The 251440-nt window shown below is 40.6% G+C and overlaps 2 protein-coding genes across 5 annotated transcripts; both read left to right on the top strand.

Annotated features, from left to right (window-relative positions):
• Positions 1-26802: 26802 nt before the first annotated feature.
• Positions 26803-31944, top strand: LOC130151989 (nuclear receptor subfamily 0 group B member 2-like). Its single transcript, XM_056344817.1, has 2 exons — positions 26803-27414; positions 31537-31944. The coding sequence occupies exons 1-2, from the start codon at positions 26841-26843 to the stop codon at positions 31788-31790; spliced, it is 828 nt and encodes a 275-aa protein (XP_056200792.1). The 5' UTR covers positions 26803-26840; the 3' UTR covers positions 31791-31944.
• Positions 31945-53607: 21663 nt separating this feature from the next.
• On the top strand, positions 53608-182789 carry BCKDHB (branched chain keto acid dehydrogenase E1 subunit beta). 4 transcript variants are annotated; one of them, XM_056343299.1, is made up of 11 exons: positions 53610-53807; positions 56496-56573; positions 59150-59218; positions 77923-78056; positions 78681-78836; positions 82861-82969; positions 91497-91594; positions 94893-95003; positions 126862-126948; positions 176602-176754; positions 182449-182789. In XM_056343299.1, the coding sequence occupies exons 1-10, from the start codon at positions 53648-53650 to the stop codon at positions 176740-176742; spliced, it is 1143 nt and encodes a 380-aa protein (XP_056199274.1). In that variant the 5' UTR covers positions 53610-53647; the 3' UTR covers positions 176743-176754; positions 182449-182789. The 4 variants fall into 4 exon arrangements, with proteins under 4 accessions (XP_056199275.1, XP_056199278.1, XP_056199274.1 ...); XM_056343301.1 differs by lacking the exon at positions 53610-53807 and adding an exon at positions 54342-54397; XM_056343300.1 differs by lacking the exon at positions 126862-126948 and having other exon boundaries at positions 53608-53807.
• Positions 182790-251440: the final 68651 nt, after the last annotated feature.

Raw genomic sequence — 251440 nt, 5'->3', positions numbered from 1 at the left:
GTAAACTTGAGTTCTAGTCCACCTCTGAAGCCTAGCTTACCTCTGAGCTCAGCAAGGGTCACAGGCTAATCCTTGCAGGTGCCGGTTACAGCAAGTACGAGCTGAAAACGGGAAGCTGCTTCCTTCCTGCTGTCTACACTTCCATACTGCTTTGCTGCGCCCTCAGCTTGTGTGAGTTCTCAGCAGCAGGGACAAAACAAATACTACTTTTTGTCGTATTTGTACCTTATACTTAGCTGAAAGAAGATGTGTCTTGGCTATGAAAGTGTCTAAACTGGTAATACAAAAGTGTTCCCTTCCTGCTTGCTGCCTGTATCACCTCCCAATTCAGTTATCTGTGCCCACCTACCAAAAGCATGAAGCCTGTCTTGTGAGCTTGCAGAGTATGCCCTTGTTTGCTCACTGCTCCATGTAATAGAAAGAGAAATCTTGTAGGATAAAGGCTATAAAGGATGGAACGGGCAATGTGTGATTACTTGTAGAATATAGAGGTGTACCTCTGTATGGAAACACGAGTCCTTGCACAGCCTGCCCATACATTTTCATGGGAGTTGCTGAAATGAAACATGAGATAAAAATCTGACTCCTCACCTCAATTCCTCCCCTTGGCAGGTGGAATATCCACAGCTAAACAATGATGCAATTCCAAGATGCCAACTCTAATCAGATGAATTGCTAAAACAGAGGCAGCTTTTGCAATGAAAAAGATGACTCGTTTATGAGGAATAGTGGTGCCACGGAACCCTTATTAAACACAAAAAAATGGTCAATGATTAAACAGCAGGACATGTAGGTCTTGACTCTTGCAGTGTTGTAAAAATCTCTGGCTTGTCTCTGTACCGACTTAACGTGCATGTTACTTGGTAAGTGCATGTAAACTTTGAATACCTGCTTGTTGCGTGCTTTGTCTTTGTCTCAAGTTTTTTCCCCTGTTTTACATAGTTGTTGAAGCCCAATTAAAAGTACAATTAAGTAACTATATTTAAGGAAATACAAATTAGATTCTTGTCACTGATACCTGCTTCCTTTGTGGTCTTGGATGGAACCCTAGAATTGTTTAGGTTGGAAAGGACCTTTAAGATCAATTCCAACCATTAACGCTGTCAAGTCAAGGATAAAATATTTCTGTCTTTGCATTCTTTGTTTTGTGTGCTTAGTTTGGCAGAAAGCTGTTTTGTACCATGAGTGCACGATGCTTGTTGCATTTGGTGACTCTGTAGGGGATAGAATTCTTGATCCTGCTATTGCAGAGTGGCATATTTTGAAATACTCTTAATGGGGGTAAAATTTGTTGTGCACACAGCGTTTGGATGTTCATACAACGGGGGTCTAACTTATGGGCGCACAGTTCTGTGCAGCAGAAGGCAGTGGTGTCCCCTCCACAATGGCTGAGTGCTGAGCGCCACAGCAGCTGCTGTGCAGTAGAGGGACTCCTGAGCCATCCACCGAAATCTGAGCCATGACCGAAATCTGCCTGGCCGGCAGAGGAAGGCCGGCCGGCAGAGGAAGGCCGGCCGGCAGAGGAAGGCCGGCCGGCAGAGGAAGGCCGGCCGGCAGAGGAAGGCCGGCCGGCAGAGGAAGGCCGGCCGGCAGAGGAAGGCCGGCCGGCAGAGGAAGGCCGGCCGGCAGAGGAAGGCCGGCCGGCAGAGGAAGGCCGGCCGGCAGAGGAAGGCCGGCCGGCAGAGGAAGGCCGGCCGGCAGAGGAAGGCCGGCCGGCAGAGGAAGGCCGGCCGGCAGAGGAAGGCCGGCCGGCAGAGGAAGGCCGGCCGGCAGAGGAAGGCCGGCCGGCAGAGGAAGGCCGGCCGGCAGAGGAAGGCCGGCCGGCAGAGGAAGGCCGGCCGGCAGAGGAAGGCCGGCCGGCAGAGGAAGGCCGGCCGGCAGAGGAAGGCCGGCCGGCAGAGGAAGGCCGGCCGCTTTTGTGTTTCACTTAGCTGATGAACGTGTTAGGTATTGCGCTGCAATGCAAAACAAAACTTCGTGCCTGCCCCTGCTACCTGTGATTTGGACCTATCTGGTGGCCTAGTGCCTTCAAGGAACTTGGATGCTGCGGCAGGGTTTCCAGATTCATGGTGGATTTGGGTAAAAGGCAGCCAGGTGCTCCTGTCTGACAAGCTGCTGACGCCTGTTGGCATGGGCAGCGGTAGCACTGTAGTGTCTCGGTGACTTTTACAGGTGAAAGTACCCACGGTCAAGGTACCTCAGTAACGCGACAAGGAGGAGTTTTGAGTCTTGAGCAGGACTTGGGTACCCACCTGACTCAAAGGTGTGTCCACCTGAATCTCTTTTCAGTCTGATCTTCATACTCGGCAGAGGTCCGGCACTACAAAGGTAAAGACATTTCCTAACCGTGGTGGTGCATGCTGGGAAATGCAAACATGGCGAAATAATTGGTTTTGGAGAAAGCAGATGAAGATTCAGAGAAATGCTGGCTTTTGGCACATTGCTCAGCTTGAGTTAGAGAATGCTGTTGCTGCTCTTGCTTCTCATCTTCTCTGGGAAGAGAAGACGGCAGAAAAGCAAAGTAAGTTGCCTGCACTGGTGTTCAGAGCAGAGGAACTAAATTTTTCATGTCAGAACCCTTCTTTGCAAGAGTCCAAGGAACTATTTGAAATTGATGTGCCAGTAAGAGCTTTTTAGGGCAGCTGATAAAATGAGCACCATCAGCTCTCCAGGCCCAGGCAGTATTGACTGGTATCTAAAGGAGTTTGCAGTAGTCGTGCTAGACATCATACTCTGTGATTTTTAAATTAGCCTTAGGAGTACAGAAATGGATGGTAGTAAAAGTGGTACTGGTCTTCAAGAATATTGGTGCTTGTATATTAGACTACCAAGTATGACATCTGTAATAAATAAATCAAAGGGAGAAAATACATTAAAAAGTGGAATGAAGAGGATACATGATCTAGAGAGGTTTTTGCAGAGAAATAATGCTTACAAATTACTTGGTTCTTTCCATGATGATACTCGTATATGGCATATTTGGATTTTTCAAAAGTTACTAATGGAAGGTCCTTCAGCAGCTCTGAAAAGAAGCTATTATGCCAAGACAGAGGAGAATGTCAAGTGTAAACAGGTGAAAGAAAGCTATGGAGCAAGTAGTCAGTCATTCCCACCTAAGGAAGATTGCCAGTAAAGTGGGTCAAGGAGCCAAGAAATCTTACGGTTAAATGGCAGATTGATTGTTGACACAGGAGTCTTCGGAAAAATAAAACTTAGAGCTTCCTGTGGGAAAACAGGTAGAAGAACCTCATGTTATTGATGGAATGGCAGAAGAAAGCCTACATTGACAGAATACAAAGGAATTCACATGGGAGGAAAGTATCCTAATATGCATATAACAGGGTCTTCAGAGCAGTATTTGGGGAAGGTTCTTCTGCATTATGCATAGTTTTCTGAAAATGTTTGCCTAACCCTTGTACTGTGAAGGGAGCCAATTACAATATTAATTATTCAGAAAGGAAGAAAATAAAACATTGATGTGCTGCAATATAAATGTGTTTGGTGTGAATGCTGTCTGCAGTCCTTGAGAAGTATCTAGTAAAACTAGAGAATATGGAGAGATCCAGTGAAGGTGTCCAAAGAGATGGAACAACTTCCATACAAGACTGCAAGCCATATGACTCCTTGTAGGAAACTGTATCACTCTTGCAGGGTGCTGGAGGGGAGAAATCAGTATTGCACAGGGATAGGAGCTGATGAAATTATTAGAATTTTCAAGTGGATGAAAGGAAGGTGCTGCAGTTTAGTATGCAAAATGTAACTACGTTTGAAATGAGGCTGGTGGGGGATATTGTGGAAGCTAAAGGTATACACATGTTCCAGAAGAGATGAGACGCGCTCAAGGAGGTTAATATTCTTGGCACTGTATATGTGGTATGGATGTAATCTCTGGCTTGGAAATTCCATTTAAACATCTGATCCCAAGCATCTGGGATTTTTTGCCAAAAATGGAATCACTTATCTTGCTGAAAGGGTTCATGTTGAAAAAGGATATTGGACCATTCCGCCTCTTCCTCTGACCCATCCTGCAACAGTTAGATTCCTTAATTGGAGCCCTGTACCTGGGTTTCTTTGGGTACTAGATCACTGATATCACTGTCCACACCTGTCAACGTGCCAGTTTTCACAAGTGGCATTGAAATATATTTGGTTAGGTACATCAACCAAACATGTCAAGCTGTCATGTTCTCACAAGCATTTTGTGTACCATCAATGGCTTGACCACATCTGTACGATGTTATCTGTCATCCCACCTTCTCCACCTTCTGCCGGAGCCGCTGCCTCAAGCAGTCACTCAAGTTTTGTAGCTAACTTCCCTGCCGCGATCACAGGCTGTCCCTCAGCAGGGCGCCTGGGAGCTGGGGTCATGGCTAAGACTTTTTTTGCAAGTTGGGTGCAAGGCTACAGGGGAACAAGTAGCAGCGTGGTCAACTACGGCACTTACGGTAGGAGCAGAGTCCAGGTCTGCTTGTTAGAGCTGTGGTCCTCAGGTTTGGTCCTTACAGGTTTGTGTTTAGGCCCCTTCGTGCTGTACCTTTCTCCTCTCGGCCTATAGCCACATACTGCCATAGCTGACATGAATTCACGCTTTGCACATAGCCTGCTGGTAATGCCGGCAGCAATTCCTGCCGGCAGCTCAGGTTAGTGTAGGTGGCAACGCTCCAAGAACCACTCTGGCGGACTGGTGGGGCTTTCCTATGTGGGCAGGTCTATAACCAGTCCTGCAAAACTTGTTTAACTAGCCCTCCTTTTGCACGGTTCTCCATGTGCTCAGCCTTCCCACAGCACCTTGCCTCACACTTTACTATATGCAAGTCCTTATTCCCTGTTTTAGGGCAATAGCTGGAAGCTCTCCAGTGGTGGTTTCATGGGGAAATGCCAGTTCAAGGAGTTCAGTTTAACTTTCAAAATTTTCTGGGTTTCACTTTTGAAAGGCGCCCGGTATCGTTTGGGTAGACTTCTGCCATCGTTCGTAGCGTTAATGCCTCCACGTCCTGGAATTAAGGTCCTTTCAAGATCTGGAGTAAGCCTGCTGGAACATGAGGAACCCCACAGCTTTACTGTTCGCTTTGTGGTCTGTCATTGTATCAGAGCATTACATCTTGCCCCTTCGGCCACTGGCCAAGCATGTTTTTGAGTTCAGGGAGGTTCTGCTTCATGGAAGATTAGTGAAAAGTAAACTTCCCTGCATATCACGCATCCTGCTTTTGACTATGTCTCGAAACCTCTATGTTCCCAGAAGGGATGTGCGTAGAGCCTGGTTGTGTAATGAGTTAATCCATAGACATTGCTAATGCATGACTTGTACATCCAAACCTAGTACTTCCAATGCGTTTTCCATAACAGCTTATTCATCTTACCTGCTTACAGTAAACAAGAGTCATTACAAGTGGAGACTTGCTCATTCTTATTAACTGAAATATATATCTTTATCTCTTAATTTTGCAATTATAATAATAGCTTGAAGTCTCTATTGAGATAAGGTATCACAGAGGTTAATTGATTTTCATCTTGAGCATCTCTTAGAACATCGTAGCCTAATAATGAAGAATTTCCTTTCCCTAAGACAGGGCAAGCATAAAAGAAAGATGAAGATTATTAATACAGGAAAAGATAAAGCGTCAATTTCCCTGCGTAGCGAAATCATACTATAGTTCCTGGTGCGAATCAATCCAATTTAAAAAAAAGAAAACAAAACCAACAACACAACCAACAACGAAACTCCCAAAATCAACAAAATGAAACAGAACAGCCCAAGCAGAAACAGAGGTGCTGCGTCTGCACCGTTCTGCCTTGTGAGCTGTCAAGAGCCTGTCTGGGAAGTGAGTGTCTGGTGCCCTCCTGCTTTCTCCCAGCCTCCCTTCTGCTCGGCTAAGTGAGTCAGGCTTTTCTGTAGTCTTTTCCTGAGCCACCTAGTAACCTGTCTTTGCCCTTTTGCACATCCTGGCTGGCCACGTTCAGAGAAGATGAGTTGAAAATGAAAACTGTCTTGGAAGTCTCACTGGATGCCTTTTAGAGGGAAATAATGCTGCTTTGTCTCTTCAGGGAATACTGTTCTGAGTACAATCCCTAGGCTGCATCCTTTCTGTTGGCTTAAGCAGTTGTGGTCGGTAACTAATCAAAATTACCAATACAGCGCTCTGGATTTTCTTTTCTTTTTTTTTCTTTTTTTTTTTTTTTTCCCCTCCTCTCCCCCCTCTTTAACCTCTAGCTGCTAAGCTCACAGCACACAAGTGCAACACTTTGGCTTTGGTTCTAGGTGCTTGATCTGCTTTTTGTATGATTGAGTTTACTGCAACTGAATTTTGTCCCCGTCTGTGAAAATAACCACCTAGACATAAATTACTGATCCTGGATTTAGGATGGTAAAGGCAGAGGTAATGATAAATTTCATTGGAATGCTGGTTTTGTCGTTAATGACAATATTAGCCGTGATCCTCAAACTCTGAAGGAGATCTAAGAACCTCATTTCAGCCGACTGAAAGAAAATTTCTTTCTGACAGCAGGATGACATCCAAAGCCACGTGGTGAGCAAGGCCAATGTTAGTACTCTATGTTGTCACCTGTCTTAATGGTTCACTTTTCCCCCATTTCAACCAGTAAGAAGTTGTTGTGCCAAAAGCTGTATGTGAAGATATGTTCAATACATCCTGATCTCCTGACTGTCAGGAAGAAAGAAATTCTTTAGTAGGGTGCGATTTATCATCAGTAACCCTAAGCTCCATTTTGTGTCACATTCCACATTATTGTTACGTATGTTTCTTTTTAAATCTAGACATACTTTTGAGATCAGACTACTTAGTCTTGCATAGATCAACACCTTTTTGCCTTGAACACCTTGATCTTGGCGATCTTCAAATATGGTATATTCACTTTAAAATGACTCTGTCTCACTGGTAATTTTATATGCTAATCCTTTTGGAATTACCGAAGAGCAGCTTGTTGAGGTCAGAATTAAGGTCCAGGTAGCATAATACTTTGTCTCTGACTGACCGAGGAAAGAACGGCCTGGGGCAAGTGGGCAGTGACGTTTCTGAGATGGCCATCAGTGCCTGAGCGCAAATGAAGTTGCTCTTCCACTTCCCGGATGGTGGAGCTGTGCAACACCATGCTCAGTTTCAGTGGCCATCCTGCCTTTGCTCCATGGAGACGTTATGGCCCTCACTGAAAACTGAGGCAGAGAATTTGTTTCTTTTGGGGTTATATGTAAATTTAGTTATCTGTACATTGTCCTTATTTTTTCCTGTGGCCTTTTATGTATGAGAGAACACCCTATTTGTTTTAATATCCTTTGCAAGGTCAATCTTTGTTTACCTTTTAGATGAGAAAAAAATTTTGTAGGAAGTTTTTCCCCTTTTTTAGATTCTTAGATCTGCTTTTGTTTATTTGTCTTGCCACTTTATTTTAATCTGTGATCACTTGCATTTTAAAATAAAATCTTGCAACCCTTCTATCCTTAAAACAAAACTGACTGGCTTTTGCTCTTACAGATTTAGGGGCTGTTTGGTAAAGAGAAATGTCCCTCTCCAGGTTGTGTCTTGAACATTTTTATCCTATTTTTTTGAGGATGCTAGCCTCCCATAGGGTGTAGCATATAGCGATACTCAGTCTCTGGTTTAGCCCCTACGTTCTCTGGACAGCAGTCCTTTCCTGTAGGCAGTGCTGCTGCCCAGGGTGGCAGACGTGGATGTTGCTTGCTGGTCAGAAAGGAATCCGAAGCCTGAGGAGCCTGGTCTGAGGCAAGACCATAAATTAGCGTCCTCCTGCTGCTGCCAGTATGGTGTGGCCACGGATCTGGCCTGGGAAGATCATTTCAGCTGTGGCCAGGACTAGTGAACACCAAGGAACTGACTGAAAGAGACTTCCTCAGCGGAAGGGTGTCCTGCTGCATCTTCCGCGCCCCAAGCTCAACCGCTTGCCCCAATCATAACTTTGTCTTTTAATTGCTTAATGTTGTGCTTCTGCTTAATTACTGCTTCCTGGTTGTCCTTGTATTAATGACTGCCAGCTTTTAATGTGTGTTGTGACTGTGCCATAATCATATCTGTACCACTGGCAGCCAGAGTGCAGCTTTGCTTCCTTGGTGGTTATTCCACTGTCCCAAAGGGTCACAGTTGGAACAAAGCAGTGCCAATATGTGGGGTGGTTTTCTCTTCATACTGTTGTCACGTACTTTGTTAGGGTATGTTATCATCAGTGGTGATGTTCTACAGCAATATATCATTGTCCTGTTAGTGTCAAGTCGATACCGGCATTAGTGTAAGAGCTGGTATGCCAGTGTCACCAGTCCCTTCTCTTCTTTGCATGGGCCTGTATTTTTGGCATAAAACTGGCAGGTCTTGACAATGTCTTCAATCCATCAATTGATTTCAAATTAATACAAATAGTTTTTTAGCTTTCTTAGATCTCTATTATCTACATACATAAAATAATTTTATTATTCAGAGTCTAGATTGCCTTAAACAGGTTTCTACCTGTACTGACAGTTTTCTCATATGCCATTAAGAGGTTGTTCATAATCTGTTGTATTCATAGCTCTATGGGGTTTTTTTCTTTCTTTTTTCTTCTTTTTTGTATGGTTTTGTTTTGGGTTACAGCTCTGGTAACTGTTTCTGAGCTGTACAGTACTTCACTGGCACAGTACTGGCTCTGGATTGTATTTTAGCTGACTTCTGATGGATCCACAGGGAGAAACTTCTGCACTCACTGAATTTCTCCCGTGTTGGCATTTGATTTGAAAATTACATGTGTTGACTTCAAACACACGGAGACTTTTGGCGATGTCTAAAAGGCATATTTGAGGCCATTGATCATATTTCGTTGTCCAGAGTCAGACACACTGGTCTGCCAATGAACAGGTCTAAAATTCGTCACTCTGTGACCAGAGCTGCTGTTTCTGCTCAAACACGCTGGTTACTGGTGTCTGTTGGTGCCTGGTCCACATAAAACCAGCCTCTTGGGCTGAACGATGTGCTGCAGGTGTTTTAAGATTGCAATGCCCATGCACTCCGATGCCTCACAGTTACTGTAATTAGGTTCTTTATTTACCTCCTTCAAGAGCTAAATCTTTACTAAGATTTGTATCGGTGTTTTGGATACTTTTGCATGGGAATGCTCTAAAGCAGCTGATTCAGAGAGCTAAATTAGGTACCTGTTTCTGAACTAAGTTTTCTGGTTTAGGGAAGTTTGCGTTCCTTCCTGCCCTGCTAGACAGCTGTTTCTGATTGACTCCTGTTGACCATGATTTCTTTATATACCTAGGAATGCTCATTCTAATAAAAATGTTTGCTGTAGTTAGAGTCTTATATTGCCAGTTCTTTCCTCAGCTGCTCAGAAGATTGTCACGCTTGACCAGCCTAATTGCCTTCTGTGGTGAGATAACTGGATCTGGGGACGAGGGGAGAGCAAGGGATGATGTTGACCTTGACTTTAGCAAGGCTTTTGGCTTTTGACACTGCCCCCCCCCCAATACTTTTGTATCTAAGGCAGGATATTAGGGACTGGGTGGATGGATGGACAACTAGAAGATGGGTGAGCTGCTGGCTGGATGACTGGGCTCAGAGGGCAGTGGCTAACAGGTTGTACTTCACGGTCACCTGCAGCTCCGTACTCGTCCTGCAGTGAGTCTTATTCAACATCTTCCTCAAGGGCCTAGAGGAGGCGATTGCGATGCACCCTCAACAGATTTGCAGATGGTAAACGCTTGAGGGCAGGGCTGCTTTTCCTGGGCAGCCTGGAGAAAGGGATCAACGGGAACCCCGTAACATTTAGCGAGGACAAATGCCAAGCCCTGCCTTGGCGAGGAAGAGCCCTGGGCACCAGGACAGGCTGGGGCTGCCTGGCTGGGAAGCAGCTCTGCAGAAAAGGCCGTGTGAAAAGAGCTGAACACATGTGTGAAAGTGCACCAGCACCTGCGTCGCTTTTCTAACAGAGCTCTGCCCGTGGTGTGTTCAGCTGAGGTAAATGAGCGAAGCATAACTGTGAAGTTTTACGTCACCCACCATGGCTGGAGTCTTCTCTAGCAGTAGCATAACTTGCCCTGGGACCTCTGACAGCTCGGCCAGGCTCACTGTATAGTCTTAAAAATGAGGGATTTTTTAAAATTATGTGAACTGGGCATCAGGTTCTTTTTATTTCCACTCCAGCCTCTTGAGATCTTGCTCATCTTCTTTAAGGGTGTCTGTTGTGGCCTGTGCTGCCCCTCTGTCCTTCTGATATGACAAAGGCCACAGCACATTTGTAACAAACATGGGAAGGAGGAAGCTGTGAACGGGGCCTGTGTCTTTTCTAATGTGCTGTTAACCTGTATGTCCAGTTCACTGCTGATTATCTTTAGGGTAATATCTTTATTGCTGCTTTCTGTCCATCTTCTGCCGTGACAGTGATGTTACTACAAAGAGTGGCCATTCTGGCATGGGTTTCCAGTTAAACGTTGCGGTATCTCTTGATGACTAGCAGCGTACTTGGCTCAGGACTTGTGCTGGTTTCACAGATCTGCTTCATGCAGTGCCCAGATTGCACCTTCACCCTTGGCATGTGACAGAGACCTCCCAGAGCAGCGTCTTTGCCCCTGCCTCCATGTCTGTGTCCGCTCTGGTAGGTAGAGGAGACCCAGGCCCCCTCCCTGTTCCTGAGGGCTGGGGCACTGCGTGGCTCACATCTGTCCACCTGAACTCCCTTCTGTCCCGCACTAGGGCCATCTCACCCAAACGGCCCCTCCTGGCAGCAAGGGACAGAACAGAGTGTCCTGCAGCTGCTGGCACAGCAAGGTGACCGAACGGCACGTCCACAGGGGCTGGTGTCAGGCAATTTGGCATCGACTGCTGATTTCCAGAGGAAGGCAATACTGCATCTGGGAAGGGAATCAGGATCAATGGTGTTTAGTCTGTGGTGGGGCCATAAAGCCCCTCGATTTTCTTCCTACCCCTTGGAAACATCAGGACGGTAATGCTACAACCAGGGCTTTTGGTGTTTTTTTTTGTTTGGCCTTCCCCCTCCACCCCTTGCCCCAAATGAAATAATTTCTTCAAAATGCATTCATCTTAAGTAAGCAAGAAACTTTTGGTCTGGCACCCTTTTAATGTTGAAGCGCATTGTTTTCCTCTGGCATTGCAAAGGGCTCGCTGTGTGCACAGGCTGGGGTTGCAAAGCGGAGAGCCGGGAGCGGGCTCAGGAGGATGCGGGCTGTAGCGGGTTTCTGAGCGTTTTGCATCCACTTGAGGGCACCATGGCATTGCTCATAGCAGAGCTTTTCCTAACTGCGTGGTGGACCGTTCCCTGCATTTTAAAGGAATCTTTTAGAAAAAAGCAATGGCTTAATTTATTTAAAAGCACCACTATCTCGTAAGAACGCTTGCTTCTGATCTGTTTTATCTTCCCCTGGATTATGGGCATCTTGTCCTAGTACACAAGACCCTCTATTGCAGTAAAGTAATTACACCAACCCTTTCAGTAACTTCAGACAGGGAGGTGAGCTTTGTGGGTGAACAGGCTCAAATGCAGAGAACATATGGAGTAATTTGGTTCTGAGCTCTGGTAAGATATGACCTTTGCTTGGAGAGCCAAGGTGGTGACAACTCATTTGAGAAGGGCCTGAAAGCTGAAGGCAGCCTCTGTGCCTGGCGTTGCAGGTGGGCCAGGCATGCAGCCCCCCGCACCATCACTCCGGCAGGCAAAGCCTCCTCCGCTGAGATGCTGAACTGCGTCTTCCTTCCTTCCTTCCTTCCTACCTCCCGTGCCCGCTTCCCGTCCTTCCTCTTACTTCACACACTGCTTTAATCTCAGCCTCCAATGTTTCCAGCCACAACCAGGCTAATGCAGTGATGGTTTTTATTACCCTCTGCAACATCCCCTGAAGGCAGGGGCAAGTCCAGATTTGAGTGCAGCTGCATTCACTCAGCAAAGTAAGTCCCTTCAACAAGGTCACCTTCGTGTGGCCGAGTGGGTCGACCTGCACAGCTCCTGTGAGCAGCAAAGGCTGAGCAAGCCCCAGGACCCAGCTAGCCCTCAGTCACCCTGTGTCTGCTCAAAGATGCAGCATCTTGGCTTTGTTGCTTGAAGGATGGCAGTGCTGATAGTGGCTGATGGATGGCTACTTGCTGGTTTTAGAGGGGTTCTAAATTTTGGCAGCGAGGGTTGACTGAGGCTCTGACTAAACTGGAAAGGGCAAAAGGGTGGTCTGCTCCTGCTAGGGACAGTTGCTAACCACACAGGAGTGCTTCAAAGCACTGTGGAGAGCTGCCCAAGGGAACTTCCTGAGGGGTACTTTGAATTTAAGCTTATTACCTTGGAGTAATAAAAAAAAGGTGTGTGCTTTTCTGGCAAGCACTGCGGGCCTTGGAGTTGTGCGCCAAAAGTATTTCTGTTTGTATTTCAGAGGCTGGGCCACTTCAGGCTTGTCAGCGCAAGAACAGGCTCCCAAATGCTTAAAGCTTCAGTAGGAGATCTGTCCTACAAAGTGAGCAAGAGCATGAGAAGATTTAATCTGGGGCTCAGCCTGGGACTCTGGAGGGTCCTGGCTGGCAGGGCACCGGGCAAAGAATCAGGAAAAACGGGTTTGAGTCTCAAATCTACCACTGGGTTGTGTGAAAAACCGCATGGCCTCTCTGAGCCTCAGCTTCTCTAGCCACACGCCGTACTTAATTATGCTCAAAATCAATAGTCTAAAATGTAAGGGTGATATGGCTGTCTAGATTTGCTTCTGTTATTTATGACCTTATTGAGGACCTTATCTTTCTCAGTGACTCATCTCTTCCAGAACCACTCCGCAACAGATGAAATTTCACCCGGATAAAAGGCTTTAGGCAGGCTAGCATTGGTCTAAGGGGTGAGAAATATGAAAGCTTCTTGTCACTGGGTCACCTGCTTCCTCGCCAAACATTTATCTCTGAGGTTTTAGCTTTGTTGAATGAGGTTGGTAGTCAGGCTGTGAGATTTGGGATCGCCAGTCATTCTGGTGAGCTTGTGCCAGCTGGGGGCGAGGCGCAGCCCACGCTCTCCACAGAGGCTGCAAATCGGGCGACGGCTGATTATCATGAACTGTTTGGAGAAGGAATATCGAAAGAAATAATTCCCTGGCTTTCCCTGGCGAGATCCCAGATGTCTCCCACTCACAGAGCCGTCGCGGTGGGAGAGCTGTGCGAGGGTGTCCCGCTGCCACAGCCAGCCTGCGGTACCTGGCCTGTCTCTTGCTTCACAAGTCAACATGCGGCTTAACAGCCCAGGGATCAACTCCACGAGTCATTGTGTCCATTATCCCCATCCTCTGTCCAGCCAGGTAATCAGCTGATTTTCTGTAAAGGAGTCAAAACTATGAACTGTGAACGCTAACTCCAGGAAAGTTTCTGAGTCACCCTTGTAAAGCAGTTTGGTGTAGGTGTCAGAAGAAAATGGTTCTTGTTCACCAGCATCTAAGAGAAGCCTGTTTAAGAGGTATCTACACAGTTCAAAAAGGCGTTGAGAAATCGGCTTGGCTCTATGCTTTTCTGGGGTTTACCCCCTTCAGAGGCCTGTAGGCTCTCCTTTGGTTGTCTGTGAACTCTGCACTCTCCCTTCAAGGTGCTGGGTAGCTCAGCTCTGTTTCTCAGTCTTTAGCTCCTTTCCCGTCCTGCCCAGTTGCTCCATCCATGCCATGAGCAGTGGTTACCTGCAAATCCCTCTTGCTCCTTGCTTTCACATATATGCATTAGCTTGGCAGCCCCTAGTACCTTTATGCCTCATCTTCTCCAGTGCACATTTTTCATGTAAGGTCTTCCTTTATCTCAGGTTGTTCTCCTGGCCACCACCTCTGATGCGGTTAGATACAGATTCCACCTGTGTTGCCACAGAGCGGTCATTGCAAACCTGTTTTGCATTTCTAGCTCTATCTTGTAAGGCAGCACTTCCCAAAATAACCTTTGCCTCCCTGTTTTCATTTCACATGGAAATCCTATTCAATATCAACATGCAGTGGAACATGGGGATGAAGGTGTGAAGGACTTTGTCAATAAATTTGGGTGGGGATATAGCTTTTTTTTTTTGCTTTTTTTTTTTTTTTTCTTCTTTGCCCTATGCCTTTTGTGAATATAACTGGGAAATAATATTAAGAGTTAACATCACTGGAAACAGGTGCAGCCAGAAGGAAGTCATAGGTGATGTTAGCTGGGGAAAGCTGCTCCTGTGCTTTCTCTTGGACTGCTCTAAAACACAGCAAAGTGTATGCAGAACCATGATTAAAGAGGCCTGCTTGTGCTTAAATACTTATATGTGTAAATGATGGCTTTATTTTTTAAAAAACAACAACTTTGGTGTCTTCGTAAAGTTGACATTAAAGCACTGGTTTCACGGTGTGAAGTAAAAGACAACATCAAAGCAATCCTGCTTGAGGCTTGGTGTCAAATGGTACACACTGCATTGTGGCTTTATAATGTAAACACGGTCATGTCAGACCAGAGATTAATATTTTCCATTAATTTTACTTGTTGCATAAACAAGATGGGATTATGTGTATTTTGGTTTTGAAACAGTATATTTAGCAAGCACATGCTGCTGCTGGATCCCAATTAAAGGTTAACTACAGTCAGCTGTCATATTGGTCTCTTATCAGTTGTTTTCTATCTGTGAAGTCAACTTGTATATAATTCTCTGTCCTTGGATTTTGCAATTACATCTGGGTAGTTTGGTTTACCTTTAAGGTGGTTGGAGTGAAAATAAAAGACTCATGAAGATCATTGTCAGATCAAAAGTCCATGGGTTCATGCGTAGAAGTATCGGGTGTGTGGTCATCCTGTTCATAGCTGATCCATCTGCACGCTCAGGGGCTCCGAAGTGTACCTGGATTTGCCAAATGATGGAGTGAGAAAAAAGAAATCTTGGAAATAGAGTAACAGAGCAAAGCTTTGTAATACTTTACAAGCGGGGAAGCATTTTTCCATTACTGCTGCTCTTGCTATTTGTATTACCATGAATAGCAGCTGTTACATGTGATCCACATTCATGAGGATATATCCCAGCAAGTATCTTAGAGATAATGATATATGGTAATCAGGTTTAATCTGCCTTCCGTTTTTACTTTCACATTTAGAAATGTTCTGGGTTTTTTGAGAGAAATGAGCTAGGATGCACCTGCAAGTTGATAGAACACACTTACTTCTTATATGAATTTGTTTTGTGATGACTCCAAAGAAGGTCAAGGTCCAGATGTTTTACCTGCTCTACAAACATCCAGTGACAAACGAGCGCACAAATCAGAAGGCAGCAACGAGAGGGCCAGCAGAAAGCATTTGACTATAAAGGAAGTTAATGCACATTTTGATGTATCTTTACGTGCCATTGTTTCTTTTAGCATTTTCGAATTATAATACCAGCTATGTGCAGCTAAAGGCACATCCAAACCCATCGGTGCTAGAAAAGCTTTATTTGCAGGGGAAAACTCTTTTGCTGTTAGAAAAGAAAGCTAAAGGGGAAAAAATCTTCCTGTGTTCCTGGTTTTTATCTTCTTTGAGATTAAAACTGTCATAGTAAGCTCCCAGCTCAGACAGGGAAGTGTTAATATCTTAATAAGCAATAACAATGGAAAGCATTAACCAGTAATAATATTTTTTTCCAAAAATTTTCTTTTATTTGCTTGCTTAGTTTGCTTCCTCAGTTGTTCTCTTCTTCTAAACACCTCCATCTGTGAGATTTCAGTGTCAGGATTTAACATGTAACAGAATGCACAAAGGCCTTGCTCTTAATCTTGCTCTTACCCTTCTCAGCACCAAAGTGGTTGCATGGCCATGGGGTACCTGAGACGTTTTCATGGGTTTACCGTAAACGGCGGAGGTGTAATCAAACATGACCTGGAGCACTTCAGTGCTACTGCAGTGGTGCAGTCATTCACTTTGATGACATCAATACTTGTGCACCTGCTCTATTGTCAAAATGTTCTCAGTAATATTTTTCAGAAGAAAGTTTGATCTACCGGAGACCTCTTCCTCTCCTGTTATGATTATTTGGTGGGGTGGGATTTTTTATGTTCTACTCATTTTTTCCATTCTCTTGCTGCCTGAAATGACATTTTGGGTCTAGACGTGTGTTTTCTGATGCTATATCACCAATCTGCTCATCCTCCACGCACACTGAAACACAAATGCAAACAGAAGGTGAGGAAAGCTAGCTAATGAACCAGCTAAACCTCTGCCTGCTATTTTTTTCAAACCGTACAGCTTACACATGAATTCAGGGTGAAAAAAAAGTTCTTGCAAAAATAAATATTTTTAGCTAATCTGCATGGCATTTTTAATATACTGTATATTACTTGTTTTAACTTTAGAAGTGTTCAAAGCGACATCTTATTTTGACATTTAAAATACAAACAGAATTAATTTTTCCCTTATTTGTTTTGACTTCGTTTTTGCTTCAGATATTGAGGGTTTAAAGGTGACGCTGAGAGTCACAAGAAACCAAGCGTCTCATGTTAATAGTTGCTGAAGGGAAAATGTGTGTGAAATTAAAATTTTCACAGTATTTTTTTCTACTGGGTGTTCCATTTTTACGTTTGATCTGAAAAACAAACCTATTCTTTGCCATAGGTTATAGTTTAGTAGTAATGTTAGCATGCACAGCAGCAAACAGAGCAACCGTGAACGCTGTCCTTCCACACGCTGCTTTTGTTACTGAACAGGTCACAGACCCTGGCTCCCATGCTCAACACAACTGCGCGGCAAACAAAATCACTAGTGGATGCCCTGGGGTGGGAAGTGCTGGAGGGAGCCCTGCCCCAAAAGGTCCCGGGAAGAGTCTCACCCGAGCTGGTGAGACTCATTCTGCTGAACCAGATACAAGATTTTTGCCCATCCATCAGACCAGCTCTCCTGTCCTTTCCCATCAGTGAACCAGCTCAAGGTAATCTTCTTCTCTCTGCAGATGACTTCTCTCCTGCTTTCTAAAGCAGGTAAGACACTCTGCGGGGCCTGGTGGGTGCAGAAGTGCGCGGGGCCCGGCAGGAGCACAGAGCTCTGTGGGGGTGGCCTCCTACCACAGGATGGGACCTGCTGGGTCAGCTTAGTACATCTTGTCCCAGCAGCCTCTCTAGACACTGAGCTGGGGAACTGGGTTGAGGTACCCTCCAAAATTCTATCACCTCCACGTGTGTGGTTGCCATCAACTCCAGTCTCAAATGAGATCAGTTAATGAGCTGTGTCATTTATTACCACTTAGGAGGTTGCAAAAAACATGATTAGCAGGGTACATGGTGTGGGTGCAGAATAGGAGGTTTAAGATGAACCATATCCTGGGATTTGGGCATTTCCCAGCTCTGCTCTACAATGAACTGAGAGCTTGTTAAGGGTCTTGGCCAGTTACGGGAATAGCTGTGACCTGTCTGAGGGGGGACAAACCCTCCAACCCTGTCCAAAGGAGTTTCACATCTCCCCAACAGCTGGTATCAAGTACTGGCTTAGTGGAAGGAAGTGCTAGAGCCTTTCCTCTTTGACCTAATGAACAAGAAGTCTACAGGGTGGGAGGAGGGAGGAAAAGGGGGAGAGGTTTGGACCAGAATGACCCCCACTGTTGGATCTGAGTTATAAAGGGAAGCAGGTCATGAAGGTATAAACCCTTCAGTCCACCTGAGTTCGGATGTACCCTCCTGCAGGACTGCTGCGAAGCTCTGGCCGTCTCTGTGTCACAGGAATCGGGAAGGGGGAAAGGATTGTTGAGCACTAACCTGTGCTTCTCACGGCTCTTTCTCTGTGTTCACACAAGCCTTGCAGCTCTACTGACTGATCTGGATTCTCCAGCACTCTCAGCTGCTTTCAGATGAATCTTGCCTTTCTGAACATGATTTCGAGTACATGGCTGGGCTCTGAGGTGCCTGTTCCCTTCAGGGTGGTAGTTCTAGGCATCAGACACGCTCTCAAGGTCAATGCTCTTCATACACGTGTTCCCCAGGGCAGCTAAAGGAGAAAAGGGCATGTCCCTGCTTAGTTTCGAAGGCCAGTTTGAGAGGTGGCAATGCAGGCATGTCTGCTTTCGGTAGTCACTGAAAGCTAGGAGCAGTCACCGGCACATAGCATGATAAAATGACTCCCAGATTCCGTGGGTCTCAAAGAAGAATGTTACACTAGGACTAGAGAAAACGCTTGATTTCTTGCCTACTCTTTTATAGTATGTTTGAAATCAGTACATTGCATACATTTCAATTTCCACTGCTCTAATGAACTGATGAGTTCCTGAAACAGTTTAATGGAGTTTCCACTGAGCTTAAAATAATAGTATTTTTCTTAAAGTGGTTAAGTGCAGACTTTTATGAGACAAATGGAGCCAGATTTCTCTTTCAAAAATATGATTTTTGCAAATGTGCTTCCTTCTAAAAATCTCAGAGCTATTTTTCAGAGTGATAGGAATAATGTAAACGCCAGAGTAAGCAGCAGTTGATCTCACAATGCTGAAATCGCAATACTGAATGAGCAAAGCAGACATTTACTGCATATAGAAATAGGTCCAGAAGAAGGTCTGAATGTCTTTCGAACTACCAGTACACACCATGGGAATGCTTCTGTCTTGTGCCCGTCTTTGCCTCCTTAGGAAACTCACATCTACATATGAATATTTGCAAATAAGATTTACCCTGCTATAATCTGCTCTTCCTAAAATGTGCTCAGGTTTATCTTTTCCTCCTTTCCCTCCCTTCAGTTTTTACCCTGTACTATTTAAAAGTTTCAGGATCTTCTACTCTCTCAGCATCCTGGTTCATCCTGCACAGAGACACCGTGACTATCTTACTGTGAAATTCATTTTCTTAGCCTTAGTTTCCTCATCCTGTTTGCTCAAAACCATACTGCTCTTTGGCAAGGTTTTCACAGCCTTTCTTCTTTTCTCCTGCCGGACTCCACGGTTATCAGAAAGCTGTCTCTCTTCCCAAAGTATCTTGATAACAGAGCCTCACACATGGAGATAGAAGGTTTTCCTTTACAATTTCCAACATCTATGTGACTCAACATCTTTTCTGCCTCCCCAGTTTTGTCAGACCAAGCTATTCCCAAAGGAATGATTGCCTAAAGGTTGGCAGACTCTTGCTCTTGTTGGTCTTCAGTGGTGACAGCTGGGTAAACGTTTAACAGATTGAGTATCAGTTGATTGTAATACCAGAGTATCTTTAAAATCCGAAGTAATTCAAGCTCAGGCAACCTAAGATGTGCTTAGACTTGGACGTACAGGTTTTGCAAACATGTTTAAGCTCTAAAAGTGGACTGGGTTTTGTTACTCCTCTCAGTTCTAGGAATCCTCTGATGTCCAAGTCCCCAGGTGGAATGGGTTTGTGAATGGCTCTGTCCCTGCCCCTGTAGGAAAATAATAAGGAAACAGATCTGCAGCAAGATCCTGCCACAGCTGTATCTGAACACTTCCCAGCCTTAGTTCAAATCAGATGGAAAACCAGCTCTGAGAGAACAGAGCAGCTATCTCCTTAGCAGGGCTGTGGTAGAAGAAAGTCACAGCATTCAAGTTAGGGATCTGGTCAAAGACAGACACAGGAAACGGGACTCTTCTGCGTGAACTATGGTGAGGAAATATCTGGTGAAGAATCTCTCTGGGGTTGGGTGACCACCTGGAGATTTGTACATATAGGCTCCACGAGTCATAATCAGTAACTGATTATGAAGAATCGAACTCAAATTATGTAATTTTTTCTATCAGTTTTTAAGTAGTCTGAGCTCTACGAAAATCCGAATTTTGAGATAGAATGGCTTTCTTCCTTTATTTCCCCCAATCTGAATAGGTAGATATTTAATTTAAGAGTTATGGATAGAGAAGTTATCCTGCGGCAAACAGTGAGGGAAGTTTGAGCACATTAATTTTGTCACAGGGAAAACTCAATCCGTTAGTCCTATACCTCTGGTTGACATTAATTGCCCCTCATATATTTCAAAATAAAATGGCAGTGTTTGGGATTTAGTTTTTTGGAGCACAGGTTACTTGTTAAGACCTTGCTCATTTTATCAGAAATAAAATTTGTGAAGACAAGTCTGAAGATTCGTTCCACGTATCTAATCTGCCATCTAACCTTCACTCACTAATCTGTGGTATTTATAGAGCGCTAATCACTAGATTAGGCATTTATCTTCAGTGAAACAAGACAGACTTAAGTTTGACATGACAGTGGGCTCCATACAACATTAAAATGTTTATCACCCCAACCACTCTTCTCAGCAGGGGAGGGGGCTGAAAAGAGGAGTTACCATTTCAGTGCCACTCTAGAGACAGCATTGCTAGCCAGGAGCATTTTCTAACTCTGCTTTTTCAAAACTGTCCCATTTTCTACCTTGCTTTCTAGCATGTTCCACTTGCAGAGCAATAATAAATGGTATATCTATCTGTATTTAAAATGACAGATGGTGCCTGTCCCAGTGCTGATAAGGGTGACTGTGCAAACACTGTCTCCTTGGTGGGGGAGCCGTAAAAAGTGGTACCATCTGGTACAGGGACATTTCTGGTTTATAATCTGTATATCACACACACATACATGTGTGCACACACACACACACACATCCACCCCCCCACACCCCCTGGGCTGTGCCCTTATACAAATTCACTAATATACCCTCATAAAAATTCATCAATTTCTCTAGTATGAAGAAAGCAAACAATTGATGTTGGGCACCTTAAAACCTACTGATGTCTCTAGAGTCATGCCCCTTTTTGTACACGACTTAAAGCAAACCCTTACCTTTAACCACAGGAGAAACAGTCCAGAAACAGCCTGTCTGCTATGGTGTGCGCAGCTCTGCTGCAACTGCAAAGTGATGGCTGCTTGGGTTTTTGGATGAAGAAGGTTTTCACCCCATGTTTCCAAAAGGCAGGATAAAGGTATTCAAAAATCATGGAGAAAGTTTACTTGCCCAGCCGGGGTTTTTTTTGTTTGTTTGTTTTAAACAACCACGAAAGCCATTTTGGGTTTATTTATGCACTTGCATACACAAAAATCCATTGCTGCTTTAGATTCACAAGAAGCTGAAGAGTTAAGAACTATGTTCCTGTGACACCCCATCTTCTGCCCAAGAAGCATCACTGAGCTGATTGTTTACTTTCTGTGTTAATATTTTAGTCTCAGATTTCATTATAGCTCCAGAGAGCAAGTGTTTTCATTTGCATTTGCAACAGCTGAAGTACAGTTGGGCAGCATAAAGTCTCTAAAAAGAGTCCTTGATTTAAAATGAAGACAAAAACTCTCCCATCTTCAGCCAGTGACCAGAACCTGCCAAAAAGTAATTTTAAATGCTACTCCAGTGTGTTTGGAAACAAAGAGCAGCAGACCATGAGTTAAATGTAGATGCCCAGGGTAGGTTTTTAGGAAGGGGGCTTCTCAGAGCTCCTACTTCATGTCAAGATGTGGGGCAGAGGTTCAGAGGCTTTTGTCTTTTCTCTGACTTCATCACCGGAGGCAAGTTTAAAATAGTCCTAATTTCAACGATAGGCAACATTTCACTGCAGGGACTCCTGGGGCAGCTGCTTCTCTCTTAATCTGCTACCACTATTCAAATGGCTATTGTCAAAAAGATGCTGATTTTACCAGACCTAATCAAGCAAAGTATTTTAAGCACATGCTTAATTTCAATCACTTGAGAAATTCACCCACTGACCTTCAAGGTAAGCTAAATGTCTTCAAATTAACTCGATTTATAATTTATGTACCCTTGCTTCAGATATAAAGGCCAAATCCTAGTCTGCCACAGCATTACCTGTTGGAGCACAAGGTAAATACGCTGTTTCAGAGCTTGTTTCAAAGCTGAGCGGGCTTTAACTTGGGGGTGATGCTCCCCACTATCTGCCTAGCCAAAGAGGCAGTCTGAACGGTAGCTCTTGGTCCCTCTCGTTGAGAAATAAATACCTTTACTGCTCAAGAAAGGTGGTGTGCAGCATGGGACAAGGAGGAGACAGGAACCCTTTCAGAAAGATATTTGTTTTATTACTGGGTCCTTTTGCATCATTAAGGCCGTTAGTGAAGTCAGGTGTCTTCAAAAGTACCAGTCACACAGTATTCACCCAGCTCCTCCCAGAAAATTAAATGCATAAAACTCCTAGAAAAAATCCTGTTCTAAAGTCATATAAATGTTTATAGGCCAATTAAATGTTTGTACGGGAGACCAGAGAGATAAGAGATCACTGAATCAAGGAACAGGTGCACGTATCAGACTGGTGCCACAAGATAACCTCAAAAAAGCTGCTGTCAGCTTCCTAGGAAGGTGTTTCCTTCTCGCAGCACATGTGAAATAATAGGGGAAGATTCTCCTCCAGAAGTGCACCTGCCTCCAGTCTCACCTTTTAGGAAAGTAGGAGAGCTTCATCACTGCTTAGTAATAACTTAGTTGCTATATACATTGTGCACCAATATGTATAGTCCAACATATATGTACTTGTATATACAGGCACTCTACTGCGAGGACATCATATCTTCTGCCCCATAAAATTATGATAGTCTTTTAAACAACTCACAACACTGAGCCAACTATTCTGAAGAGCAGTGCTTTCAAAGTTTCAGAATATGAATGTTTGTGCTGATGATACAAAATTATTCAGAGGAAGACTAGGGCTGTCCAAAGAATTGCAGGAGGACTTTATGAAAATCATCAACTAGGCTTCAAATGATAATTCAGTGTATATATGTATATACATATGGCAAAAAATGCACATAAGAACCAACGGTCCGGACTCTACTCCTGACTAGGATGAAAGCCTCTGAACTGATGACTGTCACTCAGGAGTAAAACTTGGGGCCTGTGACAGTTTCATGGCAACAACAGCTCAGTGTTCCAGAGTGACTTCTCGGAATGACAAAGCAGAGAACTTCATTTGGTCCCTGTATAAATCGATGCGCTCCTAGGTCCTGGGTACCATATCCTGTCCCACTACTCCTTAAAGAGGAAAAGATATCTTAGAAAAGATATAGGGCTAAGAAGTGTTCAAAGAAGTAACAACATGATCAAAGGCATGGTACCACTCTAAAGAAAAAAAACAATCTTGGAAGCTACGTCTCTTTAGTTTGGTCAAAGGATGACTGTGGGAGTCTTGCTGAGATTTACAAAGTAAAGAAAGGTACAGGGAGGGTGAATGAGGATTGACTGATTCCTCTTTTTTCTCCAGTACAAAATCAATAAGGCACCAAATCCAGCAAATGTCATGTTTGATCAAGTATTGTCTCGCATACAGCATCCACAGAGCTCCTTGACATAGGCTGATGTGGATGTTCATGTGGCTTCAGAAGCAGAGTGCATGAGATCATAGCGTAGGAACTGAGAGTTATTTAAAGCATAAAACCACTCTGGTTCAGGAATGCGCTAAGCTGCAAATGATTGAAAGCAAGAGAAGTGGTACATATCTTAAACTCTTCCTGAAGGACACACATTTGGCTATTGCCAGGGTAAGGATGAGACAACCACTTAAGTTCCTGTATCATCTGAGAAGTCTCTTCAGCCTTCCAAGTATTCTATGAGGCAAATCAAGGCTATGGGTTAAGATCCAAAAATATTACATGTCTTATACTTTTGGACCTAATAGGATATTTAAGAATCTGTGTAAGTCACTGGATATTTTATAGTAATGAACGTCCCTCGGCTCCTGATGACTTCATTACGCTGACCTTGCTGTTGCACACTGGTCAGAGAGGGTAAAAGCCTTCTACACCTAGCAGGCAGCTTTTGCAAACCTGAGAAATCCATGAATTTTAGGAAAAAGGTTGCATCATGTACAAATCACCTAAACTCAAAAGATGAAGAGCTATATTAAGTATATATTACCTGTATAGGCATGCAAAACAACATTACCCATGGGAGAGACAGCGACAGCAGCCTTGCTTGGAGCAGCACAGTTCCCAGCAATGCTGTGAATACCCACAAGCTGTCTGTAGCAATTTTCTGTGTGGACTTAGGATATATTTTTTGTCGTCCAAACAGTGGCACTTGTGCCCAAGGAGCAATCCAGATGGTCGCAGAGAGAATGTGGTGGCAGCAAGTATTTGTAGGGGGGTGTGCTTTGTTGACTGAAAAGGCAGATAAATGTAAAACAGGAAAAATAACACTGATGTGACTGTGTCTTACTGTTCTCAAACCATCGTGCTAGGAACAGCAAAAACAGATGAAAAGTCCGTGGGGGTTTCTCATATCACAACATTGTTTTTTGTATATGTATATATATATATATATATATATGTGCACAATGTATATAGCAACTAAGTTATTACTAAGCAGTGATGAAGATCTTGTACTTTACTACAAGTTTTTCTATATCTTAACATTTGAAAGTAAGAAGCATTGCTAGTGTAGCAAGAAGTCTGTAGACACAATATTCAGGTGCATGTGGCTGCAACCATTCTATAGGTAATATTTAGAAAGTAAAAGTAACTGTTATGAGCATAGAGCTAATTTTAGCTGCTGGCCCTCTACATTTGGGAAAATCAGGTGACACAGAGAACTCATTTCAGACAATTTTGAATCAGGAATGCCAGGATCTGTTTCACTGGCAATTCAATATTGACTCGCAGTTCTGAGTAATCACTCTCTCAGGAAAAGCTGATGATCTGTCCTTAGCAGTTGTACTGAGGCAGTAACCTTTACTCTGTATTTTTGGTAATCAGTCATAAAGCTATTGTAATATACCAGGATTTCCTGTTAGAAAAATATGCTTTGCTTCTGCCTCTTAGAACTATACACAATCAAAGGAAATAAATTATGATAAATAGAAACGGTACCCAATACCATATGTTATTGACATCAGGACTGACTCTTTGCATATGACTGATGCAGATCTCAGGGGAAAAAAAAATGGAAAGGAACCGATTTAATCTGGAATAGAACTTTAATAAGCAAAATTAATAGGAACTGTGAACCAATGACAGAAACCATCAGGGTGAAATGATGGTGAACTGTGAAATGGTACCGATTTCAGCTGAAGTCAAATATTTTTTTCCATGGTGTAGAGGAGTTGGGTTTATCAGAGCTCACTCTCCTACCTAGTTTACTGGAACACCAGCATGCTCACCAGCAATTAGAAGGCAGAACTTCTTTTCGCAAGCAAACTGTTTAAGAATGGTTTTAGCAAGCTCAGTCTCTCTTTCTAATACAGCCATTAGCCAATCCATGTAACTCATGCAGAACCTCAGATGGCATTAGCTTTTCAACTGGCGTTCATTCCACTGAACCTCAACCCAGCTAGAATTTTACAGTGAGGATAAGAAGAATGGGACTTTCTGGAGATTTCTCTGTTGCTGTGCCGTTTAACCTAAAAAGCTCTTTGATATCGCAGCAATGGACAATAGTAGAGAGCTGCTGAATGGACGGAGAGGTGGGCAGAGGTGGACAAGCAGATCCCATCAGGTGTTCGGTGCCCTGAGCCCCCTTGACCTTCGCTGCAGTTAGTGGTAGTTGCCCCTCAGCAGCACTACACTTCTACATTGCTCGACTTTGGAGCAGTCATCTCTCCCTCGACTTTTTATCTTCTCAGAAGGGGAAAATTTTGCAACATAAATATAATGGAGAGGTTAATAAATGGAAATTTTAAAATGGCCCAGCATGACAAAACCAAACAGTTGTAGCAAAGATAAAATTTGTGGCTATGCATCTGATGGGATGGCCTTTACACACCTGAGGCTTGGAGGTCTAACAGAAGTAGCTCTTGGAGCTGTTGATTTTAATGCTCATTTGTTGTTAAGACATGCTAGAAGCCCAGATGGTAGGAATGCATAAACATTGTACTTGGTGAAAAAACTTAGTACCTCTTCTCCTATTTAAGAAAAGAGCAAGCAAGAGAATGTAAAGTAACAAAAACTTGATGTATCGATTTCTTATTAAACTGAGTTCCTTGCTTTCCTGCTATTTAATGTTCCCTCATGTTGATTGAAGAGTCCTGACAATTCTGTCATTCAGCTCTGGCTCCGCTACAAAAGCTCACACATAAAACAGTATGAATTGCTATTTTGCTCTCTTTCTGCATCAGTTTTATTTCCACAGCTTGTATGGAGAATATTTAATTACACAGCAAGTCTGGGAGAAGCCTGCACATTCTGTGTTTGAAATTATTGGATGTGACACACAGGACATAACACTGTCATGAGCTATAGCAGCTGACTTTCTCTGAAGTTTTTCTCAGATCTCCTGGGAATGGGACATATTCCTATACATAGGATTTGCATCCTTGGGATTTTCGCCGGTGAGCTCCTTGACATAGGTGTCACATCCCATTAGTTAAAGTGTAAAGCACAAACACTGTTAAGTGCTCTGTCAAGAGTAATGGTAGATATTCACAGCAACTTCAGGTGGCTCCTTTTAACAAGAAATAAAAGCTTCTATTCAAGGCACTGCTACCACAGCATCATTTATAAGTATAAATGCATTTCTGTGCACTGCAGAGCATTAGTTAGGGGCAAGGTCAGTGTATCAATAAAAATATACACAACTTGTTCCTTCTTCACTTACAGTGTCATAGTTTTCACTGGGCTTTCCCTCAGGGGCAGGTTGTACGTGTTATATAGCTGGCTTTTGCAAAAATGCCACTGCTGGTGGCAGTAGCACAGAACGGCTGGCACGGTGGCAGAAGGCCAGGCACGGCCTGCCTGCACCGGGGCACAGGGGTGCCGGCGGGTGCGAGCCCTCCTGCTCCCGCGGGGCTACGGCAGCCCTATGCGACACCGGCAGCCTGCAGCCCCGCCTCGTTCAAAACAGACTGGTGCAAATAAAGTTCAAGGTAACTTTACAGATCAGGGTCATATTACTTTCCAACTGCCCATGTGTATAAAAAGCACGCGATGCCTCGCTGCGTGGCAGAAATGCTCTTCCCCTGCTGTTGATGCATAGCTCCACGCGCGCTTCCCTGCCACAGGGAACTCTGGCTCTATGGCTGCTGAGATCTCAGCTGCGAAATTTGGGAAATGTCAGTGTGAGACACATCGTGCTAACAGCATCCTGTACCAGATCCTTAACAGAGAGCATGGAAGCGAGACCAAGTGGCACCAGCAGTATCATGGTCCCCACCACTCCACACGAAGCAAGGGCTGCTCTTGTATGGACAGGAGAAGAGTTGTCCTGAAAACGCCAGAAGCCACGTGCAGAAGGGCTTCTGAAGTGCTCTTGAAGACTTTAACTTTTATTAGAAACTTGCCTTCTTTTTATCACGTGCCTTGGGAGGATCAGCTTGTCCTCATACAGCAGAACTGGGCCCCTCTTTTTGTCCTGGGCATGGCACAGGAAGGGGTGGATTTTGACCTGAAAGAGATTTCAGCCCCTAGTTTATTGAAAAAAATCCTCCTCAATCAGTCTTTGACAGCTAACAACGATCTGGGCAGCTCATCACTGCAAGCGTCTTCAGCAGAAGTTCAGAAGATGAAGAATTTATTGTGGAAGTTCTGGGATCTGGACATAAGTGCAAAAGAATATGCCTATCTTAAAGGAATTATTCTTTTTAATTCTGGTAAGTCCTCCTGGAAATGACACAGATTATTATGTGCCTAGAAGGACATTTGGGATTTTCATTTACATATAGACAACTGCTTAGTTTTACTCTTTTCTATGAATATAGCTAAATGTTCTCAAAACCCCATATTCCACAATTTAATGATTTTCTGCCTGAAGTAGCTTCTTTAGGTTCCTTGGATATGTGCAGTAGGTTACCCGCTGTAAGCCAAACCAGCTTCTATTTGATAAATTTTAATTAATAAAGGTTTAACCGTGTCACTTCAAACTGATTTCCAGATCAAAGGCAATGCAGCAGCCTCACCCGTAGTACAGCAAAGGAGAGATGGTACATGGGTACATGATGTGAGTAGCTGAAGTATTTGAACAAAGAATTCCTCTGTAGGAAGAACACTGGAGAAGATAAAATAACCTATATCACCTGATTTTCATCAATGAGGCAAAAGGATACTGCCCGGAGGTTAGACAGCATTAATTTATTTATTTCATTTTATTTTCTTTATTTAGTATCTCTACAGTCAAAGCCTGGGACAGCAGCTGTGGAGCACACTCAGACTAGTGATTGCATCCTCTCACTTCTGGTGCCAAGCTCAGCCTCATTAGGAAGGAAGGTTGCCTAGGTCAGCACTACGGAATGAGTCATTAGAAGCCAACCTCTAAGTCCGCTAAAGTAAATGGAAAAGACTTTTTGACTCCAGTCTGCTCTGGCTCCGATCTCTGACTCCTTCCAGAGCAATCACTGCTGTTGGCTGCACTGTCAGCAGTGTGCTATACTTGGGACTACACCAAAAGGATACTTGGATACTTCACTCGTTCCATGATATTTCTTGTGGTGAATAAGGTTTATAGGCTGCTCAAAGGCTGTAGGGAGTTTATATTTGTTTCCAATAGGATTCAGATTCTGATTCTTGAGATGTAATGTCATCCAGATGCTTTGTATTGTCTTGTGCGTCTATGCTGCAGCATCACAACAGTAGTTTGTTTCAGTGCAAGTTAGTTTCTCAGTTTTTTTCACAATAAAATCAGGCTGAAAGAAGCCACCAGCTATATCCAGGGTGATGATGAGAGGAGAATCCCTCATCTGCAGCAGCTTACACAGTTTAACTAGCAGGCATTTTTATCATCTCTGTGGATAAAATGTGATTTTCACATAAAGAGAAAGCAGCAGAAGTAGCATTATACTCTGGATTCGTGCCTTCCAATGCCTGCTGTTTCCCCGGGGTGCCGTGTAGAGGCCCAGCAGCCCTTCACGCTGTCTGCAGACACTGTCTGGAGTTACAGGAGGACTCCTTAGTTCCTAGGTGGGACGACCCTGCTCTCTGGAGGTGCCTTTCTCCACGGGCTGCAGAAGGCAGCAGAAGGCAGCTGGGAGGACTTCAGTTAAACCTAGATGAAACAGTCACAAACCAACTCTGGGCTGAAACAGGTACTCAGGGCTTATACACAGCCCAAACCACACTTCCACTACCTGTTTTGCTGCAGACAGATCTGTACAGCTGTCATTTCACAATTACTATTCTTAATAGTCTTTGAACACTTGCCACCAAACTCAGAAAATGTTTTCTACATACATGCAGTGCATTTTCAGCTGTCTTCTTAGTTTCGGCTTGACGTTTGGCCAAATCTTATTTTGCAGGCCTCAGTTCTAAGAGGATTTTAGGCAGCCACCAGCAGGAACAATGCTTAGTCCTCTCCTGGATCATGGAGTACCTTGTGTGGGCTCCCACCCTGAATATTCTGTTCCTGTTAGGACCACCAAAACTGCCTGAGACAATGGGGAAAACCCAGGCATGGAGCAGCCCAGAGCTGGGTTATGAGTTGGAGTTCAACAGGGTGGCCAGAAATGCACCTGTAGCAGCACAGCTAGGCCAGCGGCCAGCACTTTAGCAAGAAACATGACAAACAAGTACGACAGAGCTTTGCTTCTGCCCTAAGTGGTCTCTTGTAGCATAGGGATTGTACTTACTCTGATAAAACCATCCCTTTGGGGACAGAGTGGCAGGCAGCATGGAATGTAGGTCCTCCCACTAAAGCACGATCTGCACAGTACTTCTGTGCGGGAGGCTCTAGCTGGGTGACTGGTTGACCATATGTGGGTTAGCAAGAGCCTGCGAAGAAGTGCACCCAACTCCTATGAAGAAATAGGCAGCCTTGCATCAACTGAATCCAGACTCTCCAGAAGATAATTGCCATCCCGGCTCTTCACAGGGGTGCAGGTGCTTTGGCTAGGTGGCTTTGGAGAGGTCAAAGTGTGTATGGGTGAAGGGTCCAGCTGCAAGGCCTTCTCTAGGGCACAGTGAGTCAAAGGAAGGAGCAGGTGGGACTATCCCACCACGCATGAACAGCACAGAGCGAGGTGAAACTGCTCTTGCTACTTCTGACAATTGTCTGAGAAGCAACGGGAACTGCGCAGTGAGGAGACGGGAACTGTGAAAAACAGCACTCTTATTCTGTCAGTGCCATACGTATATATATTTATGAAGACATATATATTAAACTCCATAAAGGTTGTGACAGGACTTCTGTTGAAAAAGACACTTTTAAAGGTTTTACAACTCAGATGGAAACATGTGGTTGACTGAATATTATTACAAAAGACCTCAGACCAAGAAGTTTCTCATTATTTTTAGATTAAGACCAGTGTTTTATTACATACAAAAGAAGACCAAATGCAGATATCAAGCAAATTTGAAGGGATATAAGCAATTGCAATTTCATCCTGAATATATAGAATCCTTTCTGTATAATGACAATTTCCTTTCCATGAAAAATCCAGCACTTGACACCATCTTCACAGGTTGCAGCTGGTGGTAATCCTCAGGGAGAAGGAGACTTTTCCAAACCCTTCATTTCTGGCTAGCCTGGTTGCAGGCTTTGCTGAGGCTTCTTCTCTACTAGCAGTGATGTCTAGGGAAAAGAGAACTGCTGACAAGTGACAAAGGGCAGCCAACCACAGACTGAAAAAAAAAAAACCCAACCAGGTTGATTTTGCCCTAGTACAGGGCACTAGGCAAGAAGGCAGAACCTCCTACACTTTTAAACAAATGATCCTGTACAAAACACTCCCCCCCCCCCCGGGTCTGAGCTATTCAGATCCATCCCAGGGATGTATGGAGTCAGTCACTGTAAAAGATGTTAAACAGGCCTGGAGTGTGTGCTGGTAGATAGACAGGTTAAAATAAGACATGGGAGGCAGGAGAGGCAGAAGTCAAAACCTGGAGATTCATCCTACCAACGTCCAGGTTGCAGAAATTCTAGAAAAGAAAACATGGTGTTATCTTCAGGTGGTGAGGACAGGAGGCAACAGGTTGCTGACAGCTACATGACAAGGCAATCCCACCAGAGGCAAAGGATGAACATGGGGTGTCCTTTGAACTGAGCCCTGGCATCCACAAAGACCTCAGTGAGCCAGCAGGTTTGAAGTCACGTGCTATGGGAGACATGACTGAGGCTCAGGACCGTAACTCCATAAGGCAGAGACCTTTGCCTCTTCAGAAATGGCTGAGAAAAGGGAGCACAAAACCAGAAAATCCAATTATCTATCCTCCTCCTGTGGGTCGTGATACACCTCACAGAGCACCTCAACACTCTTTTTAGACTGTAAAAGAAGATATCTAGACATCATGGTGAAGCACAGTGCCCCAGCTTAGTTTAGCAATCAGAGGCAACAACAGGAGGGAGATGGGGCTGGGTAGACTGGAAACGTGTCTTCAGAGTGCCAGCCTGCTCGCTGCTCCAAACCACCGCCTCCATCTTCCTGATGTTACCTACCTATTTTAGATTAGAGCTGGAATATTTCCACCTACTCAGACTACAGTCTTAGCATCATTTGGTGGGTAGACAACACTATAAAGCTTCTTCTCCATCTGTACTGAGTCCAAGTTACCTCCTGTTACTGGTTCAAAGCTGGACTTAATATAATGGGTTAGATTCCAATGTGTTTACACTGCTGCTCAATGTTCCTTCAAATTATTGAACTATGCATATCTTCTTTCCAAAAGGTATATTTAGAAAGATTTTATTTTCTACAGAAAGTAGAAAGCCAGACACCCATCATTACAGAGGGCATAGAACAAAATTGTTTACTCAAGATTTATTATTTTACTTTTTGTTTTGACAGGATGCCACGTCCTAAAGTGTCTCCCCTATGTACAAACGCTGCAACAGGAAGCTCAGCAAGCCTTGATGGAGTATATCTCAACAATGTTCCATAGAAATCTAGGCAGGTTTGCTTGGATTCTTCAGCTAATTGCCTCTCTTCAAGACATTGATGCAGACGCTATTGAAGAGCTCTTCTTCAGGCCCATCCTAGGAGAGGTGACCCTAAATGTATTCCTTCTAGAAAGCCTATATATCAGGCCTGACTGGGTTTGAAAACTGATTACACCTGTGCTCTCAAATACATGTGTTTGAAGAGATGAGAGGATTTTATGAGCTAAACACATTTCAAACAAATCATTGATGCAACTTTGTAAGCCACATACATTTTTGAATGACAAAGTAATTTTGTAACATTTGAGAATTAAAAGCAGAGAAATCTAGGCATTTCATTATTCTGCGTGCTTTCAAAAACCTTTAGTCTAATGTATTCAGAGTGTCTAGGAGCACCAGCATACTTTCCAGTTGTGCTAAGTTCAACTGTATTCTTTTTAGAGAGCATTTCTATAGCTGTTTAAAACTGTACTATATACTTTTGGCTTTCCAGAAGTTTTTGCTTTCAGGAAAAGGGGCAGTGGTAAATTCTATTCAGTGCATCATTAATTGAAGATGAATAGATACATAAAAGGCTGATTAATGGTAAAATCACTATAAATCCTTCCTTTATCTGGGATGGCATCCCTTGATCCCAGTCCCTTTTCTGTTCCACTGAGAACCGTAGCCCTTGGCTGTAATTGCTTGATGGAGCTCCCCCTCATCAACTGATTTCTTACAGCAGGGGTCATCAAACTTTTTAAACAGGGGGCCGGCGTGTGAATGAAATGGCAGAAGTCATCTGCGGCTGCTTGGTTTCCCCCCCCAACCCCCGGCGGGGGGGTCTGTAAATACCGGGGGCCGGACTGAGGACCCTGGGGGGCCGTATCCAGCCTGCAGGCCATAGTTTGAGGACCCCTATCTTATAGGTTCCTTTTCTAAGTCTTGCAGGAAACTATGGGCATTAAGTACCTCTCCCATTATTCACAAAGTCCTTCTCTGACTAAGAAACTAAACAATGTGATTCAAAAATTTGTTGACTAGACAAAGGCCATTGTTCAGGATTCTTTCCAGGATGGGAATAACAAAGGCTGAAAGCTACTGTGTTATGCCATAAGCAGTAGAAAAGATGTAGCCCAGTTTCCTACATATTTAAGACCTTTCCCCTTTAGCTCTCCCTGCACCCTTTTATAATTACCCTCACTTCCCTCCAAACAGATGTTCCTTGGACAGCAGAAATGCTGAAATATGGTTTCCTATAGATGCGTACAATCTGTTCCTCCATCTCTCACTGCAAGAGTTCCATGTCTCCACCTCCAAGTGTGCTATGGCATGCCCCACATCTCGCTGTCTCCTGTTTGTCTGGCTGGAGAAGAGGCAGCATGTGTTGGGGCTGGCGCCAAGCTATGTGTGTGCTGACTGGTCATCTGTCAGGATAAAAAAAAAAAAGTTGAGCCTATACTTTAGCTGCAGTAAGGGAAGCTATTTGTATCTCTTTCCTGTCCCATTCCTCTCCCAGTAGTTTCCATGGAACTTAAAGGAATTAATTTCTGAGATTTTCAGTAGAGGGTCCAATCTAGTTTTGTTTGGCAAGGGGGCTCAAATTCACCAAATGGGGACTGACAGGCAGATAGACAGACAGGAGGACAAAGAGCATGATAGTTTGACCCATGCTTCCTTAAACAGTCAAGCTAAAATCTTAAGAAAAAGAACTCACATACAGAATCATACAATCATTTCAGTTGGAAAAGACCTTTAAGATCATAAAGTCCAACCATAGATTTAAGGACAACGAGTATATCATGAACAATAAGGATTCTGTGAGAAGAAAAAAGATGCAATAAAGCAAGCTGGATACACACACACATCAACACATATTTACATACAGAGATGGATGTTCAAAAGACTTTAAATGAAAGTCAATCAAGGAAAAATGTTTAAATAATAAGAACAGTTTACTACCTACCAGTTTTTGACTAAATACCACATATTTTTTCCCCACTTGGGTAACTGAGAAATAAATTGTAAAAATAAGGGGAAAAAAGCAAACGCCAAACAAGACAAACCAACTAAGCCCCCAGGTACCAGTGATCATGGAATAACAAACTTTACAGTAAACACTATTCACCTTCCTATGTTACAAGCTAACCAAACCTGTCAGAAATTAAACTTTTTGGACTGATGTTTTCCATGGAAAGCCTTCAGGCTACCAGTTTTCAGTAGGTTTTTGTTAAAATGGTTCAATAGTACTGCCACAGATGAAGCAGTGTGTGGTAACAGCATATTCCATGGTTAGTTCTTTGTTAGTGAATGAAAACATCAGTTCCAGAGATTTGCTTTTTGTCTGTTCTTCTAAAGACCTACCCAAGCAGTATTCATCCAAAAATCGTGTTCGTACAGTTGGTATCGACAACATTATATGGTAGCAGACATATGAGTTCCTCAAGCACCCCCCAAGTCCTAACAGCTTTGACCTTCTGGCTACTACAAATGCTCCACTTGCAGAGGTGGCAGTGCAGCACAGGCCAGGGCTGCAGGAGAGGACCAGATGGCCTTACACATGCAGCAGCTTCTGCAATGAGAATGGGAAGGTCCCAGCTCTGAGCTCAGTGCTCCCACTGCTGTTGTGAAGAGAGCAGAGAGGGGAAGAAACATCCTTAGCTCAGTGGGAACGGTGAGGAATTTTGGATAGAGGTAAAAAAGTACAGCAAGCATGTAAAATGAGAAACAGTCGTGGATAGTTAGAGACAGGAACAAAAAGGGAGATCAAAAAAGCAGAATGGGGGTCACAAGCAGCTTAATAATAGCGCTAATTTCTGTGTACTGTCCAGAAAGCCAAAGGCCAGATCAGTGACCCAACAACAACCTGAACCCAGGACAGGTTCACGATTCAGTAACCTGAATTTCAGGCTACTGAGGGCACATCAGACAGTCTCTGCTCACAGCTTTACTTCTCATCGAAATCTCCTTCAAGGTCTTTGACTTTATCTTCAAGGCATAGAATGGCTTCAGTTCAGCTTTCTTTGAATTGGAGGGCACAATGCCAACAATCCCATGGTTTGGCTCACCTGGAAGACTGCTACATTTGCTGACTAATCTTTTAGCCTGATGGATCTCTATGCAACTAGCTGCCTGAAAAAAATGCCTAGCGCTCCATAGTGAAGATCATGGTCAACATCTTGGGTTTTCAAGACAATGTTACCTTCTACCATGAAGGCAAATACTATGCTTCAAAGGAAACTCCCACAAGATCTGATACTCATGTGTCACACCTCACCTTATTGTGCTCTGAATGCAAGATTCACTCCTTCAACAGGTCTTTAACAAAACACATCTTTTTTAGTACATATGCAATTAAAAATTCAACAACCTTGAGCTAAAGCTCTGTGTAACCTGTCTCACATTCCCTGTCTCACAGACCTGATCACAGGGAAAGCATGAATGTTAATAATCATTTGTTTGATATCCTGATGAAAGGGGCTGAGATACTATTGTCTTGCTGAAGACACAGTGAGGATCTGTATCTAATATAATTATGCTGCACATGAAGGTGGAGGCTGTGAAGGTACAAGAGGCAGGCAGGAACAGGAGAGGTGAGGGATCATGAGCAGGGGTTAGGAGTGGAAGCAGAAGCTCTCTCTGGAAGGAGGAAAGGCACAGCACAAGACAGCCTTTAAGCACCAAGGGAAATAATGTGTTGGAAAGGAGAAGCAGAGACAGAAATGAACACAAGGTAAGAGGAAGATGAGGAAAAATTCCCACCCCCACCAAAAAACAGAACAAAACAAAACAAAACAAACAAACAAAAACAAAACAAAACAAAACAAAACAAAACAAAACAAAAAAAAAAACCAAAAAAGAAGAAAGAAAGAAAGAGAGAAAGACTTAAAAAGAGAAAAAAAACAAGGAGGAGAGGAAGGTTTGTCAGTTTGTCACTACTTCCCTTAGCTTCTGGAATTGAAACCAGAAGCAGAATCACTTCTCTGCCTGTAAAATCCACCAGCAAAGTGTGTGTATCCATCCCCCTCTAGTGCCCAGGGGATGCCAGTATTGCCACCACCTGGAACGCGAGCTCAGCCGATGGAGACCTGCCAGATAAAGTACCTAGCACGGCTGATGGCCCAGGCAGAGCTTTCAGTCAGAGGCACCTCTGCCTCTGTTTTCCCAGTTGCTGATTGTTTTCAAAATACTATATGACAATTTTTTTAAGTTTTTAACAGAAACTTGTATTTGCAAAATCAAAAAAAGAAAATGTGAAACCTTACTCTAGCCTCCTTCTGAATATTATCGTAAGCTCTTTTAATGACCCGATTACAAACTCTTGTGGCTTCCCCTCAGGACTCCCTACCTTACTTGGAGCAAAGAATGGCATGTGCTGTGGAAATTCGTTATGACTGTGCAATGGGGGAGGCTGCTGTCTGCTGTGGCTTAGCTGCTTTCATTACAGCATCGACATTGCAGAACCCGGATTAAAATAGGTCTACAGTGACAGAAGCAATGCACTTATAGTTATGTTGGATGAATAACACCTTACAGACTTTGGGGCAACCATGTAAAGTCAAGTGGCATTATTCCAGGCACTCCAGAGTGCTATGTGTCCCAGAATAAAGCTGCTACTAACAGTGTTAACTGGAACAACAGTTCTTTGCTTTTCATAGTGACAAACGCAGGCACTGGGGAAGCATGGTTTGTGAAGTCAGTAGGCTCTCACAGCTGCAATCCAGGCCACAACAAACTGCATCTCATACTTTCACAATGATGTGTAGTGCTGTAAGCACTGAAAAATCAGTCTGTCCGCACCCAAAGTGCAAGGAAGATTTCCATGGCTTTAATCTTGCCACTTTCATTTCTCCTTTGTAAAAAGAAGTCATAACAGTATTGCCTCTTTTTGTGACACATCTTTGAAGATACTAATCAGTGTTTGTAAAAAGCTAACAAATGCTATACCTCAGCATCTTAGAAAGTTGCACTGAAAATGAATAATCCTGTGTTCTGTGGTATATTCAATACCACGCTAAAATAATGCAGAGGCCTACACACTACAGGGAAAGGATAAAAATAGAAGATACCGAAGAGTAAGATTTAGTAAGCACTAAGACAGTGATCCTGTGGCAAAAATAACATGCCATTTGCTATGGTGAGATCCACCTTGTAAGCAAGTCACTTGCACCCTCTCTAGGGCACAGAGAGATGAGCACGCTCCAAGGGAGGTATGCCTCCCTTCTCTTTGACAACTGTCTTAGGTTGGGATGAATCACACTATGAAGTACTTGATCTCTGCCTACTCATATACTCATATAGCTAAGGAGCCTACCTGAGCATCTGAGAGTCACTGCTTAACTTTCAGATGGTAAAACTGAGAGTAATCCCACCTCTACAGAAGTGAACTTTCAGATGGCAAAACTGAGATTAATCCCACCTCTACAGAAGTGGTCTGGATCTAGCTTGCACATGCAATATTAACTTTAACATCTTCTAATGTTAGCATGTCTGGCTTTGCAGTCCTGATCTTCTTTTGACCAGTAGGCTTTAGACTTATGCTTCCAGCTAAATGTGTATTTCTAATAAACCACAGATATCTGACATATGCTTGGAAACAAAGATAATTCAGTGATTATTTTATCTGCCCAGAAAATACACCATTCTCTGAGAAAACATTCATCTATTTTGCCTAAGTAATACCAGATGTCAAAGTCACATGGGACATCACACTCATATCTGTGTCCTTATCTACATGAATATTTCTGTGTTTTTTTCCTATGGAATGCCTTTATTACCTTTTTTTTGTAGAAACAAAGGTATTTCATTCAAACCCTAAAACTTCACTTTTGCTAGAAAGCACTTGCAAGTCACAATCTCAGTCTTAGATGTAATTGTACTTGCAGCTGAGCCAAATACTGTAGCGTTCAGATATGTGAAAAATGGGGTGCTGCACTTCATGTTAATTTAGTTACACATGGAAATATTTGCCACTTATTTCCATCACAGGTCCACTGATAAAGGCAGTTTAACTCAGGGAAAAAAAACCTGGAGACCAGTTTCTGTGATAAAGGTATAGGCTAAAGAAGCTCCAATTCTTTTAATGACAAAAAAGGATTTCACTGAAGCCAGTACAGAAATCCTCAATCTTTTCCAGGGGGCCAGAAGAGGGGAGGGTGAGTCAGTAGTTCAGTTTTGCTTGGGCTTGTTATCAACTGTTGTCCTAGGTGAGGCTGTGATTTTGAAAGTACAAGTTGTCATTCTTCCTGTGTGCTCTCTCTGTCTCTCTCTTTGCCTAGGGGGGTAGCAGAAATGTTGCAAGATGAAGCACTCCACATCTCACCTAAGATAAGAACTTCTTCATCAAAGGAAGACATGGTCACAGCTATCTGCTAGCAGGTATCTCAGAAGCCAAGAATACAAAGCTTCAGGTAGCGTGGGAATGGTCACATTTCAGTCACAGCGGAAACTGTGAGCCATGCACACTCACATAAGCATAGGTGTTTACTAGGATGGCAAAATGTAAATATAATGTGGTTGAGACAGCAGTCAGGATGACAGGAGAGGAATGTGCAGAATGAAGATTTTGTTTATGCAGATGACCATGCAGTAAAGGGCCTAACAATCTTTCCCCACCAGCATCCTAATAGCAATTAAAAAAAAATCTGTCATAGGCCTATAATATATAATATACAAACATTTGCTTCCAAATATACAAAAACCAGTCAGTGCACTGGAACATTACTTGATGCAGTAGATGGCTGTGGTCACTGCAGCATGAGCAGGAGGTTGTACATTTGCTGAGGAGGAATGCAACTTTCAGAAGCATGATGCGAAGTATGATGACAGACAAGGAAGGGATGCTCTAGGAGGAACAGTGGCATCATCTTCACTGTGCAGTGTTGTCTAGGAACTCAGCACAACTGGGAGGGCAATCAAAGAGTAAGTTGTCATTACTAGTGACATGTCATACACAATGTTGGTGAATCAGACTTGTAGTCTGCCAGAAGTGACCAGAGAGATGGTGCACACGGCTTCTGTGTGCACTGCTGGGGCACCCTGGATTAGTAGATGTCACTGCTGTGTTTCTTCTGGGATCTCGCATCCCCTCAGCCCTGCTACATCAGCTTGTAGAGTCCCTGCACCCCTAATTAAGTAGTTTTTGCACTACTCTGAAGCACCAAATGTGAGCCCTGCACAGCCCTCTGAGGGTGTATGGATAGGTGTGGACTCCCTCGCCCACACTCCAAGTTAGGCAAAAGCAAGCCAGTTCAGATCTGAAAGTCATGTATTTGCACAGATTTGACAATGTAGGCACTGCCCTGGGCCACTCCAGCTCTACAGATACCAGAGGTGGGTGGCATCCAGTTGGCTTGGAAAGTGAGGCAAATATTTGTCTGTCTGCACCTGTCCTGGTCAATATACATGAGTCAACAGCATCATTATTAGGAAAATAAGATTAGGGCAGGGACTAGGAAGGTCCTCCTACAACATCCAATCTAGTCTCTCTCATTGTGGATATCAATCTTGTGTATGATTACATTCCCAGACTTGATCAGCTCCACCTGAAGATAATCTAGGATGTGTTTGCATGCTATGTTCCTAATGGGACAGCACCTACAGCCTCCTGATCTGATGGTCAGGAACTTTCTAATTCCAGTTCTAGATTCTTAATGCCATTGTATTAATGACAATGTATGCACATTCTTTCTTGTACCAATATTGTCATTCAGTCCAACTAGCTTTTCTCACTCTAAGGTGTTCACCCAAGGGTTTTATAGACAAGTTGTGTCCCCTATGCATCTGCCTCTGTCAGCCCCTCCTGCCATCCCTACTCTATGATAGTTTTCACCTTCTGGTCCATATCTCATTCTCTTTTTTTTGACTGATGACCTGACATTATGTTCACTTGATCTGCTTGAGTCAGGATGAATCTCTCTGTACAGAGGTGAATCTCAGATTTGCTCCCATCTGTTACTTCCGTCACCTGGAGGTCATTTTGTTTCCTGTTCAATGTCATTGTGTCACATACTGCATCATTGCTCTGTCTTAGGCTCCATCTCTTAGCTATCTCAATGATACTTTCCTCTCCTCTGTTGCAACTGGCTTCCCTAATTTTCTCTTTTGCCATTCCATCATCTGCCTGCTTTTTCACATGCCTTTCCATTACTGCAAATTAATTTCTCAACTTATTCTTTCTCTATCAGTTAGGGGGTTTTTTTTGTTTGTTTTGCAACTGCATCCTTCTTCCTCTCTTACCCTTCAGGTTCTTTTCCTAGATCCCAGCCTTAAAGAAAGGATGAAAATCCACAGACCTCCTCCTACAAATTGCTACACAAACCACCCTTGCTGTTGTTTGTTTTGGGCAGGTAGAACATTGCTTGCAAGAGTAGTTTTTCCTTTGGTCTTGTCTGTAATAGTCTTTCACAAGAAGCTGAATGTTTGCAGTCGTAGGCAGTAGCTTTGACAGTACATATGAAACCATCAGTAGGTCTTGTACCATCTCTTGGCACATTTGAAGGAAAACAACCCTAGGCATTCATCCACTGCAATGTAAATCATCCCAGTATCTTGCAGACCTGAACAAAACCACTCCTGTTTTCTACCTCATCCTACTTCTTGTTATCACCTTCTCAGCATGCTAAGAAAAGCGTACTAAGAAAGCACACTTCTTTCTTTCCACTAATCTAATTTCTGGGTGTCTAGCACAGAAGAAAGAGCAAGATGGTACAGAGCAGAGTCTTCACAGAGTCATCATATGCCTAGGAAATACACTTTGTCCTGCTGTTCTCCTGGATTTTTTGGTTTCTCCAGCTCACCAGCTTCTACTGTCCTGCCTGAGATCCCCCTTTCAAAGGAAACTCTTTCATGCATTAATGTGTTAGCTCAGACCAAGGGTTTTCCTCCTATCTTACAGTGAAATGCTGTCCCTTCTTTGCTTTCTAAATATGTTTTAGTTTACTGGGGACTCCTCAAAAAGAGTACTGGAAGTACAAATTTAAAGTTCATTACCTAGACAGTTCAAGAAAAACCAAACCAAACTGTTTGATGACCTTCGTAAAAAGAGCTGAGGCAGAATATCAATAAAAGTTAATAGCAATTTAAAAAATCGCAAAAAGGTTTTTGTGCTGAAGAAGATAATTTTCATTTTTTTGTCTTTATTACATCCACCTCAGAAAGCAGATGGAACATACAAAATCCTGCAAAGGGGGCTGAACTTTGTCTTCTTGGACACAGCTCGTGAGAAATCAAAAAAATGTTTGTGACTACTCTTGCAAACAACTTTAACTCCTAAGGAGGGTCCAGTGAGACTGAATCTTGTTTAGGTCCTTGCATTCTCAAAATATGACAATATCTCAGAACATGTTTATCCCCTTCTGGGGCAGACTTCCACGTCTGATTGTAAAACAATGAAAGGACCAAAGGCACAAATGGAAATCTGCAGGATCTTTGCATTTCTGATACAACCATGAAGAATCATAGAATCATAGAATGGTTTGGGTTGGAAGGGACCTTAAAGATTATCTAGTTCCAAGCCCCTGCCATGGGCAGGGACACCTTCTGCCAGACCAGGTTGCTCCAAGCCCCATCCAGCCTGGCCCTGCGCACTCCCAGGGATGGGGCAGCCACAACTGCTCTGGGCAGCCTGTGCCAGTGTCTCACCACCCTCATAGTGAAGAATTCCTTCTGTATATTGAATCTAAATGTACCCTTTTTCAGTGTAAAGCCACTCCCCCTTGGTCCTATCACTACATGCCCTTATAAAAAGCCCCTCTCCAGCTTTCAAGAACATCATGTGAAAAACAGCTTGATAACAGATAAAGCCTTCTCTAGATTCAGTGATATGGTAGCCCACATGTGAATCAGACTGAAAAGACCTTTCCTTTCTGGAGATCTAAATATTTCATACTACTTATCCATGGTTTTAACAACATAAGGCACAATAAGTAATCAGCTTGATCTTTTATGATTGTTCCTCCCTTTTCTACAAGGATAAGTACATCACCTCTGCCCCAGATCCAGTCAACAGCGTTAACCAATGTACTGTCAGACACCAGGCTAGTGAGAGCGTAGCAGCATCATTAGTATTTACAAGCAGAGAACACTTCATGTGAAATCCAAGCCAGGGGTCACAGCTGCTGTGTACTCCAGGGGCAAATTATAATGTGCACACAGCTTGCACTGCATATTGCCTTGCATGACACCTACCTGTTCCCAGCAGCCCGTCCTTCAGAGAGCCTGGACAGCGCCACAGACTGAACACAAGCACCTCAGAGAAACACACTTCCTTAGTGACTCCTGTTTTACATCAAGTCTTTCAAAGACAATGTTTTTTGACTACTTAGCAGCTCACAATGCACCAGAAAAAATGTAATTTGTTTGGTTTCACACATGGTCCAAGTTCAGTTTCCTTACACTGCAGCTCCTCTCCCATGATCTCCAGGGCTATGCTACATCTTTCCTGGGATATCCATAATCTGCAAAGTTACACAGTAGAAATAGGGTAGGGTGACCTACTGATTGACTGGGAGACCAAACCCTCTGGAGTACAAAGACTGCTGTCAGATGCTAAGGCTGACAGCATGCTGAATTAGCTTCAATCCTGTTTGACAGCTTTCTGAAATCTGTATCTATGAGTTATTTGTGAGGGAAACAAATGACTGCTGAAGATGATCCACCTTTTATACCAACAGCTATGGTGGCCACGGGACTGTGATGTACACAGGCAGCAAGCATTTCTGTTTGGAAGGAATCTGACTTTCTGCAATCCAAGTTAATAGAATCTGTTGCTTAAGTTCTCTTGTAGTACCATCATTATTATTTGGTTTGGGATTTTTAACTATTGAAGATTCCCATTCAGATACACCATTTCCCACAGGATTGCCTATGACTGGACTGGGTGGATACAACACAGTGACTGAAACTCAGGGACTAAAATGAAAAATACTGAATCCAACCCAAGCAGACATGCAGACCTCACAAATATTGAGATTGCACTTTCTGTGGTTTCTGTCAGTGTTCTCAAGCAATGCTGGGGCTGAAGTGGAACAAAGAACTCCTTGCTTCCAGATGCAATTGCCTGGGACAAAAGAGACACACTGTAGGAGTTCTGTGAGTTGCCACCACGTATTTTTCTGTCATTTCTGTCATGCATTTCAGCCTCCCTACTGTTACTCACTCAGTCATGTTAAAACTGCATTAAGCTGAAGTTCTCTGCGTATCAGAGTAGTCAATAATAAATCAACAAAATGTCCCTCCTGTGCTTTTCCTCCTTTCAAGTGTTAGCTTAAAAAACGGGTATGGCAAACTGCAGCTGTCTCATTCTTTCTTTGGCATGAGTTTATTACATAAACATATGGAAAAATCTACACTGGGAATTTCCAGTTAGGCACTTGTGACAGTATCTGTGGCACTGTTCCTACCAACAGTACTAGAAGAGTTTGAGGGAATAAGCCTCTTCAGGACTACTTCTGTCAGGGACTTAATTCTATGTCTCTGGGGAATGCTGGGCATAGGCATCCTTAACTCCTACAGAGTCACTAGTAGCAGAACTAACTTCACATACATCAATAATCAAGTGAGTTATCAAGCAGACAAGTCTTGCTTTGTAATTCCTGCCTCCTACCCTCTCACCTGTGACATCCACTGCAACTCTAAAATCAGTAGTGACCTAGATTTAGAGAAAGAAATGATGCTGGCAGTATGAATTCCCTATCTTTTCACATGCACCCACTTGTCAGCGTGGGTATCTAAAGGCCATCACTTCAATCTTCTTGTACCTATGCTATATAAAGTGTCCTTATTTATAGCTGGACCCAGACAAAAGCCTAGCTCTTACAATCAGTTTAGAATTGAGGCTCCCAAAAGAGTAATAAAGTTTCTTGCCTCCCACCAATCCCTGCTGGAATTAGCCTGGCCTAGGGGCTACTCCCAGCGGTCAGATTTAGCCCAACTAGAAGCAGAAGTAGAGGTTAGAATTAGAGATACAACTGTGGTGAGATTTCATGTTTATAGAACTCCCAGTAGGATGAATATGCCTTGTTTTCTTTCTCCTTTGGCAAAAGGATTGCACAGAAATGAAATCTGGGTCTTGATGAAAGCAGTGAGCCCTGATGGTAAGTCATTTAATAATTCACTAGACAAAGCACTTGACAGGTCACAGGAGGAAATAATTCTGATTCAGAAAGGGTGGAGAGAACAATCTGACAGATCTGTATTTTAACATATGTATGACACTTCATCAAGTAAATCTCTATTGTTCCCTGCCACCTAATGGTGTATGCGAAAAATTACAAATCAGTAAGACAACTGTATTGTTGATATATTTATTTAAATATAAAGAAAGATTAAGGTTGTGAATCAAAATGTGAATTAATATTACTGACTTTCAGTAAGATCCTAATTAAGCGAGTGCCTAACTTAGTCTAAGTTCTTGGTGTTAGATAATCCTTGGCTGCAGTGACCATGAGATGGTGGAGTTCAGGATACTGTGTGGGGGAAGCAGAGGAACAAGTAGAATTGCAACCCTAGACTTCAAGAGAGCTAACTTTGGCCTCTTCAAGGACATACTTGGAGAAATCCCATGGGTTAGGGCCCTAGAAGGTAGGAGGGGTCCAAGAGAGCTGGCTAGTATTCAAGCATCACTTCTTCAAAATAGGTGCAGCCCAATGGGTAAGAAATCAAGTGAAGGGGGCAGGAGGTCTGCATGGATGAGCAAGGAGCTTCTGGAAGAACTAAAAAAAATAATAATTTATGGGATATGGAAAAAGGGACAGGCTGCTTGGAAGGAATACAGGAACGTTGTCAGAACATGCATGGAGGTGATGAGGAAGGCTCAGGTCTGTCTGGAATTAAAGCTGGTGAGGGAGGTCAAGGGCAGCCAAAAGGGCTTCTTCAAGTACATCAGTAGGAAAAGAACGACTAGGGAAAATGTGGGCCCACTGCTGAATGAGGTAGGTGCCTCGTAACAAAGGACACAGAAAAGGTGGAGTTACTGAACGCCGCCTTTGCTTCAGTCTTTACTGCCAAGGCTGGCCCTCAGGAATCCCAGACCCTGGAGGCAAGAGGAAGTCTGGAGAAAGGAAGACTTCCTCCTGGTTGAGGAGGATCATGTTCAGGATCACTTAAGTGAAATTGACACCCACAAATCTATGCACCCCGATGAGATGCAACCCCGAGTGCTGAAGGAGCTGGCAGATGTTATTGCTAAGCCAATCTCCATCATCTTTGAGAGGTCACGGAGGACCGGAGAGGTGCCTGAGGACTGGAAGAAAGAAAATGTCACTCCAGTCCCCAAACAGGCCAGGAAGCAGGACTCAGGGAACTACAGGCCAGTCAGCCTCACCTCTGTCCCTGGAAAGGTGATGGAACAGCTCATCCTGGAGGTCATCTCAAAGCATACGGGGAAAAAGAAGGCTATCAGGAATAGTCAACATGGATTCACCCAGGGGAAATCATGCCTGACCAACCGAACAGCCTTCTAGGATGGAGTGACTGCCTGGGTAGATGAGGGGAGAGCAGTGGATGTTGTCTACCTTGACCTCAGCAAGGCTTTTGGCCCTGTCTCCCATAACATCATCACAGGTAAGCTCAGGAAGTGTGGGTTACACCAGTGCACAGTGAGGTGGACTGAGAACTGGCTGATTGGCAGAGCTCAGAGGGTTGTGATCAGCAGCACAGAATCCAGTTGGAGGCCTGTAGCTAGTGGTGTTCCCCAGGGGTCAGAGCTGGGTCCAGTCCTGTTCAACTTATTCATGAGCTGGAGGGAGGGAGAGAGCGCACCCTCAGCAGGTTTGCTGATGGTACAAAGCTGGGAGGAGTGGCTGACACACCAGGAGGCTGCGCTGCCATTCAGTGACACCTGGGCAGGCTGGAGAGCTGGGAGGAGAGGAACCTAATGAAGCTCAACAAAGGCAAGTGTAAGGTCCTGCACCTGGGGAGGGACAACCCCATGCACCAGCACAGGCCAGGGGTGACCTGCTGGAAGGCAGCTCTGCGGAGAAGGGCCTGGGGGTTCTGGGGGACAGCAAGCTGCCCACGAGCCAGCTGTGTGTCCTGGTGGCCAAGAAGGGCAATGGGATCATCCCGGGGGACATTGGGAGCAGCATGGCCAGCAGCTCGAGAGAGATGATCCTCCATCTCTGCTTGCCCTGGTGAGGCCACACCTGGGGTGCTGTGTCCAGTTCTGGGCTCCCCAGTTCAAGGGAGACAGGGAACTGCTGGAGAGGGCCCAGCGGGGGGCTATGAAGATGGTGAGGGGACTGGAGCATCTCCCTTGTGAGGAAAGGCCGAGAGAGCCGGGGCTGTGTAGCCTGGAGAGGAGAAGACTGGGAGGGGATCTGGTCAATGTCTACAGATACCTTAAGGGCGAGTGTCCAGAGGACGGGGCCAGGCTCCTTGCAGTGGTGCCCAGAGACAGGACAAGGGGCAACGGGCACAAACTGCAAGACAAGAAGTTCCATCTGAATATGAGGAAGAACTTTTTCACTGTAAGGTTGAAAAAGCACTGGAACGGGCTGCCGAGAGAGGCCAGGGAGTCTCCTTCTCTGCAGACATTCCAGACCTGCTGGGATGCATTTCTGTGCCACCTGCTCTGGGTGAAGCTGCTTTAACAGGGGGTTGGACTAGATGATCTCCAGAGGTCGTTCCAACTCTGACTACTCCGTGATTCTGTGATCAAATGCCTGTGCTGCCTATTGGTGCTCTGAAAACTCGCTACAAGATATTCTGTTTGTCTAAATTAAAATTAGGCAGAAGTTTGTCATATGTCTACTTTAAACAATTCTTTATATAACAATTAGAAAGAAACAACATACAGCATGGCCACAAACAAGTCGTTGTTTTGAATCAGGCAGAAAAATGTTGAACCAATCTTAAATTTCCCAAGAGCCATACAAATTGTACAAGTGTTAAGCTTTCCTGCTTTGAGTGGTAATCAACAGAATCTGCAGGTACTCTGCGGTGATGAAAATCTTTAGTCAAAAGAGCATATAGAAGAGTACACTCTTTTACATTAGAATTAAAAATGCTCCTACGCATTTTTTGCTGGGATGGAGAAAACAGACTGGATAAAGATAAAATGTAATAAAGATAAAATGTAGTAAGAAATACTACAACCGACTACCTTATTTGAAGATGGCTGCAGGTGGGTGACTGAATTGGTGCAGACACCCATGCCACACTGACTGCAGCATTAGAATCTGAATATGTTTCAATACAAAAAAAATACTGAGAACATCTTCTAACTGCAAATATGGTCAAACTAGAAGGGAGACATACGTAGAAGGAAAAAAAACCCATGCCATTTGGATTAAATTTAGGAGAACGACAGCTGAGTGTGGGGGTTTGCTTTTATGAAATTAGTAGCATAGGTGTGCCTAGAGTATGATCTAGTTTTGGGTAGCTTTGGTTAGTCACACCCTGAATACAGTTATTTTCAATCTCCTCATGTTTGAGAGCAATGAAATGCGGGCCTGGATACTGCACTGACTCATGCAGTATTGCCTCTCTGGCTATTGATATTGGTTCAAGAAATGGACAACTGATGCATACAAATTGATGTTTCCATACTTGTAAGTCTAAAATTTACGAATGTACAACAGGAAATGTGATTTTTACTTGCTTACTTGCTGCTAGAGTATAAATTCTGTACGTTTAATTTACAGAAATTACTATTAATGTTATGGGGTGAGATTTGCTATTTTCTGTAACTGATCATAGCTCCCACTCTGATCAGCAGTACAAGGTCAGTCTGTGGCAAGCTGAATGGAATCTTAAACACTTATTTAAACCTGTGTGACGTGTTGCCTTGTACATGGTTACCTCTAGAGCAGTACCTGCCAGCGGCAGGCAGAATGTTGTGGAAATCTGTAGGGAACTCATGTGATCCAAAGGTGACTTCTTTAGATCACAAGACCATTACTTAAATCCAAGTACACTGAATAAATCTGTATCTTTGAACAAAAGATAATTCATGGACAGTGGGTTTTCCTTTCTATCTCCTTTTGTAACACACTTCTGTCTGTACACACGATGAGATAAGGTTTACAGCTTATTATTGTTTAAATCGGAGCTAATGCTATCAGTCTGAATAAAATAAGCAGATTGTCCTCTAATAAAAATAATAGTAGCAATAATGTGTAACTATGCTTGTGACTTACCTACAGAGGACAAAATGCTTCATAAAGGTAGCTCATGTAAACAGACATGTGACCCACACTGTGCTTTAGGGGAATGACTAACTATGGGGAAACAGTGAGGCTCTGGCTCAGTGTGTTTCTGGCATGAGTTGAGCCATTCTACCTTTTTTTTCTCCTTTTTTAACTTCCACTAAACACAACTGTACTATAGGCAGGCATGAAAACTGACCAATATACTGTAATATATAACTGAAATATCAGAGAGCCATCCAGCCTGTTTTATACATGATCTGCTGGATGGATATTTACCTCAAGAATCCTGAATACAGGACTGCTGTATATTTGCTTTTTGAACACTGTTTATAATGTCAGTTGCATATATATATATGAAGAATCCATCTCTCCACTCGTTTCTGAATCGATTGGTTGAGATTTTTTGGCATACTTTCCTGATTGGTTAAATAGTAATTCCCACTTACTAGTGAAAAAACAACAACAGGTATTTTAAAACTGGAAGGTATTTATATGATTACTTCAGTATGACCTCACCCAGTAGTTTTTGTATTAAGATCATAACTTTTTTTTGAGCTATAGTACATCTTCTACAAAGAAATCTATTTATATTTGAAGAATGGAAGTGATGTTCTCAGGTAAATTGCTCCTATTTTTAATTATCCTCAAGATAAGAATGTGGTCCTTATTCCTTGTATAAACTGGATTTCATTATGACATTTTTTGCATTTGAATTATGAGCTGTCAACTATTAGAAATAATTTCCCTATACAGGTATTTCTAGATCGAGTCACAGTAGAAAATAAGAGTTAAAATATACTCTGTGGTTTCAAAGCAATTAAAACTGATTGAATTAGACAGAGGAAAGTGGGATTCTCTTCCCGTAATTATGAAACACTGAAACATCTTATAAAAAAAAAAGTGAATAATGTATCTGCGGATAGACACTGCTGTTTCTAGCATTGTTACACTTAATGTTAGGAATTACTTGTATCATTTAAAAATAGGATTGTCTTTAACTCGAGTGTGATCATTCTGGTGAAGTGTTTTAAAATCTAAAAAGCAATTGGAAATGAAAGCCACAATTACTATTCTGGACTGAGTGGGAAGCACTGCCTTAACATAGAGGTGGGTGATATGGCAGAATTAACTGGATGATTTCTGGCCCTAGGTGCAAATGAGTACAAAACTACTCCATTAAAACTTCTTTTCATTCTTTTCCTGTTCTCTGCCAGAGAGACTACAACTTGGCTGGCTCCAGATGCAGCGCCCCTGGTCTGCTTTTTATCAAAGTCTAAAATAATAATTTCTCTGCTAAACTGCAGAATGGTCCCTGGCATTTACGCTACCTAAGATGAAACCATTAACTTCTAAGTCCCTTTGTTCAAAACCATTGCTACTCTGCTCTTGTTCCTAGGGGTAAGACTTGTTCTTTGTCTTACTTGTTCCTAGGGGTAAGACTACCTTTTCTGTTCACACGTCTAATCTTCACAGGACTGTTTATAATGACAGTCAGGCCAAAAACTACATCTTCTCCTTCCACAGTGCATTTTAGAAAACAATTTCTCAGTTATATGTACCCAAGAAAGAGATGACTGTCCCTAACCAGCAAAATAACCCATTACTGTGAGTGTGGAAGCAGGGACAGGGGAGAAACCAGTTCCAAAGTACCAATAAATTACAGAAAAAGAAGGATGAAGCCAATCATAATTAGGGTAAGAGGAAGAGAGAAGACAGCAAGGGAACAGCTGTAGTGTCAAGACATAGTATTAGTGTGACAAGAGTGCTTACTAGCAGCTCCTATAAGAGGGGGTGAATCAGCTCGTCAAGTGTTGGGGTGGCAAACATGCTACAAAATTTCTTCAATGAACCACAGAGCAGTGAGGAAAACTTACAGCAACACTACAGGATGACAGAATTGACAAGAAAACAACAGTGAAACTATTCTTCAAGGAATGCAACAGAAATCATCTGGATGCCTCATCAGCTACAGAGATGTAATTTAAATAATGCAGCACCTACTGGGAGATGTGGAAAATTCAGTAGTCTAAGGTTCAGCTGCAAGCTATATACAAATTTGGAGAGATTTTGGAGTAGAATAATAGGCATGGAGCCATATGCTCACGTCAGAGCCCAATACTCACAATTTGCTCACAATTAGATCCATGTCATTCTGAGATAACAACATGGTAACAACAGTTACATCTGATTAATGCTGGCATAAACATGGGCATAATCTGGTCCATGTCAGTAGGGTCTGCAGTCATCATCAGATCCTCATGAATTCCTGAATTCCTCTGCATGATTATTCAGAAATAATAGAAATGGCTGCCAGAGTTTTCTAATGGTTGTCAACAACACTAAGGACGTGCATAATAACTAATACACACAGATGGAGAACGCAGCTGATTTCAGCTCTTAGAAGCCTGGCGTATAGATTTAACACAAGTGGCCCTAAGTGACTGAACAACTTTCAAAGGAGAAAGCTGTCTTCAAAATTTAATTGAAGTTGCTGGAATACCATAACATATACCAGGAACAATGTGGATATAATTATTACCCCATCGGAGCTGGAAAGACATGAATGATAGGACTCATCTTCGCTAACATATTGGTCAGCCAAATTACATTTGGATAAACCTCTTTGATTGCCCATTTCCCTTTTTAGTACCAGTACAAATTCCCAAGACCATGTAGTCAAAACACCTTTGTATTCAAATGGAAATAATAATGTAGGTGGCAAGCCGCTTCTCCAGACAACTTTTTCTCTCTCACCTAGGTCTAAATAGCAGGTCTTACTGAAGGTATTTCTTCTTTCCACCCTTCCATCATAAATGCCATAACTTCCTCTCCAAGACGGCTGCACAACCGTCTTTTCCTTTTGAAGTTCCAGGTATCACCAGAGGAGACAGCAGTCACTGAAATAAGACAGCAAGGAGTCTCCTTTCACTGCTTGTGCTGAAAACTGAAGTATCTCCTGAAATACCTGACCAAGGTTATTGCCACATTTTATAAATAATACAGCATGTATACTAACTGTACATAAACTGAATATATCTCATAGTTTATAGTTTGAGTTTAGCAATTCACAGGTCCAACAACTGACATTAATAACAGATGACAGACTTACAAGTAAAGTAATACCTTTCTAAACTATCTGTCTTCATTTGTAAGTTCTGCAGATCTGGCCACGACGAGATAGATAGATATATATATAGATATATAGATATATATATTTGTAGTGCAATATAGCTAAATTCTTCCTACTCAAATACATTGCTTACTGAAAGAAACACAATTATTTGAATAATAAACTTGAACATCTGTAATCTCTTATACTATTAGACATACAAAGAAGTGGTTATATATCATTTGATGGTTATAATGTTTAATGTTTGCTATGTACTTTATGCTTTGCTTTCCAGTGGAGTTGGAAACAATATTAACATTTGACATTTATGCTCCTCTTTCATTGAAGAGATTGTTTTTCTATTGTTTATTACAAATCTTGCCCCCTTTAGAAGCTCATCAGTATTTTGTTTCCGATGGATATACTGGGATATGTTAGAAGAACTTGTTTGATCCCATGATCTTGAGTGCTTTGTCAGCAGTCTCTAAGGATAAAGGGCAAGTGACTGGTCTGCTCACTTAGCAGTAGGATTAAGCCTTTTATCTTGCATAAATCCCAACAATTAAGAAATTCAAAATCAATATGAAAAAAAAATATTTTTTCACGCAACACTTAATGAAACATTCTTCACTGAAATAGTCCTGTGGTCATGAACAGAGATGTTCAGTAATGGCTTGGAACTCAGAAAAAAAGAATGTCTAAATGTAATAGTGATAAATATTTCATATTAGACATGAGATCTCCTATTCCAGTGTTTAAAACAAGGCCTTATTCAGATGGGGTTACACATGAGCCCTCTCATTTGAAAGAGATCATGCCAAATATACATCACTCCGGTTTCTAATCTTTTTCTTTGAGGCAAGGTTTTGGAGTTAAGAATTCCTGGAGCAGAGTACAAATGCTATCCAGTATGGTCAGTCTTACGGACAATTATCAACACAGACGAGGAAGAGCAACTCAAAGAGGCTTGTCATATGTGTTGGAGGTTGCATGAAAGGGGTTGATGGAAAAGCATGTGCATGGACAAGATGTGAAACTGTTAAAAGGGAAAGGATTGATGTGGGGGTAACTGAAAGGTGACAATGATAGACATTTGGAGGAAGAACGGCTGCAAAAGCAGAGCAAGGAGATTCACCTGGGTGATGGCAGCATCTGAAGAAGGAATGTGAGGTGGTCACTTTGGTAAAGAGAACATTAGAAAGAACTTTTCATAAAATCTGAGATGGAAAATACGTACATATGAAAGACCATCATTTCAATCGCAAAAAACCAATATAATGTAATGAAAGTATGAGCAAGAGTGTTTGGAAACAGAAAGGCCTTAGACAATGTCACAAAATGGAGTGATGCACTCCACTTGTAAGAAAGAAGTAGCAATGTGTTTATTGACAGAAAGCTTCAGTTTAACAAAGTTTAGTGGTAAATGTGACAGTGGTTTAACAAGATTGGATGGCAAGGGACATGTGATTTTTTACTGCATAGAGGACACGGTTAGACAAAACTATCGGGGAGACCCTCCCACTGAGTCCCGAGGTTCAGAGAGGACCCCCTTGCTTTCTGAACTCCTTCTCAGAGGGAAGTTTAGGTGTGGCTTGATCCAGACTTAGTCCCAGACTTGGTCAACGGTTCATATCTAAAGGATTATATGTGTACAATCAATCCTTTATGACACTTAGCGCTTGCCAAGAATCTGTTGCAGCGAGGAATCTCTCAGCCTCGAGGAGCAGCCTCCCCTCTCACGGGAGATGCCGGCGTGCAGGCTGCTGCCGTGCAGACTGCTCGGGGGGCCCCGGGCTCCCACCACAGCCATACCCGCACCCCAGCCCTTGTCTCGGTTGGCGCATGCCCCGCCAGCCCTCAACTGCTCACCAAGATGCACGGCCCCCAGCTGCTGCGGCGGGCGCTACCTGCCTCCCCAAATTCCAACTTAACCCAGATGCGGCCATCACAACCACCACCGGTGGCTATTGCTTCAGAAGGGTGGGACGGGGAGGCGCACTCCACCACAATTATTAAAAATAAGACTGAGGGAGGTTGGACGTGCTGTTGAGAGGTGGTTTGAGAGACACAGGGAACAGGTAACACGTGCAGGCCTATTAATTCTTTTTATTCCTCTGGGCCATCTGCTGGGGCAGAATTTGAGGATTTCAGACATTTGTTCAATATTCTTCAATGTCAGGACGGCAAAATGAAAATCTCAGCGGAAGAGAAGAAAACGTTGAAGGGGAAACCTGAAGACTTTTGCTTCAGCCACGGCTGTGACAGCACCGAGTGGGAGGGGAGCCTCGGCGCCCCGCGCCGCGCCCAGCGCTGTCAGCGGCAGCGCCAAGGGGGCAGCGCAGCCGCCGGCCCAGCCCAGCCCAGCCCAGCCCAGCCCAGCCCGGCCCGGCCCGGCCCGGCCCGGCCCGGCCCCGCACCCGGCGCTGCCGCTACGCGGCCGCCCCCAAGGAACCGCCGCGGCCGCCCCCGCCCCGGCCCCGGCCCCGGCCATGCCCGCGCACGCGCACCTCCCGCTCCCGCCCTCCGCGCGTGCTTCACGCCCCCGCGTGCCGAGCACGCAGCCCCGCCCCCGCCAGCCCCGCGCCCTGACCGCGTGTCTCTCGCGCGTCTCTCGCGCACGCACAGCACGCCCTTTCGCTCCCCTCCCACCCCTCCACCCACCGCAGGGCGGCTTCTGATTGGCCAGTCCGCCGCCCGCCGCTGGCCACTCAGAAAGGCCGCCCAGGTCCCCGCCTCTTTAGAACGCGCGGCCGCCGCGGCGGCCCCTGACAGCGGCGGCGATGGCGGCGGCGGGGCTGGCGCTGCGCGGGGCGCTCGCCTCCGGGGCGGCGGCGCGCAGCCGTGGCGGCCTCTGGAGCCGCCTGCCCTCGCTGCCGGCCGCGCCTTGCCGGCCCGCGGCGCACTTCGCTTTCCAGCCGGACCCGGCACCCAGCGCGTACGGTGAGAGCGGGGCCGGGCTCGGGGTCCACCCCGCGGACCGGGCTCACCCTCGCTCTGCTGCCGGGTCCGCCCCACCGTCCCCGCCGCCGCCCTCTTGGGGGAGGGCCCGCCCGGCGGGGGGGGGAGGGGGGGCGGGAGAAGGGTGGGCACCTCCCGCCTCCACTCCCTCGGGCCGCGCCGCCCCGCCGAGGTGCCGGCGGTGGTCGCGGGAGGGGCGCTCGCCCGTCGGGGCAGCCGGCGCCAGCCGCAGCGCTGGGGACCAGACCCGGGGCGCCGGCGGCTTCCGCCTGGGTGCGCCTCCCCGCCGTGTCCGCGGCGCTTCCACCCGCGGGTTTTCCGCGAAAAGAAACTCGGGCTGTGGGTGCGGCGGCCCCCGCGGCCCGCTGGGCGCCGGTGGTGCCTCAGGCGTCGTTCGTGCCTCACCGGTACCGCTCGGCGGCGGGGTGGGGGGGGGGGAGAGTGGTTTTTGGGCAGTCAGCACAGTAAGTTGGGCTGGGCCTGCCCGTGCCTGCGCCGTCCTGCAGGCCCTTCGCCTGCCCCTCTCCTGTGCCAGTGCTAAAGCATCTAGCAGTGACTTGCATCCATCCTAGGTTTATTGTTGGGTTTTTTTTTTTGTGTGTGTGTGTTTTTTTTTTTTTTTACTGCGTGCTTAAGTCATGAATGGGGTAATAAACCTGTGATTAACAAAGACTGCTGTCTAGTGAAAGGTTTGAGGTGACGGTCATGGTCACACAGTTGAGAGTAAACACAAATCAGTTGGAAATGAACAGCTCAAGGTAAAAACAGCTGTTTTGACTTCACTTCTGAGATGCATCCATGCAAATGACTAGTGCTGAGTTTCCTCCTGGAAGAAGCCTGCCTGCTGCAGAATAGCTGTTTCTCTCAGGTGAACTGCACTGTCTACCAGAAGGTTGTTACTTAGCTGAATACCTTTGTATTCCAACTTGGTCATTAAGTCTGGGAAAACTCTCAGCCATTTGTTAGGCACTGGGAGGTACAGGCATCCAACGTGTCACAGGGTGAAGCATGTCCCGACTTGAGATCACAGTGAAGAAGCTCTAGAGGAGCGGCCCAGTTTTTGTTGCCCTTTATTACTAGAAAACTACTTCTGCTTTGATTTAAAGTACACTTTGAGATTCTGTGAAAAATGGTGAAAGTAAAATAAAAAGTCATGCCAGTACCAATCTTGATACTAAGGTAATGCTTCTCCAACTCCACAGTTGAAATTTGAAGGGTAGAATTAGTCTCTCCTTTTCTGTGAGGGCTGATGCAGAGGCCTTTATTATAAGCAAGAGCAGCAGGTCAGAACAGTCTGTGTGAGGAATTTCAGACAGTTGCTTAAATAAGAGACATGTATTTATATCAAGTACTGGAACACCTGTATCTTGTGGAAAAGACAACCTAAATACTAATGCAGATGACTTGAGAGAGAGAGAAATAACAGCTGTTCCAGTTTTCATTCACTTGAATTCCTAAGTGTTGATTATTTGTAGCTTTCATATAATTTGAACAGTTCCCATATTTTTTTTTTTTATGGTTTCCCCCTCTCAGAGCCGTGTAAAGTGTAACAAGTGAAGCCATCAAGCACAGGAATGTGGCTACGCAGCTCTGGTGTGGCATGACGTTGGTCTTTAACAAAAAATGCTAACATTACTTAATAATTTAGGAAGAAGGGAAGCTGAATGGTTGTTGAGAGATGCTGTAGCTACTGGAAACAGTGTAGCGCTCCTTTGTGATTTCTAACACCTGTTCTCATGTTTGTCTGGGATCTTGGTTTTTTTGTGCCCTGTGTGCTGGTGGGTAGTATTCTCCTGGGCTGTGTGTGGCTCCTAGTCATGACTTAGGCAGAGATTTTGCTGGTTAAAGAGCTACCCAATGTCAGCCAGGCAATTTTTTATTCACTCGGTTTCTGATAAGGCATTATTCTCTTTGCTTGGAGAATCTTGAGTTGGTCACAGTAGTGGGAATCGGGCTATTGTTTTATACCATTTTTGCTTTCAGGCTTGTTTGTTTTTCCTTGCAATGCTGGAATGAAGAAGGGCACTTGCGTAGCCTTTCTTGGTTTTGAAGACTTTCTTTCAGTCCATGCTGCAGAAGACTTTAATACAGCAGTCTGTTTTCTTTACCCATTTAAAGTATAGCTGTTCAGCATCAAGTTTTCTTCCTCTGGAGTCTGACGCTTTCTAACAGCAGTCCAGAGAGCAGGCTGGTGGACTTGAGAACTTCTGATCATAATAGGTGCCTGTAAACTGGAAAGTCTGGAGATAAAAATAAAATAATTAAAGAATGATGAGGTAAAGTTAATGACATCTGCTGAATCTTATCAGAAGGATTCCCAGTCCTCAAAACAATAATGCTTTACTATGGTTTCTTCCTTGGAAAAACTGTTGGTAGTCATTGTTCCTAGGTGTTTGGCTAGACTGCACTTGCTGTAGTGAAGAGCATACCTTTGGAAAAAAGGTTGAGTGCATGGTAGTAGAATTAAAGTCCTTGGGATTGCAAAGTATACCATGCTCAGTCCCATCTATCCTGTAATTTAAGTTTACTCCACAAATGAGTCTTGGGTACTGCTAACAGGGATCTTGTTTATGACTGTTAACTAAGGTTTTAGTCATGTTTTGCAACAGTTTTCTGATGTACTTTGTGTTTTGAACCAAATTAAATGGCTAAATAATCACTTTCACACAGGGCAAACTCAGAAGATGAATCTCTTCCAATCCATAACAAGTGCCTTGGACAATACTTTAGCCAAAGATCCGACTGCAGGTATGTTATGCTTGTTAGTGTCCTCTGCTTTATATAAATTGCATTTTGTTTTGTCTATTTGTGTACAATATTAAATGCATTTCTCCTGGCCTTGGAAGTTTTCTAGTAATTTTTTCTAAACTTTTATCTCAAACAAAGCTTAAAAATGTGTTGTAAAGAGATTATTAATGGATTATGTGATTTAAGATGCAGTTGAGTGTTCTGTATTAGCTGGGTATATTTTGTTTGAAAATTGAGGGCTGAAAGATACATTGCTTAATATGCTTAATATGGTGTTACTGATGTGAACTGTACTTAAGGGCAGCCTGTGTCCAACCAGTAAGTAAATGAGCTCTAAAAATGTAAATTTTAGTTTTTAATTCCTTCAACTCTCTGTGCTCAAAATACGGTATTTTTAAGAGACTATATGTTCCTCGCTCTGTCCATTTTTCCTTCTCTCCTTCCCTGCCTTCCAAAATTCCTTTTCAGCTTTACTGGTTTCTACTTGTCATTGTGCATAGGCAGTGTAAGATTTTCTAGGCTTTTGGAGTCTGGATAACCTGTAAATTTGAAGATGCTAGTTCATCATAGCTTGATTTAAAAGGGTTATCCTAAACTCTTTTGCACAGAATTATTTACTGTCAATTCTTAGAGGTGACAGGAGGTCTGTTGCTTCTGTTGTCATAATAAAGGTGTGGTGATGGCCAGATATTTGAGAGAGGTGTTTAATGTAACGAACACAGCTGCAAAAGCTGCATGATCTTGTGTAATTTTGGTTTTTCTTTTTAGTGTGTTAGTAACTCTTCAGCATTGCTTCAACCACTGCTCAACCTGAAGTCTGACTAATCATCTAATCTGTTAGGACAAGTCTGTCTGGTACTATTGCCTGTATACATTTTCTCTCAATCTACAATCTACAACTTGTTACAATCGCTGTTATTAAATTAAACTTAGACAACTAAGGGTAAATTAGTGCCAAGAACAGATTCTAGTACCTGTTCTATAGAATCAGCCATGTAAAAGTAAGTAGAACGTTAGTCCATCAGGAACTTAAACTCCTATACAATCTTCAGCCTTTTAGTCACTCTGAGATTCCAGTCTTGCTTGTCAACTTTGCTGGGCTGGGTCTTTGCAAAGTTCTTTGCAAGACCACGTTGGAGTTCCGCAGTCCAGACATGCAGTTTGTCAGCATCCCCCTAGTTAGTGAATTAATTAGTACTTCTTGCAATGGGAAGCATGTCCTTCGTATGTTTTTAGTTGTATGGGAATTGAGCAACTATTGTTTTAAGTAGTGGAAATCCTCATGCTTGTGTTGATGAGAATTAGAATCTCTCTAGGAAAACATTTTCAGTGGCTGAAAAGAATGAATAAAATGATGCTGGTTTGCTGATACTGGCATTAAATGTTTTCTTTTTTTTTTGTGTTTGTTTTTTTAATGCCAGCTGGCTTAAAACTGAGTGGCCATATGGTAATGGAAAGGCCTTACAAAGATTTTAAGTACAAAACCCCAACAAATTAATATTAAAAATGAATTAAATGATCTGGGGACAGTCACATACTCCATGACTGCATTGGTTTTACATCTTTATACAAGTTATTTTTCTTTAATTGGTGTCATTAATATGATTGTCAAAAGTGTGTTAATACCTTTTAGTATTTTCAATCAGAAATATATTTTATTTGAATAAAATTAATAGTTGAAAGGCAAGGAGCCTAACTTACTATTTTGTGTCCTTTAAAATATGGAGAGTATTGAAGAATATGGGAATTATCAGAACTCACCCCAGTCCATGCAAGCTGCTGTCGGTGATACTGCTGCTTCTCTTACGTGCTTAAACAAATTGAAATGGGCAATGCTTATTTCTGTGAATTAAATAACAAAAATGTTTTAAGAAAAATCAGACATCATCATTCCGTAAATTAAACAAAAAACCCCCCAACCCCAGATTAGTTGGTATGAAGCTAAATTTTAAAGGCAATTACTTTTAGTGATAAAACTTTATTGGCTACATCACCCACACTGTAAGCAGTGTTGAATATTGAGAGTTGTCCTGGTTATTAGATACCCATCTTTTCTGTAGAGGAGTTCCTCTGAAGCCAGTCTTCTGGCTAGTATGTTTGGAGAATGTCTGAAATTTCATGTTATTTTGAAGAAAATGTAATTTTGAATTTTTTCAAAACACCAGATTTACTGGAATCTGTGGATGAAAAATGCAAATGGTTATCAGTTAAAGCAGAACACAGAACTTCAGTGACTTCTGTAGTGATTGAATGTAATTTTTTCTTGGAATGATAGAAATATAAATTTATTCATTTATATATGGATATTGCAGAAAAAAGTAGATGGTTTAATGAAAACATAGCTGAATCAATTTTTTTGAGATCTGTTTTGAGACATAGTTGTGTTGCTGTAATGATTCCCCATTAACCTTGCGCTAGGCTGTGCATGAGAAACACTTAGGTCTAGATAAATCTTGAAGTAAAATGAAATACAAAGTGCTACTTACGTTAGTGTCTCAAAAACCTTTGAAAGATGTTTATTAAAAATAAGATGCATTGGAGTAATATTAGCCTCCTGTACTGTTCTTATTTTTCAGTAATATTTGGTGAAGATGTGGCCTTTGGTGGAGTCTTCAGGTGTACAGTTGGCTTGCGAGACAAATATGGTAAGTTAACTTCTAAAACTGACATTGTTTTCACATTAGCATCTCTGTTCTTTTGTGCCCCTTTATGGTGTGGGGGAGAAGCCTGGTAAATGGACTTCTGTTTTCCTTTCTGTCCTTGGAAATATATAAATGGTAACAGATTCAAGTTTTTTCTAAGCTTTCAAAGCTTAGAAACTTGCTGACATAATTTCAGGAGTCTTCTACTTCTTCAAGGAACTTTGCCAATATAACTTCATTTTTTAAATTGCATTTGGAGCAGTTATTCATCACTGTGGCCACACTTAATTACTGTAAACAAATTAAAGCCTCTTAGCAACAATACATGGTGGTGATGTTTTTTTTATGCTATCTGTCAGGAACCATGAAGGAATTGCATTAAAATGGATTTAAACTTTGTTAAATGTAGTATTGTCTAGCATGGCCTGGAAAGCCAATATAGAAACTATGTGTTACAGCTACGACTGTGCTTCATCTAGAATGTGATTGGTTTACTTGTTTGGAAGACTCATGTGAAGGCGTTCAGAGAAATGGTATAACCTTTGTCTTGGAATCTTACAAGTAGCCTTTATCACTAGATAGGAAAATCAGGTTTGCAAAAGTATATGAAAAATAAGATGGTGCTTAATTATCTCATACCTCAGAGAGTTGAGGTGAGCTCATTGGAAGAGAAAAAATACTTGCAGGAATGTTTTAATTTTTATTGAGAACTTATTTTTAAAGTAAGTATTAAATAGGGAATTTCTCTGAAACTTGCAGGAGCTTTTAAAAATTTGTTTTCATCTGTGATTTAAATTAATCCGTATATAGTGTTCATTTTGGAAAAAAATGTAGTTCTGCTATTTCTGGTGGACAGTCTCCTACACCTGAGTATTAGCGGCTTCCAAGAAAGGTGGGGGAAGGAAAAGAGCTTTCAGACAGTATGTTGTTACACAAGCATGTCAGTGTCACGTTCACAGTTCTTGATGGATAGAATTTAACCACCTAGTTGGTGATACCTGGTTGGCAAATCTAGAGGACTTTTCAAAGCCCTTCACTGTTCTTCCAATTAAGTTTCTTCTTTGGTTATCCATTTGATGTGGTTTCATTAAGTACCCATTTTGCTGTGAGAAGTACTGTTACTGGAACACTAAAAAAAAAATCTAATGGTTCATGTATGGCATGCAAGGTAGTACATAGCAGTTTACAGGTCTTGGAAACTGGTTGTGGATACAGTAACCTGGTAGCTTTTAACTTGGCAGTTGTGGTCTCACTGTTAAACAGAATAAGAGGTTATAAAATGTTACATTGCAGCAGCTTGCTTTCTTCGAGGCACTAAGATGACTAGGACCACTTGAAGCCAGTGATTAAATCTATTTCATTTTTTTTTCCCTGAAGGAGACAAGTTACTGCCAACTTGGAGATGTCCAAGACTCAGTTTTTTGGAGTAAACCAAAAAAGGGAGAGGAGGATGATTATATTTTTTAGAAGTTTGAGAAACATAACTACACTTTGTTGTCTTGTTTCTCTGTTTCAATTATTACGTGGATGTTTTCTCACTCTGTTCAGATAGTTTGGACAGGGCTTTTATTAGCAATGATCTTTAGTGCAGCGTGTTGAAGTTGAGTTAGACTTCTGTTACTCTGGTGTGATATGTTAACTTTGTTTACTAGACCATGTGGAAACGAAGCCTCTGAGACAGCAGTCGGTTGCTGAAAACATGGACAATAGAAGACTTCATGTGGGAAATAAGCAACAGGAGCAGATGGCTCCATAAGCAACTTTGTTCTTAGTGAACATCTCCAACTTAAAAGACAAAAGGAACAAACTTTTTATTGTTAGGGTGTTGCTTTGAGGGTCACTTGTTGGTTTTCTTTGATGTGAGAAACTGATAAAATAGTGGAATGAAGGAAAGACATTATTTAGTTCTTTTAGTAGCGTTTTATTGATGGTGTATTCAGAAGTGCCAGTGCTGTTCAAAGACTGTGTGTTAGTCCCTGCCCCAGAGTGCAGGGGATACTGTTGAGGGAGTGCAAAGAGCTATGCACACAGCGTTAGCGTGATAAACAACGGTCACAGCACATCAGCGGTCTACCAAGAATCAGATTTATGGGTATAATAAAGACCATGAGTTATTTGAGGAAGTTATGATGTGACTTCAGAACATTTGAAAAGAACTCCTTTAAAGCATGAGAGGCAACATGAGACATTGTGGAAGTACTTACATGAAGACTGAAGGGTTGATGAAGGCTCCTATTGCCATTTGGTCAGAAAGGGCACTGACCTCTTTAGGGTGCCTAAGAGGGATAGACTTGATAAGGAAAAACTACATAGTGCTCTTGTTTTGTTTGATTGTAAAATAAAGTGGGTGGGTATGTAAAGTGCTGGTGAGATCAAATTAATAAGGTAGGAAACTATCTCTTCACATTCATTCCGAGCACTGCGAAGATTGTACTTGTTAGAGGAAAAGTGTGTTAGCTAGGAGAGGAGAGATTTGAAAAGCTTTTTGCTGTTTCCTACCTAAAAAAAGTTTGTCTTCCAGATTCATTATAGAGCTTCCCAAGATACATTTGTTTTACAGGTTTTGAGATTTAGGTCTAGGTGAGAAGTGAACTGAAGATGTTGATAGTGATTGAGAGGAGGAAGGAAGTGGAGGAGACATGACAGGAGAAACAGAGTTCTTTATGCTGATGAAGTGCCTGTAAGTAAATGAAGGCAATATCTGAAATACAAGTTTGGACAGAAAGAGAAGTCTAAAGATAAGATTAATTTAGGAGTCATTCATATAATGATAATTCAACTTTGTAAGGCAGGTAAGATGACACGGGTAACTTGGCTTCTTTCCTCACTAACAGTGAAATCCTGTAGAAAACAGGCAGTGGCTGAAGTGGGAATGGCAAAGATGAACTAGAGGATGTACTAAAAGTATAGTTAAAATGCTGAGGGAGAAGCAGGAAAGAGTGAAAGTGCAAAAATTGAAGGAATCAAAAATTTCAAGAGGGTGTGGCTCTCTGTCAGTGCTGTCTTAGAGATTAAGTTCTGGATGCAGTGCTTGTTTTATGCAAAGGCTACAGTCCATGTAAAATAAGGAGGAACTTCAGACAGAACTGATAAACAAGCAACCTCATGGATCTTACCTGTATGGGGAAGATTACATATATTTTCTGACTCTCCCCACTCCCCTCCTGCGCTTGCCATCAACAGAATAGTAAGATACACAAGAGATATAATTCGAGGTTCTTTCTATATGTGGATGTAAAATATGAAGGAATTTTTTTTTTTTTCTCCTTTCCTGGAAGAGGGAGGCTTGGCTTTTTTTGTTTGGGTGGTTTTTTTCCTGTAGCTAATCAAAATCACTAGGTGGCAGTCTATGCCTGCAAGTTGTTATTCTGATACAAATGGATAGCTCCTTTTTTAGCACTTTCTTCGAGGTCAAGGTCTAAATATCACCTAATGTTACAGTAGGGAGAATTTGGTATATCAGTACTCGGTAGTTGTACTATACAGATGTTGGTTACTATCCAGACTGTTACTGAAGCCTCTCTGGAGAGATAGAGATTTGCTTTTAGAATAAATCTGTCATCAAATCTAAAACCTTTTTTTGCCAGGAAAGCAATTTAAGCCCGAGTTTAGAGTAACGTTGTAATATAAACACAGCTAGAGGCCTAAGTGAAAGAAGGCAAGCTTGTTGACTTTGTAAGGAAATAAATCCTAATTTTTGATTGGATGAATTTTTGACATGCTACAAAGAATTATGTTAGAAGATGTTTAATTGAGGAATCATATGTAAACAGGTCAGTATATGCAAGTTTTTTTCCCATGATAGCTATGACTTGGGATAGTATGTTTGTTCCTGTAAATCTTAAATCAACATCTGGAATAGGCAATTCCAGTTTTCTGGCATAGCTTTGCTGCTCATGATCTTTCTGTTGGTGTTAATGTTTTGCATGAACTTCATGCTTAGAAATCTGCTGCTGTATAATCCTCCATCCTGAAGATGAGTACACTCTCTGAAATTTTTGTGTGGAGAGTTCCTTTCAGGTGAGGGAAGCAAGTCTTGTACAGTTTTATCCTTTGTCCCTTCCTTCTGGTCTTGCACACTGGAAGGCATATTCTTGTTTTATTCCTTGTCTCCTTCCCCATCAGCCCCTGCCAGGTTCTAGATTGTTACTGTTTTGCAGAGGTTACATACTCTAACCTGTAGAGTATCATTTCTGAAGTAATGGATGTCTGCTGTTCCGTAGTCCTGCTCTCTGGAGATGTTTCGTGTCTCTAGAGCAAAGGTGTAAACTGCATGACTGGTAGTCTGCTTCCTTGCCTACTGTATTTTTGTAACATAGGTGATGTCTGCAAACATTTTTTTATTTTTTGTTCTATTTTTTAAAGGGATGTACATTATTATTTTGATCTTTTGAAGAAAATGCTATCGGAGTGGAATAGCTATACATTTGTCTTCAAGTCTGCAGATGGATTTGAAACAGTCATCTTGGAGGTTGAATAAGTGTCCTGTTGCTCTGCCTGAAGTATGAAATAAAGTTGCAGCATGTAAAGATCAGTATCATCCACAATACAAATACAGCGGAGATCAGAGGTAGGAATTAGATGATAGGAAGTAAAGAAATGGGAGGAAAAAACAGGGTAAGGTAGAAATGGAGAAAGCAGACAGAATTAAAGGCTGAGAAGAATAGCAGAAATAGTGATTGACAAGGAAGGCTACTCAGAAGAATGCCAGAGCAGGTTTTTGTTTTGAGTAACTCCAAAAAAAGACCTATCTAACCTACTGTGGTCAAAAAATGAAGATTTTGAGATTGTATAAACAGGGGAAGTCAATAAACGTATTATATACTCTCTGCCATCCTGCAAACACTTCCAGCTTGAGGGCTTCCTTATCTAGAGGTGCCTCTGTGTAGTCACCAGTCTCAGTAGAGATTTGTCTTTAATACCGTTCTGGTCTACACTTGAAGGGAGGCTCTAATGTGCACGTACTGTCATGTCAAAAGTCTATCCTTAGCGAGGGTAAGGATCAAGAGCATTCTGACTATTTCAAAGCTTGATATTCTGAACATGTGGAATAGGATCCGTTCTTGCACAGAACTGGGAATCCAAAAGATGTAAGATTGGTTTGGCAGGTCTTTCCCCATAGCAGTGCTTTGGGGACACTGAGGGTTTTTTTGTGTTCACTTTAATAGATGAGATTTGGGTAGGTGGTAGAAACCAAACCAGAAGAATTGGAAGAAATGAATACATTACAAAAATTGGCATCTGAGATTGAGTTATTGCCCATGTTTGTTGTCATCTCAAAGTAATAATCTTTAGTAATTCGTGTCTTTGTGCTAACAAATATTTATGTACAGGCTTTCTAATACTACAGCTGTTCGTAGGTCTTGTTAGTTACATGCAGATGTCTCACACAGATGCACGCATTTGAATGTGTTTGGCTAATACATTTCAGTGGAGTTACATTTAGCTCAAAAGCTAGGAAGTTATGCTTGCTGAAAAAATTGCACTATAGAGAAGAAAGTTGACCTAGTAAGGAAATGTGAAGGACCAGAATTTAGTTTTTCTTGTTAAGATTTCATGCAAGTTTGGATAGCCAGGGAACTAGCAGTTTCCCCTTAGAACAGAAGTAGTGTTTGATCCTTATGTCTTGCTTTAACTAAGCAGATTGCAGTTCACTTTAGGGACACTTTCCCTGGTATATGTGATGTCTAATTAGAGCTCATTAGTGCATTTCATGTTCCTCTTAATGTATCTGGAAAAACTGGAGTAAAAAATAGTGTAGTCCCCTGAAGGTAGCCTTGAATTATCCACCTAGATTAAGGAAGTTGGAATACAGTGAGTCAGCAGATGAAAATGTGGAAACCCCCATTTTCCTGATGATCAACTCACAGAGGGTCACAGCAGCTTTAGGAACCAGCAGGTTAAGTGCAATCACATTTGATCAGTGCTTGAATGAAAGAATGATGTGAAGAGAAAATGTGTTTCTAGAGTTGTGTGAGGCAAGGAAGGAGCATTAGAGTAGTACCTCTAAGATGGGACTTTCTGTGAATGGTGAATTTGCATAGGAGGAGGAGATAATTAGGGGAATGAGAGCTTGCTTGTAGGGAGTGCTCTCACACATTAGATTGAAAATGAAAGTACTGGTGATCTTTTGCCTCTAGAGAATAAGATGATTCCAGTGTGATGACCTGAAAACAGGTAGCTAGTGAAATTCTGAAACAAATAATGTAAAACACCTTCACATATAAATGAATTCAGTGTTAAGCAAGTTAACGGTGAATTATAGAAATGATAAGCACTATTACTAAAGATACTGCATCTCCAGAAGTTGCATGAGGCAAAGGGTGCTGGAGGATTTTAAAAGTTCAAGGAATCACTGCTGTGATTGTTATTGGAAGAAGTCTTTAAAGAAGTTTGAAAAGTCTCAGTAGTATCATCAGTCTTCTGGAAAGCCAGCTATGAGTTGGGTATGGATGCAGTGAATCCATAAACAGATTTTGAATATGGAATCAGAACAAAATGTGATCCTTAGTAGGGGAAGGTTTAGTTCAAGTATTATGTTTCTAGAATTCATCTTGGCCTTACCAGTGCCAAGGGGGACAGTCCCTTCCCTGGTCCTGCTGGCCACACTGTTGCTGATACAAGCCAGGATGCTGTTGCCCTCCTGGCCACCTGGGCACACCGATGGCTCATGTTCAGCCGGCTGTTGACCAGCACCCCCAGGTCCTTTCCCACCAGGCAGCTTTCCAGCCGCTCTTCCCCAAGCCTGTAGCACTGTGTGGGGTTGTGGTGACCCAGGTGCAGGACCCGGCCCTGAGCCTTGCTGAACCTCATGCAACTGGCCTTGGCCCATTGATCCAGCCTGTCCAGACCCCCCTGCAGAGCCTTCCTACTCTCGAGCAGATCAGTGCTCCCCCCCAACTTGGTGTCATCTCCAAACTTACTGAGGGTGCACTTGATCCCCTATCATACAGCAACCTATGTTTCTTTTTTGTGGTGTGTCTTTCTATTTGCCGTCAAGGGAGTGAAGATGACTGCTTAAGTTACATTCCTACTACTTGGATGCCCAGTTAGAGTACCTTTTAAGTTTTTGACCTATTGGAAATTTTTCTCAGATGTAAAGAGTAGCGTAAGTGAGTTTGTTACTTTTCAGTAGGGAATTATTGAATAATGCTGTTTTAATTTGCTTGCAGCCATTTGGAAATATGGGTAGAATGTGAATACTTTGAATGGGAATTTTTATTTCAAAGATCCTATCAGTTCCTGGAGGATGCCACTGTGGTGTCTCCCGGAGTAGAAGTTCTGAACTTAATCCCAAAAGAGCTGACTGAGGTCTCAAAGTTGACCTCTGTGGAGATGTAGCAGTAATGGTTTTGTCAGCAGTTCTTTTGGAATGTTTTAGAATGAATTTGTCTTTTGCTTGTGATTTGTCACTGTTCGGGATTCTCAGTGTGATAGCAGAGTGGATAAGAGGAAGATAGGTTTGTTCCTTTCTGGGTTTATGTCCCATCACTGTTTGAAGGGTCTTTCACTTGTGGGTTTTATTTTTGTTTGTTCTAGTTTCTTTTATTGGTCTCTGTTATTGCTGTTCTCTTTTTTTGTTTGTCAGTGCTTACAGATATGTTCTGCCCACAGCAACTTACGGTACTCTCATACAAAGTCAGAACAAAAATCATAAAGCTTCAGTGTAACATTGCTAATACATCCTGGGGCGATGTTTGCTGCCTTTATTAGCAATGTGGTATTGACTGTCAGTTTGTGGCACATTTTAGTCCCCAAGTCCTGTCTATTGTACTGCTGTGCAGCCAGTACTTGCTGCTTTTCCAGGTGGACACTTGATAAAAGGAGGCTCAGTAACATGTGTCACCCCTATGTGTAGGGTAAAACAAAATCAATCTGGGATAGTTTCCTTTCAGGTAATTGTGAACTACATACATGGCTATGGACATTCATACATGCAGGCAGTAGTAAATGAGGAGTAAACAGCTGCAACTTTTCCTCCTCACTCATTTTTCATAGCTAAAATAATTACCTTACATGGAATAAAAGGGTGCAACAAGTACATATAACTTAAAATTTAATTATTTTCTTGCCCTCTTCTTTTCAAGTGTACAGACTTGTTTTATAAATAAACTTTCCTATGCTTTATTATTTTGATGCAGCTAGAAGTGTAGATAAAGTCGGTAGGTTTTTTTCTTCAAAACCAAAAATGTGAAATAGATGGGGAACAGATTGTAGGCAGTGATTATTGTCTGTTCAATTGGTCCAGGTTATTTTCTTGCAAATTGGAAAATCACAGAAAAAAAGGAAAATCGGGAGAAGAAATAATACTTGTGTTAAGTCACGTGAGGGTGTGGGGAGTTGAATCAAAGATTTCCGCTGTGGAAAATTTCAAACACATCAAAAAGCAAGTGACTGAACTGCATATGAAACCACAGTTATAGCAAGAAAATAACATCCTTATGTCGGGATGACCTAGCAACATTAGCAATCAGCTGGATGCTTTAAAAATGATTTTATTTATTCCTTCCATATTTGTTTTCCTCTACTTTCTGCCTGCCTTACAGAATTAGATCCCTGAAGTACAGGGTATGTTTTGGGATAGATCAGCTGGCAAAGGCTGTTCTTAGCCTTCAGTGATGGAGATTCTCTGGCTTCCCTACACACACAGTCACAGTCCCGGTGCAGGATTATTTTTATGGTTGAAGCTTTTTCTTACTGATTAGTTTTCTCTGGACTCTGGTTGCTGCAACTGAAGAACATATTCCATCCAAAACTGGATACTTTGGGCCTTACTGAGTAAAACCTGGTTGCTTACACCTTCCTGTTGACACATCTCATGATAATACTAGCTTGTCTTGCAGCAATAATGTTTATTTACAATGTCTGATCCGTTATAATCCCTGGGTGCTGTTCTGTAGAGCTTTTGTCGAAGGTGTAAACACCTGTGTGAGTTTTCAGGGGACTCTTCTTTCTCAGTAAATGTCGTTTGCTGATAGGCCAGTAAAATAATTCAGGAGTTTTTGTTTATTTGGCCAGGAGATGGCTGTACCTAGCCATGCCCAAGGGACCCCAGCCTTTCTAAAATTGTGCTAGTCATTCTTTGAAGAAAAGTGTTTACTTGAACACAGTATTTTATGAGCTTGAGCTCTAGAAAACTGAATGCAATTTCTGTGTGTAAGTGAAATACCTATGGAGGAAAACATGGGTGAGAAGATAAGGTTGTTTCCAGGTTGTAATGGTATTTGGTGAAGTTTCTTGGCTAAAGATTGGTATGCTTACAAAAATTGCTTAAATGTCCTGATGGCTTTTAGTAGCATGAAATAACGGGAGAACCTTTTGAAGCTGAACTAATAGAGGTAGATATTGTGGTTTTGAAAAAAAATAATAATCCAATAATGTGCCTCCAAAATCCATAAAATACTTTATAATGCTTATATTGTAAGTCTTTTTTTTGTCAGTGATTTCAGGACATTGTTTATTGTGGAAACTTCACAGCATGTTACTGGCAAGGGAGCAGAGGTCTGTCAGTGGAGGTTCTGGGTCTGCTCTCATGTTGCCAAGTGTTACAGTGCGAAGGCGCAGTTTGGATGTGCTGGTTGAGGCCTGTAATGCAGTACATTAAGGCAGTGTTTTGTGCCTCCCAGAAGCTATTAGTGGTTGGGCATTACTTCAACAGGTGGGAGACAATCTGGTTTTTTTTCTGTGAGGTTTTTTTATCAGTAATCATGGGGTCTTTTGCATGGTTTTAGAACATAGCAGTATGCTGTTATAGGGAGAAGAAAAACTCAGCCTCAAGTAGCGTAAGAAGTAAGTGTTAGGGGGTTATTGTATAAGCAGATGGAAAATGTTAGCTTCATGCTTCAGAACAAACTGCAAGCTTGTTGAAGCACTGTGCTTCCTCTTTTGTGTAGGTGCTGGTCCTTCCTACCATATTGTATATGGTAGAACGACATAGTTCAGAATTTTTGACATGACAGACTTAAACTGAGAGTGGAATGTTGTATTTGGAGTTAAAAATGACTAGTTGTGTATAGATTGAGTAAGACCCAAGTAGTCTGGAGTTTGGTTATCCTGGTTTCTTTGTGAGCAGAGAATTCTACAGCTTGCTTGTCTGGTTCTTCCAGAGAAGTTTGGCAAGATCTGGATTTTGTTCTGATTTATAGAAATGGCTTTGAACAGTAACATCTGGAGAATGTATTCCAGACTCATTACACAATAGTACATTTTGTTCATTTTCATCTTAAATAGCCAATTCTTTTCTTAAGATTTACAGTTAGAAGACAAGAAAAATTAAGAACTTGATGCAGTGTGCTATGCCCTTTTACCATATTGGGGGATATTGGTATAAATAAGTCTGTCAGAGCTAAATAGATTTTATTTCAGTTTTGGTGTGCCTGGTGTGAAAACAATATTTTATTTATTTGGGACTTACTGATATTTATTAGGTTTCTTTTTATTGTATGTTGTAAACCTGTTTGAAGGAGAGGTAAGGGATATGCTTTTTAATATAGAACTTGATACTCAGTACAGAGCTTAAGAAAACTGTTCTAACATGTTTTAAAGATATTTCAAGATACATTGCTGGGCACAAAATTATGTGTTGCTGAACTTCATAAAAAAGGAATTTTCCACTTCAGAAAATACTTGCAGTGAAACATGTAAAAGTAATATTTTAGTAATATAATGTCAAGGAGGATGAAACTTTAGACACAAGGTGGTATCAATGAGCATAACTAGTACTTGCAGTCTGTATTAATACTAAGTCTGTAAGCAGTTTGTGTACCTTGTTCTAGATATCAGTCTTCGTGCCTTTACTATTCCTTCGATGAAATTTAGTGATTCTCAATTTCTTTGGTTAATCCTGTGATCAGTATGCCCCCTGTTTCCATTTGTATTCACCAAGTGGGACTAATTTAGTACGTACGCTGTTGTTTCTTTTTTTTAACCTCAGAGTTTGGTGATAAGAGTGTGGTAATTATCACTACTTCAGTTTAAGAAGATTCTACAGACCTTATTACAGGGAGTAAAAGATTCAGAGTTTTCTTGGAAGTAACTTGCTAAAGCGTCAGAAAGGTCAAGATTATGATCCAAGTCCAGTCAATTGTATAAACAGCTTTGCAGCAGAAGCATTTTGAGGAGCAGGTTAATCTTAATTTAACTTCATTCAGAGCCATCTTCCAGGCTGACATAAGATGCTAGTAATTTATTATAAAACATCTCCTTTCTCTTTAATTTGTAGAAACATTAAATCCTCAAAACTTGGCAAGGAGTTTTCACACTTGTGTGGAAGCACCATATGTAGATCAGTTAATTGCTTTTTCTTATGCACATGCTCTGCATTGTAAAGGGACAGGCATGGTTACAAGTGAGATTCGTAAGATGTTTTTCATTGCTGTAGATTACTGGTCATTCAGCGCTTTGTTCCTGAGTATTTCTATAGCAGCATTAAATCCTTGCTGTTGTGTTGAGAATGGTTGCTTCACAATTTAGGGTAGACTCGGCATTCTTCCAAATTTACTATAAAGCATTTCTATGCTACTGATACTGAGGAGTGAGGGAGCGGGTGCCTTGTATTTGACAAATTTTTGGTTATTCCTCAGTTTGTCATCCACATGGTATACCCAGCCTACTACAGCAGAACTCTCATTAACATGTAATACTTAGCTTTGGTAACCCTGATGTATTTTCCTGTTGGATCTCTTGTCATGTCATGTGATGTTGCAGATAGTGTGAAAATGCATAGAACTAACCTAAACCTCTTAATTAAGGCTGATATCGTATCCCTTGGTTATACCCACATATAAGTGTTTGGTAGATGTCAATTTTAGGGCATATTTTTTGCAAGTAAGCATTCTGTCATCTGGTATGGCTTCGCATGTCTAACTTTATAATCAGTTACGCTTTACTGCAAGTGTGCTTCTCACAAGGCAGTTTTTTTGTGGTTGAGCAAGGAATGTTATTAATCATAGCTGGAGGAACACTTGAATGCCTTGGTGCAGTTAGGCATCGTGCTTTTTTCTTTAGGCTGATACAACTGAGTATATGAGCCAGATGATCAGAAGGAATTTGGTGTGGAGTGGGCTACCTGCATAGTCATCAGTAAAAAGAAATTCTGGTGAGGAAATCTGCCACTTTGATGTGAGCTGCTTATGGAATATTTTTTTTGGAGCAGTGTGGAGCTGAATCACTACTATTTTATCAATGTCATGAAATGCTTCCATCAACAGGACAGGTACAGACATAAAGAGTTTGGGCAGTCAGCACGTAACCCTGCTTGGGGCTGTTAACAAATCACAGATTAATAAGGGTTGGAAGGGAAAGACCTTGAAGGTCATCTGGTCCAAACCAGTACTCAGCATAGAGCCAGTTTAGGTTGTTTGTGGCCTTGTCCAGGTAAGTTTTGAGTATGTCCAAGGAAGGAGCTTGTACAACCTCTCTGGGCAGCTTGTTCCAGCATTTGACTGTTGTCACAGTGAGTTTTTTCCCCTCACATAATCAGTTTCCACTTTTGGTGTAATTTTTTCGCCTGTCACTGTGTACCTGAAAAGAATCTGATCTTCCTCCTGCTTATACTATTGCTTGGTGGATTTTTCATCATGGAAAGATTAAATGACATGCAATCTTACCAGCATTCAAAGTTATGCCAAGGCTTTGCATTAACCTTGCTTGATACGTTCTGTTTCCACTTCCTCCCTGAGAAAGGGAGATAATTAGATAATATATTTTAATACTTCTGGTTTCTTCTTTAGCTTTTGGTGGGATGGTAGTGTGTCACAAATGACAGGAAATCTGAAGTGGGGAAGAGGGCCAAAAGGCAAGTTTTCTCTACTTGCTTTATGAAGAGGGAGCTGTTGTTTATAAACAAGTTTACTTGGGTGCTCCCTCATTTACGGGTTTATATGTAACACTGAGAATTGAGTAAATGCTTAATGTTATGTTTATGCTGTGAACAACTTTAAGAATTTACTTTTACCAGAAAGCAAGTTTCCTTTCCTTCCAAACCTTCAATTCAGTAACTGTGCAGATTATAAGAATTTGCACATAATTGAGGAGGTTGCTCCCTGTCCATGGTAACATTTTCTTTGTACTTCAGGAGTTCTGCTGACTCTGATATTGTTTAAGGTCTTTTGAGATTAAGGATTAAATGAAAACGCAGTAAACACGCTGTTGTTGTAAGAGTATCTTGTGGAAGAGGAGGTGAAAGTGCGGTTTGGAACTGTAGAGTTCTTGGAAGAAAACTGCATGGTTTTGAGTAAGAATGATGGGTTGAGAAGACTGAGCTAGAACTGCTAGTTCAGATGTTCATGTCTTTTCAAATGTGTGAATGCTTTGGAATTAGTGACTGGGGGAAACTTAAAAGGAAAACTTACCCTTCAGCTGTTCTTAATTTGCAATTTACTTGAAGTATTCTGCAGAAATGTGTGTTATTTCAATGGAATAAATGATAAACTGGTGTGGAATTTCTGTTCTTATCAGCTACCTGTGAGAACAGGTGTCCTTTTCTTTGGGCAATACTGTGGTGATTAGTGCTTCAGAAGGATACATTTTTGTTTTGTGCAAGTGATTTCCCCCCTCGCCCCCTCCAAATGAAGCTTAGTTAAGACTCCTGTAAACAAGTGAAACGGGAAGAAACTCACCTGTCATTTGAAATTTGTATGTTCAGTTGGAAAGTTAATGTGTTTTTACTGGTATTAACTATAGAGGAACAGTGCCCATTACACACCCTTTTTTTAACGCTGGAAAACTGTGGCTGGGATGTTAATAAACGAAGTGGTAGAACAAATTGATTAAAATTAATGAGAAATTACTAAAATTGTTTTTTGTTCAACTGGGAGCTCTAAAAGAGCTGAGTGTGAATTTACCAAACTACTTGCTGTGGTGCCTGCCCTCTCACATAGTATCAGAGAAAAGGAAGGTAGCCAGTGTCACCAGTTGTAAAACAAAGCTTAAAAGGGATTGTGGGACTAAAAGTATGAATGCTGGATCCATTGTGTTAATTTATGCTAAGCAGTAGAATTGGTAGACTTTTGTAGATGTAAATCTGTGAAAAATCCTCTATATTCTAGGATTAGAACAGGTCATTAAAGACAAGAGTGATTGGAAATCTGTCATTTCTATTTGAATTTTCTGCATGAAGTCTCCAGTGAGTGGCAAAGCAGCTAATCTGCTGGGACTGCCGTTTCTTTCTGGTTCTCTGTCTCCACATGCATCCATGGTTGCAGTTGAGGATAGAACATACTTAGCTTGTTTGATTCGTATTTGCCTTCTAATGGATGTTTAAAATGGAAGTTAATGTGATCATGGGGACAAATAAAATGCGTCCCAGGTATGTTGTTAATACTACTCAGTACTGACGTATTTTAAGATGCTTTTTTTAACGCAAGTGATGTAAAAGTGTCTTAAAAACAGAACAAAACACTCTCCTTTGACTAAATCACCAGCAGTACTACTTAAACCACTCATAGTCCAATGCGGGCTCTTGCAGAGTTATGTGAAATTACTCAGAGTTGGAGCCTTGGGTGGTGTGTTAACATTACAGGAGATGTGATATTGTTTGAGTATCTCATTTTTGAAGTTAAATTAAGACAAAAACATGATTAATTGCAGATACTGAAATCTGAAATACTTCTTTCCTGACTGCTTGGAACAAATAAAGATGAAGCAGGCCAAAGCATTAATGCACAATAATCAACTACACATGTCTGTAAACATGTTCTGTTAGGTTGCTATGAAACTTTTTATTCTTGGCAGATGAGAAGATAGATGACTTTAAGACTGCCTTAAAGTTGTTGCCTTTTAGAGGGTCAGTGGTAATTTGGATGATTGTAGGGTGCTCAACTCTGTTCTGAAAATCAAAGATCAGTCTTTTTTTATTTAAGTAAAAATAGATCAGGGGATGAAGTAATTGTTTTAAAATGGCTTCTAATAAAATACTGTTTTTTCCATAATGTTTTTAATGTTTTCAGATTTACCTGATCAGGCAACACTTCTAGAGTATTTATTCACTTGCTTAACGTACATCTAGTCTTCCTGAGTTACTGGGATAAAGAGATGAGAAGCATCAACCTTTTTTCACATAGTCCGGTTTGGCATATTGCTTCCCACGCTACTTGGAGAGGGGCACTAACCTGTTCAGATGACTGAAACTAGGGGTGTTTATAAAGCTGGGCAGGTTAATTGAAATGGACACCAGCATAATGTCTGTCTTCAGAGGCTGATGCATCTGGTTTCAGATAATGTAGAAGTACTACTTTCACCTGGAGTGACAAGTCAGCTCATGGAGCTTGTGTTAGCTTGTTTTGAGCTGCATGGCCGATACAGGTAATGGAAGACTGCGTTTTAGGAAACATTTCTTCATTGGTATGGAAATAAAATAAGGAAAGACAAAGTATCTCTGGGTTATTTGTCTGATTCAGTGTGATTTCAGCTGAAATTTGACTCAGCTGGTTTGCAAAGGATGATACGAATGGTTGTTTTTCAAAATTGACTGCCTTTTTCACATTTTGAAAAAAATACGAAATAGATAAAAATATGTAGGCTTAATGCCCTTATATGTTGAATGTTTAAATATTTTGTGTTAGTAATGATTTTCATATATCAATAAAAATAGAAGGTTAAAGCGATGCCGTGAAATTTCTGATGTTCAGGGAAGTTAATAATTTGTTTTATGCTAATGATATGTATATCTTTTTTGTTTTCTTTATAAAAGCAAGTCCTTCAAGACCCTACCTCTTGAAACTCTTTATCTTGTTTTCTCATCTAATGAACAGTAAAGTGCTTTTAATGGATCAGAATTACTGTTTTAACTGTACAATCACAACTATTCCAGAGTAATTCTCATTGAATGAGAAATTACTTGGCTCTTTCTTTACTGTTTTAAGTCATAATGATTCAGGATTATGCCTTTAGATCTGAAAGTCCAAATTAGGTGTTTCAAGCTGATCATGTTATAGCTCTCGTGTTATATTTCACATTTGCTTTTATTGAGTCTCACTTTATTTCATCATACTCCACTGATAGCAGCAGCATGCTGCTAATTTAATATCTCAATAGTATTTCTGCAGTTTTATTAGGATGTATTATGTAGTTTGAATCAGAGTGGCATACTAATGTGGGGGATCTAACATGTTTTAAATTCACTCACCTACCTCAAATTAATATTAAAGAATTATTTTTGAAGTTTTAATCCATTATTAGTTAAAAGCTTATTTTACAGGATTGTTCAAATATATTTCAATTTGTGTGATGATATAAAATTATTTAGGGGACCAATGTGTTATAATATTCCAGTGTAATCTGAAAAATATGTTCATAAAGAATAAGATTAGGTAGGTTTAATATGATTTGACTTCTGGGCACTTCTCAAAGTCTGGATTTTTTTTCCTCTGATCAGACTATTTATTGTCTATTTATGTAGGCTATGTGGTAGAGTTTTAAAGCAGACTTACCTGCATTTCAGTAAATTGGTATGTGTTAAAAATTGAATAGAAATTCAAATGAAGGAAAAAAGCTAATTGAATATTTGATTTCATTATAAAAGTGCCATATTCTAAAATTTACTGTGAAAACTTACTGTTACTTTTTTTCCTTTGGTCTCTTCTGTAGTATTTTTTTTTTTCAGTGTTTTCTTTGCTGGTTGTATCCTGTATCAAAATCACGTAAGCGAGTGAAGTGAAATATATTTCACTGCCAACTTTTAAGAAGTAGGGAAGTAATACGTCTTGGTAATGTTAATGCATTTTTAGTTTATTAAAATGAGAGTTCTTTTAAATTAAAATTTTAAATGCATCAGTGAAAGGCGAAGGGTAACAAGATGCCCAATTCATAGAGCCCTAGATGAAATTAAAAAAAAAGGGAAGGAGGTGTTTGCCAAGTGTTTTGTGTGTTACAGATGGATGATACAGGTACAGGGGCAGCTCTTGTGGTTGCATCTGAAGCAGGGCTTCCCCACCTTCACAGATGGTGGTAAGGCCTGGGGCAGCTGCCTATTTGCGACTTACATTCCTTTTTCCTTGACCATGATACCTGTCAGTGGATGGAGTGCACCAGAGGGTGCTGTATAGCTTGGAAACTGAGATTACAGCCATCCTGCAGGAATGAGAACATTTTACGCAGCATATGCTTTCTCTAGGTTCAAATAATCTTGCATTCTCCTTGTTACAGAAGTTCTTTCATCTGTCCGTGGCGTTATTCTCCTTCTCCATCCTATGGATTAGTTTACTGATCTATTTACTCTGTAGAAATGGGATTAAATAGGCCTGAAAGCCAAAGCTTCTTACTCTGCATGGGAGGAACGTGGTACTGATGTGACTAAAATATTCTCTAGTCAGCTTTTAAGAGACGAGATGATTCTTGTGTGAAGCTTTTTGAACTGATTTTTGTTAATTCTTGGCAGTAAAGCTAAGACACAATTGATGTCTGTTAGAAGTGAGTATAACTTGAATTATGAGGACAATGGAAACAAGTTACATCTTCAATAAATATCTTCCTCAGTTCAGGGTTCTCCAGAGCGTTCTGTCTTTCTGCTGCTTGGAATGAAAATTTTTCAGGGCTGGGGCTGTTCTTATGTAATGACAGTGCCAGACACATCGGTAGCACTAGGGAAGAAAGGACAGAAATACGCAGGCTCGTAGTGTTACTGTAGCATGCTGGCAAAATAAATGCCCAGCAAGAATAAATGGCAGCGCCACGAAGCTACTGCCATTTTCACATCCTCACTTAAGACATACTCAGTCTGAATACCTTTTGAGCATAGTACCATCAGAGATTATTATTTTTCTTCCAGGAGATATGAAACAAAGTACAGATGACCCACATCTGGAAATTAGTGAGATCAGCTTGCTAACACACCTTGGAAATGAGAGCTAGCAGTTTTTTCTACTTGTAAAATGTTCTCTAATCTGCCAGGTGCTTTGCTGTGATTCAGAGTTGATCAAGATAATGTTGGGTGTGTTTGACATCCAGACAACAACCCCCCACTTTCTTTCAAAAGCTGTGCAATAATTTTGTTGATCTGAAATAAAATTTTAATTACTGAGCTAGCTGTGGTAACTTTTTTTATCTCCAGAGGCAATAATAGGACTAAGTCACAAGAATGCAAAAAGTTTCTTGGAAGTTTATTTCTAAACAAGAAGCGGAGACAAACTAAATCTGTAGCAAGTGCAGCCTTACCTTACAAAAGATGACACTGATAAGACTGGGCACTGCTTATGGAGAATGTGGGCAAAAGGCAGTATACTTTCATACAGATGCTCTTGTAGATCCATCTGCCTTTGAGTATGGACAGTTAGTTTTGACTGCCTGAAAAAAATGGAAGTAACAATACTTTCTGTATTGTAAGTTTTTTTGAATGCTTGTAAGTATTCTTTACTTTCCCATATAAGCATGAGGGGGGATATGAATGCTTATCTGTAATATACATAAGAACATACTGTTGTCCTTGAAGTGTTAAGAACACTGTAAGCTATAGAAACTGTTCTTACCTTTCATTTTGTTTCTCCTTGTCATCTCTGACCTAGTACAAATTAAAATGAAAGTATCTTTACCTGTAATGGATGCTTATTGTTTCTACACCTAAAAAAAGCCCATCTAAAGAGCCTAATGCTTAATTGCAAGTGACTTGTTTATAACTTGAATATTTCTCGGGCTGTGTTTTCCACTTAGAGACGGTGTGTTAAAGGAATTGTGTGGTGTGTGGTGTTTTGTGTGTTGTTTTTTTTTTATAGGTAAAGACAGAGTTTTCAACACCCCCTTGTGTGAACAAGGAATTGTTGGCTTTGGTATTGGAGTTGCTGTTGCTGGTGCTACAGCCATTGCAGAAATCCAGTTTGCAGATTATATTTTTCCAGCATTTGATCAGGTTTGTACTAATAGTTTTGAGAGAAGTAAAAAGGATTCTTATGACTGTTTAAATTACTCTTCTGTTAGCATTAATACTTGGTTTGAATTTGTAATTTTTTCTAATACATCCACAGCTGTATTGCTAATATTTGTGCATGCTTTAAGTAAACAGGAAGGTGCCAGGGCTAGTTTGAAGGCTCATTAAATAATGGAAATTAAAGATGTGTTTGAAGCAAATGTCTCTGTTTTTGTTTTTGGTTTTGTGGCTGCGTTGGCTTCAGCAGCCTTAAATTCCTCAGCTGTGTCTTCCCATTTACTTCTCTATGCTTCTGCAGCTTGCCGAGTGTCCACAGGGCAAACTACAGTTTTGAACTGGGCTGGTTGACAGTATGGGAAAGGGGAAACTGGGTTATATGGCTACTCTGGAGCCCTAGGCTTCTAACTTCAACATGCTAAATTATTGCTTCATTTACCTTGGAAAATGTTTGCCTTTCCACTGACTTGCAGGATTTCTTTTCTTCTTTGCCCTCTGAATTCTATGCATAGTGCAGATGGAGTTACGTCTCATGTATTTTAAGAGGCTTGGTGATGCATAACTAAAGGTATTGGACTGAATGGTACTTGTTTGTGTATATCTTCCCAGATTGTTAACGAAGCAGCAAAATACCGTTACCGCTCTGGAGATCTGTTTAATTGTGGAAACCTCACCATCAGAGCCCCCTGGGGCTGTGTGGGTCATGGTGCACTATATCACTCTCAAAGTCCAGAAGCTTTTTTTGCTCACTGTCCAGGAATAAAGGTACAGTAGCTCTTACTTTATGAAGATTTAATTTTGTTTGTTTGGGTTTTGTTTTTTAATGGACTACAGTTAGTCTGGGTACAGGCAGGGGAAGAATGGAAGTCAGTCCACAACAAAATATCTGACTATGCTAATTAAAAACTTTTCTAGCAGTTCTTAAACTGCATTAAGTGTTTGAGAATTTATAGGTATTATTGGAGCAGTCTTTAGCAGACATAGCATTTTGTATTTGTGTGCTTTTTACACTAAAAGCATGCATTTTGCATCTGTTTTATGTCCAGTATAGTACAGAAATTAAAAGCTAACAGCAATGAATAGTACTTTCCTTTTTCTTTTTGCATCTGTCTTAAGTGTGTTACTGAATTCATTTATATGAATGACAGTGACAGACAGTGGCACAAACTGAAACACGAGAGGTTTTGTCTGAGTATAAGGAAGCACTTGGCACAGGTTGGCCAGAGCGGTTTTGGAGCCTCTATCCTTGGAGGTGTTCACAGGTTGTCTGCACGTGGTCCTGGGCAATTCGTTCTAGGTGGCTCTGCTTGAGCAGGGGTGTTGAATCAGGTGACCTCTGGGGGTCCCTGCCAACCTTAAATATTCTGTGATGCTCTGCATGACAACTGTCTTGCTGTATGAGACAGTGGCATCCCTTGAAGCTAAGATTCCTGGTGCTGCTTAGATAGATACAACTTTCCTGGAGAAGAGGGAGCGATGGGATCTAGTCATCCTAGGTTTAAGAGAGCAATGTCTGCCAGCTCTCCATTTTTTTCTGAGCAAATTTTTGTCTATGGACTTGCACTTCTGGGTTAGTAGGCATCCAGTCCATTGCGAAACAACTCATAGCTTGATTAGCGTGGAAGACTTCAGCATACAATTACTGGTTTTGCTTAAGACATATGTTCATTGTTTATCTGTTTAATCTATTGTCTATATATAATTTTGGTGTTCTAAAGCCTCTGGTATTACTCATTTACAGGGAGGCCGTAGCCATTTCTCCTACTTGTTTCTCTTGACTTAAAATCTTGTATTATTCACGTTTTATTTATTTCATGATGTTTGAGAACCAGAATGTATTTTTGTCTTTGGGTGTTCTTTATGATCTTTGATGTGTTCCTGTTCTGAACTTGAAAATATTTCCTAATATAGACAAATGCAATCTACAAAGTCTTTTGCCATGTAATTGAATCAAATGGTTTCTTGAGCTAGTTTAAAAACCAGAGTAGTTTATTACCATATGGAAGCACAAGATAACTTACCAGATTAATATACTTGATGCCAGGTCTAGCTAATTTATGCTGATCATCTTGGTCAGTCCCAAATCATTTTATACTGAACCAAGTGCTGAGATTTAGTGGTCCACTCTAATGATCAAAATTCTTTCTAATTCATAGCAACCTAGTGCTACTGTGCTTAATTTTCTGAATAAGTTAGTCAGAATTTTATATGATTACTTTTCTCTCATCTATGATCTTTCTTCTTGTTTTTTCATTTTCTTTCACTTTTTCTTGGGTGAAGCCTAAAATAGGTTGCTACCACTAACAGCTGTCATCTCAGTTAAAGGTAAAAGGCACATTAAATTCTGTGGATCTGGTAGAAAAATATGCTAGTTTTTGATGGACAGGTATTTTGGACTATCTTTAGAATTTTGTATTTTTGAGAAAACAATATTGTTCCTTCAATTTTTTTTTTGGTGAAGCTGTTCATTAATGCAGTTATTAATGTTTGAAGGCCTTATCTTCAAGTTTGTAGGTCTTTTTTTGAATGAATCCAATGCCAGCACTTGACATATGAATCCAGAAATGCAAATTAACTTGTGGTTCAGATGCACTTGCAAAAATCCTGTATCTCTGCATATTTTCTCCAAAGTGCTGGAGGAAAGACCATGTATTACAATCTGGGAAGGGTAGGATTGATCTTTGGGGAGAGGGATATTCAAAACTGCCCTCTTATTAAACGCTGTGGCAGGTTCCTGACTTAAGACCTTTATTTTGTGTTTTTCTTAAGTGAAAAGTAGGGTTTGGATTTCCCAAGCAAAAGGGAGTTTGTACAACCCTGGCTGTTCAAGGGAAGGACTGTAATCAGTTAGTACTTAAGACAAGGCTGTTGGGGTGATGAGGACATTGCTAGTTGATTGTATCTTTTGTGTACTGTGGTGAGGATGTATATCTTAATGGATCAGTCTGTCTTCCAAAATTACTGTATTGACACTCTTCATTCCATTGTAAGACTGCTCCAGGGTATTTGCTGTCATGGCTAGAAGCTTTCTTTTTGTTTCCAGCATAAATTTGTTCCAGACTAACTTGTATATTTGACTTACCTGTTCTTCATCTTCCCTTTAATATACTAAGAGAACAATTGTTTTCCCTTTAGTCTTTGTTTTGTTAGGCTAAACAACTCAAACTATCAAAGAGGTGTTAACAATTTCTGAAGCTTTTTTGGCACCTGTTTCATTTTCTTCCAGAACAGTTGATATAGTCATGAAGTATTCCAGCTGAGTTTCTAGCAGTGATTTTTGCATTAGAATTAACGCTTCCTTGGCTATGTTATTTTACATTTTTAGGGCTGTACTGCATAGTGTCATAGTCATCCTTTCAGCAGATGATAAACTTAAATCTGAATTTTTACTGCTGACTTCTAAACTTATAACAAAAATGTAGTTCTTAAATGTGTGACTTCTCAGTATGTTTTGTTTGGTTTGCTTCTGCTTTTGTCAGTCATGTTCTCAATGTTAACTAGGTCTTTTTGGTATCATCCTCTGCAGCGGTGATGACTCAGCTTTTGAATAGTTTTCATTACCATATTTCAACTTAACATTGTAAATGAATAAGGTAAATATGGGTCATTTTTAGAACAGACTTTAAGAAGCTGCACTAGTAACATCCATCAGCTGGGTAATTTCCCATGTGTCTGTTACCAAATGCTTTGGTGAAATATTAATAGACTACTTCTTCCTTGTTTAGAAGAATCACTTATCAAGTTAATTTGATGTGATAGCAGATTTAGGTGGTGTTTGGACTCTTTTCTGTTACTTTTGTATGATTAAATGTTCTTAATCTCAAAAATATTTTGAAACCTTGGAAACTCCTGGAGTCAGTAAGCTAACATGTCTGTAGTTACATGGATTTTTTTTTTTCTTTAAAAATGTGCTGAAAATGTTTTCAGTCAGAAGGGGCCACTTCTAACTTCACAGCTATAAAAATGTTTGCTAGTAGACATGGTGCATGTATCAGCTTTTTTGATCTCTGGAATGTAAATTAGCTAGTCCTTCTGCTTTGAGGGAATTGAGCTCTTCGGTTGTATTTTCATTTAAATTGTGATAATTTCGTAACTTCCTGTTCATAACCAGCATTCTTTTAGGTCATCCAAAATTGACTCTTCTGTTGGGAAATCAATTATATTTTTTCATTCCAAGTTTTCAGTTTGCATCTGGAAGGAAGCCTTGCTTAGTTTTCTCTTTGCTTGATAATAGTTTCAGGTATTTTTTTGGTATTTGTTAATTTCCAAAATGAACAAAAAATTTCAGGCTTTCACCATAAGCAAAGGAAGTCAACTTTAAATAGCTGTTTTCTTTTTTTGTCTTCAAAACGTACTGGACTAAGTCTGAACATCTTCCAGTCCTGCTCTGATGAATCTTTATCCAACCAAGTGAGGATCACTCAGTTGAATTTTTTTTGTCATATATCTACATTAATTTACTAAACTAACGTATTTTTTTTTAATCCAACTGATTTTCTTTTGTTCAGTTTACCTCAATGTTATTGTTAAAATGTTAGTTCAACTTTATCGGAGGGAAGTGCATTAGTATCTAAATTGTGGTGTAGAGGGGAGCTATTCAAGCCTCCTCAATGAACAAAATAAAATTGGGGTGTATGATTATGTAGCACTGATATTAATTCACTTTAAGAACTGCTCAATCTGTACACAAGTTTATTTAAAGTGAATAATTGCTTGGTTTTTGATATTAATTGAGGAAGCTTGTAGAAGAATTGCAGTTTAAGTAAACTATTAAAAAATATCTTTACAGATTGTTATTCCAAGGAGTCCTCTTCAGGCCAAAGGACTGCTGCTGTCATGCATAGAGGACAAAAATCCATGCATATTCTTTGAACCTAAAATACTTTACAGAGCCGCAGGTAAAGATTTATATCCTGTATTTTCCAATAAAGGAACACGCTTTTTTTTGCGCATATATGTTGATAGTCACAATTGAAACAATGTAGCAGAAGTCTTGACTTGTTTTGTCTCTAGCTATGTTTGGAGTTTGTGTTTTTAGAGGAAGTGTGAAAACTGAGTAAGATCTCTAAATTTGGCTGCAAAGATAAATGAACATTTACAGTCTGATTCATATTCATTCATAACATTCAGTTAACTTTGGAAGTGGAATGCTTTGTACAGTCATGGTTTAAAAAAACCCCCAGAACTAAGAGCATTATCCTTTATCAAATTGCAATATAAATTTGATAGAAGTTAAACTGCTTTCTTTTTGATAACTCTAGTTACTGAAAAAAGTTTCCAGATGTTTATTTCCAAAAGAACTGAACTTCACCATCAGCATTTTCCCAAAGTTAAAATTTCTTTTGAGGGCTTGATTTCTAACAGTCGTGAAAATCTGCCCCCTTAGATTTTAATCTTGCGTGGAAGGAGGTGCAAGTGCCATTATTTTTCATTTGTTTCAGTCATAGTGCATTTTTTGCTTCATAGAAGTTTTAACAGTTATTATGCGTAACATACAAGAACAGAGTAATTTGATGATGAGAGTGCTTGAGGTCATTGTAAAAAAAAAAAAAAAAAAAGCTTGTTACTACTTTGGACTAGAGAAACTGGACTGAGAACAGATAATGGATGAAAGCAAATATTGCATGTGGAGGCAGGCAGAGTGGGTGGATGAGCTGGTAAAACAGGACTCAAGCCATCACTTACCTCCAGCATTTCTATGTCATACAGCTTGATACACCAACTATGGCTGAATCCGTTAATCAATTTATAAGTTGACTGTGTGAACTGGTGATGAGTGAAGGACAAAATGTTTGTATTTTACTTGGGACCTCTTAACATCACTTTTCCATCAGTACATCCATTTTGTTTGTTAGTAAATTTATCTTCTTCCTAGAGAATAGAACCAAAAAATATCAAGGGAAAGATTTAGAAAGCAGACATCAAAGCTACAAAAAATAGCAGAGTAACTCAGGAACAAATAGGATTTTTACCAGGGAAATGGCTTATTTGCTTCTATATTTTCAAAAAAAGTCCAGAATTTCCATTAGCAATGTATTTGTAAAGTGCTGCTATTTTTATTGTGGTGTGATGTACCCAGAGAGTGTTGCATTTCTTAAGTTGAGTGTGTTTTGAGAGCTTACTGAAATTTAGCAATAAATACCTCTGACCCTTTGTTTAGATGAAGTAGTTTGTAAAAGGAACTTGAGTCTGAGTCCTATTAGAGAAAAAGATGGAAGCTGAAATTTGTTGTGTCTTTAAAACAGCCCTTTTTTACCTCAGTGTTTACAAGTCACAAATACACACTGAGAATATAGGGAGGTTTTTGTTTGAGGAAATTAACTTGAAAGCAGTTGCTGGATCATCTGGTGAACATAAATCAACCTTGCGATTGAAATCTTGAGTAAAAGACGTGCTGAAATAGTGGTTAATGCTATTTGTTTTGGTTGATAACTAACTGCGGTGTTGCTGCAAGATGATGTTGGCAATTTCTGAAAGACTCTGGTTTCTTCCTATATTCTGATAGCCTGATTTTTCAGAGACATTACCTGTGGTTTTTTTAGTCATTGATTTCCACCAGAAACTTCCAGTTTAACATTGATATATTTTTTAGGAGAAAGGTGGTATATTAGTAGTATAATAAGGTATAAATCCCCATCCAAGACCTGGGACCTCATTGTTCCAGACAAAAAACCCCTAATTTTCTTTATTTCCTCTACGATGGCTAAGGCATCGAATAATGAAATTATATTGCCCCTACCATACATTTCTTTTCTAGTTCTAGCTTCATGTGAACAGACGTGTTTGTTGCAGACAATGTCATGACTGATGTTACAGGGGGTGTGTAAAGACTTCATTGAAAAATTAGGTTTTGAAGATTATAATGAGCAGTATTTTCTATCTGTAAAAGTAATGTCGGCATTTGAGCCTCTCAACCAGGGGTCCTCAAACTACGGCCCGCGGGCCGGGAATGGCCCCCCAGGGTCCTCAATCCGGCCCCCGGTATTTACAGACCCCCCCGCCGGGGGTTGGGGGGGAACCAAGCAGCCGCAGATGGCCTGCTGCCACTTCATCCGCGCCGGCCCCCTGGTTAAAAAGTTCGAGGACCCCTGCTCTAAACAGCTATCTGTAGTATTTTATTCAGAGTTGTTAATATCTTTGAAATTTCAGCTGAAAATAGGCTGTAGATGGGATAGCCTTTAAAACACAGGATGTCTGTCCTTGTTTGTGTGGGTTGAAGCTACTAATGCTTTGTTTAAAACAAACAAAACAAAAAATGACAAAATCCCCACAACTACTACATCCCAACCAAACAAAAACCTATGCCCTCTGCTTCTGCCCCCGGTGTTGCTGTTCCTGTTGAAATTAGCTGTTGGATGCTAGTGATGGAAGATAGCTTATATATCCTAAGGTAGATCGATACTGAAGTTGCTTTTTGAGAATGTTAGGCAGGGTGCCAGGTCATTGCTGTTTTATGAAAGCTCTTGTGCAGAACCAACCTTGTGATTTTGCATTTAATGCATACCTTCAAGGAGCTATATATAGGCTTACCAATTGCTTTCAAGGTGTTTTTTGGGTTTGGGTGTGGGGTTTTTTTTGCTTGTTGATGACAGGGCAGGTTTTTCAAGATGCAAGCATAGATTCCCACCCCCCCGGGCCCCCAACAGTAAAGACATTGTACAAAATAATCTTCATAAATGTTTTGACATTTGCTTGGTCTCCAAGGTAGATCAGAGCTGTAGCACAAAATATTTCAATGCGACAATCACATGGATATTGTGATTGCTTGCTGTTTGCTTTGAATAATGCATTTAGGTGGATGTCTTTCCAAATGAACACAGATGTGCTTATTCAAGTATGTTGTATGCCTATTCAGACATGAGGTAAAACTAACCATGTTATTAAGTGAGCAGTTGTTTCCATGTGAATATTTGCTATCCAAACATGCCTTTTCCCACACAAGATACAAGAATAAAACTAGGTCTTAAATCTTAATCACCCCTGGGAGAAAGGTGGGTGTTGAAGTAGCATTGTCTTAATTTTACCACATTCACACTGTGATGAACTGAGGAGAAAAAGCAACGTCCTAAGTGAAGAATAGCTTTGCAAGAACATCTTGAAAATGTTTTCCAGTTCATTCAAAAAGTAACTCACACCTTAGATATCCAAGAGACCTAGTAACATCAAAAACAGGGAGTGGACTTAAAGTGAAGATCTTAAACTTTGCCTCAGTGTCTGTTAATAGTAGGTTTTGAAAGTTACAGAAGAGAACTATCTGTTTTGTTTGAATGAAATAGAATTGTTAAGTTCCATATTATGCATTAGCTTTAATGTGCAACCAATTTGAAATAGTCCCTATGTACAGATACATGTGTTTGTTTATAGGTGTATATATAACATGTTAGCTATATGTATATGTTTGTGTAGATCTGTATACAAAACATATAAAGTGGTAATTAGATTGGAAAAGGAGTATACTTAGTATGTGTAGCTGTAGCTAATGATTGCAGATTTCTTCTTCCCATACTCTGAAGCAGTACAGTGCTGCGTCTGTGGCGAAGCCCACAGTCAGGACTGCATATTTCTCTTGCAGAGTCACCCCTCTTACTAGCAGTTTGTTTAGCAGAGGATTTGCTGTTCCTGCCTGTGCCTGGGCTCTTCGGAGTGCTCACCCTTACTCCTTATTTACTTTCTTGGACAGTTATGGCAGTGCCACTACCAGCTTGGTTGTACATATGTGGAGTGGAGATGACAGTGTTTTTCTCCCCCGGATAGCTCTTTTTCTTTAAAAACTCTTGAGTGGAGGATCTTGGCCAGTCTAGCAGCCCTGCATGGTTCCCACAGGAGATAGAACAGCCTTTTAGTTGCCTCACTCCAGTCCCTTCCAGCAGCTGGTATTTGGGAGACATGCTGTTCCCACCCCAGGAGCTGGTGGCCAAGACAATACCACAGGCCCAGTGTGCCTGCACCCTGGTTTGAGTGCTGTTGCTGGCCCAGTGTCTTGTCTTCTCGTGCTGGTCTCACCAGCAGCTGGCGCTTGGTCCTGGTAGCACACACCACGTGCACAGGGTAAGATTTCAAAAGAAGCTAGGACTGACCACCGTAGTGAGGCAGAGGGATCAGTCAGGCTACGTGCTGACTGGCCCCATTTATAACCCTTTCTATTTCTTCCCCACCTTGTTCGTCCCCAGTCCCCTTCACCTTCACATGCCTTCATCAGCTGGTGTAGTTCCATGCACACACCCCACCCCCCAGCACCCTGGACCCTCAGGTTTGTGTGCTTACCAGTTGCAAAGTCCTGGTTTGCCCATAGCTTCTTGATGGCCCTTCGCTCAGTGTTCCTGACCAGGTTTGGTTTTGGTCTTTGTCTCTGTTCTGTTTGTCTCATTTGTGTCTCTGTATATTTTGTTTATAGCTTCTCCTTTTTCTCTGTCATCCTGTTTGACAAGGTCCTCTGTCAGATGATATTACTGAAAGAAACGCTCCCACATTCCCCATACCCTTACTGATAAGTGGGACTGAGCAGGTTTGGTTCTTGTTACTGCTTTCCTCGTTGTTTGTTGGGTAGGCTTGTGCCTCTGTGTGTTCTTCCTTATGGCTTCTCCCTCTTCCTGTTATCCCCTTTTGCATTGAAAAGATCCATGTCCAGACACCCTTAAGGGAGCAGACGCTTACTTCTCCCACATAACCTTACAGTGGTCATCGGTTTTGTGTATGTTAATTTGTCTTGTATAAAATCAGAAAGGAGCAAAGAAATGTAAGCCTTTCTGGGTAAAAGCCCGGAGTTAAATATACAAGTACACATATATAGAGAGAATTCTGTTACTGGTTAACTTAGATTATAATGTTAGTGAAGGTGCGATGGTGATGTCCCCCTAAATGTCAGAGATACTAAGAAAATACCTGAATTAAAAATAAAAAGGAAGCTTTGATTTACAAAAAGTAGTTAACAGCCTGTGCAGTGTCAAGAGCACATAATAGTTATGAATCAAAGGAGAAGATGAGTCACCTTGACATTATCAGGTTCAGACATCTTGTGGAGAACCTACTCTGATGTTTTTTGACCTTTTCAGTTTCATTTAATTGTACTATATATGACATCGGTGGTGTAGAAATAAATATGACTTGCATCAGTGGTTGTTATAGAGACAGGACAGGTAAGATGAGAAAACATGTTTTCCTTCTAGTGTTCAGACTTCTCTTCCAGAAAAAGCAACAGATGGTGCAGCCTCTTAAAATTAACTTATGATGGCCTTTTCTCTCTGATAATTACAACTGTTTGTTGATTGCTTTATTTGAAATCTGTATTTGAAATATTTATATCTTCAATAATAGATGAATGGGCTGCTTTGTATATAAACATTGTCATCCTGGTTTGGTTAATTATTATGGAAGAATATGCACAGCATAATTTCATATGCTGCTTTTCACCATTGCTAGTGGAGGAAGGAAGGCATTTGAATAAAATCCTGCCAAATCTGGACTTCCCTAAGAATTCTTGACAAGCTGAATTTTGCTTTTAATAAAGTCAAGAATTCTAGATGAGCTCATCCAATAGACATCTTGTTACAGAATGGTTTAGCTATAATAAGAAATCAGTTAATTTGTGTAATTGGATGTTATATTTAATTCCCCTGAGTGCGTAAAACTATTAGACAGAGAAGGAGCTGTTTGTATCATGTACACTGTCCAGTTCTTCCTCTGGTGCATCCCACTGTCACTTCAAAACCTTCTCGTTCATGTCAGTTGCCTGGGTTTCTACTTGAAGGTCCTGTGGCATCTTTATAAGGTTCTTGTTCTCCAGGTTTCATGTAGGTGACCTTCCCATCAAAAAGGCAGCTATGCAGTGCCAATTAGTATAATTGTGGGTTTCATAATTATCTTTTAGGATCTCTGCTTTCATTTGCCAGAGGGTTTCATAATGTGCAAAAGCCGTAGAAGCCTGGTCTGCTTTACTGTCAACTAGTAATGTGGAGTGAGCAAGGGCTGGATGTGCCTTTCCCCTTTTTCTTTCCTCACCCTGTATTCCTTTAGCCACTCAAAGAAATGATTACAGGAAGACACTGATATTTTAGTACATTAAAAATAATTGTTTATAAAGAGATCTGATTTTGTGATATGTTTAAAAGAATCTTGTGTTTAAAATTCCATTTTTTTCTGTTTTCTTGGATTGAATGGACATGTGTTCTTGAATTATGCCGGGGGGAAAAAAGGTCCTGTTCTGTTTTTAGGAAGAATAATTTAGTTAATATGTGTTTCCTCGGTGCCTGTTCAGGTGAAGTGAGATACTTCTCACTTCACAGGCAAAAACATTTTTACTGTGAGGGTTGTCAAACACAGGAACAGGTTGCACAGAGAGAAGTTGCTGTGGAGTCCCTGACCATGGAAATAGTCAGAGCCTGACTGGACATGGCCCTGAGAACAACCAGGTCAAGGTGACCTTGCTCTGAGCAGGGGGCTTGGACTATGTGATTCTGTGAAACTTGTAGTATTTATGTATTACTACTAGCAAAAAAAAATAATACTGTAATTAAAAAAAACCCCAAACATTGACTACTTGATTTATTGAAATGTTACGTTTATAATTTATAAGCCAGAAAAAAACCCTAGATCATTCTACTTCTACTGGATCTGCCATACCAACGAAAGAAAAATAAAAAATGCTTAATTTCTTCTGCTGGTATCCCTAGGTAGGATTCTTTATCATAATTTCAAGAAGGAATTTTGTGCAGCAGGATCTCAATACCTACTTTATGAGCTATGAAATACATTAACAAATAGAGTGCCTTCTTCCCCTTCCCTGGGGGATCAGGCCCAGCCAGCATGGGCTTATGAAAGGCTGGTCATGCTTGACTATCTCCTATGACAAGATGACCTGCCTATATGGATGGGGTGGATGTTGTCTACCTGGGCGTCAGTGAAACCTTTGACACCATTTCCCACAGCATTCTCCTGCAGAAACTGGCTGCACATGGCTTGCACAGGTGTGTCCTTCACTGGGTAAAAAGTGGCTGGATGGCCGAGCCCAAAGAGTGGTGGTGAACGGAGTTACCTCCAGCTGGTGGCTGGTCACAAGCGGTGTTCCTCAGGGCTCAGCACTGGGGCCAGTCCTGTTCAATGTCCTTATCGATGATCTGGACGAGGGGATCGAGTGCACCCTCAGTGAGTTTGCAGATGACACCAAGTTGGGGGGGAATGTTGATCTGCTTGAGGGCAGGAAGGCTCTGCAGGGGGGTCTGGACAGGCTGGATCAATGGTCCAAGGCCAGCTGCATGAGGTTCAACAAGGCTCAGTGCCGGGTCCTGCACCTGGGTCACCACAACCCCACACAGCGCTACAGGCTTGGGGAAGAGCGGTTGGAAAGCTGCCTGGTGGGAAAGGACCTGGGGGTGCTGGTCAACAGCCGGCTGAACATGAGCCATCGGTGTGCCCAGGTGGCCAGGAGGCCAACAGCATCCTGGCTTGTATCAGCAACAGTGTGGCCAGCAGGACCAGGGAAGGGACTGTCCCCCTGTACTGGGCACTGGTGAGGCCGCCCCTCGAACCCTGGGTTCAGGTTTGGGCCCCTCACTGCAAGACAGACACTGAGGTGCTGGAGCGTGTCCAGAGCATGTCCTTCTGGTGCATAGACAAGTTCACCTTTACATCAGAACAATATTTCATTTAAAATATTATACATGAATGCCTTTTATCATAGCGTTAATCATTAAACCACTCAACGAATAGTGCATTGGAGCATTGATTCAAAACTAGCACAACTGACCTAACATTTCCGTCTGAAAAATAGTAAATGGGTCTTCTGTTGAGTGGAGCTACCTTAAAGGTCTTAGAGAAGACAAGATGCATAATTTTTGTCTACTCTTTCTAATTGTGATGTACTTTTGGTGAATAGATAGTAAAAATATTTAGCCTAATTTAAAACTGCTATAATTACAAGTTCTTGCTGACTCTTTCAGTGTAGGTTCTGAAAACTTCTCTCTATTTAGACATAAAAAACTGTGAAGAATTCTTCTGACATATCAGGAGGGTACTAGCACAGCTTTTCTTTCTCGTCTTGAGTATTGAAGTATAATTTCAAGTCTTGATGCTTATTAGAATTAACTACAGCAATTAGTTGAGATTTTTTTTTATCCATTGTAGCAGTGTCCTTCTCCATAGCTGAAGCTGATATTTTGATTTAGGGTACAGGACTTACTACTATCATTATTGTATATATATTTATCTTATTGCTGTGGTATGTAACATAAATTAAAGACTGTACTGAATGTGTTTTTAGCAGTATAATTAAAAATATTCTTAATTACATTTGAAATAAGCCTAATACTCAATGTGATTTTGTTTTTAGATGACATTAACGTTGAAGAAAATTTTTAGTGTATACTTTTATGGGGCGATACTAAATAAAGGAATCTACTCCTTATTTTTCCTTTGTTTTTATTTATTCAGTGGAACAAGTTCCTGTGGAGCCGTACAACATTCCACTGTCTCAAGCTGAGGTGCTGCAGACTGGCAGTGATGTGACACTGGTTGCTTGGGGCACTCAGGTTGGTAAGGCTCTTACAAGGTAGCTGTCATCCAGCAAAGCCTAAGCTAAGGGTGAGGTGATGTTTGAATAGTGTTGCATTCAGGCTCAAGTGCCAGACAATAAACTCTGTGCGTCTTCCATCACTATATGCTTGAATAAATTGATTACCAATGTTTATATTTATACAAAACTCGTTTTTTATTGTGTAAGTTTTTACTAATTTTTAGTTGAAGCCGACTTGGGAAATGTAAGAGGTACCTGTACAGGAGGTTAATAATTTATCGGTGATTATGAAAGTGCTGTATTTAAGAGTGTAGTGGTGAGATGTGACTGTGAGGAAGGCAGTGGGAGACTTCAAAGTAGTATGTTGAAAGAAAAATACAAATTTTTGCTGCATGATTTTAAAAAATGCATTTTGGGGTTCCCTTTATACAGAGAGTTAAAATTCACTGAACATTTAATACAAATAGGAATTGGTATAATATTGATTCTAACAGATAGATTTCAAAGCTGTGCAGAAACATGATTGGACCCCCCCCAAATTAAGATGTGCAAATATTGAAATATTTGGTAAGAAAACAAGTGTTTGTTTTCAAGAACTAAAGAAAAGAAATTTGAGTCTAGTTTGGAATTACCATTTCTTTTCATTACCTTTAATCTATAATCAAGGAATTGCTGTTTTCTTTGTCTAATTATATCTGAGAAGCTTTTAGAGGTATGTTATAACTTTCATCACAAGAGTATTGAACTGATTGCTGGGGTTGTGCCTCTTGTGTTTTGTTTTTTTTTTTTTTTTCTTTTAGTTTGAAATCTGTAATCTTCAGTGTTTTCCTGTGATAGGCTTCCTTTGTCAGACTAATTGATCACCTTTATCTATGGTTATTTCTATTAGCCTTTGATACTTTGCACTGGTGTTAAATTATGCACTCCTTCAGTATCTTTACTTGTACTAGTTTCTCCTGCAGAAGAGAGTTCCTATAGCTCTTCATATTTCCTTTGGAAAGTGCAAGTTTTTTGCTCCATTTGGATGAAATCTTGGTGTTCTTCATATTCCCAGAAATTGAACTGATAAAGTAATGGCTTGAAATGTGGCTGTGGAGATTTAATAATATCCTGACTTGACCCAGTAGACAGTAGTACAGACAGGACTTGGAGCGATATCCTTCAAAAAACCTGTGTGCTTTGAAGCTTGGAAAGTGTAGGCCAAGTCTTAAGACAGGCGGTTCTTTTGATGTGAATAGCAATAGGGCAGATGTGCAGCCTTAATTCAAGTTTAGGAGCTGACCAAACCACGGGTGTGGCAGTATAATACAGCGTGGGGACAGATGCTTAGTGCATATGCAGTAAATCCAACGTGCTCTGGATGTGTCAGGCTTCTGCAGATCAAGTATGTTCAGTGAGTTTGGGCTGAGAGTGTTTGCAGGCTGTGGACATAAACTTGGAACTTGCTTGCTAAATGTGCAACTAATCCAGAGTTTATTGTCAATAGGCAGAGTGCACGTACTCACTGGTTACTTACCATATGATTTTAGATGTTAAGTAGCTGCGTGGCAGCTGCTGCTCTGGTGAGGTTGCCTGATGGTTGCTTTTCTGGGTGGTACTAATGAGAGACAGGAAAGGCTTTTAGTTTCTCTCCAGTTGTGCGCAGTCTTTTGTTGTCATCAACTAATTCTTATCCTCTGTCAACTAGGTAAACATTCTCACTTAAACACCAGCGAAACGTCAAAAACGTCCATCTGATGTGCCATGTTGAAAATTCTCAAACCCTTTTATTACAGTCACAGATGTATTAGAAGCTTAAACAAAAATACTGCAGGCTGTATTTTCTTTTTATTATTACAATGCTTATATTTACCTCTTAAAATAGCCCTTTGGTATTGAGCTATTCATATTTGCATTATGTAGATGCGTGTTTAAATCCTTAGTAATGTTGTTTCAGCATAATTTTTGTTCTCTGTAGAATTTGCTCAGTTCTGTGACCCTCAGGCACTGACACTGCCTAACCATGTCCATATTGTTAAATTCTGTTGCCTTCCAGGCCAAGTGACCTCATCCACATTGCTTATTGGGGATGGACCTTGGCCTCTAGCCCCTTACCTGTGCCTAGAAGTTGCTCAGTGGAGGCCATCTGTCTCAGTCCAAACCTGTAGTATGAAACATTCTAACAGTAAGGAAAACATCAGAGTTTATTGACAACATCATACTGAGAAATTCTTTTTTTACCCTCGTATCTCATGAGCAAATACTTTTTGCCGAGGTATTTGTGGAGGATAATCTGAGTTGTTGTCAACATGTTGTTTTCCATGTTGGAGCATTTGGTTGCTGATGTTTGTTTTAGGGAAGCCAGTACTTGCAATAAGTTTGCTTAAGTGTTGTATAATGTCAAGATACAGTTTTGAATGTATATAATATGTATAATGTATGTATAATAACATACTGTTATTATTTTTTGTAATTTATATATAATCTCTTCTTTTCTGTTCATATCATAACATACCTTATGAGAAAGTTTCTAACAGACGTGGATAGTTTTAAATCTACTTTGCACTTACATATGCTGCTAAATACATGGTCTTACTGGTAGATAGTAAATAGTGTGTATTCTAATTCTTTACAAGCCTCTTGCTAGAGGGGAATACTTTGTGGGGTGTGTGTGTGTATATATATATATATATATGTATATTCCAGCTCTGTTGGAAGGCCAGTGAATGGTCGCATTAGTGCCAATATGCTTTGATTGTGGGGGTCAGGACTGGATGTTTATAGGTTGTTTCACATGGTTCTTGCTCTCTCTCCCAACTGTTCATAAAATAATGCATTGGAGATTATCACGTTGTAATCTATTGCACTTCCAGTAAATTGTAGTGAGTGTGGTTAGGAATATTTTTTTGAATGTACATAATGCTTCATCACGTGACTGCTACATCAAGATACATTACTCTGGTATATTTGGGTCTTAGCTAAGTTACAGTCCTAGAAAAACCCTATCCTAAACACCAAACTGAGTACAAATATAAAATGGTGAGACCTGATACTGTTCTCTGAAAGATACTTCTGTAGAAAGCAACAGTTGGGGTGTTTTTTAGTGATCCTTATCTGAAGTTAGTTTTTGAAGTGGTGCCGAAATATTAGGGATAGTGTTAGTAAATAAGAAGAATGAACTGAGCAATAAATGCTGATTAGATTACAGAATAAAAATGTTTCTGCTAAACATACAGGCAATATGCTAAGTTGTTGCTTGTATTTATTATGCGTAATTTAGAACATCTTAAACAGGAATTAAATGTTTACTTGGTGATAATATATTGCCTTTATAGGTACATGTGATCAAAGAGGTGGCAGCAATGGCTCAAGAAAAGCTTGGTGTGTCCTGTGAAGTTATTGATCTGAGGACCATCTTACCCTGGGATACAGAGACAGTTTGCAAGGTAAGGAAATAATGCATGATAATTTAAAACCACAACAAACAAAAAAGTCCCACTAACAACAGCAGCTTAAATGCAGATGACGATGACTTTGTTCTTTAATTTTTTTAAAGGCCTACGGTTTTCCTCTGATTGTATATATTTTTCTGTATCATATGTGAAGAGTAAATGCACATTACGTGGACCAAATGTTTGCTTTAGTATTGAAAGAGAAACATGCTTCAGGGTTCAAAATAATGTTAGAATTAAATGTTCTTTGCACCAAAGCAGGGGGCAGGATTTAATCAGACTTGTGCTTGGAAACTGCTTTACTATGACTTCTGGCTCTTTCTATGATCTTTGCCGTCTTTGGGTCTGAAAAGATCAGGTGAAATCTTAAGCTTTTTTTTTCTTTCTGCTGTTCTATACCAAGACCTTTATCTAGTTTTAGGTCTACAATGATGTGCCTTAGTTTTGTTTATCCGTACTTCCAGAAGTAAATGTTTTGATTTAAGGTATATGAATTCTTGGGCTGGTGAGAAAAGGCGACATTTACTATTCTCAGACTATCTGGTTTGAAGTTCATGTGTACTGTGTAGTCCTTGTCAGCTCCATGGGAGTCTGATTTTTACAAAAAACTTCTTTCAAAGCATGAGGCAGCTGAAACTGGAATCTGAATTTCCATATACGGAGAACACATGGGAAGTTATTGTTGTTGTACTTACATTTACCTTGGTCTGCTTACCCCTCTCTCCCCTCTGCCCCGTACTGCTTTGTCTTCAACAGCTAAGAGTTATTGGGAGGAAAGCCCTTAGAGAAATGGAAGGGGGAGTATTTCCCAGAAGTCTTTGTAAATGTAAAGAAAGAATCCTAAGGTATGCTTTTTAAGTGTCATTTGGGAAATTAAAAAACCACCCCCAAACAAACTGGAGGTCGTTGAAATGAAACCTTGTATCTAGAAAACTTGATTTTTTGCCCCCCTTCCTGATTTATTGTCTAACTCTTTCCCGTTGTCCTTAAATAGCAATTTTTTGTGTGCATTATTTACAGTGCCTGTATTTTTTTTTTCCCCTTAGTTTTTCACTTACCCATTTGAGGTACTTTATTCACGTATTTATAATGTTAAACTTAAGTTATGCAATATAAATAGTTTTGCTGGTTTGGGAGCACTTATAGACAGGTCTTTTCCATAGCTACCTTATGAAAATTAGCCTGAAGTCTCTTCCATGAAACCATTTTTTGTCAAGCTACTTGGCAACTATGAGAGAAGAGCTGTTACCTGACGGCCATCCAACAATACACATGCTGGTGAACATGCTTTTGGACTGTAATGCTCCAAAAGGTTTTGCAGGTGTGTTTATCCTTTCATTATTTACAACATTAACTGTTAGAGCATTGCCGAAGGTTTACCCCTCACTCGGCTTCCTTGATTTAAGCTCAGACAAGTGGTGTGGGTTAGCAGAATGCTTGCTGCGTCTACTAGAGTTGTGAGCTTCCTTAAGCTGGCAAATCCATTCCTGCCGGACTGTGACTAACAACTCTGGTCCTAATTAAATTGCTGTACACTAGCTTATTTTATGCTGCTGGTCAAGTTACTCTGAAATTTGAGAGATGTCTGCAGCTTAGTTAACTCAGGCCTAGTAACTGTAGTGTACTGAGGTAAGATAACCATAAGGATGACAAGAGCCATGGGCTTGATTAAGTCCTGTGATTCTATCAGGTACCTTCTCTGCCTGCAGTTTTTAATTTAAGGCAATACGGTGTATCTACAACTAAGTCAGATTGTACAGATGTTTAAACAGGGCAGGTCAGGCACACCTCCTTATCTGACTATACATGTATTTGGAGTATCTTAATTGCATAGACAAGTGTTCTGTCATTCTGTAGTTGCTCAATAAGGGGCTTTCTCTTTGTCAGGTAAAACATAAACAGATTGTGATAAAGGGAAAGGTGAACCATTACACCATGGCAAAGCTCCGTAGCACGAATTTTATTATGTTTGTTTGAGGCACTGCCAGTGGGTTTGGATGGAGTCCTATTGTCTGGTTGTGGATGTGTAAAAAAGTTGATACTTCAACGCATAGCTATGTGTTACTTCATAAAAATTTGATCTTCTCCATTGAAGTGTTCTCAGTGTTTGCAGTATATTTCGTGTTACTTGGATGTACTTTCTGTCTGTAAAAAAAAATGAAACATGTTGAGTTGTTGTCATCAATATGAAGAGAAACTTTGGCAGTAATAAATCCTTTACAATCCCTTCTGACAAGTGAAATTATTCAATATTTTTTGTAGCTAATTTTTTTTTTTCTTTTTTCAAAGATTTGAGCTGTCATTCTATGAAAACAAAGCATCTCTTTAGAAAGAGCAGTTAAGTTTGTTCTGTTGGATGGGACTTGCACTGAAATGCTGTCATGAAAAAATATAGCTGTGCATAGGAAGTGCAGAGCTTTAGTTGTACAATGTATTGCAAATCTGTTCTTTAAAAATAAATATTCCATGAAGATTTTCAGCTTATGTTCAGTCATGAACATCTTTTAAGGTATCTGGCATAAACAGATGGAACAGATAGACCTGTTGCTTTAAATTTGTTAATGAGTTTAAGAATTAAGAGTTATTTCAAGAGAAATTTAGTACACATTGGCTAGGCAGTTCAGCTATTGATGATAATAAATACCAAATAATACATGTTTTTAGCACTGCTCCTGTGGCTGCAGGCTGGCCGGTCTGATGGGAGAAATGTTAAATTATCTTCTTCTGTAGATCTTGTCTGTTCTGCTCAGCTGAAAATAGTTAGTGGTTTGCATTTGTAGTATGCAACACTGAAACTTTTTAACTTAATTTGCATCCTGAACAGCTTTTAATGTAATAGCCAGCATAAATAGAAGGATGGAAATGATAGTTGTAGCTGCTTGCTGTAGCCTCATCCCAAGAGGAACTGCTTGGTGCAGCTGTTGCAGATAACAGTGGCTTACAGGGTCAGTTCTGGGATGGGACTTGTCATTCTCTTCCTGAGATGCCAGTGTCAAGGATCAAGAGAAGGGCAGAAAGCTGGTCATGCCGGAGAAAATTCTCCGTTGGCCATTGGTCTGCTGAAGTCCTATTTGTGGACTCTTCCATGATAACAGGATTGCTTTTTACTGCAGTCCAACCAATAAGCAAATCATCAGCTGTGACAGGCTGCCCTTTGCCTCAGACTATTAATCAGCCTCCTTAGGTCTCAGGCCAACTCTTTGTTTTTCCTTGTCTTACATATGTTTGAAGTATGTCTGTCATCTTCTCCTGTTGGATGCAGAGGAAAAGGATGGTGCATGAGATATACTGCAACCTTATTGCCATTTCATTGGTGCCGGGATGCATGGTCCTCTGCTGATGGGAGTCTGTCCTGTGATCTTACTGGAGAGCAGGAGTTTGGGATCTGATGTTAAAACACACCCCATGGTGTCCTTTGTGATCAGTACAGGCTGTTATTTTAGTTGTTGGCCTGCTGCTGCTTTCAGTTTCTGTACACGTGTCTCCATTCACGTACCTTTTATGCCAACCCTAACGTATCTGTTACAATTCTCTTTATTATTATGGTTCTGTCTGCTAGCTCTTTCTAGAAGGCCGGGAGCCTTGTTTAGCTTCTTGTAGGCCATGTAATTGTTCTTAATCATGTGCCTAACATTTGGGTTCCCTATGTTGTTGCGTGTGGGTCAGGAATTGAAATAGAAAGGAGAAAGGAATTGAATTTTACAGAAGTCGTATGCATTTGCCAGTCTGATGTGTTTTACTCTGCAGGCTTATTTTATTATTGTGCTTACCCAAGAAATGCTGCATTATTATATCTGAATACTTCTGTGAATTTTCCATGTCAATCTATGTAATTTTTAAGCAAAATCAAGGTGCCTTCATGGTTGGTGTTGGGGGATGAGCAGGTCTCATAACCTTAACTTGACTCATTTCTAAAGATAGTAACAATTAACTTTAATACTGAAGTTTTCAATGCAGCTATTAAGAATGAGATGCTTTACTTAAGTGGAAATATATGCAACTTTAAGACTAATTTGACAACTGTGGTATAGGCATGAAGAAGAATTGGCTGACATGGTTAGTACTTTGGAGATGAGCAGTAATATGTCAGAATTTTCACTGCAAATCTAACTGCTTAGTCTGCTTTCTGTAGCTGTTTTTATGTAGAAAATTGTCATCAAAATACATAATTCCTAAAACTGTGAGAAGTTATACTTCACAACTGCCACCAGAGGCCTCTTTTTAACCAAGTTAGGCAGCTGCTTTGATTTTGCATTGCTCTTATGAGCATGTTTATGAATATATAGATAGCTCTGAGTGAAGCATAAATAAACATAAATAATAAACATAGTGAACATAAATAAAATTTGCTGCCTAATTTTACAGATATTTTCTTTGCGTTTCTAAGATTTTGAGGTTATGTTCAGTTTTGAAGTAGGTTGAAATTTGTAATCCGCATGAGAAGATGAGAGTACACCTGCCTGGAGCAGACTGCCATGGGCACTGAATGGATCCCAGCAGTAATTGAAACTTCTTTTCAGTACAGTTCCTGAGATGGGTAAATGTGCAAACAGAGGCTAGATTTTTCTTTTGTCAATCTTCAGAATCTAAGAATGACTATTGAAGTTTGAGCTAGTTACAGTAGCTCATACAACTATTCGAGAGAAGGGATATCTCCTGAGCATCATTCATCCCAGCTATTTCAGAGGCTATTTTGGGATGAGATAGACTGGTCTCTGGAAATGTCTTGGTTTAAAAGTTTAAAGTAAAAAAGTTAAGGGAGCCCTGACTGAGTAGTGTAAAGTCAGGAGAGATAAGTTGCACCCTCATTGTGTGGTTGAGAGATGACACCCACTGCTGACAGAAAGGACATAAGTAGTTGGCCTGTTTAAAAAAAAAAAAGACACCCCTTTTCTAGAATAAAAGCAAAAAATCTGTGTGGGTGTATATTTCTATAAATATACATATATATATTTTTTTTACATAAGGCTTCATTACTATTTAATTTGGGAAAACTTCTTGGGAATGACATCCTTCCTTACTTAAAGGCTATAGATACAAACAATCCCTTGCCCCTGAAAATTGATCTAGCCTGTTTCAAGATTATTTAGCAATCTCTTTTTTTAAAGGCATTCCTTCTCAGAGAAATAATTGATTTTACAGGCTGACAGCTTAAAAAGGCACACAGGAAAAATTTTAGACCTGCATTTTATACTTTGTTGCTTTTCACAAGAATCTGGGCAGGTAAAAAAGTTGAACTACATAAAATGCAGTATATTCCTTAGTTGTCTATATTCAATCGGAATTTGTCACTTTGAACATATTTCAGACTGCTGAAGTTGTGACTGCTGTGCCTGTGTTGTTTGATAGGCTCAATGCTGTGGAAGTTCGATGTTACGTCTCTTCTGAGCTTTAAAAGCTTTATGTGCTTAGAAAACTAACTTCTGAAATGATTATTTTTCTCAATTTTGTGAAGTGTTCGTACCAGAGAAACTTTTTTAAAAAACTTGACTACTTGTTTTCTTTTTATGATGCCAAGGACTGTTTTTACTATATTATTTTGTGGTTATATGCGTGGGTTTGAGCTAGTGGGCTTGTATGTCACGATCACTGAAACTTCAACGGTTCTCATAAGATTCAGATCATGCTGAAAGTGTCACTAGTTGAATCTGCCCGATTTTGATGCCTTTTGTGCTGTAAAGCCTTTTAATAAAACACGGTATTCTGAAGAGAAAGGTAGGAATGGGCAGGATCTTTTCCTTTTGGAGAGTGCCCTCCTTACAGGAGCAATCACATTCCCTTTTGTTTTCTCTCATACAACAGGAAGTTTTCTGGTGCTTATTCTGTGCTATTTAGGGTGACAACAGCAATAGAATATGAGCAGGCTGGTCTCCACTTTATCCTGTAATTTGATAACAAGGTCACACCCCAGGGAGATGGAAGATTGGACTGGAGAACCCATGTGCTGACAAGGCATTGAATCCAGGTCTTGTTCCTCTTGACCGTGCGTTCTTACCACCATATCTAATGGAAGAGCTGAGTAGCTCAAGCTTTTGTCCCCAGGGCTGTGATACGTTGCTGTCAGTTCAGTGTTAGCAGATTATCAGTGTGCTCAAAGCACACTTCAGTCTTTGAAGGATATAATTTGTGGTGGTTGCTTGGGCAGTGAATCCTAAAGGACTGTATGTATGAACTGTGTGTTTAGGTTAGTAAGCAAGCCTTGCATCGTGCCTTAGTTGAGAAGTCTGGGTCCACTGCAGACTTGATGCAACATGTGTCCTAACCTTCCTGTCTTTGTGATCTGGTTTTTTGCACTCTACATAACACTGCAGTGTGATGTGATGTCCTGTGAAGTACCTGGGTGGTTACATGTAGTTATTACAGGTTGTTGACTTCAGCGAGTTTTTTAAACTTTTTTTAGGATATTCTTGCTCAGTCACCATAGCCACTTCAGCCACATGAAAGAAATGCAAGATCTCAGTAGTATCATACAGTTGTCCTAAAAGGAAGAAAAATGGTTTTATTTATAATTCCTTTTTCATGATAGAAGTTGGAGATTTTCCTTACGGAGGTGGAAGCAAGCCTTTTGCAAGGCAAGTCTATCAGCAGTTTACTTTTGAGCGCAGAAAAAAAATTACATACATGAAAACATACACTGGTCTATAATCTTTCTTAAGACTTTCACAGAAAAAGTGGAACGGATTGTACAGGTTGTGTGTGCATAGAGCTCTGGTATAGTGCTCCTGAATGAGACAAAATGCAGTTCTTTGTGCTTTACCTCTAGATGATTGAAAGTGAAACCCAGTATTAACTCCCATATGTAGCTGAATAGATCAGCATAAAAAGTTGTGGTGTTATGTGTTAGAAAAGTGACAGAAGCTTGTTAAAGAGTATGTGCTGCCTTAGCTTCCTTAAGAAATGTGACAGTGAAGGCTGTCTCTAGATTACTGAGCCTCTTGCTTATATGTACATTCTCAAAGCACTGTGTCATTTCATGGGCCAGTGAAAAATGTGATAAGACACTTGTTTACTTTGACAATCTTCACTGATTTTTGACTAAAGCTCTTGCTTTATTCCCTAGGGCTGGAATATGAGTGATACAGTGGTTATGATTCAAAGAGAGAGGAGTTAGCTGTTCACAGTGGATTTTTTTTTTTTTTGAGTGAAAGAATGCATTCCCTGTGCTTATTCCAACATCAGCATCCTGCATCTGTGTGTTACTCATGTATGAGGGAGCTGGGATCAGGAGTTATTTCTCCCCTTTATACCTTCAACTGTAGACATGAACACATGAAACTAATGCGCTTCTCAATGTACACTGCTAATAATGAAACTGCTGCCTTGCCTCTGCTGACTCCCCAGCTGCTGCATGTGGATGCAGACATCTTCATTAGTGCAGCAACGGGAAAGATGTCAGTTTCTATCCAGGCAGGTAACACTTTCCTACTATTTGATCAGCTGTGTTATAATTGGAAGGCTAAGCTATCATGAAGGGTGCTGCTCAAGAACCTGAAACATGAGATATATATATATATATATGTATGTATGAAATGTCTATAAAATTTGTCACTTTATGACCTAAAACTGTTATAAAGATAATTTTTCTCCCTTTTAGATATTAAGTTTTCAGATAAAACTTTTTTTCCCCTTCATTATACCTAACAGACATGCTTGGAAGCTTTGGAGAAGTTAGGCTGTGTGGATTTTTCTGTGTATGAACTGTTGGGTGGGATGGTATTGATTAAAAAGCAAATGGCACACTTCCCAGTACTTTGCTGGTCATATTCAGGGTAAAATTCTGTGGCTGTAGAATTTTTTTATATTGAAATGCATGTGTTACTGGAAGTAGGAAATCTAGCACAGGATTAAGTACTCTTAAGCAATTGTGCGAATTACTGTATTTTATTCACCCTGAATTGAGCTGAGCATGTTATTTAAACTTCAAATTGATTAGTATTAATCTGCCATTGTCACTTTTGCAAGTGAAAATTTGCAAGTGCATGTTTTTGTGCTTTTGTATTGTTTAGAAGGCAAGTATTTGCCATGCATAGTGATGATTTTCATTTATTACCTAATTAGTCACCCTAAGTGTCTTTGAAGTGTTGCTGCTGTAGTGTAAATAAATGTGGAGAATTATTCCTTCATGACTTATTAATATAATCACTGTAAACTGAACTACAGCATTAAGGGTTTTGGGGTTAATATGAGCCTGGATAATTGAATTTTGAAAAAACATAGTAGTATCTTTGCAGAAGCATAGTTTGAGTATTGACATTATCAATGATGGTAATTCTGAAGTTGCTTCTTTGGGACAGTGTACTACAGACCAGTGAAGGGATGTATGTTCTGGGTACTTGGTGTTGCCTTGCTCTTTTATAGGAAAGATTCTGCAGATCTCCCCATGGAGGTCAGCATAAATGCTCGGCAGGCTGAAAAAACATCTGTCCTGTCATTGGAAAGAGCAAATCTGAGCAAAAGGAAAGAAGCAACAGTGGGAACCAGTATGCAGTACAGCACGGGGGAGTAGATTAAGGCAAACTGTGTGCCTGTTTTCCACTGAGGCTGTTCAGAATCGTAGAGAATCACTTAGGTTGGAAAAGACCTTGGAGATCATAAAGTCCAACTGTTAACCCAGGACTGCCTAGTCCACCACTAAACCATGTCCCTAAGCATAGCATCTATGTGCTTTTTAAATACCTCCAGGGATGGTGATTCTGCCACCTCCCTGGGCAGCCTGTTCCACTGCTTGACCACCAGTGAAGAAATTTTTCCTAATATCCAACCTAAACCTCCCCTGGTGCAACTTGAGGCCATTTCCTCTTGTCCTGTCTATTTTTACTTAGGCGAAGACACTCACACACACCTTGGTACAACCTGCTTTCAGGTAGTTGCAGAGTGATAAGGTCCTCCCGAGCCCCTGTTTCTCTCAGTTCCCTCAGCTGCTCCCCATAGAACTTGTGCTCCAGACCCTTCCCCAGCTCCGTTGCCCGTCTCTGGACACGCTCCAGCACCTCAGTGTCTGTCTGGCAGTGAGGGGCCCAAACCTGAACCCAGGGTTCGAGGTGGGGCCCCACCAGTGCCCAGTACAGGGGGACAGTCACTGCCCTGGTCCTGCTGGCCACACTGTTGCTGATACAAGCCAGGATGCTGTTGCCCTCCTGGCCACCTGGGCACACTGCTGGCTCATGTTCAGCCGGCTGTTGACCAGCACCCCCAGGTCCTTTCCCACCAGGCAGCTTTCCAGCCGCCCTTCCCCAAGCCTGTAGCGCTGTGTGGGGTTGTGGTGACCCAGGTGCAGGACCCGGCCCTGAGCCTTGCTGAACCTCATGCAACTGGCCTTGGCCCATTGATCCAGCCTGTCCAGACCCCCCTGCAGAGCCTTCCTGCCCTCAAGCAGATCAACACTCCCCACCAACCTGTTGTCATCTGCAAAGTCGCTGAGGGTGCACTCGATCCCCTTGTCCAGGTCATTGATAAAGGTATTACAGGACTGTGAGAGCTGTCAGTGAGAGCTGTTTGATGGGAGCCATTTCTACAGTGTCTATTAGAGCTTTCTCCTTAATGTGCTGGTGGCATTTTTGTCAGCCCTTGTCATCAAAGTGATTGAGTAACTGTCAGCAGTAGATCCTTGATTTTCTGTACATAATAGGCCACGTGTACTAGCAGGGGCTACCAGCTGCTTGTTCCCGTTCCTTTAAGTTTACTTCATCTAATCAAGATCAGCGAGCCTGGTGTGGGTTTTTTATGGATTAACTGCACTCACCAGGCATTGGACAGTAAAATTGTAGCACAGGGATCTTGGGATCAGATTTATGTTTCTTGGCTATCAGATCTTGATCTTTTGCCATTTCACATGTTGCTCCTTGGATATCTTACTGAATGGATCTTGTACCTATAAAATGTGATTTAAGTTGTACTGCTTGCATGATGACAGTTAACTTTGTCATTGTTTCCGTAAGAAACTTATGTCTTTTGGTCTTGTAGTTTCAGGTTGCTAGAGCATTCCATGGGCTGTAGCTTGGATTCCAGAAGCACAACACTGGACCCATGCTTGCAGGCAGTCATTTTAAGGTTATGAGAATATATAACCATTTTAGAAACCATTTTTTTGCTTTTTCCGGTTAGCTATATTTCAGGAAAGCTTTGAATGGAATCCTTGTTGTTTCATCCTATCCATCTTGTTTCAGTGAAGTACCTCAGTGCCGAAGTGTTTCTGTAAAATAGTTCTGTTTTCTCCTTTCTTCCTCCCAATATAAGAGTAGTTCTCAATCTTTAAATTCCTGTGTCTAGTTTTCACGTATGTATTGAAAAGTGGTAACTGAGTTCAATTATTGTAAACTTCAATTAAATTGAGAAAAGGCCTTTCTGTGTAGTTTCTGTTAAGGCTGAGAATAGTGCTGATGTGGTCTATGAATTCCTCATAAAACCTTTTCCCTTCTGCCCACAGTCTTTATTACAAGCTTCAAATTTAAAGGCACTTAGATAAATAAATAGTGGTGTGAAGTCTATAGTTAGAAGCTATTTTTTAGCTCCATTATGTGTTGTTTTTTTTTTTTTTCCATTGCAAGTGGTGTTGATTGACTTCTAATGGAAGTTGGGATGAAGTTCCATCATGGTAATCATGTAGAAATCATTCTTCCATAGAGATAATTATTACTTCTCTACAGTATTGCCTTTCTTTAAATGTCTGTAGCTGTTTATCCTGCTGTTATCACTTAGTTGAACCGGCTACTTTTTTTAAAACTATTTTTTTTAGGATTCAGATGCTGTAGATTCTTATTATTTGAGCATTGTTAACCTTTATCCTGAGATAATGTATTTTTAAGTATTTCTGAAATAATTTTGTAATTTTTAAGATAATCTTGAAATTTGTGATGCTAAGATTTATTCTGCTTTTTACTGAACTATTGCACAATATGCACTTATTAGTAGCATAATAGATTGTATTTGGCTTATTGTGGTTTTTCTTTTCAGTGAGCTTCCTGTGAAGGCAAGCTGAAATGCTTGTAATACAAACATACACTGCATAGATTACGTAGGTTAAGGACATTTCCAAATGTAAATGTTTTTTGATTTTTTTCTTTTTGCATGAAAAGATCTTTGTTTTTCATTAAGATATTTACTCATTGAGATATTTAGCAAAGATCTTAGAGCTGTACCTAGTAGGATGACAGGCTGACTGCTGACCTGATAGATCTATTGATTGGACTTGCTTTTCATTATGCTGTTACCTTTCCCAATACTACTAATTTGGGAAGGGACAAACAATTTACGTTTCCTCCTATCTTTGTTTTGTGCTAAAAAGCCTGTACTTATGGACTGCTTTCATTTTTGGTCTGCCACACAACAATGCTCACCACAATCAACGGTTTCTTTTAAATAAACTCAATATATTCTACAGTGACTTTTTCTGTTAAGCTACTATGGATTACTCCTGAAATCTCCCAAGTCTTGAATTTTTTTAGTCTGTTTAACTGTTTCCCCCTGCAAATCTGGTGAGCTGAATTAATTCATGAAATTCTGAATATTTGGTTATCTAATTGACTCATTATGATAGAAGAAAGTTATTTTCTTGTGTGTTATCCTGTTATATTTTCTTGTTACGCACCTTTTGAAGGCTCTGACACACATTAAGACCTTTACCATGGTGAAATGTTTGATTTTCTTTATTTATGTTAGTAAGTTAATATTGTTTTTATCAGATAGATGGAACCAATCTGAATACTTTGCAATTTGTTCTTTGTATGCAACTTGCACTGTCCTGAAATTTATGATAATATTCCACTTAACCATATGATAGAATAGGACAGAATTTGCATGGGCTTGGTGGACATTTTAATTTTGCATGTATTTACAGGAAACCAAAAAAATTTACTGTCCTACAATGTAATGAAAAATGTCCTAAAATGAGAAGCATCAAATTATGGCGTGACTATATAGTGGTCAAAATGGAAAAAACAGGTCTGTAAATTTGTGCCGCTCCACACCCCCCCCCCCCACACCCTGCCCCCCCCCCCCCCAAACAAATCAGGCTACTTTTTTTTCCCCCTTATCTCTTAATGTTTGGAAAATAAACTTTTGATATTTAAAACTGCTAGTACTAGAATTCAGAAGTTGTTTCATTTGATGTGTGTTTTTGAGAATCTTAAAACTGACATTTAAGAACTTCCTGAAGACTTATTTAAACATAAATAATAAATTTTTTTTTACAAAAATAATTATACATTTTTCTATGGTACTACATTCCAGCAAAGTATTTAGCAATTTTTTCCACCTTGTCTCTGATTTAATGTCATCTTTTATATATAGTACTAACTGTACGGAACCAAGAAGCTGCCTCTTGTGCAAAATACTCTTCTGCAGATAATAAGGAGAGAATTTCAAGGGGCAAATCTTACCTTTTGTTCTTAGTCTGTCTGTTCTGCTTGAAACTTGCTCCCAGTTCAGTTGTGTATAGATATTTTTTTTAATTAAAAGGAAATGTAGTAGCCCTGTATTTAACACTGTCTAAAAGACCTATAAAAATTTAGTTCCATATAAATTGCCAGACTTTAATTGCTCAAGCTTTCCCATATTGGGTGTCAACCTAAAGCTGGTTTTTTTGTTTGTTCTTTGTGGAGGTTTACGTCTGCTAAAATTATTCATCTGTATCTCAAAGCATGATGTAATCTGCTGGCTGAGGTGTTTGTTACCTTGCCCATATGTTGTGATAGAACAGCAAGATTGAATTGGTTTGCTTAGCTACGTTGGTAGCTGCCCATTGATTATGGACACCACTTGTACCAGTTTGATTTATTAGGTGGAGAATTGTTAGCTTCACAGTCTGGAAGCCTCTGAGTCATACTATTTTTTTGGTTGGGTATAATGACTGCGACTGGCATTGCTGGAACCTGCAATTGTAGTACAATACCTGTATAGCCCTCTGCATTTATTTAGGGCTTTTTACCTATGCTGAAAAAAGTGAAGCTAAAGCAAGGTGTTGGGAGTGCATTGAAGCAAAGCTGTGTAAAATGTGAAATTAAGGATGGAGATGAAAGGAAGCTGATGTTATCTAACACCTGGAGGAAAAAGCCTTGTGGAAGGAATTTAGGTATATGGAAAAAAAAATAGTTCCAAACCAGAGAGGGATGTGTGTTATAGTCTTGTGCTACACTTCCTTGTGTGATGGAATTATAGTTGAAGGTTACAATACTACTCCATTTTATACAGACATCTGTCTGTAGACGAATTGTATAACATTTCATAGCAAATATAGGCTTATATTTAGATTTAGTTTTCATGTATAGCAGCGCATTTAACAGCATATCAGTCACCTTACTCCTCTTTTTGCTTTGAATGTTTTACCTAGTGACTTTTGTTAACCCCACCTCAACTTTACCTAGGTGACAGTGTAGCTTTGATAGGTGTCATTGCTGTATAACGCCTGTACTCACCTGTTATGTTTCTTACATGCAGCTTAAACTCAGTATTTTTAATAGTTCTCTGCAATGACTATGTGGAATGTCTTAGGATTGTTCTTCATATTCCTTTGTAAATTTTATGATTAACTAAGTTTTCTGGGCAAGTTAGAGGAATCTTACCTGAAAGGGGCCATGAGTTTCTGTGATGTTGTTGGAAACAGAATTTTGCATAATTTACTTTATTGTTAATTGTAACTTAATATGGGAGAAGTCATAACATAGTATCTCATTCTTCTATTAAAAAGTACTTGTAAATATTTTTTTAAGTAACCAGTATCTTTTTTCTGTGTAATGTTTTAAAATATTCTGGGATAAATTTCAAGTTGCAGTTGCTTTAAATTGAAGAAAATGGTTAGAGCAGCTTAGTGATGATGTGGCACCATCTTTAGGAAGGTGCTTAGCTAATGTACCTTTAATATCAGCCCTTTATCCCTGGAGATCTTTTGTACCAGTTCATTATTGGCACCTGAGTGTATTCTGTTTTCTGTGCTGAAAAAAGAGGAAAGCTTTGCTGTTCAACTTGATTCTCTGCGAGGCATGGAGGAAAAAAGGAAGAAAAAGAATAATAGTCTTTGATTGTAGTGGTTGTCTTTGTCTTTTCCAAACACAAAGAGCAGGAGGAATCACTGTTGCAGCATTTGCTACTGCTCTTGTTGCTCTCATCTTTCAGGTATCTCTTTTCAGGGAAGTGTTCTATTAATTTCTAGCCCTTGTACTTTAACTGGACTGTACTTCAAGCCATAAATGCTGGACAAGGAGCAAAATGAAGGGAAGTATTCTAAGCTATGGTATATGTCATCATTACTTTGAGAAGAATGGAAGAAGTTGGGCCATAGTGGTAGCATAAGCAGGATGGACCAGTGTCATCTGAGAAAAAGCACGAGATTCAATTGTCAGTGCTGGAATGTAATCATATTCTTGATTCATGTCCTTTCTGCCCATGACTTGACTAAGAGCTACCCATCTGTATAATTCTGGAAGTGGTGTGGTTTTAATTATTGCTTAATGAATCTCACAACAGTGCTAAGCATGCAGGGAAATCAGGTGCACTTTGCTTTTGGTAAATGTTAGTACAATTTTTTTCCTGTATTCTGTTGTTCATGCTGTTCTACCTGCCCTACTTTTTCACCTGTATGATTACCCTGCAAATGCTTTTGCCATTAATCGACATTGTAGCTTGTGAACTAGACATGCTGGTGTTATATTGTTGTTTTGCAAGTTCACTTAATTTAAAAATAGGTAAGGTTTTTATTTATATAATTTATATAATTTAAATAAAGAAGTCATTACGAGGAATTAGTTCAGGCTGTTTTCTGTTTGAAGATAGACTATGAAGGATAACATATTAAAAGAAAAGCAGCTAGAAATTGAATTAGTAAAGTCTTAATCTGAAGCAATGAAAAATAACAATGTTAAACAATAGAATAATCTTTATCATGTCTTAGAATCAGGTGGTGTGAGGGCCAGATAAACAATTCCCTAAATTTCATGAGTAGAGGAGGCTGCCAGCATTGTAAATGCTTACAGTGATATCATTTTAAGATCTTGCAATTCATTCTTTCTTCCGTTTGAACTGTATGTGAGATATTTATCCACTTGAGCAATATTCTGTTTAAACTGTAGTCACATTACTTAGATCAGCAGTGCAGTGTGCTGTGAACTGGAGTTGTACTTTGGTTTGTCTTGTAGCTTAAGACTTGCAGTTCTTTATAGAGAATGTTAATCAAACTTTCCAGATGAGAAAAACAGTAAGTGGTAATTTCTAACCACTTAGTTACAATGTAATGGTCATGCTGTAAGATGCATTATGATTTCTCCATCCAGCGAAAAAAACCCCATATTGCCAGTTTTATTAAGTCCCCTGGTCTGCAAATGAGAACTGTAAACCCACTCCTTTGGCATGTGGTCAGACATTACCACTAAGTACTAATCTATACTATATTATCATCTCTGGCATTTGTGGTGTATTTACTGACATGTTACCTAGACTTTGAAGTTCACAATAGTGCTGTTATTGGAAGATTACACGTTTCTTAAGGAAAAAGAGCTTAAATGGCTTTACTGCAGAAGGGGAGTGTGTTTTGAATTTAAAGAGTAAGTGGCATTTTTTTTATTATTTGCCAGTAAACTGGTTCATTATTTTAGTACTAAAAGCAAAAGTTGAATTATAAATTTTTTCAAAATTTTGAAAATTTCCCTTAGAAATTTCAAATTCTTTAATAAATTTAGAAGGTGGTGTTCTCTTCTGTCTTCTCCTTACAGGAAAACAGAGTTAGATTTGAGAAGAAAAAAAGAAATCTGGATTACTAAGCACGGCAATGTGACTTCTAGTTTTCCATTTGTTAGTGTTGAATATTTGCAATATGATGGCAACAAATGTACTTAAAAGCTGTGGAAACAATTAATTTCTAATCACCAGCTACAGTGTTTTGTTGACGTTAGAGAAATCTTTATGCTGTCTTTTTTTTTTTTGCTTAGTTATGTTTCAAATAATGGATTGACTAGAAGGAAATGTGATTTTTACATCTTAAAAATACTGTCAGCAGTTTGTTAATATAGTTTTACGGTTTTATTTTCTCGTAAAAAAAAAATAAATCAGAGTTATCTGTCTACCTACTCATATGTAAATTATCCCTTCTACTGGACAATCAAAAAATATATATAGTAGTTACTGCAGATGCTACTGGGTATGTATGCATTTAGATTTTAAAAAGCATCATCATGAATTGGTGTAGCTGATTTGAAGTTAAACCTTAAAAATGTTGTTTGTTTTTACCTAATTACATTTGCTTGCACTAATGAAATGTAATGAAACTAATGAAATGGTGCAAAATGTAGAGATTTTCTTGGGACAATTACTTGGCGTAATTAAAACACTAATATATGGAACCTTTCTTATTTAGGAAATGATTTAGTATTTCATTTGAATTTGCTTATTACAGAAAATAAATTCAGCTATATTTTTTTCTGTGACTTCACTAGTTGTCAAATATTTAATAAGATTGTAACTTTGTTTACTTAAAGCATCATAGTGTTAAGTACTTTTCTGATCTGTAATACAGTACAGTAAACCCCCATTTTTTCAGTATTGGGAAAAAATCAAAATAAAGGTCACTGTAAAGTAGAAGTCAAGACTCGCCCGCCCTCCTGTACTTTTTATTCTATTCATCTTTATTTCATTATCACCTAAATTAATGTCAGAACCAACGTGATTGAGCAGGCTGATGATTCAGGAAAGTACTGAGGAAATTGCTGTTGTGATGGTTTTAAACTTTCACCATACGTGTTCTTAAAATATTGTGAATCTTGTATATGTTGACAAACTTCTAAAGAAATAAAGTGTTTAGTGGTAATACAGAAATGCTGATATTTAAATAAAAGACTTTGAACAATCTAAAATTATAAAAGCACTAAGCCTCTCAATTATATAACAACATTAAAAGTGCAGGAGTATAGAGGAAGAGATTGTGATTAGTGTTTGTCAAGTACTTTACAAGTCCTTTCTGCCACGTACCACTTAAGATATTTGGCAAGTTAGTTAATTTTTGTGCTGTGGTCTTAACATTTATAAATTATGTATTAATATCTCCTTTTTCCTGTGTTGTCTAATGTAGCTATGTTCATAGTTTTGGGCTTCCAGTAGCTTTTAAAGATTTAGATATTTGTCTAATTTTCTTCAAGGCACTACAATCCAACCACTTAGTCCCTTTTTCCAGTTTTCTGAATTCTGCATGCTAGCTGTTTAATATCTGCTTTAGCAATTCTCCTTTGAGGAAAATTAAGTGACAACAGAGGCTAAGCAACAGTCTCTCTAACATGATTACATTCTACTCTAGAAAAATTTACCTGAGAAATCTAGAAACTGTGATAAACCTGCTCATGAAAAGCATTCGGCAAAAACAAGAGTCCAAAGAATATCAGAGAACACAGATTTTTATTACTGAGCAGTAAGTTGATGAGCTTCTGTGAAAAGGAGTGTACAGTGGTTTTCTGTAAGGAAATGCAAATGTTGCTTGGAGTAAGGAAACGGAGAGAACTAGAAAACAACCACATCTTGTTTACCACCTACAGTGCTGGGTAATTGGTCTTCCCTCTGGCCTTTCCTCCATCAAACCAAGTTTTATAAAAGATCCATAAAACATCTACAGCTCTGCTAATTATTGCTCTCCAAGAATGAATTGATGTTCTGGTCAGTATAGTTTTGCTCAGCTGACAAGTTTGGTTATGCTTCTTTCATTGCCACGCTCTAAGATGTACAAAGCTCCTTGGTATTTCTAGGGATCTGTATTTAATGTTTCTCTCTTTGGTCCTTGCATATATAAAGAATGTAAATGAGGAGATCTCTACAGGCATTTCAATGATTACAGCGATGCAGAATTAATTTCTGACTTGGAGTGAGTGTTACTCAATAGTATTACATTAGGAAATCAAAAGCTTCAGACAAGAAGGGCTCATTTGCACCTTGTATGGTTCTTAGGCCAGCTTCATGTTGTTTTTGTGCATCATGCCAGCTGCTGAACATAAAAACTGCCTAAATTATTTGGGAGAAAAAATTTTGTGGGACACAGTCTAGGATTGCATTTCAAAGTGTTTGCTCTAAACACTGTGTCTCAGATATGTTAATACATGATAAGAAGAAAAGAGGGAACAAATACTTCGTTATTCAGCAATATTCAGAACTCTCAAGTGAATGATTTGCAGGCTTTGATTTACTCTGTCATGTACAAAGATGACTCTTTTAGTTGATAAACATGTAAACATTTCAACATGTCTTTTAAGCTGTTGATCTAAGTGAAAAATGCTAATGTCTCTGTATCATGTTGAATAAAACAAACAAAAAAAATTGGTTCTTTGAGGAGTATACACTAAATACATATGGATATATATAAACAATGCTGATAATTTGTTTGTGCTGCTGACTCATTTTGATGCTATGGTGATCAGTAAAATGGAAAAATTTGTATCAATTAATGAAAACACGCTGTTTTTCCCAGGTTACTTTCACAAATTTTTTTGCTCATCAGGAGAGGCTATTTAAAAGTATAATATATTTATTGGTTAATAGATTTTCTTTTGTGTACATTCTAAAATCACTGTAGTGATCAAAGTAGTTATTCTTGGGCTAAAAGATTCAATGTAGCAATTAAATGTAGCTCCATTATGAAGTCTGATAATTCAGACATTACTTGACATATTTGGTGATTGTCACTGAAGAGGCTTCCTTTGACGTCAATGAAAATGCATATATTTTGTGACAGTTTCTAGGTCACTTTACTGCATGTTACTGCTTTATTGTCCTGTGCTAACCCATCAAATGTCATTGGCTTACTGTAGCTCTAAGTAGCATGTGACTTGTGCAGAAAGATGATTAAACTTAATGGAAATGAAGAATGTACTTCGTTGAGTAAATAGGACTAAAAGGCACATGATTAACCTTTTTAATGTGTTTGAGCATCGGGAGAGGTTCTTATTTTGGTGTAATTAATCTTTTTATTGGTTTTAGCTTGGGTATGCAAGACAGATGTTGATGGAACGTGCTGGAAGATCTCAATAGTGACATTTGCCAGAAAACAGATTATAAAACTTGAGTTTATAAAAGAAAGATTGCTGAATCTCAACCTCTGTTTACATGATGACTCAGTCTATATAAATTTGCAGTTTTTACTTTTCCTATTTTCTCAACCAATTGTATGTAACAAAAAGTCTGAAGCTGTGTGATGTGATCTTTATTAGTTGATTTTGAGAAGTAATGTTTTACAATAATCCCAAGCATTGCAACTGTAGTCAGTCTTCTGGGGAAAAAGAAGGCAGATCCAAATTACTGGAATGACTGAGACTCATCAAAAATACCAAGCTAAAGCTATGGGAGTAGAAGCAACAGAGTAGTTGCTTAAATAGAAAATAACATATTGTTTCATGTTTTTTGTTATTTTAATGGAAATTAAAATGTTACAGGCAAATTTCTGAATGATAACTGTGTTAATGATTTTAAAATCCCAACAACATAGTAGAAAAGTTCCATGAAATGGAAGTCTGAAAAAAACCCAGAGAACTCTCAGATACAGGTTCCATGGATTTTGGATTTGACTTTTATCTTTTCTCCTCCCGTGCAATGCTATGAAGGCATAGAAATGAATGTACTTTTTTAGTTTGCATAACAACAGTATGATAAAGAAAAAAAAAATTATTGCATGAGTAACGAAGCCTGCTTTTCTATGGATTTATGTTCCATATTTCTTACCATTCACCATTCCGTAGTCTCAGTTTACTTACATTAGGATGCTGAACTCCTCCTTTAATGGCTGGCTAGACAAAAAGTAGCAATAAAAACAGTTTATTGGTGTTTACTGGCTGCTGAAAGAGCTGTGGGAAAGATAGTGTTAAGTACAGCTTGTTTTTTATTGGGTTACTAAGTTAGTAGGAGTACTAATCTGCCTCATCTGGAGAGATGGACATTTTCCTTTTTTTAAGTTTGCAGGATCTTAACATCTGTAAGACTTTCATTTGGCTCGAAAATGGCTATCAGGAGACTGACAAATGGACAGAAAAATAAGATCAGGTTGCACAACCCACCTTTCCTTTGCTAACAGGCTGAAAATTAGTATATACCTCAAAAATTACTATTAATTCCTGCATAAGTTGACATCAGTCAGATATGGAGCGTGTGTAACTGGTAGAAAAGAATGGAGATTAAAGAAATGAGCTGAGGATTGCTTAGATGGTTTTGATGAAGAAGGAACAAAAAATAAATAGGACAAAATATAGCACTGAAAGAATGAAAACAGGAATTAGTTGTTGCTTTAGAAAAATTAATTTTAATGGGAAGTAATACAGAAAAATGATTCAGAAGAACATAAACAAGGGATATAGTAACTTTTAAAACATAGGTTTGGAAGATACTTGGCACAATCTTTTGCTGTTGAAAGGTTGGTGAGGTGCTTTGTCAGATCGGTTTGATGTAGCAGCCTGAAGATACTTTATGTCTTAGAAGGGATTCTTTGAGCATTGTGGGTGTAATTTTTTTTTTTTTCTCCTGAAAGAGAAAGGTAAAAAGTTACATTTGTGGTTTGGAAGACCATCAGGCTTGAGTCTTACAACGAAGCAGAAACAGATGGAAGGGAATCTTTGGAGCCACTGTATGGGGATAAAGAGCAAACTGCATACATCAGGCTAACTGTGGGTTTTCATGCCCTAACAGTCTCATTGCAGTCCTGGTCATGCTAGAACTGCAATGTGAACCAGGGTGAAAAAAAGACACGTGGTATGCCACAACTGATACTGCCAGCACTTCTCAGTTCCTTTCTCTGTATCTTTGCATCCAAGTCCTTTCTGCAACTTGGCATCTGTCTTGCCTTGGCCTTTTTTTTCTTGTTCTTTTCTTCATCTACATTTCTGCTCTACTTATTTTCCAGAATTCATGTTTTTCTTCTATCTGTTTTATATTCTTATATCCTTTTTCTTATATCCTTCTTCTCTCAGTCTTTCTTTTCATGTACATCTTCAAGAAACATCAGTTTCGTTTAAAGTTTTCCGTTTGGAAAATAGAAAAGGTAGCTAGGTAGTAAATGACAATTGCAGGCTATCTTGCATCAGTCTCCTGTTGGTCTACCTGCTGGCTTTCAGTCAAATGCTGCATGTTCTTATTGACTGATAGCCTGTGTGATTGGCTATATATTTTGTTAGGTTTTTCATTACAGTTTTAATGTAATTATCTGAACCACTGTCTTTACATTTATAGTTTCTGTGCATCTTTTATTGTTGTGTCATGAGTTGATGAAAGCAAGACTTTTGCTGTGACGCTCCATTGTGTGTCCTACATGATTATTTGAATCAGGTTAGAAACTACCGAGCAATTTTATGGATGAGAATGAAATTATTATCATAGGTTCAGCAATAACATTTCAGACTGTTTACTTATTTTCTTGGTGACCTGATGCTCTTCTTATTTTTTTTTCTTTTAAGAATAATTGTTTACTTGAGTTTTCCAAACCTATAGTTAGCTTCAATAAAATCATTCTAAGGACTGTTACGTGGGTCGTATCTGGCAGCACAGTGTTTTGCTTGTGGATGAATACTGCTAAGACTTGTTCCAGACGGTGTTTTCATGTGTGTGTTGGGATGTGGGTATGACACTGAATTAGCTGGCCTACTCTTGCACCCTTCAAAATACCTGGGAGTTTGTTTGTCTCGTGTTCTGCACAGAAAGTGTAGTATGTTTGGGCTAACAGAAGACTTAGGAATCTTACAAATAAATATATTGTCTATGGGAGCTATTCCAGAACTGGCCAAGATCCCATCTTTTATAAAGAATAAAAGAATAAATTGCCTGTAGGAATCTGAGCCATTGTTCATCCTCATTGTGTTTTATGACTCTGCTTCACTGTCTGAGTTTTCCATATGACTCTGAGAGTTTGAGCAACTGGAATAGCTAGGATGCTGGAAAGGGAAAGGTGGGGGTTATGAGGAAGGGGATAAATAAAGCTAGCAACATCCTCTTAATGTCTCAGGAGTTTAGGTGTCTTGGTTGTCCTGAGGTAGATGCCTCTAAGAGTTTGGGACTTGCATCTTAGGCAGTGTGGGTATTTTCTCTGCCTATTTGGGTGTAGAAGGTGGCAGTCTTCCGTTAAAAGTGGCTTAGAGCCTCAACAAACACTCAAACTTAGTTTTGGATTTTAAAAATAAAAAAAGTATTATAGTGAAAAGGATATGTAGTATTACAGCCTGATTATTCCAGGAGTTTGTTGGACGGCTGCAATTTTCAAAATCTGCAATTATTAATAAACAATATGCCCATACTTCCTGAAAGGCAAAAGGAGGGTGAACTAATCTGGGATTTAAATATTAATTTGCTATTAGAGTTACGAATTCTGAGACCTAAAAGAAGTGTTAGTTGTGAGCATGAATATAGAAAAACTGAGGAAGCAAGTTAACTCTGTTTTGTATGTTTAACAGTGTAATTAAAATGATAAGGGAATATTAAGTCTCAGAAAAGGACTTCTTTCCATGGAACGTTTACTGAATGTGGTAATGCCACACAGGCTTGAAGAGGGTCATATAATGTGCCCATGAAGATTTTTGGGGATGAAAAGGACCTCTTTAGTGAAAAGGATGGCTTTGGTGCAGCATTGTCCATCTGTATTTGCCGAGACTTCTGAATTTTGCTTCTATAAACAGCAAATTAAAGAGCAGTCTAGTGGGGGAAGGAAGGACAAATTTTTCCGTAGTGCATTATTAACTACTGGCAAGCCTGGTGAAGTTTGGAGGCTGCCACTGACATTCTTGTTTTAACATTTGCTGTTAAGTTTTATGTTTTACACTACACATTCAGAAAGAAAGATTTTTTTTTTATTAGATGTATTTAATTATGGTTAAGTAGGAAAATATAGCTCAAAATACTGAGGAATTATGAGTTAATAGTCCAGTGGATTCACGAATATTTTTCACTAGTTCAGTTGCCTTTATACTTAAAAAGACTAAGGAATCTTTTCATAGTTGTTACTAGAAGATGACTGGGAGATTTAAAGGCATTTGGTCAAAATAAGCTTTTTTTTTTTTTACCAGGTTGTATGTGGGGTCCTCAGAAGTAAACAGGGACTCCTTGCACCAAATGTGTATTAAAAATATTGTCACTGTTAAGGAAAGCTTCCAGTTTCAGAAAACAAATGAGATGTGAAGAGGTAAAGAACAAGAATGCAGTAAAATCAATATACTATATATGAAGTGATAAGAATGAGCCTCGTGGCTTTTATTTTCAAATTTCCTTTTGACTTCTGAATCCGTTTTCTTTCCTAAACAATTGATTCCAGTGTATATGTAGCAATATGCCTTAAGGATATCAAGAAGTCACGCTATGGAATTCCAGAAGTAATTTTTCTTTGCCTGTCTCTTACTGAAGTTGGTTAATATGTTCCTAAATAGTTTTAGGTTAAGCAGGATTATCCATCTGCACAAAACCTAACTTTTCCCCATTGCCTTCACATCCTATTACAATTAATAGCAGCTGCTGTTTTCTTAGTAACTAACTCTTGTAGGGTACATAAAAAGGTGTTATGGAAGTGTTACAAGAAGATTTATAGCAGTGTTATTTTAAAAAAGTTTACTGCAAGGCATCAGAAGACAGTCTTCTATTAAAAATTACATCAAGCAGCCCAGACTTCATTGAGATGTACCCCACTGCGTGTCGTATCTCTCTTCTCTTTTCACAACCTCAGCTATTTAAAATGAAAGTTGTTTTGGAGAAGAATTCTCTGCTTCTCCTGTATTTTTATGGTGCCTAACACATTGGGAATCTGTTCCTGGCTTTGCAGGAAGCTTATAAATCTTCCCATTGAACATCTCGGGCATATCCTGACAATGTTGTGTAGGATGTACAGAGTAGATAATAAAGCAGTTATGGCCTTCATTGCTTCTTAGGATGTTCCACTTAGTCCTGTAGCCAAATGTTTTAGTTTTGATAGGAATTTTTAAAATTTTCTGGGCTTCTTTGCATTACTCTGTGCTTGTTTTCATTTCTTATTATCTCTGCACCACTGTCTTCACACTACAGCATTGTTTTTGGTGCTATGCAGGAAGGAGCTGTGTTAGTCTTTCAGAATTATTTTTGGCATTTGTAGTGTAAAACGATACATATTGGAATAATAAAATCCTGGTGTGTTAAGGCAGTAAGTTTTATGGTTGCGTTAACATTTCTCTGCCAGATGTTTCATATGTTCATCCCATCTGTGGTCACATTAGTTCTTTATGAACTGTTCTTGCCATGCATACACTTTAAACTGGGGAAAAGATCCACCCTGATGTGGATTTCAAAGCGGTGAGATTTAACCAGCACATAATGCAATGTCAGCATAATAGCATAAAGCAGCTATGCAGTCTTGTCCCTAGGTACCACTGAAAACCAGCCTGGTTCTGTATTGTTGGCACCCTCCCTTCAGGTATGCATAAACATTGATGAGATCCTGTAGTCCCAGTCTCTCATTCATCTTTGTGGCCCTTTGTTGCACTTTCTCCAGTATGTCCATGTCTCTTGTACTGCAGAGCCCAGAACAGGACACAGCACGCCTGGCGTGTCCTCACCAATGCTGAGTAGAGGGGAAGGATCACCTTCCTTGACTGGCTAATGCAACCCAGGATACCATTAGCCACCTCTGCTGCAGGGGCACATTTCTGGCTCATGGTCAACCTGGTGTCCACCAGAACGCCCATGTCCCTTTCCTGCCAAGCCATTTTCCAGCTGTGCAGCTCCCAGCATATAATGGTGCATGGGGTTGTTCCTCCCTAGGTGCAGGACTTTGCACTTCCCTTTTTGAATTTCATGAGGTTCCTGCCAGCCCACTTCTCTAGCCTGTCCAGGTACCTCTAAATGGCAGCACAACTCTGACCTATTGGCCACTCCTCCCAGTTTTATGTCATCTGCAACACTGCTGAGGGTGCACTCTGCCCCGTCATCTGGATGTGACAGAAGAGTTGTGTGAAAAAGAAAAACACCGTTGCAGTTTTGAAGTAATAATATAGAATACAGTTTTGCAAATGTGTATTGGGATTGCCGGGGTGCCCCCTACTGTGGGCCATCTCACCGGCAGCAAACCGCTTACAGATGCGTGTCTCTTGCTTCAATGAGTGCTCAGTTGCCTTTTCATGACCAAATTTAGGAAGACGTATGTCATAAAAGAATTATCAGTAAATGCTTTGATGCTGGTTTTAATCACTAAAACTAGTGTTCTTCACCCAGACTGAAAGTTTCCCATAATTTCTGGACATATTAAGGAGAAGATGAAGGAAAGTAAGCATGGCCTTGCGAAGGCTAACTCCTGCTCAACCAACGTGATTGCCTTCGATGATAAAAATGTCTGGATCTGTGGACAATGGATGACACTTACCTTGACTTCAGCAAAGCTTTCGATACTATTTCTCCGAATATTCCTGTATCCAAGTTACGATCTGAACAGATGGACAGCTGGAGCAGTAAAATGCTGTTTGCGTGGCTGGGTCTGGAGGGCCATGGTTAATGGGTAGAATATGATATTCTACCTGGAGGCCAGTGGCAAGCAAGTACCACAGGTGTCTGTACTAGGACCTGTCTTGTTTAAACATCATTATCAATGACATGGAAGGGGTGGTGGAGTTCACCCTCATCAAGCTTAACAGACGAGACCAAACTTTGGAGTGGGGAAGCAAACGGTATGGTTGAGGGCGAAGCTGCTGTCTGGAGGAACGTAGACCAGCTGGAGGAATGGGCTGGCAAGGAATGGTTTGACATTGACTTCTGACCCTTGCTGAATTTCATAATAGTAGGTCTTTCACCTGGGAAGGAAGAGCTTCCTGCAGTGATACAGGCTGGGAGTACCTGTCTGGGGAGCAACTCAGCGGACAAAGCTCCTTGGGAGCCTTTGTGAAGTGACCTAAGCCTGCAGTGGCCCTGGCAGCAATGACGGCCAACAGCATCCTGGGCTGTGTGAGCAGGGGCATGGCCTGGCAATCGAAGGCAGAAGGTGTCCCCTTCTACTCATTATTCAAGTCTTGGACCCTCGATAAAAGAAAAGGTGGAGCGAGAGCCGTCAGGATGGTTGAGCGCTAGAGCCCTTGCCCTTAGGTGGATGGGCACAGTCTAAAGGACGAAATGGATATATAAATAAATGGGGCAGGCAGACTGTTACACCATTGCTGATTTTATTTAGAATCCTTCCTATTAAAATTCTTATTATAAAACCCCTTCTTATTAAAAGGAGATGCTTAGTCAGATCCATTGCTTGGAAAATTTACTTCCATATAGGAGGAAATTGCAATGAAAACCTGTTGAAGGGACCGCACTTGATTAGAGACAGTAGAGCCACAACTGCTTAATGCAGTGCTATTTGAGGTATAAGGACCACACTTCTTCCTGGGAACTGTTTTTATTCTGCCATAAGAGGCTATGTAGGTTTAAAGAGGAGCACAGTAGTAAATTATTTAAGTGAAGCTGGTAAGAGAAATGGGAATTAGTTGTTGGACGTAGTTTATTTTGAGACAGCTTGGATGTTCTGACACATAGTATACATAACAAGTTGATGACTTCTGAGCAAAATATTTTTGTTGCTTTGACAAATCTGAGCTATTTGAATTTGAGCTATTTGTCTCAGTCTTCAGAGTTTTACGTATTTTGGTCTTTATCTTCTGAGAGATCAATGTAATATTTGTGTTTCAGCCAGTAACAAAGGAAATAAATGTATAGACATACATCTGCATGCAGGTAGTTAGATATGCATACTAAAACTGAAAAAGTGCAAGAGAAGTCTTTGAGTAGCTTTTTTGAAAGCTTGGTTGGCTCCTTAGTAATTTATCAACAGGGACACCTAATACACTCCCTGTTCATTATTCACTGTAAGAATTATACACTGTAAGATTATTAAAAATAATAATCAGTATTCTACCTATTATGGTAATTTTCCTTTTCCTGCATGGTTAGAGTTCTCAGAATTGTCTGAGAACAGGTTTTGAAAATTACTGCAAGGCTGTTAACTTGTTTTCTCACTCCAGCTCATCTAGTATAAACATAAAATTCCTCAACAGAACATACAGGTTCATTTCTTGACCATCAGCACAGATGTAGCTGGAAAACTTTGAACTGATGTTATTCACAACTTTTCTGACAACAGGAACAGTGTGCACTAACTCCAGCAACAGGTAGTGCACATGTATGGGCTTAAAAATGCTTAAAGGGAAAAGAAGTGTTTACTGGTTTTGGGCCAGTTGACTTATGGATGTATATGCACTTCATTGCTATGATACTTGGAGTTGTAATGCATTATACTTTTATATTTTTGTTTATTTGTTCTAATAGCTGGCATTTTACTTTGATTTGAAATTAATGGGAAAAAAGGTTATACTAAAAACTTCTGGGTTTTAGTTTTAGGGGATTTTGGTTGTGCCTTTTGCTCCAGAGAAGGCAGGTAAAGGTATAGACACAGTGTCAGAGGGCTGCACAGCAGGACCCCCACGCTTATTACCCTAAGGAGCTAAGGCTGCATGCTGTGTTGAACACTGGCGGAAGGCTGTTCTGTTCTTGCCCTTGTCCCTCTTCCCTGTTAGTGTTGTCTCCTTCTGCGGACCATGCTTTGCTTCTCTGTTAGAAACCAGAATCAGTGCCTCTCCATCTTTGTGCTCTTTGCAGTCAAGGAGCCCTAACGGACCTTGCCAGCCTTGCCCTGTAACTTGTTTATTGCAGATCTTTCTGCTTTGGGGAAACTCATTCTGTGCTTCCACAGCTGGCAGCAGGTCTGAGCTCAGCCTGGGCCACAGCTTGTGGCAGCAGCCTCGGCTGTCCCATCTGCAGCCAGTGAATTCCAGGCTTGTAGGTCACAAAGCGCAAACCTTGGCTGCATCAGCTGAACAGGCAGGCAGTAATGGATTAAAATCCTCCCTTTTTGGTTAACTATTAGCAGGAAGACAAAGATTTGTGCTCTGCTGATATGGATTGGTTAAAATGATTGACAGCTCTACTAGTTATTAGTGTCAAGTTAAGACGCAATTAGATTTCTTGTTTGCTCCTTGCTGTTAATCAGCATACTCATTCATTACAGAACTGCCTGTGCTTTTTTCATTTTGTTGTTTTAAAAGTTTTTGTTAAAGATTTTTATCCAATGACCTTCCTAAGCGATGGAGTAAGAATGATCTATTTTCCTTTCCAAGCAGTTTGATCTACATACATTTTTGCCAGCGTTTAGCTAGGTTTCTCTGCGATGTTGTTGCAATACTATGATGTTTGTTATACTTACGGTTACCTTGTGAATCTTAACAGAATGAGCGTAAAGCTGACTGTCTCATTACCAGTAGTTGAGCAATCTTACTCATGCTTTGGGCTATTGACCTGTGTGTGCTGAAATAATGTTTTTTCGTGTCATTTGTCTTTGCATCTTCATTTTACTGATAAATGAGTTTCAGTCGACTTTTGGGAATGTAGTGTAGATATCATGATATAGTAGATTTGAAGGCGCGCTCTCATTTTCCTTCTCTGGGAATTTAGTACTGTTGAAATCCACACCAAATAATGTTATTTTATTTTAATTCACATTAATTATTTAATATTTTTTCTTCAGTTGGAGCTTTAAAGAGTGCATACTATTCCTAGTTTTTACTGTTTCTAGGAGAAGGTAGTTCTTCAGGGCAATTGGCAGAATTGGCAAACTAGATCATGCTCATTAGGAAGTTACAGGGCTTTCTCATGTCCAGGCTATTAGGACACATCCTATTCCTCATCCCTTGTATTACTTCTTTTGGCACCCTAATAAAAAAAGGTGCTTGAGGACCTATTTGCTTTTCTAGAGATCCCACCACTCCAATAAGGCTCTGGGATGTCTGGAAACTGGAGACATAATAACTGCATTTGCTAAGATTGTCAGTGTGGCACATGCACAAACAATTCTTATCTGGGATGTGTCAACCTATGGATCTGTAGGTGCTAAGTAAACATAATCCTCGGTGATTCATCTAGTAGATAATGTTATATATTTCCCGGTGGGAGATGCTGAATAGAAATCTGGGATCTTATTTCTATCCCCGTTCAGTACCAAGAATGCTGCTATGCAATTTCATTTGTTACTGAAACATTAAAAGTAGGGTAGAACTAATGGGTTGGGGAAAGTAGTTTCCCGTAAGTTTTACGATTTCCAAACAGATTCTTTAAAGCTGGTCTAAAAATGAAAAAGAAAAAATGCTTTTCAAGTTATTTATTGAAACTACCAAGTTTGTGGTTCTTTAAGCTTGCAAAGCTTCTGTAGCTTCTGTATTCTGGTTGGCTTTCAGTAAAGGCACGTATCTATTATGTTCGGTTTTATACAATTTTATAATTTTAGACATGCTTAGTGCATGTATAAATGGGATAAATGTAGTGCATGGGATATAATATCAATAGGATTTTAGTACTTTTGCCAGCTTCTGTAAAATTATTTTGGAAAGCTAGCTTCTCGGTTATGCAGCAAATTCTTATAGTCACTGAAGACCACAATCAAAAGTATGCAGAAATTTAAATGTGAAAGTGAACATCAAAACAATTCCTTTTCTGTAAGAGATGGAAAACCTGTTTATTTTGAGAACAGCATTTTCTTCTTAATGAAAATAGGCAACTTGCCACTGTGACACAAGAACAGCCATTTATAATAAAATTCTGACTGAGCATTTCTTTTTAAAGGCAGTTGCTGTGTTAGTGAAGCAGCTGGTTACACTGGAAGTGGTGGTGTTGCTATGTGTGGAGATGAACAGTGTAAAATGCAGTTTACCATCAAAGTCATTTTAGTTTATCTGCTTTCTCTGAAGTAAGGGCATAGTGTGTTACTGGTAGAGTCAGCACTTAGATTTCAAGGTCCTTGGAAGTGCCAAACTTGTGTTGGTTTTTTTGTCATCGGTGCCTTTAGGAGGGGAGAGAGTGGCCAACATGACAAATTGAGAGTTGAACAGAAAAGTGATTATAGAAACTCTTGGATAAAGAGTGTGGACAGGGAGGTTGAAAATAATTCACTCAGCTGCTTCACTGCAAAAATGCTGGGCTGCAGTTCAGAAAACCTTCAGGCTGCAGTCTGAAAGCATTAGTCTTGCAAAGGCATTAGGGTTTTGTGTTGGTGTTTTTTTTTTTTTTTTTTTACATTTCATTATCAGGGTGATCATCTAGCTAGCCTTTTGCTCTGACGCAGTATCAATTGTAGTCCTTGTGGATGACACTGATGTAAAACAGTCCTGACAACAACACTGAGGTGGAAAAGTATAGTCAATATTGGTTTCTGGTTTTATTGTAGGCTTAATTTAGTAGTTGAAAGTCCTGGAGTTTTTTCTGTAGTGACTGGATATAGCAGAGGTGATAGCGGTGTGCCATGACCTGTGCCAGCTGCCTTCCAGAGGGAGGGAGCGCTGCTGAAGCTTTCTGTGAGCAAATTCTGATCTGCCTCTGAATCTCTCTGGAGCGGTGTCTGCTGCTTTGTGCTAACTGTACACCGCTGCAGGATAAATCAGATTATCTCCTTCAATGGGCTTATGAAATTAATGTTTTTGTAGAAGAGCATTGGTATCGTCAAATAATCATTGACAATGTCCACTGTGCCCTATAGACTCTAGAGCAGTTACTTCTGAAAATTTCACTTTTAACTGATGAACTATTGTACTTCCAAGAAATAAGATTAAATTTCCATATGAAGATACAAAAATTTAAGAAGTTAGCCATTCTAGAACACTACCAATGTAGGAAAATGTTTCTTATATCTTCATCATGGATTATGGCTTTCTTCTATATGGACTAAACATTTTTTACATAGTAACATATATTTTAAAATTTTGTTTAAAAACCCTACATCTCTTGCTATTGGCTGCTGTTATTACTGTATAGTTTTTTCATCTGTAAGATGAAAAAAATATCAAAATTAAAATGAAGGGTGCATAAAGAGACCCAGTATGTTTGCTGAACCAAAGTATCTCTCAACAAGGAATTTATTATAAGTCTTGATACCTTACAGATCAGTTTTCCTATAAAAAGCTGTGTACCAAATCAGTTAAGGATAACGATCTATAAAACTAGGAACAAATCAACAAGGATGAAGCAGCTAGGCAAAAATAACTTGGAAATACATGTTCAACAGTTTAATGTTGTTTGAGAACACTTCAGTAGATGCTCACAAAACAAACTAGCATAGTTTGAGAAATAAGACATTAGTGCTGCTCTGATTTTAACCGTATGGCATAGAAGGGCAGTGTTAGTGAATGGAAAAAAGTCACAAATAGTAAAGTCCTAGAGTTGAATTTTTAACCTGTGTTTTAATATTTCTGTCAAAGATATGGAAATCGTTTTAAACTGTTACTGATAAAAAGTTAGAGGTAACAAACAGCTGGAGAAATAAATAAAATAGTCACTGATAAAGAGAATATAGGTTAATTGAGTTGCGTTCAGGCACAAGATATTTTTCATCATATCCAAATATAATTTTGTATCTTGAAATAATAGATGCACACTGTATTTCCATCTTTATTCCAGGAAGCAATTATCTTTTAAGGACAAAACTCTCTTTCCCAAGAACAGGGAATCACAGTCATCAGTTGAAGCTGGAGTCATGTTGTTATGCTTTGGCCAAAAGCGTACATCCAAGAGCTGCAGTGCCGGGGTTATATTGTCTCTGTATTTGGCATTGTTCTGAAAAAGGCTCGATTGCTGGTTCCAGATGGGTGTACTTTGAGAAGGACATTGAAAACTGGACACAATTCAGGGTAGGGCTGTAAGAATTATGAAGGAATTGGAAGTGTGCTGTATGGTGAAAGATTTAGAGCTCAGTCTGTTTAGTTTAGCAAAAGTGTTGTTAAGAGGTCATTTGATCATAATCTTAACATATTCATGTGGTGAGCAGAAATGTGATAATAAAAAGCTTGTGATTACATTTTTGGGGTTTGTTTTTCCTTTTCAGTCGGTGGTGAAAACTGGGCGATTGCTGATTAGCCATGAGGCTCCCTTGACAGGAGGATTTGCATCTGAAATCAGTTCTACAGTTCAGGTACACATGTTATTTGTATTTAAGTGTTTTGCATGGCTGAATATGGATACCTATAGAAGGAATATTTATTGCTACGTTAAAAGTAGAGTTTTAAATATTTTTTTAAGTTATGTCTTGTACATTTTTATTAAACTTCTGTTTTGTGGATGCTTGTGTTAGTTTATCTGAACAGCTGAGAAATCATGTACCTGCCAGGCACTGTGTATACCATGCGCTAAGCTAGAAAATGTAACCTTCACTGAAAAGCAGGGAGGGTGCACTTGCAAATGCAAAGGGAAAATCTGTCTGTATAGTCTGGTTTTAATGTACTTTTTTACCTTTCTCATATTTTTAACTCAAAGCTTCTTAAAAATACATTCTAGGAATGTTGAAATCAGACACAGAAAAAGCACACAGGTCCAGTACAGAATAATGTGGTGCTAGACATAGCATTCAGAGATCTCGTCGGGCAAGCAGTCTGTGGAAGTGGTTCATGTGTAGTTGTGGTGATGCTCACACACGTGTAGAGTTTGTACGCACAGACGGCTTTCTAAGGTTGAGATATACATCAGCATCAGTTACCTGGAGCATTACACTTCAACTTCTATTGAAAGCCTTTTGAGCTTTCTAACGTGTTTTGTATCTGTACTTGCATACAGATTTTCCCCTTAACTTTTCTTTCTTTCCTACACACCTCAGTGATACTGGTTTTCAGAAACATCTAAACTAACTGTCTATCAGAGTCTGATCGCTATTTTCCGATTGCTTTATTCTTAGAGTAGTTAAATTATCAGACTAGAGAGGAAAGGGATTCTAAAATTTGCAAAATATAAACCATACTGGCACTAGTTAAAGCTTGGGAATTAGCCTTTTTGTAGGAGGGAATAGTTCTGGGAATGTAATTTTGAATTAAATATGCATAAGGAGCCTGAAAACTGTTTCTTGAGCATTGTGGTACAATTTCTTTTAAAGAACAATTGTATTCATTTTGTTATAATTATATGAAGATCATTAATTTTTTCTACCAAATTTTTGCCTCTGTTAAGAACCAAATATTTATAAACCTCCTATGTAACTAATATTTGACCTCCTTTCTTTTATAGGTAGCCTCTTTAATTAAAATAGATCTAATAAAGTCATAAGGTACTGCCAACCATGAGTGGTGAAAGTGATGATTTTTCTTAAATTCTTACAAAAATGTGAAATACACTCAACCAAAATAGCTTGTCTTTTAGTGTCTTGTGTTGTTATTAACACTTGAGGAGAAAACTATTCTAAGCCGTGCAGCCACCTCATAATTTATTGGCATAACAAAGGAACGCATATGTGTTGGAGAAAAACGTGAGTTAAAAAGAAAAAAAGCCTTATCAGCAAATATATTGGAAAAGCATGGGATGATCAATATATTGCTGAAACTACAAAATGAGTTTTTAATCTCTTCAGGCCTTCACTAAGAAAGTCACTTACTTGGTAGATCTATCTTGCAGTTGTTTTTCATATGAGATTTATTTTGACAAATAGCACTTATTTAGAAAACAAAGTTTTAAATGCTTTAATAAAGGGCTACTTATTTCTGTCAATGTTGAAAGCAAATACTTGTTTCATGATAGTAGCTCTTAATTTTATATTTGTATTTTTTAGGAAACTAGGATACGTATCTTGAGAAATAATAGTTGATTTATCACGCGAGCTACCTCAGAATAAACTGGACTGTAACTCTTTGGCATTGAATTTGTCTATGACAAGTTTCTTTCGTATAAATTGGTTGACTTGAATCTGTGTTATAATCATATTGTCGTTACTCTTTATATCCATTCTTCACGATTCTGTCATCTGTACTAACATTTTGATACCAGTTATTTTTAAGAATATGCATACTGCAAAAGAGATTAGAATAATATTTACAAAGCATTACAACTTTTTTACAAAACAGTATGGCTTTAGGCATAATAAAGACCTTGCTTTTTTTATTCAGTTAAAACACTTAATCTCTAAATGATCAAGTTAAGTCCATATGTCTAGTATCACTGTGCTGTAAAAATAAAAAGGAAAAGTGAAATTCTTTTTTGCTGGACACAATGCATACTGAGAATGCCAAAAATCAGGGATTGCAATTGGCTTTAGTTTCCTCTTACACATGGAAGTAATAAGACTTCAATAAAGTGTGTCCAGTTGGATTAGATGGTTAGTTTCCATATTGTTATTCCTTCCTTGCTGTGAGGTCTCTCATCATAGAAATAAGGTGAATAGAAGTACATAGGTTATTTTAAAAGTTAACTGTCCCAAACACTTCATAATAATGTACACTTCAAGGGAAACAGTACGAATGGAAATGATGGCTTTCGCTCATGAACTATATGAAACAGATTTCTTTTTGCATATGTGAGATTAAAAACAGTGTTTGGAGAGCGTATAAAATAAGATTTTTGTGTCATACAGAATATTTTAAAGGGGCACATTATTGAGTAGTCATTTACTCTTTCTCAAACACATGAAACAAAGAACAGGATGAAATGGTGCTGCTAAAACTGCGTGGTATGACTTTACCCTTGGTGCTGATGCTTCAAATGTGATCTCAACGTGTATTCTGAAGTGAGCAACAGATAAATTCAGTACAGGTACACAATACTTCATATTTGATTATATTCTGTATAAAAGCTTGCAAAATACTCATGTTCAGCAGAGAGGGCACTAAGCTTTTGCTTAAGGCATACAGTTGGAGCACAGTATGGGAAGCCTTGGAGAAGGGCCCACTGAGTTGTCACTTCCAAAATAATTCCAAAATAATGAGGGTGTGGAAATCATCAGTACATTAATCACTTGTAATAGAAAAGAATGTAAATCCAGTATTTGTGTCCCTGCTTACAAAAAAAGGGGGGGAGGGAGGAGAGAAACAAGAGTTTTCAAGAGAGAGGGATTAGAGGGAAGAAGTGGTAGATGATGTTAAACTGTGTGATAAAAGGCTCATCTTCGTACAGACAGACAGACACAAAGGAGCCCAGAGGCACAGCGTCAGGCAGGGGCACCCCGGTGAAGAAATGGAGCTCCTGACACTCAGCTTCTGCCAGGGCTGTCCCCAGCATCAGCCCTGTGGGCCAGGATGGCGACCCCCAGCACTAGGAGTCAGGCACACTCTGGATGACTGTGCAGACTGAGGGGGGTTGCTGCCTGATAGACTTTGGGACTTATTATGGGATGCAGGGAGGAGCATTTTGAAATCATACACGATTTATGGGATGTTTAGAGGAAGAACCGAAGATGGGGAGAGGTGGGGACCAAGGTGGTTTGGGGAGGCATAGGTGGGGGAAAATTGAGAGATGAAGGGGTAAAAAGGACTGGCCGCATATAAACAGGCTGGTGGGCATGACTGGCCGTGCCCCGTGCTTGATCAGCATACATCCTGTCTTCTCATTAAACTCCATTTCTAACTATTTTCCTGGGTGAGACTCAGAGTTTCTATCCTTTGTGCACATGTGTGCATGGAGGTCTGAGTGCCAGCCACTGGAGTCATGGGGGCCAGTGTGCCCAGGGCGCTGGGCTGGCAGCGTGCGAGTGCGTCTGTCACTAGCGAATACCAGTCTGGACTAGGTTAAGTGAGCCAAGTGTGCATCTCTCTCTATCTGTGTGTGTCTCAGGGAGTCAACTGGGCAAGTTGACTACTGGAGGAACCAGGATTTTCGAGCAAGCCAGCTACTGGAGAGACCGTAGGGCCTGGGGTCAACAGAGAGAGACCTGTTGGTGTGTGTGTCTGGTGGTGACTGAGACAATAAGGGAGATCAAGGATCCAGGGCAAGCTACTGGCCAGACAGCAGTGTCAAAGCACAGTAACTGCAGGGGTCTGCAGGGTGCGTGTGTCTGCGGTGGTCTGTAAGTCGGGGTGGATGTCTGTCCCAGCAGCTGGAGTGGGACTGGGAGTAGGGAATCGTGTATGCAGGTGTCAGCAACTGGAGAGATCGAGGATCTTGGTCTTAGGGATTTGTGTCAGGGTGATGTAGGTACATGCTGTATTATTCTACCTTCCACTTTTGTTCAATCTTGTGATCACTTTATTTTAGTTAGTTTGTGATGTTTCGTCTTTTAAGTGTCTGCTATTCCAGAGCTACTTATAGCTGAGGTTGACCAACCTAGATGCATGTTGTTTCTCTAATTAAAGCAATGTTTCTGAAATTAGGTTAAACTCTAATCCGTGATTGTCTTTCAGTAGTGCCCCTGTACTAAAAAGCTACATTACAGAACAGCAGCTTGCAGTCCCACTTCCTCCTTGTCATTCTTGTATCAACAAAATGAAGGTGATGGTGGGTGTGACACAATTTCAGAAAGAAGTGCAAGACTTAGTAGAGGATTGTGAAACAGTAGATTCTTCAAGGGAAAATGAACTCACTTGCATGAGGAACTAATCCTTGATTTTAGAAGTCTTTCATGCTTGCAAAGGTTGATAACCCTTTTATCAGATCTCTTTATTTGTAGCTGCTGTTGTGTCATCCCCTCTGATTTAACTTGTAATGTGTTGCTTTTTCTTGCAAATGAAGGGATCGTTATTCTGGTTGACTTTTACTAGAATGAGCCTTTGAGCCTAGCTGTATTGATCTCTTTGTAGAAAGCTGAGTTCCTTCTGGATGGAGCACTTCTGTTGAGTTTGCAGAGTAACAGGAGTAAGGGATCCGAACATAAAGCTGTAATCTGCAGTAACCCACCATCATCGTTTGGAAGTGCTGTAGATTATAAAGATTTTAGTTTCAGCAATGAGTGGTTACTGACAGGCTCATCTAGAACTAACTCAAAGGTAATCTTTCTTTAAGAAGTCATTACTGTCATCTCTTCATATTATTTCCAAATGATTTCTCTTTTACTCTGGGATGTAATATATTAGAAAGCTAAACTTACATTGAAAGCAGTCAGAATTTTATTGTGGTCAAAGCAACAGACCAGATTTGAAGAGAATTCTCAGATTCTGTTTTAGACAGAACTTAAATGAAACTTTTTTCTTTCCTCTAAAAGTAGGTGGCTTTTCCATATGAAATGTCAAACGCCTATTTTGTTTGTACATAATGTATTAGAAGAGAGTTCTTGAAATTTGGGTATGGCTAAAAATTTCATGGCAATCTAAAGAATGCTGTCTCATATCTCATTAAAAAAAATTTCAGTTACACAATTTTGAGAAAAATTTCATGTAAGCCTGAAACATAGCTTTTGTCTTTAAAATTGAATTTTTAAGTCACAGATATAATATGCAGTTGTTGCCATTTGCTGGTTTTATGTAGCTTCTGTATATGATAGAATGTGCACCCTGCTTTCAACATTAAAGACCATTCTGCTTAATTTCTGGCACATTTGGGTCCAAAAAATAGCAAGTGCTTAACCACAAGGCTTTGTCACCACTGAACTGGAATAGTACAATACATAGTGTTCGTTCTTGTTGTTCAGGTGACCTTTCCTGTCCTGCTTTATCCAAACTGTGTTACAAAACCTATACTGTTGTTCTGAGAAGTGAAGGCAATTTGGTGGAGAATACATTTAGAAATTGGAAATGGAAAAGAACAGAAGTAAGACTGCTGGGGAAATTTATAGGTTGTTGTTTAGGACGTGCCTGTTGGGAAAGGATTAGGATGTACTGACTAGTGGCTTGATTTTTCATTTCCTGTTTTTTAGGGCTTGTACATCAAGTGTGTTGCACCATTGTTGCTTTCTATTGGAATATATGTGGGAAGGTTGTGTAATGGTTATGATAACGTGGTGGTTGCTATTTTGTGATAGGGCTGAAATAGATGTAGGGAATTAGCACATACCATCTGGCATCGATCTTGCAAGTACAAAAGATGTATGTCACAGGAAGGTCTTGGTGGTTTCTACCTATTCTCTATAAATAATGGCTAAAATACTGAAAAACAGAAAATGCCTCAGTAATTTTGAATGTTTTCAATTAAGGAATTTAAAACTCCTTTTAGGAATTGGATCTTTGTATACATCAATAACATTATAGCAGATACACCATGAAAATGTGTACTGATATTAAAACACAAGGTGTGTGCTGCCCTGGCAAAGAACATTGCTGTCTGTAAAATAACAAGTGGACACAGTTTTTTGTAGTGTGTTGCACAGATGTAAAAAGGAACATTTTTTTTCTTCATTCTTGCAAGAACAGAGCAATTCTGGTTTAACTGCAGTTTTCTGTTTTAGTAGTGCTGTTTCTTTTCTTACTGCCTGGTAAATGTTTTGTCCCTGGGCATCTGGCTACACCTTGTGAAGGTCTGGGGAACAGCTACCAAAGAAACGTACAGGTGAACCGGAGCTCAGACCTCAGGAGTCCTTCCAGAGGATTCTGTGTGTTTTCTCAGTGTTACGTAGGGGTTTGTCTTCCAAAAGGTTGATATTAATCAGAGGATAGGTCCTAGCAAATTCAGTGGAATAACCTGTTTCTGAGGATTGAGTTACCTGATACTACTTTTTTCAATTGTTCAGTTCTATATCTAAAAATTGGATATAATAATATTTGTCTGTTTGGATTGATGGTGCTTTAGATTTCCTCCTGCTGCTGCAAACTAAGGCCTGATCTCTAGTAAGTGGTGTAATTTCCTGGTAGTGTATGACATGAGGAGAAACTGTTAGATGAGCTGTTTTTATGAGAAGCATTTCAGGAAAAGTGGGCATGTCCAGGAGTACCAAAGATGTAAGTTTCACAGCAATTTTGTTCTAAAGCAGTTTACCATAGAAAGAACGTGCCAAAACAAAAAAAAAAGCTGGAACACCACCAAAAAAATTAACTTTTTCAGCTGTATGAACATTTAAAGTAAAATAGCCCTAAGGCTGATATTGGACAGGAGCTGTCTTAAATGACTATTATTTTAGAGTCCTCCTAACGAAAAAATTTCACCTTTACAACAAAATGCTTTCAGTATGTTTGAACTGAATAATATTTTTTTTTATGCCATTACATTATCTGTCTTTGGTGTTATCTCAACATCCCAAATTCAAAACAGTCCCATTGTTCCAGTTTTCTCATGAGCAGAAGTTCAGGTGGAATTTCCCAATGAAGCTGTGGCAGTCCTCCATGGCTCTTTGTGGTGCTTTGAGGAAGTGATTGCAATGCAGTACTCCAAAATTTTTGTGAGACCAGGTTTGCGTTTCAGATTATGCATCTGTGTGTCTGTACTTAGTGCCAAAGGAACTAACTAATAATTTAGTTTGTGGGATTTCTTTTGAAATTACGGTGAATAACATCAGATTTTGTGCTGGTGCCACTTAAAATCTAATTCTAATGAATTGGCTGTAAACATGTATTACAGTCTGTCTTTATTGAAAGGAATGCTTCTGGTGTAACTATTAATTTATATTTAAATGCTTTCTCACAATGTGTTGAAGCAAATTTGCCTTTTGAACTGACCGTTGAGGTATAATGGTATATGTCTGAAGAAGTTGGAGAAGTTTGAGGCACAAATTGTTAGAACTACTTATTTACAGAAATGAAGGAATTTTGAAATAATTCCCTGTTCAGTTGGAGAAATAACAAACATATTTTTTCAAGTTGATTAGAAAAGATGATTGAGCACAGGCCAGCCTGGAAGCTTTCCACAGGATAGACTTTTTTTCAGTGAGTAACGTTTTATGGAATGGTTAAATAAAAGAGGCTCTGGACTAAATGTAACACGGATACCTAAGAAAAAGGCACGCTAAAACAGGCAGGTACAGGAGTCTGGTTGTTCAGCTGACATAAAGTTATTAAATCTGAATGGATGCTTTTTAGCTTTGCTTTGACACAGTCACAATAGGCAATGCAATTGGAAGAGATGAAATACCGACACAATGTAGCCCTTCATTTGCTGTCCTATTTAACTTTGCCGCTTACACTCTTTTAGCCCATCTAGTAGGAATCGCAAGCTATAAAAGCCTTGTTTTATAGATCACAGCATCACTTTTTGTCACTAGGAGTATGATCTAGGAAATGTTGGTGTAGAATATAAAGAAAAGCTGGAATAAACACAGGGAAGTAAATCCATGGTGGGCATAAAATGTATAGTTATACCATAGAAAAAAGAGCAGTGATTTGAAGGAAAAGAAACTCAGAACATATAGAAATAAGCCAGAATAATGGAAAAAAAAAAATATTTCCTTAATAAGTATTTGGGAGTAGTAAGGGAAGTATCCTCAACATGACATTGCCATTCAGTGACTTGAGGCAAAGGTGTATATGAAAGGTGCATGAAGATGTTCCTTGTGTTTATGAAATACAAATATAGGCAGTTCAGCAATCCCCAATTCATGGTGCAGCATGAAACAGAAGCAATTTTGCTATGCAAGTGTGAAGTCTTGCATAGTATGGAATGTCATCAGCATATTTTGGTAGGCAATGTAGAAAATAAGATTGGATGTTTAAAACAGCATGTTTTAAAACCAAGATTTCTCAAAGAAAATAAAGCTGTCATTCCTCAAGAAAAACTGAGATTAGTGTAGTACAAAAATGTTAAAAAAATTAAGATTCACTAGTGATAATGAAAATTTCAGTAAAATAAATACAGAAAATCTTTGATGTTAGGAATTTGACTTGTGAGTTTAATGTGAATCTTTTATACTAATTATCAAGACAAGCTATTCTCTATCTTAAAGAGCTTTCTAAAGAGCTTGGATACAGCAACAAACACTTGAGATTTTCTGTTTTGTTTTAAATAGAAGAGCAAGTTTTGAGTCTTGTACTCTGCTATGTGCCCCCTTCTAGACCTTTACCCTCATGGCTCCAGTGCCTGCATAGTACCTGAGGCTTGTGAACCCAGCTGTAGGGATTTGGTGGTTGTGTTTGTCTGGCAGAGGTGGTATTTTTCTGAGTCTGTATCACTTTTTAAAAGGGAACCAAAAATCTAACACACAGTGCCTGTACTTTCTCCACACGAACTTTTTGAGGCCAAAATTCTTCTGGATGTTACACTGGAGTCTCTTACTATACAGTTTGACTCATTGTGTGGAAATACCTTAATTTTCGTCTTTCTTATATTCTGATACCTATAACACATCCAGAATTCTTGGTTTATAACTGTAAGAAATGCGGCACAAGATGAATGGATTTCCAAGTTTTGTTTGATGTTATCATGTCATAAAGTCCAATTTACTCATGAAACTTCATGCATGCTTATTTTATTTTTGGTGGACATAGGGAGGAACAAATTTCTCCAAGATGCAAATTGCAAACAGAAAATCATTATAGTAGTGGCATGTGTTATCAGTTCAGGCTACAAGGGAATGTAGTGTGCTCCTCTAGGTTGGAAAAAATTCAGTACTAAGAAGAGAAAAATGATTTAATGAATTGAATGTTGCCAAATATTAAATGAGGCACACAGTAATCTGTCTGTACTGTGTAAGACTCTTAAATACATTTCTTAAAACAAGCAAACAACCCCCAAATCCTAAAATAACATTCAAGTTGGAAAATGAAGTGCTCAGAGATTGTGGTGGATTTTTGTAAAATCTGCCCCAAAATGCACTCTCTATGAAGTTGTAAACACAGAGTGTTTACATGTCAATTAGTCCAGTCTCCAGACACAAGAAAAATGAAAATGTCTTATTCATCTGCAGCTCAGCTTGAAGTCTCTTCAGCTTCTGTTGAAGCACTTCATGAAAAGGTCTATGCAGGAGCGGGAACGTGTGCTAAGATACGTCCCAGCATAGGGTTCCTCATGCAGCCTTGCTTCTCTTGTTTTTTGGGGAGAGTCTCATTCCCTGCATGACGGGGGACAAAAACGAATGCCCTGCCTGCCCTACCTGCAGGCAGTGCCTCAACCAGCCACTCATGGCACATCCTTCTGATGGCAAATGATTAACCCAAGCTTGAATCCCACTGGCCCTGATTTGGACGTGGGTTTCTACACAGTGAGTGTGCCCTGCCTACTTGGCTTTGGGTCTGTCTGGTCTAAAACCTATGGGTTGGAGTAAGCTTCTCCCATGCACCCTGGGAGTATCCTCACTGCTGGCAGGAGCTAAAGCTATTTCTCCTTTGTGGTGTTTTTTTTTGTTGTTGTTTCTTTTTTTTTTTTTTCTCCTCTAGAGACGTAAGAATGAGACTGGAGCTTGGCAGCTACTGTAGGCACTTAAAGGAGAGGGACAGTAAGTGCTGCCTCATTAAGAGTCTTTAAGTGAGACAACAAGGTCACCAGTAAGATTTTGAGGGGCTGTTCCCAGTGTATGAGAATAAATGCCTATCCCCTGGAGTATGCTACAGATGCTAGCTTTATTGCTGTGGGATCCCAGTTTGCCCACAGGAAGGCTGGGTAGCACAGGTGTGTGCCAGTAAACAGCTCGCAGTGGATGGGGAGGGAAGGCCTAAGATGGGTCAGTGTGAGACTGCCTGCTTGTCCAGACAGACGTTTGTGGTAGGCAGTACCTGGCAAGAGCAGGCAGTATTTATGAAAGCACTCAACTCGGGAAAGAATATTTTTAGAGCTTGTAATTAACTTCTATGTTTTCTATAGAGTTACTTGAAAATAAGTAATATATTGAATAAATGCTTTTGGCACTGAAGCAAAATGACACTTTCCTGTCCTCCTTTCAGCTGTACCATCTGTTAAGCAGAGGGCAGCGTTTCTTCCAGATGCCCCAAACCCGATTTGTCTGCTCCTGTCTAAACTGGTTTTCTTGCATTGGTGGGATATGCAAGCGTGCAGCCAAGTCTTTTTTCATTTTTTTTTTTTGTGCAAATTCTTGAAGAGGCACAAGGAGTGTATTCCAGGACAATACAAAGTGGTAAAGTGGCAGAATATGCTGAGAGTCATTGTGGTTCAGTGAAATCAAAAGTTTGGGCTGCTGAACAAATTCGGTGTTGGATTCGCCTTAATCAGTTGAGTATATAGTGTTAAAGTATGCTCTTAGTGAATTTACTGTGGACGTTTTTATCATGTTCTGATATTTAATTTGGCATGCAAATGTTGATACGCCTGAGGCTCAGCTCTAGCATCATTGTCCTGCTGATGTATCAGTGTTCGTTCATTGTGATTTATAACCTTGAACAATGTGTTTGGCCTTCCATATGCTAATTCTGAAAAAGACCAAAAACATGGGCACTGAGGCAGAATTTAAGTTTTCCTTGCTGTGCACTCACCCCTGTCCACGGGTTCATCTTGCTAGCTATTGGAAATTGTTGTTCTAGTGAAAGGAGATGTTTTGTATTTATACTTACTCTAAATTACAGTGTTACATTTTTAATTCAAACTGCTTTGATTAGAACTGTGTTCTAACATTACATTTCTGATGGCCCATGGAGCTGATAGAAACGAGAAGGTTTTACTCTAAATAGTGAGGAGGGCAAAAAATCTTCCGTGGACTGCATATCCTATGCATTCTGGTCTGTGATGTGGTTATATTTTTCCATTTTTATTTCTAATACCATATTAGAGTTCAGTAACATCAGCATTTTTAACTGGTATGTAAACATAACTAATGATGATTTAGAAGGACATCAAAACTACGAACTTTCCTATAGTAATTTTGGGTAAATGTTAAAGCTGTTACTGAGGAGGCCTTTATATTATACCATGTCAAATCGCTAACTCATTGCTTAATTCAAATTTATATAAAAAAATCCCTTCCATTTTAATAGGCTTTATAGTGCTTTGAAACTCTTGACTCTAATCTGATAAAGATGATCTGTGGCAGGACTCTAGAATAAGGTAACTCCGCAAAGTAATTACTAGCTCAAGGATATTTAACTTCTATTTGAAAACCTAACAGTACTGTGTTTAACTTGCTTTATTTTGTTTGGCATTATCTTTTCTTCTAAATGAGTTATGGGTCGCTTTAGAACTCCAAGTAAGTGGAGCTTTGAACGGCAGTTTACTATGGCAAGCCCAGGAGTCCCCCGTAAAAGCATGGTAGTGACCTTCCTCCCAGTTTCCAGTGCTTTAGAGCTATAAAATATGGTTTGGGTGGCTGAAGTCACTTGACCCTTGGCATCATTTCTCAAAACACTTGCATGGGATGCTAGAATCCTTTATTAGCCACAAGTATAGCAACTTAATACATACTAAGGTGTCCTGGCAAGTCAGGGTAAAGAATTATGTGGGGTTTTTTATTTGTACTGTATGTCAGGCTTATTTCTTTGGAGCAGACGCTATGTAGCTTGTCTTATTTACTTAGAAATTTAGTGGATTGGTTTGGGATCGTAAAGTGTTGATTCACAAAAACATACTGTTCTGTTTTTTCCTGGCCTTTCATATTTTGATATGGCCATTAGAAATGGTCTGGCTAGACCATCAGTTTAGAGCAGCAGACAGTTCGGTGTAGCGTGACTGGAGAAGAGGGGTCACTGGGATACAAAAATCTCTGCAGAATAGAGGAAAAAATACAATACAAAACAGAGTAATCTATGCTTGCATGTTAATGGATCACTGAAGCTTTTAAAATACTATATATATGTGTGTGTGTATATATATATATGTATGGGACAAAGTTTTCTTTTCTTGGAGGTTTACTTTTAATTAATACATAAAAGACCTGTAAAACAGTGTGTATTTATTGGTGTTTTATGCATTCACACAAGATCAAATCGTTTCAGTTCCGTGCTGAATGTATTCATAGGAGAGAATGTAAAAAGAGCCTCTTGAACTTTTCTGAGCTTCTGTGCCCTTCCAGAGTGCCGTGAATTTTGTACTGTTGCTGTTGGCTACAGTAAGATCTTTAATACAGAGGAGAAAATGGAGGCTGCAGTTTTACTGCCTAAATAAACTAGTCTAGCAGCTCCTGCTGTGTCCTTTAGAAGGGAACTGCCTGCTCTCCCTGGGGACAGACATAGCTTGTCATAGCTGGCGTAAAGTCTCAAATCTGGACATAGGATTGTAGAATAAGTTATAACAGTGCTGAGTTTCTGTATGATAGTTTAGATAGGCACAGAGAAGGAAATTTTGGAGTAGTCTTTTTTTGTCCAGTAGCCCTTTTGAATGTAAATGGACACAGGCTCATGGCTCTCACGTCGGGATGTAGCAGTTAAAAAGGTATAATTAAAAATCTACAAAAGCAATTAAAACCAATTAAGAATTCCTGAGTTGCAGTTGTAAACCTGGAATTAGTTTCTGAGAAGAAAAAAAATTGCGAATTTCAGTCAGTTACACGAGAAGAATAACAACACTGGGAGAGAGCCCTGTGTGTCGCTCTGTTCCTATGGCATTATCTGTGACAGTGCTTTAGGCTGCGAGAGAAAGGTCTATTATATACTGTAACAGCAGCATAAGAGAATGATCATGAGTTACTCTCCTAGCTGTAGATATGATTCATATGCTGTATTTAGGCAGTGGCTGTGATGCTTTATGTAGTTGTTTGCTATCACAGTGGGATTTTGAAAGGCAGCTTTATTGAAAGAGCAATAGCAGTAACAGGCATTTTGTCTACATCCCACTAGAAACGTTTGTTACTGTTACCATACTTAACAGTGAACGTCTAAGCAGGAAATGAAGTTACAGGCACACATAGCACAAATTATTCTACTGACAGCTCACAAGAAGCAAAAAATGATGACAACTTAATGCTGGACGTGACTGAGTCGGGAAGGAAGGTCTGCTTCCACTGTACCAAACACTGGAGCGGTGATTTTATAAAACACCCTTTAAAACTGAAAAGGTTCCGCCACAAAGAGCCAAAACCATCTTTTATTAATCTATATATGGAAGCTTCTGACTCTGGAAAAGTTGATCTATGTAGCTGGAATTGTTCCTAAGATACATTGGCTTGGAAATAATATTTTGCTCCCTGTCATCACTGAATATGTGGCTTTTGTCCGTGTTGGGGCAAGTGGGGTTCTGATCATTCAGCTGCATTTTGCTGAAGCACTAGGCACGAACAAATGACTAGCAGTGCAGTAACTCTGATGTCTAAGGAGTTTAACGGTCTTGAATGGAAGTTAGAAGTAAGGAGCAGAAGCATTTTGTGTTCTCATAATTTGCTGAAAAAGTACCCTTGCTCCTGTACATTTTAAAGAAACTGCTATCCTACATTTGGGATAATGCAGATTAGGAAGGGAATATAGGTAAAATGTGGCTTTCCACTCTTTCTTTAAAAACTTTATAACTCTTGGCAGGGAGTTAGTAGGAAATACAAAGTGCAGAGATTTCAGAGCCATTGTCTGGATACTGTACCCTCTCCTTCCCAGAGTGTCTCTGACACTATCAACTTGGCTCTAAGTCACCCAGGGTAAAAATGTAGGAGATGAATTCAGTGGAATTAAGATTTCATTCTGAATACCGCCGCCCCCCCCCCCCCCCCCCCTTTTTTTTTTTTTTTTTTGGTATTCCACTTCTTTTACAAGTCAGTGCATGGAAAGGATGGTTGGCTTTAAGTGTCACCTGTTAATTTTTTTTCTTTAACTGGTTGCACATGTGTAGAATTGGAAACAATTTACAGCAAACTACAGTGCTTTGCTTTTTTGTACCTTCTTTGTTCAACACATTAGTTGTGCTATGCATCAATGAATAACCTTGAAATAAGTAAATCCCTGAAAAGTGCAGTGTCTTTGAGCAAAGAAAATGTCAAGAATGTACCCTAATATTACAGTGTTACGAATAATATTGTTGATATATTATAAAAACAAATGAATGTCACCAGGACTTCTAGAAGGGAAATGTCTCATGGTTTTGCTCTCTTTAGTTTTGCTGATTTCAGCAATATCATATCGGAACCTTATATGGTTTTGTACTTTATATCACATGAATAACAAGAGCTTATTGTATATTAGGAGAGGTAAATAAAGCTCTTTAGCAGCCAGCAGTTAATATAACTTACATTTTATACATATATATATGCACACACACCCCCATATATAATGTTATATAATGTTATATATATATATATGTAACAGACACATCTTAAGCTGTATTGGGCAAAATATGCATTTTTTTGAGAGGACGCAACTTTTCTCAACGCAGTGATTCAGTTCAAAATTGCACCCATGCCACATCAAAAGGTAGAAGCAGCAGTAAAGAAGGAATCCTTATTTTTCATTAGTCCTTCAAAAATGCAAGTTAACTATTAGAAAAGTGTCTTGTCTTGCTGGAATTTATGAAAGAGAATGCAGTGCATTTAGAGACATCTCAAACCCCTTTGAAAACAGGTCAAATTTACAGTGAGTCTAATGTGGAGAATCAGAATTTTTTTTTTTTTTTTTACCTTTGATCTTAACAGCCATTTGTGGGACTGTGGTTTTCCTTTTTTCAGTCCTTCTATATAGCTTTCTTTCTAAAGGGGTCGGGGTTTTTTTTTGTATATGATACATGTAATTAGACTAAGAAGTCTGTATTTGGTTACCTAAATATATGGCCTGACTTAAGAAAAATAAAAATGCATATCTTTCCTGAAGCTTACTGAAACATTCCTGCTGGCTTTTTTCTCTTCTCATTCACGAAAAACAGGTACATGGAAAAGGTAATCTGAGTATCTCCTAGTTCTTCCTTTTAAAGCTGATATTCCATAAACCATCTAATTAAGAGATAAGAGAAAAAGGACATAATCACAGTGATACTTTTTCATAGGAAAGTACTGAAAGAAAAAGGAAAAAAAGGATCATGACTTAATGCCATCTGTATTCATGTTTTCTGTTCAAGGGTAACTGAAGCACTGAGATCAACAAGCTATTATTTAACATAGGCAGAGCCAGCATTTCAAAACTCTATATAAAGAAGCTTTTCTAGGCTAACTGAAACCTTTAGCAAGGTACCTTTGGAGACACTTCAGGTTTTTGTGCTGCAGCTTTGCACTCATAAGTCCGTGACTAAAAAGGAGTTTTGTACGCATGTATGCCCATTTATTTACTGGTTTGAAAACATCGTCTAAATTTTAGTGTGCTTTGAAAATAAGAAATTTTGTTTAAAAGCTTCTCTTAATGTGGATTGTAGTTTTGGGGGTATTTTCTGTCTTCTGAGACAGCAGCATTTTCATGGGCAAGAGTGGTGCGTTACATGGTTTACAAATTAAAGTTTTCAAGGCAGATAAAGGGACAGATTGGTACTTGGCTTGCCACATGTATTATGGCAATCTATTGTACTAATATATCAAGAATTTATTTTGAAATCAGAATAATATTAACACTCAGAAAAAAATCACTTTTCTGTTTTCTTCTCTCTGATGTATTTCCTCATCTGTGGGCTGAACTTGCCCCTGAGCAAGCATCATTAACAGGTGGGATGGCTTGCAAAAAAGCATAGCCAAGATTGCAAAGTGTTTCAGGCATCTTTCCTTAGTAAGTTCAGAGTTTTCATATGTCAGGGATATGCACCTTTTAATGACCTAACTTGTAGAAAGTCTTCTGAATTCTGTGATTATGTGAGTATATAATTCTGGCTTTCTATCTTTAAAAACATCCCTTTTCCAGGAACTGGTTCAGTTAAAGGATGCAAATATAATGATCTTTACCGTGACATAACATTTGTTTGACAGTGGAATATCCACTATAGTAAAATACTGTGGGTTTTTTTATGTTAAACTGATCATAGATTTTCTACTTAATGTGTGCAGTCTAATAAAAAGGAAGCAGAAATAATTGAAGCTCCACTCTGATCCCATGGTGAGGCTGTTACTCATTATTGCTTCTTCTGAACACTACAGCTAAATACACTCTAAATGGCATAATAAAATTAGCTGCTAATAACTTCAAGGAAAATACCACATACTGGTTTTAAAGTGGAAAACAGAATTATAGTGATAACATACTAGAGTTTACTATGAAAACTGTTGAAACTCTAGCAACCAAGTGACTTCATATTGCAAAAGTGAATTTCTGGTCTGAGTTGTGGTATGCATGCTGCTACCAGAATTAAAGCAGAAAAAAAAATAATCTGCTATTGAAACTTGTCTTCCAGTGCCAGTAACGAATACTATGATTAGAAAAAAATGTATTTCTAAGCATGTAAACATGTACTGAGAAAGAAGAATCGCTTCACTAATTTGACTGCAACTTGGTAGTTAAATAAAATTGCAGAATATCTTAAAACAGTTTTATAGTGTTAAATAAAATGAAACCCTAGTTTGTTGTTGAAGTTTACAGGCTACAAAGTTTTATAACTGTGTGGGTAGTGTTCCTTTAATCATCCCTTAAAATATTAATTACGTCTATATTTTATACTATTAAAATAAATATTAAAAATAAGTCCTCCCTGGTATTATAAAATATTTTCTGAGGAAAAAAAAAAGCTATGTGGTTGCATATCTTGCAGTGTTTTACTGTGAATGTGATTCTGTTAGTCCTGCTCAGAGTCATTAGATGGGCATTTTGCTAAAAATATGATGGAGATCACTTACACCTGTGGAAATAATTCAGATTTATCTGATTTGAAAAGCCCTTTGCAATATTAAAAATTCATTGCAAGTGTGAGATCCCAGTTCTCTATCTGCATGCTAACAGGTATTGTGCTGGCTTCAGTCGGGAGCCCAGCGCTGACTGCCTCAGGAGTTATCTGACACTTAAAAATGAGAGGTGTGAATGCTAATTAACAGACCTTCCGTAAGGGTAAGGTGGTTCTTAATCCATTCCTGCTTCTGCGATGGTTAAGGTTGAGTAACACTGAAAGATACATAAATCGTGATTTCACTGTTTCAAAACAAAGCTGAAGTAAACTATGAAATACATAAGGGCCAGTGAGTAGGTTACTTCTATTCTTGATGGAACTTGACAATATCACAGCCAGGATCACTGTGAAAGTAAGCATTTAAAATGCTGTTTTGAAACAATCAGGAAGAAAGACAGAAAAGCTCTAAAAGCATGGGATAACATTAGGGTAGGCTGTTGTTTTATGGTTTACTGGATGTACAGATAGTTTTGCTGGTGGCAAGCTCTTCAGTTGTGGTGAGTGAGTTACGGACGTTTCCTCTTTACTTTCCCAGTCATCACAAGCAAGGGGAGGAAAGCCTCTTCAAATAGCTGTAAATTTATTCAGTCCCTATGTGATATGTCCATAGGGAATGATACAAAGTATCTGCTTCCTGAGAGGGAAAGTACCGCCCGAACAGCCACAAATGACAGGACAAAAAAAGGTTGTTCAAACACCTCAAACCCTTCTTCTGTCAGAACTAAAATCTCCTCTGGTACAAATCCACTGGCTAGAATGGAGTCGTACTGGATGTTGAGTTTACAAGCGGCTAACTTGAATAGAGCATAACAGCATCTCTGAACAAAAAACAAAGGTGGTATCTTCTCCCTCCTTCCCTTTGATCTGTTGAGGGCTAGAAGGAACCTCCCTGGTTTTCTTTAAGGACTGTCATTTACACCCACTTCAAATGCTGGAGCCTTAACAGTTTGCTTGGAAATAGCTGCATTGTGCAATAGCTTTATTCCTTGTAACTGACAGTTTATGCAAAGGCATAAAGGCAGATTCCTGGCTGTATTCCAGGCAGCCCCACTGCTTAGGAGTCTTACACGTTCATCATTGCTTTCCCTGTGATTTGCAAAATTTTCTGATCTGTGTCTGCTTTTAATTTTGCCATAATTATTAGCAGTAGATATATTAAAAACTCAAAGCAGTTGAGGAAGATGGCTGTTATAAAGAGTTTTCAAATTACTGTTTTGGCTTTATACCTGAAATGATTAAAAGCAATCATATTGCAATATGCCTTTTTTCTCCTTTGAATGAAGTGTCAATGTTTGTGTTTTCTGGAACCTTAGGGTACACAAATCAGAAGGAAAAAGAATGGAGTAACATAGCTGTAGATTTTACTGGCAATTTTCAGTTTTGAAAATAAATAGTGAAATACATATAGTTTTGGTGCGCTTTCAAATGGAAGAATTCCTTTTAATTTAACTGTAAAAAGATTCCTCAATTTTTGGGAAGGTTTCCCAAGGTTTCTACTGGATTAAGTTACATGAATGATGCTGAACTGCTGGTATACATTGATCGTGGAAAATCATGCCAGTTACTGCATTAAGCCTCTGGTACAAGAAAAAAAAATCACCTTTATATTTTGACAAAACATTTTTTTAGATAAGAAGTAATAAAAGGAAAATAATTTTTGGAAGACATGCAAGCATGTTGCCTTCATAGTCTTCTTTTATTATTGTGCTTGCAAAACAAACATAGCAGCAGTTCTGTTACAGAGTCATGTCTGTATTTAATTATTCTTATATGGTTTCTTCAGGGCTGAAAAGGATGTGTTTGTGCTACTGTTCTTCTGGGCCGTTTTCCCCACTTTCTCATTTGCACTTGGCAATGTGAGCTGCAGCACTCTAGAAGGTCATTAACAGATCTTGGGGATACTTTCACAGCCACGGCCACTCTTCCTTCTGTTTTTGCATGGCTTTGGGGATGGTCATGGGAGGCAAGTAATGGCTGTTGATTGTACGCTGTGTTTATGGGTTTTAAATTATCATATATTGAAATTCAAAGGGGTGATGTCAGCGGAAGGCATGAATGTTTGCTCCCTCTGTCATGCAACACTTGGAACTGGGCCCACCATAGCAAAGAGTGTTAATTAGGGAAAGCGGGGCAATGAGGGCTTAAAACTATCTCAGTTCTCACAGTAAATCCATGTCTGTTATTTTAGAAAGATTTCAAAACATAAAAGATTTTTTGCGAAAGGTTATCCAGCGTCTAATAACCCTACAATACTGATGTCAGTGACTACGCAAGCAGGCTTTCTAGTTTACTTTGCATTTCCCCATATACAATGCAAACAGATAGCTAATGACTGAGTAAATACAATGGGAATGTACTTTGCACTGTGTGTTCTGAGCTTGAGTGTTTTGGTCATTATTTTCATTGCCTATTTTTATATTCTTTCACAAGCACATTTTGTAATGATGGAATATTACAGAGTTCCTAATGCAGTACAGAGGAGTAACACAAGGAATATATTGTGCTCCCTCTTTTACAATCTGAAATCCTTGTCGATGCCAATTATTTTTGGCTTTTATTCTTTTGAACTAATACAGTATGAACAGGGGTTATGTGCTATGATTCTTTAGCACAAGAGTGTTCATTCAAAGCAAAAAAAAAAGAAAAGACAAAAATGTATCCATCAGGCTTTGACATATCCATTTTCTTCTCCTACCTTTTTAATTGAAATTCCTTGAAAAGTTTAAATGTATGAAAGAAATGACAGTGAGCGCTGACGAGAAAGTCATTAGCTGGAAACTACTGCCAGTTCTAGTATTAACCTACAAGGATTACAAGTGAGTCGCATGAGGAATACGATTTAGAAAACCAAGACAGACAGACATTGAAGATTAAGTCTTTAATACCAGGCTGATCTTGCACTTGCTAATACAGCCCAGTATGCCATTCCCTGCCTTTGCTGGAAGTGCCTGCTGCTCCCTGAAATGCGACTCGTTGCCCAGCAGGATTCTCTGCTGCTTTTCTGCATAGCTGCTTTCCAGTCGGGTGCACCCAGCTTGCACTGGTGCATAGGGTGCTTGGAGCCTGGGTGCAGGACAACTTGTGGTCCTTGGTGTTCTTGGATGTGGCATCAATGGTGGCTTACTCCGTTCTAGGAACTTGATGTTAGGCTGACTGGCTTACAGTTGCACAATCACATTTCTGTAGGTTCTCCTCCTTGCCCTGCCTAAAAATGTGAATTAACTATGTTATTCTGCAGATCACATCCCTGATCTGTCTTGTTCTTGCAATCGTACCAGACTGGAGGAAGATATCAGCTATTATAAATCTTTCTCTAGTGCCGGAGAGTCCCTCTAAGGGTAAAAAAACACCATGACCCAAACCAAAACCAAAAACAAAAAATCAGCCTTGTATCAGCCACCTGATTTAGTTTAAAGGTTGTGCTGTGTTGTGTTTATGCAGTACCCAGTGGCTTGAATGAAATGGATAGGCAAAAGTGCATGGGCTGGTCTGTTCTTACATAACTAATTTTCCTAATTAATTCAGAATACTATGGTGGAAACAAAGGAAAACTAATGCTAGCATTTCTACAAAAAAACCACCGTAGTGCCTAGTAGTTATTGTATCAATATGAAAAGCTGCAGTGACCATGTGGGACCGGAATGCTTTTGCTACATACTGCATTAACATCTCTCACTGCCTAAATTACCTCTCATCTGGTCTGTCAAGCCCAATCATCATCAGACAGGTCAGTCTGGGTTTTGTTTGAACGTTCTCCTGACATACATATTGTTCAAGCTGTGACACTTTGAGACATTTGGGAAAGATAAGCTAGATTAATATTTTATTGCTTTTGAGAGAAGGTATTTGTTTTGGAAGGCCGGTAGGCTTTGTATTCTGAAGGGATGCATGGTCTTCAGCATCAGATTTGTCCGAGGGATTTTTGCATTTCATTCCTCTGCAACAGCTGGAATTAGCCTCAGAAAGTGGACAAATGGATCAGTTCTTTGAAGAAAACTCAGAAAATTTTCTCTCCTAGATTCCCATTTTGTATATCGCTGGCTGATTTAGATAAAACTGAACTTTAGTTCAGAAGCCCGCGATGTGTTTGTGTGGGAATAATTAACATTCCAAGCACAGTGTTGCAGCCTGAGTGTTCATCTGTTATCTCCGATTGCTTGTACATATTTATCCTGATCAGTTCCTTGATGCTGGAGGAGCCTTGTGTGGTGTTGACAAACAGTTTTCACATTGTCTCTTGCTTTTTGGTGTCAGATAGTTTCTATGGAACCTTAGTGTTTGAATCTATTTTTTTATTTGGGATTGCTGGAAACTGCCTAGATGAAACATAATTCCTTGTTCTTTATGAGGCAGTGGACTAGATTTTCTGAAGGGTGCTTTGGATCTTCACACTACTGAGTTATATGGCCATGTTACACAATTTAATTTTTTTTCATACTCTTTAATGTATCTTTCCTAGTTTCATTTTTGTCTTTTTTCAAATTCAGCACTATTCACTTATTTTAGCAGCTCTGTCAAATGTTCTTGGAAGGGAAGCAATCATATGGTCTCATTTACAATAAAATGTTTTAAAATGATCTAAGGGAAACTTATAATGGTAAACGGATTTGGTTTTAACTCAGGCCATTAAAAAAAAAAAACAACAAACACAACAACAACCGTTTGCAAGTTGCAAGTAAACCTGTTATTGTCTTAAGATGAATTGCAGAGTAAGCAAGCACACTCCATAAGGGATTTTGCAGAATGTAGCACAAATTGTTTCTGGAAGTCACAGAGGTGCTGTGACATCCCCTAAACCTTGGCGGTATTGGCAAGCAGCTGATTGATCTTGCTGAGACTGCTGCTTTAGGTCGGTGCTAATCAACAATTACTGTGTAATTGTGTTGAATTACTGTATAACTGAGCTCTACTGCTCGTGTAATTTACCTCCACTCAGCATAAATGTAATCAATAAAGATGTCAACAATTGAAAATAAGTTCTATAAACTTTCAATTGTACAAAGCACACTAGCTTCACTTACAATTGGTAACAATTATAGGATCTTTATAGTTCAGCTCAGAGATGTGTTGATGTGGTTGGTGTATTTGCTCATTTTGAATTACTTAAAATATGGAAATAAAACTATATAAGTGCATTCAAAGCAAATGTTTAATTGATTACATTTGTGAATGTTGTACATTAATCCACTACATATATCTATGCTTGAATGTGAATGTTCTCCAAAGGCAAATGTGCTGCTTCTGTCATTGAGTATTAGTTCTATTGTGGATAGTCAGTTTCTTAATACAGACTACTTTGTCTGTCAGAGTTTTAATTGATTAAGGTTAGATTTGTCCCATCTATTTATTTTTATAGCAGCTGAAACAGGCTTTTACTGAGAATAGCTGACCCTCTTCTAAAACAGTTTGACATATGCAGAGTGTGTATAATCTCTGCTGTCTCTTATGTTTCCTACCTAAAGAACTTTGATGCAAGATTAGTTAAGATGCCTGTCATAAGCTGAAGTTAGTGAGAAGTTCCACCTTTAGAGGGGAGAAAGACAGCTGAAGTAAACAGCACAGAACAAACTACACTATTCACAAAGGACAATTTATGATTTCTAGTAGGAATTTCATGCTGAAAATCTCTAGTTTTTAGTAAGAAGTGCAAATGTCTTCTGTTCAGACAATTCATAAACATTTAAAAGACAACACATTGTTTTCAGAAGTCTTTTACTCAGTTTTATTGTTGAAAGGAGACACGGTAATAGTAAATTATTTGTAAATAGCACTTGGAGACGCTTTGTAAATTTAGAGTCAAGCAGTTTATCTCCAGAGTAGACATTCATTGCCAAATAAAGGAGGACTATTGTACTATTTCAAAGGACAATTGTATACTTAGGATACTCTCAATATTTTTCATAACATAAGAATGCATTTCGAACTGAGATTAACGTGCTTATCTCTGAAGACCAGGTGTGGAGGCCATTAATTTTAAAATGTAGAGGTGAATAAGAATCTTGCGCAGAGGGCAATGTCTAATAGTAGTATGACACGAGCTGTAACGTGAGGAACAGCAGCAGTGGGTGCAGCTGTGGCAGTGCACCCAGGTAAAGCAAATCCTCCACTTTGGTGACAGAGCTCGGGGAGCGGGTGGGTAGGTGGAGGAGTATCAGGGAGAGCGAGGGAGAGACAGGCTACTGGCATCGCAGCCTACCCGCCCTGGGACAGGCAGACAGGCAGGCGGGACGTGTGGTACGGAGCATTGCCTTCCCTCTCTCCGCCTGGCTGAACACAGTGACTTAGGGACAGGGGCCACGGTGACAAGGTCCTGCCTGGCGCAGCAAGCGCGTCCCCTGTGACCACCCACCGTCCCCTTCCCAGGTGCCCTGGCGTAACAGGCGTGAGGCTCGGCAGTGGGACCCAACAATGACGAGGACGATGGTTCATCTGGCATGGCGGTGTCGCCCAGGTTAAGCGGGCCTACGCCCTGCGTCAGAGCTGCTTCCATAAAGAAAAAAGACCGGCCATGACATAGGAGCCTCCCTGCTGCAGGGAACAGATGGCCCCAATGTCCCCGTGTACAGACCGGACCCACTTCTGAGGGAAGTCTGCTGCCTCACCGGGGCCTGGGTTAAAGGTGTGAAAAGAAACCTTCCCGCCCTGGCACGGCCCGCGGATTTTATCGGTTATTGATCTTCCAGGTGGGCAGCAAAGAGTCCGAGGGCGATCAAGAGAGACCGCAGGGCCTTGGTACGACTGTTAAGGGACCGGGAGCACAAGCAGTGTGTGTTCTCCTCTGTCCTTCCAGCGGCAGGGAATGATGAGGGAAGAAACAGGAAGAGGCGCTAGATCAGTACCTGGTGCTGAGCCTGGTGTCGCTGGCAGAATTTGGGGTTTTTTGATCATGGGTTGGTTTAAATGACACCAGGCCTGCTGGTGATAGATGGAATACACCTGTCTCAAAGGAGGAAGAGGTTCATTGCAGAGGAGTTAGCAGGACTTGTTGAAAGAGCTTTAAATTAGATTTGAGGGTGGAAAGGACTAAAACCAGGCCTACTAGAGATAAGCCTGGGGGCAGCATGCCAGAGTTTGAGGGATGAGATCCTTCAGTTTGCTGTCTCAGCGGAGACAGGGGATGGAGAGCTGCGTGGCAACAAAGACACAAGGGTTATTGATGTGTTAGAAACTATGGAAGTGCCTGAGTATGGTCACATAGGAATTAGAGCTTCTCCCCTCAAAAAGGTGGAGGGATCAATAACCCAGCTGAGTGCATCTACACCAGTGCACGCAGCACGGGCAACAAACAGGAGGAGCTGGAAGCCATTGGGCAGCAGGAAAACTATGACATAGCTGCCGTCATGGAAACATGGTGGGATGACTCTCACAGCTGGAGTGCTGCCATGGAGGGCTGTAAACTCTTCAGAAGGGATGGGCAAGGGAGGAGAGGTGGTGGGCAAGCCCTGTGTGGTAGGGAGCGTTTTGGTTGTCTAGAGCTTCGTGGTGGTGACAATAGGGTTGAGTGTTTATGGGTGAGAATCAGGGGGAAGGCCAACAGGGCAGATATGGTGGGAGTCTGTTATAGACCACTCAACCAGGATGAAGGAGATGAAATATTCTATAAGTGGCTGGGAGAATGCTCAGAATTGCTAGCTCATGTTCTCATGGGAGACTTCAACTTACCAGATGTCTGCTGGAGATACAATACAGCACAGAAGAAACGGCCTAGGAGGTTCCTGGAGTGTGTGGAAGATAACTTCCTGACAGAGCTGGTGAGGGAGCCAGCTAGGGAAGGTGCCTGGCTGCACCTGTCGTTTGTGGACAGAGAAGGACTTGTGGGTGGTGTGATGGTTGGAGGGTGTCTTGGGCATAGCAATCGTGAAATGATAGAGTTTTTGATTCTTGGAGAAGCAAGGAGAGGTGTCAGCAGAACTGCTGCCTTGGTCTTCCAGAGGGCAGACTTTGGCCTGTTTAGGATCCTGGTTGACAAGGATCCCTTGGAAGGCAGCCCTGAAGGGCAAAGGTCCAGGAAGGCTGGACGTCTTTCAAGAAGGAAAGCTGAAAGGTGCAGGAGCAGGGTGTCCTCATGTGCCAAAAGGTGAGGCAGTGGGGAAGAAGACTGGCCTGGCTGAAGAGAGAGCTTTGGCTGGAACTCAGGGAAAAAGGGAGAGTTTATAACCTTTGGAAGGCAGACAACTCAGGAGGACTACAAGGATGTCGTGAAGTTATGCAGGGAGAAAATCAGAAGGGCCCAAGCCCGCTAGAACTTAATCTGGCCACTGCTGTAAAAGACAATCAAAAAATGTCTATAAATGCAATAGCAACAAAAGGAGGGCTAAGGAGAATCTCCATCCTTTATTGGATGCAGGGGAAACATAGCGCCAAAGGAGGAGGAAAGGCTGAGGTTCTTAATGCCTTCTTTGCCTCAGTCTTTAATAGTAAGACCAGTTGTTCTCGGGGTACCCAGCTCCCTGCGCTGGAAGACAGGGATGGGAAGCAGAACGAAGCCCCCATAACCCAAGGGGAAATGGTCAGTGACCTGCTGCTCCACTCGGACACACACAAGTCTATGGGGCCAGGTGGGATCCACCCAAGGGCACTGAGGGAGCTGGCAGAAGTGCTCACCGAGCCACCTTCAGTCATTGACCAGCAGCCCTGGCTACCTGGGGGGGTCCCAACTGACTAGACGTTAGTAAATGTAACGCCTGTCTACAAGAAGGGCCAGAAAGAGGACCTAGGGAGCTACAGGCCTGTCAGCCTGACCTCAGTGCCAGGTAAGGTTATGGACCAGGTCATCCTGAGCGCCATTGCACAGCGCATGCAGGACGTCCAGGGGATCAGGCCCAGCCAGCAGGGGTTTATGAAAGGCAGGGCCTGCCTGCCTGACCTGGCCCAATTTCCTTTTATGACAAGGTGACCTGCTTAGTGGATGAGGGAAAGACTGTGTGCGTTCTCTACTTAGATGTTAGTAAAGGCTTTGAGACCATTTCCCACAGCATTCTGGAGAAACTGGCTGCTCAGGGCTTGGATGGGTGCAGTGTTTGCTGGGTAAAAGTCTGGCTGGATGGCCGAGCCCAAAGAGTGGTGGTGAACGGAGTTACCTCCAGCTGGCGGCTGGTCACAAGCGGTGTTCCCCAGGGCTCAGCACTGGGGCCAGTCCTGTTCAATGTCCTTATCGATGATCTGGACGAGAGGATCGAGTGCACCCTCAGTGAGTTTGCAGATGACACCAAGTTGGGGGGGAATGTTGATCTGCTTGAGGGCAGGAAGGCTCTGCAGGGGGGTCTGGACAGGCTGGATCAATGGGCCAAGGCCAGTTGCATGAGGTTCAGCAAGGCTCAGGGCCGGGTCCTGCACCTGGGTCACCACAACCCCACACAGCGCTACGGGCTTGGGGAAGAGCGGCTGGAAAGCTGCCTGGTGGGAAAGGACCTGGGGGTGCTGGTCAACAGCCGGCTGAACATAAGCCATCGGTGTGCCCAGGTGGCCAGGAGGCCAACAGCATCCTGGCTTGTATCAGCAACAGTGTGGCCAGCAGGACCAGGGCAGTGACTGTCCCCCTGTACTGGGCACTGGTGAGGCCGCCCCTCGAACCCTGGGTTCAGGTTTGGGCCCCTCACTGCCAGACAGACACTGAGGTGCTGGAGCATGTCCAGAGACGGGCAACGGAGCTGGGGAAGGGTCTGGAGCACAAGTTCTATGGGGAGCAGCTGAGGGAACTGGGGGTGTTTAGTCTGGAGAAATGGGGGTTCAGGGGAGACCTTATAGCATGGGAGACCAATCTCAAAGGAGATTGTAGCAAGGGGGTGTCAGTCTCTTCTCCCAGATAACAAGCGATAGGACAAGTTGTGCCAGGGGAGATTTAGATTGGAGATTAGGAAAAATTTCTTCACCGTAAGGGTTGTCAAGCATTGGAACAGGCTGCCCAGGGAGGTGGTTGAACCACCCCCATTGGAGGTATTTAGAAGATGTGTACATGTGGCACTTAGGGACATGGTTTAGTGGTGGACTTGGCAGTCCTGGGTTAACGGTTGGACTTGATAATTTTAAAGGTCTTTTCCAATTTAAATGATTCTACAATTCAACGAACCTTTTAATAAACTGCAAATGAAGCACAAGTAGCTACCCTTTAGTCTGTATACCTCTGAATATATGTACACCGTTGAATATATCTATGTACCTCTAGATTGCTATAAAATAAGGACTTACAGTTCTAAATCTCAGTGAGAGGAAATGCTTTTATGATTAAGGTGTGAATAGGTATTTATGGGACCAAAACCTAATCAAAATTACTGTTTAATCTACCATAGCATCTTCAGCAAAGGTACATCCTCAATAATCTAAGAAGATATTTCCTAAGTATTGAGAAGCCTTTGTTTTATAGGCTTACAGCTCACTGGCTTGTAGGACCAACCACCTTGCAATGTTGTCTGTGAAAAGGAAGATGACTGCAAAAACATCCCCTTACCCTATAATAGCAAATATTCAGCAGGAAATCTGTAAGTGAAATCAAACTAAATTTTCAAATGCCAACCTTAAATTACTCTCACAGAAGGGATAGTGTACCCTTTCACACATCTCTGGCTCTATGAATGACAGTTTTGAAATCATTCATAAGGAATAAGCAGTAGTCTTTTACACAATGCAGATGAGAAATATGGGGATTAAAAGTTTTTGAAAATGAACTAATAATTATCTCAGAAATTATAATACAAGAAGAAATGGGTCTGTCAAAAATCTGACTGGTTTACTGTAATGCTGTAGACAAAGTGATACTTTACCAAATGAAAGTAAGCAGCCAGTGCTTGAAATCTCTACATTTTTGTAAGGAATACATTAACAAGATGAGCTTGATCAGTCTGTTACATTTGCCACATCTTTTGAGTTTTCAGATATCCTGAAACAGTGGCTTAGAAATCTGAATTTCTGTGCAAAGCAATTACTTGAATTCTCTCACTAATATTACTTGGAAGAAATAGAATTGGAGTTGAGAATGGAGTCAAAAAGTAGAAGTAAGTTCAGGGGAGCTCGGGAGTGTTTGCGAATTCAGAATTCATAAGGAGAAAAGAAGGTGACACAAAACCAGGAGGATAATCTTGAAAAGGACAGATGACATTAATTCTGAGGACAAGCATATGAAGCACAACAAAAGAAATAAGCACGATTGAAGCTATGATATAAAACTGGCTCTGCCCTTGACTTTACTAGCTTTGGTAATTGTGCAGACTGAGAGGATTACATACATAAAAATATTCACAGGTTGAGGACTGTATCAGGAAAATATATTCTACTGTTGAGAGCTATTCTTTCGAGTCGGGCTTTTTCACAAACATCTTGTTATGGAGAGTTGTTTCATGTGCTTATAATTGTTTAATTAGGTTGACACTTTTCTGGATTTTCAGAAATGTTTTTTACTTCATTGAGAAACATAATTTCTGGAGAATAAGATGAAGAATAAAACATATTTGATTAAAACTGTAAAGGCTGTTCTTAAATTTTTGCTCAGGTTCCTAAAATTCAAATTTCTATGTGTGTGCCAGATTTTACAAGTAAGCAGTATTCAGCGGACTTAAGAATGATCTTTTGTAACTGAATTTTTGAAAATCAAGATATGTGCAATAATTTGCAGATTCCGTTGGTGATTTGGTCATGTACTGTAGCCTCTAACCACTCAGTGTGCTGGAAAAGCTGATGCAGACTTAGCAGAGCAAAACGTTCGAGCTGGTTGGAACCGCTGACGGTTTCAATTCCGTAGCTGGGAAATGGTGAGCGACCCATTACTCATGCTTCTTCTGCGAGCCTTCACCCTTGAATATTACAGAAAGGAAATTCCTTCTCAGCTCAGGAGTGCTAAATATTTGTATCAAGAGAGTTGAAAACTAGGATTTTCAGCTGCAAAACGTGTGTCTTTGTTTTAAACTGAGTGAGGCCAGAACCTTTAATCCAGGATAGACTCACTTATTTTATCTAGGCACTAGGTGATGCCATAAAATGGTGAAGTGCTGGAGCTGGCATCTGGCGCTAGAGAAGTAGGAAAAGATTTGATTTTCAGTATAAAACGAATTAGTTAAAGACACTGCTGTGCAGATAAGCATGCTGATAGTCAAGTGTGGTACAGTGGTATAAACTGTTGAACATTTCAATACCAGAAAAGTATTTTTATACTTTCCTTTTATGCTGTAACTCTTTTTGGCGTGTGGGAGTTTTTACTAATGGTTCTTTGGCTGGACAGTTCTTAGCTATTCCTCAGTGGCTCTCTTTAAGTCATGCTCTTATGGTGACATCTACCAGCATGTATTGATTTATGGCACTACGTGAAGAATGAAGATATCACTTTACTATGTAAGCAACTGTTGGGATGACCAGGGCTCATGGTAATTGTGTACACTCTGCATGTAGTAGTTCAGTATGTTCTTTATGGCTTGTTAACTTAGATTTGGTGTTGGTATTACAAAAGTGGGGCTTAGCTTTTGATTTAATTGTTGCTTGACTGGACGATTGCCTGGGCTAGATTAACTGGAGGGGCTGGGAAGTCCTGCTGCCATAAGCTTCCTCTGCAGTCACAAAGCAGGAATCTGGGTCACGCAGAGCTCCTGGGGACTGCCTTGGCCCTGGGGAGGTGCGGACGGGGGAACTGTCTTCTCCCTCAAATTGTCAGGAGGTTCCAGACAACTAGCTTAAACCAGATGCTGGCTCTAAAATAGCCAACTGAGGTTAGGAACTGCCCACTCTAATAGACCTGTTTCAGACGTTTTGTTGACAAAATAGTTTTAAATTCAATGTTTTACTGTCTAAAATGCATTTTAAAATTCTTTCAGGTAATAATCAGCTGCGGTTGCTACTGTTTCCCTCTGGGTAATACAGTGACACAAATTTATTCAGTGGCTTCTGAGTAACAAAACCTGCTTTTAGGTGTATTAAACCCACCAAACTGGGGGTGCAGCGCTTGCTTCGTGACTTCAGGGACCAAGTTATACTGCCGAAGGTTGGAGGGGGGGTCACTGTGCCACCCCTGCCTGCTTGGTGGAGAGGAGGGGTCTGTCCCTTCAAAGGAGATGTCCCCTCAGCTGGGGGGGCTCCACAGTGGGGAGCTTTGCCAGCCACTGCAGTGGTGCACTTTGCTCTTGTAGCGTGTCCTCAGCAAGGTGGAAGTCTTGAGCTGAGAAATCACTTGCCTAGAGAATTTGTAGAAGGTGTTTGCCACTTGTATTCAGAAATAAACATGGAAGAGGGCACACAAAATTGATTTTATTGAAGCGGACTTGTGATGAACGGTACACGCTACCATTGCATTTCTCAGGGGCTTACTTCCAGATTGGTCAGAGCAGACTGGTTGCTTTATTCAAATCAGTTGAATTGCAGTAAGTATAAAGCAAGATCAGTTGTCTCAGCTTTTACAGTTTTTGAGCAGATATCACAGAAATGGGAATATTTGACAGTGTGGATGCCTGTCTTCCTGTATGGCCAAAATACCCGTGGAGTTGAACTGGAGTCCTGCCTGAGGACACAAAAACCAAACCGGAGAGTTGTTTTACAGATGAAACGTTTCTTGCTTTAAATCCACAGTTTAGTGGGCTTAACATGCTCACTCAGTAAAGTAAGTAAAAATAAGAGCGTTTAGTGGATTAACATGTTTTGTACTGTTTCTTTCACAAATTCAGAAACCCTTTGTGGTGTTTATTGCTGTCATCTCTCACTGAGGTGTGAGAGTTTTAAGTAAACATGGAAAGCATGTCACAGCATACAGTACCAGAATTGTTAATCTCTGTGCAACATTAACCCTTTTTGACAATTTTGAGCCAGCCCCTTTTTTACATAGTAAAAAATTCAGAGCATTAATTAGAAGAAAATTAGAAGAAAAAAATTAGGCTGACTTTCTATGTAATATTAGTAACAGTTATGAAATATATTCCTGAGAAAATGTATGTTTTATTACCTCAGACAGTATAATTCTTCGCACGGCTTGACACTAAAAGATAATAAATTACCTGTAATTTTCTTTATGTATACAACAAGCATATTTGCAAATTATCACCATTTCAAATAAGTATTTTTAAAGCTTAATTTTCTATAAACACAGCGTGATTGCAATTTGAATTAATTGCTTCCATGTGCTCTGTTTTGTAGTAGCACTACAGCTTTAAAATCTGAAAGCCATTCTCATTCCTATTTCATAGCATGAGATTTTACTGTAGATTATGGAACATAAATACAGAACTTAAATACAGGACTGTAATTTTAAATATTTTCTTCCTATACTAAATTGATTTGTTTATCTTTAACAGAGTATTAATTCTAAAGATCAGAAAATTGTTGAACATATTAGTGTTAACTGTTCAGAAAAAAACCCATAATTTTTGATTTTTAAAAAACACTGATCAGTACATTGTAAACCTGAAACCAGAGTTTTCCTTATATAAAAATTATTGTATTAATTATGGTATTGTATCTGGAACTCTGTATGCTTAGGGTGTTTTTTATTTTATTTTTTTTCAAGTAAAGTAAAATTTCCCTTCTACAACTGTTCATAGTTTTGAATAATACAGTGGAAACTTCATGGGGCTACATTCATACTTTTGCCAAGTGATGTAATCAATTCAGTGCAAAAAACCCCCAAACATTAGGGTATAATATTATAAATACAAAAATATGCAAACTGTAAGATGAAATGCAGTCATCTTATTTTGAAACAATTTACTGAATGTGAATTGTCTGCTAGCTGAAGCTGAATCACAAGTCTAGTTCTATGTGCTTTATTATCTGATCTCGGTGTATAAAATGTTTGGAGCAATATAAACTATGTGTAAATGAATTGTTTTAACATTCAATTTTTATAATATAATTGCCTTGAATCATGAAACCTCAGACCTAAGATGTTCCATCAGGAAGCAGAAATACTGCTAACAGTGAAATCCAGAAAGCATACAAGAAACAGCTTTTGGGTTTATGAGTCCAAAGACAACTCACGTGGTGTTCCTGCAAAAACTTAAGGGGAAAAAAAAAAAAAAAACCAGCAGAAAAAACCCACTCCTTAAATCCTGCATTATAATGTGAAAGCTCCATGCTTTTGTTGGACAGCTGAGATGGATGAATCCTAAAGTATTTTAAGATTGGCTGCTGCTCTGAATACAGTCAAACTTACACTGTTCAGCATTGTCACAGAAAAGAAGTTATCTGCAAGCCCAAGTTTCGGTAATTAAATCCTGGAAGGCCCCTTGGGTGGCTAGCATTGACTGGTGTTATTCAAGAGAAACAAGCATCGCATTTTGTTTCTGAAGTACTCGAGTAGAAATATAATGTATCTGTCTCTTTGCCTAACATAGTTTCAGTATTTTTCTTTAAGGTGAACTGTAAAAGATATGCAGGCTCTTACATTTAAATGTGTCTGTAAGTCATGGCTACATCCAAGACAACAACAGTAGGGAAAGGCTGCAGACAAAAACCACTGAGGACCTGGAGGAGGAATGACCATCCAGTTCCTCTGCTTTGGGGCTGATGGCATTTAGTCTCTGCAAACCTATTAGTTCAGCCAGGCAGGAAGCTAATTAAATACAACACTTTCATCCTTTAGTAAAAAAGATAAAGTACCTCTTTTTAGGACTGGCTGGGGATTTTTTCCCAAAATTGTTCTGTCAGACATCAGTGTTAAATCTTTTTGCAGTTTTACTGAGTATCACAAGTAGTTCCCTCTTTCCAGGTGGAGTTTCTGACAAACTTGATGTTCTTGATTGAAAATTTGCATTTCTTCCCTGGGCTGTTTCTCTGTTTTGCGTTTGCAGCCATCGGATAAAATGTATGTATGAGGAGGAACAGGAATTCAGGAGCTGCCCTCCCTGAGGTGAGCATCCTGGCCATGGGGCAGAAGTGTTACACTTGTGTTCACTTCTTCACTGCTTGGTGGCACTGCAGCTTTTGGGGTGCCACAAGTATGTTCCTCTTACCAATTGTACCCCTCTCTGTAGCTAGTGATCAGGGCGGTTCTGTATTCTATTCATATGTATGCTTCAAAAATTAGTCTTTCTGTAGTGAACAGGGTAGTCCTTGTTTGTTTATTTTTTATTTGTTTGCTGCAGAATAGCTGCAGCTACCCTACCTGGGGATTAGGTTCCAAATGTCAGATTCTCCCTGGCCTGGCCACTGTCTTACTTTGGGAATGCCATTTGGCTGAGAATAAAAAATATTGAGTATAAAAAGCTAACGCTGAATATTTTTGTGTATACTATAGGTGTTAAGATCAAGTCTGCAGTATACACGTCTGAGTCAACAGCAATGGATATTGATGTTGATGGAATTAATGTGATTATATGCTAATAAAAATATTGGTGGAGTTACGCTGTATTCAGTCTCAAAGGGCGGAAGTGAAAGGGGAAAAATGTCTTGGAAATATGGGGTTTAACACCATATATTGTTGTGTGTTGACTCAGCGAATTGTTCCATTTTATTCAGAATGCTTCAGATAAGCAGTTTATCTTCAGAATGTATTGAGAATGCCTCAGATGAGCAGGGAACCTGATAAGTAAAACAGAAGAAGCAATCCAGTATTATTCAAAAAAGATATTACATCATTGATGTTGCATTTCCGAGACCATTTTAACAACTTCCTTTTAGAGGAATTCTGCTTGGTTAAACTAAGATAGAGAAATCTAATTTCCTTTGAGGCAAAATCCTCTGATCTTTATGTATTTAATAACTTTCTATATTCAGAATTCTAAGAAAAGGATTTCTCATATAAATAAGCGTGATAGGATTAAGTGACTAAATGTGAGTATTTCCATCTGTGTAAAAGTTATATAGAATCTTTTACTATTCTTTAATGTTAGAAGTTCTCAGATTTAGCTTTGAGTAGGAAGATCTCCCATTTTCGTAGGGAGTTTTGAGCTACTGGATGGAAACATCTGTTTGTAAATATTGCATGTAACATTATATACAGGTTATAGAGGTGCAGCCGTGTGAGTGTGGATCAGTGTGTTCTTTTAGACCTCTTTCCGTGTCAGTTTCTGTATTTGGGTACATTCATTACTTGTAGAAGGTAAGAAATACTGTCTAACTGGATTCTGTTCTTAACGAATGGTAATTTCCATTAATAGCCAAATTTGAGAAGCCAATGGGTTAACCTGAAACGTGCTGAAATGAATTTATAGGAGCAACTTCAGATGTTACCAAGTCATCTAATGAATGACATTTGTTTTCATTTGTAATGTGTTCAATTAGTTGCAGTCTTCACTCACCTTTAAGGCTGGATATTATACCAACTTTGAACTCCAGCAGGTCAAGAAACTTAAAAGATCTGAAAATTTACCATCTGTGTACTGACAACATATATCGTCCTGTATTTTATGTCCGTAAAGATTTTACTACCTTTGGCAGCTGGTAAGGACTGAAAAGAGAGGGAAATATGGATGGATTTTTAAAGTAATATTGTCTCTTTCGCTGTTATCAATGGGCACTCTCGCTAGGTACTACAGGTTTTGTACTGGTCCAGTTTGGTATTAAATAGCTTCCACAATAGTTCCATTAAACTGTGGGCGTTTCTCTCATCTTTGCAGCTACCTGTATAAAGACAGCCATTGCAATGAGGTGGCATGGATTTTAATTTTTCTTCATAATTACTCAGGTAGGATTAATATAAAAATTAAGTCTCCAATCCATTCACTCTAGGCCTTCTTCGTAGTCATTAAGAGCAAACATCTTCAGAGTGTCACATTTAATTTTAGAGTAAATCTCCCTATAGAAAGATTTGAAACTTTTCAGCAGCAACTGAGAATTAATGATCCTGTTGAATGTCTCCTAAAATAACTATTTTCCTTTATCTTCCTTACAAGAACATAAACAGCATTGGACATCCAGCCTCTAGTCTGTCAGTGCAGATACGTGGCAGTTGGGATTATCCACCTGAAAGCTGCTCATCTGTTTTGCAGTGTTAGCAGTCTGTCTGCAAGGTAGATTGCAGTTGTCTTGCAAACTGTATTCTAAACCACCATATCTTTTTTGTATTTTTTTTAAGAATAGTATTGAAGTCTTGATTTGCTTTTGGTTTTTATATGAAATACTTTGAGGTTTTTCAGTTGAGTCAGTTCACTTCAAAAAGTATTTACTTTTTAAATTTTTAACAGCTTATATCTTTATTCTCCTGTTGATCAGATTTATTAGTTCTCCATTGCCATAGTAATATTCTGAAGTTGACTTAATTAAAACCACTCACACCCTCTGAAATGACCCATCCTGAAAGAAAGTCCCAGAGTAAAGGAAAAAAAGTCTGTCTTAATAGTTTTTACTGTTCTCAGAGAAGCTGACAAATGTAACATGAAATGTAACAGCACAGAGAAGAGTATTTTAACAGTGGTTAGAGCTGTGAAATTCAGACACATTTTATATTCCTCTTTCTTTTTTGGCGGGGGGGGGGGAATCAGAAAAAAAAATGAAAACTGTCTTTTTGAGATGCAAACACTAATAATTTATAAAAGTTATTTTAAGTAAGTAAGAAAACCTTCAAAAGGTGTTTGGCTATTAGAAATCATTATATACAATAAGAAAACTGCATAGCAGCAAGTTGAATTTCAGCATGCTTTGGTCACCATGCTACGTTAAAACTCTGCCGTTGCTTTGTTTGGTTAAAGGTTCTTCTAGGCTGAAGTTGTTTATTAACCACTAAAAGCTAAGCTTTTCTTTCTCTATACAATTTGTGGTGACCACTAAAATAAGTAGAAATATCTTGAAAAATTATACACTGCTCAGAGAAAGCTGGTTAAACCTCTGTTTTTGTAGAGCATTCAGAATAATACCGATGTTATGATAGATAGGGAAACTATGCAGACAACAAACCCCACAATTTCTGGAGTATCCCTGAATTCATAGCAGATACAAACCATGAAAATAATGTGTTACATGTGAGGTTTGTTTCTTTGGCTTTTTTTTTTTTTACCAACCACAAAAGAAGACATTTGAGAGCATGTTTCTTGTCTTGATCAAGACAAAGTACAATGTCAAACACTTAAAGCTGGATCTTCAGTGATATAAACCCATGTCTGCAGTGTCTGCAGGATTTTTATAGTTGTTAGCAGAATTGGTTGACTGTATTTCTACCGACTGACATGTGAAAAATCCAGAATTAGAGTAGTCACCAAATACAGTGAGAAAGGCCTCATAACAGCTTGAGTACCAGCTCGTTCTTTCTCAGCACTGGTTTTCCATCTTCATAGCTCTGAATTCCCTCTTAAAAACATAAAGTACTAATTTTCTTCAGTTATTGTATTCTGATTAAAAATTATGTCAGGCTGATGTTTTTTGAAACTTAATTTGTTACTGAATTTGCTGAGCTTTATATAGCAATGTATGTTGTGCCAGATTAACCTGACAAATTAGATCCTGACATTACAATATCTTGACAATATGAGAACTATAAAGTATACATGGTGATGAGATCTTAGTATGTTGGGCTTTCAAAAATGTTACCATATTGTAAAGAGGCTACTAGTAGTGTTTCTTAAGTTCTTAAGACTTGGTTAAATTTTAACACTCTCTTTAATTTCTTAGTTGGAAAAAGTAGAATTTATGACTCATGAAGTCAGTCTGTTGTTGATACAGTAAAAATTTGAACCCTGTAATGAACCTGGATGATATTGAGGGTCTTGGAAACAGAGTGCAGTCTAATCGGGTCAAGTACGAGGTTACATAGCTAGGAACTAATAACTTTTTTTTTTTTTTTTTTTTTTGAGATAAGCTTATATCTTATTAGTTGGGCAAAAGAGGAAAAGAGGAAGAGCTAGTATAGCAGTACCAGTTACCTTCTGCTCAGTTGTATACACCAACGTCATGCAGATGGATAAAAGACATATGGAGATAAAAAGGGCATTTGGAGAGACGCTTACAGTAGAAACAGTAAATACTTACTTTGTAAGTGATTTAAACAACAGTGGGTTTAGCCACCAGCAAAGGAAATGGACCTAAATAAAAGCTCAGACTTACACAGAATTCTGCTTTTAGGTTTCTCTCTGTATGCTTCCTCCTGTATATCATGTATTGCAGTCTCTTGTGTGCTAGATAACAGGGCAAAACAAGAACCCTCATGTGCTTCAAAGTATGTGTTAAATGTTGAAAAAATCAGCTGACCTAGAAACCTGTAATTCTTAAATGATACTGTTGTAATATAATATAATAGCTGTGGGTATATTTATTTTTTTTTAAAGAGGGAGATGAAGATTGCTGTTTACTAATTAGCTTCACGAATCAGACCTTGTAAATAGTAAAATAATCTCCATTTGTACTCTAGTTCTATTTTGTATTTATGATACCGAATGCCATTTGTTAGCGATCTCCACTCCTGCAGAATGCAGCTTGTGTTGATAGATGAATCACAGCAAAAATCTTGCTTATGGAATAAACTGAGAAAGAACTTCCTAACTTACGTATATGAGGGAAACATTTTGATTTTTACTGTTTAGCAGTCATATAGGGGGAAAAGAAAATCTCAGCTTGAACTGGCTTGCAATTTCCTTTTTGCAATATTACTAATAGCTTATTTTTACATTTCATGCATGACAACTGTACTTTTAGTGCTAACAGTGTATAACTGAAAAGAAGAAAATTATACCAGGTGCTTAATTGTAATGCAGCTGTGTAGGTATTTTACTTTTAGTTCTGTTTCTTCACGGAGAAATTTGCTTTACAATTGATAATGGTGGAGGAGACAGATTAGGTTACATAAAAAAATTATAGTTTTGGCTATAAAGCAGAAAATTCATTAATGGAGTGAAAGTTAAAATTTCATAATTGATTTAGTGTAAAAGTAAAGTTCATATAATCATTTTAAGTGTGAGACATATTGAAAGAGTCATAAAACATAAACCAAGTTAAATACTTGGGCTTAATCCAATGAAAACTTCAGTGAGTCTCCTAAAGCGTACAGTTAACTTCTACCATTATATTTCTTCATTATATTTCTCTATTGTATAAAAATAATTACTTCTGTTACCTGTATTTCTGTTCTGAAATGTTGGTGGATATTTCACAGATCCTATGCATTTCTTCTTATACATGCAGCTCATTGACACTTCAAAATCAGGTCAATAATGTTGAATTGTTAATTTGGGGATAAAGGTAAACAAAATTTCGTAACCTCTGAAATATACTGTTCCTGGTCTTCATTTTTAGACCAGTTTTTAAATTAAGAGATGTAGTGCTAACTCTTTAGATAGTTCTATTAAATATTTTAAAATGAAAGTGTTTCATTTGCAGTACATTTCTTGGGCTTTTGTAACAGTGTTGCATTAACTTTTTATAGCTGGAAAAATTAATAAACTATTATTTTTTTTATTTTCTTAGAGGCTTTGGTTTATTCTTGATTTTTTTGTTTTGTTGGGAATTTTTCATTACAGTGGAATAGCAATGTAGCCCATGTGAAGAGTAATTTAGGAAATGTAGTGAAAAATGATCAAAACTACCAAAAAAAAGTACAACTCCAGGAAGGAAGAAAATCTAATTATTTTAAGAAAGTTGGCCATAACTTGGTATAAAAATTTGAAGTTTGTATGTGGAAATAATTCTTTCATGCGTTTTAAGTCAGCCTGTACCCAAAAGCTCCCATATGGTTCATTCAGTGTTTCCGAGTATTTTTTTGCATAAACATTTATACATTCTGTAAAACGTCGTTGCATTTCACTCCATTAAAATTTTTACACTTTTTCTGCAGAATAAAAATTACCTCTCTGTACTTACCAGTCAGCTTTCCTAAATGTTACTTCTGCCATTACATGAGAGGATATTTAATACACAAATTGAAACTTTGCACTAGAATTCGTCTACCTGTGGGTTTGAATCATCCAGCACCTTCCTGTAAATTAAATATGTAAGTAAAATGGCAGTTTGGTTGAAAGAATACACTATAGAATTCCTTATACACCTGTGTCAAGTAATCTAATACTTCCCCTCTGCTCTGAGTCCATTTTACAAAGATGATAATGTTAAAAGATGCTGTGAAAAAACACTAGGTAAGCCCCAAATTTTTCATGGGTGGATGAGATACTTCCTTTGTACTTGCCTCTCCCTGGGTGCCTGGCCAAGCTGTGGGTTTGCGTTGGAGAAGCCTTTGCTGATGGTCAGTCAGAGTGACAGCATCGTTCTCACTGTGCTGTCGCAGAATGCGAACATTTTGGTATAAAAAGGGAAATATGCTGTTTTAAATCGTTTGATAACAGCAGTTAAAATTGCATATCCTTCAAATTTCATTAGTCTGTGTTGAGTGAAATACTTCTGTGAGGATTTTAACATGCCAGATATGTAGATTGACAAGGCTGTCTTTGCAAGAATCTCTCAGCTGCCTAAACAGCTGTAAAAATAAAGTTACCACTCACTGGCTATTTAAAACTCTTAGCAGCAAATCCATCTAGTCACATCTGGCATGCTGAGCTTAACCAGGACATGTTTTTGCAAAATACTTAAATAAGTAATTAGAATGGTTGGTGATAAATGATGACCTGATTATATTGGTAGGATATTCCTAGCTTTGTGATTAAAAGGTGTAGGATGTAATTAGTAGGAGGATGATCCTCACTTTAAAAACTCAACAAACATTTATTATATTACTCATTCATGTGGAAAAATGACTTGTGATATGCAAACGTTTTCACATAAGAATAATTTTATGCAGGCTCTTGCTTCCATTGATTTAATGTGGATTATTCACGTGTTAACAGATGTGTAACAGTTCTCAGGATCATTGACTGAACAGCTAAGTTAGTAATGCCAAGTAACTAAATAAAGCAAGTATCCTGAGATGCTCGTGGGCCTGGGAAATCATTCTAACTTTCTGTGGGGCTTAGGGCATGCTTTTAGAAAATATGTGGGTCCTGGTGCAAATATTCATAATTGCCACTTCAAGAAAGTGCACAGTAAACTTGGAATCCTATAGAATAACATAATTCACTGTGAGCACGCTGTAAAGTTGTTTGCTACTCTGTGGAGTAAATAACTTCTCTGTGAAGAATTTTGTCCTATTTTGGGTATATAATGTGTAGCATATGTAATTTGTAGGAAAGACCTTAGGTTGCTTCAGATACTGTGTAGCCATAATTTTCTAGGAAAAGACAGTATTTCTAGTACTTGTAGTGAAAAGATGGGAAGTGATCATCTAGTAGATTTCAATGAAATATCAAAAAAACTTTCCTTGCCTAAGACCGTTGTTCTGGTTCATTTAAGGCAGCAGCATATTCTAATAACCTCAAAGTCCTGCTGCATCCTCTCAAGTGTATCTTTCTTGTGCCATTCATTTTATGGAGAAGAGTGTTATGCTGGCTGCTGCACCTCATGCCCTAAACAAAGCAAATTTTAAATTTGCTGGGAAGAACTTTACTTGTTTCAGTGTGTCATCCTGAACTGAATAATTTCAATTCTAGTCCTAGACTCCACCAGGTTGGATTTAAATTGTGTAAAGGTTTCATGGAAAGTCTTAGCCTTTTTGCATAAAACGTGGGGATGGGGAGAAATGAAAATGACGTTTTATTTGTTTGCCTTCTCTTGTGGGAGGTATAAGCTGTTTGATGTAACTGGAAGATTTTGCTTTGTAAATGTTGTTTGTTTTGTGGGGGGAGGTTGTTTTGTAAGTACCTTGGGAATGAAGTGCTGATATTTTTTGTGCAGTTCTACTGCTAAGACAACCAAGCCGGTGACCAAGGCTCTAATCCCAACAGCTTCGATTTAATGCTGTTACTATGAATGTTTGTTGGGCTGGTTGTGTTGTAAACTTGATAAAAAGAATTTAACAAACAGTATCAGTTTTGCATTGGGTTGCTGAAGATTGTTCTGTTGATTTGTGAAGCTAGCCAAAATAAAATTGGAAGGCTGTCTTCAAAGACGTGTGTGAAGGAGAACTTCACTGCATCGGGCAGCTGCTGCTAAGATAGCTGGTGCTGTTTTACGCAATGCGACTAATGAAGCTCTCAGATATAAAATAAGTAAGAAATAAAATATTCTTGAGTCTGTATAAAAGTCTTCAGTGTATAATGGGGTTATGTTATGTAAATGAATAGTGATGATGAGACCCGCTGTAAAATCTAAGCTAGATAAACATGTCACTTGGTGTTGCCCATCAGCCACAAAATACTGAAGCTAAGGAAGTTAGTTTCAGTTCTCCCTTTTGGAAATTGCAGAACCTTTTAAACTCACTGTAAATATTTCATAAGCAGTAATGTTATTCTGCCTGTAAGCAGTTCATTGCAGTTTAAGTGATGTACAAAAGGTGTGACTGCCCCCAAATAATGTGTGTAGATTTTAAAAGTGAAATCTAGCTCATAGTGAGGAGTCTGTCCTGAATTTCTGGTCAAATCCTCTTTCACAACTCCTAGAGGCAAGCGACAATAAAGACATCAGCCTCATTTGTTTTACTTGTCTAATTATGCACATTCCTTTCTGTGAAATGGGAGTAATGAGCTTCATAGAGTATATTGGTTATTTTTTAATATAAAGAAATTGGCAAGTGGTGTGGAAAAATACGCAGCATAAACATCCTTTCAGTGTCATTACTTTCATCAGCTAATGAAGTGCCAGGAGCTAAATATGCAAATACATATCTGCAATGAAGGTCAACAGAGTATCCAGGATTACAGAAAAATAACATATGGGATGCCATAGATACTGATTTTTTCAGAAAACGTTCATGTAATATTTTAATCAATGTGTGAATTCTTTCACATAACAGAAAAGAACCCATATTAACGGCATTGGCTTGCAAGGCTGCTGCTGGTGCATAGCCACCCCATAGTTGCTATTTTTTAATTTTTTTTTAATTTGAGATGAGTATCATAACGCAACATCTCATCGATAATTTTAACAAGGTTTAAGTATTAAAGTGTTTAAGTATTAAAACAGGATTAAGTATTGCTCTTAAAATGTTGTGTTGTATATATCTGCATTCTAAAAGTGCTGTGGTCAGAAATACATTCACTGCCAATATTTTCTATGCTTGTGATTATAGCTGAAGCGAATTCTTATTTTAGCATGATGGTTTTAAGGGAGATGTGAATTATTTGGAAATAATTTTATTTTATGTTGAAGTACTTTATCTTTGATATAGTAACTTTGACTTCATCTCTATGTTTTATGTGGTTCAGTACGATAAAGACAATATTTACCATTAATTGCTTTTTAGAGGTAACAAGACAATGGGGATTACACAGAACAATTTTCCCCCTAACTGCTTCTTCATTTTTTAATTGCTGATGTATTTTGTAAGTACAAATATTATCTGTGCAGCAATGATAAATAATTTTAGCAGAGAAGTATTTCCCTGTATGTAAATTTAAAGCATTGGTAACAAATAAAATTAATCATTACATGCTGTGCTACGTTATAAAAGGATTGGTTTAAAGTGATCTCAACTTTGATAGAAGTTAAATGTTTGTAGCATGTAACTGCAGAGTTCTCTGAGGAAAAATTGTATCACTATTGTAACCATCAGGAAGAAATTCATAAAATTATGTTAAGATGAAAATGGCTAAGCTGTTGGAAAAAAATGTTCTCTCAAAAAAAAGATATATGTATACATATCTCAACTTGAAAATATCTCATGGGTTTGCAGTATTTACATAGCTCATAGAAATGACTGTTCATAAGAATGTAGCATATATATGTTGTCAAAGCAAATTATGTTTTAAGATTTGTAGCATTTGGTGCTTGCAGCTGTCAAGAAAGTACTGTACTACAATTGTGAGACATATGAGAACTGCAGATATTTGACTTTCCTGTTACTGTAAGCAAGCTGTTCAAATTAGACTTTTTTTTTTTTTTTTTATAAGCAGAAACCAAAGAAGACGACCTTTAATTTGTATTTATTGTCTGATTTATTGCATGAAATCCACCTTTTATAAAATGGGGTTTGATCGACTACTTCTTTGGAAAGCTTCATTTGAAAGTCTTTATCTAAGCTTTATTTAAAAAATAGTTTTAGTTGGAAAAGAGACAGTCATGATCATTATTAACCTACAGCAGGGTTAATCTCATTTTTACAACAGTAGGTAGCTTACAGTTGAAGATTCATATGGGAAAGTAATAGATAATATAAGTGTAACACTCATCCACAAATCATTATGGAGTAAGTTTTCTTAACTGTTTGAGCCCCATGTTTTAATTTATGACAACAGACAAATAAATCAGAATAAAAATATCAGAACAGAAAATGAAACTCTAATGTGGTTAGAGTTTTCTCTCATAAAAGTTCTTTGAATATATATGTGCTTTTGTAGTCACTTGAGTTCATGGTCTAAATTTTGTATTCTTGTCAACAGAAAAATAAATTGCATGAAAAATTGCATGAAAAATGTTCCTACATTTTGCCTTGTGTAATGGATCTTAATCTGATGTGTATTCTTCTTTTTATTGTAATAGCTGTAATACCAGAAGAAATATTAAAATTTCTATTTAATTCAGCCTATTTATGTCAGTCTTTAAAATCAACTTTATATTTGTCATCCTACAAAAAGTAAATTCCCGTACTGAAAAAAGGAGTTGTAAAATCAGTGTTCTCATACAGCAGCTCTGCAATCAAGTGATACTTTTGTAGCTCTTCATTTTTTTTAGTACCTGTAGTGTTGCTAAACATACCTCTCTGGGATGTAAAAAGTTGCAGAAATTGATTTTTAAAGGACAGGTTTCTCAATTAGGAAGTATTCCACAGAGTAGTAGAATGTAAAAATATATATATAAAAAAACCCCAAACAACTTCCTTCTAACAGATTTTAATTCATGTTGGTCAGAGGGGAAAAATCAAATAGATCCAAAAGTAGTGGAAGACAATAAGACCAAAACAGGGGAGAAGTGTCAGCCTGGAATTGTCTCTCTTGCTGGTTACATATTAAATAGTCTCATTTACTGTTACTTATCAAGGTGTTTGCGTATGGAGGCTTGTTTACTATGAATATAGAATGATAGAAATTCCTTTCAGAGACAGGAAGGTCAGGAGCAATAATCTCTTTAACTGTTTTCTTCTTGGCCAGATGCCTAGAAGTGCTTCCTCTGAACTGTGGACCAGATTGCGTTATTTTTCTGTCTGTTGCAGAACGATGAGTAGTGTTTTCTTTCAGTAATGCCCAATAATGGATTTGCTTTCTTATTTTATCCTTTTTGAGCTATCATATATAAATGCCTGCAATTCTCAGTTGTCCATGTTTTTAAGGGTTTTACACTCAGAACCCTGATTTAGCAATGAGTACCAAAATTTCTGATAAGAGTAAAATATACACTTAAATAAAGCTAAAATAAAATTTGCTGTATTAGCATACTCTATTATAATAATTTGGGGAAGTAGAGGGATACAGTAGTAGAGGATGCATTTCAATTACAATCATGCAACTTCTAGCAATTCCTCAGTTTTAGCATCTGTTCTAAAAATCAAGGCATAATATTGTTTTGAAGTGGTGGGTGTGATACGTATGATTGCTATGAATTTCAAGAACAGTGCTCTCAAGTTTTTTTGAAATGTCTTCCTAAATGTGTATTAAACACAAAATGTTGAGATGAAATAATATGACCAATTAAAATGTCTTTATAGAATATAAGAATGTATTTTCCAGGAGGGCTTTGAGTGAAATTCAGGCAAGTAAAGGTAATCAGCAAAGGCCGTGTTGAATAACTGAGGCCAGAATTTGACCTCTGCAGTTAGGAAGCAGGAAGAACAACAATTTAATGTTTTGTCTGAATGTTTTTAAATTAAGACAATGTGGATATATTAGACTAATAACTATATCTGTTCCCTTATAAGCATTTTTTTCCTAAGAAAATTAGTTTTTTAGTTCTGTTGAGTTTTGGAAGTTAGTGGATATTCTACTAAATAAGTATGACTTTTTCATGCTGATTTTCAAAACTTAATTTAAAACATTTTACACTGAATCCGAAATCACATGCCTACTGCTTCCTAAACAATTTAATTTTAAAGTTTTTTCCTAAGGTCTTTTTTTGAACAATGTCAGATTGTTTAAACAGTCGCTCTGAAATATGCAGGGACTTACTGAAGGCAGCAAGCTTCCATTTCCCTATTGTGCAAGAGCGCTTTGGGCCAGTACCAGCCCTTATATGGCCAAGCAGTATGCAGTAAATCCATTTAATTTAAAATATTGATCTTCTGTCACTCTTGTAAGTGCCGTAGTAGACGGATGTCTGCTAATTGGTCTGAAAAAGGACTGGATGTTGGGTATTAATATTCTCGGTTGTGTTTCTCTACAATGTGGCTGCACAGGTGCAAAAAGTCTGGCAAAATGTACAGCAGATGTGGCAGTATCTTATTTGGAATGTGGTGGGCTCTTGCTTCTCCTGCAGTCTAACTTTTAGCAGGTGTGAACACAAGTCTGTGTAAGGTAGGCTATTGGATGGGCTGATCACTTGAGTTCAGCGCTCTTCAAGCTCAAAAGGGAAGGTTAGAAATACATCCATAAACTGTATAATATTTTTTTTTTATATTGGTATATAAATCTTGCTAACAATTACAATTTTTCGAAGTGTAGTGCCATCTAATGAAGAATACAATCTCATTTGCTCAGATTACAGTTATTAGGTTAATGCCATCACGCAGGCAATTTCATGTTCTGTAACTGTGAAAAAGTTTGGTTTGATTTGTATTTAAAGGAAAGAACTGAATATGTTGTCCCATAAATCAGACCTGATTCCAGAAATAAATCAAAGCCCCATAATTAAACTAATAAAATAGACCCATAAAAAACCTAATAATTTTATTAGGTTATTATTTTAAACAAAACTGGCTCCAAACCTAATTACAGGTAGTTGTAAGCAAAGATCCCAGTCTTGACAAAAGACTTTCTGCATACCTAGATGTATGCAAAGCATGTCTGGTCGAATAGTAGTATCTTCTACCAAACCACTTTACATGTTTGTAAACAAAAAAACCCAACAAACAACCCCAAAACAAAAACAACAACAAAAAAAACCCACCCAGAAAACAGTTTCCTTCTAAATCATTTTATTAAAATACTTCCTTAAGCTTGTTTTCTGTGACTGCTTATGCGTAAAATGGGTGGATCTGTGACTTTCTGAGGACCAAATACTTAGCATAGGGCAGGAGTATCAGTGTGATTCTGTGAGTAAATCTAGCTATCCTGCTGTGATCATGGTGAAAGTCATAAAAACATGAGTTTTGAATGAGAACCATGATGCCAACTTCAAGTGTTTACTAAGCTCTTAGCAAGATCAAGACTCTAGTCTCCTTTACAATACTTCTACATTATAAAGTAAAAATTCATGTTCTTTATTGTTTTCAAATACCTGATTCTGCTGATAACTTTATACTCTACCTTCTGGATTATGACTTCATTTCCATTCTCTTAAAAAATATTAAAAGCTTTTATTCTCTGCTATTTGCTCTTATCAATATTCTTGCAAATATTGTCAGTAAATCTGTAAATGAAATAATGTCAACTGAATCATCTTCATTTTGCCAGATCTGTGGCTTTTCTGTTGTTACTGTGGTCATTGACATTGAGACTTACTCCAGTGAGTTCTCTAACCAACGCATCACCTGACCCAAACCTGCATCTGTAAAACGTATGCATGAAAAATCTCACAGTCCTCTGCAGAACAACAAATACATGTGTATAAGATTTATCTATGACTTTAGCTGTGGCCAGTAAGATAAAAAATACATTGTAAGATGATCTTACAATGGGATGGAGGTGGATGGTATGATCTTTAGTGATCCCTTCAAACCCAAAGCATTCTATGATGGTACTCTAAAAACTGTTAGCAGTTTATTCAGTGTATTGTTATACTAATTTTATTAGCTTGCAAGGAAAATGATTTTTTTCCATGATAAGCTATTACAATGCAAAATTATGTGTGTGACGTTATTACAGTCAGAGCCACTTGGGTGTGGAACTTTGTGACACTGGTGACTTCAGTCAGATCATGTATAAGCAGAGTTTCCCTCATGGATTTGACCGGTGGCTTGGGTCTGTTCTTTCCGCCTCTGAAATGTTTTACTCATACAGTGCAATAACTTAGTTAAAAATCTGGAAACCCACACCCTTTCCTCCAGAGAAATAGTGAGAGAGCTATGTTTGTACACATACATGCAGAGAGTAGCTCAGACTTAAAGAGTTCTTCCACCTTTATTGCATTGTCATTCTTGGATAGTGTCTGACAATACAACACGGATCATCCCAGCATCATTCTCTGACTTCCTCACAGAGGCAAGGGAATCCACGTGACTCTGGAAGCTGTCCAAGTTTCAGAGCAATAGGGGTATGTTCAAACCGAAAGCAATCGCTGAGTTTTACAGCCACAGAAAGGGTGCTTGGAACAGCTGCTTTTGATTCTCCCTGAGGAAAAAAAAAGTTAAGTGGAGTTTCAGAAAGTCTTATGACTTAATTTTTATTGTGAATTAAACATAATGGCAAAAGCATTAACAAATACGCGTGCTTGCAACTATTCTATATGGCTTGGGTTTGCCAGCCAGGCCTGGGGGCTCGTTCAGGGGCGTCTAGCACTCTGCCTGCCAGTTGCAGCTAATGTTTCTCTATCAGCTGCTTGGGCTGCTGAAGCTGCACTGCTGCTCTCTGCACAGTTGCCCAGTGTGTGGGGAATATTGCAGTAAATTTTCAATGAAACTAACAAACTTTTTCTCCAAGCTTCGTTTGTGGTGAGCCGTTATCGCAGAGCTGATTATGATGTAAACCAAAAGTGCCTCCTAGGTAGTGGTCCTGTGTTGGGTACCCTGCAACAGCAATGCAGTACTGGAAGGCTGTGGGTCTAGAATATACTCGTATGTTTTGGTGTAATGCATTTTCACAGGTGGCCTGGGCAGTCAGTTTTGGGATGGTTCAAAAGCTATTGCTTTGTCTTATTGGGCAGTCACAACATGGGAACCAAGGACTGATCAATATCAAAAACACCTTTGTCAGCAGGTTGGGGCAGGGCATCATTTTATACACAGTACTTCATAGCATTTTGTACTAATGTGAATTTTTCGCTTTATAAACAAAAGCAAAGGAGTGCCTGAATATGGAGCTCAAAAAATCTTCATATTATTTCCTATATTTTTACCTCAGATCTGTTCAGACTCTGAAGTTTTCTAGGTGAATTAGTTCACTACTGAATGTAATGACACTGTATGCAATTGCACAACTTCTTGGACTCTCTCACTTCCATCTGTCTTCCAGAAATAGGCCACTTCACAATGCGCTGAAGTGGTAGCTGCAGCAAAAGGTGGTAATCTCAGTGTGCTATGGATACCTTCCTTGCTGCCAAATATCATGGTGTATAGAAAGCACAGTAAGTTGAGAGTTAGGCTGCCGTGGACTGTAAGGCAACGTGTATTCAAATCAGTTAATCAGTCAGAAATTATTCACACCTTTGCTTCAGAAAAGCATAGGTCTTTGATTGTTTTCCTTGTGGGCCTGGTGGAAAAGGACTTGAAGATAATCCTTCACCTTCCATTTTGCTGAGCCAAGTGCAGGGGAAGGATGTCTCAGTTGTTGCAGTCCATAAAAGAGAGGCCAGGAGGAGATATGTTTTGTCTTTTCATTTTTCTGCTCTGGAAAGCAAATACATATGCTAAAGATATGGGGAGAAAAGGAGCTGATAATTAGCATCAATATCAATTTGATCCGGCAAAGTTATTTCTGCATCTACTGCTTGCGGGTTTTTATGGTCCATGCCATCGCTCTGTTACTTGAGAGTAGGAAGATTGAAACCTCAGTATTTATTTGGTTATTAAAGCTGATAACATTACACATATTTTTACAGGTTACTTTCAGATTAATATTGTGTATTTGTAATATTTTGTGCCTTACTAGGTTGAGTCACAGTCATTGCCAAATCTGATCTCCGAATAGAACGCAAGTTGTGGAGTGTTGTGTAGAGCATGGATTTGACTCAAGGGCTGGAGTTACGCAAATCCACTTGAGTTCAAATTCGTAATTTCTATAACTGCTTAATCCTTCTTAGAGTCTTAATAACATAAGTGTTCAAAAAAGTTTTTATATTATGTTTATGTATCCAACAAATAATACACACTCTTTGATTATGTAATTTTTCTATATGTTTAAAAGTGGCACAGGAAAGAAACTCTTACTCCTTTTGTTCCTAAAATAATTGTTTCTTGGCAGCACTTGTCTAGATGTATAACAGATGTGCTAAATATAACCTGCCTATGATTTAATGCAGCACACATTTAGAAAATGAAAATAACATTAATACAAGTTGTTATTTTAATATGGACCTTTGGGCAAAAGGAAGCACTGTTCTGGTCTGGACTACTTATACTGTGATATAAATAGAAGGTCTGAGTTTCCAGGACTGTCAGTCTGGCAAAGTTCATTCAACCTCAATTTGTGATGCAAGACTCTTGAACATAATGGCCTTACTAACATTTATTCTGTATTTCTGTTAATAGGAGGAATGCTTTTTGAATTTAGAAGCTCCTATTTCAAGAGTATGTGGCTATGACACTCCTTTCCCTCACATCTTTGAGCCTTTCTACATCCCAGACAAATGGAAATGCTATGATGCTCTTCGAAAAATGATTAACTACTGAGCAGTGGTGCAGGTGAGAAATAATGTCTCATACTGACATTTTGCCTGTAAGGATTCTGGCAGAGGGATTGCAAGGTTTGAGGCTCGAGCACTACTTCTTTATTTCGTTATTTATTTATAAGAGGAATTGCCTCGTATGGCTTTGGGCCTTCAGTCTTAAAGGCATCTGAACATTTTAAGCGCTGCCATTGAAGTCAGTGTTTAAAATTAATTACCTTGCTTAATCAACCTGAAAATTAAATCCCTTGTATCCTGAGAAGGGAAAAGAATGTAAAGTGAAAGGTGAAAGGAATAGTAATGCACAGAACATATTTTCATTTATATTAGAAGACTTACAGTTATTTCATAAGCAAACCACAGTGTTAAATTTTGTAATTTTTCACTCTTCAGTCTGACCTGTAGTCCTGCGAGGTGTGTTAATAAGGCCCACTTTACACTGGATATAGGCACTGCATTGCAAACATGCATGGAGCATTGAACACATGAAGTACCTGTAATATCTTACAGTTCTGTTCAAATACAGTTATAAGGCTTATGTTTAGTATTCACTCTAAAAATAGTTTTTCTTTATCATCTTTTATGTAATTTCGTCATGCTTGAAGATTTCTGTTTCCAAGGCCATTCAGGCACCAAGTCTGTGAAGTAATATATTGTTTCACTTATATGTCTATTAATTACAGTCTGTTACAATTTTTGTCTTTGTTTCATTGTAGTATAATACTAAGTAGCATTAGACTGTGCAGTGGCCAACTGGGACTTAGTATCGTGTGTTGCTGTGGGAAAACTTCTGGTGTTTAATGACCAAAGTTTTAATAGGAAATGTGTCAACACATTGTATTCTCTACTTCCTTTAATTAAGTGAATCAAGAAGCCTAGTTTTTGAAGATTGAGTCTCGGTAAGTCTTGTACTTCTGAACTAAAAAAAGAAGAAGAAAACAACAGGCCTGTTTTCCTTTGGAATAAGGAGATCCTGTAATAGGCAGTCAGGGGATTTTTATTGACACTGAAGGTGGGGGGGGCAAAGTGGGTCCTGTATTAGGGGTGCTCTCGTGTCCATTTTGCCTGTAATTTAAACTGCAAATTGAATTTAGGGCCAGTGATAGAAGATTGTCAATACTTTAATATTAATCTTGTTTATGTGCATACTTACTTTCTGGACAACTTTGCACATTTCATTCTGTTTCCCTCAATAGCTGATAGTGGAGTGCCTGTATGTGAAATGGGACTGCTACCAGTAAGGCAGTGTCTTCAAAAAATAATGTAGTTCCACTTAAAATATTCCTCCAAAATCACCTGTTATGGACACACCAGCACATTTCCTTAGGATTTAAACTGAGGAATGTTGTGATCTTTTTTTGTAGAGTATGTGGTAAATGCTCTTTTTTTTGGCATTTGTCCTTGCCTTTTATCTGAGTTGAAGTAAACTTATTAAATAATTATTTTCTTTTTTGTTTGGCACCTCTGCAATAAACTCAGCGAAGCTTTTCTAAAGGGAATGGGTGGTATCTGCCCTTCGAGGCAAGTTGCTAGGCCATGCTGGATAGCCTCTAATCTGTTCCTTTCCAAAGGAAACCAAAGGACCAAATATTCTTACCTCTGTGTAAGGAGAGGGAGACAAACTGAGGGCATTTGGTAGCTCAGAGACTTAGTTTAACCCCCATTTCTCCATAGGATGGTAAAGTGAGGAAGATACAAGGAGAAAAAAGTGGATTCTGAGATTGCATTGAATTTGCACACAGCCCACACATTGCAAATCCACTCTAAATCTGTGAAGATAATAGGGACTAAAATGTGCAAAAGTCTATCCGCATTCATAATTACCTTTCTCCTGTGGACTGCACCAGACACAAATCTCAGAGGAGGTTATTGGCCAGCTGAAAGCGTGGATTTAGCATATCAAGGAGCAGGTTTATTAGGGGCTGTCTGGAAAACAGTGTAAAAGACAGAGAAAACTCTACTTTCTGGTTTGTCTGAGAAAACGTGCAGATGCTGGGGCCCGTTACACCACGTCTTTTGGTTGGTATGACTGGATATTAGTGTTACAGAATGAGCTCCTCAAAGGTTTTTCTAAGAGGAAACCTTCACGAGCCTTGTTGTAAGGCACATTTCAGGGGAGTATTCCCTTATTTTTCCCTGTGCTAAAGTAGTTATTTGGTCTCACATGCCTGACAGAGCAGTTGTAGTAGATCTCCACCCCACCATCTTCTCCACAGAGTTTGCGTGTAAGGTAGTGCACTTATATTTCTGAGAAGTCGAAGGATTGCTTTATATTTGCTTCTTTTTGTACTCGGTGTAACATTTATTAGTGACGTTACTTGTCATTGGTCTAGATTGATGAGGTTGATGTGTCCTAAACCACCTCCTGTGTAGGGAGATGGGGTATCTTTTCTAAGAAACAGTGTTACAGTTTGTGTGGATTTGAGCACAGCCATAGTCTTCTGGATGTTAGAAAAGTTGGATCTCTTCTCCTGTTGCTGGAGAGACAGAGGACCTAGTGGTTCCCTGCAGTGAAGAGGGATGTAGGGTTGGCTTTTGAGTTACAGAAATGGCCAAGCTGGTGGTGTGATTTAAGCCCAGCCGGCAACTGAGCCCCACACAGCCACTTGCTCGCTCCCCCAGTGGCGGGATGGGGGGGAGAGAATCAGAATAGTGAAAGTGAGAAATCTTGTGGGTTGAGATAAGGACAGTTTAACAGGTAAAGAAAAAGCCATGCACACAAGCAAAGCAAAACAAGGTATTCATTTGCTGCTTCCCATCGGCAGGCAGGTGTTCAGCCATCTCGAGGAAAGCTGGGCTCTATCACACGTAATGGATTTTTTTTGGAAAGTACACGCCATAATTCCAGATGTGTCCATCCATGTCCGTCCCCTGTCCCTCGCCTTCTTTCTTCGTCCCCCAGCTTTATATACTCTAGCATGACATGCTGTGGTAATGGAATACCCCTTTGGTCAGTTGGGGTCAGCTGTCCCAGCTGTGTCCCCTGCCAACTCTTTGTGCACCCCCGGCCAGCTCGCTGCTGGGGTGGGGTGAGGAGCAGAAGAGCCCTTGACGCTGTGTAAGCCCTGCTCAGCAATAATGAAAACAACCCTGTATTTTCAACACTGTTCCCAGCACAAATCCAAAACACAGCCCCATATTAGCTACCATGAAGAAAATTAACCCTATCCCAGCCAAAACCAGCACACATGGCTGAATTGTTGCTTGGTTTACGTTTCAAGACATTTGTGTTAGATACAAACTGCTGGGATGGCTGGCTACCTTCTTTTCCCTTCTTAATCAATAACTTACTAGAAATTGCTTCATCTGTTGCTTTCAGGCAGGCTGTGTGGGGAAAAAACCCAAGTGGCGATTGTCAGATATATAGGTGGTATATATCAGATTGTCCTTTCTAACATGGCCTGAAATCTCTTTAGTTTGAGTAAGAAGCTACCTGCAACTTCATTTCATGAAGTCTGCAGCAATATGATTCCCTCCCTTTCTTACTGCCTAACACCAGGTTGTATAATGTTTCATGGTCTACCTCTGTTTGAAAGTCCTCTTCAAATCTGGGAGCAGGTTCTGTGCTAATGCTTGGGGATGTTAACTCCAAACTTATTTTCACCAGTTACAGTATGTTTTTCTTTAAGTTACTGGTATGTCAAAATCTTTCTGTCTTTATTCACACAAGTATTTCTCACTCAACAAAGAATAAATCTGCATCATCTTTAAAAAACAATGAACAAAGCCCTCTCTGCAAAAGTGGCTGTGCGTACAAATACACCTCATACTCAGAAATGTTCCTCTCAGACACCTGAATTAATTTACTACTTTGTGTCTGAGGGTAATGCAGGGACTCCAGCTGGATGCTACGGTCAATCATTTCTAAACTTAGCCTTTCATCTTAAGGTACGCTTGGTTTTATTCAACCTGTGTTGACAGTGTCTTACACACATGTAGTTACTTATCTTGAGATTGACAGTACAGACAGTTTTCCAGCTCAAAGACAACATTTGACAATGCATACCATATACCTCACTGATGAGACAGGCAAGAGCAAAATCTGTATCTTTCAGCAGCTTCTTAGTTACTAAAATTTATGGCTATGTTAGCTATAAGAGAAGCAGCTTCCAGGTAGGCAGCTCTGTTCCAGGTAACTATTTGTAATTGGAAAAAAGTTAAAGAGAAAAGAAGCAGTGAGATTAGGACAGATATACATTTTCTGGGTAGATGGAATGGTATCTGGGCTGTTCATTTGGAGAGGAGATAAAAGAAGAAACAGAAGAAAACAGCCACTAAATTTATAAAATATACTCTTGTGATACACAAATATATTCAGGGGTGGCTGTAGTGTAGAAATGGCAAATAGCCAAGTGCTTTTCTGTTAGCTTTTGCGGCTTTTTCTACCACATTTGCATATGCACATATGTATCAAAATTCTGATTTTTAAAGATGTCCCTGCCAGGTGACAGTTTACCTCCATGACTTGGTGTGTGTGTATGTAGAAACACCGTTACTGTTACAAACTTAGTCTCTAAAAATACGAAGTTATCACACTGAATTTAATTATGGAACTATTTTATAGAAAGTTTAACCTTGGTGTTTAAAGGTTAGGTGGTGTTAGGGGATGGGGGTGTTTAACTTAAATTTATTTTTCTTTCCAAGCATATATTTATATTTCAACATCCAATACAGTTTGCTTGGAACCAGTGCTCCAGTTAGGAGAGACTTGCAAATGACAGCAGTGCTTTCCCTTTCTCAACCAGTAAGTTGTGCTGGGAAACAGGAAGGGACCTGGTAGATACTTCGGTTAGTAACTAACTGTTCTTTGCAGTCCTGGTTACTAGCCAGGGCTTCGTAGAGGTTACCTTGAGACACAAGAACAATATCATTTCTGTTCCTGTTTGGTAAATAAAATATGAGGGACTATGCAAAATCATTTCTTTTAACCTGAAACTAACAACCAGGTTTTTCTCAACACAGAATCCCAAAAATTGCAGGCTAGACTGCCTGCTTTCTACAGTGCACTGCCTGTAACCCACTAGAATAAACAACCTCCGGAGGCTTGAGTAGGACACAGCATTCCTGGTTTATAATGTTTTCCTGCTGGATGGCAAAAAACGTGCAAATGGCCAGTGAATCATGTCTTATTCACAACCAGTGAGTAGTCCAAATATAAGATAACAGTCTACTAGTCCTATGACTTAGTGCCTTCATATGGCTGTTGCAAGTCTATACTTGCATTCAGCCCTTGCTGAGAACTCGTGCAAGATCAGGAATAATTAAGTTACCTTAAAAAAAAACAACCCTATAAACAGGAAGGGTATTGACTATAGGTTTTTTTTTACAAGACCCCACTTTGCTGTAATAGTAGATTGATAGTATGTCTAGTAGAGGTCTAACAAGAGGACACAGAACACTTGTTTAACATGCTAGAGTGGGACAGAAGACACTTCATAAAGTTTTTGTGTAAATGGTGGCAAATACTGTTGCCTTCACTAGATATCTGTTGCAGCATTTCTAATTTTTTTGTGTGTTCCTTGACGGCTTTTAAAATTTAATACAGTTTTTAATACATGCGAAGTATTTTGTCGTAGTCCACACACCTTGAGGTCAAGGTGGCATTATAAATTTAAAAGTAAGATTACTATGGAATGTGCTGTGTGCTTAAGTTGTGGATACTACTTTCAGCCTTAAGATTTGTAATTTATTTTGTCATCTTCTTCTGCAGAGCTGAGAAGAATAACAGAGGAATACAGAAGCTGCCTTCAAAACTCTTGACACTTCACTCAGATCTAATGGGTTTGGAATTCACATAGCAGACTATTTTCTCTGAACTCAACTATCCTTAATATGCATCTTGGCTATTCTTCAGAAAGTTCAAATCTTCCTTAATTATGAAATCAGTGATGGGCAGGTGGTTGCTATAATAAGTAGTTTCAGATGTAATCAAAGATATTCCAGATGTTGTATGAATGCTACACATTGCCATGCTTCACTAGGTTACATCTCTGAGCTTCACTGTGTAAATATTAGAAGCAGGATTTTATTCAATAAAACATATTATGCACATGTTGTCTCTTGGTTTTGTTGTTGTTTAGAGAAAACCCAAAGAAATTATATGAATGTGACTGTATTTTCAACAAAATAAACCTCAGACAGCCAGACCAGCTTGTGCATCTGCTCTGACGGAGACCTCCTTTAACCAGTGTCATTAGCTGTCATTTTAGCTGAGTGGCTTCATGGAAAATAGTCCCAAATACTGATTTTCCTTTCTGCAAGGGAAACGAAAACTCCATTTTTCTTGAGAAGGGAGGAGAGATTATTTTTGCTTTGTTGCTACTGATGAGAGGCTCCATTAGTACCTCTTGCTGCAATATTTTTACGTAATTATTTTTCTTCTAGATATGGAATGCGTCTGCTGCTAAGCAGTTGTGCAAAATGTGCCAATTTGTCGAGAAAAGGTAACAGTACCCTGACATGTTCGTGCCAGTGGTGGGAGAAGAGGCAGTGCACATACCATTTTCTGTTGGTGTGGACACAGAAATACAGAATTACCAAAAAGACTGTACTATAAAATTAGACCTGAATGTTTATTTTTCCTGTGCTAATATAAAGGGCACTGAACATCCCTAAATGCAAAAAGCAGTCCAGCCTTTCAGACTGAGAGCTTCTGACCTCAGTGGAGGTTTGCTTAATTTTTAATAATGGCCTCCTTTTCCATATGACAAGCCAAGGACACTGTGAAAATTATTCTCTCTTGTCCTGCAGTCCAGGACTGCTCAAAGGGCATCAGATCTTCTTCCAGCACAGTAGTTTCAAAGCTTATTACTGAATTCCTTTGGTACCAGCTCTGCTCATTTTTCCACCACCTAAATTAAGTGTGAATTCAACAGTTCCTAGTCTTTTTGGTTGCTTTGCTCTCTGTACAAATCAATCTCATGCTGTGTTGCTTCTTATTGTATGGGGGAAGGAGCGGAGGGGTTGGGAAGATGCATGCCAGTAGCTGGATAACCACATTTCTGTTGTTATTCAGGGGGATCTTTCAGGGAGAAAGAAGAACACTTTTATGCACAAACCTGCTCAGGGCAGTCCTCAAGGTGACAGCTTCAACACCCCAGGGAGGAAGCTCAGGAGGGTAACTTCATTCTGAATGTCAGTGGATATACCCTGCCGTGCCCCTCCATCACCCATTCTGATGATCTGGGAGGTTGTTAATTGAGCAGATCCACTGAAATCCAAGGGAAGTCTGGCCTTGGGGACAACATCCTCGATGACGGATGCTAAAGCATATGTGCCCACATCTTGAAGTGGTGTGCTTCTCAGGGCTCCTAGGCGACTCTCATCTCGCCCAAACCTCAGGAGCAATCCTTGTAGTGTGGTTTGTTGTTTGTAACATGGGGTGGTGATGCTTGCCCTCCAGCAGAACTCAATTCAATAAGCCACGTTCAAAGGACTCGTACAAGTGGAGGATGCTAAATGATAATCTTTCCAGGTCCTACTACCATTTCGTGTAAGATTCTGCCTTCATAATTCAGGCATTCCCTACAGAATCCCATAACTGATAATGAAGCTATTCGTTAATATTTCTAATAAAAATTACTTTATTGGTCAAGTCTTCTGTCTGTAAGTTTCCTGCAAAGCTGTGTATAGAATTTGTTTATTGTTTTAAATAAGTTAGATGCACTATGTATTTTATATTTTTTGTGCTGGATAGAAACTTGTGGTTTTACGAAGAAAAATGGTTTTAAAAATTATTTCTGTCTTTGTAGAAAATCAATATATATTTTAGTAACTGTCTTTAAAAATTGATTGTATTTCAAAGCATATCAAATAGATACAATTATAGTACTGCCATAGTAAAATGTGCTTTGGTAATTAATAGCCGTAATACTATATACTTTGTATTCATGTTTTTCGTAGATAAAAGCGGTTTGTAATTCCGTGCAGAGCTGAAGTTCAAGTTGCATGTATGGAAGTACAAAGTAATGTATTTCTTAATAAACGCAAAAACTATCTGCTCTTAATGTGGACTTCTACAATCTGTTTGAGGGGCAGGTTTTGCATTTTCAGTGAGTGGTGATACGTCATTTTTAAATAGTATAAAAAATGATCCTTTCTCCTTCGTTTTGGATAGTAGTGTGTTGTCCATGGCAAGTGCAGTTCGTGTTCTAAAGTAGGTGCTGCGCCCCAAAGCCTGCCTAGATGGCAGCATGCACTCATGGAACCTCTGCTCTAGGCTGGTGGCTCTTTAAAGTGGGTGTTACGGAAAAATGGCATATAGTTCTAAATTGGGCAGGAAGGTGTATGCTGCTACGGTTTCTCATTAAATTCCTTAATAATAAAATCCAAAACAAGCCATATTTTCTGGGTTTTAACCACTGAGGTCTCTTAATTAGATTAATTAGATTTTGCAAAAAACGTGTGGAGGAATTCTCATATTTAACTTGGGCAGTGATTGTTTCACTGTAAGTAGCTCCTTCTAAAGCACAAATTGTGTCAGTACTTCCTGCTGATAGTCCGGAAAATTACTAATCTATCTATTTATGCTCATTTAACACTAATTGCTGGAAATCCTTATGGTACATAGTTTAATGCTGGATCCTGAGATTGGAATTCAAGACAGACATGCGCAGCCTTCGTGAGGTCCCAGATTTATTAACTGCAATGAAAGACTTGTATACTCTTCTGTCATCTGGCTCGGTTAAGACTGCAGTGCCATAACAACCTTGTCCTAATAAACAGTGCACCAATTAATTAAAATTGGATTTAAATCATTAGAGGTATTCTCTCTTGTGGAAGTGCACGTGTTTGTAAGAGGATTAGCCAGTCGTACATTCTCACTGCGGTAGCCAGGAGCCTTGACACAACGACCTTCTGCTCCTATGGTCCGATAATCAATTCTGAGCTCATGAATCTTTGCAGACAGCTCTCTTGCTCCTGTAGCTAAAAAAATGGTGTTCCTGGTGCACTGGTGTATTGCAGAAGCTCTGTTCTAGCCACATAACTTCAGAGGCAGCAACTGAAAGGAATCCATTCAGCAAGCTGGCAGAGATTGTTATCACAGCAGCTCATGGGGTTCAGTGAGCATTATACGTTCATAACAAAACAAGCTGACACAGACTGCAAGCTCTGCCAGATTTCAGTAGACCCAAATTAAGGATGCAATTCTTTTGTAGCTCTTTCGCTGCTTAGCTGCACTGCAAGATACGTGTTTGTTAGATATGGGAGACGTACATCTGAGTTCAGTATAAACAAGATTTTTAGAACTTAATTTGGTTGCTTATACTTCGGCATCGAGTACCATTTGAGACACGCTGGGGTATCCTGCATGGTCTCCACATCTCCAGCTGCTGCTTCCATAGGTCCTATGTGATATCTGCCAACCCCTTGTGTATCTTGGGTGCCTTAGGGCATCTCAAATGGCACTAGATGCCTGTGTTAGAGCATCTAAATGGAGCCCTTTGTTCCTGGGGCTTGGGTAGCTGATGTCTGACTACGTTTCTGTGAGCTTGCATAAAATGCTAGCACTGGGATTGGTGCATGCCTCAATTTTCAAAATAAATTGCTCAAATCCCTAGTAAGTACATAAGGTGGGATACATGACATGTTGTGCATGTGAAAGAAAGAATTGTCTCCTGGGTGAGGGGCTGATGCTGAACTGGGCAGTTACTTACTTGAGGTGAATAATTTAGAGCAAAAACCCAGCCTTATAAATGTTCCCTGGCTGGAGTTGGTTGCTGTAACTCACAAGGTTTCTGACGAGTATCTGAAGGCAACATGTGGGCAGGACCTGATTTGGGTTCAGCAAAGCCATGAACAGCAGTGGTGAGTTAAAGGATGGGGGAGCTGCAGTCCTCTTGCTTCCTGCAGGAGCTGTGTGGGGGATTCAGCTCAGGACGAAGCCACCTAAATTCAACTGTCAAGATGTAGGTGTGTATGGGCGAGCAGAGAAGTTGAGCTAGCCATGAAGTGCCTTTAGGGCAATCTGATCCATTCTGTAGGCTCAACTGACTCTACTGCCTGCCTGGTTAATTGTCTGTGCAGCGAGATCCCTATGAGATGTTGTAAGGTGTGCTGCCTGGCCTTCAGCTGCTGGTCTAGAAGGGTTCAGATCTGCTGTCGCTCCTCAGTCATACCTGCTCGCCCAGGTGTATCTTTCATGCCCTAAGTGGTGTCAGGCATTGTTGCTAGATGCTTGTGTGGGCAACTGGATCTAATTCTCCAGTGGCTGTGGCTGGCCTGGGTTCGCAGCCGGGATGTGGACGTTAGATGCTTAATTTCAGATGAAATTGCCCATTCTGTGCTTCTGACAGAAGGGAAAGAGGGCGGAGAAGCAACACGTGATGTGTTAGGTGGATGCTGCCGTGCACTAACTGGTGCAAGAAGCTGGGAGAAGACGGCCTGTCCCTCAGTCCAGCTGCTACAAGCAACCGTAGCCTAACCTGTACGTAACATCACATTAGCTGTCCCCAGCCCTCTGACAGAAAGAAATTAGCCTCCTGATTAACAATACTGATTAATTTGATCATTAGCCTATTTCATATTACAAGTGCAATGCAATCAACCCCAGCTTTGGGTTTATGTTGCTTGCTTTGAAATTGTTTTATGGTCTTTGGTTTACATCTTTAAACCCTATTTGCCTCTGTCTTGGAGGAAAAAAAATAAGCCAAACCAATTGTACTACATTAAGAGTAGAAACTAGTGTCTGTTCTTGCTCCTGTAGGTCTCTGGATAACTGTTCTACAACTGACAGTAATGTGCAGCCAGTGTTTGAGAAGGACTCCCCATTGATTCCTGCGTCCAATTAATTAATTTTATATGATAATTAAATCATTCCTGTTTACTTGCACTCCGTTTGCTTGCAGCTGAGTACTTGCTGAAAACAGAAATTGTCTGGATTTATGATGCCTGTGGTTGCACTCCTCATGCAGCCTCTGCGAGCTCACCGTGCCCAAGCGGCTGCCAGTTCCAGTGCTGCGTGGTCTCGGCGGTTTGGAGGTAAGTGACCCGGGCTGCGGGCAGGTGGCTGCTTTCCAGTCTGCCCACTTTCCAGTCTGCCCACGGCAGCCCTTGCTGGCACCCCTCTTAGCCCGGGCGGTGAAGCCGTGCAGATGGGCGCAGTTGTTCCCCCTCCAGGCAAAGCCTCTCTGGTCAGCTCCACTGCGACTCTGAGCTACTCACACCTGACCTGAACTTGTCCAGCCTTTCCCAGGGGAGCTCTGAAGGACAAGGGGGATGGTGGAGGTGCAGGGCTGCTCCGGCAGCTGGTGGGGGGCTGCTAGGGAGATCAGCCCCCGCTGCTGCCTGCACCCATGCACCTGCGGCTCATACGGATGCAGTGTGCTTGGCTTCCCGGGGCTCTGGCGTAAGCCGCACGGGTAGCAAAGCTGATACACCCCTTCCCCTCTGCTGCCCTGCCAGTTCAGGCTGTGCCAAGGACCTCGAGGCAGCCATTGGCAAGGGCCCGACTGGTGGGGGACACTGTGGCGGTGTGTGGAGCAGCACCAGGATCCCCAGTAGCTTTGGTTTGGCCTGGGGTGAGGGCAGGAGTGCTTGCACGGGCCCCGCCGCTGCCTGAGCTGTGGCAGCAGGACTGGCGGGTGACATGGGGACGGCGACCTTTTCAAGGGCTTGCAGAGGGAACCTGTGTGAGGACAGGTGATGGCAGCGTGGGCAGCAGGCGGCACGCAGACCCAGCCGTGCCTCCCTCCGGCAGCTGAGTCAGAGCAGTTTGGTACCCAACAGGCAGGAACTAAGCCGTGACTGGAGACCAAGGGAGGAGCTGTCTCACCCCTGTGAGCTGGGGGACGGGGTCTGGTTGGCCTGGAGCAGCACATCCAGGTGGTAGGTCTGAGTGGCGGCTGCACAGAGGAGACATTAGAGAGAGATTGTTGTTCACTGACAACCTGGGATCAGGCAGGCACTGCATGACTCCAAGCCTGCATGCATTTACAGTGCAGCACCCTGACTTTCCACGTGCTTGGATAGCTCAGCTTTCTGACACTCTTCATTTGCTAAACCAGGGTTTTGCAGGAGGCCACCAACCTACGTATGTTTTAAAATGTTGGGCTGGTTTGTGCGAAGATGGGGGGAAGGTGCCTCCGGCAGGACCCATGGCTGCAACATAGTGCTGTAGGCTTTCCTCTGCCACCCGGCCTGGTGCAGGGCAGTGCCTCAAGCCAAAGCAGAAGACGCTTGAGAGGTATGTGTCATGTACCAGAGTGTTTTCGAGTAATTATTTATCCCATAAGAAACAGGAAGATGGTGTCTGGTATGACGATAAAGCTCTAATGCCTACTGGCTAGACCTCATGGACTTTCAATGATGCCTCTTGAGAGAGCAGTGAGGCAGTGGAGGAACAAAGCACAGCCTTGTTCAAGTGCAGCTCCAGTGGCTTCATGGCATCTCATGCTGTAACCCAGTGGTCCTGTGTTTTATTCACAAAACAGAATAATTTAACTTGGGAAGGGAAGCGTGAGCAGGTTGCCATAAGATGTTAATGCATGGAGAACAAAAAGGACTAGAGACAAGGTTAAAGTAACCATAATTGTTACTCCTTTCCAATGATTTTTTTCTTGTCACCGTCCCATCCATCTCTTCAGTAAAATTTTCCCCTCCCTTCTTGCCAACAACCTAGCTACTTTGTCAACTACAACACTTGCAAACTTTTAAAGTGACTTTTGTCTGATTTGGTTGTAATAAAACCCAAGTTTAGGTTATTGAGCTGTTCCTCATTTGGTGTTTGTTACACTTGAGTTAGAGGTGGCTGAGGCAAAGGCGCATGAGTGTTGAACTGCCTTGCAGAGCAGAGATGGTCTGAAACCCTTGTCTTCTCCCTCGGTCCTTTCCTTCCTGGCTTTGCCCCATGCCACGACCAACCCATGGCTTCCCCAGGTGTGGGAAGACATCGCTGCCCCCAGGCAGAGGCTGGGGCTGAGCCAAGGCGGCAGTGGAGCGGGTGCCACAGCAGCGGCTGCTGCTGGGTGATGAGAGTAGGACGGTAAAGAGGTGCGAGGTGGGCACTTGCATTTCACAGCGGGGTCATAACTCTGCCTACCCTCAACCAGTGATCCCAGCTTCCCCAGGCTTCCTCTCTGCTGCCAGTCCCAGCCCCGGCCCCTTGGGAGAGGGAGCCAGCCTGACCATCACAGGCTGTGCATCTCTTACCTACCTGCAGTGCCGTGCCTGCTGCCACCCCTCATCCCTCAGTCTTGTTCCTCCTCGCCCAGGTGGAGGCAGTTTTGGTGTCTTACAGCTATTCACTGCTCAGGACCATCAAGAGGCTGAAATACCCACTCAGGCTGTGACAGGGGTGTTGTCATATGCACCGCATGAGCCTTTGGGAGATGGCACTTTATCTAATCAGCTTTCAGCAGAGAACCTATGATTCATCTTGTGTTACAAGCAGTTGCATTGCTGAGAGTTTTGCTGTTGGCTTAGCTAACCAAGCCCTTCACTACCATAGTGCTGTGTGTTAAGGGAAGCCTGGTGCAAATTTGGCTGGGTTTCTGCTGTTGTCACTCAGCTCACTCTCCTCAGGTTGATGCTACCTCTGCTCTTGCAAAGCTGTTTTGTGGCAACGCAGCAACTGCCTGTGTTCAGCCTGCTGTTCTCGGGAGAAGGTTGTTTACGTTATTGATATGGTTAAAATGATCTCAGTGGAGCATAGCTGCAAAAGCAAGCTGATATGTGTGTGTGTCTGTATCTATACACACTCACTGAAATGAGTGAGGCTGCTCTTGAATGAATCTGGCTCCCTGAGACTGAAGTTTAAAGTATTTTTCCCAATTGGTTTGATTAATTTTATTTTTAAGGAGAAGCAATCCTTGGGTTTCAGTAGGTTCCTCCCGCTGTGTTGGTAACATCGTTCATATCCGTAGATGAAACCTTAAGATCCTTCATCTAAGTACGAAGTACAGGGCTGTTTTCTAAGTGGGTTCTTTGGATTTATTTGCTTATTTTTCAACCAGGGGGAATAGTTTTAATTCAAGTGGGCTTTGTTCTTCTACTACTTATTTATGAATCCCTTTAATCATCTCATTGACTCTGATGCTATGCTGAGAAATCTGCCAGCCAAGCCTTGCTGCAGCCCCTTGCAACGAGGTGAGTTATGGCTGCAGACACTCCCCGTTCACTGCCAGGGAACTCAGAGACCTGACACCGCATCTGAGAAATAAAGCCATGACTCTGTTGTCCTGTGCCCTGTGCACCTGGAAAACACCAGTGCTTGCTGCCCCGGCACCAGGCCCTGGCCGTGCCAGCTGAGATGACAACAGGACCAGCCACCCCTCAGCACATCCCTCTGGCTCTGGGAAGGTGCTGAGGGCTGCACGCTGGCAGGAGCACCGGATCAGGAATGTTCCCACGCATGTTTGCATGCAGATAAGTGGTTCAGGTCCGGGCCACCACCACCAGCTAAATGTTGTGCTTACTGAGGCTGAACAAAATTTCAGCTGCTCTGCTGACATGCCGTGCACCCTTCCCGGCCCAGGGCTGTAGGCTCACACGCCGAGCCTGCCGGGCAGGAAGATTTCAGGCTCTCCTTTGCACACAAACTCTCTTTTATTTCCAGGGCTGTTGAACTGCGTGGGTGGCAACCCTTTCAGCTTCACCAGCCAGTCGCTTTCTCTGCCCACAGTGGAAATGATTAGGTGTCCCTCTGCCCTGAGACGGAGGCTCCTCGCTTTGTCACCTGCCAGCCCCACTAGGACAGGAGCGGGCCAAGCCCAGCTGTGCGGTGCACGGCTGCTGAGGCAGCGTCCCGAACCGGTGCTCAGCCCCGCAGGCTGCTCATGGGGCGGAGCTGTAGGGTGAGCTCAGCTGGCCAGTCCAGGGCTATTTATACACTCCTGATTGTTTTGATCAAAAAATATTGGCCATGGGGATCGGTGGGGTGGGCCCCATCCAATTCATACAGAAGTACATGAATTTCAAGAGCAATAGCTGCTGGCTGCATGTGCGTGTGTTATATATACACTTTGGTGGAGAACATACTCAAGACACATGAGTATCTTGGAGAAAAAAAAAAAACACAAATAAACACTGCTCGTACATTTTTAAGAGGCTGTATATAGTACGGCACCCTAGCTGCATCCCATTATCTGAAATGAGATGTTCAGAAACATCTCGGTCAAGAAACAAGAAAGTGACAAAATGTGGTGAAGATTATAAATCATAAACTACAAAGCAAGCCCACATCTTGCAACAAAAGCTGCTTTATTCAGGCAAGGAAGTGCACTTAGGCCTAACTTTAAATAGCATGCATCAGAAAAACTCTCTCAAATTCTATATAATTTGACATAATTAAATGTAGGTATTTCATCCTACTACAATTTACTGCCTTGCCCCTTGTGCCTACAATGTTGATATTCATCATAGATTTGAGCAGTTTATTTCAGTGAAAGCTAACCCACACTTGCAGAGCCCAGATTATAATTATCCTGCTCCCAAGTGCCAGTCACGGTTCCGCTGCCGGTCGGGGCCAGCCCCAGGCAGAGAGGCGCTCCAGGCGCAGGGGATGCAGGTGCGTGCGGGCAGATCCCACAGCCCTGCCGCCTGCCTGGTGGCCCTGCCTTCCTTCTGGACTCCTGTTTCCAAGACTGCTCTGTTTTTCTCCTCGTTCTGCTCCTCTTGTCCCCAGCATAATGCAGCTCGCTCTTTTGACTGCTGAGGTCTGGGGATGTCACATTTCTATGAGAAGAACATTGTTTCAGGCGGTATAAGCAGGGGGGGACAGTCCTGGAAACATTTTTTTTTTGTCCTGGCTGTTATCTTCAAACCAGGGAGAGCCTGGTGGTGGCAACCATGAGATGGACAGACAGACGATGGGGCTGCGTGTCTGGCTTCCCTGCACCGGAGAACCGTCAGTGTGGTGCAGGACCTCGCGGGGCTGGGATGTGAAACATGGAAATAAACCTGCCATGGGCGCACCACAGGGGCACGGGGAGTCCACTTCTGGCACGCACCCAGGGAGAGCTGCTGGCCCATGGAAGAGTGCAAACCTCCCCGAAGGCAGCGGTGGGATGCCTCGGGCTGCGGAGGGCTGTGACCGAGGAACTATCAGCTTGCCCAGAGCACTGCTGGCACATGGGGAGTGTGTTTCGGGAGGGGGACACGGACGGGCTGGTGCCTGCAGCAGCTCTTGTTTGTGCACTGCCAAGAGCAGGCAGCAGCCCTGCCCTGCCACAGGGCTGGGAACAAAAGGCTGTTATCCAGCCCCGACCACACCACGGTCCTTGCCGTTACGGTCCTTGCCGTTACTTGCCGTTACTGGTGTGATGCCACTGGAAGTGCTGTGGGCCATGCAATGAGCGGGATGAGATCCTCACCTACCCCCACAGCCAGCGGTCCATCGCAGGGGGAGGCACAGGTACACCAGGGAACAGCTGCCAGCATGGCCAGCTTAAAAACTGCCTCATCACTTGCATTTCTAGTCCAAGCTTACCATGGTATTGTGAGTAAACATTGTTCACTGGTATATGTCTGCATCATATATATATACTCACCATTAGACTGACTGTATTTTTTGCTGGGATGGAGTCCGCACGTATTACCAAGGTTCAGCTTAATTCCTTTGTTTCCCCTTTCCTTGCTTATTATGTCATTGCTGTAAGGGAAAAAATGACCAAGAGGCTTCTCCAGCGATTTTTGTGGAGAACATCTAAAAATCTGGCCAGCAATGAACTCAGTTTGGAACTAGATGATCTTTAAGGTCCCTTCCAACCCAAACCGTTCTATGATTCTAAATTAAGTCTTTGAGGTAGACTTGACACCCAGATCTGTGTTGAAAAGAATGAAGTTGGTTTAAGTTCTGCTATATCAGCCTGAACCCCCACAACCATTTTTTCACCATCTTTTTTTTTTTTTTTCCTTTTGTAAAAGATTTTTTTTTCTCTTCCTTTTACTTGTATGAAAAAAATACACCTGAGAGAAAAGTGCCAGGTTTGTGCCAGTGTGCCAAATGCTAAAGGTTCACCCAGGTAAATGCATTGGAAGACAGGGGTTATGCTTTGGCTGGTTTGCTGGGATCTGGTTTTAGCTCCAGAAACTTAAGACAGGACTTGTAGCACTGGTAGCTAAAAATACTGTCACGCAGATGTAAAATTTCCAAACTGTCACAATTTATTTAACAGAAAAACCTGTTTAAATGAAGCCCTTGATTTATCTTTTTCTCCCCACTGCCTCTCAGGCTTGGCTGCCCTCAGCCTGCAGCTTAGGTACAGCTAGAGATGATGAAAAACATGCAAGAGAGTGTGATGGGGGCGAGCTTGTGTGTTTAGCCATTCCCTAAGCAACACTGGCCAGGCTTTCAGGGAGGGATTACCATATCCATACATTTCTATTTTTACATCCCGCAGCAAACATGTTATTACCACTGAACTGAGCGGGGCCTGCTGAGAAACGAAACTTCAGGCATCGCCTCTTGCACACCAGAGGAAAGCAGTGCCATGAGCCCAGCCAAGGGGGTTTGCAGCAGCATGTTGGCTCTGGAAGCAGTGGTTGGGTATGGGATGGGATCCGATGGGGATGCTCAACCCAGGGGAGCTTGATCCTCACTTGGCCCCAAGGGAGCCTCAGCCTCCCCCTGCTCCAGCTGTGGCTGCAAAATCAGAGCCGGTTCCTCATTTTCCATGTCCTCGAGGGAAAGCCATGGGCTGGCACCTGGACCCAAACCGACTGGCACCTTCAGGGCTTCGCAGAGAGAAACAACCTTTACCAAGTGCCCTTTGCAAGTTTTCTGGTTTGCAACTAGTATATAGGTCAGTAGTTACACTGCACAATTCAGCTACCAGGATTTAAGTTTCAAGAGCACCACTGAGCTTCCAAAATAATAATCATAATTAAAAATCCAAAAATTTTCCCTATTACATGGACATGCCAAAAGATACAGGAAATCCGTGGAAAGATGAATGGATTTTTCATTTTGGCAGATCCTGTAAGATTAATACATTTGCTGAAAAGCCCTTTTGCAAGCAATATTTATGCCAACTATTCCCTTCTGAAGCTCACAAAATATCTGAAAGTATTAAAAAAATCCAAGTTCAGTACCTGTATAGCTTCCAGTTATAATAAAGTCAGTCATGTGGCAGATATGATTGGACTGATCTTTGGTAGCATTTGGGGGTTGTTTACATATTTGAAGTTTTCTAATCCAGATCCCTGTGCCAGAAACATGTAGCAACCTTTTCATGTTGAATTTTTTTTTTGGTTATTTTTCACTGTGTTCTCCCACAATCCCACTTTGCATTTTGATACAAACGGAGACAGGCAATAAATGAAAGGTAAAACTGGTGCTCCAGGCATGATCCTCACCGCGCATGTTTGCTGAGGTAAGCTGTCCTGCACAAAACATGCCAGCTTTTGCTCGAGACCTCCTTTGGGCATAGTTATATTTGTGGAAATGTGTTGCAGGTTAACATGAAAACAACAGTCAGTCCCAGATGGGCATCGTCTGCAGTGGAGAGCACTGTGGCTTGCCCGGCCCAGAGGCCCATATACTAACTGCAATAGTAACAGCTGGGAATGTCTTAGCTACATGATGAATTCCAGTGAGATCTCTAACCGGCAAGACGAGCTTGGCTTTATAGGAAGGACAGTGGCTGCTGATGGGGGCAGATAAGAAGGCTTCAGAGGTGGGAGGTTGTGTATGGAGCAAACACAGATGCTAGAGGGACTCCAGGGAATGCACTGGAAAGCCAGGGCCAACAACGAGCTGTACTGCCCTGGCAGTGGTCTTCTCACAGTTGTGGTGGTTTGGAAAGAGCCCAGGGAAGGTTACAGCACCTGGGACATGTTGGAAGAAACAAAAAAACAAAACTGCAACTACACCAATGGTGAACGTGGTGTAAAACCCCATCTCCAAACCAGCAGGCTAGTTTAAGGTAATGACAGAAACTGGGCAGAGGTGATGGTAATTGCCTCTTCTTTTTTGGGTGAGCTAAGGGATGCCTCAGACAGCAGTGCTGGGGTGGTGCCAACTGATGGCAGAGCCCTGGATGTGGGGGTGAGAAGATGCCTTGCAGCACCTGCCCTGGCCTGCAGGCAAAGGTGCCAAGCAGTGTCTGACATGGCAAGGAGGCCTGGATAAATCTTGTTTGCCTTTGGCTGGAGGAGAACAGCAGGCACAGCTCAACAAGAGGCAGTAAAGGTCAGTAGCACTGAGGTATTTTATTTCCTTGGTGAACCCGTACTGGTACGACAACAATGGAAAGGCGAGAGGAAAGGTTGAGGAGAGAAGCTGGTGAAAATCCTTCAACAGGTAAAACACTGAAGCAGTGAAGTACCATCGCTGCACTTTCTGGTGGAAATAAATATGGATGGTAAGAGTTAAAACCGTTCATTTTGTCTCATGATGTTGACAGAGGATAAGAGTTGAGGGAACATGATTAGTTTACGGGTCTGGAAACGTCTGGGAGAGCTGGACCACAGCCAGTCAGCTATGGTAGGAAATCTGGTTAGGTCAGGCACATAGTGAAGTGGAAACCTGGCAGGGTCCTGCAGCCACACGGGCCCAGAAAATGTTTGGGAAGAAAGGCAATGGATGACCAAAAGCATTGTGTCAACAAAACATTAACAAAGACCTTAAGATTAGTAAAGCTGAAGATCAGCTGGGATGAAGTAGATGAAAAGGCCAATGGCTGCGGTTTTGGAAGCACCATCTGCTGGATTTATGAGTCATGGAGACCAAAACCAGATTGAACAAGAACTGGGCAGTCACAGTCATGGCCTGCTGTGTCTAGGGATGAACCACTAATTTATTTTGCATGTACTGTACTGCTGATTCCCTCCATATTTGAGTTAAAAAATAGGGCTTTTTACACCCAGAAAAATGAGTAACGCTTGTGAACTTAATTCATGCCACTTGTATTGCTGCTTCTGTGAATCTGGTGGCCGTGGGAATCGCGGGCTGTTCCCTTGCTTTCGTTTCATCTATTTACTATGCTTATGGTGAGATGCTGGAAGTGGTGATGAGCATTGCAAAACCAGGTTGCTGGATCCCACGGCACTGCAGCTCCAGCTGCTTTCCTTTCCCCTGAGGCCACCGCCTCGTGCATGCTGTGGTGCAGAGCTTTCTGTCCCAGGGCAATAGCTGGAAAGGCAACAGCTGTCACGCAGTCAAGGCCAGATGTGTGTGCACGGCTGCATCTGTATCTGTAACAGAATGGGATGCAGCAAGTTGTGAACTGTGTTTTTTATGATGTGCTGGGCTTCCTTGGAGCCTGGATGAGGACAAGCCTTTTCTGTCACATTCCTGAGAGTTTGGAGAAAGATTTCTGAGGGCCTTTTATGGAGTGTTACTGAAGGCCAACATGACACAGCAATTTAAGTATGTGACACTGACTGTTTCTTAGGCATTAATAGCCTCATGGTGCCTAGGGAATGGGGGTGCCAGCAAGACTGATGGATCTGGTGTTTACCTTCGTTCCTGATGCTCATTGACTGAAGCAGGGAGGTCTGTGATGTGCTAGTGTTTTCCTCCTGTTTGTGTAAATAGTGGCGTATCACATTTTGTGATTGTCATTCCTAGTAACAGCACAACCGTAGTAAACCTGCAGTACACATAGGAAAACCAGTGGAAGAAGAAACAGTAATGATGATCTACCTAGGCTGTTTCTACAACTTTAGCTGACAAATTCAGGATTTCCTCTAACAGAACAAAAGTCTTGACAAAACATCTTTTACCTGTAGGAAGTGGTCAGGTCTGTTTTTATCCTGGGTGAGCTTTGAAGCAGTCAGTCACGGGGTGGCTCTGGCTCCTGTAGTCCCAGAAATATAAGGCACATGGTTCCTTCACAGGTCATTTCAAATAGCTAAGCTGAACAGAAGTTTTGCTTTTCACTAGAAAAGGTAGTTTCTTTTTCAACTGCACTTCCAAAACAATGTAGGAATGTGGTCGAGAAATGCTATGATGTAAATCTTGGAATGACTTCAAAATAAGTTCTAAATGTGTTTTCTGCATAATCATCTCTGCTTAGACCTAGACCTTTGTTTTCCAAAATGCTGATGGCAGTTTGGAGACCATAGTACATCTCTTCACAAAGTGTAGCAAGCTCCCAGCCCACAGCTTCCCAGAGACTGCCCAGTCACTGCCTTGCCCAAGTCCCATCAAAGAGGCCTGTAGCTCACCAAAGAGCTCCATCTTGGTTACATTTTTGTAATTATGCAAGAGGCACAGGATACATCTCTCTCCAGGCACACTTATTTTTCTCCATATCAAAGACACTTGTTCCTTTGTTCAGGTCTAAGACACTTCTCTATGTTAAAAGTTTCTCACATTAAGAACCAAGCCGAACAATTAAAGCACGCTTGCTTGATACCTCTATCAAACTGTACTTCAATATGTCGATTACTTTTTACTTTGTGCTCTCTCTTCTGTGTTCACTTTTGTGGTTTTTTTTCTTTTTTTCTTTTAGCTTCAGAAGCACAGGAAGGCTGGTACATGGCTTCTCAGCAGCATTGTCATCCCTGTTGTAATACAACCCTTTTTTTTTTTTTTTTCCTTATAATTTTCATAAAGTGCTTGGGTACATATTCCAGAAGGTTATGACAGGTATTTAAAACTGGATTATAGGCTCCCATAGAGAATTATATTAATGAAAAAAGCAACTAAGTGCCCAGCCAGGTGGATGCAGCAGGTGACAGGGAGCTCCAGGGAGCTGTTTCTTATCGCACTTGGGCATATGCCTTGGAGCAGGGGTCCTCAAACTACAGCCCGCGGGCCGGGTACGGCCCCCCAGGGTCTTCAATCCGGCCCCCGGTATTTACAGACCCCCCCCGCCGGGGGCTGTGGGGGAAACCAAGCAGCCGCAGATGGCCTGCTGCCACTTCATCCGCGCCGGCCCCCTGGTTAAAAAGTTTGAGGACCCCTGCCTTGGAGTTAATTGCCTCTACACCCTGGAAATTGCTCTGAGTGTCAGACCATAGGCACTTCAAAAGCACACTGCTGTCCTTTGCTATTTACTAATTAGTCGGAAGGCTCTAATAACACTGGTTAAGGGAAAGAGAAAATCAACAAGCGGGGCTGGCTGTCTTGGCTGTCTTTCAGTAGAACCTGCCCAAAACAGAGACACGGGTTTCAGCCCCATGGTCCCGTGAATCAGCAAAGCCAAGTGTATATTCCCTCCCAGCACTTTCCTTACCAAATGAGGATAGGGGAGAGGGGATGAGGTCTCACAGAGCAGCAAAGAAGATCTGATGTCCCTGAGCCTTCAGAAAATCTTTTGTGCCTTCAGAAAGGAAGGGTGCCTGCAAGCAAAAGCCTCAGACTTGGGACAGTCAGGTTTGAGCCTCTTCACTCCTTCAGGCTCCTGGTGTTAGGCAAGTTAGCCAAAAGAGAGGAGGTGGCTTTCCCTCCCTTTCCTTCCCATGGTGCCCACGGACACTTTTCACAGAAGTCACCAGTGGGTAAAGCCCCAAAACTTAAGTATGAAGTAGGTGCTGATCATTTAGGATTGCTAAACAAACAAGAAATGAGACGTGAGGCAGCCCGGACTCCTTGTGCCTCTTGAACAGTGACAGCAGCTGAGCCCAGCTGCAGGTGAGCTACCAGCTGCGGGCAGAATGTGGGCTGAGGAGACCCAGTCAAGTTTTAGCATGAGACAGACAACATCTTCCCAGTAGAGGTGAGAAGCATTAGCACCACTCTGCAAGGCTTCACGTGTGATTTTGTTTAGAAAACTGTTTCCAGCTCTGATCAGCTGTGTTTTAACAAAAGATAAACTGGAACAGATGTGGTGAAAGGCTCTAAGGGTGATCAAGGCAACGGGAACTCTATCTTCCACGTGGAGACTGAGGGTGACTAGTTTGGCTTAATGATATGAAGAAAGCAGGACCTTAATGAAAGAATAACGGTGTGAAATCATAGGGAGAGAAAATAACTGTTTAGGTCAAATGGTAATGCTGATAGTAGAAAAAAAATTGGTGATGAAGAAAATTGGGTCAGAAATGGGAAATTGTCTGGCTGCCCAAGGAATGGCATCTGGAAGGAGCTTTCTAACAAAACAGAGCGATGAGGAGTTGAGATGGCTTCAGAAGAACTTTGCTATGTGTATAGACAAAAGGTTTATGTGACACTGGGGATGATCATTCACATCCCTCAGACATCCTTGAATCTTCCTGGTGTGATGATGTGCCTCCTGCTACCTCATGTATTGCAGTCCCTGTGGGGCACTGGAAGGACTGTTGCTTGTCCCTGTACACCCCAAGCCTCCCCGTATACTGTAAAACTGACTTTGGGCTGTACGTGCTGCCAGGTCCATGTTACTTTATATAAAGCTGGGCAACACGGTCTCTGTACTGCCACTCACCACGTGCTGTAAACCAGAGCTGTTACAGCTGGGCTGCTTAGCAGGGGTGCTGGGAAGATTAATGTGTGGGAGATGGTGAGGTGCTCAGATGCTGTAATCATGAAGGTCACGTGACTACGCGAGTCAAGCAGACTGGGATTTCAAAGGCTTGGGGAAAACTACCGAAAGCCAGCAACACCTTTATTCCTGTATCCCTGGGGAACTTTTGAAAATCCTTTGCTCTGATGATAAAGAAAACCCATGTGTTTGCAACTGCTCCTCTGAAAATTTAGTGGGAAGAGGAGAGTAGAGGATACACTACTTGGCCTGTGGTTGTGCACTGGGCAGTTCTCCCATGTTTCTATGTTCTTCTGCTATATACTCCAGATCTTCACTCTGCCCTTCATCATCCAACCACTTCTGCTCAGATTTCCATTCGTCCTAGTCTTGCAGAGCTGCTTGCAGTGCACGCTGCTTAGAAAATGACCACCTGTAAAACAAAGCCAGTTTCTGTCCTCTGCTTTTTGAAAGAGTGCATTAAAGCCTCTTCCCATTCCCAATGAAGACAACTGAGGCTAAAATTATTGCTTTCCAGATGTTCCCTCCCTCTGGCTGGAGCTCAGTCCCACAGTAATCAGCTGGTCTAAGTTTATCTGTACAAATGTATACTTTTGTGTAAACAGGAAGGAAAAGTGACGCGGCATTTGTGTAGTTTGGATATTGGTTGCAGGACTCCTGAGGACTACTGAAAAACCATGGATGGGCAGAGGTGGGATGATGATTGCTTCAGTCTGGTGGTGGTCTTCAGGATGTCACCTGCACGTTTCTGTCAAACACCTATGGGGAGTTTACACTGATCACAACTTGTACGTAATAGTGGTTAGGAGATATCAGGAGAGGAAAGCAAAGGATCAAAACTAAATCATTTCCAAATGAAAACCAGAGCAAACTAGCTGGGATGGGTCTTCAGCCAGCTGAAACAGGCAGTGTTATGCTGCATCTCTCTTGCCTCTGGGGTGTGAGATGAATGAGCCTAGAAAGAACACCTCTTCCCCTACCCACCCCCTTGGGCTTTCTGCTTCAGTTTCATTCTGAGAACTAGTTAATGATGTTCACCTCACTTTTTGATAGCCCGCTTGTGTGGCTCTGATTCCTGTTTCATTTATCTCTACATGTGTTGCACCTGTTCCTTTACTGAGGTTATTTTTCAAATACTAGGTCCTGCAGTGCTCTAAGTGTTACCCAAGCACAGCTCTAAGGAATTAATAGACTTAGAGGATCTGGTCAATACAACAACAACAAAAAAAGACCAATTTCCTCCCAGTCAGCAGCCTAATCAGTTTTATCACAGCTCATGCATTATCAGTACTTGCTCTTTTATCAAGACACATTTGGGCTTAGAGGGCTGTCGTTGCTGTTTGTCTGCTTAATTCAATTACTTCTTTGATCACTTCTGAGGGAAGTACTTGTACATTAAATTCCCATTCACTTTGTTTTGGACATGAGCAAAGAATGCATCAGCTGGGGAACTCACCTTTCCTTCATTTCCTGGGATCACAACAGCAATGTGAATTGTGTATTCGCACACACGTCAACCACATGCCATTATTCCCTGCTGAGGGTTTTCAAATGCCAGAACAAGTTTCCCTCTTGCCCCATGGACACCATTTATCCTCTGGGAAATACAAGAGCCCCCTCACTCCCCCTGCAATGACACACACCTCTCCCAAAGCCTTAACTCGGACACTACAACTCTTGCTGCGCTGTTTCGTTGCAGTTGCATTGATGTAACACGGACACAGTTTGGCGTGATGGAGACCACTGCTCAGATTTCATTCCTGATAGAGCCTCAGAAACAGCCAAACAATGTATTCCCTGAAGGAGCTGCAGGCTCATATTTCAATAAAACTCCATAAAATGAGCTGTTTATGAGTACCCAGAGAGCAAGTCACATGGGAATGCGATGAATCTCCTGCAGAAGACACAAGCTGCTTTTGGGCAGCTCTGGCTTCTTTCCCTCCCAGGGCAATCAACCACACAAAACATTTTTGCTTCCTTTTGAGGATGGTTTGGACTAATATTTGGAGGAGACATCTAGTTGGTGGTACTTCATTCCCTTCATCATCTTCTGGGACCCTCTGAACCGAATGGCAAGAATAACATATTTTTTTTTTTTAAGTCAGAATGTCTGTAGTGCCTGATTAATTATTTTTAATTAGTTATGAGGCCCAAGACTAACTGTAACTATATTTTATTGTCTTGATTATTGTGTCATTACTATATTCATGGACATGATTTTTGTAACCAATAGGGATGTTACTGGAACACATTGATCAGTGTGGTAAAGAAATACTTAAAGAACGTGTAAAAGTATAGCAAGATATAAAAACATGTTTAAAGACCTAGTTCTTCAGTGATTGTCCCCAGTCTCATTTCTGGATACCATGCTATTTTACTTTTTCTAAGCTGAGTGAAAATAAACAAGGTAAAGAACAGCACTGATTTTAGCGATAAGAAACATTAATCTCGCCTCTTGATGTACATTTCAATGAAACTATGGCTTTGTAGGGCAGTTGTGTTTTGTTCAGCAACAAGCAATGTTAATTAAATCTCATTTAATCTCAGTCTGACACAACAGTCCACAGTGCCCTCAGCATGAAACCAGCCCAGCTGAAGATTTCTGAGTGCATCCCCACCCTCCCCAGCTCTTGGCTGCCCAACACGTTCCTGTCCTCATGGACATCCTCTTCTTAACCAAGGTTCCTGCCTCTACCCATCTCTCTCCCCAGCACTTCTAAACCCTTCCCACAATTTCATTTGTAAGGGGCTATTGCTTTAGCCCCTTCCCAGGCCCTGAATTAACACCTGAGAAGCTGGTCCCTGTGGAAGTGCTAAAAAAGCCCGTGAGGAAGGCTTTTTTTTTTTTTTTTTTTCTTCAGGGTATTTTATTCCTCAGCGATGGATTTCGAGTCTCCTTTTAGCTTGAACTCAGGTAAACTCCAGAGGTGTAGGCAGGACTTGGCATGATTGAAAATAATACTTTTCTCCTACTTTCAGCTTGCAGCCCTCACCATTTCTATGGTAAGTTGCTTCTCTATTTTAGTTCATGTTTAATGTAGAATATACTTAAGAAATGTGGAAGAGAATCAAGCCGTAACATAGTCCTTAAGTGAGTCACAAGGCCCAAATAGCTCTGCTGAAAAAAACCCCACCCCAAACAAAAGCTGTTCCAGGCCTTAACCTCTTCATGGCCACCCACGTTTCTTGTACACTCCAGCACCTACCCACCCCCCGCTAGAAGTGAAGATGCTGAAAAGTCTTATTCTGTGAAACACGCTGAGGTCGTAAGCATGACCTAAAGACGTTTGATATTATCCTTATACATATGACTTATGATTTAAGAGTTGTTACATACATGCTGAACCGTTTTGTATGTGCAAGGACTTTACCATCCACTTCTGCTCTCTAATGAACTGGGGTCACAATGCATTGCACTGGGTGTAATGATATGGCTCACGCAGCTTACGCTGCATTTCTTAGGTTTTCTTTTGCAAAGTAACTTGTGACATAGTGTGATTTCCTCCATGAAATTTTAATGGTGCACTAATTGGGTTTTTCCTAATTGTTTTCCCAATAGAAAAAAACCCCAAAAAACACTAAATCACTTTATTCGTAATGTAAGTACAGTTTCTCCTGCTGACTCCCCCCCCCCCCCCCCCAAAGCCTGTGCTGAGGCCCCTGGAGCTGGGGCCCCTGGAGCTGGTTGTGGTACTCCAGGTGAGGCCTCACCAGAGCAGAGCAGAGGGGCAGAATCACCTCTCTTGACCTGTTGGCCACACTCCTTTTTATGCAGCCCAGGACACAGTTGGCCTTCCGGGCTGTGAGTGCACACTGCCAGCTCCTGTCCAGCTTTTCATCAGTACCCCCAAGTCCTTCTCAGCAGGGCTGCTTTCAATCCCTTCATCTGCCAGCCTGTGTTTATACCTGGGGTTGCACCAACCCACGTGCAGGACCTTGCACTTGGCCTTGTTGAACCTCATGAGGTCCACACAGGCCCACTTGAGCTTGTCCAGGTCTCTCTGGATGGCATCCCTTTCCCTCAGGTGTGACAACTGCACCACTCAGCTTGGTGTTATCCGTAAACGCGCTGAGGGTGCACTTGATCCCACTATGCCATTGATGAAGATATTAAATGGTACTGGTCCCAGTATGGACCCCAAGGGACACTGTTTGTCACTGGTCTCTGTCTGAACGTTGAGCAGTTGACCACCGCCCTCTGGATGTGACCAACCAATTCCTCATCCACCGAAGAGTCCACCCATCAAATCCATCTCTCTCCAATTAAGGGAGAAGAATGTTGTGGGGGGACCATGTCAAAGGCCTCACAGAAGTCCAGATAGGTGACATCAGTCACTCTTCCCTTGTCCACTGATGTAGTCACTCCATCATAAAAGGCCGCTGGGTTGGTCAGGCAGGACTTGCCCTCGGTGAAGCCACGCTGGCTGCCTCGAATTGCCTCTCTGTTGTCCATGTGCCTTGCCATAGCTTCTAGGAGGATTTGTTCCATGCTTTTCCTAGGCACAGATGTGAGGCTGACAGGTTGGTACCTCCCAGGGTTCTCCTTTCTACCCCTTTTAAACATGGGTGCAATGTTTCCCTTTTTCCAGTCACCAGGGACTTTACCTGACTCTCGGATTTTTTACTGATTCTCAGATATCATGGAGAATGGCTTGGCAGCTACATCAGCCAGTTCCCTCAGGACTCTGGGATGCGTCTTGTCAGGTCCCATAGACATAAGTATGTTCGGGTTCTTCAGGTGGTCTTGGACCTCATCTCTTGCAGAGGGAGGGACTTTGCTCCTCCAGTCCCTGTCTTGTGGTCCACTCACTTGAGAGGTGTGGGAAGAGAGGTTGCCAGTGAAGACTGAGGCAAAAATTTTGTTGGTTACCTCAGCCTTCTCCTCATCCATTGTTACCAGTTTGCCAGTCTTGGTTACGGTGTGGGAGGTATGCTTTCTTTGACCTTCCTTTTCTGGCTGACATACCTGTGGAAGCCCATCTCATTATTCTTTGCATCCTTTGCCAAGTTCAGCTCCACCCACACTGTGGCCCCCCTGACCCCACCCCTACACAACTGAGCAGCGGCCCTATACTCTTCTCAGGATACCTGTCCCTGTTTCCACTGCCTGTGCGTCTCCTTCTTGCCTTTTAGTTTGACCAGCAGGTCTTGACTCAGCCATGCCAGTCTCTTGCCTTCCTTTCCTGATTTCTTACACCTGGGGATCGAGAGCTCTTGCACTCTATGGAAAGTATCATCAAAGATCTGCCAGCTCTGTTCTGCTCCTTTGTCCATGTGGGCAGTGTTCCAGGGGGTCCTGTTGACTAACTCCTTGAACAGCTGGAATTTTGCTTTCCTAAGATTCAGGGTTCTGACTTCACTCTTCACTTGACCCATATCCCTCAGGACTGCACACTCCACCAGTGCGTGATGCCTGCAGCTCAGGCTGCCTCAATCTTGATTAGGTCACTTGTGTTGGTGACCAGCAGGTCCAGTATCGCATCCCCTCTGGCAGGGCTGTCTATTACCTGGCTTAAGAAGGTATCCTCAATGCACTCCAGGTCCCCTGGATTGCCTACAGCTTGCCATGCTGCTTTTCCAGCAGATGTCGGGGTGGTTGATTTAACTAAAAAGATTTAACTAAATTAACTAACTAAACTAACAGCAGATTTAACTAAAAGAAAGACACTTTTTTTTTTTTCCACATCATGGAAATCTACATTTTAGAATTAGCTCTGTAGGAACAGCAGTATATAAAGAGTATTGCTTAAAAATGTTGTTTAGATATGATTTTAATTTTAAAAATATTAGAAAACATTGTATAGCTAAATGAAGAGTTGCAAAACATTATTTGTTCTGGAAACATTTTTTTTCTGCTGAGAATTCTACATGTTAACACAATTCTTTACCTACAAAAATAATTTATAATTTAGTATTGAGTTGGGGCATTTTAGAAGATTGTACTCACATGGTAATAAGGCATAATTTATCTTTCATTTACAGATGTCATCAGAAAATAATACTGAGCTGAGGACTCTCATGACACATTTATGATTTTCAGCTCCAGGTTCAAGATAAAGAAATAACAAGTATATGTTTTAAACATGCCATGATCAGTATCCTGATTAATTTTGCTTTTCCGAAGATGTATGCTACATATCCATCAGCCTTCGTGATGGTGTTCCATAGATTATACTAAAAGTTGTATCGGCATTGTAAGTGTTGTAACTTAGATGATTTCATAAAAAAGAGTTATGACTCTTTCTTTTCTGCATGTTTAAAAGAGAAAGTTACAGTTACCATAAGCAGCAAGAGAGTTCTGTAACTTTTGCATCAACAAGAAACTCAACAGCGGTGGAGCTAGGGTGCTTGATGGTTTAAGGAAGTTTACTGTGGTTTTGGTATGTGCTGAACAGTCGCAGTCAGACCAGCTCCAGCGATGCCTTAGTGCTGCCATTGCTATCAGAGAAAGCTGTCATCTTATTAACTTACTGATTTTTCTAATCTTACATTTAGTGGATATTGTCAATTAAAGATGGGTTTGCTGTGGGAGGTGTCCCTGTGGGTTTAAATGCTGCTGGTACGGTGGAAGCGGAGCATGTTTCCTCACTGCCCCCATTCCCTGTCCCTCATCCCCTGTCCCTTGTTCTTGTCCCAAAGGAGGAGCCAGGATTTGGAGCCTGCTTGTCAGTGGGAGGGATGCTGCAAGTGTCACCTCCGGAGCTGCCTGTTTGAGAGGCATTTATCACAGCCAAATTCGTTGCACATTTACACATCTTGTCTTCATAAGTTAGAACATAGACTCACTACCCTAGTGGGCTTTCTGAAATTGGGGGATTATTTATTGTATTTCATTTTGATAAGGATTGTGTAGGTAATTAACCCATTAACTTTTGTTTAATTTCTGGTTTTAAGTGAAAGGAGCTTGTTGGTATCAGATGTTTTGTGAAGTTGGCACTGTTTTGGACACTGAAGGTTAAATCAAAACATCTGGCTGAGCTGGTGTTCTGAGGAGCGGCTGCAAGTCTGAGTATTCTTCAGGATGAAAAGAAATGTTAGAGGTCATGGGAAAGTACTGTATGTATGTGTCACTGTGATTACCGTGGTAGCATTGTCACCCTGGTCTGAATGCCTGGCCCCAGGGGAGACAGTCAGCATTTTAGTAATAACCGTGAGGATATCAGTTCTGGATTGAGATCTGTGTTTAAATAGTGTCACAAAAGAAAATTGACTGGTAATTTCTTTTGAATCTCTCTTAGGCATTTTTCCAAATCAAGAAGCCAATGCAGATTTCAAGCCAAGTTAAGTCCATTTCCCCCCCCTTCTCCAAACAAGAAAAGAACACCTGAGGTGTGTTATAAAATCAGTGCTGTCAACATCGTGTTGCAAAGTAAAATAACCCATTACTTCCTATTAAACAATCATGACTATGGTGTTGCAAAATGGAAATGTCATAACCATGCTGACTTATTTAATAGAATACAATGAAGGATGTTGTGCAATTTACCTGAGGCATGAACTAAATAAATGTTCTTTACAGGCAGATATCATCAGCGTGCAGCCCTGTTTGCTGTTTTTAGGTAAAGCAGAGCTATTGGCTATTTAGGAAGGTCTTTATGCAGCCGTATGTCAAAGGTAATAGCTATTTACCCGGTGGTCACTGTTTTATCTACATGCACTCAACTGCTGTAGCACATTTTGTACGTTCCTCTTCCTTGTAAATGTGTTCCTCTGCCTGTTGTTTATGAGGCTGGTTGAATGTGGACTCCTGTGTGTGATGCACGTGGGGTTACTTTATAGGATCCCAGTTGCTGGGGCCCTGCCTTGCCACAGCCAGGAGGAAGGGTATATAGCCTAGCTGCAGGCTGCGAGCTTCAGTGGCATTTGCATATGCGATCTGGGAAACAGCAGGCTGCTAAACTTTGATTACATGTACGGGCATTATACTGCTGTCAGAGAGACACCCACAAATGCAATTTCTTTCCCCTGATGATTTCCTTCTGCTTATGGTTCTTGCTAGCAACTCTGATTTCATTAATGTCTTCAACTATAAAAGGGCTTCAGGTGTTTGCTTGTAAATCTACCCAAAGATATCATTACTGCTTAGTTAAATGTATAACAACCAAATATTCCTATAAAACTAAGCTTTGATTCTAGGTCTGATGAACCTGAAATCAAATGAAATTGTTGGAGGTATAAATGTACATTTATGAACGCAGTCCAGGCAGTAACCCAATATTAAAGGTCTATACCCAAGGAAATGCTGTTTGCACCCCTGTTCCTGGGGCTGCTGCAGGCTGCACTTTGGAGAGGGGTAGAGGGATGAGTTTGAAACCCAGCTGGGACAAGGGGCTTGTACAGCATTTGCCGAGTGCCAAAGGATGCAGGGACACCTGCCCAGCATCCCTGCCTGCAGCTCCAATTCGGAGCCAGTCTCATGGGGCTTAGCTCCCCGGAGCAGCGCTGCCCCATGGTGTAATGGGAAAGGTGGAGCTCAGCAAAACAGGAGGGAGGATGGCTTTCAGCACCACTCTATCTCAAGCTGTTTATTTCCAAAGCGTCTCCATAGCCCCCCATCTTTCTCATATGAATCCCTAATATATTTTCAGTTGCATCCTGGATCACTTTGACCATCTAAGTAGGAAGAAAAAACCAGTTTTAATCAGGAAATTCTGAGAATGTGCTCATTAGTGTAAACGTCTGGATGTGGGTTGTTGTTAAATCCTTCACAGGGAAATGAGACACTTGCCTTTGATGCACTCTCAGTTTTGTTGGAAGAGAAACACCCGGCACAGAAGGGGGAGACCTATCAGCAGCTCCTCATTAGTGCATCTCTGTTCAGCAGCAATCTGCATTACCTCTGAAGCATTCATGCCTTCAGCAAAGACCGTGTTTCCTAAAAACACGTGGGGATTGCAACACTGTTTGTGTGTGGGCATCATGCAGCTCTACCTGAAGGGCAGCGTCTGTCAGCACAGGCAGAAGCAGGAGAGAACAGAAGAGGCATTTACGTATCTGTGAAATATGTGCAAAAGTCTGTGCGCTCTGATTAAATTTAACCTTCCAGTTGCGCTCTGTACAGCACCAGTTAAACTAGGAAATGAGATCCCCGTTGGAAGTGGCAAGCAAATCAGAAAAGTGTTGTCCCACACACCCAGTCCCATAAGAGATCCAGTGAGGCACTAATGGATGGCAGAGCAAAGGGGTGGCTGTATCACCACACAAAATGGGAAAGAAAAAAAACCAAAATGCGTTAGAGGAGATATTTTCTTGACAAAATTATAAAAAGCCGATATTTGAAAATAATAAATTATGGCTATCTGTATATAAATAAAAAAATAATACATCAGCACCATCTGCAAAGTGGCAGATGCTTGTACAAGTGTCAGAGGATAAACTGAGCTTTTCAAAAGCCAGCGCCAAATGTTCTTCTACTGAATGGTGAAGGCAGTTTTATGGCAGCGGGGCCTGGGAGCCAGGGTATGTGGGTAGAAATGTGGGTGCCTGGGGGGACATCCCCCTCCTGACCTCATGTAGCCCCACCAGCTGTGCACAGTGCACAAGGCAGGTGACCATCTCCATACACAGCAGAAGCAGCAAGCGGGCAAAGGGAAAACCCCAAAGCACCAAAAATGTATGCTCCATACCCTGCCCAAAGTGCCTGCAAAAGCTGCCCGGTGATTCAGCTGCACAGCTGCAGGCTGTTTACAGTAAGTGAGTCACCCTCTAAACTCCATCTGTAATGGGATTTGAGGCACCTACTTCTCAAGACACTTAAATTTAGGTGTCTTGCCCTTGAATTGCATCCCAGTGTAAGTATTCCCTGAAGGATAGACAATGGCTTCTTGCAAGTGTGACTTTTTCCCCAGTCTCTTTTAAATGCCTTTGAGTGCACCTAGGGGTGAAATCAAATAGCAATTAAATAAAGCTCAACAGGAAGAAATAACTGTGATTAACAACAACTTCTAAAGACTGCCTGTAACCAAATAATTTAGCCTCTTTGAGTAGATCAGTTCCTTTCAAACTCTCCAGCATGACTGTTCAGGGCTCCCTTTGCAGGAAGTGAGAACAGAACTAAAGGAACATCTAAACGTTTTGAAAAAAAGCCAGTGAGGGTTTCTAAGCTGCTGTATAATGTGAAATTGGAAGAAGGGAATGGTGGTTTTTTGGACTGCAAGGACAAAACAAAGCACTGGATTTCCAGAGGTGCTGGGCACCTGCACTGATCTTGACTGGAACCACACATGGCTGGGGAGCATGGGTCTCTCCAGGGCTGTTGATTCTATGCCATGTGAAGTCCAGAGGATAGTGAGTAATGGTCATGTTTTTGCATAGCCTGCTAGCAGATTACTAGAAATGAGCATTACCAATGCTGTGGTGCAGAATGAGTTGAGTAATGCCACAGCATCCCTTCTGTCAGAGCACCAGTTTCTTCGTCTGTCATACGGTATTGAGACAAGTTCTGGCTTCTGACAGATGTGCATTAGCTGTCCATTTTCTTATCACTGCATGTTTAAGAAACCTTAAACATGTATTAATAACGATAGCCACACACAGAAATGAAAGTGAAATCATGAGCTGTGTTTCTAAAGAGCTTATACAGAAATTGCACATGGGACACAGCAAGAGCAGACAAACAGGAGGGAAGGGAGAGGAGCACTGGGTTACGGTGATAAGTTTCTGCAGCTGCTTGGTTTGGGCAGGTGTGAGGACTGTGCCCAAGTCCTGGCCAGCACTGTGCAGCGCAGCTTGTACCTACCTTTAACTTGGATTTTATGAGATGTCTTTGCTACAACTTTCTGATTTAGATACACCCCAAATTACATTTTTTTCCCCATTAAACCTGCCTTTTTTCTTATTTATTTATTTATCTATTTATTTATTTTTGGCTGGTGGGAAGAATCTGCATCCCTAAGAATAGTGAAACCCCAGGACTGCATGTTAGCTCTGCTTATTGCCAGCAAAACACAACTCTGCTGGGGCAGCCCAGTGTAGCTGTGCACGTCCCCGGCTGCTGGGGACCTCGGCACACTGGCTCAGTGTCACCACTCAGCTTGGCGGTGGCACTGGTGGCATTTACCGGGGCGTTATTTCAAACACCTGCCCAGCAAACCCCTGGCTAAGGCGCCCAGCTGGACAGAGCCTCGCTGGGGTGGTCCTTGCCCCTCACCATCGCTCCCTTCGTGCGCTGGGTGCAACGGCTCCTCTTCACTGCCTGACCTCACATCCCTCGCAGCAGAACAAAACCCAGACGAAAATATCACCTTGTTCGTACATAATAAAAAAGTCATTTTCACCCTAACCCAGGACTAGCTTTGCGCTAAAGCTGGCATGCTCTCAATGGAAAATGGGCCTGATACTGCTTTAACAAAATGTGCAGAAGTGAACCCATTTGTTTATACTGAACTAGGAAAATCCCTTTACTTTGCTGTAGTTACAAATGTTTTTCACACTACTGTTCAGGACTTCTGTTTTTTATGTCTGGCCGAAAAGGCAGCTCTCTCCAGCCATCGAGTACTTGTTAACCCCATTTATGGGAAATGGTTTCGCACTGAGTCAGAGGGAAGAATGACACTTATTGAATCACCAGCACCAGCGTCCCATGGGTTTTCCTTGGAGGCCTCTCAACTAAATATTAGCTAGGAAAACACAGGGCCGTAGGGACTGCCACACCAACTGCAGCCAGCGGCTCACCTATCGTCATCCTGTCCACACAGACATGCCTATAACCGATGGAGCCCAGGCTCTGCCCTGGCACGAGGTCAGGCACCACAGGTCTGCATCCCGAGCTCGTGCCTTACTGCACATTAATCCTTTCCAAGCAGTGGTTGATGTTCTATCCTCAGCAGCAGCTGGCCTGTTGCAAGTTAAAATGCTTCCAGGCAGCACTGACTGCCTCTCCCCCCACCCCAACGCTGGCTCGGGCAGGGGGTGACAGCAGACAGAGCTTCCCTGCTTCTCACAGCCCAGGCTTTTCCCTTTGGGTGTGACGCTTGCCAAGGCTGTCCTTCCAGCATGGACTTTCGTTGTGGCACTCCATCACTCGTCTCCCTCTCCATCCTTGCTCCCCCTCTTCTTTGGGGGTAAGTTATGACATCCCAGAGCTGGGGAAGAGCAGGAGGACAGCTTGGGAAAGCAAAGCACTGCAGCAAAGCTGAGCCTTGGGCCATCTGGGACCTCAGAGGACACAACTGGTCACATTGGAGGAGTCATTTGTGCACTGAACTTGGTTTCAGGCCTGACTGATCCAAGCAAATCATGACCGAGAGAGCACCATGGCATGTCTCCGAGTCCTTCAAATCTTTACTTCCTCCTGGGCTGCCAGGAACTGGGGTGCTTAGACTGGCTCAGAGTTCAACCTCTGACTCAGGTCTGGAGCGATCAAGAGATGTTTCCATGTGGAAACAAGCCCTTTTCCCCATCACACTGGGTGAAGCTGTGTAGGTAGGCTGAGAGCTGCAGAAGAGGGCTCCAAAATGGATATGTATCAAAAATTGCCCAGAACAGAACATTTTTCTTAATCTGAGATCACAAAGCTGCATTATGTCAATGCTTTAAAGAACTATTTTATCCTGAATTTTTAAAGTGAAAAGGCCTTTCTTAAAAAAAAAAAATAAATCCTCATTGTTACTGACTTAAGCATGTCTAGAAATTTGTTACTTTCTGCTATGTAATGAAATAGGCTGTATTACTTATTCTTCTGTTGCACAGATGCCTTTTAAAATTTCTAAGAATGCTGAAAAGGCAGAAGATATTTTATGCAGTCTGGAAGCATCCATTCCACAGGAGATGTATTTATTTGATAGTATCTTATGAAGGCTTTGCATTCTTTGTTTCTTCTGAATGTGTTTTAAAGTGCAGATAACAGTATAAAAGACATCCAGGTGAAACAAAGACAGTACTCCTTCTCTGTGTGTGAAAGCAAAAGAGAAATGGAGAAAAGCATAATTCACCTCTCTTAGCATGTGTGAAAACTGCTCAGATCTTTCCCAGATCCCAGTTGTCTCCCAAATTATGCCAAAATACCACAAAGCACACAAGTCAGAAGGGCTGAAGGTGGCTGCAGGACTGAAGAGTGTATTCATACTCCTGCCAGCCAGCAATGAATCCATTCAGTAGCCTCTGTAAATCTCAGCAGGAGATATCAATGTGTGGTCAATAGAAGCTTCATCCAAGCCAAGGTCCCTGATACAGCTGATATTCCCCTTGTCTCCTGGAAGGGTCTTTAAACCTGGCTCCAGTTATGCCACCAAATTTCTGGCAAGGTCACCCGTTGCATGGCTGCTCTCTGCCAAATGGAGCTTATCCCGATATAGCGGTTTCACGTGCAGCAATGACAGTCTTTCTTCCTTTGCTTTACAAGCCATTGCACAGTACTAGCAATTCAAAATGACTTTTCCAGTGCAGCTGAAACCTGGATATACTTCAATGATGTGTGAGGCTCCTTAGTACTCTTTCTTATGAGGTCCTGTTCTTAGGCACCAATAATTTTGTTAAATTTTAACCATTTAGTTTGATGTTTTCCACCCTGGGCATGGGCTTCAAGCGTTTTGGTTTGGGTTTTTTGTCTGTTTTTACAGGAAGGTGAAGGAAGAACTGGAAATTTCAGCAATTCGACATGATTCCTAGGCAATCATTTCCAGGAAGGAGGTTAGGGGAAAATATAATGATTAATCAGAGGGGTGTAGGAGGTGAAATCTTGTGCCCTTTTCCCTGAACGAGAGCCACACCTCTGGGATGGTGGAAGTGGTACAGGCTTAGTGAGAGATGGTACAGCTTGGGCAAGAGCAAGCCAGGGACTGGGAGGAGGACTGAGATCTGGCTCTGGTCTGACATATGGAACAATGTCTATGCACCTTGGTGAACCCTGGTTTCATTGACCCTATGAGGCTGGGGAACATCCTCTTGTGTTTTCTCAGAGTATCAGATCCAGTTATACTGCAGAGCTGGTTTCTGGCTGTATTTTACAGCTTTTTCCCAAATCCAGCTTTGAATAGAATATTCATAGATGCTAACCTCTCTCAAGCCAATGGCAGTGTTTTCATTAATTTAATATAGCCAAGGTTTCAAGCCAGGTCCCCAAAAAAATAAATGAGATGATTTTTTCCCCAGTTCAATGGGTGCTAAACCACAGCATCTGGAATATTGCTTTCTCACCCTCTCTCAGGACCAAAGGATTGAGCATGTGCTGTGCAAAGTTTAAATCAGACAAATATTATTAACAAATCTGTCGTGTTGGCTGTGCCAGAAAATGATAATGAGTCTTGGGTACGTAATCCAAGGTAAGAGAGGGTTTTTCCTTGGTTTGAGAAACCTGACATGCCTGTGGTCATAGAATTTGCAACTGTTTATCAAGGGTGGTCAAGCAATAACTATTTTAAAGGGCAAACTTCAATAGTGCTGAGGAGCAAAGTAGCAGTTTCAGGTCTTCTGAAACAGGTTAAGGAAGAAGTGTTCTCCAAGAAGCCCTGGTTATGTTGACATGTTCTCTCTGTGTTGACTTTTTTTGTTTTGTTTTTCTATTTTATATTTCTCCAGAGTACCAAGGTCTGGTTTCTAGGCAGAATTCATGAACCCTCTGAGACTGTGCAGCAAATCCTGGTGGCTTTACTGCCTGCCTGACACGTCTCCATCTTCTTATCACCCAAAGCTGACAGGCCATCTTAATGCCTGGCCTTCCTTTCAGCACGTTGGCAGGGATCTTGATGTGATTTTCCATGTCTTTAGGAGCTAAAGGTAAAACATAGCTTATGTTATGAACTGATCTTTTTGGTGATCAGATTTTTGCCTTTGTAGAGGGCTTTGTATCAGTGGCTCCAAGCTCTTTCCCACTTATTGTGTGGACCTTACTTTTAATTTCTTGAAGAAGGAAATGACTTAGTTGAAGTTTCTGGATTTAATATATTTGGATGATATGTGATGATTTGGGTGTACAGGAGATCATACCAAAATCTCCTTCAGAGGTATTTTTAATGAAAGTGGCCACATGAAAGGACTCAGGCCAGCAGGAAAGGGTTGTATGAGAAGGTAAGAACAGCCATATTGGGTCTGATGCCTTTTTCAGGCTGGAGACCCTGCTGGAGGCAGGGTACTGTGCCATACAGACCTTTGGCCTGGCCCAGCATGGCTGAGTTCGTGTTCTTTAGCTCATTCAACATACTGCAAGGGGACTTCTGTAGCTGAATGACCTGTTGTGCAAAGAAACATTTTCTTTTATTTAGCTTCAGCCTCTCCCTTTCTCCTCTCAGCTGATGCTCCTGAGTTCATGTATTGGAAAAGACTGTGAAAAATTTATCAAGTGTGGAAAGAATAATCAGCAGCTATTGAGAAGTTTTAAACATAAAAGAGTCATTAAAGTTCTGTTCTACTAAATTTTTGATAACAGTATCAGTTTTACCAACATTCCCAGAAGCGTGAATGCATCAGAAGAATGTTCAGATTTCAAGAAGTCATTGAGATGACGTCCACCACAAACACAGGTCTGGGCTATTTTGTTTGCAGGCAGTGCCTCTTGAACTGCAATGTGCCTGTGGGCTGGGGGTCTGCCGGCAGCAAACCTGGCTGTTTGATCCTTTCCCCCTGCTTCATCCCATCTCCTGCTGACACACACTGTGTGCAAAGGGGTATAAACCACAGCAATTTAGATTGCATTTCAGACTGAAATTAATTTATTATACTGAATGATCATGAGCTCATATGGACTACACTATTTTGTTCAGTTTAAACTAGTGTTTTATATTATATTACTTACAGATAATGGAAAAGCACACTGTTCTTCAGGTCTGCCTATTTTTCTTTCTCTGTACAGGCTACTCGCTCTGGGGAAATGGCTTGGGAAATGTGAGAAAAGGTTGAGCAGGTTATTTCCGTGTTACGTAACTACTCTAAATTAGTGTTTCTCTAATTTATTTAAAAGTAAGTCTGCATTACTTTCCTGTCACTCATAAATATTAATAGGTACTATTTGGGTAAATAAATAATTAGGACAATCAATTTCACTTTGGAAACCACCTGAAGCTGCACTGGCTAATCTCTCATCAGCTAATAAATACTGGCCAGCTGTGTTTGGCAGTGCCTTAAGAAATCCAAGGGTGGGGGCACTTCAGGTTTAATACAGTGTGCTTCTGTTATCCTGGTTTAATTATTAACTTTCTACACAGATGTTTTCATCAGATAGTAAGGAGAATATTTATTTGTTAATGTTGCCATTTGGAGTACTGTCTGTCATCCAGGGGAGCTGGTTTAAGGAAAGGTAGGTGCCTGGGGTGAGGAAAACAAACAGGTTCTTACATGCTGCAATAGCGAGAGCCGAGGAAGAGACAGAAGTTTGTCTCTGGTCAATTATTGCTCTTGTTGGGGCTTTCCTTGAACTGCAGTGGTCCACACAGCTCTAGAGGCAGCATATGTATGTGAGTTTTGGGAACTCAGGTGCATTACCCTGGGGTATGACAATATGAGATTCCAGTGCATGTCATCTGCTGTATAGCACCTGTGCATACTCTGCTCTGCCATTAATATAAAATAACCGACCGATCTTTACCAGGGAAAAGAACTGCGGACCATCTTATGCGAAGTATCTTGACATATATTCTCCTTCATCCTCTTATCAATAATATTTCACCTGTCCTGGATGGGTTGATGTTGCCATAGAATCTTGAAAAATATAAAGACATTTTAAAATAATAAATTGAAAGAAAATGAGTAATCTTAGCAGGTACTTGTTCCACTAAGAAAGTCTGAAAAAACTCTTTCAAACACATTTGCTCTGATTCCAGTCACAGCCTTCCTTGAACTAAAACAGAGCAGAGTTCTGGTGTTCAGCTGCAGCTCAGTTCTTAGGAAACTCCATTTCTCAGCTCAGCTGCAGTCTTCAAGACATAAAAAATTACCCTGCTATTTCAGGAAGTAAAGCAAATATGTATCTTTACTGTTTGCACAGTGCAAACTTTCAGTTAGCTAGCATAAAAAAAAAAAGAGAGGAAAAAAAAGACAACACCATCTTACTATTAGAAAAAGAGTATTTAAATTTAAAACGAAGTAATTTGTGCAATTTACCTTCCCAGTCTTTCCATGCTAAAGTCAAATTCTGAAGGATTGAAAACAATGTAACATTTAAAAATCTCTTTTGCCATTGACAAAACCGCCCTAGGAGCCATGTTGTAATCTTCAAGGAGTATAAAATGATATTCTACTTCAGGCATATATTTCCTAAATAAGGAGAGTTTTACTGTGAGTCATTAGACAAATAAAATTTCTGTTAGAAAAATGAGTTGTGCAGGTAATATCCATTGTAATTTGGGGTTAAGTTACTTCAAACCATGTCCTGAGCAGAGTATAGTCAAATAAGAGTTTCTTCTACTTGCTGGAAAGCTGAGGCTTTAGTAGGATAGAACAAGGCTCAGGTTATTTGGTAGTTTCAATTTTTTGAACAAATCTGAATTATGTGGTAAGGGCAAAATTAACCCCCCAGAGAGGAAAGAGGAGGGAGCAACTTACTCTGGTCCTTCCTTGTGTCTGTCCCCATGGTGGCCTCCAGCAAGAGGTAAAAGCAATTGCATGTAAGTCCTGACCAAACCCCATCAATCCACAATGGATCACGCTCAGTGAAACGCATTTTGGGAAAGTTTTGCTGCCAAATACTAACAAGTATTTGCGTTTGTCTTTTATTCCTTCAAAACCTTAAACAGATATAGACAGCTTTTCCTGGGCATATCATTCCTGCCTGGTGTTAGTGCAATCTTTCTGCCAAATTTCAAGCCTTTGGTACAAGGATGAGAGACAAAGCTAGAGCTTTTCAACAAAGGAGTAAATTTTCACAGATAATTCAGGTATAGATACTATTGCAAAGACATTTATTGTGAGTGACTTCCAGCGTTTTCCAAATCTTTGTTGTTGGATTCAACCACAACTTTTTTCATTAAAATATTCTTTTAGTGCTTAATTGTATACAATTGCATCTGAATACACATAGTTATATCTGTTCTGATGTTATTTTTCCATTTTGGAGGAAACTAAGCTTGATTACAAGTGTTTTATTCCCTTCCCTGTACAATTTTAAAGGCAATGCACACAGTTCTGCATGCAGTGAGGTGATAAACATGCAGTTACATACATAAGCATTTTTCAAATGAGAAAGAAGGAAAGTGTTGTCTTCACTGGCAATATACTGTTGAGACTGATTGTATTTTAATTTGATGTTTGCCACCTGCCTGTCTCATAAAAAGCACTAAACACCAAACCAGGAGAGAAAGAAAAACAAATCCCGGACTTCTTGCCTTGCCATAATGGAGCTGGAGTTATTTCAGGAACAAGCTGGATTGGTTTTCCCTAGGACTTAAAAATATACAGGAGACCGTGGTTTCCAGAAAAGAATCAAATGGAATGAAAAGCCAGCACTGGAAGAGAGACCCTTCCCAGATGCTGGGTTGTTTTTCACTGGGTTATGCTAGTCCAGACCTTGGGAACATGGTGTTCCACTGACCATGATAGATCCTCTTGTGGCTAGTCACAAATACACACCTCCCAGGAAGAGGAAAGCCATGGACACTGAGGAAAATTGATTTCTAAGGGCAGTACGTTTGTTAGGGAAACACAATATGATACAGCAGAGCATTCCCATCATCGGCCATAGCTAACAGTCCACTGGGAAAGGCTGATAATATATCAGCACAGGGTCCAGAGCATCTTCTTTTACCTCCAGTGACTGTGAAGAACAAATTCAGGATAACTAACAGCAGCATAGGGTAGTCTTTCCTACCCCTAATAGGGTTACTAATAAGATTTTTCCTGTCCAAAAATAATAGAAGCTCATCCTTTGAACCTCCTAAGTATTGCTTGTGTGCTAAATCCTTTGCTTCAGCAAGTTCTCCTCAATTTTTGCTAATTATGTGTGCAAAACCTGGGCTCAGGCTCTTCTTCCTTCTCCTGATGTGGGTAAAATGCTGCTGACAGGGAAAATGGTGGCTCTCTCTGAAGGTATTGGGGGCCACTTGTGTTGCAGACCTGAGAATGTAGGTCTGGCTCCACTGACTCTGCCATTATCTTGTCCCAGCTGGCAGCTACCTAAGGTATGCTGACTACCTCCTTTCATGGATGTGGTGGTACTAGCAAAGAGAGGGAACCTATGTATGGCAGAATCTGCTAACACAGACAGCTCTGACATCGTGATGACATTGTATCACGCATTTGAGACAATGAATTTTGGTTGCTGACTGCATCAAAAACAATACAGTGCATCACACATTCTTTTTGTTCTATGAGAACATAAAACTACTAATTTTATAAGCTCAGTTGGGTTACATCTCAAGATAAACTTAGAAGCTGCATTCAGTTTATAATCCTTTTCAGCCTGGGAAGCCTGATGCTGACTTGTTTTCATCTTGCTCGGGACAGCCAGTCATGGGACTGGATCCCATTTTAATAGGCACTTTACAAATATAGAAAAAAGGCTTCTAAGTATGAGGCAATAGAGGGCTACAGACTGAGCAGGAAGAAGATATGCCATAGCTTTATAAGCAGTCATAATTGAATTGCCACTTTTTTTTTTTTTTTTTTTTTTTTGGTGTGTTGGCGGCAAAAGACAGCTTAAGGAAGGATTTGAAGGATGATAATGAAGTAACTATCAATCTGCACTCTAATTACAAGCATGCAGCATGAAACCACAGTACTGTTTCATTCTAGTGGTTTGGGTTGTCCAGTGTCTGCAAGAGAAACATCTTTGTTTTGTCCGGAGGTTTCCTAAAATCAGAGACTGTTCCAGTCATCGTGGTTAGCAACTGGTATTTCAGCAGAGGGATTGCTGATGTGAGAGGGCTGTTTTGTGATAAAAATCGGTCTGTGTTTTGGTTATGCAGTGGTCAATGATTGATTCTTTAGAAATCTGGGTTCTGATCAGGCTCAAAGCCCATTGACTGCAATGGATTGGGGCTAGACCCTGAGCTCTGCTGCATTTCCCAGGTCACGGAGTCTGGTCTCAGGAATTATATGCTGTGAAAAGTGTGAGAGGTAAGCAGGAAGATGAGGTAGTCCACTTCTCAAGATAGCTTTCCAATGAATAAACGTGGAGTACTTAAGAATTCAAAGAAAAAAAAAAAAGTCCAAATCTGTCTTTGGTGGGGAAGGCAAAAGTCTTGGGGAAGAAAAGGGCTTTGCATGGGACAGAGAAGACCTCAAAGCAGGGAAACTGTCAGCATTTTGTCCCCCCCCTTTAAGCCTGTTGCTTTTTTTTTTAAAAAAAAAAAAAATCAGATGGAGTGCACATAGGTCAGTTTCACTAGAAATAAAATTCCAGAAAAAAAATAATTATTTAGACTTATTGGTTTACAGAAGGTCGTAAAAAATGTCTAAACACCAAATATGCCAATAATAGCAGTATGGTATGAAATGTCCAACAGAAACTCTAAACCCTGCCTAAATATCCCACATCACCAAGTTTATCAAACTGTCACAAAACTAATTGTGCCTTGGTAATTCAGTGGAAACTGTAACAGTGCTCTATAGCAAACCTTGTGTACTTGGCAGATGTGACTGACTGGTCCATGTCTGGTGCGTTTGTGCACTTGCTGAATACTGCTATTCCATGAGTTCATTTTTTTAAGAAGGGAAACTTGGTTTTAACTGTTACAGATACTAAGGGGATTTTGTTTTTTCAGAAGCGCCATGTTGTGAGGCTGTGGAGATTGCCTTGGGCTGGATGCAACATGAGCTTTTGTTCTGAACTGAAACCATTCCAGAGCACCCAGTACAGCTTTCTCCTGCATAATATAAGTCTGCGGGAGGAACATATCATCTCCCTTTGATCACAAGAAATTTTTTAATCTGCATTAGCAGTCCTGTCTCTTTATGCTCAGGGTTGGTTTGCATCCTGACTCATGGACATTGGGGATCTTGTTGCTGTTCTGTGAATCTGCTTGAGCCTGCCCCATTGGGACAACATCTGGGTGGAGGGATATTGAATTTTATCTCCATATTCCTTGTTACTGACAGCCAGGAGTTTTGCTACTGCTGCACTGTTGCTGGTTGTTGGTATGGACCAGCTAACACCTTTTCTGTGTATGCCACTTTAGTGTGTTAGGGTGGAACAGCCACAGAGTAGAAATGAGAAGTTTTCTGGCAGAAAACCAATGATACTCTTGAAGAAGAGATAAGTAAACTGAACCTTGTTTTAGGCTAACAGCGGTTTTAAAATAGGGTGCATGAAAAAATTATTTTTATGTGAAACTTTTTGGAGTTTCAAATTTTTTTGGTTTGCATCTTCAACAAGTAGAAAATTCTTTATCCTGTAAAGATAGCAACACATAGTGGCTTTTTGATATTACTTTATAGAACTGAGTGATTGCTCTGGGTATTCTTACTTTTCAGAATCACTTGTGAGGGAAAATATGCATCAGGAAATAATAATTTTCAAAGCTGAAGACATGAACTTGGCCTCCTGCTTTTCTTTTTTCTGATGTGTTTGATTTTGTTTTGTTATTCTCCTCAGTCTCATGTATGTGATTTTCCTTTTCCCTTTCCATCCTTTTCAAATGTTCTTGCTTTTGTTTTTTAAACTGTGTAAACAGAGATGGAAGAACTGCATTCCAGTTGCTAGTTTCATTTATCAAAGTGTGCAACGAGAGCTGGGAATCCTAAAGGATATAATTGAAATCAAACCTCTGAAATAGTTTTAAGGCATTTTTAGCTAACCACTAAACTGAGATTTGTGTGGCTATGTTGGTAGACCTGTTTTGTGATGTCGAGTCATTGACATGGTGTCCTTCAGAAAATAAAATCAAATAAATTAATCTCCATTACAATAAAAAAAACAAAACAACTTTTAAAAACCAACAGTATTTTGTAAAATATTGTTTAGAGATCCTTATAACAATTTTCTAATGGATGAGTATCACAACTCCCCCCCTTCCCCAACCTGGAATGTAGATTGCCTTGGTCTAGGAAGTTTCCTGTCTTAGAAGTCTGCACAACAATATGGTGATTCCTAAAAAAATTCTAAGATGCAATACAAATTCAAATAGATTACAGTTATTTACTTATGAATATTTTCTCTTTCAATCTAAAGCTGAGTTTAGAAACACACATAAAATAAGAAAAATATATCCCTTCCACTCCTTTAGTTTAAAGATCTTGTGGGTGAAATTCAGACCCTATGCAGAAGCCCTCCGGTTTCATCTAAAGAATGAGACATGTTGTTAGGAATCTTCAAGATCTGGAAAATAGAACATCAGCTTTCATTTTCAGCAGTGTATTCATACCTTGTATTTGTAATAATGCACCTAGGCAATAGCCTCCTGCATCATTGCCTCCTTTAGGTTAATTTTACAGCTTCATACGTTGCACATTCCCTGGCTCTTCCTCTTGGCAGATGCTGTGAAAGCTGAATATTCTCCTGTCTGAGTATGGCTGGTGCCACTGTAAATGTAGTAGCATGAGAACTTCTGTAAATAGAAATGATGGATAAGCATCCTTCTGTACTATATATATTGATAACTCCAATAGGAAATGACGTTATTGATGTTACTATATACACTAAGGAATTTTTTCTTACATCACATTACATTTCTGTTTTTTTTCCTTGGCTTCATTCATTCTATGTTCTCAGTGCAGCAGGCCAGCTTCATCCCCTGGTGCAATTTCATAAAAACTTGAGCTTCCACAAGGGCTGAATTTGGATGGTGATCAGTCCGGAGGTATGTGATTAATACCCTGCTCAAAGGCTGGAAGAGATTGAAGACAAGGAGTGAGCCAGAAGCGGGACTGAGAAGTTTATGTCATGCTATTGATAGAGAGGTCAAACTGCCTTGTCTCAGGTTTTTCATCTATTTGAAGTATTCAAGATACACTTTAAATACAACAAGAGTTTATGACAGTACTCAACAGGCCTAGAAGACTGGAGCCAGTTAAATGAGAGCACAAAGAAATGATGGGAGTACTGCAAAAGTGGTGAAAAGCACAGTAAGAACACTGTGGATTTTTATCTAAAACATATGGTTCTCTCTATAGTGAAGTGACCAAGTTGAATCAGCATTGGAAGTGGTAGGAGAAATGTTCTGGGATCTAATGAGAAACAGTTCTTCCAAATGAACAATGTCATCATCCATTTTCACCCATCCTGAAAAGATCTATTTGATGTGCAGGACTAAGATTTTCTTCCCCTTTCCCCTTCCTCACTTTTCCTTGTTTTTCTTCTAATTATCTTTGGCAGGCTAGAAAGTTTTCTGAAAGCTCAGAATAATCACTGTCTCGTACTTTAAAGTGACTACTCTTACACATTTGCAATAATTGCAGGGGTGGGTGGGGCATGGGGGGATAGATTGCAGGGATTGTATCAGGTTTACCTGACTTATGGACAGCTGATCCTTGGACTCAAATTCATTACTGTCAGAGAGGAATCTGGACTCCCTATCCAATGTCTGGGAAAAACTACAGAGAAGAAAAAGCATGATCCAAAATGACTATGGTTGAGTATAGGACTGTTCATAACCAGTGACGAGCTGGAAGAAGCTGATGAAAGAGCTGGGCTTCCAAAGCACTGCTCTAAGGAGGTACCTCCACCTGCCTTGGAGCCCCAGCCCAGATCCCGTTCTATACCTTTTCTTTGCAAGCGTTAGCAGGGAACAACTTGCCCAGAACTCAGTAATTTCCTTTCTTGCCTGAGGTGTTTCTTGGACCACCTGGACCGGGGGCATCTCTACATCACTCTTGCAATTATTGTTTCCACACTTAAACTAATGCCTGGTTAAAGTATAGTTCCCACAAGCAGAGGAAGAAGAGCTGTATTCTCCCTCTTCTCTTAGGAATTAATCACTTCTCTTAAAGTCATGAAGGCTTTTAAATCAGCAAAATATGCTCTCTGCACTAGAGGTACTATATGTCTGGGTTTCCTAGTTGAATCCTTTTTTTTTTCCACTCGGAAGTCCTGTCTAAGTGAGTTCTGGAGATACTTTAACCTCTTGTCAAGGATCCTCTGGATGTTTGGTAGCTTCTAACAGGTAGGGTGCTACTGTGCAGGTAAAGTAGCTCCAGCCCAGCTGCTGTATGTGTGGAAACCATAGTTAAGTTATACATGTGTGGATCAGCATGTATTGTTCATGCCTGTTAAATGCAGTTCTGGTGGGATTGCATCAAACTGCCTGTACATGGTGCAGACATGCACCAAGTGGTGCATGTTGTGATAGAAACCTCTTGAAGTGACATGATGTTTTTCGTAATCCTGAAAAACACAGAACAAAAGGATGGGAAACTCTTCTTCATTTTCTCGAGGCCATGCATGCAAAACATGGTCTGGGATTTGTCAGTCACACCAGATAATTCCTGAAGCACTCCTCAGTTACTGTAGCTAATGCAACCTTTCTAAATATGTGACAACAGCACAGCATTAAGGTCCTGATCCGAGAAGGAAAAATACTGCTGGAGAGCAGGACTCCCTTCTATTATTTCTGTTCAGAAATGTTTCTCATGATGAAATGTCATCTTGGTTATGAAACATTGAAATGATGGAAGAAAAGGGCTGAGCTTTTGATGAATGAATAATGTCATAAACCTACTGTCTGTGGAAGTCAAACTCCATATTTTGTTGCTGTTTGGTGCCCAGATTGAATCTCCTGTTTTTTGCAGCTTCATAGATTTTTACTTGAAAAGGGGACAACCGTGACAGTCAGATGAGCTCTTCCATGTCATGTACCCTAAGACCCTGCCTATCACTGTCTCTCAGGGAAACAGCTCTCATTTGAATACTGTGAATTGTGATATTCTTCCTACACAAACTATCTTGCATTTGTCTGGGTTGAAGTGTGTCTTGATCCAGATTGATCTAACTTCTGTTTCCTCCAAATTATTGGTCATTTTGCAGATAGCAAGATTATAAATTTAAACAGCAACCATATATTTCTGTTTTCTCTCAGTTCATGTTTAAAGATACTGAGAGTAAGGATGCTGAGACTAGAGCAAATTCTCGATTTTTGTCTGGAATAACTTTCTGTGATCTGTGGGAAGCCAATTTTTTAATTTTTTTAATACAAAAAACTTTTTCTTAGACTTTGTGCATTCAGATACCAAGGTGATGACTGATGTAAGGGTATGAATAGAATAGCCTAGTATTATGAAATATGTCATGTGGACAATGTTTTTAATAGTCTTAAACTTTGGAAGTTTAAGACATGCTGCTTTATGTAGGAATCATTTCCAGATATTGAAAAAAAGTGTTAGTTTTCTCAGAAGTGTTCAAGTAAAGTTGACTTTTATATAACTGTGAAAAAATGTGCTGCTATGTGCAGAAATCTTTAAGAAAAGTGCCAATTTATATGTCTTTTTCCCTAATATTCCTAAAATGGTATTTATTTTCTTAAAGAAAAGAGCCAGTATGTCTGCCTTGCCCAGAAATATTTATTTGAAAGCATGTTTTGAAAAGTAAATATGTTGATTGAATCAATACATTGAATTAATAGAAGAAATAACAAGTTCAAAGGCTAATAATAATAATAATAATAATAATGATGATGATGATAGCAACAAAAGTCCAAACAATGTAACTGTCATTAAAATTTAGACTTGGGGAAAAGTTAGAGCTTGTCAAATGAGAAAAGACTGGTCTGTGCAAACTGTGAGAAAAAGCAATGCCCTAGGATTAATTAATGTATTATGCTGTTCATCATTATTTGGATATCCACATGGAATGGGTGGAAATATTCAAAATTCATGAAAAAGGAAAGATTTTTGGGACATGATTTTTCGTTTGAAGAGTCATAATGGAAATGAACTTTTGCTTTTCATCAGTATCCAGATTTTAGCATTTGTCACTGATTCAGGGATTAGAAACAATGCCATATGGTTTGAATGGCCAGTCACACAGCACAAATAACAACGAAGAGTGGTCAGAGTGAACATCTGGTGAACATTCTGAGTCTGAAGATTATCCTGATTATTTTATGAATATTTATGAGTAAAAAAATAATTGATAAGCTAGTCCATTAGTCCATAAGCTGCTCACAGTGAAAAGAAATAATTAAGTATGCAATCAATATTATTTCAAGTGAATAGTTGAATCAGTTCAAACTCAACATACTTCTGGTTATAACAAGCCTTTCACTCTGCTGGAATCTCCACCTCTTTGAATCTGGAATCTGAAGGCAGCCTCTACCAAGAGATTTTAAACCTGTGTTTAGATCTTGTTATATATTGTATCCACTAACTGGGCATCACTAAAAAAGAATTAGAAAATTTGTGTCGGTCTGTTTGGAATATATCTCACAGATTTCAGAATACAGTTTAGGGTAGTGAAACAAAATTGTATACATGTTAAAGTTTGCAATAAATTAAAAAGAAGTTGAATTCACAGGAAGTCGATTTTTAGGGAAGCCTGACCAGCATAATTCATACAATATTTCCTTCCATGTATTCAAAGCTTTCAATAACTCCAAATGCAGAAAAACTTGAGAGATTAGAGACTCACTGAGTATTGATGAAAATTCTTCAGTAGCTCTGTAGAAAAAAAATGCAAGAAGAGTTGTTAAACAATTAGATGTGGTGTATAGGGACATGGTTTAGTGGTGGACTTGGCAGTCCTGGGTTAATGGTTGGACTTGATCTTTTTCCAACTGAAATGATTGTATAGTTATGTGATTCTAAGTGCTAGGAGCAGGTACATGCTGCACAGAGTTGAAATAAAGGACTTTGATCACTCAGTCAGTAGGAACTTTGACAATGACTTTGATGGATGAAGTGTCATAGTCTTCAAGTTCCTTTTAGTGTCATAGAATGGTTTGGGTTGGAAGGGATCTTAAAGATCACCTAGTTCCAAACCCCCTGCCATGGGCAGGGACACCTTCCACTGGACCAGGTTGCTCCAAGCCCCATCCACTCTGGCCTTGAGTGCTCCCAGGGATGGGGCAGCCACAGCTTCTCTGGGCAGCCTGTGCCAGTGTCTCACCACCCTCACGGTAAAGAATTTCTTCCTAATATCTAATCTAAATCTACCTTCTTTCAGTTTAAAGCCTCTTGTCCTATCACTATACTCCCTCTCCAGCTTTCCTGTAGGCTTCCTCTAAGTACTGGAAGGCTGCTAAAAACTCTTCCTGGAACCTTCTCTTCTCCCGGCTGAACAATCCCAAGTCTCTCAGCCTGTTTTCATAGGAGAGGTGCTCCAGCACCCTGATCACTTTCCTCTTATGTCCATGCTTGTCTTATGTTGGGAGGGGGCCCAGAGCTCAACACAGTGTTAGGGATGGGGTGTCACAAGAGATTTTAATTCTTAGTCTGAAACTGGTGAGAAGTTCTGCTACTGATTTCACTGGGCTAGGATTTCAGCCTTGCTAGTGTGCCACCACCATATAGACAATACATCTGCTTGGGCAAGGCATTGCAGTGAGGGTGAAGTTTTTAATTTTGTCTTGTCTCAGTTGAATGTCTCTGCTGGGCACTCCCCCCTGTGTGGCTTTTGTTTTCCCTGTCACCTAACCTTTGTGCTGCTTGTTCCTCTCAAACATGAATGCTTTGCAGCAGTGCCTGTCTCCATTGCACATTAACACCCTGAGGCTTGAAAATCGTTCAAGTATTTAGATGCTATTGCTATATGAATACTAAGAATTAAACACTACTTTTTGGAGAAATCCAAGCTGTCTTGCTGCATGGATTAATCAAATTCTTTACAGGAACAAGCAATATATTTTTAAAGTATGTTTAATTTTTAGCACCGGCTTCAGCTGATATTACAAGTCCATGCAAAAATGTATGTATTCTGAATTTCTACAAAAATAAGTTTGTTTTCTTTAAAAATAATGAGTTTATGCTGGTTATTTTTGGTGACATTTCAGACCAAAATAACACTATAACTAGCTGCAGAAAGTCTTGTGGCTCACACCGCAGCAAGTTTTAAATCTTATGGAGTCAATGGTGCAGTTTTCACTTAGAAAAATACATGAAAATAAAGAGCTTCCTAGATTTGTTTTCCCAAGCCAGGCTAGGGGTGTGACCAGCCTAAAGTCGTTTCTGCAGTCAAACACTTCTTTTGTCCATAGAATAATGTTACAATCTATTGAAACCACAACATTTTTCTTCAGAAAGGTGCTTTTATTTTGTTCTGTCCACATGTGCTAAGCAACAACAAAGAGCTCCATTTGAAAATTATATCTCTAGAAAAATTAACTGGGGGAAAATACCTAGGTAATTAACTCATATTATATAAATTCAATGCTGTCATTAAATTTCAAAATTGCAAAATGCTTGAGAAATAAAATGTTTCTGATGCCAGTATTTCCAGAGCAGTCATTGCCTCAGACTTTGTTCCACATGTATTGCCATTCTGGCAAAATAAAAAAAAAAAGAGTTAATGTGATCAAGGTGCCACTGAAGTCAGTGCTAAATCAAAATACTTTTCTGAGCTGGCAACAAGAGCTCTGCTCTCTTTTTATTTAGACTTCTCTAAAAATCAAGATTTTATGATGATACTTCCAAGAAAATGGGATACTACATTTCATAGTTGTTCAGAAATGCGTGGTTTTCTACCCTTCCATGCTGCACAGTAAAACTCAGGGAGCAGCTTTGCAGTCTCACTGTTGGTACTTGGTTTCTTTCTTCCCTCTGAGTTTCCCTATGCTATTGTCATCCTCATCACCATGTCACACTTGGAAATTTATTCAGGCAGTAATCTGGTTTATTTTACCCATATTTTAAAGCACCTTGCTCCCCCCTGGAAATTGTCAAGTAAGCATTAAAAAGTTAAAATGATTTTTTCTGGGAACAGAACCTGGTGGCTAGAGGAGCACAATGGTGAACTTGTTTCTTCACTTTAAGGACCATTCAAAGCAGGTGTTTTTCAGAGCAATGTTCAGATGGGTCTCAGGAAAAAGGAGAGCAGTCAAGAAAATTTGAATTGAATCTGAATGTCTTGCAGACGATACAGTCCAACCCTTGATTTCAGCCTCCTAGGAAAGACCAAATTCTTCTTAATTTTGTAAAAGTCTCACATAAGATAATGGCAAATGTGAGAACCTGCTTTTTGAGTTATGAGGAGCTCAGCCAGCAGGTCAATGGAAGAAAGATGATCTGTCTTGTATAAGGCAGAGAATCTGAACCAGAAAAAACAGAATTGGAGAACATCAAAATAAAGAGGATTAGACTTCATATCCACCATGAGAAGGACTGCCTGAATCTGACAGATGTTGTTCGAGCTCTTTCTCAGTGCTTAGTATTATGTTGCAGCCTAAGCAGCAATAAAGACGGAGGAAAGGACAGAATTAGGGCTTCTGGCATCTGCTGCTGTTTTTAGCCCAGTTCCCTAGCTAGTTTCACAAAACATGATGGAAATGCCAAGAGATGCCTGTGACCTTCTGAAAAATAAGTGGCCAGGTGGAGAAGAGAGCAAGACCCCTTGATATTCCTGTCAACCTATGTTTATTAGACACCAGAAGCCCACGCAAGAAAGTAGCATTACAGCTCTCCCAAAGTGGGAAGTATTTTAATGGGGCATTTAGAATTTGGGGGACACCAGAGAATTCAGTCCTGAGACAAGAGAACATTGGAAACTAGGGTGTCTTACCACCATTGCCCAGGGAATTACTTGTTTTTGTTATCAGCAACATCATCCTGTGAGGGCAAATCTATTACATTTTAAGTTTTACCTTTTTGTTTGTATATTTGTTTTGTTTTTCCCGTAAGAACTTAATTTTCAAGAGTGTTCCACTCTTCAGCTGATCAAAGCAACGTTAGTAACTAGAGCAAGCTGACATGTTGGCTTTTACAGAGGCCAAAAGGATTTCTGGTGATGGCCAAATTGCTTTAGGACCTGGGGAGCTCCTAAACCTCCTTTTTCACAGGAACTGTTGGTTGTTAACTAGCCCTTGTGTCCCCACTCACAAAATCTGTCATTTAAAGTTAAGCAGATGTGGCTTTTCTGGCCAAGGATGATGATGGCAATGAAGGTTGGTGGCAGGCTAGAAGCTTGCATGAAACCAGTTCTGCTCATTGCTCCCAGATAATTTTAAACTTGAGTCAAAATAAAAAAAAAAGGAATCAGGAGCATCCTAGTCCATGCTTGGATGCCTACAAAGACCAGATGTCTTGCTTGGCAAAGGAGGCATAGGACAAATCCTCTCCTGGAGAAGACAGTCTGAGCCAGGAAGGTCTTTTCCCATTGTGTGGACCAAAAATGAGGTTTCACATGGACAGAAACCATTTATGATGCTGGGCTGAACGTGGCAAATGAATGGCTAATCAGATGTCTAAGGGAAGGGACATAAACATCCTTAAAAGAAAAATAAAAACTTAATTTCTGCTAATAACCTACACCATTTTTTCATTTATTTTTGAAATGTCAGTTTCTGTTTTGATTTGACTTGAATGAAATTTCTTTTTTAACTTTTTTGGTTCAGTCCCAGACTACAAACTCTATTATTTGCTGAGCTCTACAGAATGTAGTTTATAAAGAGAACCTAAGTGAGTTATAAGCCTGATGTTCCAGAAAAAAATATGTTTAGAGCCATTGCAATATTTCACTTGGATAATGTCAAAACTGCACTATAAAAAATGAAATATGTATAGGAATATAATACTAAAATTATGATCTAGAAGTTAAGATGAAATAATGGGGAAACTGTCGAAAGGCAAAATTTTGCCATAGTAAAATAAATTTTGTTAACACCTGAAAAGAAAAGTATTAATTTTTACTGTCTTCCAGTGTAAGCTGTTGAAGTTAATGCAACTCCCAAAGGTTTCATACTTGATAAAAATACAGGTTTTGCTGGAAGAGTGAACATTTTTTTGAATACCACTGAAAGTTTGTACCTACAGCAGCATAATGTTGGTCTGCTGGTCTGTGATGAGCCCAGCAACATTAAAAAAAATATTAAGGTGGGACTCACATTTTTCCTGTGCATCTTAGAAAGGAAGGGGAAATGGATACATATGAGCTTTTTACAGTGATAGAGACCATTGGTGAAAGTAAGGGGAAGCTGGCAACAGGATAGATTCTGAAGCAGATGACATGGAGCTCGGAGAGCCGAGTGCTCTGGTGCAGGAAGAAGTGTGACTGAGGGCAGCCTTTCTCCCTCTGGGTTTACCACCTGCACCTCTCCACCCACCTCGTGGGAAGCTGGTAGGAACTGAGTAACTGGGCACTCACCTGTACTTTAAAGTGCTCTATCCACTACCAGGCTCCAGTCCAGGACAAAGAGGGTAGGAGAAATTGAGATGTAGAAGGGAGGAAGTGGCCTCGAGGACCATGCCCTATAGTAAGAGCAGATGTGAGTTATCCTGTACTACTTGGTCCAAGGACCATGTTTTACCCTATGTGTTGTGGAAACACTCGAGAAATTGCTGGGAGCTCCAGTCATCTATCAAATTTAACTGAGATTATCCAACAGCTGCAAATCTACTGGACTGGGGAAGAATGGGCTGGTGGGTCCCTGAGCAGACAGACAGCCATACTCACACACAGTACTTGCAAGTTGAATATAAAATAAACAAAGAAAAGAACACTTTGTGATTATGTTTTTCCTTGCAATGTGTTGCAACGACTGTCAGCTGTCATAGCAAACTTACTGAGGTGTTAGAAGTCTTAAGACATAAAGTTGCAACATGGAAATCCCAGGCATCTTCCCCCTTAGCTTTTCTGGGAAAGCAGAGGGAGGTGACAAAGGCACTAAGCCCTGCTTCCCACACTTACCCAGGAAACCTAACCATCCGCACTAGTCATGTGACATTCAGTGACTAGAGAAATGCAAAACACATCTACCCTTGGGATTCCAAGTTTCCAAGCAGTGCTTTGCCTTCTCTTCAGGGAGCAAGTGGCACACAGATGCTAACAATGACAGGGGAAATAAACTTGAGCTGTTTCTCACAGGGTATCTGGAGGCATCACCTTCTCTTAAGAACACATTGCAGAGCCCACCAAACATGAGTAAGGAGAAGTTGAATCTCTCTTTGTTGGTGTTGTGTGTATGACTTCATCAACCAAGGCTGGGAAAGGCTGGACTGGGTTGCCAAGAATCACAGTTGGTGCAGAAACATCAATAAAGTTGTGTGGTAAGAGCTGTATTTCTGCTCATCAGCTTCAGTCATGTTGTTACTAAGGTGGTGGAGAAAAATAAGATTCACTAATGTCTTAGGAAATAAATGCAAAAAAACCCCAAAAAAACCAAACCAAAAACAAAAAACAAAAGGAAAACATTTTGTAGATTACACTTGTTCCCGATGCATACAAAAAAATAACTCTGTGAGCTTACAGAAACAAATGTACAGGCAAAGGGATTTTGTGGTGCTATCCATGTACAGGGAAGCAGTCACTGTACAGAACTGTGACACTGACACTGGGAGATAGAAATCTGGAAATAGGAAAAGGCAGAAGAATGTCACTCAGGTTTAATTGCACTGACTTGTTTATAAGACACCAACATCTCAAAATCACTCCTTTGTATTAGTTGAGATGTAGGTAGGAGACTGTCTGCAGCATCAGGCCTCCTCCTTCGTTTGGTTTTGAAAGGAGATGCCAGCCCACCTGCCTTTCCAGATGTGTGCAGGTCCAAAACCAGGAGAAGGGGTGTTTCAGGCTTCTGTTGCTCACCGCAGACAAAGCTCGAGTGTTCATGTAGTGGGTCTGGACTACCCTGGGTGCACTGTTCCACATGTGGGAAACAGTGCGTGGCAGTGTGGTGCAGCAGGAAGTCAGCTTTTTGGACCTTGTCTGGGTGTGGAAAGATCAAAGTCTATGAAGAGCATACAGGTAATGTTCTTGCAGTCCTTAGTGATTTGAAGAAGGCAGTCACTACAGGGGACAGTGTTGGCCAAAGCTCTGTAATTAAGAGGTTAGGACCCCGTGGGCCAGGTCACTGAAGTAACACAGGCACCCAAAAGGTTCTTCAACACACCTGACCCAAAATGACTTTGGATGGTTATTTTTTCTTCATCACTCTACCCAAGTGTTTTCTTAAGTGCTGATAGGAAAGATCACATTGATGATAGTTTATCTGTGTCTCTTTAAAATTGTTTTTGGTCTAGTCTTGCATATGCTTTTAAATTAGCATAAAGTTGAGTATGCAACTACTTTAAGCCAGCGCCACTACTAAGAAGGTGTATGTCCGAAGAGAAGAAATATTTTCTCCTGCTTTCATTGATCCTGAAGATTTCCACTAGTTATAAATAGCTATGAGCCCTATAAAATTGCTAATCCCATGTGATGACACACAGATGTGCTGTCTGATGCTGTAGCATATCTATCAAAGACACCTAGATGTACATACAACTGTGTGTATATGTCTACATGTGCACTTACGTACATGCACGCTTAGTTGTGATTATCTTTTCAGATAAGGTCTTTCCATTTATCTTTAATTTATAACTCAATACTTTTAATTGCTTTTACAAAACACAGTTGGATTTCACAGAACAGTAGCTGGCATCAAGGCATTTCTGCCCGGCATCTGTGGTGATCCTTGCCAATGCCAACCTGCAGTATCCTGACAGGCTCTGTGGCCTGAACCTCTGGGGTAGAACCTCCCCCCCAAAATAAAAAGCTATACCTGTGTTTAGTTGCATGGGTCACTAGATGCCTCTGTGGAAGAGAGTTTTCCAGTGACTAAACACGACACTTAAACTCTGAGGTTCCCTTGAGAGCTAGTGATGCACAGCTGACTGGAATTACAAACAACCTTGGAATAGGATGTCTTAGATGGAACGTATGACTAAATATGAATACCTTTCCTTAATAATAATAATAATAATGCTCATCTTGTCTCAGGCCCAATCTTCTTGCTGTCGGTGATTGCCAAGAAGTGAGATGTTTTGAGACCACATGCTAGCTTTGAAATAATTCCTTTGACATTTGTTGAATTTGGTTTGATCAGTGATCCTTTTAGTTATGAAAAAAGGAAGAAAGTTAAGAAGTGGAATGTCAAAGGCTCTGGGAAGCAAATGGAACAGAGGGGTTTTCTTAAATGTAGGCTGAAACCTGAAAACAAAGTTGGGATCAACATTTTACCCTCAGGGATTACGTTAAACCATTTCTGTGCCATTCCGCTTCCAACCAAGTGTGATTGACACCATCTTTCTGTTTATGTTCTTTAGCTGGGCTTCTGGGATGCTGATCTTAGAGAAACCACTTAAACCACATTTCTCATCCGCTTGGGTTCTAACCAGCTCCTCGGATTAAATGACAGGCTTATTTTCTACTAATTGCTCCTTTGCCTGTCATGTAATTTGCCCTATATACAGTACAAGTCCTCCAGTATTTGTCTAAAATCCTGTTTCCCCTGTCTCTGTTAACCTATCTTACATCTTTTCTCACCATTCATTGCTTCAGACATGCCTATTTCTTTATCTCTGCCTGGCCTCTGGTTTGGTGGGTTTTCTCGCTCCTTCAGTGTTTGGGGTCCTTTAATGCACCTTTTCTCAAAAGCCCGTTTAATATGTGATATTTAAAAATACAATATTTTGAATGTACTTTATTTATAATATCTCATTTATTGGCCCTCCTCCACTCTTAACTTTTTCATTTTAGGTAATTTTTTTTTCCTTGGTTCAGTATTTACAGTTCAGTACATTTTCTGTTCCCTGGGCCTTCCTGTGTTCCTCTTGTCCTTGCCCTTGCTTTTGATCTCTTTCTGCAGTCATTCTATTTTTGCCTTTACAGATAATTTCTCAATAAAACCTCTTGGTCCTTCTGTCACTAACCTTTTCAGACTCCATTATGTGTAAGAGACCACTGCTTTTCTGGTGCATTATATAAAAAAAGGCAGAATATAAAAAAGATTCTAATTTTGGTCATAGCTTCATCGTGGTGTTTAGCTTTTTACCACTGTCTGGCCATGTGCCACCTAACAGCTTCAGTCTGATAGTCCTTCATTTTCTCAATGGTAAAGATATGGAAAGTTCTAGAAGAAAAAGTCTTTCCAGATTCTGTGGTAGGAAGCGAATAAGGAGCTTTTTTATTGATCATCATCTGATGCATGCTGTTGTCTTGCTCTCTGTGCCTTTGCCACAGTATTCCTCTGGCTAGAGTGTGAAAAGCTTGTGCTGTTGCCAACAAAAGTCCGTGGTGATGGTGAAGGCATTTTTTTGTGGGCCTAGATTCTGCTCTTGTTTCAGACAGATAAAATCCATGATCCTGCAAATCAATTGAGCAGTATCTCTGTGCTTCTGCAAGGAGGTTGCATTATGATCACCCTGCGTTTGCAGGAGTTTTAGACAAAATATTTGGGATTTTGCAGAGCAAATCTGCAGAAACCAATCAGAGCAGCTAAGGAGTAGAAATTTCCCATTTTTCGGATCTCAGAAGCAATCTTGCCCTGCTTTGGATTGGTATTATACCTCTTCTTAGTCATAAAACTGAATTATATTAAGTTCCTTCCCTAGTTTTGGTTTGGGCTTTCCATTTTTCACATCCTTAGTTTGAAGTATTTTTTCAAATATATTCATATTTATTTCCAGGCATCCAGCCTACTTTTATTCTGGCCTTTGCATCTTTTTTTCCTTCTCTGTTTTAGTCCAACATAAACTATTCCCTTTCAGCACACACAGTACCCTGCTATTTATTTAAGATTGAAAGAAGGCAAGAAAGTGGTTTTCTCATGCAACTTCTAGGACATCTCCAATTTTGTGGCATGATTTGGCCAGTTCCTAGGTAAAGTCCAGTCATGGTCATCAGCAAAATAAGTTACATTATTTTATACAAAATAGTGTGTGGCTAATAGAACTTGTCTACAGATGAAAACGCTTTGGTCTAATCACAGTCATATTTTAAGAGTTGCTTACTAGCAGGTTTTATGTACTATCGTATTTGCAAACAAGAGATGCAATGTTTCATTCAAGTAGTTTTATAATCAACTTCTACATTGCCTAAATTTGCTGTTCTACATATGGGGTCAACCTGGCTCTTTGGAAATCATTAACACAAAAAAATACCAAAGTAAAATAAAAGGAGGGCTGTCTTGATGTTCTTTGTTTCCAAGAAAGAAAAGCACATTGTTGTTTGATAGAAATACATATACTTCTTTTCATGATGAACCTAAGTTTTACAGCCTGATATTGGATACATTCCTGGGATATTTTTTTTTTGTGTGTGTGTAAAAATGTATAGATGGTTTATTTGTTAGGGTAGATTAGCTGCTTCTTTGTAGTGTGAGTAATCACACTGAAGCCAGTGGGTTTCTCAGATTTATGTCAGGAAGGGTATAAGTTCTGTTTTTATATATCATCTATTACAGTGGGGTCCTGGCCCATGACTATGGTTCTGAGGCTCTGTAATAAAACACAAATATAATAGTTAGTAATGCTTTGGCTCCTCGGGTGGAACATCTGTCTGACCGGCACTGTACCCAAATTCAGCTTTCTTCTTTAAAATAATACTGAGATTGGAATTTTGTCCCTATTTGCTGTGAAAATAGGTTCTACCTCACATATTTTCTTGAGGGGTCTGAAGCCTTCAGTACCAAGAGATGATTCTGTTTTCAGGGCTCTTTTTTTATGGTACATGAAAGTAAGTGTTACAAGCTGCTTCCAGGTTCCTATCACTCTTCAGGTTGGATTTGCAAGGTGGGTCTTCAGGCATCTATTCACCTGCAGGGATTCATACGGTGCAAGCTGGGTATGCAGCTCTGTCTGGAGGGCTTCAGGGGGATTTTGGAGTCCCAGCTATGACCTGAGCCCACAGGGAGTTCCGGCTGGGTAGGAATACAATTGGAAACACTCAAGAGAAGAAATTATGTTTATACTCTGTCCCTGTCTTTGGCACCTTATCCAAGACATCAGGAAGTTGCCCTCCTACATGCAGGGTACTTCATGAGTGAGGTGGTCACTTTGGGGACATGGCTGACAGAAGAGGCTGTGCATCCTTGTGCAGTTGCTAAGCAGGCAAAGCTCTCCCTGGCAGGTAGGAGACCGAGAGGATTCAAAGACACTTAGGAGAGTGCTCCAGTCCCAAAACCACATCCCATCCTCTCTCTGGTACACTCGGAGCTCTCACCTCTCCCTTTCTAGAGCATCCTTCTAGAGCATCACTGGGCCAGTGTCGATGAGGCAGAGCAGGTAGCTGTGCAGTTCCCTATTCCACAGATTGTGGCATTAGCTGGAGGGAGTGGTAAATTAAACTCATTTAATGAAAAATTAAACATCTTCAACTGAAAGGAATGGTAGCACCTCCTCCCAGCTCCCTGCTCTTCTCCACCTTGATAGCATGCCCTCTGTCTCTGTAATTGATGTGCTCGTGAAGGACTGAGATGTGGATTACAATGCTAGATCCAGATATCTTACAGCTCCAGTTAAAGATTAAAAATGTAGCTTCCCTCCTCCCCCTTTTGTGTTGGTGACCTCTGGGGCCACGGCTAGACCTGGCTCGGCACGAGGCTGGCAGGAGGAATACTGGGTTGAAATGCCGCCTTTCATTGCCTGGTCCTGAAGCAGTGTTTGGCATTGCCAGGACAGAGGCACTTCCAGAGACACTCCAAGACAGAGTCTGAAATGTCCAATACATTCTGGTATCAAAGAAATAGATAAATAGGTATCTACCAGAACCAAAAAGAGCTGTGCAATGCTTTTGTGGGTAGACAGTTCTAGCATGAGTCCTTAACATGGTAGGTCAGGCCATAGGTTTCCTCCTTAAGTCCTTTTGGCCCAATGCTGATTTTTTTTCCGAAGGGCCTCAAGCCTGGCTCACAGACTTCTTTGTACCCTTGGAAATCTGGCCATAGGCATTTCCTGTGAGTTCCTAACTGTGAGATTCCTACCACATGGATATTTAAATTTTGGAGATTTTTTTTATGAGTCATGTCAAATTTCTCCACTCTTCTCCTCCTTCCTGCCTCTTATTTTGGTAGGTAAAGCAACTTTTGTATCTGAGGAACTCCAAATATTTTTTGCACCTTTCTTGTGTTAAAATTTCTTTCTCTAGACTCTGCTAGAGCTGCTCAAATGTACTGACAATGTCTGTAGGATAGCTTTTCCCCATTTTAATATGTTTAGCAGACCAAAGGTTTTAGCCGTTATGTCAGTCTGCTGTGCCAGTGACTTCAATATTTTTAGTTCGTGGTATGAAAAATGTGTGTGACTGAAGATGCTTAAGAAAAGCTCTGAGGCTCTCTCTGGCTAGAGCACTGAAGACTGAAATTCCTATTACAATACCTTGGCTGAGGAGCAAGACAAATGTAATTCATTGTTATGTGACACCCCCCACACCCCCAACCCCCACCCCAGCAGGTGGACAAAAACTGAAAAAGGACTTGGCTGGGAATCTAAGGCGGTGTGTTCATGTACATCAGTTGATGCTGGCATAGGACAGTAACAATTTTCACATGCTCCTGCTTCCGTTCCCCCCTTCTTTCTCTTTCTCCCACAGCATCACTATGCTGAATGAAAATCTTTTAGAAAGATAATTTTGGGGTTTTTTTGTTACTGTTCAGCATAGTGCAACTGAATACCGCTCTGGGCATGGGTCTTGGATCTTGGAACAAAGCCACTGTCTAGCCCTTACTAGTAGGACCAAACTGTTTATTTTAAAAGCATTTTCCACAGTAATGCCACGAAAAGTTGCATAAGCAATTCATCAACAGAAAGCAGCATAAACATGCCTAACGATCTATTAGCAAAGAGTGTGGAGAAAGCTGAAAATGGGAGGAAAGGGAGTCCAGTTAGTGCTGCAGCTGCATTTAGCTTTTTCCTTAAAACAGCCTGAAAATGAAACTCCTCAGCTCCTATCCTAGCAAAGAAGAGCAGTTCATAGCATCAAAGGATGATGCAGGCATGAAGGGTCCTCAGGAGGTCTCTAGTCCATCTTCCTGATCAAAGCAGGGTCAGCTACAAAGTTCTGAAGGGTGGTAAAAAAAGAGTCAAAGGTAAAAGAACTGAGTTTGGACATTCAGATAAAAGGATCAAATCTCAAAAAAAAATGAAAAAATGCAAAGGTATAAATATAGGGCAAGCAATGAACTAGTTACTAATACATTGGCACAAAGGAGAGTCATAGCTTGCAGTGGTCTTGATCCAAAGTCTGCTACAATCTGTTGAAAGATTTGCAGCAAAGTTAATGAGCTATGGATCAGGCCCACAGGCCGATTGTGGAAAGACTTGTAATGCAGTTGGGCAGTGAGAACACATTGGTAGGTTTTCAGCAGGATTGCTACATTGTGGGGAGAGTTTCATCTTGGTTCTCATTACATGCATGTGGAAGCACACAAAGCAGAGGTCTTTCTACTGTTGAGGAGGGAAAGAGCCAGCCCTGAGGCTCTGCAGCTGTGGTGTGGATGACAATCACTACCTTCTGGGGAGTCCAGCAATTCTACTTTGAATTTCACAAGACTGACCCATCCCTTCAGCATGTCTAGCTCCTTCTGAATGGTAGCCTTGCCCTTGAGCATGTTGACTGGTCCCCCCAGTTTTGTGTCAACTGCAAACTTGAAGAGGGTGCACCCCGTTACCTCCTTTGGGTCACTGATAAGGACATTAACCCTATAACCATTAAGCTGTGAACCCAATTGTCCAACATTTTTTTTTACTCGCTTGTTTTTCCACCATACACACTTTAACGTCTTAACTTGCATACAAGATTATCATGGCAGACAATGTCAAAAGCCTTGTTAAAGTCCAGGTAAATGACACTCGCTAATCCACTAACCACCTGCCAGCTAAGAGTCCAGGTAATTTACCATAGAATGATATCAGGTTGGTCAAGCATGATTTATCTCTGGTAAATCTATGCTGGCAATCTGCTTTTGCTTCTTCATGCGCCCGGGACCAGTTTTCTGTCTGGGTGATTTTTTTGTTTATAAACCCTGACTCTGTCCTCTTACTGTGCTGTTAGCTACTCTCCTCTCTGAATCCTTTCACCTAGCACAGAGGCCTGGGAGACCTTTTTTGGTGAACACAGCCAAAGAAGGCATTGAGTACAACTTGTCTGCTATCACTAAACCACTGCTCCATTTAGCAATGGCCTCACATTCTCCTTGTTCAGCCTTTTACTACTAAGTTGGTTACAGAAGCTCTTCTTGTGCCCCTGACATTCATTGAAAGTCTTAACTCCAGCTGGCCTTTGGCTTTTGTGACACCGTCTCTGCGTGCCCTGGCAATGTTTCCACATCACTCCTTTATATCCTGGCCCTGCTTCCCCTTTATGTTGCCTTTTTGCACTGGAGCTCTGTCATGACTTTCTTGCTCAGCCAAACCAATATCCTGATAAGTCTGCATGTTTTCCTAAGGATTGTGATGAACTGTTCTGTAAAGATCTGCCAGCTTCCCCGAGCTCCTCTTATGCTTCAGAGATGCAGTGATGCCACCTACCAGTTCCCTTAATAGTCTGAAGTCTGCTCTCCTATGCTCTGCTGTCTCCTTCCTTTCTCCCATCTAGATCTCAAACTCCGCTATTCCATGGGCACTGCAGCCAGCATTGCCATTATCACCTTTCTGATCAGCTCTTCCTTATTAGTGAATAGTAGGTCAACCATGCATCACTCTTAGTTGTTTATCCTATACCTGAGCCAATATATTATCCCCATCCACAAATGCTCTGGATTATCTGTGCCCCACCACATCATCATTCTGGCAGATGTCAGGAAGGTTAGCATCCCTGTTGAGATCCAGGGTCTGTGTTCCAGAGATTTCTGTAAAATTGGATTACTGCTGTGCTGAACAATGAGACCCCAGTGCATATTATTTCTGCTATAAAACTGTAAATAATAAATCTTAGGATCATAACGTAGTTCAGGTGCAAAGATACCTCAGGAAGACCACCTCTGTCTCAAAGCAAGGGCAGCTATGAAATCAGACCAGATTGTTCAGGCCTTTAATCACATACGTTTTGAAACCTCCAAGGCTGGAGACTGTACAGCTTCTCTGGGCAATCTGCTCCTGTGCTCGATTGTCCTCACCTTCATATGGTTAACAGTAAACAAGTAAGAAAAGAGAAGGAATGGATACGCTTGTGGGTGAGAGTTTAATGCATCTACTAGCAAATGTTCATAACCCTTCTTTTTCTAACGAAGAAATCATGAAAAAAATGTATAAACTATTCCATGAGATAGCTGTTGAAAGGTGAGTACAACTGTCTTCAATAAATTAGTCCTCATTTTAAGATGACATCAGAAGAATCTTAGTGTGTCAGCAGCTTCTCTTCAGAGGCTCCCTCAATCAGAGCTGTAGTGAGTATTGCCATTGCAATGCTGCACTGTATCATAAGTATTAAAAAATTTATAAATTCAGCCTTATTTTGCTCTTATGGTTTGAGGTTACATTACCACAGACTGATGGAGGCATAACAAAGTATGTAAAATAGAGCATTGCCACATCTGCTATTATATCACAGGCATATGTCTTGGAGTTATCACCACACAAATTTCGTAGACTAACAGAATGATATTACTATGATATTAGTACTGGTTGTACTCTGACACAATTTCATACCCTCCTTTTCCCACCAGTGTTTCAGATCTGGTATTCATGCAGCAATTTGGGACATACTTTGGTAATGATGTAGATTTATGAAGACCATAACATGGATGATTCATGCAAATTTTTTTTTTTTTTTTAATCTGGAAAACTTTTGGCAAAACTTCCAAAACCAACCACTAGTATAACATAAATATAGAGGCTATTTTTCTATTTCTAGAGGCAATTGTGCTTGAAATGTTTTTTTTTTTTAGTAATGTAAGGACTGCCATCATACAGTCATGTCCTACCATCTGGGGTCATAAGACACTTGGAAAGCAAAGCAGTGTCCATTTGCAGCCTTGAGTATTTGTGATAGATCCTACTTTCCCACACACAGAGACGTTTCATTATTTTTTTTTCCTAACACTGGCCATTTTAGCTCCAGGAAAAGTACACGTTTCTAACAACAATAAGATCCAAAGAGAAAGCTCAGACTGAAATGACTGAAAGTGCTCTGTGAAAGAAGGGGGAAACCCTCCTTGTAATGAGACTCTTCCTTGAGATGAGAGAGGTTTGGCAAGCCTGAGGGACAGACTGAACAACTTCTTCCTATGCCTGAGGAATTCAGCCCTGTTAGTGGGGAATATGTGAATGCCCTCCCCAGACTGGTGCAAACACATGACGTACCCCGACGCTACTGAAAAGCAATCAATCAGACATGAAGCTCTGGCCTGTTCTGAGGATGTGCTGTGGCAGAGGAGCTTTCTAAAGGACTTTAATTCTTCTTCGGTTTCCTGTGTGCTTCAGGCTGGCCCTGCGTCTGGTCCTGAGCTCAGCTTTTGGGAAGGTGGGTGAAGTTGGAGAGGGCAAGTGAGAGAGGGCATTGCACGCAAACTGCAAGACCTGTGCAGTGCCAGGTGCTTTCCCCCAGTCGATGTGTACCTGACTGAAGCTGTGCCATTTCTTTGGAGTCCCAAAGGGATCAGAAGTTACAACCTGCACCTCCCTAACTAAAGCTAAGAAAGAAGGCTGTCTCGGACAGGAAAGCAAGTGTCAGCTGCATCTGTGGCCACCATTAGAGGGATTGATGGGCACCAAAGGAGCTGAAGAAAGTCTGGCAGAGAACTGGAAGTATTACTATCCTACAGTCCAGGCAGATAGCAGAAATATCCTGCTGCTAGCTTCTCTGGGAGATTGGTGCTTTTGAACTCTTCTAGTGGAGAGGTGGACTGTGAAATATTTGAAACAGGAAGCTAAACCTGCCTCCCACATCCCAGCAGATGCCTTTTTTTGGTGGGCAGTCAAGGCCTTCACTGTATCTCTGTGTGGCCCCGTAATTATTTTTTTCACAGATATAAATCAGATACATAACAGCCCAAACAGCCAGGACATTTGAGCTCCTTTTATCCAAAATTAATCAACACACTGACTCTCAACTATCAAATGTAAGCTTTTCCATGCAGATTTTTGTGAATATTGGCTCACCTACGATATATTCCAATGTAGAGTCTCACAAATAGGTTGAGACTGTGAACGTGAAATTGAGCACAAATCCAGGCCCTGCTCACCAAGCCATCTGCTCTTTATTTAAGTTACTTCAAAAAAAAATGCTTCTTCCATGGTGCCTGAAGTACGTGATCTGATTAACGTAAGTAAAATAAAACAGTTAATAAATTTGCAAGTACCATCAGGACATGCCTATGTAAAAAATTCGTAAGTACATAGTCCATAAATTTTATCCAGTTTCTCTCTGTCCCTCCCCTTGTTTATCGATGGCAGCTGCCACATCCCACACAACAGAGTTCTAGCTTGTCACAGGTGTCAAAGCACTGAACTGCTAATGAGCCACCGCATTTCCAGTGAGGTGCTTACATTTTGCCTTCATTTGCTTTCAGCAGGAGCATCACCTCGTACAAACACCCCAAAACCAAGAGGCAGACTCCTTCAGAAGGCTATTTATTTTCTAGGGAAGCTGAGTCGTTATCTGATATCTGTCATTTTTCTTTGAGGATTTTTAGAGGGTGTCTGTGTTGATGTAACTCCTAAATTAGGGTCCTTTGGTTAGATGAAATGAACCTGGGCCCTCGACAGGACTTGAGTATGTAAGCCTTGAGGATTTGAGCCTAATCTCTTTGTACAAGGAGAAAAGTCAAATCTTTCCTATTTGCTCTTTAAAGCCAGACAAATTTTTGGATGCTATTTAAAAATAGTAATCTCTGATAATGACTAATTTATGGAAGTTATTATTTGCCCCTAGTTATCTTTTAACAGAGATAGAGATAAAAGCAAAATGGGATTATAATATTTTTATAACACAGTCTTGTCTTTTATTGGATTTTTTAAAGCCAACAAATCCAGAAAGTCTAATGTTACATTTTAATTTGAATTGCATGTATTAACGGAATTAGGTACAAATCAGAGTTTAACATCTTGAAATTATTAACATATTTGCATTCCTTTTTACTTACTTAAGGGGCTTTTTGGCTAACCAGTTAGAACTGAAATGGTGAATTAGTAATTACATAGAGATCTGGAGTATGGCACATGATTGCCCATTATCAGATAAGAAAACCAAATCCACAGAAACAGTGTGATTTTTGCAAAGAGATGTTTGTCTTCACAGAAGTGCCGGTTTTGACCTGCTGGTTTGGCAGATAACCATTCATTTAAAACAAAAGATACATGAAATAGGTTTTCTTTAATCTTGCTCAAACTTCTAAAACAGCTGTTGCTATGGGAAATGCATTTCCCATGCAACTCTGTTGAATATTACATGATGATCCTAATCCTTGCCTTACGCACACATTCAGAAAAGAGAAAGTTTTGTGTGTCCTTCCCTTCTGGCCTCTGCTGTATTTGGTCTGTTCAGCCTGCAAATGTACTGCTTTTTCCCCCAGCATTTCACTCTATAGAACATGTTGCATCTTTTAATGAGTCACTGTCTTGCTTTCTTATGAATATTCAAATTACATTTCAAATAACTAAATGAAAAGAAAAGCAAGTTAAATACCAGTACCCACTTGGTTAAGCTGTCACACTATTGTTACATTTCTACAGAAATGTCAGCCAAATTTCCCAGGTGCAGTTTCCACATCTCCCACATAACATCAAAATAAAATCTCTGCGTTAAAATAATGCATACAAATATACTGGTGATTATTAGGGGGAAAAAACCACACATGCTGTAAGTGCATCCAAAAGAAACTATATTAAAGATCCGGTGTGAGACAGAATTTTGGATGAGCTCTAAGCACCTTTTCATCAGCATGGTTCCCTGAAGAGAAACACTTTCCAGTGTTGTTACTCTTTATAAATGAGCTAACCTTAGACGTTACCAAGCACCCAAACAACTGGGCTGTTTCAGACTTGCAGTACATTAATAAATGATTATGTTTATGAAAGATATTGCAGACCTTTTTCCAGGGCTGTGCAAAGCCCAATAAAGAAGTAGGGAAAAAAAAAAAAGAAAAAAGAAAAAAGGAAAAAAAAAAGAAAAAAGAAAAAAAGAAAAAAGAAAAGGAAGAGAAATGCAAAAGAAATCTCTAAAGTCTTTTGCTTTTTTGAGCAAACAAGGACATACAAGCCTAATGCAGGAAGGCTACTATGAGTTGGAAGGCCACTGCCAACAACCTGTGACCTTGGTGCTAGGGAAAGGGCAGATGTCCTCAGAGCGAGCACACTGGCTGTCTGAACTGGCAGCCCTGGGTTGGTTTGTTTATTTGTTGTGGCTGTTTTTTGAACAGTAGCTCAGCAGAAGGTTACTAAGTGCAAATATAATTAGAAAGGTCTGAAAATCCTCCACTACAGAACCTAAGTAGCAGAAGAAATGAGTAAGCAGATCCCGAGGAATGGATGGTGTACCTCTCCAATGGTCTCCTGTCAGAGAGGGTGATGCAAATTGTCACATGCTATGTTCAAGGTCTCATCACACAGCTTTAAGGAAGATTTCAGATGACTCATTACACTTACTGAATGGGATTGCTCTTGTATGAAGACATCAAAATGTGGTCACACCTCAGTTTATCACTGCAGTAGGGCCTCTGTGCCAGAAATTAAGTATAAATACGCAAAGAAAAAAACAGCAGAGCACAGGTACGTGTGCATGCACACCTACTCTTTCAGCGCTGCCTGTAGTATTCAGTCTTGCTCAGCGACAACATTCTTCCGTGTGCTGTAGCTAACTGCCCTCAGGGCCCACGTATTCAAGCGTGTAGGTCAGACCAGTCCCTACGGAGCAGGTAACGCTGCAGATTGATTCCACACATTTCTGATGACCACTGAGTACCTCAGAGCTTTCGTGTTGTTCTCCCAGCCTTCTGTGGGACTGTGTGCTTTGCTCTTGGGTCAGCAGCAACCTTATTGCAAATTTCTCTGGAAACACTTTTGGTATGTAGCCATGTTCTAACAGGTTCTGCTATTGCTCTGACAAGCCTGAAGAGAGGATTTCAGAGCGTCTTTGAAGTGCTTTCAGGGACCTTCACTTGCTCGTTTGTCTCTAGCAGCATGCCAACATTTTTGGTAGCTTTGGGTTCTTCTTCAATGACTCTATGCCAATCCTGGCAGAAATGAGTTCTTCCTGGCAGTACCCATGCCAGTGACGTTGCTGTGAAATAGAATATCAATGTTTGTCAAACACTTATGCCAGAAGATGCCCAGAATATGAATTAAGCAGATGTGATAAAACAGTTCAAGCTGTTGGATTTGGCAGCTGTGTGGGTTCCAAGAATTCGGTTTACAGAGGCAACAGATATTTGTGTCCTTGGACATGCCTTCCATTTTGAGTATTGTGCTTGTTCTTCACTCTAATGATAATTTTGTAAATGACCAAAGAAATAAGTTTTTAAAAAGAAGAGAAATTTTATCATCAATTATATAGCATGTATGAAATATATGTATTTTGCAGTTGTTATCAATTTACATGAAGATCTTTTCCCTGCACTTGTTCAGGACATTATTTGTGAAGTCATTAAAGAAAGAAAAGTTCTAGGTTGAGGAATGCATAAAAAGCATTTATATAATTTTTTTGGTGGTGTTCACTGGCAAGAAAACAACCCACTCAGTATGCAAGAGATATAGGGAGAAGAGAAGCAGTGCAAGGCAGCAGTCATTTGTAATCTTGTAAGAAAGCAAACGTCACAGGTGACAATTTGTCAATAAGCTCAGATGCAAATAGTAGGTAGAGCAAAAAAACCCCTAAGGTTATCGTAAAACAGAGGGCTGGAGGATACATAACTTAGAGAAATGCAGTTTGTGTAAAACGGAAAAGTAGAAGATAAAAGCTGGAACCCAGATATGTGGTCTTTTAATTCCGTTATTTCCCTTGATAAAAATATCAGGCTAAATTAAGCAAGCCCTGATGTAATGGCAGGAAAGTCAGTGGAGTTACACTGAGGATAAATTGCTGCCATAAATCATCAAAATCAATGACAATTGTGTCTGTTCATGCCAGAAATTAATCTGGCCCATTACAACAACAATTTTTTTGACATCCAAAGCTGAATTTAATTTCTATTTTCTATGAAACAAAATAAACTTGAACTTTGATGTGTAAAGAGATGTCCACATCCTGCGAAAGATGCCTCCAAGCCTTAATCTACCATTATGTGTGTGGCCCCTCCGTTCTGCCATCCACTTCCCCTTCAGGTGTGTTGGACTTGATGTTACCCTCCTCATACTCTGGAAGGCAGGTATGTGCAGTGCACAGAGGCGGGTGTGAGATAAGGACATCATACAGACTACTGCACCTCATACCCTGACCTTGCTGTGTGCAAACACATGCACACCCGGCCCTTGGTGCATCCCTAGGGTGGCCAAAGAAAATTTCTGCTCCTCAGCACAATAGCACTGTAGAAGCATGCGTCAGTGAGGGAGGGGAGTGGGAATAAAGGAAAAAAGGTTTTGTGTGCTGTCTCAGATTTCTCATGGCAAATAAGCTAACACAAAACAAACCAACTCAGCTGAAGTGGAGGCCTTTATGCTTCGGTCAAGTGTTTGAATGGGTGGGTTATTCTGACAAACTCTTGGACCTTGCCTCATTTTGTTGCCATGGGATCCTCCTCAGAAACAAAAGAAAAACAAAGATCATTCCTGCACTTGGGCACCAATGAGAGATACCAGATGGACAGGCCTGAAGATGTGAGTCAGTTCCTTATGTGGGGAACAGGATCTGAAATGTTAGTTTTCTCATATTTGCTCCCAGGGACATTAAGGAAGAGTCAAGGGTGGCATGGTTCTTATTCTTCTGGTGTGCACAAGGGAGAGGTGAGTATGCTCTCCATCCTCATTCTTTCCCCATTTGTTCTGTGCTTTACAGAAGGAACTTATGTTTTTTTCATATCTTCTTCCAGACAAGTTCCTCTTTTGTTGAAAGAAACAATTTTTATGAGCTAATTACTAATTTCATGCCCTAGGTAATCCAGTATTCACCTGACACCTGCTTTTAATATGTCCTGAAGAACAGCTTTCTCTGCTAGCCTTACCCCTCCTTCAAAGAGAGATTGACCTCAGAGACAGGGGTCTCCTGGTTCTCAAATGATTTAGTGCCAACTCCAAAACGATACCTTGAAAGTGTGATTCTTAAACTTTCTGATTATGTTGCTACACCAGGAGGCTGCGCTGCCATTCAGTGACACCTGGGCAGGCTGGAGAGCTGGGAGGAGAGGAACCTAATGAAGCTCAACAAAGGCAAGTGTAAGGTCCTGCACCTGGGGAGGGACAACCCCATGCACCAGCACAGGCCAGGGGTGACCTGCTGGAAGGCAGCTCTGCGGAGAAGGGCCTGGGGGTTCTGGGGGACAGTGAGTTGACCAGCAGTGTGTCCTGGTGGCCAAGAAGGGCAATGGGATCATCCCGGGGGACATTGGGAGCAGCATGGCCAGCAGCTCGAGAGAGATGATCCTCCATCTCTGCTTGCCCTGGTGAGGACACACCTGCAGCCCATGTCCAGTTCTGGGCTCCCCAGTTCAAGGGAGACAGGGAACTGCTGGAGAGGGCCCAGCGGGGGGCTATGAAGATGGTGAGGGGACTGGAGCATCTCCCTTGTGAGGAAAGGCTGAGAGAGCCGGGGCTGTGTAGCCTGGAGAGGAGAAGACTGGGAGGGGATCTTAAGGGCGAGTGTCCAGAGGACGGGGCCAGGCTCCTTTCAGTGGTGCCCAGAGACAGGACAAGGGGCAATGGGCACAAACTGCAACACAAGAAGCTCCATCTGAATATGAGGAATAATTTTCCTTTGAGGGTGACAGAGCACTAAAACAGACTGCAGAAAGAGGTCAGGGAGACTCCTACACTGCAGACATTCAGAACCTGCCTGGAGGTGACTCTGTGCCACCTGCTCTGGGTGAAGCTGCTTTAGCAGGGGGTTGGACTAGATGATCTCCAGAGGTCCCTTCCCACCCTGACCATTCTGTGATTCTGTGACTCAACTCCCAGATGTAACACCCACTTTTCCCACTATGCCACCGCAAATAACCATATTAATGATTGCGTTTGTCAGCCTGGAACCTCGTAGCTGCTGTGACTCTAAGGGGAGTCAATTACCTCAAAGTGGGGGAGTGATTGGGTTTTTCCTTGCAGTAGTAAAGGAAAATTTGATGCAAGGGGCTGTTGAGCCCCCAGCCCCTCTGGACAGGCAGAGATGTCTGAGCATCTGATTTCCATTTACAAGTTTTCAAACTTGTGCCTTCATGTGGCATACACCTGTCAGCTCGTCCCTTTAGGTTGCACAGTACTGACACAGTGCTAGTGCTGTCTACTTTACACGTAACTTTAGCAAACAAGAGTCTTACCTTGTCAGCATAACAAACCTCCTTTTATCAAGAACTGTAGCAGAGGCAAACGGAGATTATTTAGGTACCTGATTTTTTGTGTCCATATGTAAGATTCCAGGGTAAGTGAAGTCATTCTGTTTCTATTAAAAACTGTGCTAGTTTGAAGGGCTTCATTTACATTCTAGCTAGAGTGAAGGTTTTATTTCCTAGCATGAATCTCACCATTAATCAGAGCTAGATGCAATTTACACCACCTTCAAAGAGCCTGTAAAAAGATAAAGAAAAAATGTTAATCAAATGGCAAAATCCACAGAGAAAAATTAGACTTGGAAATAAATTATTTTAGCATTCATTACTTGTGTGGTGTTGCCAATGTAAATCTCTGCAGTAGGTCACCACAGTGGAGTCCACAGTGGCTAGGTCTGAGGTTTTGCTTTACATACGTTTTTATAAAAGCACGGCTATCCAGTTGCAGTGTTCTGGGGTAACTGAAAAATGTGTCTTTAATACAGTATATGCAAAATGAGCCAGATTTCTTTGCTGCCATTACTGGGATGTGCATAATGAAATCACACATGGAACTTCCCTAATTTACTCTATTGTGCAGTTCTTCAACATCTCATTATGATCTTTGTTTGCCATGGCCGCTGTTCACTTGCTAAGCAGCCTGTCTTCACATGATTAAGATAATGAAAACATAATGTTGTAGGTCCGGTTATATAAGGACAGCTGAGTTCTACAGGATATTAATTACGTTAGGATTAGATAGACACACCTTAAAAAAATCTGCATGTATTTGAAATAATATAGACACAAAATTTAGAATAATAATAAAGAAGAGTTGCTTTTCATTGTTTATATCAGTTTCAACCCACATTTCTGTAATCTTCAACAGTGCACAATGTAGTATCTGCTTCAGGTTCAAATTTTTATGGCAGATTTCCTCTAGGAATCTGTGAGATCTAAACATTGAAATGCAAACTGATTGATAGGCCACTCATAAAAAAAAAAAAGACAAAAGCAAACCAAAACACCACACCAATCATTATGTTTAATAAACAACCAAAACATGTTTTGTGTGTCCAGGTTTTGCAGGAAGCCTATTGGCCTGAAGTAGCTGTCAGCCATCCTTGTTCTCGCAGACGAGGAGCTGGCTGAGGTGCAGCAGTCTATGGCATGCTCAGACCTCTAATGTACAACGGCTTCAGGCAGCTCTTGGATCCACACATCCTCCACACTTATTACCTTAAATGTAGGACAGGGATGACTGGCTGGCAGCAGTGAGCAACTCCCCAGCATTTACCTCTAATTGAAATCCAAAGTAAAAGAACTTCAACGAGACCGACTAGAGGGGGATGCTTCAAATAAAGGCTAAAAATATCCCTGTGAACACAAGTATCCTTTCTGACATGGATTTTTGGTAGTCAGGTGTGTTCAGGCTTTAGATGAATTAACTTCTTTGAGATGCTGAACACATTCAGAATATCACAAAACAGTACTGTGTTTGTTTAATAGTACTGCAACATTGAAAATACTACATTGTATGTACTCTGATGTCATTGATTTCCATTGATTTTTGGAAATTAAAATTATGAGAAGGAGGTGATAGTATTTGCACATGGGTGTATTTTATTTCCCTGGGAGCAGGGAGATTTGGATGAATGCAGGTTGTATTCTCAGCATTTTGTCCCCTATTTTTTTCCTAGGTAAAATGCATGCAGTGTTGCCATCACAGCTCATGTATTTAATAACTGGAAGCATCAAACCATCCAAAATAAGCTGAAAAATCAGCACACCTAGGTTATTTTTTTATATACTGTCAGAAGAAAACTGCATGCTATGAAGATGAAACAAAAATGTTCTGTTGTATGTATCATACATGCTGACGAAATCGACCCAAAAATATAAAAATGTGATGGTCTTGAAAACTGGTTTTAGTGGGTTGCTTAGAAGTGGTGAAAGAATTTTTAAAAAGCCTATGTGTACCTTTAAAATGCCAATTTTACGTATCAATATGACAATAATTATAGCATCCATCAGATGCTGGAAAATGTCAGGGACTAAAGTAATAAATTATTTGTTTTGATGTTTATTTTGCAAATTCCTCTTTAGGTGAAAATGGCCCTGGTGTGTGCAGTCCTTGCAATTCACTCTTCCTAGTAGAGAAAAAAAACCACCAAGACCAAACCAAAATGTGAACACTCACGTCTGAAGGCAAATGTTTTGCAGAGTCTCAGCCTTTCAACATCATTTACATGATTTGGAGGTCCTTCTT

Source organism: Falco biarmicus, chromosome 6 (assembly GCF_023638135.1).
Source record: "Falco biarmicus isolate bFalBia1 chromosome 6, bFalBia1.pri, whole genome shotgun sequence".
Lineage (NCBI taxonomy): Eukaryota > Metazoa > Chordata > Aves > Falconiformes > Falconidae > Falco > Falco biarmicus.
This window is presented reverse-complemented; position numbering and strand designations above follow the sequence as displayed.

Coding starts and splice junctions, on each gene's coding strand:
- LOC130151989 (XM_056344817.1), top strand. CDS start 26,841: ATGGCTGCTGAGATCTCAGCTGCGAAATTTGGGAAATGTCAGTGTGAG. Junction 27,415..31,536: donor AATTATTCTTTTTAATTCTG/GTAAGTCCTCCT, acceptor TTGTTTTGACAG/GATGCCACGTCCTAAAGTGT.
- BCKDHB (XM_056343299.1), top strand. CDS start 53,648: ATGGCGGCGGCGGGGCTGGCGCTGCGCGGGGCGCTCGCCTCCGGGGCG. Junction 56,574..59,149: donor AGCCAAAGATCCGACTGCAG/GTATGTTATGCT, acceptor CTTATTTTTCAG/TAATATTTGGTGAAGATGTG. Junction 82,970..91,496: donor AATACTTTACAGAGCCGCAG/GTAAAGATTTAT, acceptor TTATTTATTCAG/TGGAACAAGTTCCTGTGGAG.